Here is a 268,630-nt window from a genome sequence, read left to right on the forward strand (position 1 = left end):
TGGATTGGGTACCCATGCAGCAAAAGCATGGAAGGGTGATGGTGAGATCACTGGCATGATCCAGCAGACTCTTATATAGCTCCTTCCTTACGCTTCCATCACTTTGGCCCTATCCACACTGCATTTAAACCAAAATGTTTGTTTACAAAGCTATGTGTACTACCAACCTTACTGTATGCTTGTGAAACATGGACCACTTATAAAAGCCATCTCCAACTCCTTGAAAAATTCCATCAACTGTGAAAATTTTTACACAACACTTAGGATGACAGGCGAACAACACCAGTGTACTGGAAGAAGCAAAGATCACCAGTGTCAAAGCAATGATTCTTCAACATCCAACTTTGTTGGCCTGGTCATGTTGTGCAGATGTCTGATTATCGTCTTCCAAAGCAACTACTCTATTCCGAACTTAAAAATGGAAAGTGTAATGCCAGTGGTCAACAAAAGAGGCTCAAAGACTTTCTCAAGGCAAATCTAAAAAAAGTAGTATAAACACCGACAACTGGGAAACACTGGCCTGCGAGCGCTCCAAGTGGAGAACAGCCTTTACCAAAGGTGCCATGGACTTTGAAAACTCTCGAAATCAGGACAAAAGGGAGAAACATGCTAAGAGGAAGGCACGCTTGTTAAACCCTCACCTTCATCAACTCCCAGAAACCTATGTCCACACTGTGGAAGGATGTGTGGTTCCAGAATTGGCCTCCACAGTCACTTATGGACTGTTGAGACCAGGCATCCCCAGCTGTTTTCGGACTACAACTCCCATCATCCCTAGCTAACAGGACCAGTGGTCAGGGACGATGGGAATTGTAGTCGCAAAACAGCTGGAGGGCCGAGGTTGGGGATGCCTGGTTAAGACGGTGTTCATGGAAGATAATCTTACTCGGCTACCAGTGATCGCCAAAAAAGAAGATTTAAACCACGTGGGTTCCCCCAAAGAATCCCGGGAGCTCTAGTTCAGTGTTTCCCAACCTTGTGCCTCCAGCTATTTTTGAACTACAACTCCCATCATCCCTGACTACCAAGACCAGTGGCAAGGGATGATGGGAATTGTAGTCCAAAAACAGCTGGAGGCACAAGGTTGGGAAACACTGCTCTAGTTTACCACTAGCAGATACAATTCCCAGCATCCTTAGATTCGGGGAGGGGAGCGATATGTCCTTTAAAGGTTCTTCCGTTGCTATGCAACAGCGGCTACTTCCTTCCGCTTCCATCACTTGCGCTCTTAGCTGCCTGTAGGTGGCGCTGCCTTCGTGGAGTCTCAAGTGCGCATGCATGCTCGCCTTTGCGAACAGTCCATCCGCACTACAACTCCCAGCAGGCATTGGGCTGTTGCTGAGGCTGGCGCCAGGACGCGGGGCCCGGCGATGCACGTCATCCGGCGCGAGGCGTGCTGGGAAGCGTAGTCCTTCCGGCCCTGAAGCGCGGGCAGAGAGGCGGAGCCCGGCGAAGCATGTTCCCTGTCGCCGGCAGCAGCAGCCCTGCTCTTGCCGGGAGGTGAGGATGCCTCAGGGAGGCGGCCCGCTGCCCCCGCCCAAGAGACCGAAGCTGGCCTCCGCCACGGGGCCCCTCGGCTCGGCCCCGCGCAGAGCGATGTTGCTGGCGGCGCCCGGACCCAAGCGCCACACGGCGACCGCCTCCTCCGCCGGCTCCTCCGCGGGGCTCGACAGCCAGCGACGCAGCCTGCCCATCTTCCAGGCGCGGGGGACTCTGCTCGGGCAGCTCCGGAGCTTGGACTGCGCCGTCCTCATCGGTGAGGGAAGGGTTAAAAATAAGAAACAAACCGCCGTTATTCTCCCCCTCCCCCTTAAAGGGGAGGGGTTTGCGGTGGCCACGCCCCTCCCGGAGAGGGTGAGGGGAAAGGGGCTGACTGGGGAATTCTCTGCGACAAGCCCCTCCTTTTCCAGTGTGCAGGGGAGGGGCCTGTGGAACTCCGCCTCCTTTTCAGGCTTGAGAGGCGGGGCTGAAGCAAGCACCTCCCTTTGTGGTTATTGCAGGGATGGTGGACTTGTGTGCCTCTCCCTCCCCCCCCCCAAGGTTGTTAGGGAAGGGTTGTAGCTCAGTGGTTAGAGCACCTGTCTTGCCTGCAGAAGGTCCCAGGTTCGAACCCCCAAGTTCAGGAACATCCGGAGGACAATCTCTGTTTTGTGGAACTGGGAGAGCATTCCTCCCTGTTCTGCAGTGGGGGTGAGGCTTACGCGATTCTGCCTCTCCTTCTTGCCTTCCGTGGGCCAGTGTAGGGCCAACTCATAGCTGTCAACTTTCAGATTTGAAAATAAGGGATCAGGAGCCTTGAAAATAAGGGATCAGTAGCCTCACCTGTCCTGGAGACAGTCTACAGGTTATCTAACAATCTGGGATAGCAGCAGGAAATGGTGCTGGAATAAGGAAATTTCCCGCAAAAAAAGGGAAGGTTGACAGCTATGGGCCAACTTAAAGGGACTTAGTGGTGTCCTCATTCCACTGGTGAGATGAATGGTAGAAAGCACACACCTGTCAGGCAGGAGACGTCCCATCCAACTTGTTAGGATCGCTCTTGAGTAGATAGCTCCACTTGCGTTGACTGTGTGAATTTGGGAAGCCCGTTGCTTTTGTTTTCCATTCGGCAGAATAATGTAGACATGTAATTGGGGACTGACCTTGATGTGTCTCTGCTGGAGACCACAGGCAATAACCTCCCAATGCCATTTGTTTAATGCTCTGCAGGGGAAACAGGCTCAGGCAAGACGACTCAGATCCCACAGTACCTCTATGAAGGAGGGATTGGGCGCCAAGGCATCGTTGCTGTGACCCAACCTCGCCGTGTGGCTGCTATATCCTTGGCCACCAGAGTCTCAGATGAGAAGAAAACAGAGCTGGGGAAACTGGTACGATCCTGGTATTTTCCTGCGTGGAGCTGAAGGAATCATAGAGTTGGAAGGGACCATGAGAGTCATCTAGTCTAACACCCTGCATACAAGAATCTTTTGCCCAATGTGGGGCTTGAACCCACAGCCCTCTGAGTAAGAGTCTCATGCTCTACCAACTGAGCTATCCAGCTTCAGAAGTTGAAAAAGTGACACGCTTCCCCACTTCCTCTCTCAGCTCTGTACTTTTCAATTAGTTAGTTAATTAATTAATTAATTAATTGAATTTATGTACAGTGGTATCTCAGGTTACATATGCCTTGGGTTACAGACTCCGCTAACCCAGAAATAGTGCTTCAGGTTAAGAACTTTGCTTCAGGATGAGAACAGAAATCGGGCTCCGGCGGCGCGGCAGCAGCAGGAGGCCCCATTAGCTAAAGTGGTGCTTCAGGTTAAGAACAGTTTCAGGTTAAGTACGGACCTCCGGAATGAATTAAGTACTTAACCTGAGGTACCACTGTATTGCCTTTCTCCAAGTGCAGGACCCAAGGTGGCTGACAACATAAATTAAACAATGCAACTAAAAACACACAATAAATATAAATATTAAAAACAGTTTAGTAACTTAAAACAATTGAAAAGCACAAAAGACATACAACACCTACTATTGAAAACATCCTGCCACAATAGCCAGTTTAGTGGCCAAAGGCCTGTTGGAGCAAGAAATTTATATCACCTTGTATGTTTATGTATTGTTACATCGATATTCCACTTTTTCATGAAGCATAGCTGGTGAAAAATATGTGCCACCTTCTTATTTCTGCACCCCCACCCCACCCCATGACTCCTACGTTCAGGTTGGTTACACGGTACGCTTTGAGGACCTCACTTCTGAGGAGACGAAAATCAAGTTCCTGACCGATGGGATGCTGCTGCGAGAAGCCATTGGGGACCCCCTCATGGCCAAGTACAGCGTCGTCATTTTGGATGAAGCACACGAGAGGACAATCCACACAGATGTGCTATTTGGAGTGGTGAAAGCAGCACAGAAGAGGCGGAAGGAACTGGGGAAGTCGCCACTGAAAGTAAGTGGTTAAAAGTGGTGGGCAGGAGGTTGCCAGTTGACACACACTGCTGTTCATAAGAAACATCAGAGCAGTTTACAACAATTGCACATAAAACCATACAATAAAAATTGTATGAAAAGTTAAAATCAGACATTAATTAACTATTGTGGAGATGTGTATTTTCAGTTGCCTGCATAAGCCTGACAGAATAGAAAAGTTTTCAGCAGGCGTTAAGACACTGAAGGCTGTGTTTCTTGTTGTTGTCAAATTTGCCTCACCAACTCGGGGAACAACCAGTGATGCTTCTGCAAATGATGTCAGTGATAGAACTGAAATATAAGGGTTCAAGCGCTCCCTGAGGTACCCTGGACTTAAATTGCTGGAGGGCCTCATATTGATCTCTTATACTACTCATCAAGCACGATTCTCAGTAACAAGGGTGGGTTGTTGTTGTTTGTTGTTTTCTTACAGATAATCATAATGTCAGCTACTATGGATGTTGACCTGTTTTCCCAGTACTTCAATGGCGCTCCTGTCCTTTACCTAGAAGGCAGGCAACATCCCATCCAGATCTTCTACGCTAAGCAATCTCAAAGCGATTACCTCCAAGCAGCTCTAGTGACAGTTTTCCAAATCCACCAGGTACCACATTAGTTTCAATATTTTTGAATATCTATGGTACATTTTTTATCCTGACCTTTCTCAGGAACAATCGCACAAATTTTGGTTTTAATATCTTAAGAGGTATTCAAATGAGTGCAGTTTTGAAAAGTTTGGTATGCTATCTTTATTCAAAATGTATTCAAAATTTGGCTTTGATATATTAAGAGGTGTTGAGACATATAGTGATCAGGCAAGTTTACAAATCAGAGAGCAGATAAAGTATTAATGTAAATCTTCATTTTTCTGTATGTGCATCCAATTTAAATAGAATGCTGCCTGCTAGTCCAGTTAGCCTCTTCTGACTGCTAAGTGGATTTCCAAGGGCTCAGGCAGAGCAAACGTAACCTGTTTTGCAACCTGATCATTTTAAAGGGCGATGCCAGGGATTCAACCTGGGACCTGCAGGGGGTTGGACTAGATGACCACTGAGGACCCTTCCAACTCAACAATTCTATGAAAGCATGTGCCCTACCATTAAGCTATGACCACTTTCCAATCATATGTGTCTCATTTCTTTAAAGGAAGCTCCTCCTCCTCAGGATATCCTAGTGTTTCTGACGGGTCAGGAAGAGATCGAAGCAATGACCAAAACCTGTCGGGACATTGCAACGCATCTTCCTGACGGTTGCCCTCAGATGGCGGTGATGCCTCTCTATGCTTCTCTGCCTTATTCACAACAGCTCCGGGTCTTCCAGACTGCACCCAAAGTAAGTAATTGATGGCAGAAATGGTTTGATTACTCGGACGCTTTTTTTTTTTTTTTTAAAAAAAACTACTAAACTGCTCAAGATGGACTGTAGCATCCAAATTAGACAAAAGGCCTGGTTCGTAAAAACCCAAGAAGAGCCCTGCTGGATCAGGCCAAAGGGGGCCCATCTAGTCCAGCATCCTGTTCTCACAGTGGCCAGCAAGATGTCTCTGCAAAACCCACAAGCAGAACCTGAGTGCAGCAGCACTCTCCCCACTGGTTATTTCCTGCAACTGGTATTCACTGGCTCTGACAGTGGAGGCCAAACATCATCTTCATGGCCAGTGGCCACTGATAAACTTATCTTCCATGAGTTAAGTCTAATCCTCTTTTACAGCCACCCAAGTTGGTGGCGATCACGAGGTCTCTGCAGAGAGGTTTGTCTGGCGTCTTCATGGGACGCGGGTGGCACTGTGGGTTAAATCACAGAGCCTAGGACTTGCTGATCAGAAGGTCGGTGGTTCAAATCCCCGCACGGGGTGAGCTCCCGTTGCTCGGTCCCTGCTGCTGCTAACCTAGCAGTTCGAAAGCACGTCAAAGTGCAAGTAGATAAATAGGTACCGCTCTGCCAGGAAGGTGTTTCCGTGCGTTGCTCTGGTTCGCCAGAAGCGGCTTAGTCATGCTGGCCACATGACCCAGAAGCTGTATGCCGGCTCCCTCGGCCAATAAAGCGAGATGAGCACCGCAACCTCAGAGTCGGCCATGACTGGACCTAATGGTCAGGGGTCCCTTTACCTTTACCTTTAAGTTGGTGGTGATCACTAGGTCTCCCCAGGGAGGTTTGTCTGGCATCTTCATTATACAGTTTTAGACCCTACCCAGAATCCAAATCCTGTTCTGTTGATTCCGCTCTGGGTACGCCCGCTGTCTTTCTTGGCCCTGATGCCATTCTCTCTCCCTCCAGAGGTTGTCTCTGGGCAACTCCTCCCATCCCTCATCCTGCTCTAACCAGCCCCTCCAAGACATCTCCTTGGGGCTCATGACACCTTTCCCAGAAGGCTATTCCTGAGCTGGTGGCTCCCACAGCTAAAAAGCCCCCCTCCAGGATATCCACTTGCCTTACATCCAGTAACAAACAGGGCAACTTGAAGGCAAGCCTCTGATGGAATTACTCCTGCTTTGTTGTTTTTGATACGTTATTTCTTGCCTGTCTTTAACACTTTCATCTTTTCATTGTGAGGAGATGGCTTGAACCTTTTAAAAATAAACTTTTGCAGCAAAGTACAAACTTAGAATGAGCATTGATAAGGCTTTTTTTCTTCTTCTCTCCCAGGGTTATCGCAAAGTAGTTCTTTCTACCAACATTGCTGAGACCTCCATCACCATTGCAGGCATTAAATATGTTGTGGACACAGGCATGGTTAAAGCGAAGAAGTATAGTCCCGGTATGTGTGTACTGGACAGAGTCATGCCAGGAGATAGAGTTGAGAGACTAGCTAAGGTAGAGGGTCCTGGGAACACAGGAAGCTGGCTAGTTTTGAGTCAGACCATTGGTCAGTCTAGCTAAGAAGCCTCTAAACCAGGTGTGGGGAGCCTTTGGCCCTCCAGAGGTTGCTGAACTACAACTCCCATCATCCCGGGCCAGTCACCAATATCAGCTGACATCAGCTGACAACACAACATCAGCTGACATCACCCTGTTGACAGGTGAGTGTGGTTTTGAAAAAAATGGCCTCGCAGGCCATATTTGACCCTCCTGTCGGGCTAAGATCAGGCTATAGCCGGAGGTTCCCCACTCCTATTCTAGCCCAGTGAAAGCTGGGCTAGTTTTCTTCTGGCACAGCACTCCCTGCCTCCAACATGAAATGGTATAAACACTCACAGTTCCACTGTTTTATTCTCACCTCATTCTGCTGCATATGTGCACCAGGACAGATGTCAAACAAACTGAGCAACAAAACTGGAAAACGGTTGATAGCTCCTAAGTAGACATAAGTCAAGTTAAATCCTTGAGAGCCGTATCTGTTCAGTAGTGGCTGTTAGTCTCTCCTATAAGGGAGTTCCTGTTTTGTAGAATTCCAGAGTTGGAAAGGAAGTTCAGCTCTAAAGTCCAACTTCCTATCAGTGCAACAAAACCTCCAGCATCCCAGATTGGTGGTGAGGCAGCCTCTGCTTAGACACTCCTGAAGTCCACCAGCTTTTAAGGCATACTTTGCCATAGTCAAAGGCTCTGGCTGATGCTTATTTATTTATTATATTTCAGAAGATATACACACCACTTCACTTAAAGAAAAACCTCAAAGTGGTTTACGTGGAGTAAAACAATAAAAGTATCGGTAAAAACAGTTAAAACAACTCCTTAAAACATAAACACACACACACTAAAATCAGCGATAAACTAAAAACAGATTAAAACACACAATAACATTAGACTTGTCCAAACAAAAATATTTTTAGTGGGCTCAGCAAATAGAACAGTGAATTGATGTCAGTAGGCTGGGAGTTCCAAAGTGTAGGTGCTGCCACGCTAAAAGATTGACTTCTTACAAATGCACAACAGATATTTTGCAGTGCTTGTAGTAGAGCCAGTTCTGTTTAGTCAAAACCACCTTGTGATTTTAGCCTATTGGTTTGTTTCCTTTCCTCTGGAGCCACAGAAAGCCTACTTTGCTCCATGTGAAATATCTGGTTAATGGTGGGTGTTTTCTGCTCCTCCCAGAAAGTGGTTTGGAAGTGCTGGCGGTCCAGCGGGTGTCAAAGGCCCAGGCTTGGCAGCGGGCAGGCCGGGCCGGGCGAGAAGACAGCGGGCTTTGCTACCGCCTCTACACCGAAGATGAGTTTGAGAAGTTTGACAAAATGACGATACCAGAGATCCAAAGGTGAGGCTGCTCTTTCGGTGGAGAAGTGTTCACTGCTCTGTGAAGTAAATTTCACATTGAGCGGAGAAGTGCTCCCTCTTCTGGTCCAATCTCCTTCAAAAGAGTTGCACGGGATCATCCCAAGTTCATAAGAGAGGATGCTGGGTGGGAGACTTTGAGCCCACAGGCCAATCCTGGACTCCAAGGGGCTCCCACTCGGCCCATGAGATTGTTTCCCCGAAGGCACACCCACCTGCCAATCAGCTGCCATCACTGGGTGATGTCAGCTGCTTCGGGGCGGGCAAGATTCAGTCCTGTCTGGTATCACAGAATCACAGCAGAGGAGATGTGGGAGTGTTCAATTATATATATATGGGAGGCCCCCAAAAAAGAATTTGCATCACAGCGAGGGACTCAAGGAAGCTGTCAGTGAAAGGAAATATGTAACTCATTTTTTAAAAAAATATTTATTTATACAAATATTTATTTGCCGCTGTATAATAAAAGTGTATCACCATGGTTCATTACAGTATAAAAACATAAAATCAGACTGTAAAATGATATTTTAAAACAAGGTGGTTGAGGCTTAGAAGGAGCCACTAAGTGCAAGTTGGGTGGAGCGAGTTCACTTGCTTCAGCAAAAGTTCAGGCTGTTTGTGAAATGGTTCTCCTTCCACAGGTGTAACCTAGCTGGTGTGATGCTCCACCTCCTGGCTCTGAGAATCCCAAACGTCCTCACCTTTGACTTCATGTCAAAACCATCTCCAGGTAACTCTAGCTGTTTGATGTTATTCTATCTATACCAGGGGTCGGCAAGGTTTACCGGCCATGGGCCGGATCACTCCCATGGAGATGGTCTGTGGGCCAGAGTGGCACAGCGCAATGCTGGAAATTGTATCTGCACATGTCCGTGGCGCCGAAAATTGCATTGGTGCATGCCCAGACGTTGAAAATCGCGCCTGCACAGAAGCATTTTCGGCGTCTGGACATTTGCAGACACGATTTCCAGTATCTGCGCGTGCACAGACACGATTTCTGGCGCCGCTCAGCGAGTCCCCACGCCGCGCTGTGCTGGTTTTGCACAGCGGGCGGGGGACTCGCCGAGCGGGTGGCTCGGGGGCCGGTAAAACGGTCTTCATGGGCTGCATCCGGCCCATGGGCTGCATGTTGCTGACCCCTGATCTATAGTCAGCAAACCAGTTACACAAAGTGTAGAGCTAACCTGAGGAACATGCCTGCTCCTAGTGGCTAATCGTATGTAGTGATTATCTATATACTGCTGTCAGATTGCTGTGCACGTTGAGCTGGGTTCCCTTGCACGGGTGGGGAGAGGGCTCTTGTGCCTGGGTCCTGCTTGTGAGTTTCCCACAGGCATCTGGTTGGCCTCTGTGAGAACAAGATGCTAGACTGGATGGGCCATTGGCCTGATCCAGCAGGCTCCTCTTATGTTCTTATGCAACTTCTGACACCTGTGGCTTGTGACCAGCTGTGTGATCCTCACCCCCGTCTCCTTCGTCTTGACAGAAGCGCTCCAGGCAGCCGTGGAGCAACTGGCCCTCCTTGGCGCAGTGGAAAGGAAAGACGACCAGCTGATCCTCACCCCCCTGGGAAGGAAGATGGCTGCATTTCCTCTGGAGCCCAAGTTCTCCAAAGTAAGGAAGTCACCTGTGTTTTGTTTCCCTCGAGACAAATTAGATCCTTCTGCTTGCTTCTGTTTTCTTGTTCTTCACTAGCAAAACAGAAGAAAAGCACAGCCACGTTTTCCTCTGTTTTGCTTTTCTGCCTTCTTTACGGTTGAGAAAGTGTTAACTGACTTTGGTTCCGCTCCCCTGGCGAGTCCAGTACTATGTGGAAAGGAAGGAGTTGGCGTTTGAGCCCAGCTATCCAGCCTGGGAGGTAGGGTAGGTGCCACTCCTGAGCTGGCACTCTGCACCATTGCCAGATATATATATAGTAAATCTGTAGCTGTGCTAGGATTTCATCTCCTGGAAACCCCTTCTGAACTCCACAAGCCACAATACTGCCTAGCATTGCTCAGTCTTAGCTGTCACAGAGGTGGTGACCCTGCTGTGTCTGGGCTCTTGCATCTTGACTGCCATGATGGAAGAATTCCCAGCACATAGGAAAACGGCATATGAGGAAGAAGTCCACTCATCTATGTGCAGAATAGAATCTATGTCCTTTAAATAGAAAGGAGCGTTGTGTCATGCTAGTCTGCACCTGCAATCTGAAATGGTCCAGGCCAGTCACAAGTTTATCACTTCCACGGTGCGGCTCTTCCGTACCTGCCCTATAACCTTCCAGTTTGGCATCCTATACAATTCCTCTTTGCCGGGCGATTGGCTCACTTGCTGAATCTCATCATTTTTAAAAGCAACCTCTTTCTACCTGTGTTTGGCAGACCATCCTGATGGGCCCCAAGTTCCACTGCACAGAGGAGATCCTCACCATTGTCTCCCTGCTCTCTGTGGACAGTGTCCTCTACAACCCCCCTTCGCGGCGGGATGAAGTACAAGCCGTCCGGAAGAAATTCATCTCAAGTGAAGGGGATCACATCACGCTGCTGAACATTTACCGAGCTTTCAAAAACATCAGTGGCAATCGGGTAAGTGCTCAGGGCAGGTTTGACTGGGCAGGTTTGTGGTGCTCCTTCTTAAAATCCCATCTTCTGTAACAGGGGGATTCCTGACTTCTGTTCTGACAAGGATGCTTTGATACTTAATTCCTGCGTGTTCAGAACAGTCACTTTAAACAGAACATTTTGAAAAAAGAAGTCAATTAAGAGACACTGATGCTTCCCTTATACATGTAATAGCAGACATTAAGTAATGACAGGTGCCATTAAGTAATGTAGTTGATGTTGTTGAACTCATAAAAGTGCTCAAAGTTTTATACAGATATTAAAGGATAAGATTGTGAGTCTGCAGGCAGGGACAGCACAAAAGGAAAAAGAAATGGGGAGGGAAGAGGAGAGCAAGCGAGTTCAGAAAGTCAGAGCAAAGTACTCTTTTCTCTCAAGGATCCTGTGACTATGTATATTTTTAAAATCAAGATTACCTCTGAGCATGCACTTCTTTCAGTACCAGGTAGCCAACGTTCAGCCTTTGGTATCTGTGACTAGGCGTCAAGTGCAGGCAAACATTAATTTCCTTTCTTTCTTTTTTTAAGTATTATTATTTAGTGACTTATCTCTGGCTTGTTACTGGATTTCGTTGTTGGGGGAGCATCGCTCCATGTTCTTAATGCTACTACTAGCATACACATCTATGTCTGTCTATCAATAGGTAGATACAATGTGTGTTCATTCATGTATGAAAATTGCAAGGTGAGGTATATGGAGCTGATGCCTGACCCGAGCAGTTAGCCTTCTAATTTCTCCTCTCACACTTTCTCCTTTTCCTCAGGAATGGTGCAAAGAAAACTTTGTGAACAGCAGGAATATGATGCTGGTCTCTGACGTCAGAGCTCAGCTCAGGGACATTTGTATCAAGGTAACTATAGGGAGGCTTCAAAACTGTTCAGCATGTGCCGTTTTTAATGAGACCCAAGTTGTTATTTTAGATGCCAGCCAGGGTGGGACAAAAAGGGGAGGGAAGCAATAGAAGTGCAAAGAGAACAAAAGAAGAAGCAACTCCTCCAGTTAGTATTGAAACATAAATCTGAATCATACAAGAATAATAGTCCTTGACAGGCTTTGACTAGAACTCTCATCAGCCACAGCAGCATGGCACAACTCAAAAACCCAACCAAAATAAAAGCGATCTGGCAGCCTTGCTTCAGGCAGTGGTGGAACCTAGAAAGGGATCTCACACAGGACGAAACACAGGGGAAGGTGCTGTGGGCTTAGGTTTGCTATGCAGGTTTGCAGTTCAAACTTGGGCTGGTAAAAGTAATTATAGGATGATGTTCAATTTGCCAGGCAATAATTGAACCTGTGTAGATGGTGGTGCGTCCCCCGTTCATTACAGAGTGCCTGGAAGGGATGGTTTTTAAACTCTGTGCTGTCCTCAAAAGTCCTCATCCTCTTGTTCTTTTTTTGTTTTGCACTTCACCGCCCAGCTTTCGATACCGCTGGAATCCTCCCGATCCGACACAGGGAACATCCGCCGCTGCCTGGCGCATAGCCTCTTCATGAACACAGCCGAGCTGCAGGCGGACGGCACCTATGCCACGACCGACACGCACCAGCTGGTGGCCATCCACCCCTCCTCCGTCCTCTTCCACTGCAAGCCGGCCTGCGTCACCTACAACGAGCTGCTCCACACCAACAAGTGCTACATGAGGGACCTGTGCGTGGTCGATGCTGACTGGCTTTACGATGCAGCGCCTGAATACTTCCGCCGGAAGCTCAGAGCAGCCAAGAACTGACCCGGGGACAAGGGAAGGAAAGCCTACCCACCGAACCTTCATTGGCCTGAGCAGCATTCGCTCTCGGCCAACTCCAGGGCTGCATGCCACCAGGCCGCATTTTCGCATGCACACCTGTATCGGACGCATGCACGCACAGGCACGCAGCCCTCCCTCCTTGGTTGAACAGTGCAGATCACTTTGGGAGGAGGGGTTCCTGTTTCCTCCCTGCTCATCAGACTTATCAACCAGACAATTGGGTGGAGAGATATAAGCCTCTCTACCCACCCCCAGCATTGCGTCTACATTATTTTTATTTCTCTTCTTGCTGTATTGCCAAAACTAGTGGGGTCTTAAGCGGGATGGGAAGAAAATGGACTGAGAGTTGTGGGTTAGCCACCCTGGCCAAAGAATTTGGGGAAGTGGTATTTTTTGGGGGAACTGAATACACAGGGATTAGAGACTTTCCTTGTGCAGGTACATTGTGCCAACCACATCTGCATCTGTGCAGCAGCAAAAACTGGGTGACTGAAGTTTCATTCCAAACGATCCTTCTATTATTGTGCCATAATGTACGTCTTAGGGCATCCATGTCCTCTTATCTGAGGGAGGACAGAAGAGCTTGGAGCTCAGTAAATTGGAAAAGAGGTGTGTACCCAAAGAAAGCAGTTCTATTTATTTGAAAATGGCCTTGAAAGAGACTTTGTCAACCCTGTGGTTTCGCGTTTTTGTGTCACAGTAACATGAATCGTTTTGCAAGGGGAGAGCAGTCTTTCAAAGCACACTTCTTTTTAGGTGTGAGATGCTAATTTTTCTCTTTCCCTCATTCGCCTTTGCTCATCTCAGGGGTGGAGAATCTTTTCCAGTCTGAGGGACACGTCCCTCCCTGGGCAAACCTGCAGGGTCAGAGGCAAGACAACAGCTGGGACTCCTTCCTTTGTCTGCAGGCTATGTTCCAGCCTTGCAAAATCCAGGCACACAAGCACCCCTCCATCATGACAAGGACACATCCCAGCCAGGCAAAAGGACGGAGGAGGGGACGGTGCAAGGCCAAAGAGGGGCGTGGCCTAGTGAGAGTCCCAAGAGCCAGAGAGAAATATGAAAGACTTGATTTACCCTCTTCCGGGCCTGAAGTCCCCCACTTCTGGTTTAGCTTAGAAGTCCACTTTGCGTACTTTTGCACCACGGTAGGTAGCACTAGTTGTTCTGTGCTTAATTTCAGGGAGGAGAAAGATAACAGCTACTCAAAACTGGCAGCATCACCCTCTGAACTAAAAACCCCTAACCCTTGACTGATAGCAATTTTTGCCATGCTGGTGAACCTCCAGCAGTTTTGGACCACAATTCCCATCCGCCTCCAGCCACTTGCCAATAGGAGGAGATAATCCCGTGGTGGTCATAAGGACTAGGAAGTGCACCATCTTGAAACTCCATATCTTGCTTGTGTTGTTGACAGCCGCAATATGCACATGAAGGGTTACAGGGCAGTGGGGGGAGAACCTCTTATTGTGAGAACAAGGGAGATACAGTGGTGCCTCGCAAGACGAAAATAATCCGTTCCGCGAGTCTCTTCGTCTAGCGGTTTTTTCGTCTTGCGTAGCATCCCTATTAGCGGATTAGCGCTATTAGCGGTTTAGCGGCTATTAGCGGCTTAGAAAAAGGGGGGGGGAACTCGCAAGACTCGCAAGACGTTTTCATCTTGCGAAGCAAGCCCATAGGGAAATTCGTCTTGTGAAGCGCCTCGAAAAACGGAAAACCCTTTCGTCTAGCGGGTTTTTCGTCTTGCGAGGCATTCGTCTTGCGGAGCACCACTGTACCAATACAGTCTGTTTTGCCAGTAGGTTGACTCCTCTGGGGAAAAGCACCTGAACTGCGTAATGGAGAAGGAAGATGTTACTCTGGGGGAAGGCTGGAGACCTGCCAAAAAGCCACTAGATAGCTGACAAAGAAAGCTGTTCTTTCCCAATTCATTTCAGTAGTGCTCCCCACACTCGAGCACAAAAGGTGAGACCAGTCATCCGGTTAATGACTAGCCTGGTCACCATCAGGGACAAGAAATCCCATGAAGGCAAGTGAGCATCTGGTAGAAAAGAGGCTAATTCCTCCATTCCATCTCCACCAGCCACCTGAATTCATGCTGGTTGCAGATAAGGGGACTTGCTCTGCCACCACTTCTGTGGTCAATGATGCAATGAATTGTTTGGGACTTTATAGTTTAGAGAAAAGGCAAGACCGGTGACATGATAGAAGTTTATAAAGCTGCATGGCATGGAGAAAGTGGATAGAGGGAAGTTTGTCTCCCTTTCCCAGGTCACTAGAACTTGTGGGCATTCAAGCCAGTGTGGTGTGGTGGTTAAGAGCGGTGGACTCGTAATCTGGTGAACCGGGTTCGGGTCTCCGCTCCTCCACCTGCAGCTGCTGGGTGACCTTGGGCTAGTCATACTACTTCTTAACTTAATTCCAGTTCAACAATTACTTTGATAAAATACACGTTTTGTTATGTGCAAATGGCTTTAGATACCTTTTAGGTCCATAAATTACCATATAGAAATCAGGGCCGGATTGATGAGGCCCTAAGCTACTGAAGGTAATGGGGCCCTTTATATGTCCAGCTGTCCTTTCAACACCAAAAACCAGCCACAATTTGTTGCTGACAAAGGACAGCTGGACATATAAAGGGCCCCATTACCTTCAGTAGCTTAGGGCCTCATCAATCCGGCCCTGATTTCGAGATCAAATCTCTATTATTTTGAGCCGTTATTGCAGGGCCCTTAGGACGGTGCCTTCCCTGCCTATCTGGGTTTCTGGCACTGGAGAGAAGACTCTCCTCTCTCATTTTTCAATGCGCAAAGCGCTCACCGCTCAGAGAAGCCCGCGCGTTTTGGAGAGCACTTGGAGACGCTGCCTTGCGCGCCGCGGTGCCTTTAAGCAGAGCAGGCGGGAGGGAAAGAGGCGGGTCAGGATTTCCCCCTCCTGGCCCTTCCTTCCCTTCCGGCCCGTCTCTCCCCACGTGTGTCCGCCTCCCTCGATCCCCAGCCACCATGCTGCTCGCTCGCGCCCTGCGCTCCGCCGCCCTCTCCGCCGTGGCGCGCCGCCCGATCCAGCCCCCGCCGCTGCTGTCCTTGCAGCCCAGCTCGGCGGCGCCTCCCGGCCCGGCCTTCGCTTTCGCCTCCGCCATCTCCCGGCCCTTCACCCGCTCGCTGTGGGTGCTGCGCGGCGCCGGCCAAGGCCCCAGCCGCCTCCTCCGGCCAGGCTCGCCCTCTGTATCCTGCGCCTGCGGCGGCCTCCACACCGATGGTGAGCTACGCGCGGAGGGAAGGGGGAAGAAGGTCGCTCGCAAGGAACGCAGGGCTCCGGGCGGCGCTTACTCGCGAGGAAGCCCCCCTTGGGGCCGCTGGGGATCGCGTCCGAGGAAAAACACGGCGGCGATCCTCCTCCTAGCGAGCTTTTGTCCTGGGGAAAGTGCTTGGGGGCTGGGCTGCGAGCCAAGGCGCGCTTGCTCGCGAAGAATCCCCCTCGGAATCGGGCTGCTCGCGAGTAAACGTGTGCCTGCCATTCAAGAGGAGCTTACGCCCAGGGGGAGGCAGGCTTTGAAAAAAATAGTAATAATAACGGGTATGGGTTCATCCTCATCCCCCCCCCCAAGCGGGATTGAGCAGTTACTGAATTTCCATCCCACATTTTTTCTTCCAGGAGCTCAAGGTTTGTGGTTTTCTCCCTCCGCATTTATTCCCCACAACTCCCCAAGGAGATAGGTTAGACTGAGAGGCAGTGACTGGCCCCAAGGTCACACCCTTGAGCTGCATGGCCGAGCCCTGGGGTCTTCCCAATCCGACACTAACCATTGGCTCTCTGCAAGCGTTTAAATTACCTAATTTGATAAAAGGATCAGGAGCTGGGAAGATGTTTGAGGGCAGAGGCCTGAACAGGGTCAGTTAGGAAGGGAAGGAGCACGTGTGTCCTAGCTCCAAAAGTTCAATTCCATAAATGCTTACTCAAAAGGTAAGCCTCATTTAGTCCAGGGGGACTTACTCCCAGGTAAACATGCAGAGGACTTGGGCTTCACTGCATCTCTAGTAATAGTTCTTAAAAGCGCCTACAGTCATGGCTTAGATGGATCCCATGTCAGGCTTCCTCAGGGTAGACCCACTATTAGTCATGGCCTCTGATTTCAGTGAGATTACTCTTATTGTGTTGGATGCAACCCAATATTCATGGAAATAAGTCCAGTTGAAAAATGGGGATGTGAGTAAATGCTTATCAGGTTTGTAGGGTTGTACAAAAACAGTAAAGTTTTTTAGCTCAGAAGTTTTGGTTTGCATAATAAGTGCTGTGGGGTGCTTGTGTTAACTGCTGCTAGTTATTTGGAATAAAAAAAATCACTTAAACTCAAAGATTCAAATAGTGTGTGCATATACAGTCAGCTTAGTAGTATCTGCTGATTGGATGTGCCAAAAATAATAATGATGTTGGTGATGATGGTGACAGCATTTAATAATGATAATAACATTTCCTCCAAATCGCTCCTTAACAGTTTTAGGACATGGACCAGCATTTGCCAGCATTCATGCCCGCTGTCAAAATGTTATACAGTGGTACCTCGCAAGACAAATGCCTCGCTAGACGAAAAACGCGCAAGACGAAAGGGTTTTTCGTTTCTTGAGTTGCTTCGCAAGACAATTTTCCCTATGGGCTTGCTTCGCAAGACGAAAACGTCTTGCGGGTTTGCTTCCTTTTTCTTAAAGCCGTTAATACCCAGGGAATCCGCGCTCCGCAAGACGAAAAAATCGCAAGGCGAAGCAACTCGCGGAATGAATTAATTTCGTCTTGCGAGGCACCACTGTACAGCGGTACCTCTGGATATGAACGGGATCCGTTCTGGAGCCCCGTTTGCATCAAGAAGCAAACGTAACTAGCGACGGCACGTCTGCGCACGCGTGCGTCGCTTTTCGCGGCTTCTGCACATGCAGTCATTTTGAGTGCATGTGTGAGCGGTGAAACCCGGAAGTAACACGCTCCGTTACTTCTAGGTTGCTGCAGAGCGCAACTCGAAGGCGCTCAACATGAAGCATATTCAACCCGAGGTATGACTGTACTTCAAGCTCCTTGGAGCGCAGACCCGGTGGCGCTGCCAAAATTATTAAGCAGCACTGCAAATTCCTTAATGGCTTGAGAGTGATGCTTTGTGTATCAATCATGAGTTTTTGGTTTGTGGTGTCAGAGGGGGAAGAAAACCTGTTATTTTCCACCCCCCAACCTGCAGGTGACAAAGCTTTTGCAGAGTTCCTCACGGATGAAATCAAAGAAGAGAAGAAAATCCAGAAGCACAAGTCCCTCCCCAAGATGTCCGGAGGGTGGGAGCTGGACGTGCACGGCACAGAGGCCAAGCTAGTGCGGAAGGTAGCTGGTGAAACGTAAGCATGCAAGGAATTTTCACAGAGGGCCTAAAAAGGACAGCTGGGGGTGGGGTACAGTTATGCCTCTGGAATAACCCAGAAGCTGAGCTGCAAGTCCCATCATCCTTGGCCACAGTTGCTGGGGCTGATGGGAGTTGTAGTTCAGCGGCAACTGGAGGCCCAAAGCTCCCCAGCATGTGGCGTAGAACACTAGGCTGCTCTGTCTTGATCTCTGCTTGCTGATTTCGGGTCCACTTTCTTGCAGGGTCACCGTTTCGTTCAACATTAACAACAGCATCCCGCCGAGCTTCGACGAGGCTCAGGAAGGGCAGAAGCCAGATGAGCAAGAGGTAAACGAGGAAGAATCCTTCTCTAAGGGAGGCACCAGAGTTAACGCTAAATCGTCTCTGGTAAACGAGCCACCATAGTTGCTAGAGGGCTGTGAAAATACGTGCCCCCGGGCGTTTGCCCATTTTCTATCTGAAACCAAAGGGCCGCGTTGGTCGCCAGGTGTGAATTTTTTTTCCAGCTCTCCTATCCCACTATTGGGTGGGTCGTGTCCAGAGTAGCAGCAGTCATAACCTCCCTTCTTGCTCTTGCTAGCAGAGCATCCTTTGGCCACTGTTACTTCAGAGGCCCACACAGGTGTTTGTTTCTCTTCTCTAGCCTGAGATCACGTCGACCCCAAACTTCGTTGTAGAAGTCACCAAAGACGACACCAAGCAGACGCTTGTGCTGGATTGCCACTATCCTGAGGACGAGGTGGGTGTTGTTTTCGAAATGAAAGCGTGGGGCCATGTGGCCCTTGAGCCCTCTTTTCTGGCCCTTGGGGGCCTTTCCCAAGGCCATGCTATTCCCTGGCCCCTGCTGCATGTCCCCCTCAGGTGTTTTAGGCCTGGCTGGAATATTATTATTTATTGCATTTATATCCCATCTTTTTCTCGCAAGGAGCTCAAGGGGGTGTACATGGTTCACCCCTCCTCATTTAATCCTCACAACAACCCTGTGAGGGAGGTTAGGCTGAGAGCCATGGGCCCAAGGTCACCCAATGAGCTTCATGGCCGAGTGGGGATTTGAACCCTGGTCTCCCAGGTTCTAGTCTGAGACGCTAACCAGTACACCACACTGGCTCCTTGAACTCTGATCCCACCTCTTGCTAGCCTGGAGGGAGGATAGAAAGTGGTGTGCGAGTTTATAAACTAACCCACCTGAGAAAATTAATATTTACATGTGTTGCTCTGCCCACATTCGCTCCTGGCCCTGCCCACCATGCCATGTGGCCCTCAGAAGATTGCCTAGAAGGGAATGTGGCCCTTACTCTGGAAGAAGCTTCTCTACCCCTACAGTACAGTAAACCAGCTTTCTTCATCAGCCTGCCTGCCATCCAGATGTTTTCTATATCCCAACTCTACATCATCCCTGACCATTGGCCATGCTGGCTCAGGTGGATCCAAGTTGGGGTCCAGAACATCTGGAAGGCCCCAGGCTGAGAAAATGTATTTACTACAGGGATGGGAAGCCCGCCTCGGGTACCACACAAAACCTCTTCTGCATTTGTATGAAATCCATCTCTTAATGTGTCAGCACCTGCACTTTGGAACTCCCTGCCTATTGGCATCCGGCAGGCGCCTTCACTGTGCTCTTTCTGGTGCCTGATAAAAACATGATTGATTGATTGATTGATTGATTGATTGATTGATTGTATATACTGCCCTATACCCACAGGTCTCAGGGTGGTTCACAGAATAAAATCAAAATATAAAACCACAAAATGCATAATCAAAATCAAACCCAATCAGCATAATCAGCAGCAACCCAATAACTCTCACATTTTAAAAGAGGTTTTTAAAAGGCATTTTTGTTTAGGGAGATGTTTAGAAAGTTGACCCCAGTTTTAATCTGCTTTTGGTCTATTGCTACCTTAACATTTGGAAAGCCTCAAATTATTGTTCCATTCTTCTTACTGATAATTTTATTGTTTTATCTTTTTTATGAACTGCTATGAGGTTGTTTTTTCACAATCGAAGTGGCGTATAAATTTTATTAAATAAATGAATAGAAAACCCCCCAGCTATTGGGGGGGGTAGCAGTCTCAGTGAAATCTGGATCAGGACCGTGGGGAGAACTGCCATACGGCATGGAAGGGAAGCCCTATGTCATGCACTTTGGGGGAGCAGTGAGAGTGCTTCTGCCAGGCCCACAGGTTGGAGGGAAGGGTTTTCTTGGGGGGGGGGAGTGTGGCTTAGCACCCCACGATTGGACCTTGTTTAGCTGCTCTGCATCTACCAGCATAACCCCCCCCCCAAAAAAAAGCTTAATACAGAACTATCTTAAAGCCACCCACCCACCACTTTATTTTTCATTCCTGCCAACTGGGTTGTTTGTAACCACCCCCTTTAAAAAACGAATCAGGTTGCTCCTGGCGAAGAAGAAGACAGCGACATCTTCTCTATCCGAGAGGTCAGCTTCCAGCCCACCGGAGACTCAGAATGGAGAGACAATAATTACACCCTCAACACGGACTCTCTCGATTGGGTAGGAGCAGCTGTATAACTAGGGTACATGCGCTTGGGTGGTGCTCTTATTTTGCACGACTGTATTTTCGGTTTTACGGAAACGCAGATGTCAGGGCTGCCCGAGGTCCCAGCTCACAAAGGACCAACGCCAGTCCGTTGTTATATACAAGAGTCTTTATTGCAACGCAGTTTCGATTTCAAAGCCGCGGCGTGCAGCCCTACGTCTTAAACCCTAGACCGCTGAAGCTCCGTCTGAATCTCCACCCCCCAGACACCAGTTTAAGACTCTAGCCTTGCTCCACCTCTTCCTTTGCTCTTTCCTCCTCTGGGTCCGCCTGTCCGCTGGGGTGTTGCCCTTTCTGGACTCTTCTGATGCTGAGTCCCCGGATTCTTCCCCCTGCCTCCGGCGTGCTTTAGGACCTGGCTCCCAATCCGTGCTTCCTGCTGTCCCGCGCGCCTGTACATTTGAACTTGGCGCACGCGCCCAGCCAGCAACCTTTCTCCTGACCGTTACACTGCTCCTGTCACTGCTTCCCCCCTCGGGGGGGCTAGCTGGACCTGACTTCCCCTCCGTTCCCTCACTCTGCGATGGCGGCGTGGCCAGCTCTGACTCATCTTCTCTCCCTACTGGAGGAGACGCTGGCCCTGATTCATGAGACTCTTCCCCCCCACTCCGCTCTGGTGGGGGAACTGGTCCTGATCTCCCGCTGCTGCTTTGGGAGTCCCCGCTGGCCCCTTGCTTCTGGTGTGTCCCCCCTGGGACCCCCCTTGCCCTGGCCATCGGCGCCCCCCTCTGGGAATCTTCTGAATCGCTGGAGAAGCTCATGGAATCTCTCGGGCCACTGTCATACTCCCCTACGCTGCCCTCAGATTCTTCCCCTTCGCTCTCCGTTTCCTCTCTCCCCTGTGTCTCTGCTCCTGAACCCCTGACAGCAGATTAGTCTGGCTGCAAGCTTGCCTATCAAACCTGCTAATATTAGCAAACCTGCTAATACGAGTGTGTAAGGAAGTCTTGTGCACTGCAAAGGACCCTTGCGTGCATTTATGAAAGGACATCCACATGTCTTCCTTGACGCCTCTTGGGTATCGTTTTAGAAAGATGCATTATGTCCTGTGCAAGAGCTCAACACTGAATCATGTGGATTTTCCAGAAAAATGTGAAAAGTTCCTGAATCACACAGGTGCACTTGGTTGGGAGCTACACAGAGCTCCCAAGTACATGTTTGTGGCAAACCCAGGTTTACCTAGCAGAAAGGAGTGTAACAGCTATTGCGTTTTTGTGACACTCACACTCACTCACTCTCTTCCTGCCCCCCTAAATCCCATTATATTCCTAGGCTCTGTATGACCACCTGATGGACTTCTTGGCTGACCGAGGGGTAGACAACACATTTGCAGATGAGCTTGTTGACCTCAGCACAGCGCTGGAGCACCGGGAATACATTCGATTCCTCGAAGACCTTAAACTCTTTGTCAAATGCCAGTAGGCTGAGAAGAGTGTCAGGGCGTGTATATTCGGGGGGGGGGGTCCTCAATTTCCTTTGCTATTTTCTTCCCACTGAAGGCTGGACTTTGTTTCCAAACGCTGTGGAATGAGAGTGAGAAATGGGAGCTTCGCACGCGGTGTGTGTTAAACATGCATCCTTGGAAGGAGGAGATGTCACTGTTTCAGAACCCTGCAGCGGTCTTGTTCACGACCTGACCGGCGTCACGCAGATCCGCTTCGAAGTTTTTGTAAAACCCCGTAGCCTCCTCTCGCCCTTGGAAGTGTGGTTGGGGTTTTGGGAACAATTGAAGAAGGAAAAGAAAATGATCTCAAAATAAAACCAGTTGAAGGCTTTTGTCTGTGTAGATTGAACAGTGTTGTTGACTTGTTCATTGCTTTTTCACCCAGACCTCACCTTAGATGGACAAGCTGAGTGTGTGTGTGTGTTCACATGTACACAGGATGGCTGTGCCACTGCTAACAACCAGCCCCTCTAGGAGTTCCAGCCAGGTGGCACAACCCTCTAGTTAGTAACGCCTTCGTTAGCTTCGTGGGATTATAAAGGCATGCTTCAACACTGTGAGTTGACATACCAAGCTTTAAACTGCACAACACAAAATCAACGGTGCATTTCTGCTTAGTTACATCTGTGGTTTTAACTCTGGTCTCATGTTACATGTTCTTTTAACTTGTTATATTGATTTCGTGTTTTACTCCAGCCTGAAACGGTTTGGTGAAGGGCAGGTTGTGAGTATTCACATTATTGTAAGTGGCAGAGTCAGAAGTGCAGGATCCTGTCATGATAGTTAGTTACATCTTCACAGCTATACCCCCTTCTAAGATTATACAACCCTCTTAAACAATGCTACTTAGGAATACACTGCAATGATGAAAACTGATCTCCACATGTTGCCTTTCAGCTGGATCTACTTTCCGTACACAGACATGGGCAAATGATTTGGAGTGCTCCAATATAATCTTAGTGACCTAAATTGTGTTTCCGCTGAAGTTCCATTGTACGCAGCAAAGCTTGCACATTCTTGAAACTGGGGTGCCTTGTGTTTTCAGGGTTCCTAAATGCTTAGCTTTGAATCATGCAGAACAATTCCTCGATGTTCTTCCTGTGCCCCTTCTGCAGAGTGACCCTAGGAGCCTATCCTCAGGGGACTGACTCCTTTCACTCTGATTGGCTCCAATCAGTACAAAGCGTTGAAAGATTTCTTTTTTGTGGCCAAGAAGCGTCAACCCTTGGCTGGTTCTAGGATGCTGGAGACACACACAGTCCCTGCCGCAGAAATAGTAACGGGTCTTTTGACCTTCCGCAACCCTAAACCGCTACACCTTGGAGCAAAACAAAACAAATGTGGTTGGAGTCCGTCCAATGCATAAACAAAACTATTGAATATTTAGGCCAGCAGAGGGCACCAAGGGAATTCTGAAAGTGTTTTTAAATAATACCCTTTTTACACGCCAAGTTGCATAGAAGCAAGCTTCTGAGCACCTCGTAACTTGGCACATCCTATTTCAAAGTGAGTGGGAGAAAGGGGTATTTCAGGCTGAGAGCCTATGGGGAGTGTGGTAAAAGCTGAACAGGTATGTCCCTCTGTTTCCAACCTTTTAAATTGCTTTTTAAAAAATAGCTTTGCTTCCCATTGCAAATAACAGGAGGGAAAGATTTAGGCCCAAGTCTCTCCTCGGTTTGGGGTATGTCAGGAGACCCGGAGATCTTTGGCTCTCTCATCCCAGTGGTTTTCCAGGCCCGCCCTGGCACATTTCTAAACCACCCCAGAGACTTCTCTTTGTAGCTACCAACATCAAAGCGCCAACCTTGGTAGGGCTAGGGATGTTTCCATGGCCACAGGGAGCAGACATGAGATCTGCAGCATCAGGAAGGGGATTCTGAAGTATCCTGTGGTCCCTGGGATGCCCTCCATGAGATTGCAGCCTTAAATCTCTCACTACAACTGTCTTGATTTTCTACAAAAAAAGAGGCCAGAACACACAAGGCAAGTGTGATATAGAATTGGGAGTGGCGAGGGACCCCAAAGGTCATCCGGTCCAATGCAGGAATCTTCTCCAACACGGGGCTAGAACCTACGACCCTAAGAGTCTCAAGCTCTACAGGCTTAAAAGTGCGCCACTCCCTCATGAAATGCCCAAAGGGATCTACGTGGGCTTCCATTTCAATCACTTCAGCAGACAATTGGTTTATTCCAAGGACTTTTATTGGAATTTCCACCCCCTGCCTTTCCATTTTCCAGAGTACAGTACAAAAGCATGCAACCCGCCACCCCGCCCCGCCCTAAATAGGCTCTCTCTATATTCATGGTACATATTTACAGTGCAGCAATGGTCTCGAATGCCATCGCTGTGTCCGACTCATGCTTTCAGTTTTGGGGTTTGTGCATGTACACATAGACATGCACACACCTAGGGAGAAATACAGGTTGGTTTTCACAACAGACACATACACGTCGACAGACAACGGGCCGGTGGCTTGGGTACAAAGCAGGGAAAGTAAGAGATGTGGCAGCGTGGATTTAAATGCTATCCTCTATATGTTCTCGACATATTTTGGGGTGTGGGCGTGTGTCTTTATTACAGAGTCTTAAATAAGGCACATGACAACATCAAGAATATAACTAGCTGAGAAGCGTACACCCGTTTGGAATAAGGGATGTGATCATAGCAGATTTTCTGTAACGGTGACAGCAGTGTGTGATGGCATGCAGATCCTAAAAAGCTGAAGTCGCTCCTGAGCCTCAGAGATATGGACAAGTAGGGGGTTATTCTCTTCACTGCCAAAGGATAACTGCACACATGGCAGGAATGCCATTTGCAGACAGTGCTAGTTTACCCAACAGAAGCATAGAATGGTAGAGTTGGGGGGGTCAAGGGTCATCTAGGCCAAGCCCCTACAATGCAGAAATCACAGCAAGTGCTTAGGACACCAGTACAAAAAGAAAAGGGGGGGGGGAAGAATTAGGGAGGGGGGAGAATTTGAACCCGTATGAACCGACCCGGACCCTGCACTCGTCATCAGAGTCCCTTTTCTATGTCCCCCATCCCATAGAACGGGGCCTTTTTTCTTGTAACTCCCCGATCATGGAATGCTCTCCCCAAAGGGGCTTGCCTGGCACCATCACTACATGCCTTTAGGTGCCAGGCAAAAACATTCCTCTTTAGCCGGGCCTATGGCTATTAAATAATCTATGGCTTGTGAAAGTGTGGGGGAGAGGACTGTTACCATGATGATATTTTATGATTAGGCTGTCTGTCAGTACTCTTTTCATTATGATTTTATCACAGATGTTCTGCAATGTGTTTTTAATGTTTTGATAAAGGACGGCATATAAATTGAATTAATAATAATTTGACATTTAAAAAGAAAAGAAAAGAAAAGCATTGAAGCAGCAATCATTTTTCTAACTGGCAATTACTGCTCTGCAAAAACCCTCAGGGAACAACATTTCATGAGAGGGGTGATTTATCTTACCTACCTTTGCAATGTCTAACTTAGATGAGCTGCTTGAGACCTTTGCAATCAGAAAATCCAGAATGTGGCTATCTTAATTTAGGCATGCATACATGTGGGCTCCGCGTCATTAAAAAATAACTTTAGTACAGTTTTTATTTTTAATTACAAGGGTGGTTGTTGTTTTTTGAGGGGGTGGAGGGCACCGCAATGTTTTTAGTGCTTAGAGCCTCAAAAGGTCTTAAAAGGTAAAGGTAAAGGACCCCTGACAGTTAAGTCCGGTCGCAGATGACTCGGGGGTTGCGGTGTTCATCTTGCTTCACAGGCCGAGGGAGCCGACATTTGTCTGCAGTTTTCTGGGTCATGTGGCCAGCATGACTAAGCCGCTTGTGGTGCAACAGAACACTGAAACCAGAGCAGCGCACGGAAACGCCGTTTACCTTCCCGCCGGAGTGGTACCTATTTATCTACTTGCACTTTTTTTTGTGCTTTCAAATTGCTAGGCTGGCAGGAGCTCCCTGGCCCTATTTGCAGGAACATCCAAGCCTACTCCAATGCTTCAGCGACTGGGACAAATCTGCATTAATCTATGGTCACCGGTAAGAGCAGAAACTAGAAGCCAGCACCATCCTTGGTTCCAAGTCCCTGGTACAGGGAACCAGGCAGAGGGCCTTCTTGGTGGTGGCACCTTCCCTGTGGAATGCCCTTCCATCAGATGCCAAGGAGATAAGTAACTCTTTTAGAAGACATCTGAAGGCAACCTTGTATAGGGAAGTTTTTAAAGCTTTGATGTTTTCTTATGTTTTTAGACATGTTGGAACCTGCCCAGAGTGGCTGGGGCAACCCAGTCATAAGAGTGGGGAACCAATAATAAAATTATTATTATTATTATTACTAAGTCTCATCCCAGCTGGGAACTCTCAGCCAAGCCGCCAAATGCCAGCTTTGGAACCAAACTGTAACACTGGGGCAATCAAACAAGCCCATCATACAGGACTATTGTATACATGGAGTGCTAACACTGTATCCATGCTCAATATGATCTAATATCCTGTTGAGTTTCAAGCCCGCCAGCCATGCAAGAGGAATCATATTGCCTAAAGCACACTTTACAGACATCAAATTAATAACTACTTGAACAGGATTAGCAGTAATTCGCGAGGTAGCAACGGATGGTTTGGTGAGGAAATATCAGGAATGGATGATTGACTGACTGCTGCAAGTCTGGAAAACGACAGGATTTGCTGAAGCCAATTTGGGGAGGGTGAAGAACGGCTGGCTATAATTCCCAGAGAGATGGAATACAGCTCTGAATGTTGGGAATGATAAATTTGAACGCCAGTCTTACAGAAAGAAAAGGGCGGTCATTCCACAATTCCCTACAAACGTGAAAGATGGGGGCAGAAAAGATGGGAATAGAACGAAACAGGGAGAAACAGGGAAGCAGATTTCAACAGAAACTTCCTGAGGGTTGGAAAATCCTTGAGCATTTTGGTCCCAATTTCTCCCAACATACACATCTTGCAAAGCAATTTTTCTCAGTGCATTTCTGTATGTAGTTCTCTCTAATATATGCATTCCTAGGAACACTTTGCACCTAGCCATGTGCATTTTTGACCACATGAGTTAGCAGGAGAACTGCCTTGCAAAATTCAGAGATGTGTGAATTTTGAGAGACGCCTGAGTTTTTGGTTTGCATATTGCTTTGTAGAATGAGATTTTGATACATTTGCCTTGGAATTGGTTGGCGTGGGCGGAAGGGGATGGAAAAGGGGTGGAGGTTTGGTGGGGTTGACCAGAAGAGCAAGGAGGGGTGACAGCTCCTAGTTAGATATATTTTACTTAGAAAATTTATAAACCACTTCTTGTTGTTTTAAAAAAGCTCCAAGGTCCAGTTATATATAAGACATATTGCTACAGTGTAGATTAAGTAGGTTCTCCTTTCAAGCGCAGATTGAATTGAACTGAACTGAATTGAAATGAATGTCTCCTCTCTCACTAGTTGAAGCACAGATGAACTTCCGATCTTCTGCTAGTAAAGCCACTGGTTTTCCGTTTGCTGATTTTTGTGCACAGTCTTTTTGTGAGTCTGATTACTGCTCCTGCTATCATTACTCCCCCCACAAAAAACGGAATAAAAGGATTCAAGTTCTAGGGTAGCCAGGGGTGCTATTAATGGCTGACCCATTTCCTGCACCTTCCACCATTAAAAAACCCCCCAAAAAACTTTAATAGTCTTTTAAAGACTTCATAGGCTCAATTCCTGCACCAACTGCTGTAAAAATTCAGCAGGTACAGGCTTGAGTGGCTTCAGAAGGAAGGAAGGAATCAGGTTTGACTCAGTGACTTGGAGAAGATTATCCTTGAGCAAAGTCAAATTGAAATTATTTTGCAAGCAACCTGTCTCCTTTAATCTCTTCCTTCCTACCTACAGCAAGATGCTTCTGGTCGCTGTAGGACAGGCATAGGCAAACTCAGCCCTCCAGATGTTTAGGGACTACAATGCCCATCATCCCTGACCACTGGTCCTGTTAGCTAGGGTCATGGGAGTTGTAGTCCCAAAACATCTGGTGGGCCGAGTTTGCCTATGCCTGCTGTAGGATATAGACAAGCCACTGTTCTGATCATCATACAGGCACAGAGCTCCATTCCTCATTATGCATGTGCTTGCAGGAACTTCAGACAGACTCCAAGAGATTTTGCCATGGTCTTTTCATCCTAGGGATGCTTTACTTTGTGCTGATTGTGCATCCAAGATTGATTGGCAATCTTCAGGCCACTAGCTACTCTCCCTCCCTGATCTGCATGATCAACATTTCTTGATGCTAGCCAACCTCGGGCTTTGTAGATTGCACAGGGAGCTGATTCCAACCAATCCCACTGCAGGGAATCTACAGAATCAATTCCAGACTCTTCTGAAAGTCCACGAGATGACAAGCTCTTACAAGCTCTACCACCAAAGCCCAAGGGCTATGGATGAAGGTAAACTGACATCTTCCAATTTTCTGACTTTGATCCAGCTGCTTCCTACAGAACCAGCTGAAGCATGATGGATGTGGGCATGGATGGGAGTGTTTCTGATGCATTCTTTAAACAAAAAGGCACCTGTTTAAAGCACAGGGTTCACTGAGATATGCTCTTTTGCACAGGGTGGTCAAAAGCTCACAGGAAGGTGTTTTACACAGGAAAGTTTAAAATACAAAGCAGAAGGGTTTTTTGCACAAGAGGGTCAATGGTTCAGCCTGGCAATTAGGGAAAAACAGAAACTTAACCAGGACTCTATTCCCCTTCTGATTGCCTAAAAGGTTGCGAAGGGAAGTTTTGTACATAAGTAAAGTTGATAAAGAAATTAGGCTTAAAAAAGAGATCAGAGCTGAAGAAATTATGAGAAAAAAGCCAAAACACGGAGGTAGGAACTAAGAAAGAACTGAAATAAGAACTCTATTGAAGAAAACAGCAGAAACCTGAAGCACAGGGCCAGGATGAAAACCTGCAATGGATCCTGTCTTGAGAAGTTGAACTGAGAAGACTAGAAACCACTGTACTGATGAGTATTTGCTGGGCTAGGGATAGTCTAGAATAGGTCTAACTGGATGTGGTTTATCTCTATTTATATTTGCTTTTGTGGGTATGTACTCAAAGCGTAAAACTAGTTAGTTTATTTTTAAAGCATTTTCTCAAAAACTGCTTGACTCAAAACTTGTAAGTAAAGGCATAGTTTGGTTTGGGGAAAAACTGATCTGAAGCTTTGTGATTCACCTGGTGTCAAGGTCTACTTTATATTGGGAGTAGGTTGGACCAATTAAATTCTGAAAGGTAAAAAGGCTGCTTAATGGAGGCAGCTTAGAACACACCTGTTCCATTATAGCAGGTTGCGTAACAGACAACATTGGGCTCGAGCAGGCAACCTGACTGAGAAATTCCGAAACAAAAAATAAATAAATGCCGGGAGCCGGGATGTACATGGGTGGTTCTGAACCAAGCATTCTCTAGCAAAGAACATTTGGTGCACATTCATCGGTCGAATTGCCGTACGTCGCTGACTACATATATCACAACATGAAGCACAACTGGAAGATATGAGGCACATGGTCCAGTATACAACATCAAAATGTCTTACGACGTAAACAGATGTGGGCAGCCAGTTGCCAGAGAACCAGCTCTTCCACAGGCCATTTCTTGTCCCACCAGATTTGACTCCCACCATTTTCTCTCTTCGATATGATAGAATCATAGGATTGTAGAGTTGGGACCCAAAGGGACTTCGAGTCCAACCGCCTGCAAAGCAGCGATCTCCCTCTCTCTCTCTTTTCAAGTCACAAACTTTGGTTGATGAAAACAGCATGGCGTGCAGGACAACACCACTGGATACGATGGTCACGGTAGCAGCAGTTAAGTGATCGGTGTGTGACATGCTGGGGGCTTCAGGATGTGGCCTCGTCTTCAGATACGTCAGGCAGGTCGGGATCCTTCAACCCTTCTCGGCTCCCTTGCTTTCTGCGCACGTTCAAAAGATACACATTATAAAACCCCACCCATTACAGAAGAAAGCAAGCTGTGTGTGGTAGTCCCTATTGGAGACGGCCGTAGCTCATTCACAGAGCATCTGTTTTGCAGAGAAAAATGGTCCCAGGTTGAGTTTCCATCTTCAGGTAGGGCTAGGAGAAAACCTCCTGCTGAAAGCCCTGGAAAGCCACTGCCAGTCAGTACAAACACTATTAAGCTAGATGGACCAATGGTCTACTCACTCACCTACTTCGCCATTTTGGGAAGGTGTTTTATCACTGGTGATATGTAAGCCGGAAGCATAGGCAGTGAGTACAGTTAGGTAATTTTAGATTCTGGACTTCACGGTCTTATGTACTGCTAAACTGAAATCTGCTCTCCAGTTTCTCAAATATTTTATTCCTCTGCAAAAGACACTGCCATTTTTCTAACCTTGACATTATGCATTTTCCTTTCTGGGAAAGATTTGTCCAGCTCCTTGCAGCCTCCCTGGGTGCCTGCACTTCCTGTGATGGCAATGTGGGCATGCAGGACAGTTGTAGCATACAGACCACTGGTGAGTTAGTTTGTAGAATGGAAGAAAGAACAGTCTAAGAGACCCCCCTGCCCGGTTCAAAAGGGAGGCAAGCAGAACAAAAACGCTTGTTAGAATTTCATGAACATTTTATTTCCCTTTTGATAACTTCCAAGCGCCGTTTCTGTTCTTGTTAATTGAGGGGGAATGGTGGGCAGGGCGGTGGAGATGCAGAATAGGCTTTTGGCACAACATTCATCTTACATACCTCCAAACTCTTTAGCAAAGCATTGCTTTATTTTCTTTGAAATGTGGTAAGCCACTCCTGCTTCATTTGGGAAGGGGTGTGCGTTCCCTGTTCATTTTCCTGAATGTGAGTCTCTGGAAATCTGCCCTGGAGTCCTTCCCTGATGCTGTCATTAGGCTCAGGACACAAGACTTTAGTCTCCAAGCTGTTTTGCCAAGCTCTCCACCTCCACCTTCTCCCCAGAGCCACATAAGGCCATCTTTTTTTTAAAAAAATGAAAAAATCCATTTCCTGAAAGGGATCAGTTCTCTCTCCCCAATGACAGTGTTTCCCAGGTGATACAGTACAGCTAATTGCCTGAATTAATGAGAAATGCTGCCTGGGAGAGCCAAACGCTGCTCCAATTAACTGGTAATGACACAGGTTCCGGTAACTTCTAGCAGCTTCCGATTTGCAGAGCCATCCAGAAAGGCAACAAATCCTCTCTCCTGTATAGCAGCAGCTCATTTGCTTTTGCAAGGGGAGTCTTCCAGCCACAATGGCTATCTTCTGCCTCCATAGTTAGAGGCAGTAATGCTTCTGAATACAGTGGTACCTCGCTGTCAGGGGCTCAGGAGCAGAGGCACAGGGAAGAGAGGAGATGGAGAGCGAAGGGGAAGAATCCGAGGGGAGCGTAGGAGAAGAGGACAGTGGACCGAGGGATTCCATGAGCCTCTCCAGCGAATCGGAAGATTCACAGAAGGGGGCGCCAGTGGCCAGGGGTAGGGGGTTCCCAAGGGGAATGCCCCAGGAGCAAGGGGGCAGCAGGGACTCCCAGAGCAGTAGCTGGAAATCAGGACCAGCTTCCCCACCAGAGCAGAGTGGGGGGGAAGAGTCCCAAGGATCGGGGCCAGTGCATTCCCCACCAGGGAGAGAAGACGAGGCAGGGCTGACCACGCCTCCATCAGAAAGTCGGACAACGGAGAGGAGGTCAGATCCGGCCAGTATCCCGGAAGAGGGAAGCAGTGACCGAAGTAGTGTAACGGTTAGGAGAAAGGTCACTGGGTTGGCGCGAGAGGCAAGTTCAAATGTACAGGAGCGCGGGACAGCAGAGAATGAGGATTGGGAACCGGGTCCTAAAGCCCGCAGGAGGCAGGGGGAGGAGCTAAGCGACTCAGCGTCGGAAGAGTCCAGAAAGGGCAATGCCCCAGCGGGCAGGAGGACCCAGAGGAGGAGAGAGCAGCGGAAAAGGTGGAGCAGGGCTAGGATCTTAAACTGGTGTCAGAGGGGAGGAGACTCAGACGGGACTTCGCCGATCTAGGGTTTAAGATGTAGGGCTGTGCGCTGTGGCTTTGAAATGGAAATTGAACTTCAATAAAGACTTTTGTACATTACGACAGCCTAGTGTTGGTCCTCTGTGAGCTGGGACCTAGAGGCAGCTCTGACACTCGCGTTAAGTACTTAACTCGTTCTGGAGGTCCGTTCTTAACCTGAAACTGTTCTTAACCTGAAGCACCACTTTAGCTAATGGGGCCTCCTGCTGCCGCCGCGCCGCCGGAGCATGATTTCTGTTCTCATCCTGAAGCAAAGTTCTTAACCTGAGGTAATATTTCTGGGTTAGCGGAGTCTGTAACCTGAAGCATCTGTAACCTGAAGTGTATGTAACCTGAGGTACCACTGTACCAGTTGCTGGAAACCACAGGAAGGGGAGAGGGCTCTTGCGCTCGGTTCCTGCTTGCCTGGGCGGCCACTGTGAGGGCAGGATGCTGCCACTGGCCTGATTCAGCAGGCTTTCCTTATGTTTTTAGATCAGGCTTCCTCAACCTCGGCCCTCAGGATGTTTTGAGACTACAGTTCCCATCATCCCTGACCACTGGTCCTGCTAGCTAAGGATCACGGGAGTTGTAGGCCAAAAACATCTGGAGGGCCGAGGCTGAGGAAGCCTGTTTTAGATGATGCTAGTAAGCCTGACTCCTGGTAGAATTTTGAAAAGTGCATGGATCCAATGATGACAGAATCCGTTCTTCGACCACTCAACCTCAGGAAACCAAATTTTAGGCTGGTGAAGGAGATTCTTGGAAGACTTGTATTCATGGTGGAGGCTCTTTAAGTCTCTTCCCTCCAGAGTCGCTGAGGGGAAAATTAGGCATGCCAGGATGAAGGCTCTGCAATGTTTGGAGTGCTCTGGCATTTAATTTGAATTTCCTTAGCATTGGAGTGGGGCAGCATGGGGTTCTGAGCCAACCTTATTGATTCTGAGGTGCCTAAGGGTTTGTGTGTGTTTGTGACTTTCTTTCCAGGAGATGTTCCTTCAGAACTTTCCCTGACCGCCTGCCCCTTCTGGTCCTAAAAAGGCGCCAAAGAGGGACGAGTTAATCACATGATGCCTTCCCTTGCATTTTGATCGAAGTGTGGGCACCCTGGGAGGCTGCTGAGAGCAGACCACCATTAGCTTGTAGAATGGAAGAAAATAACTCTTCCCAAACACATCAAAAGCAGTGGAAGAAGGACCAAAACCCTGCACCCCACCCACAAGAACATCATCAAAATTTCCTCTCCCCTCCTCTCTTCTTATTCTCATTAAATTGAAGGATTGTTGAAGAAAAATGCGGGAGAAGTTTTTCTTCAGCACTACACAGGAAACTTATATGTCATTGGTCCATATAGCTCATTACTGCCTGCACTGATTGGCAATGTCTCTCCCAGCGCTACCTAGAGATGTCATTGGGGATTGAACCCGGGACCTTTTGTGTGAGAAGTAGGTGCCCCACCCACTGAGCTACAGCCCTCCACCTCTCCTGAGGCATCAGTCTGCAAATATAGTTCTCTCTGTTTGGGAAACTCCAGCTTAGTGTTCCATTTGCCTCGGGCTGTATTTCCGGGACCTGTTTTGGTCCACAGCTCTCTTGTTAACCTTGAGTTGCCTACAACGCAGAGGCTGCATCAATAGAAGTTTTTAAAAATAAAGGAAGGGGGGGGGAAACATAGAAAGAGAAAATATGGAAGAAGGGGGAAGAGGGAGGAGGAGAAAGAGGGCAAGCTGTATTCATGACTGAACATTGAGCGTGACACAGTGGAACATACCCACTCTTCTAGGAACAGTGAAAGAGATTCTCTCTAATAACACACACAGGCACCACCAAATTACAAGACGGGAGAAAAGGTCACAGCGCAAGACACCGAGTTACCTTAAAGCTGGGTGCAAATAGACAGATGGGCTTAAGCGGAAACCATGCCTGGAGACAAACCACGAAGACAAAGGAAACGGGGGGAAAACCCAGCAATGAGATTGCATGAATTGAGACAGAAAGTAAAAAAATATACATGCAGAAATAATACTTTTTGAAAATCAACAGGGATGGGTGGGGTGCGAGTGAGGAAAAAGGCAAGCAGAGGATATCTTTATGGAGGATTTGGAAGTTGTTCAAAGGAAGCATAAGGAGGGATGGAAGACAAGGACTTTTGTCACACAGCCCATGATGATTTGATGGGGTTTTCTGGTGCTCGGAACCCCTGGCTAAGAACAGCCTTTCCCCCCAACACATTCTGGACTCCAATTCCCATCAGCCAACGGGGTCCATGGAGAGGAAGGATGGGAGTTGCAAACCCAACACCTGGAAGGTTAGCCACTCCACCATGGACAGAGAGCCTGCCGCCCTCCAGGTTTTGCTGGCTGACAACTACAGCGCCACCATCTGGAAGGCCAGAGGTTCTGCACCCTGCAGTGCACACGGACTCAGAAAGACTTATCCCTGGGTTCCAGGACCTAAATTACTTTGAGCTCAATGGGTGAATCCTACACCTGGAAGCAAGCTACTGAATACCATGGAGCTTTCTCTTGAGTAAACCTGCAAAGGATTGTGATGACAGTCAATTTAGGCAAAACCAGCAAAATGCATTTAAAGCACTCTGTGTACACGGTGTGAATATCCTGGTAGGCCTGTAAAGGCCCTCTTGGTAGTCAGGATAACCCCAGGACTAATTGGTGTGAGCTGTCAAATGAGATCATACATGCTCATCTGCTTTGCTTTGAAGCCTTACTTTTGGTTCACTTAGTTGGGAGAGGGGAAGCTTCTCACACTGTCTGAGCTGTCGACTACTCCTTTTTTCCGAAAGATGGATGGGAGTGGGGAACAGGCCTCTAAGCCAAGGGTGGTTAACTGAGCTACTGTTGCCAGCTTACGTAGCTCGCTTTTCGTGTAAGTAGCCCATGTACAATTAGCCCCTCACCGACAAAGCCGCTTCAACATCCATCTTGAGGTGTGGCAGCAAGGAATTCAGCACTGCACTATTGCATGTAAGTCTCTTGGTATGTCTCTATAATAAAGTACTAGAACTTTCTTTGGAATCCCTGAATCTGGGTTCTTCAGGGCGTCAATCAATCCTTTGCCCTGGTCAGCTTTTGGACCCGTAGGACAGGAAACTATGATACCACTTTAAACAGTCATGGCTTCCCCCAAAGAATGCTAGGAGATGGAGGAGACCCCCTATTCCTCTCACAGAGCTACAATTCCCAGAATTCCCTGGGGAAAGGGCTGCATGGTGAAACCACTCTGGGAATCATAGCTCTGAGAGGGGAATGGGAGTCTCCGAACAACTCTCAGCCACCTTCAACAAGCTACAGCTCCCATAATTCTTTTTTGGGGGTGTGTAGCAGCCATGGTTGTCTGAACTGTTTTCAACAGGCTTCAAATGTATGTTGTGAACGCGTATTTGTAGTTTTTAGTAATTCCAGTATTGTAGTATATTCTACATAGTATAAGGTGTACTACAAAACTGTACCAGTTTCTATTTTAACCACCTGGCTCACATAATTAATTACTATTTTCCTTTCACTTCTGCACAATCTGTGGAGAAAACCATACAGGGGGAAAGATTAGCATCAACCACTGATAATTGGTTCGGTTTTATCGTTTCAGCATTCCCTGTGCAAATGCGTTATTCCTTCTCTGCCCACAGATAAAACCTTAATGTCAAGAATACGCAAATCAGAACAGAAAGCTTCTGTCCCCCACCTTCATCTCAAACCCCCCCCCTCATAAAGAGAAAGCTTGCAATTTGTTTTTCTATTTCTGTCTCCTTGAAAAAAAGAAAATCTATTTCAGTTTGCCGCAATTTGGAACTGGGTGTTGAAAAGTGAACCCGGATGTCCGAAGTTGCCATGCAAAATAATTAAACATTAATCCTGATGGTCACAGAATCAATATATAATTCAGGGGGGGGGGTTGCGAGGGCAAGGAACACACCAATTACTATTTCTCTAAAAGTAAATTAAGGACCGACTGTGCAATTTGAAAGCTTTTTTAATTGCCCTGACTTCGGCCCTTAATTCACTTTTAGAGAAATATGAACACTGGAAACATTATGCAGAATTACAAGCTGGGGATTTAAAAATGATTTTAAAAGCAACTTTTAGGGGGCTGCTTTTCTGTTTGCTAAAAATGAGACTTTCGCTTTTCCCAATTGGTTTTGAATATTCACGCAAGATGCAAATGAGCACCATGAACAGTGCAACTGTGTGAAGGCTCTTCCAGCTCCTCCTAAGCCCTCAGCCGATCTCCTACCTTCAAATAATTCTTCCCCTTTTGCTTTGTGGGGTCAGTCTGGATGATACCCAGAGACCCTTGCAGTTCTTGGATCCCTGTGCCCAAGAATCTCAGAGAGGAGGTTTGGCTGAACAGGTCAGACAAGTTTAAGGCAATAACCTTAGCTGGCCACTGAAGTGTCCTCATCAGCAAAAGAATAAACCAGGTTGCAAGAGCTGCAACTAAGCGATGATGCCCTCCAGGCTAATGGATGGGCCTTGTCTCCACCTACCCCACCTAGCAGCTATGTAGGAGAACCATAGCCACAGCAATGTGGGTGAGCTGAACTGGAAGATGGAGACACAGAGACAGACTTGCTCTGTGCTGGATCCAAATCTGTGACTAATGGAGAAACAGGATCTGCTGGAGTATCAATGCTGTGAGCATGTCCATCTTGTCCTTTGGATGTATCTATGTGTAAATAAAACCATATATCCTAATGACACCACAGTCTCTGCTAACCTTCATTCCAAGGAAACTGAACCCTGGGAAAGGGCAGGCACACCCCTGGGAGTCTCTTACTGCTCAGAGATTGTGGTGGCGTGTAACGTGATTGCTCCAGAGCTTGTCACTTCCTCCCAGATCTCCACAGATCCAGGGTACAGAACCCTTTTGCTGCCTTTGTGGTGTGGCTCCCCTACCCTGCCGTAGACAAACACTAGAAAAAGAGGTACATACATTAATAAGTCTCCAGGAGCCGACATGGATCTCTCTTCTCGCCTGGCCTGGGCCTCAAATGGGTTGCTGAAAGATCGTTTCCTCAGCATGGCTTTCACTAAAATCTTTAGGGAAGGGGGTAAGAAGAAGAACAGAAATCAGGATTGCAAATGGATCACAGAGAAGAACACATGCCACTCATCTACATCCACTCATGCCTTTCCAAACTTTCAGTCTCAAGATTGTGATTGCAGCCTTCTTTTTTAAAAAATGTGATTGTATGTTTTTTGCTTTGCAACTGCAGCCTGTTCAGAAAGTTTTTCTCGCTCTCCAGTAACATTAGAGCTGATGGACATCCAATAAAGCTACCGTAAGTGTTCAAAGATTCAGGACAGATTAAAAAATGCTTGATATTTGACATTTATTTCTGGATACTGTCTTTTCTTTCTTTGTTTCAAGCTTTAATAAAAATAGCTTATTAAAAAAAAGATTCAGGGCAGATAGAAGAAAGCACTTCTTCACACAGCAAGCTGTTAAACTATGGAACTCTCTCCCACTGGAGGCAGTGGTGGTCACCAATTTGGATGGTTTTACAAGAGGACTGGGAAAACGGCTGTGCTCCCCCCTCCACACTAGGAGGCAGTATTTCTTCTGAATACCACTTGATGGAAATCACGGAGATTGCTGATGCGCTTGAGTCCTGCATGCGGATTTTCTACAGGCGTTGGTTTGGCCACTGTGAGAACAAGATGCTGGACCTCAGCAGAGCTATTCTTTTGTTCTTAAAGGGACGGCGTGCTCCAAGCACCTCAAATCATTAGGAAGGATTTCACAGTGGAAACAAGAATGTGCTTGGTAAAGGTAAAGGTAAAAGGACCCCTGACCATTAGGTCCAGTTGTGACCAACTCTGGGGTTGCTGTGCTCATCTTGCTTTATTGGCCAAGGGAGCTGGCGTATGGCTTCCAGGTCATGTGGCCAGCACGACTAAGCCGCTTCTGTCAAACCAGAGCAGTGCACAGAAACGCCATTTACCTTCCCACCGGAGCGATACCTATTTATCTACTTGCATTTTGACATGCTTTTGAACTGCTAGGTTGGCAGGAGCAGGGACCGAGCAACGGGTGCTCACCCCGTTGCGGGGATTCGAACCGCTGACCTTCTGATCGGCAAGTACTAGGCTCTGTGGTTTAACCCACAGCACCACCCGGGTCCCAATGTGCTTGGAGTCCCGGATAAATTCCAGAGCCAGCCAAGCCATAAAGGTAAACAAGGCAGCTTGCTGGGGTGCCAAGCATCCAGGAGCATCTCCTTGCACCAACAGTACCTCCATTTTCAAAACTGCCTGGAGGAAGAGCGAGTGAGCAGCTGCCACACTTTTGGAGTAGGTGCACAGAGAGTTTTACAGTCCACTGCATCAGGGATGCCCCCTACATAGCAGCAGTGTTAGATACTCTGATACATACTCTAGGCGCCAAATAGCTCCTTAAACCAGGGTTGCAGTTGCCAAAACAGAATGCCTAGTTGCCATTTGGGGGCCAGCCGGCTCAAAATTTGTATTTTTTGACATACCGGTTCCTGAAACTCATTCTGATTGTGAAGATAAAATATAACAGGTATAATTCTACTGGATGTGTTGTTAGTGTGTGAAAACAGGCAAGATCCAAGGACCCCGAGGCATGCAGTTCCAGATGGTGGAGGCATCAGGCGCCGATGCCTGGGAATCTTCACTTGGCCGCAAGTGGCAGATAGCCAGGTGCAAAATGTGCTTGGTGAATTTCAAATGCTGCATACCAGATTATGACGGTGGCTTCCAATATAAGCATTCTTATTATGTCAGGCTCGCCTGATAAGTTGCTTGCAATATACAGGTTGAGCAGGTATTTTAGGGCAGAAAAGAAGCAAGCAGAAAAACACAGACAAGGCTACTGTCAGTGCAGTAGCTCCTGACCTTCTGAACCAGCTTCCCAGTCAAATCCTAAAGCATTCATCTCCTTCTGCTGGGGCAAACAGGATCCAACCTCCTTCCACTCTGCAGCTTAATGTTCTGTACCATCAACCACACAATGCAGAGGGATGGTGGCTTTTAAGCCCTGCACAACACAGTGTCGCGACGGCAGCGGTACGCACCACAGCAGGCAAACTCGGGATAGTCTTGACGGAGTTCTTCACTTCCTCCTCGGTGACCTCCACAATTGTGCAATGCTCCTCCTCGAGAGGCAGAGGATCCTCTCCAAACTTCGTCACCCAAGGGTGCAACTGCATGGAAGACACAAGCCAAGGCTATCATGGTCAAGGCCAGCCCTAGCAAGAGGCAGAGTGAGGTGGCTGCCTCAGGTGGCAAATCCTGAGGGCCAGATTGGATGTGATGCCCTCTGCCGTACTTGAGGGCAGATACCAAAAGATTCCAACTGAGAAACGACTCTGCCCATGTGGAGATGGCAATCTGGAAACAGTGGCTCATGTTCTCCTGTCCTGTCCCCTTTATAAAGATCTGAGGAATGAGATCATCACCCCACTCTTACTTACCATCCCAGGCCGCCCATCTGCGGCCACATTGTTCTTTCTTTTATCAGATCAAAATGATCAGACAACAGCAAAGGTTGCTAGGTTTGTCGAGGGTGCAATGAGGTTAAGGGCCACTATCTGAACGATAATCTTGGTCATCTGATTGTCCTTTTTACCCATTGTTGTATTTTTAATTGTATAAATTGCTTGTTTTATGTTGCTATGGCCATTGGCTAATGCGAATAAAGTTTATCTATCTATCTGTCCTATGGGGTGGCAGCTAGGTGTTGGAGGGCACAGGCAGCTGGGGCTGGTTGAGGACAGGCACAGCTTGGTGGGGCAACTCTAATAAAACTTAACATGTAAATGAGATGGACACTGAAACTTAACAGCCCAGAGGTGGCAAAATTCTAAGTCTGCGCAAGCCAATGAGGTTCCAGGTTCAAACCCTGGCATCTCCAGGAACGGCTGTGGAAAACCCTGCCTGAAACCCTGGAAAGCCATTGCCGGTCAGTGAATGGAAGGACAAGTAAACATATAAGGCAGCTTCCTTTGTTCCTATTAAAGTTCATGTCCCACTTACCTTAATTTCAGGGACCGTTATCCTCATTTCAGGATTCTTTTCCAGCATCTTCAAGATCAGGTCTTTTAACTCCTCGCTGATCCAAGGCCTGGCAGAAAGAGAAACAAAGCGTTTGGTTGTGGGGACAGAAGCTACAGGCTGCCAATCCTCTGTGTTCAGCCACCAAACTACTTTGTAGGAGTTTTTTTAAAAAAACAATAGCCCCAAACTGGAAAAACTGGGATGGACATACCCAGTACAAGCAACAAACTCTCTTTGAAACATGCTGACATGGGGGAGATGGAGACCTAGGCCACATTTTGAATCATAGCAGCACACTAGTGTAGAGTTGGAGGGGGACACCAAAGGTCATCTAGTCCAACCCCCTGCAGTGCAGGAACCACAGCTAAAAGGATCTCTGACAGGTGGCCACCCAACCTCTGTTTAAAAACCTCCAGGAAAGGAGAGTCCACCAGCTTCCAAGGGAGGCTGTTCCACTGTTGAACAGCTCATGCCGTAAGAAAGTTTTCCTTCATGTTTAATCGGAATTCCCTTTCTTGACATTTAAAGACACTGGTTCAGGTCCTCCCCTCTGGAGCAGCAGAAAACAAGCTTGCTGCATCTTCCATGTAACAGCCCTTCAGATATCTGAAGATAGCTATCATTTCACCTCCAGGCTCCAGGCTAAACATACCCAACTCCCTCAAGCATTCTTCATAAGCTTCGGTCATCTTGGTTCCCCCTCCTTTGCACACATTGCAGCTTGTCATATCCTTCTTAAACTGCAGTGCCCAGAACTGGAGACAGGACTCCAGATGTGATCAGACCAAGGCAGAATAGAGCAGTACTATAACTTCCCTTGGGGAAGAAATGGAGGCAGTGAGAGATTTTACTTTCTTGGGCTCCATGATCACTGCAGATGGTGACAGCAGCCACAAAATTAAAAGACGCCTGCTTCTTGGGAGAAAAGCAATGACAAACCTAGACAGCATCTTAAAAAGCAGAGACATCACCTTGCCAACAAAGGTCCGTATAGTTAAAGCTATGGCTTTCCCAGTAGTGATGTATGGAAGTGAGAGCTGGACCATAAAGAAGGCTGATCGCCGAAGAATGGATGCTTTTGAATTATGGTGCTGGAGGAGACTCTTGAGAGTCCCATGGACTGCAAGAAGATCAAACCTCTTCATTCTGAAGGAAATCAGCCCTGAGTGCTCACTGGAAGGACAGATCCTGAAGCTGAGGCTCCAATACTTTGGCCACCTCATGAGAAGAGAAGACTCCCTGGAAAAGACCCTGATGTTGGGAAAGATGGAGGGCACAAGGAGATGGGGACGACAGAGGACGAGATGGTTGGACAGTGTTCTCGAAGCTACCAGCATGATTTTGACCAAACTGTGGGAGGCAGTGGAAGACAGGAGTGCCTGGCGTGCTCTGGCCCATGGGGTTATGAAGAGTCGGACACAACTAAACAACAAAATAACTTCCCTTGATCTGGACACCAGACTTCTGTTGATGCAGCCCAGAATTTTCTTTTCTTTTTTTGCTGCCGCATCACACTGTTTACTCATTTTATGCTTGTGGTCTACTAAGACTCCTTAGATCCTTCTCACAATCCACAAACTGGCAACCCAGGTGTTCCCCATCCTATATTTGTGTAGCTGCTTATTCCTGCCAAAGTGCAGAACCTGATATTTGTCCCTATTGAATTTCCTATTGCTTGTTTTGGCCCCAGTTCTCCAATCTGTTGAGGTCATCTTGAACCCTGATTCAAAATTTAACTACCTTACAAATCATGCTTTAGGAATGAGAACATTAGACCAAGCAGATCACACCAGCTCCACTGGAGCATAAAAACCTGTGAACTCCAAATGGGAAAACTAAGCAACGGCGCAGAACAAATGGTTTGTGACTGACTGGCTTCTGTCCACACCTGAGTGCAGAAAATAGCAAGGTCTTTTTTAGTAAACAGAAGCTCCTTGGCCTCTGCAGCCAGGGCAGAATATGCTCGGCTTGCAAACGGTCCCATGAAACAGCCAATGCACTGACTGAGTCTCTGGGAGGTCTGTGGTGCAGCCAGGACTAATCTGATGATACTCTCCTTCCTTGCACTCTCTCCCGCCTCCAATCCCAGTTCTCTTACAGGCTTTATCAAATTAACAGGCTTAGGTTTAAACACTGAGTCAACACACTGCCATTCTCCTGCCTCTCTACACAAGCTAATGAGGAGAGAGGCCTTTCGAGATGGAAAGAACAGGTCACCGGGATGTCAAAATAAGCCAAGCAGCGAAGAGTTATTGCCGCAGGAGATGTGAGGAGGAAGAGGCCCAGCCAGCCCATTAAAAGCTAATCCCTTGCGGAGGTGGCAGATGTGAAGAGTCTCTCACAGAGCTGACTAATAAACTCCAAATATATAGTTTGGAGGAGGAGGCAGGTGAAAGAGGATCATGTGAAATGGTGGAACTGGCAGGGAAACCGAGATGGACAAGTTTCCCTAGTTGCGTGGCGAGTTCCCGCCCCCACCAGGATAAATAAAGACACAAGACACCATAATGTAAGGTTAATTGGGCGAATTAGGCAACAACTTTTATTGAATTCAGGAATGAGAGGCATTGGCATAGGCATTGGTCCTAACGACTATCTGGCTCCAGCCCATTTGCTGGAGACACGGGGAAGGGTTAACCTTATATCGGGGGAGACTCCCGCAAGGCACGTCGACTAGGAGCTCCCCCGGGTCACCGCTCTGGGGCGTGCCTTTGGCCCACACCTCCATAGGCTTCGGACAGGGCCACGCCCCCCGGGGTCCTTTAACGGACCACCCTTCGCTCGCTGGGGGGAGGTGATGGCGTTCCTCCCCCCACACACATCGTCTTAACCCCTTCTTACCAATGCCTACCGCCAATGCCGAGAAGTTGTGACGAGTTGCTACGAGGTAGGCAAAAAACCAAAAGGCCCGAAATTGCCAATTGGGAAAAATTCCTACCATGCCCCTTGCGGCGACAGACCGAAGTCCATAGCAATGTCAAAGACCTGCCTAAGCCTAAACCTACTTCACGCCCCCCAGCCAACCAGCTGATTGGCTGGCTGGGGGGCAGTCCCGACGGGGATTCCCCTGCTCTCGCGGGGGCTGGAGCCAGCCCCCGCTCACGTGGGGTGGGCGTGAAGCCCGCAACCCCACCTCCTGGGGCAGGCCCGGAAGTGGCTTAAGAACCAAATACAGTGGTACCTCGGGTTACATATGCTTCAGGTTACAGACTCCGCTAACACAGAAATATTACCTCGGGTTAAGAACTTTACCTCAGGATGAGAACAGAAATTGTGCGGCGGCAGCAGGAGGCCCCATTAGCTAAAGTGGTACCTCAGGTTAAGAACCGTTTCAGGTTAAGAACAGACCTCCAGAACGAATTAAGTTCTTAACCCGAGGTACCACTGTAAGGGTCGGCTGGATCAGGCCCAATGGACCATCTAGACAAGAACACTGTTCTCACAGTGACCACCCAGATGCCTGTGGGAAACCCACAAGCTCGGACACCAGCACAAGAGCCCTCTCTCCCCCTGGCGTTTCCAGCAACTGCTCCGAAACCCGGAGTACACTTGCCCCAGAACTCGGAGGGCTAAGCTGGCTGGGGGATCCTGCCAGGGCCCTGCCAGACTTATGCTGCCACGCCAAGAATGCCCCAGGGAACTCCCAGCTGACTGGGGACTTCATGCGTGAAATGGCCATGGCACTGCAAGGCTTCAATAGTAAAATCTGAACCTGAGCTACTGCATACTAGCGTGCAGTGTCAGAGCAGATTAGGCAGCGCTGCCTCAGTGGGGGTCTCAGGGACAAGATTCCAGGCCCCAGACAAGTTCAGTCTCCCGGGTTTAAGAGGGCAGCTTTACTGAGACATTTCACAGGCAATGCTGGAAGTCCTGGCATGCGCAATGACATACCCCACGGGCATGGTGCACCCTGCGCGATGTGATGGGTGGAGAGGAAAGGGCAGCCACCCACGGCTAACAGTCTCAGCCACATGGTCATCACCACCGGGACCTTTGCTGGACAACACCCCTTCTTTGCATTGACAGCCCCCCACCCCCAAATCACAAACCTACCCCAACTTCCCAGCATACAGAAATGGTGATTAAACAAGGGTAAGCATGGTTCCTTGGCTCAGCCTGGTTGTAAGGATCTCCGAGATAGTCAGTTTTAGACCATTAACGGGGGCGGGGGGCAGTGAGGATGCTCAGTCCCTCCGTGTAATGCATGATTTACAATCCAACACTGATAACAAGCCCAGGGTTAAAGGAAGAGGGGGCTCTCTCTCCGAACACTTGCCGCTCCCCCCCATTCGTTTCTCCACCCACCCACATTCTTCCCCAGATATTCCTTTTCAAGCGACGGCGGCGATATGATATCATCTTTACATTTCAATTAGGAACGAAGGATTAATTCATGCAAGTAGGTCAGGAATCCTTTGCCTTGGTGCAACGCCGAGTTGGGAGAATCACAGCTGCAGCATCTTTGCTCGAGACGCAAGTTTGGGGATGGGCTGGGAAGGGGACAATGAAACTTTCTATGAAAGCTGCAAGACGGGGATGGGCAATGTTGTTTTTTTCTTCATGCTAGGGGCTGCATTTCCTTGTTGGGGGGGTCTGCTGGAGCTGCATGTTGGCATCAAGAAAGGTCAGTTAGAAGGTGAGGTCGGAGCCCCCCAAAGGGGTGAATTCACCCCTTTCTGCCCTATTCCTCTCTCTCTCTCTGCCACTCAGGGGTGGAGGAAGGGGGGGGTGCTGTCTGTCCTGGGTGTCACCACTGAGCAGGGTGACAAAATGCACTCACCGCAGGGCCTGCAGTGCGCCTGAGTCATGCGTCTCTTCTGGGAGAGACACGGTGGTTTGGGCGCACGCAGGCTCCGCGCTGGCCAAACAGTCTGCCCACTGCCTCCCCCCAAGCTGTAGGGCAGCTGAGTGGGAGGAGGCAGGCAGACTCTAGAGGCCCCACAGTGCACCCTGTCCCTATGGGCAGCTTGCCCCACTCCTATGGGTGGCTCGCCCCTCCCCAGGTGCCTGAGCGGCTTCCTCCGCCGCTGCTGCCACTCCCTAATCTTTTTTCTCTGCCTCCCACTGCCCATTCTTTCTCTACCACCCCCTTCTCTTGTCTCCCTTTACTCTTCCTCTCTCTCTGCCACCCCCTCCGTTCCTCTTGTCTCAAACCCATTGCCAGTCGGAGCACACAACACTGAGCTAGATAGATAGACCAATGGCAGCTTCCTAAAGTATCACAGAATTGTGGAATTGTAGAGTTGGAAGGGGGGGGGGACGCGGGTGGTGCTGTGGGTTAAACCACAGAGCCTAGGATTTGCCGATCTGCCTCCCACTGCCCATTCTTTCTCTACCACCCCCTTCTCTTGTCTCCCTTTACTCTTCCTCTCTCTCTGCCACCCCCTCCGTTCCTCTTGTCTCAAACCCATTGCCAGTCGGAGCACACAACACTGAGCTAGATAGATAGACCAATGGCAGCTTCCTAAAGTATCACAGAATTGTGGAATTGTAGAGTTGGAAGGGGGGGGGGACGCGGGTGGTGCTGTGGGTTAAACCACAGAGCCTAGGATTTGCCGATCAGAAGGTCGGTGGTTTGAATCCCCGCGATGGAGTGAGCTCCCGTTGCTCGGTCCCAGCTCCTGCCAACCTAGCAGTATGAACGCACATCAAAGTGCAAGTAGATAAATAGGTACCGCTCTGGCAGGAAGGTAAACGGCGTTTCCGTGCGCTGCTCTGGTTCACTAGAAGCAGTTTAGTCCTGCTGGCCACATGACCCGGAAGCTGTACGCCGGCTCCCTCGGCCAATAAAGCGAGATGAGCGCCGCAACCCCAGAGTCGGCCACGACTGGACCTAATGGTCAGGGGTCCCTTTACCTTTACCTAGAGTTGGAAGGGACCCCCCCTCCAAGGGTCCAGCCCTCCTGCAGTTCAGGAATCTCAGCTAAAGCACCCATGACAGATGGCCATCCAACCTCTGCTTAAAAACCTCCAGTGAAGTAGAGGCCACAACCACCCGAGGGAGACCGTTTCACAGTCAAACAGGTCTTACTAGTTATCTGCAATTCAGGATGGCTGGCAGCCATCCCTGAGTAGACTCGAACCACCAATTGGGTTAACAGCCAGATGAACAGACCCATTGCAAAACCTGTGCACTCTGGATATTTTTCTTAAAATATTTCATTTTGATATATATGAATTTGCTTGTGTGCATGTGTAAATATACAGGATCACATCTTCAGGCTCATTATTCATGTATTTATTTATACATCTCCAACTATCTTTGAAGCCAAGGCTGGCTCCCGGTTTCTTGTCCTTGGCTGCCACTACAAGCCCTGCTCACATTTCCCAGGGTGGAAATTCCACAATCCTGTCTTCTCTCTTGGACCTGTGACTTGGCCCTTATTGAAAGTGCCAGAGAACCACTAACCCAGGATGCTATATCTGCCCACTCGGAATGGGAGGAGCTAGCTGGGTGTAGCCTTTGCTGTGGGAGGGAAAGACTTTTCTCTCATGTCAGGCAGGACATACACAGATTGGCTGGTGCAGGTAGGGGAGAAGAGAGGAGAAAAACAGATAACCAAATGGTGCAGCACTCATTAGGGGGGCACCATCTAACTTGCTAAAGGTCAGCGATGCCTAACTTGGTAAATGTCAGCAATGGCTAACTTGGAAAATGACAACAATGTCTAACTTGGTAAGTGTCAACAATGACTGGAGCAATGAGTCATAGTCTCACTCCTTCCAGGGGCTCAGAAAAATACCAGCGTCAACTGTGCTCAATGCTGCTGTGAGGTGAAGCAAAACCACCTCCTCTGGTCCACAATGAAGAAGAAGAAGAGTTTGGATTTGATATCCCGCTTTATCACTACCCGAAGAAGTCTCAAAGCAGCTACCATTCTCCGTTTCCCTTCCTCCCCCACAACAAACACTCTGTGAGGTGAATGAGGCTGAGAGTCTTCAAAGAAGTGTGACTGGCCCAAGGTCACCCACCAGCTGCATGTGGAGGAGCGGGGAAGCGAACCCAGTTCACCAGATTATGAGTCTACCGCTCTTAACCACTACACCACACTGGCTCTCTGTGAGAGGTAGTGAGAATGCAAACTTGTGGGTTAAGAGCACCAGGCCAAAGACACATCTTGTCCAGCATCCTGTTCTCACTGTGGCAAACCAGAATCCCCAATGGGAAGTCTGCAAGCAAGACCTGAGGGCAACAGAAGCCCTTCTCCTCACTTGGGATTCCCAGTCATCTGCAGCTACCTTGTGCTCCACTGCGACCAGCAAAGCTTACTTACTCTTCCGGGAAATCCACTGGCTTGTTCTTGATCTTGTTGTGAAGAGCGAGGATAAATTCATCAATGAAAGGACACTGCAAAACAGAGCAAAGGTTTGCATGCTTTTGTGAATCCTCTGTTTTAGCCCTCTTGTTTGCCCTTACAAACTCTATAACCAGTCCCAAGGAACCCTGAGAGCTCAGCTCTGCAAGGAGGCTGGGGCATTCCTGCCAGGGGTGCCAACTTGAATTAAAATATTGGGGGTGGGGTAGGTCACAAGATGCGGCATGCACACACCATTTGAATGGCAACGGTCATCAACTTCGAGGGGGACCAGCCCCCTCAAGTATTTTATTGGGGTGGGGGGTGTGAAGGGACGTCGGCCCCTAGGAGTTGGATCCTATGATTCCTGCAGAGAGATTCCTAGAACATTTTCATACAAGATGCTTTTCAGTTGCACACTTAAAGAACTGCCTTCCTTCTCCATCATGAACCTGCCTGAGATTTATGTTCTTTTTATAATTTGCTCAGGATTCTTTTATCTAATCATTTGGCAATTAGTAACCATCATCAACAACAGCTCCAGAAAGAAATTACTTCAGGCCATTAATCAGCCTCTGGCTGATTCATATTCTGCAGCCTGATAAATGTGTTTGGTGGGCACTGTTTTGTTGTTCTCGTTTGAACCATTTACTTTTGTTCTTGTGTTTTTGCTCTGTGAACCACCCTGAGATCTTGTGATGAAGGGCAGCATATAATTCTAATAAGTCATAATAATCTGCTGCCCCTGCGGATCCAGCTGCCTGAGGCAGTTGCCTCACCTTGCCTCAAGGGTGGGCCGGCCCTGCCCCAACAACCACCACCACAAAAACCTGTCCCCCTTGTACAGACATCTTACCTTTCCATACACAAAGCAAAATAGTGTGATCCCCATGGCCCAGACATCTAGTGCCTGAAAAGAAGCAAACAGATTTTTTAAAAAATCAGATCTCTGGGGGGGTTGCAACAAAATGTTGTGGTATAAAGAAGTGCCCCCACTCAGAATACTCCACCTCCTCCCCATTTCCTCACTGCTCCCACCCCCATCCCCAGTTACAGCCAGTCAGTATTTTGTGGCCAATGGGCATGCTCAGCTCTTATTGGGCTCTTATTGGGGTCCCCTCCCCAAGTGGGGTCCACATCACATGAGCAGAATCCTACCTTCCCACTGAAGCTCTTCCCAGACTCAGAAAGGGCTTCAGGGGCCATGAAGGCTGGAGTCCCAGCAGTGCTGGAGAGTTGGGCATCGCTGCCCTCAAACTGATTGCTCACTCCGAAGTCGGCAATCTTGACGTGCCCGTCATCTCCTAAGAGCAAGTTGGAAGGTTTGATGTCCCGGTGGATGATCTTCTGGTAATGCACTGAAGAGAGGTGGAGAAGAGAACTTTTATTCTCAATCATGATGGAACTCACCGGTGGATAATCCTTTTAGTTTTATATAGCTTTATTATCCCTTTGGAGATGCACCTTTGTCCCTCCAGGCGGTGACATTTTATGGTTCGTGTTTCTAATTCTTTGTTTACTTTTTCTCTGTTTTTTTTTTGTTCTGTTTGCAATTTTTTGCTGCTGTGCACAACTCAATACACACGAGAGAGACTTTCTGTTCACGGCTGTGAGTGAAAGATCCCAATAACTAAGAGAGATCTGATTCTCTCTCCAGATGGAGGAGGGGCTGTAGCTCAGTGGTTAGAGCACCTGCATTGAATGCAGAAGGTCCTGCTGTTCTGTACGGTTCTGGGGTATTGCTTAGGGTTTTTTTGTTTTGTTTCAGTTGTTGTTTTTTAATATCAATGTTTTGCATCTTCATTTTAAATCTTATTTTAATGTGGAAATTGTTCAATTTGGTTGTGTAATTTTCAGTGTTTCAGTTCTTGTTTATGACTACAGTGGTGCCCCGCAAGACGAATGCCTCGCAAGACGAAAAACCCGCTAGACGAAAGGGTTTTCCGTTTTTCGAGGCGCTTCGCAAGACGAATTTCTCTATGGGCTTGCTTCGCAAGACGAAAACATCTTGCGAGTCTTGCGATTTTTTTTCGCTCCCCCCCCCCCTTTTTCTAAGCCGCTAAGCCGCTAAGCCGCTAATAGCCGCTAAGAGCGCTAATCCGCTAAGCCGCTAATAGGGTTGCTTCGCAAGACGAAAAAACCGCAAGACGAAGAGACTCGCGGAACGGATTCTTTTCGTCTTGCGAGGCACCACTGTACCTTTGTTATGTTTGCAATTACTTATTTCTTTCTTGCATAAGCTGCCTTGAGGATGGTTTTAACTATGGGAAGGCAACATGGAAACCAAATTATGTATATATGAATGTATTCCAAGGGCAGCTGTGCCATAAATCAAGGTAATTTCAGCTTCAAGACAAAGACTCTGCACCTCTCACCATGGTAGATATACAGAGTCCGAGGTCAGTTTCTTTTGCATAACCATCCCCTTGCAGCAAAAGAAAAAAAAAAAGTTTTTGGTGCATGGATGTGACCTGCATCTCTAATGCCGCAGCAGTGCTGCTGCAGTGCCCAGCTTGCAGTCTGCCAGTTTGGGTAATGGGACAAGGCAAAATTGCCAACCAACACACGGAGAATGTCAACAGGGCTATGTGAGCAGGAGTGTGTGTGTGTGCTAAGTCAAACAAATAAATGAATTCATTACGAAAAGGGTCCTGCTATGTTATCAGTCAAAACAGTTGGTTTACGGATGCTCGAGGAATTCCATTATTGCAAATGCCTGCATTCCTACAACCTCTCGGGCTAAGGCTTGGATCAGACCCTACTTAGCAACTGTTCCTTAATAATAATAATAATAATAAAATAAATTTTATTTATACCCCGCCCTCCCTGGCCAGAGGTGGCTAACACCAATAAAATCACAGTAAAAAACAAAACAAAACATGATAGGGGAAAAAGAAAAGAAAAAAACCCCAAATTAAAATACAGGTTCTTGCTGTTCTCTTGGTTGCATGAACCTAGCAAATCACGCAGCCTTTCAAATTACGGGAAATGGGCTTTCCACTAAACATTAGGCAGAACTTTCTGACAGTAAGAGCTGTTTGACAGTGGAATGGGCCACCTCAGAAGGTGATGCGACTCTCCTTCACTGGAGATTTTCAAGCAGAGGTTGGATGGCAATCTGTCAGTTTAGTTGCGAGTTCTGCACTGCTGGGGGTTGGACTAGATGGCCCTTGAGGTCTACAACTAATCCAGAGTGCAGCAGCTAGACTGGCGATTGGGAGCAGCCGCCGAGACTATATAACACTAATCTTGAAAGACCTACACGGGCTCCCAGTACGTTTCTGAGCACAATTCAAAGTGTTGGTGCTGACCTTTAAAGCCCTAAACGGCCTCGGTCCAGTATACCTGAAGGAGTGTCTCCACCCCCATCATTCTGCCCGGACGCTGAGGTCCAGCGCCGAGTGCCTTCTGGCGGTTCCCTCGCTGCGAGAAGCCGAGTTACAGGGAACCAGGCAGAGGGCCTTTTCGGTAGTGGCCCCCCTCCCTGTGGAACGCCCTCCCACCAGATGTCAAAGAGAAAAACAACTACCAGACTTTTAGAAGACATCTGAAGGCAGCCCTGTTTAGGGAAGCTTTTAATGTTTAATAGGTTATTGTATTTTAGTGTTTTGTTGGAAGCCGCCCAGAGTGGCTGGGGAAACCCAGCCAGATGGGCAGGGTATAAATAATTATTATTTATTACTATTGAGGTCCCTTCCAGATCTCCAATTCTATCATTTTTAATTGTCCTGACTCCGGGAGGGATGACTTTGATGACTGACGGGAGGGTTGTTCCACCCACCTGAGACCCCGGCGCAGCGTTTCCCAAGGGCACGACAGCTAGCGTGCCAGTACTCTTCCCCTTATAACACAGACATCTTAAGAAACTGGGGAGGGCAGGGAACTGAGACCCAGCCTTCGTTTGGGCTCACACCGGGCAGCTTCCCCACCAACAGAGAGCCAGTGCAGAATGAATCATGGCTTCTTGCAGGAGCTGATCCGAAGAGCTGCTTTGGCAAAACGTTCAGCTAACAAATGGGCTCCCAAGTTGGTTGTGACAGGTAATCATTATGTGCAGGAACAAGCATGAAGGAGAGTTCAGCTCCTTGCTCAGACGCATCCTTGGTATATAGGATGCTTTCCTGTCGCCGCTTCTCTCAAGGTTCCCCAGGGGAGGGAAAAACAACAACGCTACTTCCCATTGTCATGAAAACTTAGAATCAGAGAGCTGGAAGGGACCCTGAGGATCATCTCGTCCAAGCCCCTGCAATGCAGGAATATGCAGAGGTCCCATACGGGGATCAAACCAGCAACCTTGGCATTATCAGCACCACGCTCTAACCAACTGAGCTATCCACCTGCACAACTACTATTTATTAGACGGCCTTTTCAGCAGTGGCGCCCTCCCTGTGGAACACCCTCCCGTCAGATGTCAGGGAGATAAATAACTGCATAACTTCAGAAAACATCTGAAGGCAGCCCTGTTCAGGAAAGTTTTTTAATGTCTGACATTTTATTATTTTTTTATATTTTGCTGGAAGCCTCTCAGAGTGGCTGGGGAAACCCAGCCAGATGGGAGGGGTATTATTATTATTAAAATTATTATTATGGGACATCTTTGCCCTCTCTTCCTATTCTTCCTCTCTCCCTCCCTATTTTCCCTTCTTTCAATTTAAATATATATTTGTGTGTGTGTGTGTATCTTTACTAATATCAAGGCTTGCAGTTTTGCAATTTGAACAAATTATAAACAAGCTCCATTTTTACACCAGCCTTATAATTCAATCTACCTTCTCTTACTCCTGGCTTAGGGAACCTTTGGCCTTCTAGATCTTGCTGGACTACAATTCCCATCATCCCTGACCACACTTGCTGGAACAGATGGGAGTTCTGGTTCAGCGACACCTAGCTGAGCAATTTTCAAATCAATTCTTTTTACAGGGACCTCTGAGAATTGTAGCTTTATGAGGGGAATATAGGGGTCTCCTAACAACTCTGAGCACCCTCAACAAACTACAACTCCCAGAATTCTTTACAGGTTTTTTTTGCAAGGTGGGGGGGGGGGGAGAGAAGGAACGACGACTATTTAAAGCAGTAAAAGGTAAAGGTAAAGGGACCCCTGACTGTTAGGTCCAGTCGCGGACAACTCTGGGGTTGCAGCGCTCATCTCGTTTTACTGGCCGAAGGAGCCGGCATACAGCTTCCGGGTCATGTGGCCAGCATGACTAAGCCGCTTCTGGTGAACCAGAGCAGCGCACGGAAACGCCATTTACCTTCCCACCAGAGTGGTACCTATTTATCTACTTGCACTTTGACGTGCTTTCGAACTGCTAGGTTGGCAGGAGCAGGGACCGAGCAACGGGAGCTCACCCCGTCGCAGGGATTCAAACCGCCGACCTTCTGATCGGCAAGCCCTAGGCTCTGTGGTTTAACTGTGGTTTAAAGCAGTACCACAGTGCTTTAAAATGTTTCGTGCAAATGCGACCAGAGAGAGTAAGTTTGGCTGACTGAGATTATAGATGAAAGGAGGAAAGAAAGCTACTGCTACTGAAATGAAACCTCACAGCCTGTTTTCTTTCGCTGGCATCTTAATGCCTGGAAGCCAGCAGCCTGGGAACCACACAGATTCCACCACCATTCAGGGCGGGAGAGAAGGGAGGGGAAATGAATGAATGAACAAATGCACTTCAAGCACAATGGCACATCATGCCGTCTGCCGATTCTTGCCGCATTATATTTGATCAGCAGAGTTGCTTGCCGCAGTTCAAGGACAAAGAGCACTCCATAAGGCGCTGCCACCACAGAAACACGCTTTTAGCTATCGGCTTCGCATCACAGCATCTGGAGGGGAGGAATGATTTAACACCCTATCAAAAGAAATCTGCAGCGGGGTGGGGGAGAGATGTAGGGTGGGGGGAATCTAAAGGGAAGTGAAGACAGCGGGGAGAGGTCACAGGAACATAGAAAACTGCCTTCCACTGAGTCAGACCAAGTATTTGTCAACACTGACTTGGCAGCCGCTCTCTCTGGGGTTTCAGGTAGGGGAACATTCCCCAGCCATAAGACAGGAGCGAGCCTGCAGTCAATCGCAAGGAGCAAGTTGGAGTTAACTCTTTATTAGCAGAAAGAGGATCTGCACAGGAGTGTCAGGCCTAATGACCATAGCAACTCATCTCTGGTAGGTCTTGCTAGACTGGTGACTGGGAGCGGCTGCCGAGACCATATAACACCGGTCTTGAAAGACCTACACTGGCTCCCAGGACGTTTCTGAGCACAAAAGTGTTGGTGCTGACCTTTACAGCCCTAAACGGCCTTGGACCAGTATACCTGAAGGAGCGTCTCCACCTCCATTGTTCTACCTGGACACTGAGGTTCAGCGCCAAGGGCCTTCTGGCGGTTCCCTCGCTGCGAGAAGCCAAGTTACAGGGAACCAGGCAGAGGGCCTTTTCGGTAGTGGCACCCGCCCTGTGGAATGCCCTCCCACCAGATATCAAAGAGAAAAATAACTACCAGACTTTTAGAAGACATCTGAAGGCAGCCCTGTTTAGGGAAGCTTTTAATGTTTAATAGGTTATTGTATTTAATGTTTTGTTGGAAGCCGCCCAGAGTGGCTGGGGAAACCCAGCCAGATGGGCGGGGTATAAATAATAAATTATTATTATTATTATTATTATTATTATTATTATTATTATTATTAGAGCCAGTGTGGTGTAGTGGTTAAGAGCAGTGGACTCGTAATCTGGGGAACCGGGTTCGCTTCCCCGCTCCTCCACCTGCAGCTGCTGGGTGACCTTGGGCCAGTCACACTTCTCTGAAGTCTCTCAGCCCCACTCACCTCACAGAGTGTTCAGGTTCTAGTCCTGATTATTCTGCATAGAGGGCTGCTTTGAAGAGGAGTGTTGGAAGCTGCCCTATACTGACAGAAAGGAAAATTGACAGATCTGACTTAGGCAGAGCCCCTATGTTAAGTAAACCAGGGTCGATGGCGGAGTCCTCAAGAACCCAGAGGGTGTTTATATCTGGGTGCTTCCCTTTAACCCAGAGGCTGGTATGGAGTCAGAGGTGGACACAGGGGAGCACAAACAATGGAAGGCGAGAGGAGGGGGTCTGTGTGTGCCAAAATTTGGCAGCACACAGGGCGCTGCTGACATTGTCCGCCACCGGTGGAGCATGGGGAGCACTGCAGCAGGGCTGAGCTTGTGAATCAAGGCGAAAGTGAGCGACTGTGGTGCTTGCAACCTCCCTGAGGTTTAATCAACAGTCCACACACACACACACACACACACACACACACCGCCCTTTCTTCTTCCGAAACCTGCTTGTTCAACCGCAGATTAAAACACCTCCCTTGAGGGTGCTGCGCTGCCCGTCTCCACATTAACCGCCATGGGCTTTCCTGGACGCAATCAATAAAGGTGTTACGATTTGTAGGAAGAAAGCAGTGAGCCGGGGGGGGGGGTGTGTGGAGAAATAGATTATTCCCCTCCACCCTGTGCTCCTCACTGTAACAAGAACAGCTTGAGCCTTGCGAAGGGTGGGGGGGGTATTTTAATTTTTTAAAAAAGGAATGAGGGAGTCTAGACAAAGGAGAGTAATCATTCACACATTAAGCCTTTTCTGTAGCATTGGGGAGAGTTCTGGCAAGGTCAGCCTGGCTTTTGGAAGGTACCTAACATAAGGTTACCAGATTTCCCCCCCCCCCCAGTGAATCCGGGGACACTTTTCAACTTCAGGCAAATTCAGTGAATTTTGTGAGGGGACTGATTTGTAAATCTGGGGACTGTCCCCGGGAAACAGGGGCGTCTGGTAACCTTAACCTAACAGGTAGGGGACCCTAAGGATCATATGCAACTGCTCAGAGTAGACTCACTGGAATTAATGAGCCCATGTTAGTCCATTACTGTTAATGGGTCTACTTTGAGAAGGAATAATACTGGGCACAACCCTGTGTTGCAACAGAATTTAAGTTCTTTTTATAAGCCTTAAAAACACACACACACAAACACACACACACACAGAGAGAGAGAGAGAGAGAGAGAGAGAGAGAGAGAGAGAGAGAGAGTTGCATTTTTGACTTAGAGGCTCTTTTGCACAGGAACCCTTAAGAGCTGCTTCCAGTCAGGGTAAGAGCTAGATAGGCAAATGGCCTGACTCCAATATAAAGCAGATTAGGGTTGAGGAACTGGATCTAGCTGGTGGATCAGAACCTTAATTTCCTCCTCCTCCATCTTCATGGGCCAACCTTGACAGGCGGGCAGAACCACCCACCTGTCAATAAACCAATGTCATAACGGACAAAGTTCAAAGGAGGTCACTGTACAGTGGTACCTCGGGTTAAGTACTTAATTCGTTCCAGAGGTCTGTTCTTAACCTGAAACAGTTCTTAACCTGAAGCACCACTTTAGCTAATGGGGCCTCCCGCTGCTGCCACGTTGCCAGAGCACGATTTCTGTTCTCATCCTGAAGCAAAGTTCTTAACCCGAGGTACTATTTCTGGGTTAGTGAAGCGTCTGTAACCTGAAGCGTCTGTAACCTGAGGTACCACTGTACATGCCAATCTGCAGTTACAGCACCCAACTCTGAAGATGCACCTTCAATGCCATTCAGCTGATGGGCAACCAGGAGTGCACCTTCAAAGAGATTTATCTGAGAGGTGGTTTAATAGTCATCTTCAAATACCTTCAAGGTATTTAGGTAGGTCTGGGAACATTTATTGTCTGAAACCCCGGAGAACCACTGCCGGTCAGTGTAGGCAATACTGAGTTGATGGATCAAAGGTCTGAGTCGGTGGGTGCCTATGTTCCAGGGGACTGCAGATACGGAAGGTGGATGTAACATAGCTGGAGACCACCAGGCCTATGCTGTGCCAACCTCTCACATATTTCTAGAAGGGCCCGGAACAATCTAGAAAGCAGGTCCTAGGCCAGCTCCAAATATGCTTCTGGAGGTTCCAGAACTCGGCCTACCCCAATTTGTCCTTGGGTGCCCGGCCACCCGAATGCCATGGAAACATGTTGTTTTGATACTCACAGTATTCAATGCCCAAGACGATGTCCCTTAAGTAGAGTCGGGCCTGTTCCTCGGTGAAGGGGGTGTCACACGGCACTTCCATGACAGGCCTAAAAATGGGGTAAAAAAAGGAGAACCAAGAAAGGCCTTTTCATATCATCACATAAGACCAATCTGGGAAGGACATGTTCAGTGTGGAGCTGCAATCAAACCTGACTCCCTCTATTCTCCATGGAAATCCTATTACATTTATACACTGCTCAACTTTTAGAAAAACCCTCTCTAAGTGTTATAAAATACTGATAAAATCCACATACTTAAAAAACCTATCCAGTCTCAGTCGTATTATTATTACCACTGCTACCATTAATTAAATTTATTAGTCGCTTTTTTGCAACTCAAAGCATGTTACAATTTCTTAAGCAAAAAGCAAACACCTAAGTACATTAAAACCAGCATTTTATTTTATTTTATTCTTTAAACCTACGCTACCTAAAGGAGTGTCTCCATCCCCATCGTTCAGCCCAGATCCAGCTCCGAGGGCCTTCTGGCGGTTCCCTCCCTGCGAGAAGTGAGGTTACAGGGAACCAGGCAGAGGGCCTTCTCGGTGGTGGCGCCTGAGCTGTAGAATGCCCTCCCATCAGATGTCAAGGAAATAAACCCATTACCTAACTTTTAGAAGACATCTGAAGGCAACCCTGTTTAGGGAAGTTTTTAATGTTTGATGTTTTATCTTGTTTTGAATATTCTGTTGGGAGCCACCCAGACAGCCAGATGGGCATGGTAAAATTAAATTATTATTATTATTATCCCGCCCGTGCGAAAAGGCCATAGATGCTTAGAAACCAAAGGCCCGATGAAGAAGGAATGTTTTTTGTCTGGTGCCTGAAGCTATGTAATGATGGCACTAGGTGAGCCTCCCTGGGGAGAGCAGTCCACAAGTGGGGAGCCACCTCTAAAAAGGCCCCTTCTTGTGTCGCCCACCCCCCAGGCATCTCATGAAAGGGGCACACAAAGAAGAGCCACAGTTTATGATCACAGAGTCTAGGTTGGTTCATATGGGGAGAGGTGGTCCTTATAGCAGCACTTTGAATTGAGAAACTAACTAGATCTGAATATGGAAACTAACTGGTTGCCAGTGCAGTTGGTCCAGGATTGGTGTTACATCCTCAGAGTGTCTTTCCACAGGGAGCAACCTTGCTGCTAAAATTTTCATACTCAAGAGTAGACCTACCGGATGGTATTCAGCTAAGTTTGACTCAGAGCATACTGACTGAAATTAATCAAGAAGTAAGGCCTCTTAATTTCAATAGGTGTACTCCCGAGTAAAGCTTAGTTGAATACCACCCAATTTAGATGTATTTATTTAATTTATTTAATAAAATGTATATACAGTGGTGCCCCGCAAGACGAACACCTCGCAAGACGGAAAACTCGCTAGACGAAAGGGTTTTCCGTTTTGGAGGCGCTTCGCAAAACGAATTTCCCTATGGGCTTGCTTCGCAAGACGAAAATGTCTTGCGAGTTCCTGCAGGGTTTTTTTCCCTTTTCCCCCCCTTTTCCTAAGCCCTAAGCCGCTTATCAGCTGATCCGCTAAAAGCCGCTAAACCGCTAATAGCGCTAATCCGCTAAGCTGTCAATGGGCTTGCTTTGCAAGACGAAAAAACCGCTATATGAAGAGCCTCACAGAACGGATTAATTTCGTCTTGCGAGGCACCACTGTACCTCGATTGTAGAAAAAGCCTCAAAGTAGATATGATTCATACAGGCCCATTCATTTCAATAGGCCAACTCGGAGAATGACTAATGGATGCAACCCATTAAATAATTGAAAAAATAAATAAACCCTTGTCTGCTAACGTGCCAACACTTGTTCTTCACACTTTACATTTTCAAGGAAGGAATTCAGGTGACGATTAACATTTTTATGAGGAACGGGAGATCTATGCCTGACTCAGCCGCTGCTATTACTTTGTTGACCGCTTAAGCACTTGAAATAAGTCTTGGCTAACCTGAAAGCCCTCCCAAGTAGCTTTGGACTACAACTCCCATCAGACCCAGCCAGCACTTCTGTATGATGATGGTGCCGATGGGAGTTGTAGTCCAAAACATCTGGAAGGCACCAGGTTGGTTGGAGCCTGAGGAAACATCCAACTTAAAACATCTTTTGGACAGGCTTTTTTAGTTTCAAGCTATTTACTTACCCCTTCCGCAGGAGGTCAAACACTGGAAGAGACGGAAAAGGGAAGAAAAATAAATAAAGGACGAGCTTGATTAACCACTTGCCTTTTAACTTGTGAGGCTGCAAGGCTATGCACACGCTTATGTTGAACGAAGTCCTATAAGCATGCAAGGGATTGTGCTGTGACTGAATTTTAGCCACCCGTACTCTATATAGGTGCATGCTCAGTGGGCACGGAACACCGGCCGGCTGTTGTGGGCATGGGGGACTGGAATGGAGTATCCTGGAAATGGACGTGGGTAGCTGAGTCGGACCCTGAACTGGAGAGCTCTATGAAATAATATTCTGTGCAGGTTCCACTTCTATAAACTGCTCCAAGGGAATCACAGAATGGGCGTGACCTCAAGGATCATCCAGTCCAACCCTCTACAAATGCAGGAATCACAGCTAAATAATTCCTGACAGGTGGACCTTCAGCTTGCTCTTGGGCTGGGGACACGGCAACCTCTCAAGAGGTTAAGCCCCACTCTTCAAGAAACCAATAAAACCCACCGGCAGAATGAAATTTAAGCACAAAGCATGCTGATTATCTGTTGTGGGAGGGATCAGAAAATGTGAGGAGAGGAATGGAATGGAGCAACCTGAAGGGAGTCGTGGCTGGCTGGCTGGCTGAAACACTAAACAGGGGTAACCGCATGCTGCGGCATTTTGTTGCAGGTCCCACTTGCAGCTGCTCTGCTTGAAACCCATTTGCCCCACCTGATCACACAGGTCGTCTGCATTTCCCCCCCACACAATGGTTTGCTCGCAAATAACCGGTGCCAATCAACTACGTTTTTCTAAAAGATGGAAATGCCTACCCATGTACAGGTTGTCTTCTGCGGGGTCATCTAGTACCTGGAAGGAAAGAAATTTGTTCAAACCTTTGGGCCTCCACAGATCACAGGCTGAGGGAAGAAGCTTACGAATGACAGAAAGATGAGGATATCATTCTACAGCACAAAACACGGATTGGTTTTATGCTGTCCTGGATCCCCTCACAAGAAGCCTGGGAACTGTAATCCGAATGAAGGTGCTGAGATTGTTGGTAAAAGAGGGCTGAGTGATGGTGCTACAGGAGAGTAGGAAGGGGCAAGTTTCTGCCCTGTGGGTGTTGCCATCTCAAACCTGACACAAGGGACAATGGAGGCAAACATTTAGGGGTGTATCCACCGTTGGTTTTACTCACGAGCGGACCCACTGAAATTAATGGACATGACCAAGTAAGCGCCATTAATTTCAGTGGGTTTACTCCCAGTAGAATTTAGATGGATATAGACCTTAGGGTGCAAGAACTTAAAGAGGCCACATTCACACCATAGATTTAAAGCACTACGATGCCATTTAAAACAGACATGGCTTCCCCCAAAGAATTCTGGGATCTGTCATTTGTGAAGGGCACGGGTGGCGCTGTGTGTTAAACCACAGAGCCTAGGGCTTGCCGATCAGAAGGTCGGCGGTTCGAATCCCAGCGATGGGGTGAGCTCCCGTTGCTCGGTCCCTGCTCCTGCCAACCTAGCAGTTCAAAAGCACATCACAGTGTAAGTAGATAAATAGGAAGGGAAGGTAAACGGCATTTCCATGCACTGCTCTGGTTCGCCAGAAGTGGCTTAGTTATGCTGGCCACATGACCCAGAAGCTGTACACCGGCTCCCTTGGCCGATAAAGCAAGATGAGCACCGCAACCCCAGAGTCGGTCACGACTGGACCTAATGGTCAGGGGTCCCTTTACCTTCAGACACACTACAGAAACAAACAAACCTCAATCAGCTTGACAACGTTGATATGGTCCAGTTTCTTTAAGATGGCTATTTCCTGATAGATTCGCTCAAGTGGGGCCATGGGCTTTGCCTGTCCCCCGGCAGCAGCTTTCGACCCTCGAGGCGGAGGCCGACCTTTACCCAAAGGAACAAGACACACCAGTTCACACTTTAGTTAGGAGTAGTTTTCCTTGTCTCCTTGCATGCTCATAAAGTTGTTGTCCTCACAAACTAAGTATCGTCCCATATTGGCCCAGTTTTGCACCTTCCTTGAGAGTTTTTGCCTGGCTGGACTGTGTCCTTGAACTCCCAGAATGCCCCTTGTTTGCCTAGACGGATGTGTGTGCCTGCCCTACCTTCAGATAAGCTCCCTAAGCCATAAAAAGGCATAGATACTTACGTGGAAATCCATACTGTTTCAACAGCTTCTTTTTGGAGAGGACTTTCATGGCCTGTAGTGAAACAGAAATGGTGGGGAGGAGACATGTATTATAAAAAGTCAAGTAAGTAGTAATTTGGAGCAGTAAGTAGGACCCATTCTATTTCTTAGTTTGTTTTAAACTGTTTTTCAATACTGTGTTTTAATTGTGGTCGGCTTCCTGGGGACTATAGGAGGGTAAACAACACAAGAGGAAGGAGCGACAAATCTGCCAGTTGTGGTCTCTCGATTTCTCTTCTCCCTCCACTCAGTTTACATTTGAAAAACAACAAAGCTATAGAATCACAGAACTGTAGAGCTGGAAGAGACCACGAGGGTCATCTATTCCAACCCGCTGCAATGCAGAAACTTTTTTGCCCAAGGTGGAGCTTGAACCCACAACCCTGAGATTAAAAGTCTCGTGCTCTTACCAACTGAGCTATCCATATGAACATTTGAACACACATTCATGCATGCTCCTCTTAACATACTTCTTTTGCAAGCAATCTTGCCTAATATATGCAATTCCAATTTATTTATTTACCGTATTTTTCGCTCTATATAAAACACCCGACGATAGGATGCACCTTGTTTTAGAGGGGGAGAACAAGAAAAAAAAATTCTCCCCCTCTCTGCTCAGCGCCCCTTCAGCAAAGCGGCAGGAGAAACAGAGCCCCTTCCATTTCTCCTCCCGCTTGGCTGAAGGGGCGCTGCGCAGCTCTCCCTCTCTGCTGAAGCCAGGAGAGTCTTGTTCTCCCGGCTTCAGCAAAAGGAAGCCGAAGCCTTCGGAGTGCAGCGCGAGGTCCCGCTGCACTCCAAAGGCTTCAGGTGGCTATCCCTGAAGCCTGGAAAGTGTGAGGGGTCGGTGCGCACCGACCCCTCTCGCTCTCCAGGCTTCAGCGAAAGCAAAGCGTAGCCTCCGGAGCGCGGAGGGAGCGCTCCCTCTGTGCTTCGGAGGCTTCGCGTTGCTATCGCTGAAGCCAAGGAGCCTGCATTCGCTCCATAGGACGCACACACATTTCCCCTCAATTTCTGGAGGGGGAAAAGTGTGTCCTATAGAGCGAAAAATACAGTACTTCATTCAGACCCCACTTTTCCTCCTGGGAGCTCAAAGGTGGTGTACGTGGTCCTCTTCCTCCCCATCCTATCCTCACAACAAACCTGTGAAGTGGGTTAGGCCAAGGAAGTCTGTGAACAGTCCCCCAAGGTCACCCAAAGCAGGGATTTGAACCCTGGTCTTTTCCAGGTCCTAGTAGCCTGACGCTGTCACCACGGTAATCTCAGCCTTAAAACCGGGACATATGCTTTAAAGGTAAGATCAAAAGGCAGAAGGCAGCAGAGCAACGCTCCCTCTTCTTTGCTGTAACCCCCTTGAAGGGGGGAAAGGACAGGGATAGGCGACGGTGAAAAAATTCAGCATATTGCTTGTGTGTGTGTTTGTGTGAGTGAGACAGAAAGAGAGAATCTGAATTGTTTCCAATTGTCAGAATTTTAAAAGGGTCCCAGGTAATTGGTGGTGCATTGCCTTTACGTGAAATATTTCCATTGCCCACTTGACAGCTCTCGTCAAAGCCCTATCGGTGTTCTGCAAAGCGGAGATACATGGAACATGCAATCTCTTTTGGTATGAAAAGCCGCCTGTCAATCAAGTAGCGTGCCGGGGAGCTAACCGGCCATTAGCTCATTATGCAATTTGGAGCAGTTTCTCTTATGGGTTCCCCCCTCCCTCCCAGGTGCCATTTTCTTTTGCTTTCTTCCTCAGTGGCCTCAGGCAATCTGGATGGCTCTCTGAATGAGGAGGTTTACTTGGTGAGCCGGCCAAAAGAAACACCTTCCAATATGTCCGCTGTCCGCGATCTGTGCAGGGTCCTTCCAACTTCCTTTTTTCGACTTAGGCCACATTCATGTCATCCCGAGTGATACCCACTCTAAACAGTCATGGGTTTCCCCAAAGAATTCTGGGAGCTGGAGTTGGTTAAGCGTGCCGAGTTGTTAAAGGTAAAGGGACCCCTGACTGTTAGGTCCAGTCGTGAGCGACTCTGGGGTTGCGGCGCTCATCTCGCTTTATTGGCCGAGGGAGCCGGCGTACAACTTCCAGGTCATGTGGCCAGCATGACTAAGCCGCTTCTGGCGAACCAGAGCAGTGCACGGAAATGCTGTTTACCTTCCCGCCGGAGTGGTACCTATTTATCTACTTGCACTTCGACGTCCTTTCGAACTGCTAGGTTGGCAGGAGCAGGGACCGAGCAACGGGAGCTCACCCCGTCACAGGGATTTGAACCACCGACCTTCTGATCGGCAAGTCCTAGGCTCTGTGGTTTAACCCACAGCGCCACCCGCGTCCCACTACCTAGTTATTAGGATGCCCTTATTCCCTTCCCAGAACTACAATTCCCAGAGTTCCCTGGAAGAGAGATTGGTTGTTGCACTACTCTGGGAATAAAGAACACAAGAAGAGCCTGCTGGATCGGGCCCAGGGTCCATCTAGTCCAGCCTCCTGCTCTCACAGTGGTGAGCCTGTGGGAAACCAGCAAGCAGGATTCGGGCACAAGAGAAACTCTCCCTTTTTGTGGCTTTCAGCAATTGGTATTCAGAAGAATTGCTGCCTCCAACTGCAACTCAGGCGATGAGGGGGCGGGAATAGGGATCTCCTTACAAACCCTCAGCCCCTTAACAGACTCCAGCTCCCAGAATTATTGGGGAGAATTCCTGCAATCTGAGCTGGCCTCCTCCGTCTCTAGGATGAAGCCCACCCATGAGACTGTGTTCCTGGATAAAGTGGGTACTTTTGTGGTGGAACCCAGAGTCCATTCTCAAGGCAAGTGAACTCAACCAAACACAGACAGGCAAGAGCCTGTGGCAGTGCAGTAGTTAGAGTGTTGGACTAAGACCTGGGAGAGACCTGAGTTCGAATCCCTCACCCAAAAATGAAGCTCACTGATTGTGGGCCAGTCACTGCCTCTTGGCCTAACCTACTTCACAGAGTTGTTGTGGGGAGGGAGGTGAGTAAATGAGAAGGTGGAGAGCCATGTAGGCCAACTTGAGCTCCTTGGAGGAAAAGCTGAGGTATAAATGCAACAAACAAACAAGGGATGGGTGAAAATAGGCTCCCCTGAGAGGTCAAATTTGATTGGAGGGAATATCCAGCCTCTTGCATAGGGAACGGCAGGGAGCAGGGGAGGAACTTACATAATACTGGTCGTCACTTTCGTTGTAGGCCAGCTTCACGACGCCATAGGAGCCCTAAGAAATAAATGCACAGACAATGTCAGTTCAGACTAGAGAATGGCTCGTTGAAACGTATGTTCGACGTTAGCAATTTTTTTGGAAATAAATACTAGGATGTATGAAAACTATTGTGAAAGAAGAGTTGAAAATTCCAGAACACCCTCTTATACCTAATATATGGGGCTTGACAAATGGTTAACGTAAATGGATTCTCTGGGCCTGGACATCTGCAAAAAGATTAATACACTGGAAGGACAAAAATGTGACTTCCTTTGATCAATGGGAGGACGACATGAGAACTCCTGCAACCTCTTGCAGATTTGTATGTACCTTTTGTGTATTAATACACAGTTCTTTACACCTTTTTGCCTAACGTATCTATTTTCTGTAAGCTGTTTCACCAAAATGCAATTTTCTCATGATGCTTTGCATGCTTTTCGTTGGGCGAGCTGCATCCCAAAAATTAAGAGAAGAGTGGGGTTTCAAAGTGCAGAGGGTCCACGTGTAAGTTCTGGAAGTATGAACAAAGGCTTGGAGGATGCAGTTTGGATTCAAACGCTTCCTGCAGTGCTTTAAATCCAAGCTGCTTTCTCAGCAGTGGGGGGGAAAACAAAACAAGAAAAATGCCGCCTTGAAAAAATGGAGCATATTTTCGTTCTGGTGGAAAGAGTTTGCACCAAAAATGCTGCTTCTTTGGAAATGAAAGAAAAGAAAAGCTCCCTTTCTAAATGCTCTGAATACAAACCTCCTTCTCTGCAGGGGGAAATATGTTTCCTTCTGAGTACTTCAAAAGGGCTTCCACTAAACATTAATCAGCTGGTTGGCGGCTACAGAGAGTCGCTTTGAAGGTGCAACTCCCAGTGCTGAACGGCGCTGAAAGCGCATCTTCAAAGGTGGCTGCTGTACTGCTGATTGGCAGTTGTCAGTTACTTCCCTTGGACTTTGACAGGTTTCAGTCACCTGACATCATTGTGACATCAGGTTGCTGACAGGTGTGCGGTCTTGCCCGGGGTTGGGGAGTAAGGATGTGGCCCGCTGGCCGGATGCTGTTCCCCAACCCAAGTCTGCCTTATGCTGAGTCAAGACCGCTGGTCCTCCTAGCTCAGCACTGCATACACTGACCGGCAGCAGCTCTCCAGGGTTTCAGGCTCAGGTGTCTCTCTCAGCCCTACCTGGAGATGCTGCAGAACAAACCCGGGGCCTTCTGCATGTGAAGCAGGTGTCCTGCCACTGAGCCATGCCCCTTTCCCTGCTTCTGTCCTGCCATCTGACCACTTCCTGTTGGAAACAGGATGTTGGACCAAGTGGTCATTTGCTCTGATCCGGCAGGGCTCCTGTGATGCCCCATCTACAAATGCCCACTAGATTTTAGTTTTTTGTTTTTTTTAAAAGCAACTTCTCTCTTGATATGCCAAAAAAATGTAAATTGTTGTTGTTTAGTCGTTTAGTCGTGTCCGACTCTTCGTGACCCCATGGACCAGAGCACGCCAGGCACTCCTGTCTTCCACTGCCTCCCAGAGTTTGGTCAAACTCATGCTGGTAGCTTTGAGAACACTGTCCAACCATCTCATCCTCTGTCGTCCCCTTCTCCTTGTGCCCTCCATCTTTCCCAGCATCAGGGTCTTTTCCAGGGAGTCTTCTCTTCTCATGAGGTGGCCAAAGTATTGGAGCCTCAGCTTCACGATCTGTCCTTCCAGTGAGCATTCAGGGCTGATTTCCTTAAGAATGGAGAGGTTTGATCTTCTTGCAGTCCATGGGACTCTCAAGAGTCTCCTCCAGCACCATAATTCAAAAGCATCAATTATTCGGCGATCAGCCTTCTTTACGGTCCAGCTCTCACTACTGGGAAAACCATAGCTTTTACTATACGGACCTTTGTTGGCAAGGTGATGTCTCTGCTTTATAAAATGCTGTCTAGGTTTGTCATTGCTTTCCTCCCAAGAAGCAGGTGTCTTTTAATTTCGTGACTGCTGTCACCATCTGCAGTGATCATGGAGCCCAAGAAAGTAAAATCTCTCACTGCCTCCACTTCTTCCCCTTCTATTTGCCAGGAGGTGAAGAAATGGAGGCAGTGAGAGATTTTACTTTCTTGGGCTCCATGATCACTGCAGATGGTGACAACAGTCACGAACAGGATGTTGGACCAAGCGGTCCTCTGATCCGGCAGGGCTCCTGCGATGACCCGTCTACAAATGCCCAGAAGATTTTAGTTTCTTTTCCCCCCTCTCTTGATATGCCAAAAAAATGTAAATAAAGGTGCTTAAATGGAAGGAGCTAAACTGAGTTCAAAGGCAGATGATCTACCTATGCAAACCTTTTCATCGGTTGAAAGAGATTCATGAGGATGGAAACCTCTTTGATCAGGCAGAGAACTTCTGTCAGTGGAATGGGGAGATGGGTTATTTTTTATCTAGCCAATTCCCTCTTCCCCACCCCGGGCCACCTCCCACAGACTTCCAAAATTCAATCGTCAGGCCAGCGTGGTCCAACATGGGGGGCCTGAGGACTACATGCCTTTTTCCAGCAACATTTCATGACTTCCGACCCCCTGACTTCCCAAGGTCAGGTAAGGAGGTGCTTCGATTTGGGAAAGAGGTGTGTGGGCTCCGACCGGGTCCTAGAGTCCCCCACGCTCCTTGCCAAAGCCTAGCTACCACTTTCCCATCTTTGGGAAGGAGGTGGGAGGGCTCTAGGACCCTGCCAGGGCCTTGCGCCTCCTTCCAAAAGCCCAGCACCAGTTTTGGGAAGGCGGCATGAGGGCTGGCTGTTCTCATGTTCTTGCAGAACATGCTTATCTGTTGGGCTGCCTCCCAGGGACACTTATGTGTTGGAGCGCAGACTTTAGGTTCTTTTCCATGAAGGGCAGAGGAAGGGGACATCTCTGATTCTCGTCACGCGGAGCCCAGGTGCTGCAGTGCTGGGAACTCTGCCATGTGCAAATTTCGATATACACAGTCATTATCTCTGTAGCAGGAGGCTGGCACAGGAATCCTGAAGGCAGGCAGGAGAAGAACACCAGCCGTTCCTCCGCTTACCTGCTGCCTGTAGCGGGAAGAGGCTTGGATCGGTGCAGTCAACAACAGCACCTTCCCCTTATTCCTGCAACCTCACTTGTTCGGCACATTGAGCCCCATCACATTTGTTAAGAGTGAGCCGGCATTACAGCAGGGCTCCAAGACATCAGCAGCTGCTCAAAAACTCACAATCAAATGCCACGCTGGCTTCCGGTTCCGCTCTGCCTGAATGGAGGCAGCCCTCACGACATCAGGAGATCATTGGTGAAGGAAAAACAAGGATGATTGAGGGTAATTATCCTTGCAAATTCCCCCCAGGGACCCGGGGGGGGGGCAGGGTTCACTTCACTAGCAGTTTGTCTCGAACGTGGCTCTCGCTCCAGCATGGAATTGGGGGGGGGGGGGAATGAGGTGCTGAGTGCAAAAGCAGTTCACCTGCCAAAAACCCTCCAATGCTGCCATTAAGAAGCAGAGGTTCTCCTGTTAATTAGTGCTTAATTGGACTAAATTACAGATGCGTGCTAGAAGAGATGAGATCACTAAATGTGGGGAAAAACAACTGCAAGGACTTTAAGGTTTGAACTTGAGATAAGACTTCATTCAGTGCAAAAGATGGTGGGGGGAGGGGAGCCTACGGTTTCTTTATTTAAAGTTTTCTTCTCTACATTTGTGATTCAGCAACCCTCCTCTGAATGCTAATTCAAATTATATTTGTACAAGCGAGGATGGAAGAAACTAGATTATAAATATGGAATATAACATCAAATGGAACTGCGTGTGTATAAAAAGGGAGGGAAAGGAGGGAAGCTCTATTTTGCAAAAGATTTACGATGAAAAACATCCTTTATTATTTACGTATGAACTGAATAACACTAAGAGGACTTGGAAGTATAATTGCTCATATATCTTCAGTTGGAAGGAAGGATGAAAGGAGTCGCCATCAGGATTTTGCATTCTACCTACAGTTCCAAGATAGCACGGAAGGAACTTGGAGCATAAAATAGTATAAAATGGTCATTAGAAGCAGTGATTAAAAACACATATTTAAAAATAGTAGGCATAATAAAATTACCAAAATATACATAACAATCAACAGGTTTTTTAATAAACATATGCAGAATAAAATTGCATAGTACCCCAAAAATCTACTTCTGATGAAGTAGTTGAGCAAGAGTTGCGATCACATACCTTGCCTATTTCGCTTTTCAACTTATATTGGTTCAGCTGCACACAATCCTGGAGGGGTAGAAATAGAGATTCAGTTAGGGTAGCTAGTTTAAAAGGATTGCATTTGGAGGCTGAGATGGGCAAATTGGTTAGTTTCTCATTTTTCCAGTTAGCTCTCCTCACATCCACATCAGCTGACCCTTTTTTTTTTTAAGTAATCACCAAAACCCATCAGCATTTTTGTGAGAATTTCTAATGCAAACATTCCCGGATGCTCTTTTGCCCAATATCCCTGATTCCGCAGAGCGTATTTCCCCTGAAAGTTATGTTTCCCGTAATATAATGCACTTCTGTATGTCCTTTTCGCCAACACATACATTTTAATGCACGTCTCAATAGATGCATTACTGTACTTTGGATGGAGAAACTGCGTTTCAAAAATGTGGATACTTTCAGACATCAAGGGATGGCTGTGTTTCAATTTGCGAGCTGTTTTGGATACTGTGAATTAGGTAATATTTGCCTTTTGATGCAAATTGAACCGAATTCCTCCCTCGCCCCAAATTCAGCGACAATAGCGAGAGCTAATCATGGCATCTGAGCACCGCAACCCAGCTTCATTGTGAGGCGATGAGGAAGAATACCCCCTTAGTATTTGTGATCTGCAGACAGGAAAAGTACACCCTCAGAGGCAAGCCAGGTTCCCTCTGCCTGTCACTTCTCCTCAGTCACACACCTGAGTGAGCTGCTAGGTCCGCTTCACTCAGCTAAATGCATGAGGCGAGTCTTTCCGTTTCAAAAGGGAGGAGGTGCTGCCGTGCAGAGAGGCTGTCAAAGGCAATCGGGCTCCGAAGGCAGCTCGCTCTGAAGGTTTTTTGCCGCCTCCGGCCAATTTTTGTACGAAAAGTCTGCCCTCTGCCAGACGCTGTAGTCAGCATAACGCACCAAGCCATCTAAGTCTGGGTTGGGATTTGTTAACGGAGGATACGTGAGGCAAAATAATCTGGGTCTATTCATCAGGTGCATTTTAGCTGATTAATGGACTCACTGATGAAGGCCGCAACCCTAAACACACTTACTAGGGCCGTGTTTGCCACACAGTGCATATCTAAACTATGGAACTCTCTCCCACTGGAGACAGGGGGTGGTCACCAACTTGGATGGCTTTAAAAGATTGGACAAATTCACGGAGGATAGGACGATTGACGGCAACAAGCCACGCTATGCTCTGCCTCCATGGTTGGGGTTTATTGGTAGTTTGTTTATTTGTAGTAATATGCTATGACCGAAGTAATTGTTTTCACTTTTTGTAAACTGCAGCCGGTGCAGAATTCGGCAGCCAGGTTGCATACCAGGGCAAAATCCTCTGAGTGTGTAATACCAGTCCTGGCCCAATTGCTCTGGCTACCAATTGGTTTCTGGGCCCAATTCAAAATGCTGGTTCTGACCCATAAAGGTTTATGTGGCTCAGGGTACCAACACCTCAAGAACTTTGTCTCTCTGTATGAACTGACCCAGGCGCTGCAATCATCACCTGAGGCCCTTCTTTGTGTGCCCCCCTCCATGGGACGTTTGGAGGGTGGCAACGCAAGAACAGGGCCTTTTCAGTGGTGGCTCCTTGCTTGTGGAATGTTCTCCCCAGCGCAGCTTGCCTGGCGCCATCATTACATAGCTTTAGGTGCCAGGCAAAAATATTCCTTTTTTATCAGGTCTTTTACCTATGGCCTTTTTGCTGGGATGTTTTAAGTTTGTTTTTTCTCCAAGTGCCCCACACAATGAAATCCTGAGGGCTCTTAAGATGAAGAGGGCCTTTCTACAAAGCCCCTCACTTCCGGTCTGTGAAATGCTATCCTGAGAGAGTCCCTTTTCATTTCCTTCCCAGCCAAAGACCTTTTATTGTGCTCCCAAGCCTTTTAACACATCTCTTTTAATTGCTCTTTTAATTTCATCTCCGCAGGTCGATGAAAAAGGATTCTTCTTCTTTTTAGTTTTTCTAGCTGAGCTGATTTTTCTCAGATTCTTAACTGCGGCTTTAATCGGCATCTATCTATGCTAGATTTTATGACTGGATTTTATTGCTAGGGAGGGTTTTTTAAAATTGATTTATGATTTTTATTGAATTTTATTGCACAATTCAATGTGCAATGTTTTAATTTTGTCTGTGTCACCTAGAGTATAGTTTTATCTTAAGCAAGCAGCTTGTAAACTGAATAAAACAGAACATGATACAGCCGGCCGTTCAGCTTTATGTTCAATCCTCCCCTTAAAACATGAGTGGGGAAGCTTTTCCAGCCTGAGGGCCATATTTCTGTCCAAGGCTACCTTCCAGGGGCCACATTCTAGTGGTGGGCGGAGCCAGATTCAAAAGTGAGCGGAGCAGTGAATGGGACTTTTATCTTTCTACACTGGCCTAGTTTCTATAATCACACACCCCTCTCTATCTTCCATCAAGATAAGCAAGAAGCATCATCAGGGCTGAAGGTCATATTCCAGCCAAGCAAAAACACTCAAGAAGGGTGTGAAGGCCTGGTTCCCATGGCAACTAAGGAGTAAATACAGAAGACCATTTTTCTAACAACTCAGCCCTGGATCCTGTGTGAGTGTCTGAAAGTGGTTGGAGGATGGATGGCAGCTAACAAATTGAGATTGAATCCTGACAAGACAGAAGTGCTGTTTTTGGAGGACAGGGGGCGGGCAGGTGTAGAGGACTCCCTGGTCCTGAATGGGGTAACTGTGCCCCTGAAGGAGCACAGCCTGGGAGTCATTCTGGACTCACAGCTGTCCATGGAGGCGCAGGTTAATTCTGTGTCCAGGGCAGCTGTTTACCAGCTCCATCTGGTACGCAGGCTGAGACCCTATCTGCCCACAGACTGTCTCTCCAGAGTGGTGCATGCTCTAGTTATCGCCCGCTTGGACTACTGCAATGCGTTTTACGTGGGTCTACCCGGAAACTATAACTAATCCAGAATGCAGCAGCTAGACTGGTGACTGGAAGCGGCCGCCGAGACCACATAACACTGGTCTTGAAAGACCTACATTGGCTCCCAGTACATTTCTGAGCACAATTCAAAGTGTTGGGGATGACCTTTAAAGCCCTAAACGGCCTCAGTCCAGTATACCTGGAGTGTCTCCACCCCCATCGTTCTGTCCAGACACTGAGGTCTAGCGCCGAGGGCCTTCTGGCGGTTCCCTCGCTGCGAGAAGCCAAGTTACAGGGAACCAGGCAGAGGGCCTTCTCGGTAGTGGCACCCGCCCTGTGGAACACCCTCCCACCAGATATCAAAGAGAAGAACAACTACCAGACTTTTAGAAGACATCTGAAGGCAGCCCTCTTTAGGGAAGCTTTTCATGTTTAGCAGACTACTGTATTTTAATACTTTGTTGGAAGTCGTCCAGAGTGGCTGGGGAAACCCAACCAGACAGGCGGGGTATCAATAATAAATTATATTATATATTATATCTTGGAGTAAGAGGCTTCTTGTTATGGGCTGGTTGAACGCAGAGGAATGGTAGGAAGAACCAGATGGGGAGCCACCAAGGGAAGAAGGCTCAGAGCTTGGAGAGCGCTGGTGGGACAACGTTGAATGGTCACAGGGAGAAAGGAGATCAAGAGACAGAGATGAATCAGGCTAGAGAAGAGTCACGGGTGTCTCCTGCTGCAACAAGCTCCTCTCCTCCCTATGTCTCCCAGAACCAGAAGAGGAATGAAAAAGGTGGAGCAGCGACAGGCTGCACACAGGCACAGTCTCCGATTGATTGGAAAAAGTCATGGAGAAGAGGGGACGGCTGTGGGGACGCAGGGACTTTCAGTCTTGGCAACTGATGTCATGGAGGAGCACCAATGGGGATGAGCTGCTGTGCTCATTAGGCCTGACACTCAGCCAAGTCTATAGAGACTGTGTTTTTGCAAATAGAGTCGTACCTTGGAAGTCGAATGGAAGCCGTTCGGAAACCAAAGCACGGCTTCTGATTGGCTACAGGAAGCTCCTGAAGCCAATTGGAAGCTGCAGGAGCCCCGTCGGACGTTCGGCTTCCAAAAATAGTTTGCAAACCGGAACAGTCACTGTTCGGGAGCCAAAACGTTCAAGAACTAAGATGTTCAAAAACCAAGGTACGACTGTAACTCCAACTTTGAACGGTGTGATTTACTGCTGGCTTGGCTCTGTGACATTTCCTCTGCTTCATCATTTAACATTAGAACTTGTGGACATCCAACGGAGCTGAATGTTAAAAGATTTGGGGCAGATAAAAGATTTGGGCAGAGTTAAACTGCGGGACTCTCTTCCCAAAGGAGGCAGTGAGAGCCACCAACTTGGACGGCTTTAAAGGAGGATTGGACAAAGCTATTAGCCTCCACAGTTGGGTCCTGCTTGCTGGTCTCCCACAGGTGTCTGAGTAGCCACTGTGAGGCCATGATGCTGAGCTAGACAGGCCATTGGCCGGATGCCGCAAACCTTTCTTCTGCTCTTCTCTGCCTCTGATGAAATGGCTTGGGTTTTGAGTGGCTGGGGGGAAAGCTCCAGACACCTGATACACGAAGGTAGGAGGGCCGCATTTGACCCCAGGCCTAAGGTCTTAAAATGCATTGCTGTCTAAGGATGCAATCCTTCTCTGTTGACATGAGCGTAGCCTCAGTTGTGTAGCACAGCAGGCAGCCACCAATCCATCATGGATCTTCACCAATGGGAATAAACCAACAAAACAGCTGTGATTGATCTCATCTTCGTTTTTTACCAGGGATGTAACTTGCGTAATGACTCGCAACCACGGTGTGAGGGATAACGCTGCCTCTGACAGTGATGGATGACCCCCAAGCAGCCTGCACCGGGGGAAAGGTGTCGCTTCGGAAAGTATTCCAATGTATCTGAATGTCGCTAGAAAGGGGCTCAGGGAGAAAGACGTCTTGGGGTGGGGCAAATGCCACGCCACACTGAACAACTTGCCTATCGAAAATGTGTCTAAACAGGAAAGACGGTGGCAGGGGAGGAGGCGACTGGAATACTTTGTGCCGTTCTGGTCGCCTCGCCCCAAAAAAGGGTTGGAAAAGGTTCAGAAAAGAGCCATCAAAATGACCAAAGGAATGCAGTCTTTCCTATGAGGAAAGACAGCAGAATTTGGGATTTTTTTTTGGAGAAAAGGCACGGCGAAATGATAGAACTTAAAAATATTATGTACGGCATGGAGAAAGCGGTTCTTATTCCGCTCCAGTAACACTAGAACTCCAGGTCATCCATTGAATGTTGGAAGATTCCAGACAGATAAAAGGATGACCTTCTTCTCACAGTGCATTGTTAACCTATGGAACTCACTCCCACAGGAGGCAGTGAGGACACTCAACCCGATGATCTGGCAAAGCTTATTCCTGGCTGCTGGGTTTCTCTCCCATTTCCGATGTCAACTTTGCACAGCGCAGCCCGACAGACAGCTTTATTTGCAGCAGCTGTCATTTTGAATGGGTCGATCTATTCTTATCTTGTGTGTATTTGCACTCCGTGCAGAAATGCAACTGAACTACAACAAATCCCACCGGATTTCATGACCTTTTGGCCCCACTGTTTGTACATTTCTTTATATATATATTAAAAAATGCTTTCCTGCTGCAGCACTGTACAAATATGTCTGTCTACGCATCACACGGAGAGGGCTCTGCTCCTCAAAAGCTGATGCTGCAATAGAACAGTGTTGTGAGACCTTCTGCTGGTACTCCAGGGCACCACCACCCTCACAAGGAAGGCCACTTTGGCCGATCTATCTATCTATCGATTGCTTTTCCTAGCACAGCTGCCAACAATCAGGCACCTGCCCACCATTTGCCCGCATTAAAATTTCAAACTGTGCCCATATTCTGCTCTTGTGTGCACCGTGTGCTGGGAAATGTGGCACACGTCAGCTGATAAAATAATCATGAGCCAGCCGCTGCTAGAATTCCCCAAAGACAGGCGCCAAAGGTACACACGGAGCCAACAGCGTGGCAACTTTAAAGCAGAAAAAACTTGGCGTGTAAAAATAAGTTCCTGATGCTGAGTCGAGCTGGGGGGGAGACCTGCAGCCTGGTGCATCTTAGGTTCAGATGCGGGGTGGGGTAAACACTTTGTCCACCTGCTGAGAGCCACATTCGTGTCTGGGTAACCTTCCGGGAGTCGCGTGCCAGGGGTGGGTGGGGCCAGAGGCAAAAGTAGGTGGAGCAAGGAATGCAATTATTAGCTCTGTACAGCAGGCTAGTTCCTATGCCAGGCATAGGCAAACTCGACCCTCCAGATGTTTTGGGACTACGACTCCCATCATCCCTGACAACTGGTCCTGTTAGCTAGGGATGATGGGAGCTGTAGTCCCAAAAATATCTGGAGGGCTGAGTTTGCCTATGCCTGACCTATGCCCACCCACTCCTCTCTAGCCTCCCACCAGACAAGCAAGAGGCATAGTTAGAGTTGGAAAACACATCCCAGCCAGGGGAGAACATTCAAGGAGGGTGTGAGAGATGGGAGGGTGAGGGGTGTGGCTTGGAGAGGGTCTCAAGGGCCTGACAGAGAGGCCTGAAGGGCCACATTTGATCTCCAGGCCTGAAGTGCCCCATCCCTGATTTAGCTGGCAGGTTGAAAGAAGATTAAGGGAGACACAATAGTGGTCTTCAAATATCTGAAGAGCTGCCGTGTAGAAGATGGAGCAGAGCAAATGTTGCCCCCATCTTCAAAAAGGGGGGGAAAGGAAGACCCAGGTAACTACAGAGCTTGACATTGATACCAGGGAAGGTCCTTGAGCAGATAATTCAACAGTCGGTCTGTGAGCATTTAGTTACAGATAGGTAGCCGTGTTGGTCTGCCATAGTCAAAACAAAATAAAAAAATTCCTTCCAGTAGCACCTTAAAGACCAACTAAGTTAGTTCTTGGGGACGCAGGTGGCGCTGTGGGTTAAAGCCTCAGCGCCTAGGGCTTGCCGATCGAAAGGTCGGCGGTTCGAATCCCTGCGGCGGGGTGCGCTCCCGCTGCTCGGTCCCAGCGCCTGCCAACCTAGCAGTTCGAAAGCACCTCCGGATGCAAGTAGATAAATAGGGACCGCTTACCAGCGGGAAGGTAAACGGCGTTTCCGTGGCTCTGGCCAGAGCAGCGATGTCACGCTGGCCACGTGACCCGGAAGTGTCTCCGGACAGCGCTGGCCCCTGGCCTCTTAAGTGAGATGGGAGCACAACCCCAGAGTCTGTCAAGACTGGCCAGTACGGGGAGGGGTACCTTTACCTTTACCTTTAAGTTAGTTCTTGGTATGAGCTTTCGTGTGCATGCACACTTCTTCAGATACGAAGTTTGGTATCTGAAGAAGTGTGCATGCACACGAAAGCTCAGACCAAGAACTAACTTAGTTGGTCTTTAAGGTGCTACTGGAAGGAATTTTTTTATTTTGTTGTGAGCATTTAGAAAAGGATGCTGTGATTACTAAGACCCAGCATGGGGTTCTCAAAAATTAGTCATGCCAGACCAATCTGATTTCTTTTTTTGATGGAATTACAAACTTGGTGGATCAGGGAAATGCTGTGGACATAGTGTATCTTGATTTCAGTAAGGCTTTTGACAAAGTCCACCATGATGTTCTCGTAAGGAAATGTGAGTTGAATGAGGTAACTGTTAGGTGGATTTGTAGCTGGTTGACTGACCGAACCCAAAGAGTACTCATTAATGCTTCCTCATCATCCTGTAAAAAAGTGGCAAGTGAGGTACCGCAGGGTTCTGTCCAGGGCCCGTTGTTGTTCAACGTCTTTATAAATGACCTGGATGAAGGAATTGAGGGGATGCTCATCAAATCTGCAGATGCCACCAAACTATTCTATTATTGGGTAAGTTTACTCCAGAAGGCAGGACTCCAGTTTACTCCAGAAGGCATGGAGTGGAGATTACGTTAAATGGTGGATTGCATTAATAAATACACAGTGTTTTACCTAATGTACACATTTCTGCAAGGCAATTTCCCTTAATATAATGCGTTTCATTTCAAATTTCAAAGAAGTGCAAATTTCAAAGGATGGCTGTGTCTCAGTTCACATATTGCTTCAGAAAGGGGCGAATTAAGTAGGTTTCCCTTTCAACACAAACCAATTCCTTCCACATCCCAAACCAAAGTTAGTCAAGTTATGTCAGCGCTTCAGATAGATAATCCCACAACTGCTTCTCTCACTCCCCCATTGTAAAACTGCAGTAGTAACAACAGCAGCATCATTAATAACAATACATTAAATAACTATCTGTTTGCTTCCTTTTCACAGCCCCCCAAAATGGCTGCCAGAGGAGTTTGCCTCACTCTGTCTAATGGCAGAGCCGGCTGTGTGAATTTCATTTATCAGTTCACCAAAAATGTATTTTTCAACCGCCCTTTGTTAACAGCACACCCCATCCATCCAAAAGGGAGAGCCAACCCACCGCAGCATCTGAAATGGAGACTCGATGGGACTCTATCGTCGGCCGCCGCACTATCCGTGGCGAGATGTGAGTGGAAGGGCCCGTGGCGTAAGGACCAAAGCCTGCGGCATCCGAAGAAGCCAAGTAGTTCCCCGCGGGCTTTTCCTGAAGGGAGTATTTCCGGCCAGAGAGGATGGGTCTTGCTGGAGCCCTCTTTGGGGCAAGCAACTCGTGAGCACCATCTAGTTCTTCGGATGTTCCCGAATCAACATCAACCCCATTCCTTTGGTTGTTGGCAGCCATCTTGGAGAACCCAACGTCATTCTCTGTGATGGTTCCTTGACCGTTTTGGTCGGCGGCGTCGGGGCCGACGGCAACGTGGATCGCCGCGACTCTCTCGGCGAGCTCCGTCTGGGTGTCTTTGCAACATACGTCGGGGATTTGGACTGCTGTCTCAGCTGCAGAATCCCCCATCCTCAATTCGTGGCTTTCTGCGTTCTTAGATGACAACAACAGAGGGTGCTGGAGCGGTGTGGCTCATGGGAAGCATCTGAGGTAGAGATCCTGCTGCATGGACACCTGGAAAGTATCACAAAAAGTCATCGTCAATCCTGCGTAGTTGTAACTAAGTAAGATCATAAGAAGAGCTTGCAGGATCAGGCCAGTGACCCATCTAGTCCAACACCCTGTTCTCACAGGGGCCAAGCAGATGCCTGTGGGAAACCAGGAAGCAGGATTCGAACACAAGAGCCCTCTCCTATGCTGTGGTTTCCAGCCACTGTGAATGTCATCAGACCCCGAGGACAGCATCCTGACACTAACAAATAAAGAAAATTGTTTTTAAAAGTATATGTGATTACGCTGCAATAGGAATAATCATTGTGAATACAGCAACCAAGATCTGTATATTTTCTGTTTGCATGTTTAAATTTAATGGTATTTTTCCTCATTATGTCCTTATTTCTTACATGTCGCTGAATTAAAAATAGTTTTTAAAACAAATAAATAATAAATTCATGTCTTCATATTTCTTCATCAGTTTAAGATTTTTTAAAAAGTCCTTGGGAAAGTTCATCGGCATGAATTTCTTCAATGTATAGATATTAATGCTGTTTAACATGCACATTTTTGCAAAGCAGTTTCCCCTAATATAATGCTTTTCTGAATGCTATTTTCAATGATATGTGTTGTGTATATTTGTGTTCTTATATTGTAAACCACCCTGTGATCCTTGATGAAGGGTAGTATAATAAGAATAAAAATATGCATTTTTATGTACATTTCACTCACATATAGGTATTTTTAAAAAAACATATTACTTGACTGGAAAACTGTGGTGCAAAATTCAGCAAAGTGTGTATTTCTAAAGATGGCTGTGTATTGGTTCTTAGACTATTTTGGAAACTGCAAATTTCATAGATTTGCCTTTAAGTGGGTGGATTCGCCTTTAAATGTGAGCTGAATCATATTTCTCTCCCATCCTTACACCCAATCAAGCATGTTCCCTGGACAGTTCACATGTTGAAAAACCCTAAAACACAGTCAAAAACAGAAACCAGAGTAGCTTGGATGCCAGCATGACACTAGATCAAAACCATTGGAAACCTATCAACTGTGCAATGATATGCAAGCAAATGACAAGAACGCAGGGCAAGGCATGGAAAGGTCGCAGTGTGACAACAGCAAAGAACTGTTCGATCAGCATTGCAAACCAAGGACTGTCTGAATCCCAAACAGGCCTCTTATTGCAAAGGATTCACATACAACCAGCACCCTCCCCTGTTTCATCATTTCCTCCATTCCTTCTGCTTTGATTTAGAAATAGTGCAGCCACTTCATTCCGACACGAAAAGCAGAAGCGTCCTTGCACCATGTCTGCCAAAACGCTTCCCCTTCTTTCTTCTAAGGCTGCATCCATGCCATACAGTGGTACCTCTGGATGCGAACGGGATCCGTTCCGGAGCCCCGTTCGCATCCTGAAGCGAATGCAACCCGCATCTGCGCGTCGCAATCTGCCACTTCTGTGCATGCGCTTGACGTCATTTTGAGCGTCTGCGCATGCATGAGCGGCGAAACCCGGAAGTAACACACTACGTTACTTCCGGTTCGCCGCGGAGCACAACCCTAAAATATTCACCCCGAAGCTACTTCAACCCGAGGTATGACTGTACATTTAAAGAGCTATGAGTCACGGCTTCCCCCAAAGGATTCTGGGAGCTGTAGTTTGTTAAAGGTGCTGAGGGTTGCCAGGAGACCCCCGTTCCCCTCACAGAGCTACAGTTTCCAGAGTGACTTAACAGTTGATCCCTCTTCCCTGGGAACTCTGGGAATTGTGGCTTTGCGAAGGCAACAGATCCACTGTAAGAATTCTCAAACGCCAGCTCCCAGGATTGTTTGGTGGAAGCCATGAATGTTTGAAGTGGCCTAAGGCTGGGGTGGAAGACCCTCAAGCCAAGGGCCTTTGGCCACTGTCCCCCACTAGTCCAGCTCTGAATTTTGCTACATGTTTTTCCCTGGATGGGATGAGTGATGCCTCTTGGGGTCCGCAGGGTCCCAAGTTGGGAACCACTGAAATAGAGGGTGCCTTCACGGGGAAGACCTCTGGCCACCCCCCATCTTTTACCCAACTCAGGGAAGCTGGCAGTGTGTCACAATATGGACTGAAGGGGAGAAGGACTCTTGTTAAAACTTCCTCCTCCTTTTCCCTGAGGCGAACAGGGCCAATGCAAATTTTCCCTGCCCGGAGATGCTATCAGCCAACGGAGGGTGAAGCACATAGCCTTTTGTTTACTGTTGGAATATCGTAACAATAATAATAATAATAATAATAATAATAATAATAATAATAATAATAATAAAGGACAAGGGGCAAAGGAAGAAGATGCAAATTAAGGATACCCACACAGAACCAGTTAGGAGAGAATAGCAGTTGGTTCTAGCCAACTCCTTCAGGAAGGCGCATCAAGACCAACCCTACCAAAATGTGCCTTGTTTACTACCACACATTTTTTAAAAAATAAAAACCATTTCAATAAAATGACATCAAGTAAAATGATACCCAAACCACAGAGACAGCGCAGCGTGGTGGTTAGGGTCTTGGGCACAACAAACATTTTGGGACAATGTCGCTACTGCCCGCCTTCTCCGCCTTTATCTTTCAGTTCTTGCACGATTCCCCCTTGAAAACAGAAGGAAAGAACTGTATGCCGGGATACCGCCCCAAATTTCCCTTTACTCCCGCCATTTTTCAGCTCCCAGAATCCTTTGAGGGAAAGCATGACTGTTTAACGTGGCATGAAAGTGCTTTAAGCGTACAGTATGAATGTGGCCGCAATCTCAAAAGAGTTTGTTTTTGCTGGAACAATATCCTCTAATTCTAGTTGTGTAAGAGGGCAGCAAAGGAATGGCAGGGGGTGGCAGGGTATTTTGCTGGTTTTTGTAAGACATCCCCCCTCTCCAACCCTAACAATACGTTTCCTTGCTCAAGGGGAAGGAACTGTCTGCTGATGTTTGGGCACCTGGCCAAAAGGAAATGAAATTGTTTCAAATAAAACTCATGTTCCCCTTGGAGATCCCCAGTCATAACTGTCCGCGATTCATCTCCCTCCCTGCAGAGCATCTGCTGACAAGAACCCCAGCGTGGCAGTAAAATCTGCCCCATGCTATTTCAGGAAAAGGCAGTTAGTTTATTGCCATTTTCCTTTGTAGTGCTGAGCAGCTGCCTTTTTAAAAGCATAAGCGACACACAACTGCTGCTCGATGGCAAAATGAAAGATCTGCATGCAACAGAGGTTAAGGATGGAGGGGAAAGTTGGTTCAGTTTGTGTTTCGATGCCAGCCTTCCGCATTCCCACTTCCTGAAGCAAGACCCAGAAACCAAATACAGCCCTCCGAATCTTGCACTTCTCTGAATTTCAGGAGGTGGTTCTTAAAACAAAAATAAACAAAAACTAGTAGTAGGGGAAAGTGTGCATAAATATGCATTTTAGGGAAATCTGTTAGGCAGAGTTCAAGGCGCTCATCGAGAGTCAGTGTGGTGTAGTGGTTAAGAGCGGTGGACTCGTAATCTGGGGAACCGGGTTCGAGTCTCCGCTCCTCCACATGCAGCTGCTGGGTGACCTTGGGCCAGTCACACTTCTCTGACGTCTCTCAACCTCACTCACCTCACAGTGTGTTTGTTGTGGGGGAGGAAGGGAAAGGAGAATGTTAGCCGCTTTGAGACTCCTTAAAGGGAGTGAAAGGCGGGATATCAAATCCAAACTCTTCTTCATCTTAGTGTTCGAAGTCCAAAAAGACCCCCAAATACTTGAAAGGCAGCCACCTTCCCCACAGACCCTCCCGGGTGTTAAGATCAGCAGAGGGGGCCTTCTTGGTAGTTCCACCTCTCTCAGAAGTTCAGGGGGGCTGGCCCAGGAGAGGGCCTTCTCTGTGGCAGCCCCTAAGATTTATTTATTATTATTATTATTATTATTATTATTATTATTATTATTTATACCCCGCCCATCTGGCTGGGCTTCCCCACTCTGGGTGGCTTCTAACAAAATATTTTAAAATACAGTAATGCATCAAACATTAAAAGCTTCCCTAAACAGGGAATAGAGAGATAGAGAGTTGGCACCCTGTTCTTCTTGCTAAACCAGGTATCCAGCTCAGATAGTGCAGGCATGCTTTTCCTCTGAGAACGTGACTCTATTTCTATGCAAGCGTAGAGTTAACGCGAGTGAATGCCTCTATATAAGCCTGGGGACTCCACCTAAACATTACAACAGTGCAGTTATTGAAGAAATCCGCAACGCCAACCTAATTTGATTGAGGATGGACCACTGGCCCCAAAACCACGGTTCACCTCAGGCTAAAAAAAAGCTGGGTGCATCTTGCGACATATTTGCTTCCCCTCAGGTCTCTGGGAAAGGCATACAAAATGGAGATCTTGGCTTTGATTGCAGGGGCGTAGCAGAAGGAGTAACGTTATGTGGCAACCTTATCTAGGCTCCGCTGGCCGGCATTTCCTCTAGCTGGGTTGAATCCCTCTCCCTTGCATTATTTATGGCAAGCTTAGGGGCAGATCAAAGGAGTACTGATCCGAAAGGCATCATAGCAGGAAGAGAGGAGCCGCCATAAAAGGAATACCTTTGCCATCTTCCCAGGACATCAAGGAATTTGTTTCTCTCGTCAGAAATCTCTCAGTGATATAGCTAAACCCCTTGCCCTGACCTACGATGGGAGAGAAAAAAATAGTTGTTGTTTGTTAATGGTAGCCATTCATCTTTTTGAGTTCCGTCAGTACGCACATGAGAAAAGCCTGCTGGATCAGGCCAATGGCCCATCTAGTCCAGCAGCGGCCAGCCAGGTGCCTTTGGGAAACCTACAAGCAGGATTCAAACACAAGAGCCCTCTCCGCTCCTGCATTGCAGGAATCACAGCTAAAGAATCCCTGACAGATGTCTATCTACCGTATTTTTCGCTCCATAAGACATACCTGACCATAAGACGCACCTAGTTTTTAGAGGAGGAAAACAAGAAAAAATATATATTCTGAACGAATATATGATGTATGATTTTTGTGGCTCATGCTGTGGCCACAGACATGATATGTGATTTGACGGTGAGTTTGGGGTAGCCCAATGCAAAAATCCTGAGAATCCATGTGGATCCGTGCTTTATAACCATGTTTTTGCACCATTGAGGCCCCACGAAACAGTGGATGCATGATTTGTTTGGTGCAGGCTGTAGCCATGGACATGCTATGTGATCTGATGGTGAATTTGGGGTGACCCAATGCAAAAATCCTGAGGATCCGTGTGCTTTTACCTCCCCCGTCCCAGGCAGCCTCCTTTATAGCTAGCATCCCTTATCTCCCTCCTGATCGCTTGCCGATCAGCTGCTCAGTGGCTTCCTTTCAACACCCCCTTCTCTCTTTCTTAAAAAAAAAAGCACAATCTGCTTTTCGCCCCTGGGCAATTCGGCTCCAGGGACCACGCATTCACTGCATAAGACGCAAAGACATTTCCCCTTACTTTTTAGGAGGAAAAAAGTGTGTCTTATGGAGTGAAAAATACGGTAAGTGCTATTGAATTCAACAGGGGGTGAGGACTGTAGCTCTGGTCACTCTCATTCTTTCATGCTACTTCCTGGGGCCCAACTGTCGCTGGATCGGGACCTGGTGTGCAAGGTACCCTGCTTTCTCTATCATTTCTACAGCCCACATTAGTGGTGGCTGAATAGCTGAAGCAGACCAGCCTACTCTAACCATACAGCAAGGTTTGCATTTAAAAACCTGTTCCGAAGCACTCCAGGGCTCCGAAAGAACAATTTCATCCCAAAGTCAAGAGCGATCACAATAATCACTTGCTTTCTGCATTATTATAGCCAGTTCGGGAAGTTCAGAACAATGGGGGAGGGGAAGGAGACAGGAAGAAAGGAGAGGGAGCCCATGGATGTATTATACTTTATCTTCCAGCTTCTAATTACACAATGACACGCATTTGCATAATCAGACGCAATTACCCTAATTGCACATATAAGCAACAATCAGACAAAAATTACCCAAGGAGGGGGGGAAAGGCGGGCGGGAGGCCAATTTAAAACAACAAAATATGTTCAAGAAAAATGAAAGCTGCAACGCTAACCTCGTGGGGCCAAGAGGTCTGATTCACAAGACACCCAACACAACACCGGTTCTCTGCCACTAGTTAAGCCCGAGATCTGAAATGACACTAGTCCTCATGAAAGTAGCACAATAGCTGCTGTTCACAGCCCTGTGCCCAGAAGCCACTGGGATAAGGGGAGGGCTGGTGGAAAGTTAGGAGGCAAAACTAATTCAGCTACCTGCAGTTTGTTTGTTTGTTTATAGAAGTAAAGGCAATTCTCGTTTTGCCGGGGGGGGGGGGGCGTGCATCAGTGAGGCTTCATGTAAAGCTTTCAGCTTCATTTTGTCCTTTGAGTGAAGTTTTTAGGTCACTTCTAATTTTGGCACTATGCGGGTATCAACTGGATGTTTGTCGGCCAAAATATTGGGAAATATTAGAAAAAGACGGAGACAATTGGAAATTGCAGAGTTTGGAGAAAATGAAAGATAAAGTGCGAGACTGGTTACATTACGCTCAGATTAAAGAAGTTTTTAAAAATGACAAAAAGGTAGGGTTCCAGGTGGAGAAATCGAAGTTGGAAACAGAATTGTTAGAACCAAAAACTAAGGTATTATCAAGAATGTATAACTTGCTGCTGAAATGGAATACACAAGACGAAATGGTTAAATCGGTTATGATAAAGTGGGCTCAGGATATTGGGCATAATATTATGTTTGAGGACTGGGAAAGGTTGTGGACCACTGGGCTGAACTTCACTGCATGTAATGCTTTGAAGGAAAATGTAATGAAAATGATATATAGATGGTACATGACCCCAGTTAAACTTGCCAAAATATACCATTTGTCTGATAATAAATGTTGGAAATGTAAAGAACACGAAGGAACATTCTTTCACCTCTGGTGGACCTGTCCTAGAGTGAAGGCCTTCTGGGAAATGATATATAATGAATTGAAAAAGGTATTTAAGTATACCTTCACTAAGAAACCAGAGGCCTTCCTTCTGGGCATTGTCGGCCAGAAGGTGTTAAAGAAGGACCGAACATTTTTTATGTATGCAACAACGGCAGCAAGGATACTCATCGCTAAGAGCTGGAAAACTCAAGATCTACCCACACTGGAAGAGTGGCAGATGCAGCTGATGGACTATATGCAACTGGCCGAGATGACTGGCAGAATTCAAGACCTGGGAGAAGAGAGGGTTGAAGAAGACTGGAAGAAATTCAAGATTTATTTACAAAAGTATTGTAATTTGGTTGAATGCTAATGTCAGGGAACTGCCATCGGAAGGACAGGTGGTGAGAAGGCTTCAGGAGAATAGGAGAGACACTTCTTCAGCAGAAGAGGGAACCAGTAGGGGGAGTGCGGGAGCTCCAAAGGAAAGGGAGTCGGAGGGGAGGCTCTGGGATACTTCCAGTGAGAACAGTGAGGAGGTATCAGAACAGCCTTTAAGGACCCCCACCCCCCGCCGGAAACTGTCACGCAGGGAATCCAGGAGGCGCATGTCCGTGAAACAGCTTTTATGTTGGAAACGTTTCCGCAAACGCCCACTGTCAGATTCTACCAGCGACTGACGGAGCCATGCTGAAGGGCTCCGCTCAAGGCAGGGTTTCACTACACTGAGTGAGCTCTGAGGGATCCAGCTTCAACGCACAAGCAGCTCATTATCCCACCACAGCAATCTGACAGTCCCTGAAAGCAGCTTGTGCAAAGAGAGGCATCATGAGCAACCCAGCCGGAGCCGGAGATGGGGGAGCAGCTGCAGCCGGTCCTAGCCTGGAAGAAAGGTACAGGATGTTGGAGGTACAGTTAGCTCTGCAAACGGCGAGGCTGGAGGAGAGGAGGGCTCATGATGCAGAAAAGGGGAAAGCCGCCCAGCTCTCGAGGAAAGTGCCAGGACTGGTGCAGAAGTTTGGGGGTGATCCCAGGAATTATCAAGCCTTCAGGACAGAGATGCAATATGCCCTCAATCTGCAGTTTGATGATTTTCCTGATGAGGATTCGAGGGTTGCTTATGTGATTGGGCATCTCGAAGGCGGGGCCAAAGATTGGGTGAGGCCACTAATGGCAGCCAATAATGAAGCCCTAAGGGACACAAGGAAGTTTTTTCGCGCCATGGATCTGATGTTTTCCAGCGAGATTGAGCAGGGAGTGGCGCGCAGGCAGTTAATGGTGTGTAAACAAGGGAACCGATCTGTCCGTGAGTACTGGACTGAGTTCACCATGTTGATCCATAAATTAGGATGGGATTTGTCAGCGGAACCGATACAAATGCTGTTCGAAGAAGGACTATCTTCGGCAGTAAAAGACGAACTTTCCCGGGGGCCCAGGGCGGAGTCTATGGACCATCTGACTAAATCAGCGCTGGCCATAGGATCACGCCAGGAGGCCAGAGCCTTGGAGAAGCGGGAAGGGAAAGGGGAGCGTTGGAGGGATTTCCGCATTCCAGAGATGCCAGAGCAGCCTTCTCTGCCAGCAGAGCCGATGGAAATCGGAACAGCGCGCGCGCGCGCAATTTCAAACCCCAGTGAAGGGCGGAAGAAGGAGGGAAAAGGCGCCAAGAAATGTTTTCTCTGCCAACAGCCAGGTCATTTTGCCAGAGTTTGTCCGCAAAGAAAGGAATGGCAAGGAATGGCGGGAGCTGTTGGGGAGGAGGGAGAAGGAGCTAAGGAGCAAGTAAAAGCCAACGCCTGGCTGCCACCGACGGGGCACAGCAGCCAGGCCAAGGAACAGTAAATGTGCCCACGCCAGAACCCCCAAGACCAGCTCTTGTAATAGAGGTATTGCTGGAGCTGGCAAACGGACACCCACTAAAAGTGAAGGCGCTATTAGACTCAGGCAGCTCCTGCAACTTTATGAGTAAGGAGTTTGCAGCCGCCCATCAGATACAGACCATTCCTTTAAAAAAAACCCTGCAGGTGACCACGATTGATGGGAGGGCGCTGTTGGGGGGAGAAGTAGACCAGCAGACTGTCCCCATGACAATGAGGGTGGCAAGACACACGGAACGGATAGCGTTTAATATAGCCACGTTGGGAGGAGCGCCCATCATTTTGGGGATGAGCTGGCTAGCGCTGCATGATCCGCTTGTGGGATGGCATCAGAGAGTGGTTTCCTTTGGGTCAGCGCATTGTATGGGACACTGCACAGAAAAAGGGGGCCAAGTAGGCACTCAGGCCACGTTAGCAAAGATAGAAGCAATGGATCAAGGTAGGGTACCACGACAATATGCAGATTTTGCCGACGTCTTCAGCGAAAGGGAAGCAGATAAACTACCCCCGCACAGACCCTTTGACTGCCAAATCAACTTACTTCCAGGAGCGCAATTGCCAGTGGGCAAGGTGTATGCAATGTCTGACAGAGAGATGCAGGAGCTAAGGGAGTTTATTGACAAAAACCTCAAGCGTGGGTTCATCAGGGAGTCACGAGCGGTGGGGGGTAGCCCAGTGTTCTTTGTAGACAAAAAAAACTCGGACAAACCGAGATTAATTGTGGATTTCAGGGCCCTAAACGCAGTGTCCGAACCCGTGACTTTCCCTATGCCCAGAATCGATGACATTCTGACCCGGGTGAGAAAAGGGAAGATTTTTACCAAGCTGGACCTGAGGGGGGCGTATAACCTGATACGTATGAGAAAGGGAGATGAGTGGAAAACCACTATGTTCACACCCTTGGGGGCATTTGAGTACTGCGTTATGCCTTTCGGCCTCCAGGCGGGTTCAGCAGTATTTCAATCATTCATGAATCACGTACTAGGACCATTGCTGTACAAGAACTGCGCTGCGTTCTTGGACGATGTACTGGTGTACTCAGAGGATGAAGAGCAGCATGTGCGAGATGTACGAGAAGTACTGAGCAAACTGCAAGAAAACCAGCTGTGGGTGAAACTGGAGAAGTGTCAGTTTCACACCAGGGAGGTGGAATTCCTTGGGTACCGGTTGTCGGACAAGGGGCTGGCCATGGATCCTAGCAAGGTGCAAGCGGTGCTGGAATGGAGGCCACCGAAAACTAAGAAAGATGTGCAGAGGTTTTTGGGGTTCGGAAACTTCTATCGGAAGTTCATCAAGAACTTCGCCCATTTAACAGCCCCCATCACGGATTGTCTCAGCAGTAAGAAGAAATTTGTCTGGACGGAAGAAGCGCAGCGAGCTTTCGAAAGTTTAAAGAGGGCGTTTGCTTCGGAAGAACAACTCTTACACGTGGATCTGCAGCAGCCGATGAGGGTGGAAACCGACGCGTCTGACAGAGCGGTGGGCGCCGTGCTCCTGCAGCCAGGAGCGAATACGTCGGAATGGAGGCCGTGTGCCTTCTTCTCGAGGAAATTGAACAAGTCTGAGAGGAATTATACAGTGTACGACAGAGAATTACTCGCTGTCCACGAAGCGTTCAAGAGATGGAGACACCTGTTGATTGGGGCGCAACACAAGGTTCAAGTGCGGACAGACCACAAAAATCTAGAATACTGGAGAACAGCCCGAGTATTGAACCAGAGACAAGTAAGATGGGCGCAAGAGTTCTCCAAGTTCAATTTTGAAATTCGCTACGTGCCAGGGGCTGAGAATGTCAGGGCGGACGCTCTCTCCAGAAAACCTGAGTACTTGGAGGGGGAAGGAGGGGCGGAAGAAAGACATATCATCTCAGAGGACCACTGGGTTTGTGGGGCGGCATTGGTGGGGCAAAGAGAACTGGTAGAGGGTATTGAAAACGATGAATATGCCCAAGAGAAACTTAGGGAACTCAGGGAGACAGGTGAGAACGCAGGGGGGTTTGAGGAAAAGAACGGAAAACTATATTACAAAGGGGCGCTCTACATACCAGGTGGGGAACTAAGAGGGCGGGTGCTTAAACAGTTGCATGACAGCCCCACGGCGGGGCACTTCGGGCAGCACAAGACCATGTGGTTGGTTACCAGGGAGTTTTGGTGGCCCAAGGTGCGGGAAGACGTGCGGGAGTATGTCAGGGGATGCGACAGGTGCCAAAGAGCAAAGGGAGAGAGGTTGGCGCCAGCAGGGTTATTAGAACCCTTACCCACCCCAGAAAGGCCATGGGAGATGGTATCCATAGACTTCATGACCGATCTACCGAGATCCAAAGGGAAAACCGCGGTCATGGTGGTGGTAGATCTACTAACTAAGATGTGCCACTTTATAGCTTGTTCACATGCAGTGACAGCGGAAGAAACCGCAAGGTTGTTTGTGGAGCACATTTTTAGGTTGCATGGCGCCCCCTTGAGGGTTTTGAGCGACAGAGGAAAACAATTTACTTCTAGGTTCTGGAGGAAACTAATGAGCATGTTGCATGTGGAGGTAAGTTTTTCCACCGCCAGGCACCCAGAAACAAATGGGCAAGCAGAAAGGGCAAACGGGGTTTTGCAACAATATCTGAGGTGTTATGTAAAGGACAGAGAAACTGATTGGGTAGACTGGTTACCTCTGGCAGAATTTGCCTACAACAACGCGGAGAACGTGTCCACAGGGATGAGTCCCTTTCTAGCCAATTATGGGTGTCATCCTCGGGCGTTTCCAGGAGAGGGCGGGGGAAGGTGGAGTGTACCTGCAGCGGAAAATTTTGTTGAAGAGATGGAAGCGATCCACCGTCAGCTCCAACTCAACTTAGAGAAAGCCAAAGAAGAATATAAGAAGCAAGCAGACAGAAATAGGAGGGAAGGCGAAACCATAAGGGTGGGTAACCGGGTGTGGCTATCCACCCAAGGACTGCCGTTCAAGGGAGGGTGTAAGAAATTGAGACCCAAACGGTTGGGACCCTTTGAGGTCATACAGCAGGTCAACCCAGTAGCATTCAAACTCCGATTGCCCAGTCACATGAAATTGCACCCAGTATTTCACAGGTCATTACTGTCGCCATACAGAGAGGGATGTGAGTGGGGGGAACATGAGAGGGAGGTCACCCGGACACCCGTCATAGAAGAGAGAGAACGCAACATGGAGGTGGCAGGGATCATTGATTCCAGGTGGAAGGGGAATCAGGTGGAATACTTGGTAGAATGGGAGGGGGAGGAAGAGTCAGAAAACACATGGGTACCGGCAGAGGAAGTCAAAGACGAGATTTTAATAGAAACGTTTCATCGGCGTTTCCCAAGGAAACCACAACCAGTGGCAAGGTTTAGGAGGGAACACTTCGGGACTACAGATGAGGAAGGGGAGTTTGAAGGGTTCCCAGAGTCGGGAGTGGAGGTGGAAACAGATTCCGACGAAGGAGAGGAAGAGGGGGAAAGAGGCGGAAGGCCGTGGTTAGAAGTGTTTGAATCCTCGGAGGATGAGGGGAGTTCCTTCCAGGGATTTCCGTCCTCGCCGCCAGTAAGAGAAGAGGCGGGAGGGGGTGAAGGGGGCCCTGGGGGGGAGGTGGATGTCAGGGAACTGCCATCGGAAGGACAGGTGGTGAGAAGGCTTCAGGAGAATAGGAGAGACACTTCTTCAGCAGAAGAGGGAACCAGTAGGGGGAGTGCGGGAGCTCCAAAGGAAAGGGAGTCGGAGGGGAGGCTCTGGGATACTTCCAGTGAGAACAGTGAGGAGGTATCAGAACAGCCTTTAAGGACCCCCACCCCCCGCCGGAAACTGTCACGCAGGGAATCCAGGAGGCGCATGTCCGTGAAACAGCTTTTATGTTGGAAACGTTTCCGCAAACGCCCACTGTCAGATTCTACCAGCGACTGACGGAGCCATGCTGAAGGGCTCCGCTCAAGGCAGGGTTTCACTACACTGAGTGAGCTCTGAGGGATCCAGCTTCAACGCACAAGCAGCTCATTATCCCACCACAGCTAAGAAGGATGCTAGATCATAAATAATTGCCTACCATTGAATTAGATCTGAACTTGATGATAAGTGAGATTGAGGGAAACATAAAATTTTTGGAGATTAGATTAAATTAACGGAACAAGATTCAAGAATATAAATAAGATGATAAATTGCTGGAAAAAAATTTATAATGATGTAAGTGGGAGTGGGAGACGTGAGGGAGTCCAAAGAAGTTCTGAAAAATGTGTTATGATCCATGCTATATTGTTTACTATTTTTTGCATTTTGTATCTAAAAAATCTCAATAAATATTTATAAAAAAAAAAAACAACTGGATGTTTGTCAGTTGGGAGTTTCCTGTATTTATATACTGCTATCTAATAAATAATAATAATAATAATAATAGTAATAATAATAATATTTATACCCTGTCCATCTGGCTGGGTTTCCCCCACCATTCTCACATTTGTGGCAATCATAAAGAGTTTGCCAACATCTCTTTGTAAACCGCCTTGACACAGATGCAAAAGGCAATCAGTAAATTAATGATAATAATAATTCCAGCCAGTGCTTAGTAGAGTGTGGGTGTGTGTGGGTGTGCTCATGGGTAACTGTTATTTGTAAATAGCGAAGTCAGAACACAGAGAATCCTTGATCTGTCTTGCAGCATTACCTGTGCCCCAGGGATGGGAATATGTGACAATTCTGATTTCCATCAGTTTCTCATTTTTCCATTCATACATTCAGCTCTCCACATTTCCACACCAGTTTGTGAATTATTATTATTATCATTAAATCCTTGTGACGATTCGTAGGCATTTTACTGAGGATTTAGCGTAATAAACACTTCTGCAATTTTTCTTAACGTACTGGATGATTTTATGCTTTTTTTGTAGTAGTATTTAAATGCATTTCCATGCACATCTCATCTTAATATATGCATTCTGGTGCACGTTACTGAACTGTAAATTCAGAGGAGTGTGATTTGTTGTTGCTGCTGCTGCTGCTGTTGTAAATAATTTTACTCCTTTTTATAGTACATACATCCAGAGAGACAGCAGTCCAAGAGCCAGTACAATCAAGTCAGGGAGCATGGTCTCTACAATACTAGTGAACTTCCAAAAGAGAGAAACATCAAAACATTAAAGCAGTGTTGGCCAAACTTTGCCCTCCAGCTGTTTTGGGACTACAATTCCCATTATCCCTGACCACTGGTCCTGTTAGTTAGGGGTGATGGGAGTTGTAGTCCAACAACAGCTGGAGGGCCAAGTTTGGCCAACACTGCATTAAAGCAACCAGGGAGCAGAAAAACAAAAAACTGAGCACCAGTAATATATCGGCTATCCAGAATAGGATTTGCAGGCAGAGGTCAAGTTCCAGAAAACTACAGAAGGAAAGACAAAGAAAAAAACTCAAACATGATACTAGCACTTCAGTTCATTGCCCCAGCCAGATCCATTTAAACACTGGAACGGCAACAGATCCATCTGTTGCATCCTTTATATAAGTAATGAAATCACACCATACCAAAGAGAATGTGCCTTTTTTACTTTGACCTTGGACAATTTTCAAGTACTAATTTTTTTCTAAAATAGCTGTTTCCCAGACTTTTGCATACCATGGTTTTATCCTCTTTGTAAAGTGCTCTGAGGGCTTTTTCTAACAATCAAGCAGAGCGTATAACTTTTACGAGACGAATAAAATAAATCAATGTTCGAAGGTCTACCCCTCCAGAATCTGACCCTTCCACCAGTATCGCCAGTTCCTTTCAGGACAGCAAATTTCTAAAGATGGCTGTGGCTCCGTTTGTTGTTTCCACCCCCCATGAAAATGCGAACGAGGCGGCTTCACGATGATACGCGAACCGAATTTAATTTCTTCCCACTTCCGCACTGCAGCTAGCCGGGGATCTTGCAGGCCCCCCCAGGTGCTTCTGGAGGAATGATAATATGATTCTCCCTCGGGTTATTAATGGTTCTAAAAACCCACCAGGAGTGGGAAGAAATTGGAGAGAGAGAGAGAGAGAGAGAGAGAGAGAGGCGACAATGCAAGAAAGTTGACAGTGCTTGCAGCTGACAGAAGCCAGGCGCTTGTGGACTCCCGGGTGATGGCGAAGTTGTCATTGCTATGGCAACAGATTGCTTACATTCATTCTTGGGGAGGATATAAAAAGAGAAGAAGATGAGTGACACAGGAAGAGAGAAGAGGTTTTGGGGGAAATGTAATGGCTTTGTGCCAGAGGGAATGATCCGAAGGACGCTAAAGGCATCGGAGAGGAAGAGGGTTTTTGTTAGCAGAGGCCCCACCACGCTATGCGTCTTGTAGGCCATGGCAATGACACATGGGTATAGTACCTTTCGGGCAAAACCTCCCGACATTTTCGTCCCCAAAATTAGGGTGTCAGGAAGGGTGCGGTGCCTTCAGGTCCGGTGTTTGTCAGCAAGGTCACACACCAGAGTGCCTTCTGGTTTGGCGGTTTGGCGTGATGGCTCACACCAGAAGGCCAGACCAAAAAAATGGGACCTTCTGGGATCCAAACAGAGCCTAGGATTGGCTTCTTTGATCCAGGGTGTCCTGCTTAAAATGGGACACTTGTGGGGTCTGGTATACTCCATGCTCTGGGAATTTGTAGACAGGGATATTGCTATGTGAGGCTGCCCTCGAATACGACTCAGGAAAACCAACTGGTCCAAAATGCAGCAGCCAGATTACTGCCTGAGGTTCTGTTTAGATCTCGCGTAAATCCCGTTTCAAAGCAGCCGCACCGGCTGCCAGTTCGTTTCTGGTCCCTCACGCTGTTGTTTAAAGCCCTAAAAGACTTCGGCCCCCAATAATTGAAAGCCAGCCTCCTTCCCTAGAGACTCTGTTGGGTGCTAAGATTGGTAGAGGGCGCCTTCTTGGTAGCTCCTCCACCCTCAGAGTCTCGCAGGGGTGGCAGCCCAGGAGAGGGCCTTCTCTGTGGTGGCCCCTAAACTGTGGCCCAACCTCCCCAGAAAAGTGCATTGGGCACCTTCATTATACAGCTTTCAGAAGATGCTGAAGACGCACCTCTTTACCCTGGCTTCCAACACTTGAGGTGTATATTAGGGTGAAGGGTGGGTAATAGAAATAAATAAATAACAAAACACTGTCGCTCCTCCCAAAAGCGCTTTTTACAGGGCAAGATTACGGTGCAAGATTATGGTGCCCAAAATGGCTGCTGTGCTCTCACGAAAATAAAAAAGGGGGGGATGGCCCAGTTTTCCTGGGACAGTTGAGGAGTTTGCCATTTTGTACAAAGAAAAGGATAGAGGATTAAAAAGCAGGAAGAGTTCTGCTGGATCAGGCACAGTTATAAATGCCTGATGCAATTACATTTTTGAAAAAAGAATGACTAAATCAAGATTTCCAGAAAGGATTTGTAACTATTTGCAGCTTTCTGTGTAGCCCCTCATAGCAAGTAGGAGGCAAACAGGAAAACAAACACCAGGCCCTATTAACTGCGTTTTACATTAACGATGTGCAGAAATTATTCAGCTCCATCTGGAGCCCATCAGCCCCTCCCTGGGCAAACGGAGGGGGTTTTTCCTTCAGGTGCGCAGTCAGCTTGTCAAAGCAACGCAAATTAGGCCTACGGAGCAAGCAGCAAAACATCTGCTCCCCACCAGCAAATTTTGCATATTTAACATTTTCTCCGCCATGTTCATTTCAGTTACACAACAGACACAAGCTGTCCTGACCGGCACAGTTATATCTCTCTCTCTCTCTCTCTCTCTCTCGCCCTTAATCCCTCCAACCACAAAATAATTCAAGGGTGAGAGGCAAGAGATGACAGTGGAAGGAGACATACGTATTACAGTCACCTGCTTATTGGGGAAGCAATCTAAACCCCGTGGTCAGCATAAGTAAGTCTGCAGCATCTGGGACTTTTCAGTTCTGAGAAAAGGCAAGTAAGAGGCAATATGACAGAAGTTTATAACAATAGCATGGAATGGAGACAGTGGATGGAGAAAAGTTTTTTCCCCTCTCTCGTAGCACCAGAACTTGTGGAACTCCAATGATAGTTGGAAGATTCAGGACAGATAAAAGAAAGTACATCTTCACGTAGTGCATATTTAATGTGGCACGTATTCCGATAGAGGGTGGCTCTGTGGGTTAAACCACAGAGGCTAGGACCTGCCGATCAGAAGGTCGGCGGTTTGAATCCCCGCGACGGGGTGAGCTCCCGTTGCTCGGTCCCTGCTCCTGCCAACCTAGCAGTTCAAAAGCACGTCAAAGTGCAAGTAGATAAATAGGTACCACTCTGGTGGGAAGGTAAACGGCATTTCCGTGCGCTGCTCTGGTTCACCAGAACAAGCTTAGTCATGCTGGCCACATGACCCAGAAGCTGGCTCCCTCAGCCAATAAAGCGAGATGAGCACCACAATCCCAGAGTCGGCCACGACTGGACCTAATGGTCAGGGGTCCCTTTACCTTTACCTATTCTGATAGAAAGCAGGGACGGCTACAGACTTGGAGAGGACAAATACACAGAGGCTATTGCAGACCCTCCATAGGTAATTAAAAGCCCTAACCCTCCAAGTGTCCCTGTTTTCCAGAGACAGTCCCGGATTTAAAGAAGCCGTCCTGGTTTCTGATTTGATCCCAGAATGTCCCGCTTTTCCTTAGGATGTCCCTATTTTCATCAGAGAAATGTTGGAGGGTATGGAGTTATGCGACCCCCGAGCCAAGGAGGAAAGTACAACCTTCAGAACACATCTGAAGGCAGCCCTGTATAGGGAAGTTTTAAAATTGATTAATGTTTTATTATGTTTTTATATATGTTGGAAGCAGCACAGAATGGCTGGGGCAATCCAGTCAGACGGGTGGGGTATAAATAATAATAAAACAACTATTATTGTTGTTGTTGTTGTTGTTGTTGTTGTTGTTGTTGTTGTTGCTGTTGAAAAGGAAGTCCCTATTTTAATCAGAGAAATGTTGGAGGACATTCTATTGATGGCTACTAGCCATGATGGCTAAACAATTTCCCCTAATATAACTCATTTTTGCATGTTATTTTTTGCTAATACAGTATATGCATTTTTGTGTACAATCCTTAGTTGGAGAACTCCACTGCAAAATTTGAAGAAATGCAAATTTCAAAGGATGGCTGTGTTTGGATTCACTTATTGTTTTAGAAACTGCAGATTAGGTGGATTCACTTTTAAACATGAAACAAGTCCCTAGACAACCACAATCCTATCCTGACATTCCAACCACTAGACCACATTACATCTATTGCTGGAATTAAACTTTCCCTACAGTCAGAAGGATCAAGTTGGCAAGACGCTTTAGACATTGCAGATCCCTTCCTCAGATGAAGCACACACCTCGAAAACCGCATCCAATTAAGTCTCCAACACAATATACTCTCTTTTGATGCCAGCCTCCACTTGTCTGCTGCTCTTGCATTAGGGAATTCAAAGTCCCTTTGCAAGATTACATCTTCTGCACTTCAAACTTGAAGAATACTATGGGGAAAATGCGGGAAACCAGAGAGACCAAGCTCCATGTCATTACCGAGGAGGCAGGTTTAGTCGTTGGTTGAGGACTATCCCTGCCTCCAGGTCTGGTCCTGACCGGAAGGATACAGTAATCAGCAAGGGAAACCCACATGACCTGAAAGTGTTGCTGTGCAATGCCAGGTCAATGATGAATAAAACCACTGCCATCCACGACCTGATTGTGGATGGAGGATTTGACCTGGCATGTGTGACAGAGACCTGGTTGGATGAGGCAGATGGGCCTGTCCTTGCCGCTGCTTGCCCACCAGGTTTCTCTTACGCACAGCAACCCAGGTCATGTGGGCGGGGAGGGGGGGTTGCAGTGATTTTTAGGAAGTCATTAGTCTGCACCAGGCGTCCTATTGGGAAGACCCAGTTTTCTGAGTGCATGTTCTGGAAGTTGGGCAATAGGGGCAGTACAGGATTCCTACTGGTGTACCGACCTCCCCGCTGCACCAAGGATTCCCTGCCCGAGCTGCTTCAGGTCGTGGCGGATATGCTCCTGGAGACACCTAGCTTGGTTGTCCTGGGGGATTTTAACATCCATGCCGACACGACCTTACAAGGGGCAGCTCGGGACTTCATGGAAAGCATGGCCTCCATGGGGCTGTCCCTGAATAAGTCTGGCCCAACTCATAGCCACGGACATGCCTTAGACTTGGTGTTTACCTCTACGGATGTTGGTGATCTGACATTAACTAAAAGCGAAACAAAAGAAGTGCCATGGTCAGATCACTTCCTGGTGCAACTGGACTTCTCCGCAACCCTTCCCCTCCGCAGGGAGGTGGGACCGATTCGGATGGTCCGCCCCCGCCACTTAATGGATCCAATTGGCTTCCAGAGAGTGGTAGGGGATGCTTTATCCCAAGTTGATGGCCTTTCAGCTGATTCCCTGGTGGCACGCTGGAATGCGGAGTTAACCAGGGCTATTGACTGTCTGGCTCCGAAGCGCCCTCTCCGATTGCATGGAGCCCGGACAGCCCCGTGGTTCTCCCCGGAGCTGAGGGTGATGAAACAATCGTTGAGACGGCTAGAGCGCCGGTGGCGGAAAACTCATTCTGAATCAGACCGGACACGGGTTAGAGCTCAACGTCGAGCCTACCAAGTGGCAATGGCGACGGCGAAGAGGGCCTTCTTCGCCGCCTCCATTGCATCTGCAGAAAACAGCAGCAGGAGACTTTTTCAGGTGGTTCGCAGTTTATCGGAACCACCTGTACCACCGGGGCCTGGTAGGGACCCCAAGATCTCCTGCAATGCTTTTGCAAAGTTTTTTGCAGATAAAATCGCTCAGATTCAGAAGGAAGTAGACTCCACAGTGGGAGCAGGGCCAGGGCGGGAGAGTGCTAGAGTTCTGTCTGGTCCTGTTATATGGGATCAATTCCAATCTGTTACCTCCGAGGATGTGGACAGGCTGCTTGGACGAGTGAAACCGACCACCTGTCTTCTTGATCCTTGCCCATCCTGGCTGATAAAAGCGAGCCGGGAAGGGCTGGGCGATGGGCTTTGCGGGGTGGTGAATGCTTCCCTCTGTGAGGGAGCCTTCCCAGACCCGCTGAAAGAGGCGGTCATTAAACCGCTTCTTAAAAAAACATCTTTAGACCCGGCCAATTTGGCCAACTATCGCCCAGTCTCAAATCTTCCATTCTTGGGCAAGGTGATTGAGCGGGTGGTTGCTGAACAACTCCAAGCACGCCTGGAGGAAACGGACCATTTGGATCCCTTCCAATCGGGATTCAGGCCTCACCATGGGACTGAAACTGCCTTGGTCGCGCTGGTTGATGATCTCCGGCGGGCTAGGGACAAAGGTGAGAGCTGTTTCCTAGTTCTGCTGGATCTCTCAGCGGCCTTTGACACCATCGACCATAACATCCTTCTGGACCGTCTAGAGGGGCTGGGAGCTGGGGGCACTGTTATACAGTGGTTCCGCTCCTTCCTCGTGGGCCGTGTTCAGAAAGTGGTGGTGGGGGATGAGTGTTCAGACCCTTGGGCCCTCACCTGTGTGAGTGCCTGGAGGCGGTTGGAGGTTGGATGGCGGCTAACAGATTGAGGTTGAATCCTGACAAGACAGAAGTACTGTTTTTGGGGGACAGGAGGCGGGCAGGTGTGGAGGATTCCCTGGTCCTGAATGGGGTAACTGTGCCCCTGAAGGACCAGGTGCGCAGCCTGGGAGTCATTTTGGACTCACAGCTGTCCATGGAGGCGCAGGTTAACTCTGTGTCCAGGGCAGCTGTCTACCAGCTCCACCTGGTACGCAGGCTAAGACCCTACCTTCCCGCGGACTGTCTCGCCAGAGTGGTGCATGCTCTGGTTATCTCACGCTTGGACTACTGCAACGCGCTCTACGTGGGGCTACCTTTGAAGGTGACCCGGAAACTGCAATTAATCCAGAATGCGGCAGCTAGACTGGTGACTGGGAGTGGCCGCCGGGACCACATAACACCGGTTCTGAGAGATCTGCACTGGCTCCCAGTACGTTTCCGAGCACGATTCAAAGTGTTGGTGCTGACCTTTAAAGCCCTAAACGGCCTCGGTCCTGTATACCTGAAGGAGCATCTCCACCCCCATCGTTCAGCCCGGACACTGAGATCCAGCGCCGAGGGCCTTCTGGCGGTTCCCTCATTGCGAGAAGTGAGGCTACAGGGAACCAGGCAGAGGGCCTTCTCGGTAGTGGCGCCCGACCTGTGGAACGCCCTCCCATCAGATGTCAAAGAGATAAAGAATTACCTGACATTCAGAAGACATCTTAAGGCAGCCCTGTTCAGGGAAGTTTTTAATATGTAATGCTGTATTGTTTTTAACACTGATTGGGAGCCGCCCAGAGTGGCTGGGGAAACTCAGCCAGATGGGCGGGGTATAAATAATAAATTATTATTATTATTATATCCAGGGAGACAGGTGATGCAGTTTCCAAGGGGAGAGGATGCAACCTGTCAAATCCTGTTCATTCTGAGAGCGCCAGGAAAAAGGGTGGGAGAAGAATGCAAAAGGCCAAATGCGTGTCTGGAGGATGCTTCACAAACTTTAAAGTGAGGTTACAGGGAACCAGAGAGAGGGCCTTCTCGGTAGTGGCGCCCACCTTGTGGAACACCCTCCCTTCAGATGTGAAGGAAATAAGCAGCTATCCTATCTTTAAAAGACATCTGAAGGCAGCCCTGTTCAGGGAAGTCTTTAATATTTAATGCTGTATTGTTTTTAACATTTGATTGGGAGCCGCCCAGAGTGGCTGGGGAAACTCAGCCAGGTGGGTGGGGTATAAATAATAAATTATTATTATTATTAAGCGGTTCAGAAGGGAGCGGGCCAGGTTGCCCACTGGGACCTGCAAGAACAAGGATGGCGAAAGAGAAGGATGGATTCTCTTCAGGGCAGCCAGCAGTGGGAGCAGGCGGAGGCAAAAGCCAGCAGAGCAATAAATGCAAATTTTACATGTATGTAGTAGGCTATTTTCTGTACAGACACACACACAAACACACACAGTCAATCATCCCTCTCTAGCCCAGACAATGAAGAGGCATTATCAGAGCTCAATGACACAGTCCAGCCAGGGGAAAATATTTGGCGTGTGAAGCAAGGCCACTGATGTGTGTGGCCTGGGGAGGGTTCTGAGGGCCTAATAAAGAGGATTGAAGGGCCACATTCAGGCTTCAGCTGCTCTCCATCCCCTTCCATCATCCCTAGCCACTGGCCAGGCTAGTGGGGCCTGATGGTGTGGGAATTAGACTTTAGTTCCCATTTGGTGGAAGTATGCGGAAGACAGCCCTGGGTGGTTTGACCCTAATGTTCTCTTTTCCCTCCTATAAAAGCTACGCAAGTTGCCCTCGTTTAAAGTTTAAGGAACAAATTGCTTAGCGTACTTGCAGTTGCGGACTGAACATATACACAACGCAGGTTGTGTATGTTAAGTTGTGGGTGAACATATCAGACAACACGGTGATTCTTCAAACAGCTCTTGTTTATTCACAGGCCAGAACAGAACTGTACTGAAGGGTTCAACCAGCCTGCTTATATAGAGCTCCACTACAATGCAACAGTAACAACTTTCTGTAACTATCCAATCACTGAACGTCACTTTCAATCCCTTATTTGCATATGTGGACCTGAGTGAAAACTATCTACAGTATCCCCCTGCTGGCCCAGGGTGAGAACTTCAGTACATAACAGTGTACATAGATTAAACAGTGACAGACGACCTAACATTTACAGGCAGACTGGTGCTCTGACTCTGAGGCAGACAGCAGCACAATGCAACACACCTGCCGCTCTCATTTTGACTCACAAGTTGGTTAAGAACTGAACCACAGAGTGCATGGCACCACAGCCCTTCTACAGCCCTTACATATGCATTTTGGATGCTAATATCCCACAGATGGGAGCCAAGCAACAGCTAGAGGAGAGCCAGGGGTTTGCCACCCCTGTTCCACTATCACCACGTATCTGCCTTTGGTGATGAGTGCTTGGAAGTTTTTAAAAAAACGTTTGACGTTTTATTATGGTTTTTTATATGTTTTGGAAGCTGCCCAGAGTGGCTGGGGTAACCCAGCCAGATGGGCAGGATATAAATAATAAAGAGATGTTACTACACATCCTGAGGCCCAGATCCTCAGGTGCAGGGATGCCAGTGGATGGTGCTGAACAAATCAGCACACACACATACATGGCTGGGCAATTTAGTGCCCAGGAATATATTCTAGGGTGATGACAGCTTTGCCCCACATGCTGAAGACCTGGATTAGACTGTAGATTCTTCCACCAGTGCATCTTTCTGCATCTAGGCTACACGCAAACAGATGGAAGCTTTTTCTCCTGGGTGTCCTTGCCGCCTTGCTCACCTTCCTCTTAATGCCAAGGGAACTCCTACTACCCGCCCAGCCACCCTTTGTTTGCAACCCCCTCAAACTGTTTCAATTCCGCAAGCTTCAGCCAGAGCTCTTTATTCCTCCAGCTCTATAAACAATTATTGTCTCTTGAAAATGTTCTAATCATCTAGAAGCACAAAGAACAAATTCCTCTTGCAAATAAATCACTTTCTGCAAGAGGCTTCGGAATAGGGGGAGGATAGAATGGCCAAAAATATCTTCATTTTGGAAAGAAATATCTGCAGTGCCTCCCACACTGTATTTGCTAAGTTGTGTTACTTAAATCCTGCAAATTTAACTTTTAGTTCTCTGAAGGCATACTGGGAAATCCGGGCTGGGGAGCATCTTCGGCCTTTCCCATGAGGCCAAATTTGCATTATTATAAAAGCAGAGTTGAAAGTATCTGTGCAATAACGTATTGAATACACACAGATTTTCAAGACCAGTCCCAGAAAATCTGGGATAACCATGGAGCTGAATAGAGCCTAGAAGGAAGTGTAGACAGATAAAATGAAATAGGGGCTCTTTGCACCTTTAGTTAACACCTCTCTTCCAGGCAACTATTAAAGGTACAAAAGCCCCTTTTCCATCAGCTTTGGGTGGCCATTTGTTTTACTTGACAGGGGACTGTTCTCTGTTTGGAGCAGGCATCCCCAAACTTGGCCCTCTAGCTGTTTTGGGACTACAACTCACATCATCCCTAGCTAACAGGACCAGTGGTCAGGGATGATGGGAATTGTAGTCCCAAAACAGCTGGAGGGCCAAGTTTGGGGATGCCTGATTTGAAGGTACCCTGTATTTGAAGGGCTATTCTGTCCAAGTCTAGTTTAAAGATGAAGAAGCATTGAAGCCACTTTTATGCAGATCTCTGTCCTCTTGTTTGGTAGTGTGTAAGGTGTCACCTGACGCATAGGCTTTATAGTCCAGGGCTTAGCCAAAGTGGTGCCCTGCTGCTACAACTCACATGATCTCTGGCCTTGCTGGAGTGGGCTGCTGGATGTTAGAGGTCCAATGTCAACCCCAGGTCTCCACATTGCCTAATTCTAATGGGAGTCTGGGAGAAATAGCCAAGCTCAGTTTCTGATTGGCTGTGTGCTCTCAAAAAAGGTCATTTCCCCGACAACCATCTGCAAAAATGATGTTTGTTAGCAACAAGTGTTCACACTGTGTGTGTGTGTGTGTGTGTGTGTGTGTGTGTGTGTGTGTGTGTTTTGCCCAGTGGATGTTAACAATCAAAAGCAGCAAAGCTTCTTTACGTCTCGCAGGACCCAGGTGACTCTGCCGAGATTAGCCGTTACCGCATTTAGTTCTATAAAGGGTTTATCTTAGCCCTGCTAATCAAAGCTGGGTCTGGATGCTCTCCCAGGCAGAACGCCTGAGCGCGATGCAAAGAGAGCCATCAAAATGCTAATTTGCGCTGACTAGGCCTGCCACAATCTCAGCGGTCAAGGCTGCCTCGCGCACAGCTCAATCGAAAGAGATCAAGCTGGCCCAGCTAATTATTCCCGATTGCAAGGAAAGCTACTCCCCGATATCTTTCGGTAATATATGCATCTCCTCTGCTTCCAATCCAAAGTTAGGAACATAAGAACCACCTGCGGGATCAGGCCAATGGCCCATTTACTCCAGCATCCTGTTCTCACAGGGGCAAACTAGATGCTCAAGCAGGAACCAAGCATAACAACCCTTTCCCCTCCTGGGGTTTTCCTACAAATGGTATTCAGAAACATTACTGCCTCCAACCATGGAGGCTGAGCATAGTCATCCTGGCTAAAGGTAAAGGTAAAGGGACCCCTGACCATTAGGTCCAGTCGTGGCCAACTCTGGGGTTGCGGCGCTCATCTCGCTTTATTGGCTGAGGGAGCCGGCGTACAGCTTCCGTGTCATGTGGCCAGCATGACTAAGCCGCTTCTGGTGAACCAGAGCAGCGCACGGAAACGCCGTTTATCTTCCTGCCGGAGCGGGAACCTATTTATCTACTTGCACTGGCATGCTTTCGAACTGCTAGGTTGGCAGGAGAAGGGACCGAGCAACGGGAGCTTACCCCGTCACGGGGATTCAAACCGCCGACCATCTGATCAGCAAGTCCTAGGCTCTGTGGTTTAACCCACAGCGCCATCTGCGTTCCTGTCATCCTGGCTAGTAGAAATTAGCCAGGAGCCAGGCGCATTTTGCAACAGGCGTCATTCCACGTGCGACCACGTGGAGATCTCTGAATGCCAAGTTGGCGACTGACATCTCCATCTGGCTGGCCTCTCCAGCTCTCTTAAGCAGGCAAGCGGAAGAGCTCGTTTTTTGCATTTATATCCCACCTTTTTCTCCAGGGAGCACATGGCTCACTCCCCTCCTCTCTTAATCCCAACAACGACCCTGTGAGGGAGCTCAAGAGGCTGTGACTGACTCCAAGGTCCCGGAGTGACCTTCCTGACGGAGTGGGGATTTGAACCCTGATCTCCCAGGTCCTAGTCCAACACTCTCACCACTACACCACACTGGCTTCCTAGAGTACGTCTACTATGGAGCAGCTCTATAACTCAAGCAGGTAGATAAATACGGGGAAAGCAAAATGTCACTTGGAGAAGTCATTTGCTTCATTCTGTATTATTTTATGTTTCAATGCGTTGCAAACCGCTTTGAGATTTTTTCTTTAAAATATAAAGCGGTACAGAAATTAAATGAATAATGATAATAATAACAATAATAAATACCACTGTATAAAAAAAAGGTGCCTAGATATTCCGTCATTAGGTAGTCATGCTTCTGAGTACCAGTGGCTGGAAAGCACAGGAGACAATGATCTTGTGCTTGAATCTGGCTTCCAGGCTTCCCCACAGGCGAGACCGGGATGCTGGTGAGACCGGGATGCTGGATTAGATGGGCCATGGGCCTGATCCACCAAGCTCTTCCTATGCTCCTCCATGTATTTGTCCAATCCTCTTTCAAAGCCAACTCAGTTGGCTGCCATCTTTGCCTCCTGTGGGAGGGAGTTCCACAGTTTAACCAGGTGCTAAGTGAAGATGCCCTTTCTTCTAATCAGTCCTGAATCTTCCCACATCCAGCTTCCCACAAATTCCAGTGCTACGAGAGAGAGAGAGAGAGAGAGAGAGAGAACTTCTCTCTTATCCACTTTCCCCCTCCTCAAAGCTGCCAGCGACAGCATAACTCACGGCAATCTCATTAAAACAACACTTAACAAGGCACTGAAATCCACAGCTTTAAAACTGCATCAATAAAACTTCCTAATAACCAATTTAAAAAATATGCATAGAAGAGCACTCTGCTGAGCTACCACGCTGTCCTAAGCGTTCACTATGCATCTTTTAAATCAACCTCTCTCCAAACAGTGAGGGCCACCAACCTGCCTGGCGTTCGAAGAGGAAGGGAAAAATTCATTGTGAAGAGGGCTGTCAACTAGGCATGATGATTCTTCCTCTGCCTCCACAGTTGGAGGCAACAGTGCTTCCTAATATCACTTCCTGGAAACTACAGGAAGAGCGAGTGCCCTTATGCTCGGATCCTGCACGTAGATTTCTCACAGGCTCTTAAGATCTTATGCCCCTCTCTCCCTGTTGTCCAAAGGGCTTCCGAAGTTTGCTGACATCCCATTAGCTTGTCACTGCTCCATTTTTTTTTAAATTGGAATTTCCTTTTAGGAACAATTCCCAGGGCTGCTTCCCACCCCATTAAGTGGGGTGAGGCTTTGTGTTTTAAAACAGGATCCACTTTGGAAATGGCCCAGCTGGTCAGCAGAAAGAGCAAAAGGTCAGAAATGGAAATCCCAGGGATGGGAGGCCTCTTCGTGCTGTTGTGTTGTTGTTTTTAGAGAACACTTTCTCACAAAGTGTACTTTTAAAAAAAAAGATCCCAGAAATACAGAATCATCATTAGATTTGTTTTTCTTTTTAAATATTTTTATTAAATTTTCACATTTTATGAAGACAAACATACACACACATAGACAAAGACAACACGTATAAAATTTCATAACCTTACTTTCCTAACCCCAGTTCTTGACCTCCCCCCACCCCCCCTTCATACATCCTAGTTCAGTTAAATTAGCTCAGCAAATTCATATCTCTCATCCTTTACATATTATTATTGTATATATATATATTTTAAAAAAAACCATTTACTTGGCCAGATTTTACTTATCCAATTTTCTTATAAATGTTAAAGCCTTTTCTAAGGTCGACTCGAGTTCCTTCCACGAATTTCCCTTTAATCTTAAAAATAGGTCATAGTAATCAAACACAAAAGTCATAAAGATTTAAAAACAAGTTCTCCTTTCCCCCCCCCCCAGCCCCGGTTTCTGTCCCTTCCAAATGTCCCCACATCCATAACAACAGTTTTTAGCCTGGGTTCCTCACATCTGAGGCCTTTAAGTCCTTGTCAGTCTCTCTTTGCCGATCTTGTTGGTAGCCCTCCTCATTGGTCCTCAGGTTTCGGGGAAGTTCCAGCTCGGTCTCATCAGAATTTCTTCCATCCAAAGTACTTAACACCAGCTGCTGCAGAAGATCAACCAATCCATACTCAAATAGGAAGCCCCAGTCATATTTCTTATTTCTTTTAAATTCAGATATTCCAGATGTTCCAGGGGCTTCCTCCCTCCTCTTTCGCATCTTTCGCAGATTTGTAGTCCAAGAATCTTCTTCTTTGTATTCTAACAATATAGGCTTGTGGTTGGTAGTCTCCATCTGTACTAGCCCTTGCTCACTCTCCCCCTGTTCCAAAGCTATCTCTTCTGATTCAGCTGCAGATTTTTCCCCAGTCAAGTCCATTGTACCTTCAGCAGAGTCCTTTATTTTAGAGTTCAAGGTTATGAGTTGTTTACTCATGACCGTAGTCTGCTCCTCCAGTTTTCCCACAAGAAAAAACATTCTTTCTAACTCTGCCTGTAATTTTCCATCTGCAGCCATTGCAATGTTTCAATGTTTCCCCTAGGGGGATTCTAGTTACTTAATAGTCTTTTCCAATAGTCCTTTACTTTGTTATTTCCCTACTTTATTTCCAACCACTTTAGTTCAAATGTAACAAATTAAGTCCAAAAAGTGTTAAATAATAGAGTTTTTAACTTTCGCTGCCCGTTTGACAGCTCCTTTGACAGCTGTCAAACTCCTCGTTCCTTTTTCTCCAGCTCACATAAAGGACACCCCCGGGTCTGGGGAGGTTCAGACAAAAACTTCTAAAAATCCACTCTTACTCTCCAGCACACATCTTCTTCTGTCCAATTCATGCAAATATTATCTTTTACAGAACACCAAAGAAAGAACTCTCCACCTTAGTTCTCCGATCTTTGCTTTAAATTTTCTGTAGGCAGGGGGGTGCGGACTTCCTTTTAGCACATCCCCCGATCGTGCCGAATTCAAGGATAAACTTTTTAGAGTCCAAATTCCAATCTACTCACGGATTAATTAAAGTCCGAATTTCAGGGAAGAAAGTCAGCGGTCTCCGGCCATGGCTCGCGGCTTCGCTCCACTGCAGTAGCGGTCTACTCACAGCACCACGCCACTCCCCGTACCATCTCCGCAGCCTTTAAAAAGGCTCTTCGTGGGTCGGGGGGGCGCTTTAGGTGCCCGCCGAGTCACCAGGTCCGCAGGCTTCCGCGCCTGCGGTTTCTAAGGGTCCCCGCGTCGCCGTCGCGGTGAGACCCGTCTGCAATGGAGCCGATTCCCTCCGGAGCTCGGAGGGAATCCGCCATTACTCGGATCGCGCTAACCCGGAAGTCCGAATCATCATTAGATTTGAAGGCAAGGATCTGCTGTCCGCTTAGAATTCCGGCATCCAAACTACCCTGAATCCATCACCATCCCAAAGTTTACGCAACCTAAACATTTGGATGTGTCCAGGGCTGGGATATCAATCAGGGGAAAATAAGTACAGTGTTTAGAGACTACAAAATTCCCAAGGGCCGACAAAAAAAAAAGTTTGGCACTTACAAAACGACCACCATTCAATTCCAGCAAATTATTGTTTAACTTAGCAGACTTTACTCAAGAAACAAGGTATATAGTAAGTCTTAAGTAAACTAAACATTAAGTTGGCGGGTGTTTTTGTTAACAAGATCAAAGATTACATCTTCAAATTTATTTTTCACCAAAAAAACCCTCATTCTCAGTTGAGAGCAATGCAAATGAAGGCTGTCGTTTACATAGATTAGCACAGGAAGACTGACCTGAAACCATTTTTGATTCCCAAACTGACCAAATGTTTTCTCTGCAAGGTCAAAGGAAAATGGAAAAGCCTCCCCATTGTCTTTTCCTTCACAAATCCTGTCTTAAGGGCACAATTAAGATATGAATAGCATGTGAGCCTGTGACCTGGCTCAGGAACTAAGTATTTATCATTACAAAAGACTGTCTAGGCTCCCCAGGGTATCCAATCAAGTAAGCATTAACAGGTAATATGCCAGACAGGAGATAAACAACGCACTCAGATTTCTGCTGTAGACCGCCCTTTCTGTGATGTAGGTATGATGTATTGGGGTGTGTGTCTTGAGTTACACCCCTTCTGTGATGTATGTATGATGTTTCTGGGGGTGGTCTTGGGCTCCAGGGCGGGCAATTTCAAATGTATAAGGGCAGGCACACCTTTGTTTGGGTTCCTCCTTTCCTGCGTGTGAGGGGAGCACCCTGTTGCAACAGATCAATAAAGATCAGGCTTACTAGCTGCTTTGCTTATCAATATTCTCTGGTTGGCCTCTGTTATTTTCTCCTAGAGCTGGACCATAAAGAAGGCTGATCACCGAAGAATTGATGCTTTTGAATTATGGTGATGGAGCAGACTCTTGAGAGTCCCATGGACTGCAAGAAGATCAAACCGATCCATTCTTAAGGAAATCAGCCCTGAATGCTCACTGGAAGGACAGATCCTGAAGCTAAGACTCCAATACTTTGGCCACCTCATGAGAAGAGAAGATTCCCTGGAAAAGACCCTGATGTTGGGAGAGATGGAGGGCACAAGGAGAAGGGGACGACAGAGGACGAGATGGTGGGACAGTGTTCTCAAAGCTACCAGCATGAGTTTGAGCAAATTGCAGGAGGCCATGGAAGACAGGAGTGCCTGGCGTGCTCTGGTCCATGGGGTCACGAAGAGTCGGACACGACTTAAACAACTAAACAACAACAACAACCAATAGGGAACCTACGTAAGGAGGCTCTTGGACACCCCATAAGGGAACAAGGGCAGATTTTGTTTACAACACCAATGGCCCATTTAGACCAGCGTCCTCTTCTGACATTGGCTAACCAGATGCCTGTGGGAAAACCACAAGCACAATCTGAGCACAAGAGCCCTCTCCCCTCCTGTGGTTTCTAGCAACTGGCTGTCAGAAGCATGGCTGCCTCAAATTGCGGAGGCAGAGCAGAGCCATCACAGCTAGGAGCCTTCCCTATCCTCCTTGAATTTGTCCAATCTTCATTTAAAGCCATCCAAGGAGAAGAAGCCGTCACAGCCTCTTGTGGGAGAGAGTTCCACAGTCTCTGGCTGCCCACAAGCTGGAGTGCATGCAACCACCATTACAGAACAGGCAGGTGTATTTCTGGGGGCAGGGGAATTCTACAGTTAGAAACGGTCCTGATTTGCATCGCTATACGATGGACGGTGCCCTCTGGTTCGAAGAATTGGTGCATCAAAAATTTAGGCTTTCGCTGGTGTGGGCTGGATGGGAGGGGGAGCCTAAATGCAGATTCCCACCCACTCACCCCTCTATGCATGCTGGTAGCATCAATCCAGACGAATGCCAGGTTGCCAACATGCAAACATTTCGCAGATTTTGCAGCGGAGCCAAATCTAGTAGGTTGTTGTTTTGTTAGCTCACGGACTTTACAGCAACAGTGAAATTAAAGCAGATAGCTTGAGGAGCGGGGGTGGGGTGTTGGTGGGCGCATGAGTATGCATTATCTCCATGTACACACCAGCCGATTTTTAAAAAATGTGCAAACATGAGCTCTCTTCCTGGAAGCTGGTTTCTCAAAACAATCTAAACACGGCAAAGAGGGACCTGCTTGCCAAAAATCCACTCGGAATAATTAAACGGGAATAAGGCCCTTTCCCCCGTTCCCTCCCTCCCCCCCCCCCCACTCCCCATCTGCTTGTGGCGAAACCATAAATCAAAAAAGGAAGGAAAAATTGCAATTGGATTCTCATTACAAAGGCTCGCCACAGACGATGGACCTACGGTAGCCTCAGACGTGCGCAAGATGTGATTTATGACTCAGCAACAAAGTGGGGGGGGGTTGCCACATAGGAGAAAGACTTTGAAACAGAAAACCAAGGTAGAATCGTACAACCATAAAATTGTAGAATTGGAAGGGACCACGAGGAATACTTTTGCCCAACGTGGGGCTCGAATCCATAACCCTGAGATTCTCATGCTCTACCGACTAAACTATCCCACAATAGTGCTGTATTATTATTATTATTATTATTATTATTATTATTATTATTAAGCTCCAGATCATGCCCACCAGAAGGAAACTTCTTTTCCCTTTTAATTGCCTTCTTCCCACCCACACTCTCCACACCTTTTTGAACAGGATGATATTTTGAGGATAAAGGTAAAGGTAAAGGGACCCCTGACCGTTAGGTCCAGTCATGGACGACTCTGGGGTTGTGGAGCTCATCTCACTTTATTGGCCGAGGGAGCCGGCGTACAGCTTCCGGGTCATGTGGCCAGCATGACTAAGCTGCTTCTAACGAACTAGAGCAGCGCACAGAAACGCAGTTTACCTTCCCCCCCCCGAGCGGTACCTATTTATCTACTTGCACTCGACGTGCTTTCGAACTGCTAGGTTGGCAGGAGCAGGGACCGAGCAACGGGAGCTCACCCCATTGCGGGGATTCAAACCACCGACCTTCTGAGCAGCAAGTCCTAGGCTCTGTGGTTTAACTCACAGCGCCACCCGCGTCCCATTTTGAGGATGCAGGCAAGCAATTTCTTATCCTCTGGCCTTCAAACATGGGTTTTGTACAAGCACACTCAACCCTAAAATAAACTGTACAATTTCCTTCTTCATATTTTTTCAAAAGCCATTTCCAAAGAAAATGGACCCATTAGTTTGCGTGCTTGGGAAAATTAGCGTGCAGCTGAGAGTATTCTTTGGCAACAAGAAACGAGGGAGGGAAAATGCTCGTTTCAAAGTTCTCCCCTTGCGGTCGCATGCTTTTCTCGCAAACTATAACTCCTGGTTGTGCAGACGGAAAATTATTCCCTGCACTGGCAAATTATAACTTGTTGAGATTAAGCTCAGGGTTCCCCAAAGATGCTGTTGAAAGCTTTACATTTCCTTATGGTGCTCACATATGTTTAAAACTATTTCTATTGACTAGGGGCACTCCTTATTTGGGGGGCACCTGCCCGTTGCAGCTCAATGCCCTTGTTTTGTGGTTGAAACGTAGAATCAAAGAATTAGCTCAGTAGGTTAGAACATGGTGCTCATCATGAGAAAGTTGCAGGTTCAATCTTCGTATGAGACAGTTGCATATTCCTGCACTGCAGGGGGTTGGACGAGATTCTCCTCAGGACAGCGTTCAAAATTTGCCAGGGACCAAGTGCATTTTGAACCTGGCGCGGGTGGCCCTGCGGGTTAAACCACAAGCCTAGGACTTGCCGATCAGAAGGTCGGCGGTTCGAATCCCCGTGACGGGGTGAGCTCCCATTGCTCGGTCCCTTCTCCTGCCAACCTAGCAGTTCGAAAGCACATCAAAGTGCAAGTAGATAAATAGGTACCGCTCTGGTGGGAAGATAAACGGCGTTTCCATGCGCTGCTCTGCTTCGCCAGAAGCAGCTTAGTCATGCTGGCCACATGACCCGGAAGCTGTACGCCGGCTCCCTCGGCCAATAAAGCGAGATGAGCGCCGCAACCCCAGAGTCGGCCATGACTGGACCTAATGGTCAGGAGTCCCTTTACCTATCGGCCACTTGCGGCCAAGTGAAGATGCCCGGGCACCAGGATGGCGTCTGATGTCTCCACCATCTGGAGATGCGTGTCTGGGGATCACTAGATCTTGACTAGCATCCTGTAGAATTCTATCTGTCATATTTTATCTGCACAATCAGAATTAATTTCAGGCACCCAAAAAATAATGCAGTCATACCTCGGGTTACAGGCGCTTCGGGTTGCGCATCGCACCGAACCCGGAAGTACAGGAACAGGTTACTTCTGGGCTTCGGCACTTTGCACAAGCGCAGAAGCACCAAATCATGACCCATGTGTGTGCAGATGTGCGGGGCGTGTGTTGCGAACGCTGCGGGTTGCCTCCCGCACGGATCACGTTCGCAACCTGAGTGTCCACTGTACAGTGGTGCCCCGTAAGACGAATGCCTGGCAAGACGAAAAACCCGCTAGACGAAAGGGTTTTCCATTTTGGAGGTGCTTCGCAAAACGAATTTCTCTATGGGCTTGCTTCGCAAGACAAAATGTCTTGCGAGTTTTTCTGACTTTTTTTCCCTCCCCCCCCCCTTTTCTAAGCCGCTAAGCAGCGTATCTGATAAGCCGCTAATCTGATAAGCCACTAATAGCGCTAATCCACTAAACCGTCAATGGGCTTGCTTCGCAAGACGAAAAAACCGCTAGACGAAGAGAATCGCGGAACGGATTCTTTTCGTCTTGCGAGGCACCACTGTATTGGTAAATATGACTTTCAAGCTGTCTGGCCCCAAAACTGCAACTAGGCATTCTGTTTTGGCAACTGTGACCCTGGTTTAAGGAGCCATTGGGCGCCTAGCTTGTACATCTGTGTTTCTAACACTGCCTCAGTGAATTCTATGAATTGTAGAGTTGGAAGGAACCCTAAGAGTCATCTAGTCCAGCCCCCTGCAATGCAGTAACTCCAGCTAAAGCATCCATGACAGATGGCCGTCCGACCTCTGGTTAAAAACCTCCAGTAAAGGAGAGGCAGCACCTTCCCAGGTAGTCTATTCCATTGTCAAAAAGCTCTTACCTCAGAAAGTTCTTCCTGATGTTTAGTCAGAATATCCTTTACTGTCATTTGAATCCACTGGTTTGGGTCCTACCCTCCAGAGCAGCAAAAAACCCAAGCTTGCTTCATCTTCCATGGGTGGATAAAAGGAAGAGAGCGACAGATAATGGGTGTCTCACATACCTTTTGCTTTGGCTCCAACCACTGCCATCCGCATGTGGCCCCTGACCGCCTTCCCCTAAGACAATGAGCCCTCAATCCTGAAAAGCCTGCCCACTCCTGATCCCGGTATTCTAAGACAGGGCCTTTTCAGTGGTAGCACCATATTTTTGGAACTTCCTCTCCAGAGAGGTCCTTTTGGTGCCAACATCATTATCTTTTCTTAGCACCATAAGTTAATGTTTCCATTAACTTTTGTTCAGGCCTGCGAGGTATTCTGATCCTGTTTTAACTTCCCAGAGCTCCTCTTTAACAGTTGTAAGAGCAGCTCTGTTCCGCAACCATGCCTAACTTAGCAAGTCCATTACTCTTAATGGGTCTACTCTGAGTGAAATTTAGTCACATTCCACCCACTGCAAGCATGTCAGTAAAATATTCAAGGCAGGCCAGACAGAAATCCAATTAGCGAAACTTCTCCCTCAATTTTCCGCTCAGAGGGGCAGTGGGGAAACATCTCTCTTCCTGAAATGCTTCTGAAAGATCCATTTGCAGTGCTAACAGGAGGTCAGCTGTGTTGCAGTCGGAAGCCGGTGGTAATATGCAGCCAAGCCGGGAGCGAGAAGGCCAGCCAGGCCGCAGCAGAGACATCTCTCCTTGTCTGGTTAGCACATTAGGAAACTGCACCAGGTAGATGAAGGCCATTTGTCATCTTGTAGGCTCCTCACGCCTGGCCAGGTGCATGCTGAACGGATGCACTCCGGTTTATGAAGAGGACACGAGGAAGAGGAGACCTCTCTTAAAAACACTCAGAAGCTACTTGTATTATTTTCTTGACAGTTTTGTATAAGGGGCAACCAGTTTCCCACAATTCTGGACTTCTCTCTTCCATAGACTCTCCCAGCTCACCAAGCCCTGTTACCGTCTGAGTTTCTGACACCACCTCACCCCAGTCCTCTCCCTCTGACCACTTGTCATCGTCCCACTACCAATCCCCGGGCTCTCAGCCTCCTTCCCCAACTGGTTCCTCCCCACCATTTCTCTGTGTCCAATCAGTCCGTGACAGGCTGGCAGCAGTTTTCTGATGTTTCAGAAAGGAGCCTTTCCTAGCCTAATCTGGACTTGCCAGGAGTTGAAACTTCTGCATGCAAAAACAGAGTTCCCTTGGAAAAGGGACTTGATTGTCAATCCATTCTGGGAACTGTTCCCCTGGAAGAGGAATACAGTGGACACTCGGGTTGCGAACATGATCCATGTGGGATGCATGTTCGCAACCCGCAGCATTTGCAACCTGCAGCGGCGCGTCTGCACATGCACAGTTGCGATTCAGTGCTTCTGCGCATGCGCAAGACGCAATTTAGCACTTCTGCGCATGCGTGACCGCCGAAACCCGGAAGTAACCCATTCCGATACTTCCAGGTTTTGGCAGTTTGTAACCCAAAAAATGGGACGTGGGTGGAGCTGTGGGTTAAACCACAGAGCCTAGGACTTGCCGATCAGAAGGTCGGTGGTTCGAATCCCCGTGACGGGGTGTGCTCCCGTTGCTCAGTCCCAGCTCCTGCCAACCTAGCAGTTCGAAAGCATGCCAAAGTGCAAGGAGATAAATAGGTACCGCTCCGGCAGGAAGGTAAACGGCGTTTCCGTGCGCTGCTCTGGTTCACCAGAAGCGGCTTAGTCATGCTGGCCACAAGACCTGGAAGCTGTACCGACCGGCTCCCTCAGCCAATAAAGCAAGATGAGCACCGCAACCCCAGAGTCAGCCACAACTGGACCTAACGGTCAGGGGTCCCCTTACCTTTACCTAACCCAAAAAAAGCAACCTTAAGTGTCTGTAACCCGAGGTATGACTGTACAGGTCTCCCCACAACTTTCAGCACCCTTAAGAAACAACAGCTCCAAGATTCTTTGAGGGAAGCCATGACAGTTTAGAGCAGGGGTTGTCAACCTGGTCCCTACCGCCCACTAGTGGGTGTGTCAGGATTCTTGGTGGGCGGTAGGGGGGTTCTACGGCGCAAGCTGAATTCCCCTTCCATCAAGCACTGGTGGGCGGTAAGGAAATTTTACCATCAAGAAAGATGCATTAGTGGGCGGTAGGTAAAAAAAGGTTGACTAGCCCTGGTTTAGAGTGATATCATCGTGCTTTAAATGCACGGCGTGCAGATGTGGCCGAAGTCTGTCCCTGCAAAATCCCAAGCAAACAGGTAGAGAAATCCAATTAGGGATAGAGGAGAAATAAAAAATAACAAATAAATGAGAGAAACCAAAACGGAGAGAGATTTGCCCATCCTTAAATCTAACACATGCCGTGTGCAGGATTTATTTCTTCCAATTTCAGCTTCATCTGATGGCTGCTTCTTTTGATGTTCCAGAACGACTCATCGGAACACAGAGACAATTTACTTCATGTTCTGAATGAGCGAGAGATATTATACCATTTCCCACTTTCACGCCCCAGCCAGAAAGCCTGTTGTTGTTGTTTTTAATGCCAATTCCCCATTCCCCATACACACACACACACACACACCCACCCAAAAAACTGGGAGATGCAGCTGGAAAACCGCCAAAGCTCCCTGACACCTCCTCAGCATGTGAAAACCCACTGTAGAATTCATCCTGCACACAGGCCTTCTGCACCAGGAAGGCTACAGGAGAGAGGGCTAATACCTTTGTCCCTGAGACAATGGAGACATCGCAAGGAGCCCAGTCACCTCTCCAGACTTTACAAGGCCAAGAGCTTTGCAGCTTTTACCCCAGTCACAGAAGGGACTCCCAGCAAAGTGGAGAGTTCTCTCAGGCGTCATGGGGACTGTCATCCAACAGCATCACAAAGACACCATCTTGGCTACTCCCGAATCAGAGAATCGGCGTGGTCCGCAGTCTTCACAAATCAGGCACCCGCCGGGTGTTGCTGGATTCCAACTCTCACCGGTCACTCACAGCCAGAAATGAACCTTTGGGCATCCAGCTTCTCAGTTCTAGCATTACAACAGTGGGAGAAAAACTCTCTCTACTTTATCCACACAGTGCAAAGTGTTTTATTACAAAATGAAGCTCACGACTTTGGACCAACAGCTCTCTCTTTCTCAGCTGAACCTACCTCACAGGGCTGTTGCGATTAAAAAACGGGAAGAACAGAACCATGCTACCTTGAGGCTGGATATAAATATATAAGAAACAGAGGTTTTCCATACTGTGTGGTCTGTGGCCAACCGGTGGTTTGCACCCTCGTTTCAGTCAGCCTGTAAAAAGTTTGCAGAGAAATCAAGGATATCTTAATTTGATCTTCTCTTTCTATTTTATTTTTTTGCCAGTGGAGACAGAGGTCATTTTGACCAGAGCTGGATTACCGAACAGACTAGCAAGGTTCTGGCCCAGTGCCTACGGTTTTCAGAAACACAGAACGGGGGCCATTTCCCCCTTTAAAATGTATCTGTTAAAAATGTTGTTTTCTGCAGCCTGGTCTAGGGCCTGTGATTTCATAATTCAGTGCTGCTTTGAGGGAGATGTCAGTGATAAAGGCACAAGGAAAATGAAAAAGTCCACTAAGTGTTTCTCAAAGATCCCCAGCAACAGAAAAAGAAGTTTTAGAATGAGAGGTCTAGAGAGAGAATCGCCAGTGAGGCTGCCTGCTAGATGAGTCACTGGTCTGAGCTTGCCTGTTTCCAAACCCAGAGGCACACCCAGAACAGTGACTCATTCAAGAGCACCAGGGTGAGCTTCTCAGCCAGTTCATCCATGCACCAGAGGCAAACAACACTTCTTTAAAAATTGGGAAAACAGGGCTGTCCGAAGAGGGAAAGGGCGACCCAAATGTTCAATGGGGTAGATAGAAGATCGACTCTCCTACAAGGAAAGGTGGCAGTGTTTGGGATTTCAAAGGTGACATGATAGAAGTTTATAAAATCATGTGCAGCATGGATAAAGTGGATAGAGAAAAGTTTTTCTCCCTTCTCTTATAACACCAGAACTTGTGGACATTTCAATGATAGAAGATTCAGGACAGGTTAGATAAAAAAAAAAAAAGGACTTCTTCACATAGCACAGAGTTAAACTATGGAACTCCCTGCCACAGGAGGCAGTGGCAGCTTCAAACCCTGATGGTTTTTAAAAGAGGACTGGACAAATTCATGGAGGGGAAGGCTATTATTGATGGCTACATGGCAGGCAGCAATGCTTCTGAATACCCGTTGATTGGAACCACAGGAGTTCTGTGTTCGAGTCCTGCTTTCAGGTTTCTCACAGGGCATCTGGTTGGCCAATGAGGATGCTGGACAAGGTGGGCCACTGGCCTGATCCACCAGGCCTTTCTTATCTTCTTAAGGGAAAGTGCTTTCCCTTTCTGCAGGGTTAAACAGAAGCATTTTTGTGGCCACCACAAGTTTGGGTAAGCCGGGTGTTAGGAAAGCCACAAACTCTTGCACCAGATGGCAGAAACCACAATGAAATAAGTAGTGTTAAACCCCACAGAAGACAGTGGGGAATATCATGAGGCCTTTCCTGGTTCTTAAGCACTGAACAATTAAAACAATAATAATACAGTGGTACCTCGGGTTACATACGCTTCAGGTTACATTCAGGTTACAGACTCTGCTAACCCAGAAATAGTGCTTCAGGTTAAGAACTTTGCTTCAGGATAAGAACAGAAATCGTGCTCCGGCGGCGCGGCAGCAGCAGCAGGAGGCCCCATTAGCTAAAGTGGTGCTTCAGGTTAAGAACCGTTTCAGGTTAAAAACAGGAATAGAGAGAAAAATAAAGAGGAAATTCTAAAACAGATAATGGTAAACGAACAAAAACTATCTCAAAAACCTAACTGCCAAAAGGCAAAAGAAAGAATAAAAATGCTACAAACTCAGTTTGCTACTATAATAAACAGAGAGGTGGAGTGGAACATCAAAAAACTGAGACAAAAAAATTTTGAATTTTCAAACAAACCAGGTAAATGGCTTGCCTGGCAAATCAAAAAAAGGAAGGAACAAGGTACAATAAACAAAATAATAGGGGGGGGGGGAGAAAGAACAGATCCCAAAGAAATTAGGAGTGTCAACTATTATAGAAGTCTGTATATGGATAAAGAGAGAGTTGGCCTAAGGAGAATAGAAAGATTTCTGAAGGATAAAAAGGTGCAGGAAATCTCAACAGAGGATAAGCAAAGATTGAATATACCAATTGGAAATGAGGAGATAGAAGAAACAATCAAAGATTTAAAGAGGGGCAAAGCACCAGGTCCTGACGGATTTACTGCTGGTTATTATAAAGAGATGAAATCTATCTTAGTGGAACCACTGAAGGAGACTATGAATAACATCTTAAAGAAAGGAGAAATCCCTGGGACATGGAAAGAAGCATATATTACGTTTATCCCTAAACAAGATGCAGATCCAACTCAAGTCAAAAATTATAGACCAATTTCATTGCTAAATACAGACTATAAAATATTTGCAGGAATCCTAGCAAGAAGGTTGAAAAGGTTGTTATCAGAAATTATTCATAAGGATCAGGCGGGATTCCTGCCAGGGCGGCAGATGAGAGACAACACAAGAAGCATAATTAATATGTTAGAATATTTATCTGTTAGGACTGACAAACAAGTTATTATGATGTTCGTGGATGCCGAGAAGGCATTCGATAATGTGATATGGGACTTTATGTTGAAAAATTTAGAACATATGGATGTGGGCAAAGATTTCTTTAATGGGGTAAAAGCAATATATACAGAACAGAAGGCCAAACTGATTATAAATAGCATGGTGACAGAAGAGATAAAGATACAGAAGGGTACAAGACAGGGCTGCCCACTCTCCCCGCTACTATTTATAATAGTTTTAGAAGTACTCTTGAATTCAATAAGACAAAATGGAAAAATAAATGGAGTATCACTAGGACAGAACGTGTACAAGACTAAAGCTTTTGCTGACGATGTAGTAATAATGACAGAAGAACCAACAACTGCAATAGAAGAAATATTAAAGGAAATAGAAGAATTTGGAGAAATAGCAGGCTTTAAATTAAACAAGACAAAAACGAAAATGATAGGTAAAAATGTGGACCCAAAAACAATAGAAATCATCCAACAGCATTCACAGATAGAGATAGTCAAAAAAGTCAAATACCTTGGTATTTGGTTAACATCTAAAAATATAGACTTATTCAAAAACAACTACGAGCCGATGTGGAAGGACATAAGGAAAGATCTGGAAAAATGGGGAGGGCTGAAACTGTCATTCTGGGGAAGGATTAATACAATCAAGATGAATGTCTTATCAAGACTTATGTTCCTATTCCAAACCATCCCTATAATTAAGGGGAGCCGAATCTTTAAAGACTGGCAAAGAATACTCTCAAGATACATATGGCAGGGCAAAAAACCTAGAATTCAGTTCAAATTATTGACAGATATAAAGGAAAGGGGGGGCTTTGCCCTGCCAGATTTAAAGCTGTACTACGAGGCTTCATGCCTTTGCTGGATAAAGGATTGGGTAAAGTTGGTGAACACGGAGCTACTCGATTTAGAGGGCTTCGACAATAGATTCGGCTGGCATGCCTATTTATGGAAGAACAAAAGGAAAGTACATAAGGGATTTGAAAATCATATTTTTAGAGGCCCGTTAATTGAAATATGGGAAAAATACAAAAATCTGTTAGAGCCGAAAACACCACATTGGCTATCACCTCTTGAAGTAATGAGCATAAAGGCTATTAATATGAGAAGCAACTGGGCAACATATAGCCAGTTGCTAACCAAGGTTGATGGGAAATGGAAGCTAAAACTGTATGAACAAGTAAAGGAGTATGTCTATGACTGGCTACACCATATACAGGTAAATCAGATGTATAGTAAAGATATTAAAGAAAGAGGCTATGCAGAAAAAGATTCCAAATTCCAAACGGAGATAATAAATAATGAAGTGAAAATTATATCTAAGATGTATAGGATGCTGCTAGACTGGAACTTAGGCGATTGAAGTCAAATCAGTGATGATCCGCTGGGCAAGGGATGTAGGTCATAGCATACAATTTGAAGACTGGGAAGAGCTTTGGAAGGAGGGGCTAAACTTTACAGCGTGTATAACGATAAAGGAAAATGTCATGAAGATGTTTTATAGGTGGTATTTAACACCGATGAAATTATCAAAAATGTACAAGATGGATAAAAGGTGTTGGAAATGTAAAGATGAGGAGGGCTCCTTCTACCACATGTGGTGGGAGTGTGGAAGAGTGAAACAGTTCTGGGAGAAAATATACATTGAATTAAAGAAGATTTTAAAATATACGTTCAGAAAGAAATCAGAAATTTTCCTGCTAGGGATATTAGGGCAAGAGATAAAAAAAGAAGACCGTAGAATAGTATATTATGCAGTGGCAGCAGCAAGGGTAGTATTAGCCCAAAAGTGGAAACAGCAGGAAATACCAACGGTGGAGGAGTGGAGATCTAAGCTGTTGGACTATGCAGAGCTGGATAAATTAACAGGAAAAATTAGGTATGTAAGAGACCAAGTGTTCATCAAGGATTGGGGAAAGTACGTGGATTATCTGGAATGTATTAGTGAGGGACAAACAACGCTAAAGGGACTCAGAGACGCACTGTGAAAGACTATGAGTTATTGTTTAAAGCAAATAGGAGACAGAGATAGGCACAATGACAATATAAGCAGAGAAACGCGTGACTCTGATTATTGCTTCGAATGATTTATGGACAAGCTGAAGGAAGTCTTGAAAGGGATGGCTATGTAATAATGTCAATGGGAAAATTATAAGTTTGTGTATTTTTTATTTACCTTTTTTCTGTAACACTTCTTTTGCTCTATTTTCTGTATTCTGACTTTTTTATACATGTGTTAGTTTTTATTTTCTTTTATGGAATCAATTAATAAAAAGAATGATGATAAAAAAAAGAACCGTTTCAGGTTAAGAACAGACTTCCAGAACGAATTAAGTACTTAACCTGAGGTACCACTGTATATGAAACGGGGATGGGGAAGGAGGTATTTATTTGCGACTTGCCATCAAGCCCCACACTCCTGTTTTTTGTTCTGCTAACCTGGATAAACCAGTTTATGGAGGAAACTGGGAGCAGGTGGAAAACTCAGGAGCCTTGCCAATTCAGCATTCAAAAACAAAAGCACATACCATCTCAGGAGAGCTGAAAAGTTACAGCAGTTAAAAAAATAAAAATAATGAAGGACAAGCCCCCAATCCATTCTGGAATACAGGGGAAGCATAAAAAATAGAAGGCCTTCTTTGAAGTTTCACACACAAATGCAAGACTCGAGGCAGCTAGGAGTTATCATTACCTCTTTGGTACATCTAAAGGAGACCTTGGGATCATCTCCAGAAGGTGCTGTCTAGAGAAGGAGGAATGGGGAGGAGGGGAGAATGAAGACAGAGAAGATTTCCCCAACCCAAAAACCACCCAAAACAAAACCATCTGCAAGCTGGAGGAGATGCGTGAAGGAGGAGACTGAGCAAAAAGGTCTCTCCGACACATGGCTGCCCACCCAGGTTTGCAGACCAAAGGACCCCCAAAGTGTGGTGGTCTCAGTAAGGCACCTTTTTAACTTCCAGAAACCAGAGGAGCAGGTTAGGGGGCTTGTGAAACCTTAGTGCGAGGACGGCCAAACCCTGGTTTTTCTGCCATTCTCTCTGCCCCCACCCAAGATGAATCCACCAATTTTGGATTGGCAGCAAGGAAGAAAGATAGAAATTGAAGCAGGCCCAGCACTGTAGCAGGCAAATGGGAATGCAAGTTGCTCTTTCTCCCCCATCGTCAAACTGAGGCTCCTGTTCAAGGAGCAATATCCCAGTTGCGGACGGTCCTTTGCGGCTAATGGGCCACTGCTGAATAATCCCTGTCTGCCCCCAGCCAGTCCTCACTCTTGCCTACAACCAACCCGGATGACGCCCTGCCTGTCAGCTTCCTCCTCCTTAGAATCACTGAATAACAGAGCTATTGGACCATCCAGTCCAACCCCCTGCAATGCAGAAAACAGCAGCTAAATAATCCCTGACAGACAGTCCGTCCAACCTATGCTTAAAGACCTCCAATACTGTCCCTTGTAGAACTCAGCAGGGGCAAGGAGGAGGGTAAAACTGGAGTTAGCTACCTTTGCCTATCGTTGGCTTGGGCGCCCCCTACTGTAGGGCTCCCTGATTTTCGCCCTACCAGCCATCACTGCAATAACACCCCCCCCCTACTTAGCTGATCAATATGGATCCAAAGACCGGGGGGGGGGGGTGCCTGTATAGCGACAGCAAAGATTTAGCGGTTCATCCTAAGGCACTGTTTCCCAACCTTGTGCCTCCAGCTGTTTTTGGACTACAATTCCCATCATCCCTTGCCACTGGTCTTGCTAGTCAGGGATGATGGGAGTTGTAGTTCAAAAACAGCTGGAGGCACAAGGTTGGGAAACACTGTTAAGGTGACATTTTTCCACTGTCTCCAAAAAAGGGGGAAACAGAACAAGCTTTTTTAAAAAAAGAAGAAGAGAGAGACACTCTTGATAGAAAACCTGGAGAGTCAAGACTGACAATTAACCAAGTTGACAGCTCAGCAGGGCTTAACTAGTGCCAGGGCTTTAATTATTGTTTATTGCAATCGTTATCTCACGCCACCTCATTCTGGGCTGTTCCGTTCCGCAAACTGCCCTGTGATTATTATTTTTTTAATGAAGAGAGAGGTACTTAAATGAAAAGTCATCATCACTACCGTCACCTATCCACCAAGGGTCACAGATTGAGCCTCACTAGACCCCTGTGAGGTAGGCCAGGTTAGCAGGCTGGCCAAATAAAGGTAGCCATGTTAGCTCATTACAGCAAATACACAGAGATGTGTCTTGAGGCCCCTTGAGGCCCGGGTGGGGAGACTAGAGCGCTCCAGGTTTTTGAGGGACTTCCGCCATCCCTATTTGGCCACATTGCAAGTCCAGCAACATTTGGAGGGCTACAGGTTCCCTAACAAAGATTTCAAAGACTTAAAGAGAGATTTAGCAACACAATCTTAAGCCTGCCTGTTTGGATGTCCCATCGAGTTCAATTGGATTTACTCCCAAATAAGTGGCTATAGGAAGGCAGCCTTATTATAAGATCATGGAATCAGAGTTGGAAGGGATCCGAGGGTCATCGCATCCAGCCCCCTGCAATGCAGGAATCAGTCCAGCAATGTGCCATTGCATTGTGAGATTGCATGGACCACAGAATTCCTTTTCCAGAAACTGACTCTACCGCTTATGCCACAATTCATTTCTCTGACCCTTAAGGTGCCCCAAGGACACTCTCCCTTCCAAACTCTTTACTGGAGTCCCATCTCTAGCTCCACCTCGTCTTTTAACAACTGAGGGTGGCATCTGACGAGGAGTTTTGGAAAATAAAAACTCAGCAAGCTGCTCAAGGCAGAGTCAGTTCATTGATTCACCCAGCTCAAGATTGTCTAATATTCCTAGAGATAGCTCAGTTGGTAAAGCATGAGACTCTTAACCTCAGTGTCCTGGGTTCGAATCCCACATTGGGCAAAAGATTCCTGCAGTGCAGGGGGCTGTACTAGATGACCCACCTGGCCCCTTCCAACTGTACAGTTCTATGATTCTACAGGGCCTGGCAGCAGCTCTGCAGGGTTTTTCAGGAGGTGCCACTAGGGATTGAACCTGGTAACTTCTGTGTGTACAGCAGATGTTCTGCAGCTGAGCTGTGGTCTTTCGCTTAAAAGCAAAGCAAGATCCTAGTCCTCATTGTTCTGAATAAAAGGGCTGATTTAAAGAGTAGCACAGGAAGCTGCCTTGTGCTGACCGCTGTCAACGCTGACCAAAAACAGCTCTGCAAGGTTTCAGACAAGGGACATACTCAGCCCTATCTGAAGTTGCCGGGGACTGAACCCAGGAACTTCTGCATGCAAGGCAGGTGCTCTACTACGGAACTAAAGCCTTTCCCATCTTCAGAGCTGGAAGACAGGAACTCTAAGACTGCCCTCCTCCCAAAAAATAAAGATGTGCCATGTCCTTTTCTCTCTGTCCCTTGCTACACCTGAATGTGGGAAAGCTGGGGGCCCCCAAAAGCTCTGTAAGCAGAGCATGAGACTCATAATGTCAGGGTTGTGGGTTCGAAACCCATTTGGTGCAAAAGGATTCCTGCCTTGGACTAGATGACCCTGGTGTTCCTTCCAACTCTACAATTCTATGATACTACAAGGCTAAGTCCCATAACCCCTGCCATGCTGGCTACAGCTCAGTACACCTGCCATGCATGCAAAAGTTCCCAGGTTTAATCCCTGCCATCTCCTAGTGGGGATGGGAACGTCCCCTGCCTGAAACCCCAGAAAGCAGCTGATAAATGTGTAGACAGTACTGAGCCAGATGGGCCCCTGTGGGCTCAGGATAAGGCAGCTTGCTATGTTATTATTTAAAGCTGCCCTGTGCTTAGAATCATGAGGACCGGAACCTCGCTCTGTTTTTAAGGGAAGAGCTGTACCTCAGGGGCATGCTCTGCATGCAGAAATCCCCAATGGCACCTCCAGAACAGGCTGAGAACACCCCCTGCCTGAAACCCTACAGGGATGCTGCCAGTCAGAGTAGGCCAAGGGAAGCCCACAGGGTGTCCCCTAGATCCTAGTGCCATCTCTAACCATTGGTCATGCTAGCCCGGCCTGATGGAGCTGCAGTGATCTGGAGGGCCACAGGTTTCCATCCCTGGCTTAGAGAGAGACGCGATTCCGGAGCAAAGACTTGAGCGATGCCCTTGAATCTCTCACGTTAGGAAATTCATTCAGTAGTGACACGTTTTCTCCTCCTCCTCCGACCCCCAAACGCTGGGGGTTCAAGCCTACCTAGGAGAACTGTCCAGGTGAATTATTTTGCTCCATCTCCCAATCTTAGCCTTGTGTGTGGCCGAAAGCACCACTTCAGTTGGTGGCGACACTCCACACATGCTCAGAAGGCACTATGCTCTTCTTTCATACTTCCAAAGCCCTGTGCGCAAAACCTCATTTTTTTGTTTTTGTGTTTTTTTTGGGGGGGGGGGGGTTGCATCTCCTCACTTCCAAAGACATAAGCCACACGTTACACACAATGGACCTTTCAAAAGGTTGAAGAGCACACTCAAAATCCGTCGGTCCGCAGTAGGACCCGCAAAGAGGTCGAGAGAGAGAAGACCCCCATTCATCTTCCCCTTTTGCTTGGGAAACACGCACCCCTCCGCCCGTCTCCTCATCTTGTCTGGTCAAAACTCGCATTCTGCTTGCTGATGAGGGAGGTTGGGGGCGGCCCTCCGCACATGTTCAGAGGCACCCTTCCTCCGCTCGAAGCCCTGCGCTGCCAAACCCATCTGGTTCGGGGGTGTCAACCAGCTGTCACCCCTCACCGCCCCACAGACGTGACGCGACCCACAGACGAGACACAATGGCCCTTTTGGAAAGGGGGGGGGGTGTGCGGAGGAAAAGGACCCTTTGCACCGCCCAAAGCCACGGGCTCCCAGAGAGGTGCCAATTCATCATTTCCCCCACCGATATCAAACCCCCTCCAGCTGTTGCACGGATCTGGAGAAACAGAAAATGCAAAGGCGCTAACCTCTCCAGCTGGATCTCTCTCTCCTTGAGATGCACCCGCTCACCTGCTCAGGCTCCTTCCCAAGGAGGCGGCTCCCTTCCAGCCGATTCCCCTCCGGCTTCTGCTCGCTCGCAATTCCAGCGCGGAGCCCCGAAACAAAGTAATCCGGCCAGCCTCCAATCCGCAGCCCCGTAGCAAGCCCGGCGCCGCGCTGCGCGGACGCTGCTTCTTCCTCCTCCGCCTGCTCGCGGGTTGGCTTTGTGACAGGCGGCGCGATTGGCAGGCGGCCCCCTCGGCTCCTCATTGGCCCGTATAATTGGCTGGTCCGAGGCGCGCCTCGCCATTGGCCGACGGAGCGAGCTTAATTCTCGATCGACTGCCCGGCGTTCTGTAGGAGAGAAGGTTGCTGCTGCTGCCTGCCCGGGATTGCAAGCTAAGTGGGGTTGGATTCCCCCCCCCAAAAAAAAAAAATTTTTATTGGTTTTCACAAAATTATAAACAAACAAACACATAAAACAAACAAACATAAATCATAACCTTATTAAAAATTACACTTATTAACATTGTTACGTGACTTCCTCGCTTCCCCTTGGTTGAATTTCAATGCATATCCTTTTAACGGTTTTCCAAATCACGGTTCTTATAAAGTTTAACTTGAACATTAACATCCTTAATTAACATATTAATTCATCACTTAACTTATATAAAATCCTAAACCGATTAACTATCTGCAAGCTGTTTCCAATTAATTTAACTTGACATATTTAACTAAATAATCATTAAATTTAGTCCATTCTTCCTCCTTCTGGTTGCGGACTCTTCCGGTTAGGTTGGCTAGCTCCAAAAAATCCATCATCTGGGTTTGGATATTTATTATTATTATTATTATTTGGCTTTTGTTTTGCTGCTGTGCAATGAAGGCTGTGCATTTCATCCCAGTGGTGCGCTGGTCAATTCTGCAGTGCATGCACGTTATTGATTCTGCTCGTTTTTAAGCAACAGATAGGTAGCCGTGTTGGTCTGCCATAGTCAAAACAAAATAAAAAAATTCCTTCCAGTAGCACCTTAAAGACCAACTAAGTTAGTTCTTGGTATGAGCTTTCGTGTGCATGCACACTGTGTATCTGAAGAAGTGTGCATGCACACGAAAGCTCATACCAAGAACTAACTTAGTTGGTCTTTAAGGTGCTACTGGAAGGAATTTTTTTATTTCGTTTTTAAGCAAAATGGTTGGAGGGACATCTGTCATGAACGCTTTAGATGAGATTAGTGCATTGCAGGGAGTTGGACAAGATGACCCTCAGGGTCCCTTCCAACTCTACAATTTCATGATTCTCTCTGTTGCTTTTATATCCTGCCTTATCCTTCAAGGAGCTCAAGGCGGCGTGCAAACTTCTCCCCACCTCCATTAGGATACCCTCACAACAACCCTGCGAAGTAGGTCAGAATCTGCCAATTCCACTTTCTCTCCATTTCTCATTTCCCCATCCTTGAGTTTCCAAGGGACAGTTGCCTGCCTGGGCTTGGAAGCTGTGCATTTGCTCCTGTGGAGTGAATTTGCAGGAATTGGCTGTGCATATCTTCATGAGACGTGTAGTGCTCAGGGAAAACTCTGAAATGTATCCATGATTTATTATATTTATTTATATCCCACCTTTTGCCGAAACGGATTCAAGGCAGCTTGGACGGCACAGATAAAATACAAAAAGCTAAAAACATATAAACAATAAACTCTTAAAAGTAATTAAACTTGATAACAGAATTAAAACAACGAAGCACAATTAAACAATATAAAAAACAAATATATTCCTTTTTTTAAAAAAAAACAACCACCTTCCATTCCCAAAGGCCTGTTAGAAATATGTAAAAAAAATTTGCCATTTATATTGCACCTTTTTCTCCAAAGAGCTCAATGTAAGGTGCAAACTTCTTCCACCCAACACCCTTTCCAGTATATCCTCACAATAACCTTGTGAGATAGGTTAGACAGAACCTTGATTTCTCTTTCGATTTCTCATTTTTCCAACCTTTTCTCCACATTTCTACATAAATTTGCAACCACAACAAAATAAAACTTCCCCCTCTTCCCCTCTGACGGGTCCCTGTGAAGAGGGCTGGATTGTTAAACCGCTCTAACAATTGTAGCTCTGGGAAGGAAATTGGAGTCTCTGAACAACTCTTGGCATCCTCAACAAGCTCCCAGGATCCTTTGGGGGAAGCCTTGACTGTTCAAAGTGGTATTGTGATAGGAATTTTATGGTCTTATTTATGGTCTTAGATATATGGTAATGTTCATAACCGCACATACATGGATCAGCACAGGAAGGCCAACCTGGAACCATTTTGATTCCTAAACTGACCAAATGTTTTCTCTGCAAGGTCAAACTGTAAAAGTCTCCCCATTGTCTCTTTCCTCACAAATCCTGTCTTAAGGGCACATTTAAGATATGAATAGGGTGTGAGCCTGTGACCTGGCCCAGGAAATAAGTATTTTACCACTACAAAAGAATGGCCAGGCTCCCCAGGAAATCCAATCAATTAACTTGCCAGACAGGAGATAAACTGCGACAGGAGAAAAACAACATGCAAATGTTCTGTTTTAAGACCACCTTTTCTGTGATGTATCTGAGGGGTGGTCTTAGGTTACACCCCTTCTGTGATGCATGCATAATGTTTCTGGGGGTGGTCTTGGTCTACAGGATGGGAATTTCAAAAGTCTTTATAAACCCTTGCACAGCATTTTTGTGGGTCCTCCTCCTCTCCTGCGTGTGGGTGGAGCAACCTGTTGCAACAGATCAATAAAGATTCAGCTTACTAGCTGCTTTGCTTCTCAATATTCTCTGGTTGGCCTTTGTTATCTTCTCCTACCAATAGGGAACCTATCTATGGACTCTATATGGGCTCTTGGATACCCCATAAGGGAAAAGGGCCTATTTTTATTTACAACAGTATCATAGCACTCTAAATGTGAATGTGGCCTTAGCAGAGGCTAGGCAGCTGTTCATCAGGGAAGGGGCTGTTGTATCCTTGCACTGCAGATGCTTCATTGACTTGAAGATCTCTACAGACCCCTTTGTAGTCTAAAAAGGTCTTGCGATTCTAGATTCTGTGCTGCTTCATTCATTTACAGACTAGAAACAGGCCAATTCTATTTTATTGAAAGTGAAAACGGGGGTGGGGTCTACAATAATATTACTAGTCTCTTTTTTTGCCACGGGCAGCTCAAAACATCCCCACCCACTCTAAAAGGCCCTACAGATTGTAAAACGCCAAAGACCTGGTTAAAATGGAAAGTTATCACCTGGCGCCTGACTCATTTTAACAACTTAGGATTTGGGGTGGGCTGTGCCCGTCTCCCCCCCCCCCCCCGCTTCCCGTGCAACTCGTGCTACCTGTAAAAATTAAAACGAGCAATTAACAGCACAAAAGGGCCTCTGCCAAACGAAACTGGAGTTTGCCAGGGAAAGTAATTAGGACTATCATGGCATAATTAAGACACAGCGAGCAACACTAGGGAGGGAACCTTGAAAACTCTCCCTACTCACTGTGACTGGTTGTGGATTGTCTTTCTCGTGGTTTCCTCTCAGAGAGAAAGGAATTTCACCCTGGGAGCCACAAATGTGCTATCCCAGGCAGAGACCCTAGGCACTCTTTGCAGGGAATATGCCAAGCAGTATTATGCACAGGAGCAAAGCGACCAAAGCCCCCCCCCCCCAATCCAAAGCCTCTTAGGGGTTTGTTTGTTTCTTGCATTCATATCCCAGCTGAAATATACCTGGAGTCAAGAGTGGATTTTGTGCTGTTTGTTCAGCTCATAGTGGTGAGGAAGAATGGAAGTTCCCCCAGAATGTCTGCTTTATATAAGTTATTTACACAATGGGCCCCACGTGACTGGCTAATTCTGGGATTTACCTGTAGGCCAATCAGGTTGCGGATTCACTTCCACCTGGAGCTGGATTGGGTGGCTCCTGTGGACCAATCAGACTGCTGCATTCTGGACCCTATTGTTCTAAGACCAATCAGACTGCTGCAGTTTGGATCCTATTCAACTCAGTACATAACACCAGCTTTTTTCTCTAAGGAGCTCAGGGTTGGGCACTCCCCCTAGGTTAGGCTGAGAGGCAGTGACTGGCCCCCAAGTGGGGATTTGAACCCTGGTCTCCCGGGTCCTACACCAACACTCTAACCCCTACACCACACTGCCTCTCTCTTTCACGCCACCAGGTACAGCCCCTAGTACATAGTGAGAGGTAACTATTACCGTAGAAGACAGAATCAGGGTTCAACATGACCTTAACAGATTGGAGAAGCTAACAAAATGAAGCCCAATAGGAACAAATGTAAGGTTCTGCACTTAGGTAGGAATAACCAGCTGCACAAATATGGGATGTGGGACACAGATCTAGAGGTCTTAGAAGACCAAATCATTAACTTGAGTCAACAGTGTGATGCAGCAAGAAAAAAGGCTAATGCAGTTCTAGGCTCTGTCAACTGAAGTACAGTGGTACCTCAGGTTAAGTACTTAATTCGTTCCGGAGCTCCGTTCTTAAGCTGAAACTGTTCTTAACCTGAAGGACCACTTTAGCTAATGGGGCCTCCTGCTGCCGCTGCGCTGCTGGAGCACAATTTCTGTTCTCATCCTGAAGCAAAGTTCTTAACCCAAGGTACTATTTCTGGGTTAGCGGAGTCTGTAACCTGAAGCGTCTGAAACCTGAAGCGTATGTAACTCGAGGTACCACTGTATAGGGTCCCAATCAAGTGAAGTAATAGTACCGCTCTATTCTGACTTGGTCAGACCCAACCTGGAGTCCTGGGTCCAGTTCTGGGCACCACAGTTTAAGAAGGATATTAACAAGTTGGGATGTGTACAGAGGAAGGTGGCAAAGATTATCAGGGGTCTAGAAACCATGCCTTGTGAGAAACAGTTGAGAGAGCTGGGTATGTTTAGCCTGGGTAAGAAGAGACTGAGGGGAGATACGATAGCCATCTTCAAATATCTAAAGGGCTTTCAACATGGAAGATGGAGCAAGCTTGTTTTCTCCTGTTCCAGAGCGTACAATCTGAACCAATGGTTTCCAGTTACAAGAAAAGAGATTCTGACTAACAATCAGGAAGAACTTTCTGACAGTAAGTCTGTTCGACAGTGGAGCAGACTCCCTCAGAAGGTGGTGGACTATCTTTCATTTAAGGTTTTAAGCAGAGGATGGATAGCTATCTGTCATGGATGCTTTAGTTGAGATTCCTGCATTGAATGGGGTTGGACTAAAGTAAAGGTAAAGGGACCCCTGACCATTAGGTCCAGTTGTGGCCGACTCTGGGGTTGTGGCGCTCATCTCGCTTTATTGGCCGAGGGAGCTGGCATACGGCTTCCAGGTCATGTGGCCAGCATGACTAAGCCGCTTCTGGCAAACCAGAGCAGCACACGGAAACGCCATTTACCTTCCCGCCAGAGCGGTACCTATTTATCTACTTGCACTTGTGTGCTTTCGAACTGCTAGGTTGGCAGGAGCAGGGACTGAGCAACGGGAGCTCACCCTGTCGCGGGGATTCGAACCGCCGACCTTCTGATTGGCAAGTCCTAGGCTCTGTGGTTTAGCCCACAGCGACACCCGCGTCCCTTGGGGTTGGACTAGATGACCCTTGGAGTCCCTTCCAACTCTACAATTCGATGATTCTGCGATACATAACTGAAGCCACACAGAATATATATGCAAGTGTGCAGGAGGCACTTTCAAAAAGCAGCAAAAGCGAGGAAGAGAAGAAAAGGGAGGAACTATTTTGGGCTGGAAGCACCTTCGGCCTGGGCGGCAGGTTGCTCACCTGTGATACAGGCAATTATTTAGTATTTTTAGGGTTGCTCTTCCTTTGCAGCTGCCTGCCAAATGTGCCAGAGGCATAAACAGAGCTAAATCCAGCTGCCGCCGTCTTTTCTCAGACTGTTCATTCATATTTTCCGCACCCCTCCCTCTGCAGCCTTGTGACTCATTTGCAGGCTGCCTTTCACTTCTAGCTGACGAAATATCTGGAAAGTGACGAGGTTCCATCTGGAGAAGATGAATCAGGGAAAGCCTCTGGAAAAGCTTGAAAACGCAAACACAAAGCAGGAAAAGAGAGGGGGGGTCCTCAGGAAGAGCTTGTGAACAGTGGCAGCAGGGCCACTTGTACACACATAGAGAACGCCCAATGGCAGGGCCCGGCCAAGACCAAGACTCTTTGCTGCCTGAACCAGAAAAGCAGGTGCTCCAGCATTTCACAGATGAAAGCAGGATCACAATACTAACACCTCCAATTCTTCTACCAAGGAACACTGCTGCCAGGGCCGTCTTTAGCAGATGCGGCGCCGGGGTGCAAATATCCACCCAGTGCCCCAAAATTACCACGGATAGTGTTGGGGTGGCCGTAGCAATGCATGACCAGCTATCGTGGGGGGGGGGGCACAACTCTTCCCCCATGCCACTGTGGGAGAGCGATCTTCGCAGAGGCTTAGATGTGAAGTTATGTCCCTCCCAAGCCACCGCGGGAGGAGAGCGCAGTTTCCCTCCCAAGCCTCCTCAGGAGGAGAGCGATCCTTGCAGAGGCTTGAGAGGGAAGCTGCACACCTGCCAGCCTTATGGTTGGTGGGGCATAGCTGACGGGGGTGCAGGGAAAGGGGAGGCTGCCAGGAAAGCTGTGGATTTCCCCCACTTGCTGGGGCGCCCCTGAGAGGCCAGCACCCTGGCACAACGCACCACTAAACCCTATGGGAAAGACGGCTCTGACCGTGATGGAAACCAAGCACATGGAAACACCTTTGATCTTCCCACTGCAGTGGTACCTATTGATCTACTTGCACTGGCGTGCTTTCAAACTGCTAGGCTGGCAGGAGTTGGGACAGAGCAACAGGAGCTCACCCTGTCACAGGGATTCAAACCGCCAACCTACCGATCGGCAACCCCAAGAGGCTCCGTGGTTTAGACCACAGCTCCACCCGTGTCCCAAATAAGCAAGCACACAATCACTGATAGATCCACCCGCCATTGCGAGGCTCAAAGCAATGAAGATGATGGCTCCCCAGCTGTTGCCATTGGCTGTGGGTTTCTTGTGATGTCACAAAAGCACTTGGCAACTGAGTGGATATAAAGGCAGGCCAAAGGAAAGGCCTTTTCTGTTACCAGCAGGACACACCTGGCAATGGATGTGACATTCAGCACTGCCCAGGTTTATTTCACTTGGTGAGTGGAATGAGGCAATCCTCTGGCAGTGGGATGCTAGGGAGCAATAATAAGGCAGGTTTGCTTGCTTGAAGGCTGCTGGTATCTGCGATTAGAAGCTGGAGGACACCTGATGATGGACCTCACAGTAGCTTCTGGCACAATGGGACACCAGGACCAGGGCCATCTTCAACAAATTCAGCACCAGGGTGCAAATATCTGCCCAGCACCTTCAAATTACCACGAATAATGTTGGGGTGGTCATAGCTGCGCAATGCCAGCCATTGGGGGGGGGGGGGGGCGCAACTCTTCCCCATGTCGCTGTGGGAGAGTGATCCCAGCAGAGGCTTGGGAGGGAAGCTGCAAACCCGCCAGCCTTATGGTTGGCAGGACGCAGCTGACGGGAAAGCCGCGCAGCTCCCCCACTTGCTGGGTATGGGAAAGACGGTTCTGACTGCTGCCCTGTTGTATTTACATCCCTCCTTTTTCTCCAAGGAAGTGAAGGTATATGGTCCTCTCCCGCCTCCTGTAATTCCCACAGGTGAAAAAGGTATAGGACCCTTGGATGGCTAAGTCCAGTCCAAAGTGACTATGGGGTGTGGCGCTCATCTCGTTTCAGGCCGAGGGAGTTGGTATTTGTCCACAGACAGCTTTCCAGGTCATGTGGCCAGCATGACTAAACCGCTTCTGGTGCAGCAGGACACCATGGCAGAAACCAGACCGTACGAAAATGCCGTTTACCTTCCCGCCGCAGCGGTACCTATTTATCTACTTGCACTGTTGTGCTTTCGAACTGCTAGGTTGGTAGGAGCTGGGACAGAGCAACGGGAGCTCACCCTGTCACGAGGATTTGAACCGCCGACCTTCTGATCTGCAAGCCCAAGAGGTTCAGTGGTTTAGACCACAGCGGCACGACAACCCTGTGAAATAGGTTAGGGCTGAGAGGCAGTGACTGGCTCTCAAGGGCACCAAGTGAGCTTCATTACCAAGTAGGGGTTTGAACCTGGTCTCCCAGATCCAAGTCTGACACTTTGACCATTACCCCACACTGGCTTTGCATTTGTGCCTGTCTGTCTGCAGTGTGTCTGGTGACCATCGGGCTGGTAGGGCAGAATGCAAGGAGGCACCAGTAGGTGGCGCCAGAGCCAATGACAGGGAGAGCTAACTCATTCTAGTTTTGTACCCATCCTCCCTGCTGAATTCCACAAGGGCAACACTCAGACTAAGGAAGAATCACATAGTCCAGGGGTCAGCAACCTTTTATTATTATTTTAGAAATTTCAACACAATAATTTTAACAAAAATACATCATCCACATAGTTTCCCCCTCCCCCTCCCCCCTAAACAAAAAAACCAACCTCCCCCCCCCCCCCGGACTTCCCTCAGCTCCTTTCTCTGGTTTCTCAACACATCTTTCTGTCTGCATGTTGTAAAATTGTAAAGATCCTCAAATTATCTATCTATATATTACAATAAAGAGTTTGTGAATGTTTATTCAAAACCTGCGAAAGAGTCCAGTTCATTTTGTTGCTTCTTCAAATATTTCGTAAAAGGTTCCCATTCATCTTTAAAATCACAGTTATCCTTGTCACGTAGTTTGTGTGTCAGTTTTGCCAATTCCGCATAGTCCATCAGTTTTTCTTGCCACAGTTCTTTCGTCGGGATTTCCTCATTCTTCCATCCTTGTGCTATTAAGACTTGCCGCCATTATCGCGTACATAAGAATATTTTTTAATTTCTTTGGCAACCTTTTTCAGCTGTGGGCCAGTCCAACGTCCCTCAGACCATGTGGTGGGTTGGACTATATTTTTTTTGGGGGGGGGATGAACGAATTCCTATGTCCCACAAATAACCCAGAGATGCATTTTAAATAAAAGCACACATTCTACTCATGTAAAAACACGCTGATTCCCAGACCGTCCGTGGGCCGGATTGAGAAGGTGATTGGGCCGCATCCGGCCCATGGGCCTTAGGTTGCCTACCCCTGATATAGTCCAACCCCCCTGATAATTTGCTGTTCACATCATCACACCACCACATACACCACATTGAAACAGGTAGCCTCAAGATCCCAGCCAAATCTTTTTGTTCTTTCTGCCTCTGTGCAAATGAGATCACCACTGTGCATTTTTCATTGCTCTTCAAAGCCATGCCTGCAGGTCCGGCTTAAGAAAAGTTCAAATTCCAGACCTGAAAGTGGTGTTAGCAGTGGTGGTGGTCTTCCTCACTGACCACCAAGTTTTACATGGGAGAACCTGCCCGTGACTTTTCCAGGGGAGCCTGTTGCAAGTGCTCTCTCCCCCTCTGCCGGCCAATTTCTAATACTGCAACAGCAATTCCAAAGACAGGTCCCGTTGCATTTTGATCAAAGCTTTCCTTTTTTAGAGCAAAGATGCTTTGGAGTAGTTCTCTGCACCAAAAAAATAAATTAAAAAAAATTAAAAAAAAGAAAAAGGATGAATGAAGGCAATAGCGCTCTCTCTCAGAATATTCTCTTCCTAGCAATATTTAACTTTGAGGTTGTGTTTTAGCTAGCATGTCTAATAATCCTAGATGGAAACCTTTTCCAAACATTTGTCTCATCCCCTTATAAAGCCATCAGGTCCCCTTAAGGCTGGGGAATCTCTTTCTGATTCAGGGCCACATTCCCATCCTTGCAACCTAAGGAACCCCATGCCAGGATGGGGGGTGGGGGGCAGAGGCAAAATTGGGCAAAGCAATAGATGCACATTTTACCTTTGTACAATGGGCTAGTTTCTACACATGCACCCTCTAGCCTTGAGAGGGAGAAAACCCCTTTTCTACCCCATTTCTGGGGATAATTTTATAAACTTCTATATCATGTGGGATTACTAACTGTCTTCTCACTTCTTCACCCCCCTGGATGGTGGGCAGTGGCGTAGCGTGGGTTGTCAGCACCAGGGGCAAGGCAAGTAATTTGCGCCCCTAACCCGTGGATTTGCACCCCCTAACCCGTGGATTTGCGCCCCCTAACCCTAACCCCCAGATGTTGCGCCCGGTGCGGCCGGCCCCCCCTGCACCCCCCACGCTACGCCACTGATGGTGGGGCAAGGACTTCTCGATATAAAAGGTCCTTGCTCAAACAAAACCATTCTGGGCACTCAGGAGTTAACGGCCTTTCCGACTCGGCTGCCTCAAAGTACATTTCTAACTCTATCTTCTTTTTGCTTTTTGGCAAAACTTGGAGTTTGACTTTTAGTCAAAGGAAACAAAAAGGTGTATTTTCTTTCCTCACACTGATCATCCCCTTGCTGTTGTTCAGCGTTGTCTGCCTCTGCTACTGTATCCACCCCCTCAGGATTAGGTGACTGTAGGCTCCCTTTTGCTCTGGTAACCAAGAAAGTACTCTGCACATGTTCTAAAACGTCCCAACCAATGAGCACAGGGGTGGGAATGTCTTCCGAAAGGGCTACCTGCCACTTCCCTGCCCAGTTTTTGAACCAGACATCTATTTCCGCTGCCTTTATGATCTCTGCTTGTTTTAATTTTAATTTTATTAATTTTCCTGGGATTATGGCTTCAGCCCTGATTATCTCCGGGTGGACTATAGTGACTTGTGCTCCCGTGTCCTTTAACCCGATATATCCTTTCCCGTCTATCCAGGTATACTCTCCAGCGTTCTTTAACAAGAGCGGTGTCAGGGGCATAGCGTGTAGGCGGTTGCTGGGGTGATTGCCCCGGGTGATTTTTCGGTGGGGGCAGCAGTGCTGCTCGTGCCGCCCTCCCTGAGCCAGCCCTGTGCCATTTTGTGAGGCTGGGATTGCAAAGCGGACCAGGGAGGGCAGTGTGATAATGACACCATGCACCCTTTGATCCCAGCCTTGTCCTCGCGGGGCTGGGATCAAAGGGTGCGTGGCTGGTGCCTCCTTCTCCTGCAGCCCTTCCTAGGAGGTTCCCTCCTTCAGATGCCTGTCTGTCCTTCTCTGGTGTAGTGTAGTGGTCCTTCTGTGGTGTGGTGCCAGTGTGGTGTAGTGGTTAAGAGCGGTAGTCTCGTAATCTGGTGAACCAGGTTCGCGTCTCCGCTCCTCCACATGCAGCTGCTGGGTGACCTTGGGCTAATCACACTTCTCTGAAGTCTCTCAGCCCCACTCACCTCACAGAGTGTTTGTTGTGGGGGAGGAAGGGAAAGGAGATTGTGAGCCGCTTTGAGACTCCTTTGGGTAGTGATAAAGCAGGATATCAAATCCAAACTCTCTCTTTCTCTCAGTGGATTTAGTTTTAAGTAAGACTATCTAAAATTGTACTGTCAGTGTAAGTATGTTGCTATTTTTAAATGTTTGAGTACATGTTTCATTAGAATGTGTTGAGTGTATAGATACTTTATGCCCCATTTGGTTTTTCAAATTTGCCCCCTTTTTTGAGGAGAATGCAGAGACGGATGCTGTTCTTCTGTTGCGGGGGAGGAAGGGAAAGGAGAATGTTAGCCACTTTGAGACTCCTTAGGGTAGTTATAAAGCGGGATATCAAATCCAAACTCCTCTTCTTCTTCTTCAACAACTCATGGAGAGTGATGGAGGCAGCGGAACGGGATACCCTCATAGCTTCCATGAACAGAAGAAGAAGAAGAGTTTGGATTTGATATCCCGCCTTTCACTCCCCTTCAGGAGTCTCAAAGCGGCTAACAATCTCCTTTCCCTTCCTCCCCCACAACAAACACTCTGTGAGGTGAGTGGGGCTGAGAGACTTCAGAGAAGTGTGACTAGCCCAAGGTCACCCAGCAGCTGCATGTGGAGGAGCGGAGACGCAAACCCGGTTCCCCAGATTACGAGTCCACCGCTCTTAACCACTACACCACACTGGCTCTGCCTTACTGAGGGTGCTGCCTTACTGCACACCATCCAGCTCAGTATCTCATACACAGCCTGGCTGTCGTTCTCCAGGAGTTGAGTGTGGGTTCTCTCCCAGCCCTCCCTAGAGATGCCAAGGACCGAACCGCTGCTGCCCCTGAAGAGGACTGTAGTTCTGCTCTGTTTTTTGCTGACCAGGCCACATCCAGAGTTGTGTCCAGCTCTGGGAACCACATTTTAAGGAGGACATCAACAAATGCTCTTGAGGGAAAACAGGTGTGGCATGGCCCAGATGTTCGCCCGCCTCTATTTTGTTATTTCAGAGAGATCTGAAGTCTCCAAAGAGAGGCAGAGGAAAGCTGTTTTGTAATCGGTGTTTGGTGAAGCAAATTTTTTTTTACTACATTAACTGTGTTCTATTTTCAAGGATACTATCCCCTTGGTAGCATTATCTCGGAGTCTACATCATCTTAATAACCTTGCCTTGCATTGCATTCCTGAAGGAGATAATAAGCAGAGCCAGGAGCTTAGAGGGCAGCCGGGGGGGGGGGGGGAGCCACAGAAGCTGCAGATTATAATAAAATGTCTTTTCATTTTGAATGGGCAGTAACTGCCTGCCTGCTTTAATACTGCAATTGGGACTGAGTGAAAGGAATGAATGAATGAATTATATTTGTACGGGCTTTTAGCTATCCTGACTTTGTTACTTCTGGCCTTTCTGATCTATCCTGTTTCATTAACAAGCAAAATAAATATATTGTTGTGGTAAAAGGGGCTACAAATAAGGGGAACCATATCCACTCTTATTTGTCAAAGCAATACTCTGATGTAGAGCCAGTTCATTTGATGTTAGCGGCCTTCTCGTCCCTGATAAATTAAAAGCTAGCTATATTGCAGGCCTCCCATGTTCTGAGGCAAAAATCTATCACTCAGGTAGGAGATTGTAATCTCTGGCACTGGATAGTGAGAGGTCTGGAAACCAAAGCCCCATACCTTCCAACATCTCTCCGATGAAAATAGGGACATCCTATTCCACACCCTCCAACATTTCTCCAGTGAAAATAGAGGTGTCCTAAGGCAAAGCGGGACATTCCAGGATCAAATCAGAAACCAGGACGGTTTCCATAATTCTGAGACTGTCGCTGGAAAACAGGGACACTTAGAGGGTCTGAGGCTCATGAGCAACTGCTGAAAAAAAAAAGTTTAAAGAAATATCCTAACACCGTTATCGAAATCTGTGGTGCAGCTCCCATCACCACATAACACTGAGACTACATAACACCGGTCTTGAAAGACCTACACTGGCTCACAGTACGTTTCCGAGCACAATTCAAAGTGTTGGTGCTGACCTTTAAAGCCCTAAACGGCCTTGGTCCAGTATACCTGAAGGAGCGTCTCTACCTCCATCGTTCTCCCTGGACACTGAGGTACAGCGTCAAGGGCCTTCTGGTGGTTCCCTCACTGCGAGAAGCCAAGTTACAGGGAACCAGGCAGAGGGCCTTCTCGGTAGTGGCGCCCGCCCTGTGGAACGCCCTCCCACCAGATGTCAAAGAGAAAAATAACTACTGTACCAGACTTTTAGAAGACATCTGAAGGCAGCCCTTTTTAGGGAAGCTTTTAATGTTTAAAAGGCTACGGTATTTTTATATTCAGTTGAAAGCTGCCCAGGGTGGCTGCCCAGAGTGGCTGGGTATAAACAAATTATTATTATATATCACCTCCTCTCAAAAAGGATAGCTGGAGAAGGTTCAGAAAGGAGCAACCAGAATGAAGTTGAAGTCTGAAGAATACCATTGCAAGCAACCTGATGATCATTGGACTAAGGAATGCTTCAACCTTTAAAATCCATTTTGAAATGCTTTTGTTTTAAAGGGTACACCTGCTTGCCACCCTGGGCTCCTCGGGTAGGAAGAGCAAGATGTAAATTCAATAAATAATCAGGAACCCTCATTACTGACAGCTGCACAGCAATATGCGCACAAGGGTAATCATGGAGCAAAGAAAATTGAGGTAGTACCAAAACTAAAGGTCTTTATTTCTCTTTCTCTTTTTTTAAAAATAAAAAATATATTATTTCAAAACAGGCCTCTGCAACCCACCTTCCCTTGGATTCATGCAGCAGGAACAACTGTTGACTGAAAAGCATGGCAGTGGTGTGTGTGTGTGTGTGTGTGTGTGTGTGTGTGTAAACCACTGAGCTGTGCCATTAAGTAAGGGGCCCATTCAGAGTCGCTGGCAGCCTTGGGAGTGTTTGATGCCATTGGCAAAGACGAGGTGCTCACATAGAACCACCATCTCTAAGGACTTTGGGCATTGCCAAAGAACCACACATTTCTCTGTTGCAGAGCGTCAGCATAAGGCCAGCCCAGGTGCAAGTCATTGTTATCAGCTTTGTAGGAATGGAGGAGAAATTTGGTTCGGTTCACACGTAAACGTGAATCTATGCAATTCACACTGTGTGAACCGAGAGACACAGCCGTCCTTCAAAATTCGCACTTCTCTGAATTTTGCAAATCTGTTCTTTCAGTCAAGCAGTGTGTGCAAAAAAATCGTACACAGGTAAAGTTTTCATAGAAATGCATATGCTGGTGAAAATAGCAAACCAAAAATGCACCGTGTTTGGCAAAATATGCCTTGCATGCAAAAATGTGTGATGCTGGAGAAATTTTGTAGAAAAACTGAAAAAAGACATGAATATTATTAAGGATTGAATACTTACCCAGTAGCTGGCAAGACTGGATGTGTGTGTGTGTTACAAGTAAGTTTAGTTGACTAGTTATATTTTGCTATACATCAAAGAAAACCAATAAAATGTTGTTTTTTAAAAAGCAAAAAAGTGTACATGAGAATTTGCACTAAAATGCTGGTGCATTTTCACAAGGACTTCTTAAAATATATATAATTGCATACTGATGTGGAAATGTGGACAACTGAACCTAAGATGGGGAAAAATGAGAATGAGAGAACTGCATCACAAAATTGTGAATTTGAAAGGACGGCTGTGTTTTAAGTCTGCATCTTGTTTCTTTGTTACTAGGAAAGTTCATCTTTAAATGCAAGTGGAATCGACCCCACATCCCTAGGCTAGTTTGACATTACTGGTTCCCTAACTTCCAAAAGAAACTATGTGCAATTTGGCTGCATCTATAGTGTAACTCCAAGAAGGACCATTGCTGCGTTTCCCTCTCTCTTCGACATACGTCCTCGGCTTCTGCACCATCCCCAGTCAGGAGTCCCAGAGGCTGTCTCAAATCCTCCCCAGGCAGCTTGCATCTTGTCTTCTTTTATAGTGTTCCAGTGTCCACCTCAAGTGTTACTCTTAAAACCACATCCTCTCAGTGTTCTCTGCACTGAGCATATTGGGGGAGTCTATAAAACAGCCTCTCCGAGCCGTAGAAGGGAGGCGAGTCCCGTGCTTCCGGGGTTCAGCAGGAAGGGGTAGGTGGATAAATCTCTCAGGTCGACAGCCACGTATTCGAGGAGAAGGAAGAGGAGGCGGGGCATGTGCTAGGTGAGTGGATCCTGCAAGAAGTAAATATATGAGGAAGAAAGGGGGGCAGCGGCAAAGCAAGCCGATTGGGCACCTGGGGCGGTGCGCATGCTGTGAGCTGGGGCAAGACACTCCGCGGGGCCTCCGAGGAGTTTTCCTGCCTCCTCCCACTCAGCCGCCCTACAGCTGAGGGAGAGGCGGCAGGCGGACAGTTTGGGGCAATGCGGAGCCTACGGGCACCCAAGCCACTGCGTCACTCCCAGGAGAGACGTGTGGCTCGGGCGCGCTGCAGGCCCCGCAGTGAGTGCCGCCCGGCATTTTGTCACCCCCTCAGTGGTGTTTTTTTTAAAAAAAATATTTAAAATTTTTTTCAATACAAACAACAATTGCAAAAGACACATACAACAAAAACCATAATAATCCTAATAACACAATTTGACAATTCAGATTTGAATACACTGATATACCTATGACTACACCCTTGGACTGCAAGAAGATCAAACCTCTCCATTCTGAAGGAAATCAGCCCTGAGTGCTCACTGGAAGGACAGATTGTGAAGCTGAGGCTCCAATACTTTGGCCACCTCATGAGAAGAGAAGACTCCCTGGAAAAGACCCTGATGTTGGGAAAGATGGAGGGCACAAGGAGAAGGGGACGGCAGAGGACGAGAGGGTTGGAAAGTGTTGTCGAAGCTACCAGCATGAGTTTGACCAGACTGCGGGAGGCAGTGGAAGACAGGAGTGCCTGGCGTGCTCTGGTCCATGGGGTCATGAAGAGTCAGACACAACTAAATGACTAAACAACAACAACACCCTTTTAAACAATATTTTCCCACCTCTCTCTCCTCCCCCTACTTCCCACCACTATCCGCCTTATCACTTAAATATTTCTTCCAGATTTCTTCATATTTATCCATTCTTAATTTGCGTCGACATGCAATTCGTTTGTATGTAGCTAATCTGTCCATATTATCAATCCATGCGCTCAATGGAATCTTTTTGCGGCTCTTCCAATTCATCAAAACAAGTTTTTCTTTGCTTCTGTGGTGACACCCGAGGCGGCCTGCCCCCCCACCACACCACCCTTCCTCTGCCCTTGGGGGGACGGACCAAGAAAGATACCAACCTTGGATGCCTATGCAATGTGCTCTCTGTGGGGGCTTCTCATGCACTTGATCCAGAACCTGCAGTGACCGTGGAGTGCTGCAGCACGATTGCTGGCAGGAGTGAGGCCTTGTCAGCAGGTAACACCTGTGCTCAGAGCTCGGCACTGGTTGCTGATTTGCTACCAGGCTGAGTTCAAGGTGTTGTTACTATTAGTATATAAAGCCCTTAGCAACTTGGGACCAGTTTCCTTGGGAGATTGCCTCACCCCCCCATCTATGTCCACTTGACTGCTTCAACATACAGAACTGGCACTGTTGCGGGTGCCACACAATACCCATTGCGTAAGAAATCCATCTTTTAGTGTGGCTGCACCTACACGTTGGAACTCCCTGCCTGTGGAAATCAGGCAGGCACTTTCACTGTACTCTTTTCAGCAGCTGCTGAAAACATTTTTATTTAGATAAGCCTACTAGATATGTAGGAATGCTGGGGGCGCTGTGGGTTAAACCACAGAGCCTAGGACTTGCCGATCAGAAGGTCGGCGGTTCGAATCCCCGCGACGGGGTGAGCTCCCGTTGCTCGGTCCCAGCTCCTGCCAACCTAGCAGTTCAAAAGCACAAAGTGCAAGTAGATAAACAGGTACCACTCCGGCAGGAAGGTAAACGGTGTTTCCGTGCGCTGCTCTGGTTCGCCAGCAGCGGCTTAATCATGTTGGCCATATGACCCAGAAGCTGTACGCCGGCTCCCTCGGCCAATAAAGCGAGATGAGCGCCGCAACCCCAGAGTCGGCCACGACTGGACCTAACGGTCAGGGGTCCCTTTACCTTTACCTTTGCTAGATATGTAGAATGTTGTTGCACGTTTTAGTCTGTTTTTAGTTTATTGCTGATTCTACCTTTTTTTGGATGTTTTACATCCTTGTTTTTAACATTTAAAAAACTGATAATTTCATTCTTCTTTGCCTTTTATGCTCTGATGGTTTTTGCTTTGTTTTTAAAAAAAGTCGTGGTGTACCCATTTTATGAAATAAATAAATATGGTTGGCCGGGGGTTAGGACCAGATGATGCTCCAACTCTACAGTTCTATGATTTTCCAAGGTAAAATACTTGGGTCCTAAGTTGTTCAGGGCCTTATAAGTTAATATGACAATTTACGATGATTGTGATGGTGTGTTGTTCGATGTTGGTTTTATCTGTGAAATGGACGTCATGTGACCACATGCTTGATGGGTGAGGTTTTTGCATTTGGGACAAAATGATTGAACAGGATGTTTAGATGAGGACAGAAGAAGCTTAATTTGGGCTAAGTCCTGTTGAATTCAGTGGGATTTACTGCCAAGCAGACATGCATAGGTTTGCGCACTCAGTCACCGCCTCATTTTATACTGTTTTTCACAGCCACTTACAATTTCATTGAACAACCTTTTCCTTCCCGTGTAAGTCGCACATGACGGCATCTTCTTTTTCCTAAGATTTCCCCCACGCCAAAATAAAATAAATAAAATGAGAGACATGTTGGTTCATCTCGGCATCGCATCCCCAAAATTTCCTCTTTTTCACCGGGAGCAAAATGAAAGGTGGAAGGGTGGAAGGAAAGAAAGAACTTTATATGAATGGCTACAGGCTCCCTAGCTCTTTGAATTAAAGGGAAATAAATAAATAAACCTCACCCTGTCATGATGAGCCACATTCACACCATCTGTTTAAAGCACTATGATGCCCCTTGAATCATGCATGGCTTCCCCCCAAAGAATTCTGGGAGTTTTTAAGGGTGCTGAGAATTGTTAGGAGCCTCCTATTCTCCTCCCAGAACTTCAATTCTCAGAGTGATTTAACAGTCAACCCCTCTTCCCAGGGAACTCTGGTAATTATATCTCTGTGAGGGGAATGGGGTCTTCTAACAATTATCACACCCTTTAAAAAAAACTACAGCTCCCAGAATGCTTTGGGGGAAGCCCTGACTGTCTAAAGTGGTATTGCAATGCTTTAAATGCATGTGACCCAAGTCAGAGCTGGCTGAAAACATTTTGCCGCCTGAGACAAAGGACAAGGTGATGTGCCTTCCTCATTCCGGCTACAGAAGCCGACTGGTCTTGCACTCAAATCTTACGTAAGCGCTGGTGTTGGGGTAGACGCCCACACCACACCCGAGGGCAGCTAAAGTGAGTGTAGGGCATCAGTGGAGTAGCGTGGGTTGTCAGCACCCGGGGCAAGGCAAGTAATTTGCGCCCCCTAACCTGTGAATTTGCGCCCCCTAACCCTAACCCTAACCCCGAGATGTTGCGCCCGGTGCGGCCGGCCCCCCCTGCACCCCCCACGCTACACCACTGTAGGGCATAACGTGAAGCCCCCAATTCTGCCTTCCAACATCTCACTGCCACCCCTCAGCAACTAAGGCTGCCACCACACGCCACCTAACAGTAGAGCCGGCCTTGGGTCAACAGATCGTGGCATGGCTGCTGTTGCTTCTTGAGCATTACGGCCAAAAAAGGATTGGAATCTAAACAACCCTCTTCCAAGCCCAAACCATTAACCATGGCAAGCAGCAGATGCGACCCAGATGTATGGTGTGTTGCGGCCCTTCTGGAGAGGAGGAAGAACGTGATGCCCACTCACAGGTTTGATGGAATCCTGTTCTGCATACTTGAACTTCTTCTGCTTGTAGTAGTCCCGGTTGGATAGGAAGTTGAGCAGAAGGAGATCACAAAGTACAGAGGCCTGCAGGAGACAAAACAGGACTTCCAGTGTTGTTGACATGTGCTTTGGGTGGCTACAGATGGACCTGAGTGACGATGCCCTCCTGCCATTCCCACAGACACTCTCACTTTCCTTATTTACAAGGTAATGAAGTCTCTGTTTTCTGCCATGTGCTCCTTCTAAAGCTAGTTTTCTCTCCCATTATAATCTTTCACAGAAAAATTGAGTCTCTGGAAGCTAAATCTCTGAAAGGGAGGTGAATGTCAGTGTACTCACACGGGTAGAAAAAATCAGCACATGGACTCCGACTAACACTGGGAATAACTTTCTTAAAAGCTGTTCAACAGTGGAATGGACCAGACCCTTCAAGTGTTCCTCTTTTCCAGAGACATTATGGGATTCACAGAAGCTGTCCTGGTTTCTGATTTGATCCCAGAATATCCTGCTTTTCCTTAGTGTATTTTTTGTCTTTGTGGAAGCCGCCCAGAGTGGCTGGGGAAACCCAGCCAGATGGGCGGGGTACAAATAAATTATTATTATTATTAGGATGTCCCTATTTTCATTGGAGAGACGTTGGAGGGTATAATGGACTCCCTTAGAAGCTGGTGGACCCTCCTTTGTTGGAGGTTTTTAAGCAGAGGCTTGATGACATCTCCCAAAGACTTCTGGGAACTGTAGTTTGTTAAGGGTGCTGTGAGGCTCCTATGCCCCTCACAGAGCTTCAGTTCCCAAAGTGGTTGAACAATCAGTCCCTCTTTCCAGGGATCTTTGTGAGGGGAACATGGGGTCTCCTAACAACTCTCAGCACCCTTAACTCCAGGATGCCATGACCATCAGAAGTGGCACCAGAGTATTTTAAATGGATGGTGTGAATGTGGCCTAAAAAAAATACACAGACCACCTGGTCACAGTCTTCCCAACAATGGCGAGATGGGTTGCATGTTGCATTTAAACTATAGCCATTGAATCCAAATTGGCTTCTATGCCAATAATTTGGCATGCAGATCTCTGGCAAATCTGTGTCTTCTTCTGTCCTCTCTTTATGTTGATGCATTAAGTGACAACAACCCCCAAGGTTGTAAATGCCTGCAGATTCTTTTGGCGTTTCACCTGTTTCATAGCCAGAATAGAGCTTAATTCATTCTTAACCTGAAACTGTCCTTAACCTGAAGCACCACTTTAGCTAATGGGGCCTCCTGCTGCCGCTGCACGATTTCTAGTCCCATCCTGAGGTAAAGTTCTTAACCCGAGGTACTATTTCTGGGTTAGCGGAGTCTGTAACCTGAAGCATCTGTAACCCGAGGTACCACTGTACTTCCTTACACAGCACATAGTGAAACTGGGGAACTCCCTGCCACAGGAGGCAGTGATGGCGACCAACTTGGATGGCTCTACAAGAGAATTAGATTAATGGAGAAAAGGACCGTCAGTGGCTACTAGCCATAGTGGCTGTGTTCTGTCTGTTGTAGGAGGTGCTGTTGTTGATTCTGAATTCCAGTGGCTGGGCGTTACAAGTGAGGAGAGTGCTCTAGACAGACCCTCTAGGGCCTGATCTAGCAGCCAGACTCCTCCGGGGTTCTTCATAACAGCACTTACCACTCCAAAGATGCCAATCCCGGAGCCTATGGTTGTCATCGTTGGAATAATGTCAAATTTTCCTGCCTGGGTAGGAACAGAGATAGCAAGGGGAGAACTGTTAGTGTCCTTTATGGCCACCAAAGAAAGCAAGTGAGCTTTGATTGGTTAATTCTACACAACTGTGGGTGATTAAAGCTGCAGGAAGGGGTGTGGCCTGGGAATGCCCCACCCCCTGATATGCATCTTGCTTGGGAATAAATTCCATCTAACACAACAGGAGTTTCACAATATGGAGTGCATGATCTGCACCCAATGCAGGTAAACCTTCTGCTTGAGCTATCTACCTGGGACTGAGAGGCACTGAGGTATAGTGGTTAGAGGAGTAGTGAGGAACCTTCATCCCTCCAGATGTTGCTGAACTCCCAGCTTCCATCATCCTGCCTGGGGCTGATGGGAGTTGGACTCCTGTTAACACCTGGAGGGCCACAGGTTCCCTTCTTTGGGTTAGAGCAACTGACAAGGAGACCCGAGTTCAAATCCTCACTCAACCAAGAAGTTTGGGCTCATCATACTTGCTCCTGGTGTCACCTACCTCACAAGGTTGTTGTGAGGATGAGATGGGGGTGGAGAACCATGTATACTGCCCCGAACGCCTTTAAGAAAAGCTGGGATAGATGAGGGGGTGAGGGTTGGTCAAACCAGGGACACAGCTAGGATGGCCAGGTCAGGAGCATCCCAGACCCTGAGATTTCAAGGTCCAAACCTGAGACATAGGGATGGCCCCATGTAATGTCATGGGGCAGGCCCTGGAGATGGAGGTTAATTGGGAGAGGGGAGCAGAGGAAAGCAACCCACCGACCCAGATAGTCTAGGCCAGTGTTTCCCAACCTTGGGTCTCCAGCTGTTTTTGGACTACAACTCCCATCATCCCTAGCTAGCAAGACCAGTGGTCAGGGATGATGGCAACTGTAGTCCAAAAACAGCTGGAGACCCAAGGTTGGGAAACACTGGTCTAGGCTATAATTTGCAGCCAGCAAGCTGCATGCACATTCTTCTCAATATTTTTATTATTATTGAAGGCGCTTTTGCGCACCTCGAGATTCAAGCCCTACCTGGAGATTTATTGTTCTGCGCTGAGGGCCTTCTGGCGGTTCCCTCACTGCGAGAAGCCAAGTTACAGGGAACCAGGCAGAGGGCCTTCTCGGTAGTGGCACCTGCCCTGTGGAACACCCTCCCACCAGATGTCAAAGAGAACAACTACTACCAGACTTTTAGAAGACATCTGAAGGCAGCCCTGTTTAGGGAAGCTTTTAATGTTTGATACATTACTGTATTTTAATATTTTGTTGGGGGCCGCCCAGGGTGGCTGGGGAAGCCCAGCCAGATGGGCCGGGTATAAATAATAAAATATTATTATTATTATTATTATTATTATTATTATTATTATTATCCCTGCCACCTGGAGGGAGCCAGGCAAATCTAGATATTTCAGGAGGTCTGGCAACCCTACCCGCAGCTGCATTTGACTGACGTTGCCCAGCCTACTTGGAAGGAAGGCTGCACTCACAACAATCGAGGCCACAAGGAGAAAACACCAACCGTTTTTCAAAGCGAGCCTTACCTTCCCGTTCACCAGAATGTCGAATCGGATGCCAAACACCTTGTACAGGGTTCTTAGGTCTCTTCCATTTTCTCTGTAATATTTGGCGTACCTTTCAAAGCAAAAAGAGGCAATTTGTATGCGTGAAAATGAACAAGGGTTCCTGGAACTGGAATCCTCAGGGTCTCTCTCTGTCTGGCCCTCAAGGCTCTCCTCAGGCCACCCCCCTCACAGCAGTGCTCTCCCCATGTATGATGCCAGCAGCTGGCATTTATTTGTGAGTGGCATATTGGTTAGAGTGACGGACTAGGACCTGGGGGAGACTAGGGTTCAAATCCCCCTACCCAGCCACGGATGTGACCTTGAGGACCAGTCCTTGCCTCTCTCAGGCTGACCTACCTCACAGGGTTGTTGTGAGGGAAAAATGGAGAGAGAGAAGAGCTGAGCGTGCCACGTTGAGCTCCTTGGAGGCAAAGGTGGGGATACAAATGGAATAAATAAATAAGGGGGGGGGGGAGACAGACAAACGGGACAGAACAACCCCAAAAGGCCACCGTACCTGAAGTTGAACCCTGGAGAGAGGTTGTTTTCATCATTGTAAAGTCCATGGAACCGGTAAACGGGCACACAGTGCCTCACAAGCCAGTCGAGGTCACAGTCCCAGGAGATGGTGATGCCAACGACGCCCCCCTGCCCAGGGGAACAAGAGGGCATCCTAAATTTTGGGGGGGCCTAAGAGAGTGGGGCCCTAAGCTATAGCTTGTTTAGCTTATAAGTAAATCCGGCACGGCCTGCAAAACTGGTTTGCGTCTGAAGGAGTTGGAGCCATCCATGCCTGCTTAGCACCCTACTCACTTTGACTCAGCACCTACTAGTCCAGTGTTTCCCAACCTTGTGCCTCCAGCTGTTTTTGGACTACAATTCCCATCATCCCTTGCCACTGGTCTTGCTAGTCAGGGATGATGGGAGTTGTAGTTCAAAAACAGCTGGAGGCACAAGGTTGGGAAACACTGGACTAGTCAACCCATTTCCCCTTGCCCAGACTGGCCAGGAGGAAGTCCTCACCTTAAGGGCGAGAACGGAAAACTTCTGCCCGGATTCCTCCACCACGTACCCCAGCTCAAACACAGGACACAGGGGGTCCCTGTCTTTGTGGTAGGTGCAGTTCTTGAGGTAGTCCTTGGTGACTCGCTCCACAAGGTTACGTCTGCAGAAGAGGAAGAAACAAACCCGGTCATCTCTGTTTGCAGATGGCTCACTAAATGAGGGTTGTTAACTGGGCTGCCAGCTGCCTTGAGCATCATGCCGTGAGTGGAAAAGGCAGGGTAGGTTCAAGACAGGACTCCACCTGGAGTCCTGTGTCCAGCTTCATTATACAGCTTCCAGAGTGAAATATACTCGGAGTCGAGTGTGGATTTCATGCTCTTTATTCAGCTCATAGTAGTGAGGAGGAATGGAAGTTCTCCCAAAATGTCTGCTTTATATACATTATTTACACAATGGGCCCCACGTGATTGGCTAATTCCAGGATTCTCCTGTAGGCCAATCCAGTTGCGGATTCACTTCCAGCTGGAGTTGGATTGGGTGGCTCCTGTGGCCCAATAAGACTGCTGCATTCTGGATCCTATTGTTCTAGGACCAATCAGACTGCTGCATTCTGAATCCTATTGTTCTAGGACCAATCAGACTGCTGCATTCTGCATCCAGTTTGGATCCTATTCAACTCAGTACATAACACAGAGGATGCTGAAGACCCACCTCTTTGCCCCGGCTTGAGCTGTACGATTTTAGGACCTACTTTATTTTTATGATTCTAACTTTTTAAAAAATTAAATAATTCTTATTAGTTTTCCATCACAATAATCCAATAAAAGCCTCATTATAACAATGCCAAATTATAATACCATTAATAATGCCAATCATTCCAAAGCCAAATTATACAATTTAGGTGCTCCCCCTCCCCCCGTGTACTAGAACTGATGGTTTGATGATGATTTACTATATTTCTGCATTCCAAAATCTTATGAATTTCCATTACACTCCAGTCAGAATAACAAACCCTTATACGATTCTAACTTCTTTTAAACTGTTTTTAATTTTATAAGTCACCCTGGAGGGGCAGGTAATATAAGAACAACACAACAACAACAACAACAACAACAACAACAACAACAACAACAACAACAACAACATTACCGTATAGCATGAGGACTGTCCCACACGATCTCATGGATCCTGGGCTTACCTGGCGACTTTGAACTTGGGGAAGGTGATACTGTTCTTGATAAACAAGGTGAAGTTTTCAGCCGCCAGAAGCAGAGGGGGGCTGTAAGACAAAAGAAGGATTAGTGCCTATGTGTCAAAATGCCTGTGTCCAAAGGAGGTGGGGATACCCTTCCACCTTACTTGTTTACCAAATTATATGCCACTACTAATAAAAACAATCCAGAGCCATTAGCAACAATTAAAACCATATACAAACACAAACACACATAAAAAATGCACACACAAAACCCTCCCAATTCATGATGTGTTGAGGATCCCAGGAATAGACAATCATTGATTAAATGGAACCAAAGGTCTAAGAGACAACATCCTACATTCTTCTGATTTTATGAGGACTAGTGTCACTTGGATGAGAAAGCAGAGACTTACTTAGGAACTTTGTCATCGATCTCCACCGGACACCACCCAAAGATCTCGCAGGTTTTCTCTGTGTGGCTAAAATTCACACACTTCCCAGTCATGATACCTGCAGAAAATGGAAAACACAGTCCGGTTAGTAAAAGATCATCTAAGAGACCAGCATGAGCTATTTGCAGTCTTTGGATAAAGCTCTACTGCACTCTAACCCAGGCATAGGCAAACTTGGCCCTCCAGTTGTTTTGAGACTACAGTTCCCATCATCCCTGACCACTGGTCCTGTTAGCTAGGGATGATGGGAGTTGTAGTCCCAAAACATCTGGAGGGCCAAGTTTGCCCATGCCTCCTCTAATCCATGATTTCCTCCAGCAGCTTGTAAACCTGTGAAGGGAAACTTCTGCATTTAATCTATGCACTTCACCTTGAAAGCTTTAGACCAGGGATGGGGAACTTGTGGGTCTCCAGAGGTTGAAGAACTATAACTCCCATCCTCCTCCCTGACATATTGCCACACTAGCCGGGGCTGATGGCAGTCAAATCAACACAGAAGTTTATAACATTATGCATGGCATGGAGAGAGTGGATAGAGAAAAGCTTTTTGCCCTCTCTTTTGCAGCCCTGCCCTGATTTCATGCAAATCTGGGATGGTGATGTTAATCCTCCAATGCGGGCTGTGTGACGACAGCCTTACGTTTTTTTTATATATAGGAAGATATATAATGAGTCACAGGGTGAACGCGACAAGGGCTTATTGCCTGCACGGTTTCCTTCTCACCTTGGCCCTGACGAAGGAACTTTCCGGCAGTGCATTCGCTGTCTTGGTCACATTTCCCTGCTTCGGGATGCTGAGATAAAGGCAGAAAAAAACGTGTGTCACTCAACAACCAGGATGTAAATTTACATCACATCTCTTTTGCATTCTTACATCAGGTACATCATTGCTGGGGACTCTGTGGCCCTCCAGATGCTGCTGGACTAAAACTCCGACCACCCCTGATTGTTGGGATGGGAAGAATCAAACTAGTAATGGAGGAGCACAAGTCAGGCTGCATGCTTGGAAGGTTTCCTGAGGAAGTGAGTCTCACTTCACTGGGGGTTACAGGATGGAAGCAGCAAGACTTGGGAGATGGTGTGTGTTGGTGGAGGGGCAGGTTCCTGATGGCGGATGACCTTGTGTGGTATGGAAAGGAGGACAAGAAACAAAGTTTTATGGCACTGTCTGCATCAGCTTGATGCATCCCTGAAAATAGCACAAGGACTCTCGTCCCGATTCTTGTTTTGCTTTGTCCCTGATTAGTGCTCTGCTTCTTGGTTGTTTGCCAGGAAAGCACTTCATTAAAGCACTTCAATTAATTTGTACAAACGTCTTGTGACATCCCTCATCCTGGCCACTTTACAGACCTTTCACCCTTCCTAGTCGGGACCTTTTGGAACTCCCCCCTATTAACATTTATGCTCGTTTCTTTTCAGGGTTGGGGCTCTCCTGTTCTTGCACAATTGCTGCTACTTCCCACTGGGGCAAGAACACTCCCTTCTGAATCATCTGCGTTCGCCGCAGAAAGCTTTGCAATATCAGTGACCTCTGATTACATTAAATTCCTGGGCTTTGCAGAGGGAGGGAGGTGGGAGACAGAATCTGTTACTCTTCAGTCCATTGCTAGCCTTAAACTTGCAGAGCTTTTGCTCGTGCCTGTTAGTTTTGCCAACTTTCCCCCATTTGAAACTCTTCTCTACAGTGGTACCTCGGGTTAAGAACTTAATTCATTCTGGAGGTCTGTTCTTAACCTGAAACTGTTCTTAACCTGAAGTACCACTTTAGCTAATGTGGCCTCCTGCTGCCGCTGCACTGCTGCTGCACGATTTCTGTTCTCATCCTGAAGCAAAGTTCTTAACCCGAGGTAGTATTCTTGGGTTAGCGGAGTCTGTAACCTGAAGCATCTTTAACCCAAGGTACCACTGTATTTAATTTGGGCTTTCGTGGTAAAATAAGAAGGCAGTTGACAGGGTGTCCTCTTGAATGTTTTAGCCAGATGATGGAATGTTATTATCATGGTTTGCCTGCTTGTATCTTTAGGGGAAAGACCTCCTTCTCCATCCTGGTTCGATCCAGGTGTTTTGGACTAAAACTCCCCATCAGCCCCAGACGTGGCATGATACAGGTCTAGGAGGGGCAGGAGCCAGACTGCAGCTGGTAGGATTGCCACCTTTCTTCCCACAGATGCATAGCTTGGTGGAACTGCTGTGGATTAAAGCAGATCTATGGAGCAAAGAGCTGCGATGCAGCTGGCTGCGTTTGACCCCTGTGGATGGGTCAGTGGTCAGAGCTGTGTGAAAGTCTAACAGCTCTTTATACTCATAGCTGTTCGGCAATCCAACAGACTCCCTCGAAAGGTGGTGGCTCTCCTTCATAGGAGGTTTTTGAAGCAGAGGTTGGATAGCCATCTGTCATGGATGCTTTAGCCGAGATTCCTGCAATGCAGGGGGTTGGACTAGTGGATCCTTAGGGCCCCTTACAACTCTTCCATTCTATGACTCTAGGGAGTTTATTTATTTATTGGAATAAAATTTAAATGCCGCTTGATTGTAAAAAAACAAAAAACAAACAAAACCAACAACCCTCAGAGCAGTTTGCAAAACAGTGAGATTGAAAACAGCTAAAAACAACTATTTGGTAATGTATTAATTACAAAAAAAGCTAAAAACGGGATTAAAACACATGCCAACATTCAAAACATCTGGGTAGGCTCACCTAAACAAAAATTGTTTTTAGACCACTGTAAGCAGATGAAAACATTAGCAGGATTCTAATAACACTTGTAAGGGATGCGGGTGGCGCTGTGGGTTAAACCACAGAGCCTAGGACTTGCCGATCAGAAGGTCAGCGGTTTGAATCCCTGTGACGGGGTGAGCTCCCGTTGCTCGGTCCCTGCTCCTGCCCACCTAGCAGTTTGAAAGCACGTCAAAGTGCAAGTAGATAAATAGGTACTGCTCCGGCAGGAAGGTAAACGGCGTTTCTGTGCGCTGCTCTGGCTCGCCAGAAGCGGCTCGGTCATGCTGGCCACATGACCCGGAAGCTGTATGCCAGCTCCCTCAGCCAATAAAGCGAGATGAGCGCCGCAACCCCAGAGTCAGCCAAGACTGGACCTAATGGTCAGAGGTCCCTTTACCTTTACTAATAACACTTGTAGGTAACAAATACTATGGACTATATGGACAGATGCAAAATAGAGGTTGTGAAATAATATTCAGTTGAAAATGTTGGCAATAGAACCTAGGGAGGGGATAGTGGGAAGTCCCGAGATTCAGAGAAATCTCTTTATATGGATATGTATTTGGTATTGTTATAACTTTACACTTGTGAAATGAAATGAAAACAATTTTTTAAAAAGTTTTTAGCAGGCACCAAAAGAAGTGCAGTGAAAGCACCTGCTTGTTGTCCCTAGGCAGGGAGCAGGGGCGGTCCATCCTGTTTCGCCGCCTGAAGCGAAACAGGGGTGTGCCACTCCCTGCCTTCCCACTGCCCCCCAACTTATGCTATTGCCGGAATGCCCCTCTCGCTGAACTCATTGAGAGCCGGGGTCATGCTACTCATCTTCTCCACTCCAGGACTCCAAACTCTGGACTCTCCGGCAAATATTGCGCAGCCTAATTTTGTGTGTGTTTGCTGCTGGCTGCTGTGAGCACTTTCTGAAGAAGGAAAGAGAGTTATGTGGAATTAAGAAACAACCGATTACCTCAGGGCACGTTTCCTGCTTCTGTCCACGGGTGATAATGAAGTTGGTCATAACCACAAAGGAACTGTCGCCCTACAGAGGAAAATAAGACCAGATAGCTTGGTTAAGGAGAAGAGTAATTGGGCCTCTTTTGAATTATGGTGCTGGAGGAGACTCTTGAGAGTCCCATGGACTGCAAGAAGATCAAACCTCTCCATTCTGAAGGAAATCAGCCCTGAGTGCTCACTGGAAGGACAGATCCTGAAGCTGAGGCTCCAATACTTTGGCCACCTCATGAGAAGAGAAGACTCCTTGGAAAAGACCCTGATGTTGGGAAAGATGGAGGGCACAAGGAGAAGGGGGCGACAGAGGACGAGATGGTTGGACAGTGTTCTCAAAGCTATGAGCATGAGTTTGACCAAACTGCGGGAGGCAGTGGAAGACAGGAGTGCCTGGCGTGCTCTGGTCCATGGGGTCACGAAGAGTCGGACACGACTAAATGACTAAACAACAACAACATGCCTCTTCTGCTCTCTGTTCAACAGTGGAACAGGCTCCTTGTGAAGGTGGTGGACTCTCCTTCACGGAAGGTCCTTAAGCAGAGGTTGGGTGGCCACCTGTCAGGGATTCTGTAGCTGTGATTCCTGCATTGCGGGGGGTTGGACTAGATGACCCTCAGGATCCCTTCCAACTGTAGAATTCTGTGATTCTGTGAACCAGGTGGTCCACAGTTTGGCTTAACAGCTTGCCTTTTACCCTGGTGGTGGCATTATCAAATTCCAGGTCAGCTTATTACAAAATCTCCTCCATCCATTATTTAATGATGAGAAGGTTGGTTCATAACACATCAAGCTGCCATATCAACCAGCCTCTAAATTGTGGGATTCCCTTGCTAGGGAGATGCAACTGGTTTCTTTGCTATACAGTGGTACCTCGGGTTAAGTACTTAATTCGTTCTGGAGGTCCGTTCTTAACCTGAAACTGTTCTTAACCTGAAGCACCACTTTAGCTAATGGGGCCTCCTGCTGCCGCCTCATTGCTGGAGCACGATTTCTGTTCTTATCATGAAGCAAAGTTCTTAACTTGAGGTACTATTTCTGGGTTAGTCGAGTCTGTAACCTGAAGCGTATGTAATCTGAAGCGTATGTAACCTGAGGTACCACTGTACTGCTTTCGGCAAATGCTGAAGACACACATTTTTGCCCCTGAGATGTGTGTTTTGGGGGCCCACCCTATTCTTGTGACTGTAATGTGTTTCAACTGCTTCTAATTCATAATTTCAAGTTGTTGTCACCTACCCTGGGACCTGCTGGTGAAGGGCGGGTAATGGCAATAAAAAATAATAATAATACTATCAACTTTCCTGCTCTTATTCCCCACAGAATGGTACAATTCCCAGAATTCCCTGGGAAAGGGCATTGGTGGTTAAACCACTTTTGGAATTGTAGCTCTGTGAATAGGGCCCTCCTAACAACTCTCTGTATTCTTAGCAAACTACAGCTCCCAGAATTCTTTGCGGAAACCAATGACTGCTTATAGTATCATAGTGCTTTACATGTAGGGGGTGAATATGTCCTGGATATCAGCTACCAACAAGCACTGCCATTTGCGTACAGAGTTCAAATATGTATAAACAGCACTAAGCAGGAAGAAAAACTGTCCAATTAATACAACCAGGACAAAAGAAGGGTGAATGGCCAATTTTTGTGAAAAACTTCCATCACAGCCTCTCGTGAAAAAGAAAACTGCTCAGCTCAAAGACTTCTTATCAGTCGCTGATGCACATCCCGGATTACTGGGACACATTCCTCAAAGATGATAGTTGAGAAAAGCTTTCACCAAGGAGACTTAGGCATAGCTGTCAACTTTTCGCTTTTCTTGCGAGGAATCCTATCCGGAATAAGGGAATTTCCCTTAAAAAAAAGGGAAACGTTGGCACAGTTCTATTTGTGTTGCTGTTAACTGATTGTCCTTTTTTTTTTTTTACATGTTTGTACTTCGGGGTACATTGCAAATATTTTTACATACTGCTGGGTCTTATTGCGGTTTGTGTCACATTCATAGTGTGTGTGGCCACACTTAACTCTGTGTTTGATTGTGATAATCATTTTACCTACAGTGGTACCTCGGGTTAAGTACTTAATTCGTTCTGGTGGTCTGTTCTTAACCTGAAACTGTTCTTAACCTGAAGCACCACTTTAGCTAATGGGGCCTCCCGCTGCTGCTGCACCGCCGGAGCACGATTTCTGTTCTCATCCTGAAACAAAGTTCTTAACCCGAGGTGCTATTTCTGGATTAGCGGAGTCTGTAACCTGAAGCATATGTAACCTGAAGTGTATGTAACCTGAAGTACCACTGTATCTGAAAGGTGCTGTTGTTGTTTAAGCTTAAAGATAATAATTATATGGGGAAATAAATGGAAAAATCGTTGACATCCCACTCTGTTTTTCCCCCACATTTTCTCCATCTTCTTAACTATACTAGCAGAGCAGTTTGTTAGGGTGTCCGTGTGGAGAATGTGAAGGACCACATGAATGAGTTGTGAACTGAACAGGAATTGAATTGGTTCCTTTCCAGAGGGTGTGAACCGGCACTGGAACCAATTCCTTTTTCTTAAAACCAAACTTTCCAAGAGCTTCTTTTCCTTCTGTTGGACAGAAGTGCTTAATTCCTTACCTGAGGAGGGAAAACATAATCAGCCACGTCCCATATGTCCGGGCCGATGTCACTGGTATTTGTCAGGGTTAATCCTTTGAGCTTCACTGAGACGGAGCTGATGATGCCATCCTTGGACTGGTAGCCTTTCTCATAAAGGAAAACCCACCTAGTGAAGAAGTGGGAGGGGAGGAGAGACAGAAGATAATTGACAGCCACAAGGAGCAACTGGGTGCTGCGTTCTCGCATCCTCAGAACAGCCAATCACATTGCAGATTCTATACCTGTCTTCTAATTCTGGGATGGGCAACCTGTTGGCCCTAGCCAGTATATGGTCCACAGCCTAAATTTATGTGACCTAAAGCATCATTCAAATACCCTGGACGTTCCCTCCACCATGCTTGCCTCTCCTGAACACCAACTCTTTGATGGCACACTGAGCCCTAAAGGAGGGGGAGGGAAAGTTGAAATTCTGGGATATTCAAAAAGCAGCCAGACCTACAATTCATATCTTGCTAGATAGGCACATCATGAGAGCTGACCCTCACAGTCTTCCTGTTACATATTTATATCTATCTATCATCTATCTATCTATCTATCTATCTATCTATCTATCTAATCATCTTCCTTTCTGAGCACTGAAGCCCATTTTAAGCCTGCCTGAACAAAGCTGCTGTACCTGTTACTACTCTTTAGCAATTAAAGCTCACACCAATAACAAACTTAGTTGGTCTCTAAGGTGCTACTGGAAGGATTTTTTAAATTTTTTGTTTCAACTACAGCAGGCCAACATGGCTACCTACCTGTATCCTGAGTGAATAAATGTTATTTTCACCTTTTACAAGACTGTTTGTGTGGTGGTTATTTTGAGGGGGAGAAAGTGGGGGGTGGGGAGGAATACCAGGGAAATCCAATCTGCCGTAAAGCATTCTGGATTACTAGCCTTTTAGTTTTTAAGGCTAAAACCAGCCTGTCTAGCGAAATGTTGCAGGGATAAAAGGAAGGACTTCTTCACAGTGCAGAGTTAAACCACGGAACTCCTTGAATGGGGGCAGTAATGGCCACCAACATGGATGGCTTTAAAAGAGAGATAGACAAATTCAAGGAGGGTACAGCTACCAATGAATACTAGCTCAGCCTCTGCAGTTGGAGGCAGCAATGCTTCTTAATGCCAGTTGCTGGAAACCACAGGAGGGGAGAGGGATCTTGTGTTTGAATCCTGATTGTCGGTTTCCCACAGGCATCTGGTTGGCCACTGTGAAAACAGCAGGCCGGACTAGATGGTTTATTTATTGGCCTGATCCAGCAGGCTCTTCTTAAATTGTCACAGCTGTCTTGCTTTAGTGTGAGACCAAGAGGAGACCTGGTTCAAAACATCCACTTCATCTCTTGTGCCGTGGGAGTCATGCCCACATTCTGCTGTGGGGATGAAAACCAGATTTATCTCCTTTTTTAGCCCGGCAGTCTCGAGCAGACCATGCCACACAATCTTGGATTTCAGCTCGAAAAGTGATGGCTTCCTTTATTGCCTCCGAGAGCCAGGATGAATCAATCCGCTGTGTTTTGCTTGTGACCTAATGGGCTATTTGCGGAGTCAAAACGGAAGGGATCTGATTTGAGGGAATGCTAATCTGGCAAAATAAAAGGGGACACTTCCAGCCACATATGGCATTCCTGGAGCGAAGTGAAAGTGGTTGCTGGATATTTTTCGTTTTTACTAAATATAAGCCGCTATTATAACATCAGGCTCAGGACCGGCCCAATGCATTTTGACACTTGAGGCGAACCTCAAAATGGCGGCCTTCCCCCCAAATGCCAGGGAAGAAGGGGTAAGTGAAGACCTACACCAGGAGCAAAGGGGGAATAAATATCTCCATCGGGAGCAAGGAGGAAAGTTAAATATACCTTACTCAATGGTTGAAGGGGGAATCAAAGACCATCACTGGGCAGGAGTGGGGGGGGGGGAGCGGGCCACTCCATTCCCTCCAACATTTCTCCGATGAAAATAAGGACATCCCATTCCATAACGATAATCTTAGTATTTATACCCCACACTTCTTATTGGGTTGCCCCAGCATTCTGCGAAGCTTCTAACATATATAAAAACATAATAAAACATTAAGTAATTTTTAAAAACCCTTCACTATACAGGATTGCCTTCAGACGGCTCGGGGGTTAGATGACTCCATAACCTCCAACAAAAATAGGGACATCCTAAGGAAAAGTGGGACATTCCGGGATCAAATCAGAAACCCGGACGGCTTCTCTAAATCGCGGACGTCCCTGGAAAATAGGGACCTGAAGGAGTCTCAAAGCGGCTAACAATCTCCTTTCCCTTCCTCCCCCACAACAAACACTCTGTGAGGTGAGTGGGGCTGAGAGACTTCAAAGAAGTGTGACTAGCCCAAGGTCACCCAGCAGCTGCATGTGGAGGAGCGGAGACGTGAACCTGGTTCACCAGATTACGAGTCTACTGCTCTTAACCACTACACCACACTGGCTCTTGAGGATGCTGAGGAGGCGGCGGATCTGGCAATCAAGGAGCAAGCTGCAGCTGTTGCAGTGGGTGATGCACCAGATCCGCTGCCGCTGTGAATCCTGCTGCTGCCTAAGGCCGCCGCCTCATGTTGCCTTGTGGGTGGACCGGCCCTGATCGCACTACAATATTTTCATGTGATACAGCACATCTGGTGTGGGGTAACAGTTAAAAGTGCTAGATCTGGCAGACCAGGGTTCAAATCCTGGTTCTGCCATGAAGCTCACTGGGTGACTTTGGGCCAGTCACTGCCTCTCAGCTAAACCTACCTCATAGAGTTGTTGTGGCGATTAGATGAGGAGCGGGAGAACCACGTACACCACATTTATTGCAAATAAATAAAACAATAGAATGTACTGTATTTTTCCGTGTATAAAACGCCCCTGTGTATAAGACAACACCTATTTTTTTGAACCCAGAATTAATAAATCAATATTTTTGGGGGAGAACACCCTTGAGTTGTTCAGCCTTTTTGGGCGAGGTCGCCCCAAAGTTGTTGAGGAGGTAGCTTCTTCACAACAGTCTTATACACAGAAAAACACGGTATTCATTGGGGCTAGTATACAGGTCCTCCACAGATTTGTCTTTCACTATATTTTCTGGGAGCAAATGCCATAATTGAAATCTACACTGCGGGAAGAAGTCCTTTGTTTTGCCTGTCATGATTCTTCCAACACTCAGCTGCATCAGATAGTCCCCTGAGCTAATGCAGAGGGCATGAAACTACATTCTGTTCATTTTTTCCACACCGCCAACACATTCACAGAGGATATAAGGCGTCAGCAACAACAATTGGATTATCATTCCCCATGAAACTTAAATTTTACTCTTTTTTTAAAGTATCATGTGTAGGGCTGCGAATTCCCAAATAAACACAAAAAGCTTCCAGACATTCTCTGCTTGTAGCTGAACTGCCCTTTGCCCATCTCTCATGAGGCTGGGAATGAGAATCTGGCAAGCAAAGAGCCAGGGTATATTAATTTTAGTCTGTTCCGGAAAATAAGTTACGACGTTTATGCTGAGGAGCAGGCACATTGCCAAGTTTCTGTCGAAAAGGCATCTTGGTGCATGAGCCAAGAAACACAGTCCGAACGATGCTAGGGTCTCTGACTGCTCACAGCCCCATCATCATCTGAGACACCAAGGAAGGGACGTTGCAGGGGGGTGGACTAAATGATTTCTTGGATCCCCTCCAACTCTCCATTTCTATGACTGTAGAGGAAAGGAAGACATTCATCACTGTGACATGGGCTTCTTGGTGGTGGCACCCAGGCCGTGACATTTTCTGCCACTGAATACTCCTCTCTTGGTTTCTTCTTCTCTAACGTTTTTGGGCTTCCCCAGGCAGGAAATGGCTTGTGGGGCAGAGGCGGTATTTTGAAGGACACGGGAGGCTCTGACAGTGTCCTAGTGTCATCCCACTTCCTTCCCAAAGCATATTTAGCTCTGTCTCAGCTTTGGAAAGGAGATGGGAGGGATTTAGGACCCTGCCAAAGCCCTCACGCCTCCTTTCCGAAGCCAGGCAAGCACTTACCAGTATACCTGAAAGAGCGTCTCCACCCCCATCATTCTGCCCGGACGCTGAGGTCCAGCGCCAAGGGCCTTCTGGGGGTTTCCTCACTGTGAGAAGCCAAGTTACAGGGAACCAGGCAGAGGGCCTTCTCGGTGGTGGCACCCGCCCTGGAACGCCTTCCCATCAGATGTCAAAGAGATAAACAACTACCTGACACAGTGGCATAGCGTGGGGGTGCAGGGGGGGCCGGCCGCACCGGGCGCAACATCTGGGGGTTAGGGTTAGGGGGCGCAAATCCACGGGTTAGGGGGCGCAAATCCATGGGTTAGGGGACGCAAATTACTTGCCTTGCCCCTGGTGCTGACAACCCACGCTACGCCACTGACCTGACATTTAGAAGACATCTGAAGGCAGCCCTGTTTAGGGAAGTTTTTAATATGTGACATTTTAATGCATTTTTAATCTTTGTTGGAAGCCGCCCAGAGTGGCTGGGGAAACCCAGCCAGATGGGCAGGGTAAAAATAATAAATTATTATTAAAATTATTATTGAGAAGGTGCCCCCTTGGCTCGGTGCCCCAACCAGATGCCCCAATGTGGAAACTAGCAATCGGGATTTGAGTGCAAGAGCCCTCTCCCCACAACAGTAAAAAAAAAAAAAAAGGTAAAGGACCCCTGGACGGTTAGGTCCAGACAAAGACGACTATGAGGTGTGGCACTCATTTCACTTTCAGGTATGGGGAGCAGGCATTTGTCCACAGACAGCTTTCCGGGTCCTGTGGCCAGCATGGCTAAACCTCTTATGGCACAACGGGACACTGTGATGGAAGTCAGAGTGCACAGAAACGCCGTTTACCTTTCCACCACAGCGGTACCTATTTATCTACTTGCACTGGTGTGCTTTCAAACTGCTATGTTGGCAGGAGCTGGGACAGAGCAATGGCAGCTCACCCCTTTGCAGGGCGAACTGCCGACCTTCTGATCAGCAAGCCCAAGAGGCTCGGTGGTTTAGACCACAGCGCCACCCATTCCAACAGAACCAACACTTTGCTTGGTACCATTAACTCTGGAATATAGCAACAATGGAGAAAAATATGCACAATTTGAGATTTCTGCAGAACTTCCAGACACTATTTATACAATTTGACATTATTTTATTACATATACCACAGAACCATTGTTTTCAAGACAACCCACACCACAAGCTTTGCCCATCTGGAACTATATTATCTGATAATCAGATAACATTAATATTCTTTACTAGGACTTTGTTATTTTCCCCCATGTACAGCTGTGCTCATTCTACATCCCTATTTTATAGCTTTGCTTTTCACCTTTTAATTTTGAACTGTTGTTCTAACCGTTCTCTCAGTTTTATATACACTATAAAATGAAATTTTTAAAAAAGTTACAAAAAACAGCACCCCCAGTAACAGCATTTGATCACTGCATGACACAAGATGGACAGTGGTAAATAAAAAAATAATAGGGACAGATGGAGCATGTTTTATTGCTGCATGCAAACATGGTTATTACAGAACCGGATTTGATGCGAAGGGATCAGATTTACAGCAGATTTACACCTGTGCCTCTCCCAGAACAATCATTCGGTGGCCGAGTGGCCCTCAAGACCGCCTGAGTGGTTTCCTACTGCTTGAGAGTGTCGTTTCTAGGATATCGGCAATCATCAATGTTTATCTAGTGATTTAACACTTAGTTCTAGTATTAGGAGGGAAAGAGAAAAGCTGTTCTCCATCCACTTTCCCTATTGAACGGAGTTGGACCATATGACCTTTTAGGTCCCTTCCAACTCTACAATTCTATCATTCTCTATTATTCCAGGATATCGCCTTTAAACTTTGCTGGTTGGCTTCTTCTAAGAAATCTGCTTGACCACTGAGGGTCAAAACAGGACCCCGGACAAAATGAACTATTTGGTCTGATCCAGGAAGTCAGGTTGGCTTCAGAGAGTTAGGGCTCATCCTGCTTGTCCTGTGCTTAGAAAGCACAGATTTCAGCGATTTCCCGCTTAATCTGCACTTTCTTAGCATGGGTCCAAGGGGAGGGTCCAAGCAATTTCCCCCTCGCCCCATTCTTTCCCCAGGGAAAACCCACTCTTTGGTGCTCAATCGGAGCAAATGTCAATCTGGAGAAAACCCAGTTGATGTTTGCTCCGAATGAGCACTAAAGAGCAGTTTTCCCTAGGAGAAAGCAGCAGGACAAGAGAAAGTGTGGATAAGCTTTTAGACAAGCTATTTCAAACTTTTATATGGTTTTTAAATAGCTCATCTTGTATCCTGAGCAAATCTTACATATGCTGGGGGAGAACTCAGCTACTGAATCGCCCAAACCCACGTAGATAGGAAATGAATTTGTAGAGATGGATCAGAAATCCAGTTTGGTTTGCATTTCCATGTGAACCTACCTAATTCACAACTCCGCAAGCAGTATGTGATGTGAAAGGGGCCATCTTTTGAAATTCACACTTCACCAAATGCAATTCTCCATCCAAACAAAAACGTGCATACTAGGGGAAAGTGTTCATTAGAAATACATATATTGATGGAAAATGCATTAATAGTCAGCTGATCTCCACTTGTTTACTATTATTTTTATGGTATGATTTTTAACGTAACATTTTTGTAAAATGCTCAGATTTTTTTAATGAATTGTGGCATATATATATTCTTATATATTCTGTTATATTCCATAACAGAATTCTTCTTCTTTGACGATCCTTCGTAGCGGAGTAAGATTGTCTTCCATGAACACGGTCTTAACCGTGAGTCCGTCAGTGACTGTGGAGGCCAGTTCTGGATCCACACGTCCTTCCACAGTTGGGACTTATAACTAAATTAAATTAAAGGTAAATGCTTTAAAAAACCCAACCACGGGCATGTTATGACTCATTTCTTTTAAATTACAAACTGATGTAGAAAAGTGAAGAAATGAGCTTGAGATTGGGGGGGGGGGGGGAGAGAGAGAGAAATTGAGAGAAAGCGAAATTGACAAATTCGTTGATGCCTAATTAGGCACTAATCTAATGCCAGCAACCGTTCTTGGAGTTGGGTTGCAAAACACTCCTGGAGATGTAAACACCCCAAAGCACGCTTAAATGTTTAATTGCAAAAGTTTTACAACTGTTGCTTTTCTGTTTGTCACTGTTTGGAATACGCATTGCTTTCTGAGAGTCCTGGAGGAGATCTCTGGAAGCTATCTTGTCTTCAGGAACCACACTGTGTGCCAGCAATCTCCTTTGTTTTTTCCTGGGAAGATGGGTAGAATAACAGAAGATCCATCTCCTTTCCACCCCTCCTTAGCAGCTCAAGACTTACAAATCACTAGGGATGGCGGCACCTGTCAATTCCACTTTTTCTCTGTTTCTCATTTTCCCAATCTTCAGCGCAGAACTCTTCCACAGAACTCTGGTCTTCCACTTTAAAAGCAAAGCAAGATTCTAGTCCTCATTGCACTGCACTAAGGAGGAACCTAGGAAGCTGTTCTATACTAGCCATTGGTCCATCTAGCTCAGTATTATCAACACTATCTGACAGCAGCTCTCCAGGTTTGCAAACTGGGGGTGTTTCCTAGCTGTGCCAGTGCTACCTTAACAGAACAGGCCTAGATCTCAAAACTTCACAGGTTTAGGGGCTAGGACTGTCCTTGGTAAAGTGTAAACAGTTGGAGCTTCAGGCCTCCATGTCATAGAATCATGGAATAGTAGAGTTGGAAGAGACCCTGAGGGTCATCTAGTTAAAGTATCTCAGCTAAAGTATCCATGACAGGTGACCATCCAACCTCTGTTTCAAAACCTCCAAGGAAGGAGAGTCCACCACCTTCTGAGGGAGTCCAGTCGACTGTCAAACAGCTCTTAGCGTCAGAAAATCCTTCCTAATATTGAGTCAGAATCTCCTTTCATGCTGTTGGAATACATTGGTTTAGGGCCTCCCCTCTGGAGCAGCAGAAAACTAGCTTGCTCCCCCTTTAGAAAGGAGATGCCAACAAAACATCGGGAAACTCTTTCTGACTGTCAGAACTGTTTGACAGTGGAACAGACTGCCTTGGAAGTTTGCAGACTTCATGGGAGGCTTTTAAGCAGAGGTTGGGTGGCCATCTGTCATGGATGCTTTAGCTGAAATTGCTACATTGCACGGGGTTGGACTAGATGACCCCTGGGGTCCCTTCCAACTCTACAGTTCTATGATTCTATGACTTGACTTGAGCCAGTGTGGTGTTGTGGTTAAGAGCGGTGGACTCGCAATCTGGTGAACCGGGTTCGCTTCCCCGCTCTTCCACATGCAGCTGGTGGGTGACCTTGGGCTAGTCACACTTCTCTGACGTCTTTCAGCCCCACTCACCTCACAGAGTGTTTGTTGTAGGGGAGGAAGGGAAAGGAGATTGTTAGCCGCTTTGAGACTCCTTAGGGTAGTGATAAAGCGGGATATCAAATCCAAATTCTTCTTCTTCTTCTTCTTCTTCTTCATCTTCTTCTCCTCCTCCTCCTCCTCCTCCTCCTCCTCCTTTTCCATGTCACAGCCATTTACTGAAGATGGCTATTGTATCCAGGGGCTTAGCTAGCTGCTCTGGTACCCGGAATGGTGGGGGGCGGGGCAATCTACGCATGGGGATGCTGCAGCGATCTGCCAGGGGGGTGCTGTGGTGATCCATTTCGGGCAGCCCAGGGCCCCAAGCCACCATGTCACTCCCAGGAGAGACGCATGACTCAGGCGCGCTGCAGACCAGGCCCTGCAGTAAGTTCCGCCCCCCGTGGTGTGACATTTTGTCAAACCTCCCCCCCCCCCAGGATGACACCCAGGGTGGCCCGCACCCTCCTTCCTATGCCTCTGATTATATCATTGCATTGCATTTATGAACAGCTTTCCACAAAACATCAACAATAAACACAAAACTCACCAAAACAAACAAAACCTGACAGCGTTACAGCAATAAAACGCTTCCCTTGGATGCTGAGTCTTGCGTGCCCTTTGGCTCAGACCGCAGGAATCCTTTTGGGCCAGGAGTGCCCAATGCTAGATCTCTGGCAAGATTAGCAGGCTGTCTGTTCCCTGTGCCAGTTTTGCACACTAGCGGAAGGGTTAACTGTCTCCTGTGCTTCCTGGCTGCCTCCTCCCTCTTCTCCCAGGGGAAGGGGCTGATAGGACTTCTGGAAGAGGGAGAAGCAGGGGCCTGTAACTTCGGACATGGCTTTTGGGACAGGAAGCCTCTGGAGGGCTGATGGCATCCCAGCACCTGGCAAGCTATTTCTGGGTAGCTGTCCTGATTTTTCTTAACAGTTGGCTGACCGTGGATTTTTATTGCCATGTTTACTTTTGCGTTTTCGTGTGCGCAGAAAGGATATTTAGAAAGAGCTGGAAATGATTTTTTAGCACAACAAATAGCTGGGTGACCTTGGGCCAATCACTGGCTCTCAGCCTGGCCTACCTTGCAGGACTGTTGGGAGGGTGGAGGGGGAGAGGGACAACGATATATGCCACTTTGAGCTGCTTAGGGGAAAGATGAGATAGAAATGTAAATAAGAACAAGAGGAACTTGCTACTATCCATTGAACCCATATGAGAGAAAACCCACAATGTTATTGATTAGTTCAATTAATTCCATTAATTAATTCATCAATCAGCTGGTTAAATGAAGAGAGTTAAATAGATTGGAGAGGGAGGTGCAATTGGCAAACGGCCTGATACTAACCTAGTTACAGAATAGCTAGTGGAACGTAGAAAACTGCCTTAGACTGAGGATTTAAAGTGGAGCCTATTGGTCCATCCAGGTCAGTGAGCTGCAGCCCTTTCCTTAAAAGTAAAGCAAGATTCTAGACCTCATTATTCCGAATGAAGGGCTGATTTATAGAGGAACAGGGAGTCTCTCCCAGTCCTACCTATAGAATTCAATGGGGATCAAACCCAACACCTTCTGCATGCAAGGCAGATAGATGCTCTACCACTGAACGATGGCCCCTTCCCACAAGCTGGTTGACCAAAACCATAGAAGATGCACTCACCCAATGATGTAGGCAAGGACCACCAGCTGTATCAGCCTGAAGGTGAGCCCCACTTTCTTGTTCCGCACCAAAACCATCCTTGGCGTGTCATATTCAAAGAGGAACGAGGACACTTTCTCCGAGAATTTGTGCCCCATGGATGAAACGCCGCCTTGGTCTCTGCCAACCGCTGCAGGTGAGAAACCTCTGGCTGCTTCTTCAGGCTTTGGTTCCCCGCAAGTCCTGGTGTGGTGTTTTCTTGCAACTCATCCAGTGTGCCTTCTGCCCTTCCCCAGGAGACGACACAGAGCTCTCTCTCTCTCTCTCTCTCTCTCTCTCTCTCTCTCTCTCTCATGGGTGTGAGCAGGTCACTTTACATCTCCTTAGATGGTCTGGGGGGTGGGAGGTGGGTGTGCTTTTGGAAGCAAATATAATAAACCAGCCTGCAACCACTGTCCAGGAAACCGTTGCACCCTAGAGGTTTGTGCTCCTCCAGATGGTCGCAGGAGGAAGTGAAATAGCTGAGAAGGAGCTTGTGCAAACCTTCCAACTTTTCACAGGCTAAAATAGGAAAACGCTTGCAAGGTGCCAGCACTTTAGCCGAAAGTTCCTTGCCAAAGGTCCTCCTCTGTTACATTTTACTCTACCTTCTGCGCGCTGTAAATATTTGCTTTGCAGTAGCATTCCCGGTGCTGATTGAATAACCAAGAGGATGTTCCTTATTTGACTTAGACACTTAAGAAAGAATTGTCCTGCAATAGGTTATCAACAGCTTAAAGAGCAGAGTCGGGCTGGTGTATGATTATGAATGTTTACATCCCTCTTTTTCACCAAAGCTCAAAGTGGCTTACCCAAATCAAAGCAACATGGGTAAAACACAGGAAGCTAAAAACCTGAAAAAGATAATTCCATCCCTTCCAACATTTCTCTGATGAAAATAGGGACATCCTAAGGAAAAGCGGGACATTCCGGGATCAAATCAGAAACAGGGGCTGCTTCTGTAAATCTGGGATTGTCTGGAAAATAGGGACACTTGGAGGGTCTGTGCCCACAGTGTTATGCAATGCAAATGTTGAAACCCACAAGCGAGAAACTACTGGAGAATTTCTCCTCTCCCAAGAGAAATCTGGTGACACCACCACCACCCAATTTTTCTGTCCAAAAATATAGTAGAGAATTTTGAGAGGCCATTTAGACACAGCTCAAGAACTCTTCGGCAGTGGTTTAGTTGTCTAATGCATTTCACTGTTTCTGCCTGCAAGGCTTTCCATTGGAGCAGCTCATTGGCCACTGTGAGAATGGGATGGTGGTCTAGAATGGCCTGGTCCAACAGAACTCTTGTTTTGCTCAAGCTACTCTCCCTATGAAAACAGTAGCAAAGCCCTCTCCATACTGAGATAACATTCCTGCCCCTCTAAATGCTTGCAAGAATCAACAGAGCTTATTTCACCCCCTCAATGGGCTTTGAAACAGCAAGCCCTGCAGAGAGTGGTGGGTGTCCCCAAACGACCGCTCACTCTCTGGGGACATTGTCCGTTGTTGTTTTTTGGTAACAATTTATTGATTTTCTGAAACAAAAATGAAAAAACAGAAAATAAAAAATAATAAGCAGATTAAACCATAATTTTTTGGTCAACTTTCCTCCACCCCCCCCCCCTTGGTTCCATCATAATATACTTGTTTATGCACATCCATGAAACCTTATATACTTAACAATTCAATTTTTAAACCATCATCTTATTACAAGTGACTTTTAACAGTTGTACCAATGTAAAAATCTGTACACGAAGCTTTAAAAATATGCATTGAACAATTGCTCTTTTTGTAATAATTTGTCCTGCACAGTTCAGTAATTTATTTTGCCAGTCTTCTTCTTTATCTTCTTTATCATCTTTGGCTGAGGCTTCTTCCTTCCATAGGGTCTTGGCCTGGCATCCAGTCTCGCATTTCGGAACAAAGTCTTTCGCTCAAACAACAACAACAACAACAATAATATATTATTTATACCCCGCCCATCTGGCTGGGCCTCCCCCAGCCACTCTGGGCGGCTTCCATAGAAACCAAAAATAAAGTAAAATATCACACGTTAAAAACTTCCCTGAACAGGGCTGCCTTAAGATGTCTTCTGAATGTCAGGTAGTTGTTTATCGCTTTGACATCTGCTGGAAGGGTGTTCCACAGGGCGGGGGCCACTACTGAGAAGGCCCTCTGCCTGGTTCCCTGTAGCTTTGCTTCTCGCAATGAGGGAACCCCCAGAAGGCCCTCGGCGCTGGACCTCAGCATCCGGGCAGAATGATGGGGGTGGAGATGCACCTTCAGGTATACTGGACCAAGGCCGTTTAGGGCTTTAAAGGTCAGCACCAATACTTTGAATTGTGCTTGGAAACGTACTGGGAGCCAATGTAGGTCTTTCAAGACCGGTGTTATATGGTCTCGGCGGCCGCTCCCAGTCACCAGTCTAGCTGTCAACCTCAATCTGTTAGCCGCCATCCATCCTCCAACCGCCTCCAGACACTCACACAGGACCTTCACCCCCTTCACTGGTTCTGATTTAAAAGAGAGGTAGAGCTGGGTATCATCCGCATACTGATGAACACCCAACCCAAACCTCCTGATGATCTCTCCCAGCGGCTGCATGTAAATGTTGAAAAGCATGGGGGAGAGGACAGAACCCTGAGGCACCCCACAAGTGAGAGCCCAGGGGTCTGAACACTCATCCCCCACCACCACTTTCTGAACATGGCCCAGGAGGAATGAGCGGAACCACTGTAGGACAGTGCCCCCAGCTCCCAGCCCCTCAAGATGGTCCAGAAGGATGTTATGGTCTATGGTATCAAACGCCGCTGAGAGATCCAGCAGAACTAGGAAACAGCTCTCACCTTTGTCCCTAGCCCGCCGGAGATCATCAACCAGTGCGACCAAGGCAGTTTCAGTCCCATGATGAGGCCTGAACCCCGACTGGAAGGGATCCAAACAATCCATCAAGTCCTGTACATCTCAATATCATAACATCAATGTTTTAAACAACAATCATTTCCCACATTTTCTTCAAATCTTTATACAGTGGTACCTCGGGTTAAGTACTTAATTCGTTCTGGAGGTCTGTTCTTAACCTGAAACTGTTCTTAACCTGAAGCACCACTTTAGCTAATGGGGCCTCCTGCTGCTGCTGCCATCCCACCGGAACACGATTTCTGTTCTCATCCTGAAGCAAAGTTCTTAACCCAAGGTACTATTTCTGGGTTAGCGGAGTCTGTAACCTGAAGCATCTGTAACCTGAGGTACCACTGTATGTCTTTTCACTGGGGATACTGCTTGTTGTTGCTGGAAGTACAACTGCAGGAATTATTCCATGCGTAACTTAAGGGTTATTTCCCTTCTCAGTGTTAGCCAACTACCCATAGGTGGTGGTGTTGCTTAGCAACCAGCAAGAGTGGCATGATCTCTAGTGAGATCTGTGAACCGCCCTGAGATCTTATGATGAAAGGTGGTATAATAATAATAATAATAATAATAATAATAATAATAATAGTAATAATAATGGTGAGGTGACATCTACTCTGATTAGCTGCATATCTCTGAGGGAGTTTTCCCTTTCCTGTTTGGTGGTATGTCTCCCTCCTGTGGAATAGGCCTGAAAAACAAAACCTCTCTGTTCCTTTCCCTCAAATTATATACTGTTTATGCCCTCCCCCAGGTTTCCCTCAGTAAAGTGTGACTGGGATTTTTCTTATTTCGTTTTTATTCTATTTATTTCATGCAGTTCGTATACCACTTGATCTTTAAACAACAACAACAACCCCACATCCAAGTGGTTTGCAGAGACTCATTCTAGACTCAGTCTGCATCGTTTAAGTTACTTGGCTAACAGTTGTATCTTTCCTTCTCACAGCATAGCACCTTTGAACTGACATACTTGAAATTAAATCTGATGTTTTTACATCCAAGCTGGGTTGAATAGCCCTTGGCTTGCCTTCTTTTACATTTGTATTTTAGCTGGCCTTTTGCTGTTTTAAGCAAATTGGGATCTTTTTCAAGAAGTTAAGAAACTCTGTGCAGGCTAGCTCAGTTGCACCAACAGTTCGGCATCCACAATTATGTCACAATTATGAAAGCCAGTGTGCTGTAGTGGTTAAGAGTGGTGGACTCGTAATCTGGTGAACCGGGTTTGCTTCCCCGCTCCTCCACCTGCAGCTGCTGGGTGACCTTGGGCCAGTCACACTTCTCTGAAGTCTCTCAGCCCCACTCACTCACAGAGTATTTGTTGTGGGGGAGGAAGGGAAAGGACAATGTTAGCCACTTTGAGACTCCTTTGGGTAGTGATAAAGCAGGATATCAAATCCAGACTCTTCTTCTTCACCCAGCCAGTTTCTGTCCTTGGTCTGAAGCTGTGCTGTTAAGTTGAAAACTCTCTCATAGAAGTTATTGGCATCCATCTGTGAAGTCAAACCTCTGCGCTAGCAGCGTCAAAGTCACCTCATTGGAATATCACAGAAGACCACTGACATTTTGAGAAGGTGTCATGTGGTACAAAACAATTCCCTTGACATGCCCAAGAAATCCTGCAGGCCTGGGCCTTTTAAGCGGCAAATTCTGTTTATTCTATTAACGGGTAGTTTATTGTGCCTAGTTTTGAGATGGCACTGTGTGGAGATTTTTACCTTTAAGATAATGGTTCAGCTGACAACTGGCAGTTATCTATCTTGACTTCCTACCACATGTCAGGAGCAGGTGGCCCTTTTGTTGTCTGGGAGCCTAGCTACTCGGAGCATTAATCCATACCAACTCATAGAAGTGGCAGCCAATGTGTCCCACTGAAAAGTCTCGCAGGCAGCATTTGGTACCAGTTGCAGCATTCAAACAGTCTCCAGGGGGCAGTCCCATGTACAGCACATTGCAGTAGTCTAACTGGAAGGCGACTGGAGCCTGGATAACTGCCCAGGAAACCTGAAGAACAGACTCCTAATGCCCTCAACAATTTCTCCATTGCAGATGCTGACAGAGAGATCTGGGATGTTCAGCTAGTTTGAGATTGGTCAGCTGCTATCATCACCAACGGTTACCGCCACCACCCCTCCCCAGGTTTGGCTTTTGGGGATCGGGAGCAGAGGACATACCCTGAATCTCTTCCATGTGTGGTTCATCTTGATGAGCTACTTTTGAAGGTGACCCGGAAACTACAACTAATCCAGAATGCGGAAGCTAGACTGGTGACTGGGGGCGGCTGCCGAGACCACATCACACCGGTCCTGAAAGACCTTCATTGGTTCCCAGTATGTTTCTGAGCACAGTTCAAAGTGCTGGTGCTGACCTTTAAAGCCTTAAACGGCCTCAGCCCAGTACACCTGAAGGAGCATCTCCACCCCCATCATTCTGCCCGGACACTGAGGTCCAGCTCTGAGGGCCTCTGGTGGTTCCCTCACTGTGAGAAGTGAGGTTACAGGGACAAGGCAGAGGGCCTTCTTGGTGGTGGCGGCCGCCCTGTGGACCGCCCTCCTACCAGATATCAAGGAAATAAACAACTACCTGACTTTTAGAAGACATCTGAAGACCGCCCTGTTTAGGGAAGCTTTTAATGTTTGATGTAGTTATTGTGTTTTTAATATTCTATTAGGAGCTGCCCAGAGTGACTGCGGAAACCCAGCCAGATGGACGGGATGTAAATAATAAATTATATTATTATTATTATTGATACTATTACATAAGAGGCTGTGTTTTACAAGATGTTTTGCTGTTAAATTTAGAGTTCCAGCTGCCCCCTTATTGTCACTGCTTTAGAAGGCAGGTTACCAAGCCTTCCATAGAAGGCCTCATTTCATGCCATCAGTTATGATTACGGGCCGACCGCACTTTATAAGGCTTGCCTTGCAGCACTCGATAGTAAACGATTGTCATCAAGGGCCTGATGTTTGCAGTTGGCCGTCCAATCTGATGGTTATCAGACATTCTTCTGAGTTTTAGGGGCCTGGCCAATGTCATGTCGAAGAACCCATTATCATCTGATCTGTGCTTCTCCAATTTGCTTCATGCCCCAGAGGTTCAAATCAAACCATTCGAATGCATTCCCAACCCAACTGTTTCCAACAGCCAGCCTCCCATGGCATGGGGCAAAAGCACAGGGCCAAGCCAAATGGATTGGTTCAGGTCCTTCAGCCACTTTTCCTGTCCAGCATGTAATAGATGCGGAACCGTTACCATGTAAACAGCAAATAAACACCAAGGTGCAAGTCCTGTTTTAGAGTAGATATGCTATTCTGTGATTTAAAAGGTTCACTTCACAGAGCCCACATATTCCATTTCGTTTCACGGTGGGTTAATGTTCATGGGGAAATGTTCTTGGTGCAAAAAAGGTGGATTTTGGGTGCAATAAAGGACTCCCCCCCCCCGCAAAGAAACCCTGACACACCTTGTTTTTTCGTTTCAATTTTGCTGCTTTGACACACAACCCACACCCTTCCTTTTGCTGCTTATATGATTTAGTTAATCAGGGATCACATAGCCAACACAATATCAATACACTCTGAAGGTAACCAATTACAGTAATTTTGGATATTGGAAAATGCTTCAAAGACAGATGAGAGAGAGGGGGAGAGAGAGAGAGGGAGGGAGGGAGGGAGAGAGAGAAATATCCCTTTCAATAAGATAACATTTCTGCCCCACTTCAGTCCCCCTGGAATTATCCAAAATGCGAGAAGTGACACATTTCTCTGCGGTGAATTTTCACGAAACAAGTCTCTCTCGCACACCCAATTTCAGATCAGCTCCCCCCCCCCACTTTTTGCTACAGTACCATTCCCCACCCCCACCCCCGATCTTCTCTTGGTATTGACTTGTCTGCTGCTGAGTTTTGGCCAGAGAACGATTGGATGACATTATTCTTCTGAAGCATGTATATTCCTGGCCACTGGTGGGTTCTGCACCCAGTACAAATCACTTTGCTTCTCACAAAGGATAGCTGTTCGACTTGCACTGATGACAAGGTCATATGCAATTCGAAGCATAGCAAGCAGAGCTAACCACGTGTTCAACTTTAGAATTTAAGTTTCTCGGGTCAAGAATCCCTCTTCTAGTCGTGTAACAATTTACGTAAGTTGATGGGTTTGTGGGTTCAGTCTGGATGAGTCCCTTCCAGTTCTTGGGTGCCTATGCCCATTGAGGGTTAGATCCTAAGAGAGGAGGTTGCTGGACTTGTCAGACCAGTTTAAGACAACAGCCTTAGTAAAGTTAAAGGGACCCCTGACCGTTAGGTACAGTCGCAGATGACTCTGGGGTTGTGGCGCTTATCTCGCTTTATTGGCTGAGGGAGCCGGTGTACAAAGTTCTTCCTAACATTCAGTCAGAATCTCCTTTCTCGTAATTTGAATCCATGGATTCAGGTCTTCCCCTCTGGAACAGCTGAAAACAAACTCCCTCTATCTTCCATGAGCTAGCTGAAGATGGCGACTGTCATATACCGTGGTACCTCGGGTTAGAGATGCTTCAGGTTACAGACTCCGCTAACCCAGAAATAATACCTCAGGTTAAGAACTTTACCTCAGGATGGGAGCAGAAATCGTGCGGTGGCAGCGGGAGGCCCCATTAGCTAAAGTGGTACCTCAGGTTAAGAACAGTTTCAGGTTAAGAACAGACCTCCAGAACGAATCAAGTTCTTAATGTGAGGTACCACTATATAGCCATACAGCTGGCTATTATAACTCTGTGTTCAGTTTTATATATGTGTATTTTATTACAATGTTTTCAATTGCAATTGTTAATTGTTATTAAACGTTAGAACGGTCTGTCTGACTGCCAATAAAGAAGGTTTTCCTTTTGGAAAGGGTGCTTTCTGTTTGCTCCTGGCTTCCCAAATCCTCTTGCCTATATTCCACCCTCTGTTTACTTTCCCTTGCCATTTATTATCGTGATAGTTATTGCCAAGGCTTCTGGAGAGAGAGAGAGAGAGAGAGAGAGAGAGAGAGAGAGAGAGAGAGAGAGCACAAATGGATAAACTGCAACAGCTGGTTAATACAGCACCCTGTTTGCCATGGGTGGGAAGGAACACAGTTTCCCACCTACATATCAAAGTCTGGGGGACGGCCGCAACCCGCCTCTTCCTGCTCAACAGTAATGTTGACAGCCGTTCTCTATTTAAGGTTTTGGTTGTCCTGGTGATAAAATCCCACAACAGCGTTGCAAATAAAAATTGATATAATCTAATATAGACAACCGTTGCATAAGAACCTGGGTTCTGAGAGCTGGTTGTCAAAATGAAGCTTGTCAACCACAGCCAAATTAAGTAGCTAGCTTTTCACAGGTTCTTCAATGGCAAGGCAGTGGGAGCACATTCATTGCCTATAGAGGGTCCTAGGTTCAGTCCTTGACTTCTCTAGGGAATGACCCTTGCCTGAAACACTGGACAGTCCCTGCCAATAACATCAAGTTCGTTGGACTGATCATGTTGTGCGGATGTCCGATTATCACCTTCCAATGCAACTACTCTATTCCGAACTTTAAAATGGAAAGCGTAATGCTGGTGGTCAACAAAAGAAGTTCAAAGACTCTCTCAAGGCAAATCTAAAAAAACAAAAGTAGTACAGTGGTACCTTGGGTTACATACGCTTCAGGTTACAGACTCCACTAAGGCAGAAATAGTACCTCGGGTTAAGAACTTTGCTTCAGGACGAGAACAGAAATCGTGCTCCAGTGGCACGGTGGCAGCAGGAGGCCTTATTAGCTAAAGTGGTGCTTCAGGTTAAGAACAGTTTCAGGTTAAGAATGGACCTCCGGAACGAATTAAGTACGTAACCAGAGGTACCACTGTATAAACATCGACAACTGGGAAACACTGGCCTGCAAGCGCTCCAATTGGAGAACAGCTTTTACCAAAGGTGTCACGGGATTTGAAGACGCTCGAACTCAGGACGTGCTAAGAGGAAGGCACATTTGGCAAACCCCCCCCCCCCATGATCAACTCCTGCCCAGAAACCAATGTCCCCACTGTGGAAGGGCGTGTGGATCCAGAATTGGCCTCCACATTCACTTACGGACTGACTTTTAAAACCATGTTTATGGAAGACAATCTTACTGGGCTACGAGTGATTGCCAAAGAGACCAGAGGTGGGGAAACTCCAGCCCACAGGCCAGATTTGTCTTACCTGGCCATTTCTCCCACACCACACCCACCTACCCCACTCCTGATGTGATCTGTGGCGTCAGGTGTGGTGCAAGTAGACATGGATGGAGTGGCCGCTTGCAGTGTCAATCCCTGCCAAAAGCAGGATTGAACTCCCAGCTAAACTGGTTGGTGTGTGGGCCTGGGGAGTTCAATCCTGCTTGGTGTGGTGCACCCAAACCCTGCAGGGTACATGGGAAGTTCTATTTGGTCCATACCTCCTCCCCAACCCTCCCTCTCCTATTCCCCTGGTACCCTTGGCTGTGCTTGTTTGAACTACATCACTGTCTCTAGCCCCCGCCCTGGTCTCAGTATCATTTAGCAGGACTGCACTCTTGTTTTGGCAAAAAAAAAAACAACCACCAGGAGAGTCATGAGAAGGTGCTAACAGTGTGCCAACAGGTTTGGATCTGCACAGCCCAACCGGAGGGGATAAATCCACCAGCTGCATAGAAGGCACCTAAGAGGGAGCCTCCACTTTCCAGTCACTGGCCAATCTGACCTGGAGGAAAATGCTAATTGGTCCCCAGAATGATTGCTGTGGATTACTGCTGAGTGACGCATCTCCGGATGTGCCAAGCAAATAACCCCCGTTCAAAAGCATATTTACAGTCCAGGACCATGGATTTGCTGCCAAAGTGTACTGGGTGTGTGCTTATGCACTTTTCCACGGAGAAGCTTGGAGTGAAAGACGAAATAACAAATCTATCTGCATCCTCAAAGAAAAAAGGAAGACACCCACAAGTATTATTACTAGGTGTGCCCTCAACCTGCAGCTTATCCTGTAGCTCCAGCTAATACTACAAACCCTAAACTGTGTGTGCTAGGATGGGCACCATCACGTGGCTTGACTCACCATGAGAAACAAAATCGTTACATAATTGTTGTGTGCCGAAATGGCTCATAACCGGATCTGGGGTTTTTTGCAGACCGACTCCGTGTTACAAAGATGTCTGCAAATGTGACATGAAGGTTGGCAACGTCAGCCCTGGCAAGTGGGAATGCCTTGCAGAGGACTACAATGCCTGGACACACTTAGGTTGGGTATCCACAGGAGTGACCAGAGAAGGAATAACCGCTGGGAGGAGATCAGAGAGAAGAAACGCCATGGACACCTTCATCTGCCCCAGCTGCAACAGGACATGTCTCTCCCCTATTGGTCTGGACAGCCACAGCAGCTGCTGTAACTCTCCAATGGTTTGGGCTTTACCCCCGAAGGCGCAATCCTCCGTTGTCTCCCAAGATAGATGGATACCAATCTTCTCTTTTGTGGGCTACACTTGCTGCTGCCCCCAGGGGGTTCATGAAGAGGGGAAATCGCCCTCATGCTGAAAATCAACCCCCTGCCCACTTCCAATTTTAGAGTCTTGCAAGCTGCCTTGTGAATGATACACTTGGGTCCCAGAGCAACAACTCAATCAGCACGCAGACACGCCAAAGGAGCTCTGCATGAGGAAGGTGTCCCAGGATTGGGGTGTTTTGCTGAAGTCTTCCTAGTTGGAAAGTAACCTCCTAACATTTCCCCTGCTAAAACTAGAGAGACTTCCACAATTGACTCTTCCTGGTTCCAGGGTTAGATTGATCCAAGGAGACGAGAGGGACTATGATGGGAGTGCTAAGAATTCCATGTATGATAAATGACTGTTATTGCTATTGTAACTTATGAGTTGCTTTTCTTACAAAATTCAAAGTGACTTCTGGTACATATTTTGAGATGGAAAGGAGTAAAATGGCACAGACACAACCTTGCAAGAGAGGACTCTCCACCCAGCAGCTTAGCTCATGCAATTCATCTGCAAAATGCATCCGCTTTTGGGGAACAGTTAATTAAATTTGTTGTTGTTGTTGCTGTGGTTGTTGTGAGTTGCGAGGTCTCTCAGAATTTGGACGCTGGCAGATGGTGACTTGACTGTGTCTGGGTTACTTTAATTAAATAACTGAATAAATGGGTGCCATCCTCTCTCTTTTGCACATCTGCCTTATTCTCCTTGACTCTTTGTCAGTCAAGGCTCCCTTTGGATTGTATAAATTTGTTTATACCTCTTTTTTCTCTCTTTCTTTTTTTACTTCATGCTGTTCGCTACAATTGTAGCGTTTTTATTGCTTATTTTTATCAATTGGCTTGGATTTTCACTGTGATTAGCATTCATAGCCTTGTACAATCTGTGTGTTGGTCTTCCCCATCTGACTAAAATATTAAAATGCCAACAGAGATCACCTCGACCGCAAGGGGGAGGGGGGAGGGAAACACACACACAACACAGCCAGAATGTGAAGAATAACTTTTCTTTCTGTTTCTTAAAACAACTTTCCTGAAATCAGACACAGTATCTATAAAGGGGTTTTTTCCCCCTCTCCAAAAAACCCTCCATATTAAAATTCCTTGAATACATTTATATATTAAATACAGTAACAACATTTCATGCAAGAATTTTTTTTTCCTGTACAGCAAAACCAACTCAGTAGTATATTCAAGTCTGTACACTCCCAGAGGGCCTGGTGATGCTCCCAATCATTTAATTAACATCTTATTTTATACAATGCTGGTGATAAAGAAGAAAGGGGTGGCCTGAAATTCAATCAGCATATTGGAGAATCGTCATTTAAAAAAATAAAACAAAAGCTGCTTAAGCAGGTCCAATATGTGTGACTGATCTCTCTTTGCCTGTCTCTCTTAAAACAAAAAACAAAAACCGGTATAAATCCACAGATGAAGTTTTCGGGGGTACCTGTCAGATTTTAGCCTGCTATAACTACACTGAGAAGACTTCAACCTAGGCAGGGCTGGCCTAAGACATTTTTGCTGCCGGGGCACCAGCATTTAAAGCATTATGATACCACTTTAAACCATCATGGATTCCCCCAAAGGATTCTGGGAGCTGCAGTTTGTTAAGGACGCTGAGAGTTGTTAGGAGACCACTATTACCCTTCCAGAACTACAGTTCCCAGAGTGGTCTAACTAAATCAATCCCTCTTCACAGGAAACTCTGGGAACTGTAGCTCTGTGAGGGGAAAAGGTGCCTCCTAGCAACTTTCAGCACCCTCAACGAACCGCAGCTCCCAGAATTCTTTGGGGCAGAAGCCATGACGGTTCAAGGTGGGATCACACCACTTTAAATGTATGGCCAAGATGGCCTCCTTTCCATTTTACGTCCAGAAGCCAGCTAGATCGGCAGCTGAATCTTCCTTCAAACACAAGCAACAGGATAGCATTGTGCCCTGGGCCTTAATTTAGGGGCTCCATGGCAGACACAGTTCTGCTCCCCAAAAGAATGGAATGGTCAGGGGGCTCTGGGGGAACATCTGTAGGAGGCTGTCACTGCCCCCTACCCCCCACATCTGGAGCCTGAGGTGATTCCCTCACTTTGCCAAAAATTAGGGCTTCCCCCTCACTCACACCCTTCGCCCAAAATGCTAAAGGGTGAAGCGTTACCTCCAAGACAGCAAAGGTAAATACGACAAAATCAGGCTGGAGTCTGGTTTAGGCTTTCCCTGAGAATTCCAGTAGTTGTTTCTTTTATTATTATTTAAAGGGGGGTGCTACAAACTTCATAGGTAAAGGTAAAGGTACCCCTGCCCGTATGGGCCAGTCTTGACAGACTCTAGGGTTGTGCGCTCATCTCATTCTATAGGCCGGGAGCCAGCGCTGTCCGCAGACACTTCCGGGTCACATGGCCAGTGTGATGAAGCTGCATCTGGCGAGCCAGTGCAGCACACGGAACGCCGTTTACCTTCCCGCTGGTAAGCGGTCCCTATTTATCTACTTGCACCCGGGGGTGCTTTCGAACTGCTAGGTTGGCAGGTGCTGGGACCGAACGACGGGAGCGCACCCCGCCGCGGGGATTCGAACCGCCAACCATGCGACTCGCAAGTCCTAGGCGCTGAGGTTTTACCCACAGCGCCACCCGCGTCCCTACAAACTTCATAGAATTATAGAATTGTCTAGTCTCGGCTAAGATATAAGATTGGAGTCAACCTTCCAAACTTGCTCTCTAGTACAGCCATGGGTCCAGGATGATGGGAAGAGTATTCCAAAATATCTGGAAGGGCACTGGAGCAGGGAGAATGACGCAAAGAGGCTGGATTGGGGCTTTAGAAAAGATTCTCCACTTTTAGTTTTCATCAGAAATTGGCTGTTTTGGTACAGCAGAGATCCTTCCCCATCAGTTTAGATTGTATAAATGCCCAGATTCATATCCTGTTTACTGGCCTTTGTTTACCCACTTGCTGCTTCCTCTAGGATCCATCTCGAGGGAAAGTCTAGCCAATCAGGGATCATGCCACAAGATGATTGCTGCTGCAGTACTGTGCAGCCTATCATGCTTTGCTATCTCAGGAGCAGACAGTCTAGTCCAGCTGCTGTTGGTTGGCTACAACCCCCATCATCGCCGACCATTGGCTGGGGCTGATCGAAGTTGTAATCCCACAGCTGCTGAAGGGCATCCCATTGGCTAGCCTGGTCTACCTGATGACATCAGTAAGGGTAAGTGAGAGAATGAGGGCAAGGTAAATTGGAAAGTGAACAGCTTTGCAAGAAAAGGCATCAAAAAGATGATTTTTTGGGGGGGGGGGACAGTTTCAGTACCCCCCACAAGCTCACAAAAGAAATACGAACCTTTGCATCATTTTTCTCTAAATATTTATAGCCTAAAAACTACAGTTCTGAGATATCTTTGGGTTGGGAAAGATGACAGATAAGTAGGTTTGAACAATGTTTTAAATTTAGCAATGGATTTGCATGTTATATGAAGCCTGGCTTAGCACCAACATGCGGAATCCTAGAGCATGGGACCCTTTGCCCGCTGTCCCATGCTAAATCAAACCATAATTCAGCTTAGCATGCCATCTGAACCTGGACTGCTGGTTTAGCTCTCTACAGGCTAAACATGAGCAGTAACCAAGGACTGTCCTAGGAGTTATTGCTTGTTCTTTGTCCAGGAGAGTTAAACGACAAGCTCAGGTTTGGACAACAAGCTAAACGAAACCATGGCTTAACTCAAACCAGCAGCAGAACAAACCAGCAGCAACTGCAATCTCCTCTTCGGGAGCCAGGGCATTCACCCTAAACCATGGTTTGCCTTAGCACAACACATGAACCAGGTATCTATAAATAAAGCAAAGAAATGCATAGCCCAAGTTGAGACACAGAGGGGCTTAAACTCAATTAGCAAAGCGATAACTACAGGAACATGAATATGACACACACATTGGGTTGCCACCTTCTTTCCTGGCATTGCTCCTGTACATTTAACAATATGTGCCTGTGACTTCAACTTGTTTGTGCATGACAATCAAGAACTTCAACAGATCCAGCGTTCGTTAGCCTGGAGATATAAGGAAGTTTTCCCCAGCTTGCTCAGCCCTCATTCACCTTCAGGGGTTCCCCTCAGATTTGATTAATGCATTCTCAGTTCTGTAGTTGCTTATTCCAAATGGTCCACGGAATTTCTTTTTGGCTTATTGTTATTTGAAAGGTAAGACACGTGGGTTCTGAAATGTGTCCCAAAGGTCATGGAAACCCTTAACAAGAAAAAGGTGGCAGGATAATGTGGTGTATTCACACAATACTCTGCACCAGAATCCACCCCACCCAAAAAAGATTTTGTAGCAAATTACATTGTGCAAGAATTGGTCACGGCAAGCAGCCAAACACTCCAACTTTTGTGGCGCTAGGATGAACCTAAAACTGCCACAGTAACATCCCTGAGATGAAGGTGCAACACCCACATTTTTAAATGTTATGTTAGTATGGTGGCAACACGTTGATAGCATTCACTCCCCAGTGCAAAGCAGACCTACCCAACAAAACGTGGTTGAAAACAGCTTAAGCTGGACTTGTATCTCTCACATAAAAACAGCAAATGAAAACACAGCATAAACACAGAATCCGCAACCCTAGGAATTGTAGTTTTGTGGTGTGCAGAGACCATTCAACATTCAGCCCTCTATAGAACTCCCAGTAATTCCCAGGGTTGTTAAAGACTGAAAGGCAGGATAAATGAATGGGACTGAAATTAACTCAGACCTTTGGGGTTGCAATTACACCCCAGGGCACTTTCCACTGCAGAATTTACCCAAAGATCTATAGCATAGTTCATTTAGGGCAGTCTGGGTTAAGCCCTTCCAGATGTTTTGGACTACAAGTCCCATCCGCCTGAGTTAGTGCAGCTCTGCTGCTTGATGGGGGTTGTGATCCCAAACCTCTGGATCACAACCAGGTTGGGCAAGGCTGACCTAAGACAATGTTCAGTAGTAAATAATGCCCACATATTTCAGCCACTTACCATTGACCGTTTTCTTTCTGAGCTCCAAAAAAAGCATCTGGGAGAAGATTAAATATCCCAAGATTTGCCATTGCCCCAAATTATCTGCAACTCAGGCTCAATTTATGTGCCCAGGCAGTTTACTTTTGGAGAGTCTAGGGGAAATTTATCCCAGAAAATGATTTATTTTTGCTACTGGGATTATTTCATTCTTTTTTAGTCCCAGACAATGTTAGTAACAAAAATTTCCCACAGCGTTTTTCAACAAAAACTGATCAAAGGAAACAGATTCCTTAAGAACTTAAAACATCCTTATTTACTCAAGCTTTCCCAGACGTATGGCCAAGTCCTTGGGCTGATATGACTTTTGATGGCTTTAAAACAGATTATGTTAAGCCAATTTTGTTATCTGCATTGCCTAGATATGATTCCCCCCCACATTTGATTCATAGCATGCAAATTTATAAAATAAATACATAAAAGAATCTTCTTCTGATAGCGCATTGTTGCTTGGATTTAGGGGTATTTGACTACCTTGAGATACATTGGAATGTAGGGGAAGGTGTGTGGGGGGGAAATCTCCAAAACGATTTGTGTGATTTTTCACTTATGGGTTTCAGGTGAGAGTTAAATTAAGTCAGAGCATCAAGGGAGCACTTAATGCTACCTGTTCCTGAGCAGGGGTGGTGTCTGTCAAGAACTCTCCCCGAAACTACCACAAGCTCACTTCCTTTCTGAGACAGAAAAATACAGGTTTTTAGGGCATTGAAGATCTGGAGGGTGGGGAAGAAGAGAAAATTATAGGAAAAAAGATTGCATTTTGAAGAAGCAGACCTTTAAGGATCTAGGCTCTCCTGTCTCCACGACATTGCAAAATTCTACACCCTAAGCCATAATTTAGCTGTCCAGTCTTTGCACCACTATGTACAAGGGTGGAAGGGGAAGCTATGTAACAAGAGTAAAAACAAAACTAAAAATAAAGTCAGGTTGTTTGTTTGTTTTTCCTTTTCTTTAACGATTCAACTGCATTAAGTCCGACACTTTTTCAAAAGCATGCATATTCCTTGTTGGCTTCTGGTGATGTTCAGGCATGCAGACTCTTCAGTCCCAGTTAGGAGCTGAGGGTTCAATTGCGGAGAAATTGAGTTCCTTTTGGTGTCGTTTCATTTCTTCGCATCTCTGCCTGGTGGTGGTGGGGCGAATGAGTGGAGGGGGAGAGATGGGAAATGATTATCGGTTTTCATTTTTTTAAAGATAAAATATTTCCCCCTACCTTTAACCATAATAGTATAACTCAGGATGGAGGGAACCCAAAAAGAAAAAAAAAAGGCATTCATGCAAGAGATTGCTGCTTTGTGCAACTAACTGCCTCAAGAGACTTATTTATAAAAAATATTTATCTACTGCTATTCATTAAAAACTTCAGAGCTGTTTACAACAATTATATGTAAAGCCATACCATAAAATTTGAAAAAGTTAAAATCAGAAATCAGCTAGTTATTGTGGAAAGATGTATTCTTAATTGGCTGCATAACAGAAAAACTTTCAGCAGGAGTTTAAAAGTTGGCAGAGAAGGTGCCTGCTGAATCTAGTGGCAGAGTGTTCCACAGGACCGAGCCAGTGACATTAAAGGCTCAGTTTCTTGTTGTTGTCAAGTAAGCCGTGCCAACCTGAGGAACAACCAATGACCCTCCTGCAGATGAACTCAGGAATCAACCTGGCCTAAGTCGTTCAGGGCTTTGCAAATTAATACAAGGTTCTTGACCTTGGCTGGATAATAGATGAAAAACAGCCAGTGCAGAGGCTTTAACATTGATGTCACAGGTTGTCAGCCAGATGCCCTATCAGCAGTCTGGCTGCCACATTCTGGACCAGCTGAAGCTTCTGAACCATGTTCCTGGCAAGGACCACAACCTCAAATAGCTGGGAAAGGGCCATTAGACAAAAATTGCAGGACAGGATAGACCCCATCAATGGCCTATGACCAATGAATGGAACCTCAGGGGCAGTGTTACTTGCTGCAATAGCAGGAGATAACTTCTGACTCTGTGCTCTGGGTTAAACCACAGAGCCTAGGACTTGCCGATCAGAAGGTCGGCGGTTCGAATCCCCGTGACGGGGTGAGCTCCTGTTGCTCGGTTCTTGCTCCTGCCAACCTAGCAGTTCGAAAGCACGTCAAAGTGCAAGTAGATAAATAGGTACCACTCCGGTGGGAAGGTAAACGGCGTTTCCGTGCGCTGCTCTGGTTCGCCAGAAGTGGCTTAGCCATGCTGGCCACATGACCCGGAAGCTGTATGCTGGCTCCCTCGGCCAATAAAGCGAGATGAGCGCCAAAACCCCAGAGTCGGCCATGACTGGACCTAATGGTCAGAGGTCCCTTTACCTTTACCCTAGCTTCCACAGTACTTGCTGAAACAAGATCTATACTTGCTGAATCGTGTTGAGCCTTGGGCCTGGTCTTCCCCTTCCTAGTAGCCCAGATTGAGACATGTGGGTCTCCAAGTGGCATGGGGCTTGCTCTGTGTCCTAGTTTTTTTGGGGGGGGTCTCTCTAAGTGGCAAGTGGAGCATTGAGTTATAGAGCTGGAAGGTATCTCAAAGGTCATGTAGTCCAACCCCCTGCAATGCAGGGACCGAGGCTAAAGAATCCCTGACAGATCTTTGTTTAAAAGCCCTCAAAGCATGAAAGCCGCCTTCCTGACATAAAGTCAGGTAGCAGACAGCATTTCTCTTTGCTTAAAAAGCAAAACAATGCCAGAAACCCTCCTGGAGGGGGGGGGGGAATGGGTTTGGTCTTCTCGTAAAGCATTCTCTCCCCCCCCCCCCCCTCTTTGCACATGTCAATTTGGCTCCAAGGTAACGACAGCAAAGGATTACCCTACAAGGCCATATTATGACAGGGGGAACGACATTCTCTCAGCATCCAAGGCAGACACAAAGACTCTGTTCTATGCCCACCGGTAATGAGTCACTATGGAGATCCTGCTGTGCTTCAAAGGGGCCTTTTATGGTCTCCAAGAGAGCAGGTTACATTGGCAGGCAAAGAAGGAGAAAAAATGCCACAATTGATTTAAGAGGATTTGTAAATTCCTGCAATGCAATAGCAGGAGTGGGAAGCCGAGCGAGCTGGTACCCAACCTGCTTGAATGGGATTGCATTCTCCCCTAAGGATCAGATTTACACTTTGTGTGTTGTCTGTGTGTGGGGATAGAGCCAGCTCTGTCCCTGGAAGGCCATGTGATATCCATGGCACTCAAATAGCTTCTAGCAGCCAACTACGACCCCACCTGGACAGGAGCAGCTTAGTCACGGTTATGAATAATAATAATAATAATAATAATAATAATAATAATATATTATTTATACCCTGCCCATCTGGCACTCTGGGCAGCTTTTAACAAAATATTAAAATATAATAATGAATGCTCCAGCAAACTTCTGTTTAGACTTACAATTGCAATTTTTATTTATTTATTTCATATAATTTAGATGCTGCTTGATTGCAAGGAAAAACCCTCAGACTGGATTTCAAAAAGATTATAAAGCAGTAACATAAAACAGTTAAGAACAGCTTTTTATAAAAAAATAAAACCAGCAATAAGATAAAAACAGATTAAAGCACATGGCAACAGTCTGCATATGTGGATTGGCTTGCCGAAATAGAAATGCTTTCTTTTTGCAGGTGCCCAAAAGAGTACTGTGAAAGTACCTGCCTGAGGCCCCTAGGCAGGGAGTTTCAAAGTCACTCAAAACAACTTCTGAAGAATGACATGTTTCTCATGTAAACTGTCCATTTCTACAGAAATGAACCTCACTGAGCTCAGTGGGACTTACTCCCAGGCTTCTGCAAGGACAAGTCCTGTTTCACAAACTTGTTAAGAGTTCTACAAGTGTCAGCAATCATATAGGTCAGGATTTCCCAAAAGTTGGGTCTCCAGCTGTTTCCGGACTACAGTTCCCATCATCCCTGAACGCTGGTCTTGCTAGCTAAGGATGATGGGAGTTGTAGTCCAAATTTGGAGACCCAAATTTGGGAAACCCTGATATAGGCAGAGGTGATCTAGTGGACACGGTGGACTTGGACCTTCAAAAAACATTTCGACAAGGTACCTCACCCAAGATTCCTGAATACCAGTTGCTGGAAATCACAGGAGTGCGGGGAGAGTGTTCTTGTACTCGTGTCCCGCTTGCCGGTTTCCCACTGGTGCATCTAGTTGGCCACTATGAGAACAAGATGCTGGACCAGATGAGCCACTGGCCTGACCTCGCAGAGCTCTGCTTGTCTCTTATCTGTGCTGATACATTGGCTCCCAGTACATTTCTGGGCACAATTCAAAGTGTTGGTGCTGACCTTTAAAGCCCTAAATGGCCTCAGCCCAGTATACCAGAAGGAGCGTCTCCACCCCCATCGTTTGGCTCAGACACTGAGGTCCAGCTCCGAGGGCCTTCTGGCAATTCCTTCCCTGCCAGAAGTGAGGTTACAGGGAACCAGGCAGAGGGCATTCTCGGTGGTGGCGCCTGCCCTGTGGACCGCCCTCCTACCAGATGTCAAGGAAATAAACAACTATCTGACTTTTAGAAGACATCTGAAGGCAGCCCTGTTTAGGGAAGTTTTTAAAGTTTGATGTTCTATCGTGTTTTTAATATTCTTTTGGAATCTGTCCAGAGTGGCTTGGGAAACCCAGCCAGATGGGCAGGGTATAAATAATGTATTTTTATTGTTATCATTTTTATGATAATTGTGACCCCGCTAGCTGGGTTCCTAAGTGACCCATGCACATGCAGGAAAGAAGGAGAGGACTGCCAACCCCACCACAGGACACACTCACCATCTAAATGATTGCGGGAAAGGTACTTGAGTCCTTCATCCAGCAGGATAACCGGCAAGGAGATTTTCAGCACCGTTACCCACTGGGGCCAGCTAAGTGGTGTCACCTGGAAGATCAGCTGGGAAGCAAGGAGAGGATATGTATCACACCTGTCCTTCGGTTTAGAGGCAAGTGCCAATCATTATGTAACCAATACGGCACTGTCCAGGCACAGGAATCAGCAGACTTGCAGTGGTAACCCTGAGGTTTATAGCACTGCTTAGTTTTTTTAATAGAAAAAGATCCCCAAGCATGGCAACACTTCCAGCAGCTCAGTGAGCTTGTTGAGTGTCTGCAGAGGGAAACACGAAAAAGGGGAGGAGAAACGGAATGGAGTTTCCTAGAGGAGGGCGTAACTTCATAACTGGAACCACGAATGGGAGTACGTCACAATGCAATATTTTTCTTGCTAGATAATGTTTTTGCTTCGGGGGGGAGGGGAAACAACCTCTAAATGTGAATTTAAACAAACATATACAATGTTAGCCCACAATGGGTCTCCCAGCAGGGAGAAAAACATATGGGGAAAGTTTGCACACGGGAGGTTGTATGATTGATGCCCGGTGTCTCCTCTTCATCAAACAGAAGCTTCAACGGAGAAGATTTCTAACTGAGACTCTGGAGAGCAGCTGTTGGTCTAGATCAGGAATGAAGAACCTGAGGTCCTCCAGATGTTGTTGGACTCCAACTCCCATCAGCCCCCAGTCAGCATAGCCAATGTTCAGGTGTGATGGGAGTTGGAGGCCACCTGGAAGGCCACAGGTTGCTCCATACTTGCTTGAGACCTGGGGTTCGCAAACTTTTTCAGGCCACTGCCCCCTTGGTTCCATAAACTCATCTCCAGTGCCCCCTATCCTATCCTATGAAAAAGCATGATTGAGAATAGCGGTTTGCAGTAAGGAAGACAATAACACACACAAAAATCAAAAAAGTAACAATTAATTGCACATTTATTCAAAAGCCAATGAAAACTAAACTAAATTCTAAACATCCGTTCAATGAAATGGATCCAGTGATGCCAGCTTTTCAAGGTCTGATGCTCATTTGCACCTCCTGCTGGCCTCTTAGAACTGCTCTTTAGAGCTCAATCGGAGCAAACAGCAATTTGGGTTCCCCCTGGATTGCCATTTGTTCCAATCTATCACTAGAGAGTGGATATTCCCTTGGAAGGAACTGGGCAAGTGGAAAAGTGCTTAGACTCATGCTTTCTAGGCATGGCACAAGTGGACATGTGGATGGGGCCTTAGTGCCCTCCCCCAGTTAATCCCACTTCCTGCTCCCCAGGGTACAGCCCACTTAGGGAACCACTGCTTTACTAGGACCAACTTCCTGCCTCAGTAACAAGGCAACTGGTTATGCTTACCCTGCCAAGTCCAGTCCTGAAAGGGACCACATGTGGACCCAGCCTGCTCAGAAAGTGGGAGAGCAGGTAGCGTCTTTCTTGGGGTCCAAGGCTCCCCCTCTCTCATGGTGTCTGGGTGGTCAGATGCTGAAGGGGATGGGGTGAGGGTTGTCTCCTACACCTTTAATAGTGGAGCAGGAGATGGGGATTTCAGGCACGGGCAGCCTGGGTCTCGTCTGCATCTGGCCGCCCTCAAAAATGCAGGTTTTACCTACTTACAGGCAATGGCTTCATGTAGAGGATCAGGAAGTGCAGAGCCATGGACATGACAATGGCCCCCAGGAGCCAGAGGTTCAGCCAAGGAGGCATCCTGAGCAGCGACTGGTTTTCAGACACACTGTGGGAGAGATGGGGTGCATTCAGACGTTGGGAGTATTGGGTTAGTTTTCCTGATTATAATGCTAGAGTTTCTGCCCTGATCCCTAACGTTCCTTTCACACTGCAGTACCTGTTGAGTTATGGAACTGTGGGATTTTTAAAATCAACACACCATCTAGTCACACTAAATCTCATTGACTCTGGTGGGTGTGACCAGAAACATCACAGGAAAACTTTGCTGTGCCCCCCCCCGCACCGTTTCCGCACATGCATCCTTCTTCCCCCCATAATTCACCCATGAAAAGGATAGAAGAGAACATCTGCTTTACCAACCCAAATTTTGTCACTTTAAAGGTAAAAGTAAAGGGACCTATCACCATTAGGTCCAGTCGTGGCTGACTCTGGGGTTGCGGCACTCATCTTGCTTTATTGGCTGAGGGAGCCGGCGTACAGCTTCCGGGTCATGTGGCCAGCATGACTAAGCCGCTTCTGGCGAACCAGAGCAGCTCACAGAAACGCCGTTTACCTTCCTGCCGGAGAGGTACCTATTTATCTACTTGCACTTTGACGTGCTTTCGAACTGCTAGGTTGGCAGGAGCAGGGACCGAGCAACGGGAGCTCACCCCGTCGCGGGGATTCGAACCGCCGACCTTCTGATCGGCAAGTCCTAGGCTCTGTGGTTTAACCCACAGCGCCACCCGTGTCTGTCACTTTACTCGAGCCCAAAAAAACCCATGACCCAAATTAAAGTCCAATGTGCTATATTACAAACGTATTATAATGATACTTTTGATATTGGTGATAATGACGAAGACGACGACGGTGGTGGCCCCGTCCCCCTTACGAATGCTGTGGGTTACGTGCTCCGCTAACCCGGAAGTAGATGCCCCTTGCTGTGACCTTTGCCCTGGGATGTGAGTGAAAGTCTCACTCCGGCGACATGGCAGCAGCGGGAGGCGCCATTACAGAAAGCGTGCCTCGTGTTATGAGCGGTTTCCTGTTACAAACAGACCTCCAGAACGGATTAAGTACATAACATGAGGTACCACTGTAGTTTGGAAAGCGGTTTTCAGGTTTTGGTCTTTGTTTGGAAGCCACTTGAAATCACGATGGCGGACCAAAACTTTTCAAAACTGCACTGTGGTGGGTTTTTTTTTTGGGGGGGGGGGGGGGGTTCTCATAATTCCTGTGCAACTCTAGGCATTTTCCACTAGTGGCAACAATAATTTATGCCACAGAGCATGCTCTGCCCAAATGATTTTGTACTTGCATGATTCAGAAGCACATGCAGATGTCAAGGTTCTCTGCACATCTACGCATGATTTACACGTGATGCAGAAAATCCCCTTCCTGGATTAAACGGGCCACAGACTGTACCTGTGTTAGCCAGTTCCCATTTGCCGGACCATTTCTTCTTAATTTCATACCGAAACCTTTTTTTAAGAGAAGGAGATGCCTGGCCGGCAATGCCTTACCTGTTGAGTGCATTTAACATCTCAATGGTCACCAGCACAGAGAGCGCCATGGTGGTCGGGTAACGTGATTCGAAAATGTCACAGTTGACGCCTTCGAAGATGGGGTTGTCCTCTGTGCATCGCATGAAGTTCCTCTGTAGGCAGGAGAATATAAATACAAGTCTGGAGTGAGGAGCTGCCACTGCCCCCCATCTTTCACCGCCACTACCAACAGGTTCCAGAGGAGCCTTTTGGTCCTAAAAATTAAATTACTTTATTCCCTGTTTTGCTAGCAGCAGTCACGAAATTGCTATCCCTGTGGGTTGACAACAAGAATGACTAGGCTTCTTTGATAGCTATTCTCTGCCTCCGTGGTCTGAGGCAGGAATGCTTCTGAATAACAGAAGTCGCAGGAGGGGCGAGTCCTCTTGTGCTTGGATCCTGCTCATGTGTCGGCCACTGTGAGAGCAGGATGCTGGACTAGATGGGCCAGATCCAGGCTCTTCTGATATTCTCACGTGTTTTCCCTGCACTGGACTATCAACTTACCAGCTGGTGGAAGGTAACTTGTGGTCCTTCGGGGTCATACAAGAACCACCAGGTAGCTGAACCCACAGTGGCAAAGCCAACATACACTGCAAGGAAAGGAGGAAAAAGTAATTGATCACACAGGCGAAACTCTGTGTGCTATTGTGCTGCCTTCAGAAGGCAGCCATTCGACAGTAGCCATATCCTCCATGCAGGCTTTACAGCGCAGCCCCACTCTGAGCATCATTTATTAGTTTCAAAGGCTACTTAATCCCTGGGCAGCTTCTGCTCACCAGCATTTTTGATGCTGCAACCTAAATACCACAAGCTTTATACTCCACCTCCCATGGGACATGTCTGGCAAGTGGGCAGGGCCCCTGGCCTGTCCATCACACAACATCGCAATGATGTCACTTTGGCACAGCTGTTAGGGAGGGAAGCCCAGGTGCTTGGAAAGGACAGATCTTTGCAGTTGCTGCCAACCAGCTGATGGGAGGTATCTACAATTTCCCCTTTCACTCAAGTGGCTTCTTCAGCTGGCCTACATTGTGCAGTGGGGAGAAGGCATAGGGTGAGGCAGGTGGGTGGGACTTGTCGTGTCTTGTCCAAAACACAGGACAAATGGAAGGCCCTGGCAGGCTGAATTAGACCCTCGTCAGAGATGCCCCAATACTGCTATTCCCACTTATCTGGGATTAAGTCCCATTGGCCCCAGGGGGATTTACTTCTGAGTAGACCTGTTAACTGCCTTGTTAAGATCCTGGCCGTTATAGAACATTAAATCAGCGAACAAAGCCTTGCCTAGAAGGTTTACAATCTAACTGCAACAAAGATGTGATTGGAAGGAAGCCGGGAAGCCGAGATATCTCTCGCTCTCAGAGTAGCCAAGTGCCGCACTCCAGCTAAGCAAAACCCACCAGGAACCGACCCAGACATTTTGCAGTTTTCCTCTTTGGAGTTCGTGACGCAATGACAAAACGTTAATGCCCATTTTGTTTAAGGCTGTGCTATTTTTAGTTACTTATTATTAAATGAATTTACTAGTCGCTTTTTTGCCATGGCAACTCAAAGCAACTACAAAAAAGCTTAAACCCCCCCCCCCACAAGAAAGCCCCCATAAATACATTAAAACTAGATAGGAAAGGGGGAATGCATTAAAACATCCCACCTACTCTAGAAGGCCACAGGTCGTTAGGAGCCAAAGGTCTGGTTAAAAAGGAATGTTTTTGCCTGGCGCCTTAAGACGTATAATGATGGCGCCAGGCCTGGGGGCGAGCATTCCACAAACAGGGAGCCACCACCAAAAAGGTCAATTCTGGTATTTTATTTTGTTTTATTCCTTTTCACCCTATTATACACCCTATTGGATAATGCATTTCATGTGGCTCTCATTGTATTTCCTTGACGCTCGTCATTGGCTGTAACTACGGAGATTTGGTTTAGAATGTGAGATACACCTGAGATAAAATCTCACTGAGGGGTGGGGAGGATGAAGAGGCTGTGATGCTCCACCCTTAGCCCCGCCCCACGGTCACCTGACACCTGCTGGATTCTGATGCATTCTGGGCAAATGTCTGCAGAGAGGACCTGAGTCTACACACACAGTCTCCCTGTGGGAACTTCTAAACTCTGTGCTGCGAATGGGGATTAAAGCAGTCTCCAAAATTCTCCCTAATCCCTAGTGTTGAACATGGCCTGGGGGGGGGGGGCGTTTCTCACCTCCAATGGCAAGGTAGCGGAAGAAGAGCCACCCGCTGATCAGAGGCTCCCTGGGATTCCGCGGCAGCTTGTCCATGATGTCAAGGTCAGGCGGATTGAAGCCCAGAGCCGTCGCTGGCAGCCCATCGGTCACCAGGTTGACCCAAAGCAGCTGGACTGGGATCAATGCTTCGGGGAGGCCCAGGATGGCTGTCAGGAAGATACTGGGGGAAAGAAACACACAGAAATTCTACCATGACTTGATTTCACTCCCAGTGCTTTTCTTTTTTTATCACACAAGTGATAAACCTCAGGTCTGAGGGCCAGATTTCAGGGAATCGTAGAATTGTAGAGTTGGAAGGGACTCAAAAAGTCATCTAGTCCAACCCCCTGCGATGCAGGAATCTAAACTGAAGCAACCATGACAGATGGCTATCCAGCTTCTGCTTAAAAACATTCAAGGAAGGAAAGTTCACAACCTCCTGAAGGTGACCATTCACTGTCAAACAGCTCTTATCATCAATTCTTCCTGATGTTTAGACAGAATCTCCTTTCTTGTAACATGAAGCAATTGGTTTGAGTCCTACCCTCCAGAGCAAGAGAAAACAAGCTTGTTCCCTCCTCCATGTGACAGCCCTTGAGATATTTGAAGATGGCTATCCAATCTCCTCTCAGTGTCCTCTTTTCCAGGCTAAACATATCCAGCTCCTTCAACCATTCCTCATAAGGCCTGGTTTCCAGAAACCAAGGACTGGAAACCTCCAGGGTTCCCCCCATTTGTGACATGAAATGCGGGGCAAGTAGAGATGCAGCTGGAAAGCAGGACTGAACTCCCCGCCTATTGGCTGAGGCATAGTGAGTTTATTATATCCATTTATAGACCACGCTGCTAGCTAAAAGATACTGAAGTGGGTTGCGCACACAATCAGTACAATAAAACCACATCAAACGTGTCGCATAACAAAATGCATTAACAATATCCACAAATGTAATAAGGAATGAATAAAATTGGATAGCCCTGCAAGGTGGTATAAATTTCAAGCGCCACAACATGCATGCAATCATTCATCCCATTTTACTCACCAACCCGTTTCACACAACCACCACAAGTGTTCGTTGATTCCAACATTGCCCCCATCAACCCCTTTTACATACATCACTCACACTCAACATATTACAACCCAAGTACCACTGCCAAGCATATACAAATTAGGCACATCCCTAATATCTGAAGCAGTCATGGACTCGTGCCCCCCTCCTGCTGGACCATCTAATACTCTTCTCCCATCTATCACCTGAGAGGCACCCAGCTCTCTACCAGAGCATCTGTTCTGCTTATTTCTCTGTGGTGAAAGCTCCGGTGTACCTCAACCCTTCAAAAAACAGGACTGAACTCCCTGCCCGTCAGCTGATGTACTGGTGTGCAATTCTGCATTCTTCCCACCTGTCAAAGTCAGCCCATTTGTGGGGGAGATAAAGATCTGGCTTGCTGGGGACCCCATGCTTTATTATTATAAAGCTTATGAATTAGGAGTGGAACCCATGCTCAAGCCAAACTTGTCTGCTGGGGAGCACCCAATGGACAAAGCAAACAAGGCGCATTTACACATTCTTTGATGGCTTTGAAGGCACCCTCCCAATATTTTGGACTACAACTTCCATCATTGCCCGTGATGATTGGCCATGCTGGCTGGTGTGAGTTGGCACCCGTCTGGAGGGCCACAGGCATTCCTGGGTCCAGAATGGAGGGAGAAGGCACTTACCAGACCACTTCTCCGACATTGGAGGAAATGAGGTAGCGGATGAATTGCTTCATATTGTTGTAGATGGCGCGGCCCTCCTCCACGGCTGCGACGATGGTGGAGAAGTTGTCGTCGGACAAGACCATTTCCGCTGCTGACTTTGCCACCGCTGTGCCGGAGCCCATGGCGATGCCGATTTCGGCTTTCTTCAACGCAGGGGCATCGTTCACTCCGTCGCCGGTCTGGAGCACAAAGAAAAGCCCTCATCACTGGAAGGAACATAAGAAGAGACATCTAGGCCAGCATCGTCTTCTCACAGGGGCAAACCCGACGCCTGTGGAAAGCCAGCAAGCCTATAACATTTAAACATGTTATAAAATACAATGTGTTAATAACAAATGAGTTTAAATGCACATTTAGAGCCAGCAATTAAAATCTAGTTTGCCCTGATAGCAGCCCATTGGGCAGCACTGTTTGCACCTTGATTTCCAAAGACCTGTCTGAACAAGAAGGTCTTAGGCTACTCTTTGGGAGGGGGGAAGAAGAAGAAGAAGAAGAAGAAGAAGAAGAAGAAGAAGAAGAAGAAGAAGAATAATTCTGCAATATGGGAGCAGCCACAGAAAAGGCCCTATCTTGGGTCACCACCAGCTACACCTCTGATACTGAAGGGACTGGGAGAAGGTGCTCACCTGAGGATCTTAGCACCTGGTCAGCTTCATACAGGGAGACACGATCTTTCAGCTGCCTTGGGCCCAATCCACTCCCACCCAAGCTATTTCCCAAGATTATCTGCAGGTCCAGCAACTGGAAGGGGATTTGGAGCCAGCTAGCTCCGAAATCTGATTCAGGAACATGCTTGGAGGCTTCAGATGCAACAAGACAGTCAGGGAGTCCCCGTTTCCAAAGCTCACCATAGCTGTGATTTCGTTGAACGACTGCAGGTACTCTACTATCTTGGACTTGTGGGCAGGCTCCACGCGGGCAAAGCAGCGAGCAGAACGGCAGGCGTTGCTCTGGTCCTCTGGTGAGAGGTCGTCGAATTCCCTCCCTGTGTAGGCTTTGTCCGCCACCTCTTCGCTCTCCGAGAAGATCCCAATCCTCCGGCAGATGGCCACGGCCGTCCCCTTGTTGTCGCCAGTGATCATGATGACCCGGATGCCGGCTTTCTTGCACATCTCGATGGACAGCATCACTTCCTTCCGAGGAGGGTCCAGCATCCCCACACAACCCACGAAGGTCAGGTTGGTCTGCAGGCCGGACGAGAAGGGAGGGATCAGTCCCCTGAAGAGTGGTACCCACCAGACTTTCTATAGAGGGAAGCCCTTTTTAAGAAAGGCCCGAGGGTGCCTAGTGGTTGTAGTCAGGAATGGCTGAGGATAGAACTGGTTTTTCCCCAATGCCTCCTCTGAGGAGCCAAAGGATTATCAAACTGCATTAGCCATAAGACCTAAGGCAGATGTCGTCCCAAACAACCGGCAAACACAAAGCTGAAGGTGGATATAAACAATGATAGCTTGGGGAGCCTTAAAGTCTTTATGAACTGTACACAGCTCCTTAACCCTGCTCCTCATGCACTGCTCCAACCACCTCACTCCATCCTAAACCAGGCTGCTCTTGGGCCTCTTCCTTGACTCTGCCTTACCTCGTAGTTGATGAACTGGCTGGAATCATCCAGACGCATATCCTCCTTCCGCGGAGGGTGGTCTCTTGTGGCCAACGCGAGGCAGCGCAGGGTGTCGATGCCGGTGCCCCACTCCCGGATCTTGGAGAGTATCTTCTCCTTGGTGGAGAGAGTCAGGGCAACCCGGGTGCTGCCAACACGGACGTAGTTGCAGCGCTCGATGACGCTCTCTGGGGCGCCCTGTCGGAAAAGGTATGGAAGTCACAGGACAGGCCCATTAAGAGATGCAGAAAGCAAGCAAACGGGTAAGAGATTGGAGGACAACCAGCCCAAGAGCTGGAGGGTTCCCTAGCACTGGGCTGCATTCCTCAGGTGGATTCCATTAGCACCCAGAGGATGGAGAGCCGACTAAAGGGCCAGGGCTAAAATTCAATGTGGATTATTTGATGGGATGGATGTGCCGCCTGCCCTCTTCAAATTCACAGACACAGCATGGACCACCTGAATGATGCTCACAGGCTCCTGGTGGTACATGGACTATGGTTTGGGCACCTCCTGCTTTATTGCATTTTTGCTGCTATTTTAAAGGTTTTCATTGTATATTTGTAAAGTCGCCATTTTTAGTTGTAATAGCTTAGCCTTTTTTCCCGCATTAAGTGAGAGAAAAATGGTCTTAAAACTAAGCCAATAAAAATAAGCAATTTCTGTTCACTTTTTGCAAACAAAAAAACACTTCAAAAATCCAGAAGTAGTGAATCATCTGGTTGAGGGTTGTATGCTGAACCACCAGTAAGTTTAGAAACCTTGGGTTGGATAGGTCTGATGAAAAGAGCAGCAAATTCAGACCCCCATCCCTACCCAGCAGGACAGATTTTTTTTAAAAACACACACACACACACACAACAACACAACAGCCAATCTTAGTGTGAATATGTCCTTTAGCCGAACTCACAAATGAACACTGGGCATTTGATCGACGATACCTCTGCATGAAAACAGAGACTTAAAAGTAAAACAAGAGCGTGTGCTATTTAGGGAATTACTTTTCTGCCTTTTGGAGCAGAGAAACTTTTTTTCTCCCTGTTATAACACTGCGATTCGTGGACTTCCAATGAAGGTGAAGGTTGGAAGGACAGAGAAAAGAAAGTCCTTCTTCACCCAGTGCATAGTTAAACTATGGCGCTCCCTCCCTCAAGAGGCAGTGATGGCCACCAACCTAGATTTCTTTAATAAAGGATTAGACATAACCATGGAGGAGTGCCACTGTATTCTGCTCTGGTCAGACCTCACCTGGAGTACTGTGTCCAGTTCTGGGCACCACAGTTCAAGAAGGACACTGACAAACTGGAACGTGTCCAGAGGAGGGCAACCAAAATGGTCAAAGGCCTGGAAACGATGCCTTATGAGGAACGGCTAAGGGAGCTGGGCATGTTTAGCCTGGAGAAGAGGAGGTTAAGGGGTGATATGATAGCCATGTTCAAATATATAAAAGGATGTCACATAGAGGAGGGAGAAAAGTTGTTTTCTGCTGCTCCAGAGAAGCGGACACGGAGCAATGGTTCCAAACTACAAGAAAGAAGATTCCACCTAAACATTAGGAAGAACTTCCTGACAGTAAGAGCTGTTCGACAGTGGAATTTGCTGCCAAGGAGTGTGGTGGAGTCTCCTTCTTTGGAGGTCTTTAAGCAGAGGCTTGACAACCATATGTCAGGAGTGCTCTGATGGTGTTTCCTGCTTGGCAGGGGGTTGGACTCGATGGCCCTTGTGGTCTCTTCCAACTCTATGATTCTATGAGTGGCCTATCAATGGAGATTGGCCATGATGGCTATGCTTCTGCCTCCGAAACTGGAGGCAGCAATGCTTCTGAAGAGCAGCTGCTGGGAGCCACAGGAGGGTAGAGGGCTCTTGCGCTTGGGTCCTGCTTGTGGGTTTCTCACTGGGGCATCTGGGTGGCCACAGTGAGAGCAGGATGCTGGACTAGGTGGAACATTGTTTTAATCCAGCAGGGCTCTTATAACGTTCTTAAACAAGCAATGTGATTTTCACCTCCAGTGCAGACCCCTTGCATCCCAGGGGTGAGGAACCTGTGGCCTTCCAGACAGCATTAGACTCCAACTCCCATCATTCCTGGGCAGTGGGCCATGCTGGCTGGGACTGATGGGAGCTAGAGTGCAGCAAGCTCTGGAGGTGCATCCAGTCTCCCTACCCTGCTATAGCAAGGATGCTGGCTTTTGAATTGTCCGTTTTTCTCCCGATATCCTCTTGCATATGAGAAGCTCTGCTAAGTGAGCGATTGTAGAGGTTAAGCCCAGTGATAGTTTAGCTCACTAGGAACTCAGCCAATTCCCAGCATTTCCTCTAGGTGGTGCTGCTTTGCCAGTCTTCAAATGCTGCATGTTTTGCAGAAGGGGGAAGCTTGGACAACGGAGCAGAGTTATGTGGAATACCGGGAACCCTGATTAGGTCACTACAAAACCCAGACGGAAAGGGGAAATCGGTGACATAGACAGAACAACCTGTGTGCAGAAGCAGCAGAAAACGCTTCTTCACAGAAGAATAGCACCATCATGTTACGCCCCTGATGAATGAAAGGTGGGTATATATGTAATGAGTAAGTAAGAGAATGCCAATTCCCCGGGATTACAGGTTCACTAAAACCTTTTGTAAGCATTGCCAGGATTCAGCCTTGCCCAGAGCTAAAACCATGGAGGAAAAGCAGCGGAGAGAGGGAGCCCCCAGCAGCCAGTATGGTCAATGGGCGAGGGACAATGGGGAGTTTTGAGTCTGCCAATCGTGGCTGGAGTACTGCAATTGTTTTAGTTTGTTATTACATTATGGGCTGCTGTTTTTCGAGTTTTTGTATTGTAAATGCAGAGAGAAGAAACACCGTGGTGCATCTGTAATAGTGAAACCGGGCGTCTTCTTCTGCCCCAGCTGCAACAAAACATGTCTCTCTCCCGTATCAGTCTCTATAGCTACAGCAGGTGCTGTAACTCTCCAACAGTTCAACTTTACCCCCCACTGGCGCACTCTTCCACTGTGGTATAGAAATTTAATTTAAAAAAATAAGTAATTTGGTGTTGATGGGGCTACTATTGTGGTTGGTGTGGAGGTAACTAGGTGGCTTATGGAGACAAACTCCCTCCAGCCTAGGGTACCTTGCTTGCAGGATTTTGTGGGATTTTGAACTGGTATTGGTGTGAAAAGCCCTATGCAGTTTGGGACCAGGATACCTAAAAGATTGTCCTCTATACAACCAACAAATCGCTGTGTTTTGCTGGAGAGGGCATTCTGCAGATGCCATCCTATCAGAAGGTCTGGTCTGTACAATGTCAGAGCTCGGTGGCATTTAGCATGGCGGCACCTGCCTTCTGGAACTCCCTCCCAACCCTCAGCAGGAGAACCCCACGCTGCAACATTCTGTTGCCGCTCCCCTTTCATTGCCAGCTTGTGAAAGATCAGCATTCTGTGGCCACCAAGTGGAGCAGGGCTCTCTGCCCACGAGCTGGTACCTTGACAAAGAGCTTGCTGCCAGAAGAATTGTGGTTGGTCGGCACCGGCGTGCAGTAAACCGACATGGACTTGCGGTCGCGGGAAAATTCAAGGGTGCACTCCTTCTTCATCAGCTGCTTGATCACCTGAAGAGGGAGGAGGGAAGAAAGGATGCAGGGATGCAGGAGTTGAACCCTCAAAACTTCAGCAAGGTGAATTCCCTTCAGCGGGACATCCCACCTCAAAAAAGGTACGGAGAAGGTTCAGAAAAAAAGCAGATAAGCTCAACACCAAGATTTCTAGAAAATTCCAAGCATCAGGGTCCTACTGCTGTGTGTTTTTTGTGGGGGGTCAGTCTGGATGATACCTGTGGGCCCCTTACTAAAGGCATCTGCTGTGCAGGCACATTATCCTCAATCCAATTAAATATTACCAGCGCTGGAGAAAGCCTCAGATTTACTCCTGTTGACCCTTGGTGCTTTCAGTTTAATTGAATAAGCATAATGCCATTTCCTCACAAACCTCATCTTTCTAGTCTTCAGATTCCCAGCTGCCTATAGATGAACCCAGCATTCAGAGGAAAATCTGGATGGCTGCCAGTAGTCAGATCTACATCCAGTATCCCACGGGCATCTGGTTGGCCCCTGTGAGGATGGGATGCTGGACCAGACGGGCCACCGGCCTCTAATCCAGAAGAGCTCCTCTTATGTTCTTATGAGTTCCAGCACCAAGGGTGTTCCTGCAAGCAGGAAGGCAAAGACTCGAGAGGGGCTTCATTTTAAGGGGTTGGATGACTCAGTAGAACTTCCATTTGCTTTGGCTTTCAATCAGGCAGGTGTGCAGCGCATCTCGGGTGATGTTTTGCACGGGGATTAATGGGATTACGCAGCCCACAACTCAATGGAATAATCTGCCGTATTTTTCTGTGTATAAGATGATGCTTTTTGCTTAAAAAAAATGGGCAAAAATTGGGTGTCGTCTTATACACGGATAGTGAATGCAGAGGGGGGAGTGATTGGGCAGGTGATTGGTAGCTGCAGCAAGGCCTGCTGGCGATTGGCTGTGGCTGCAGCAACTGGGCAGGTGATTGGTGGCTGTGGCTAGGCGGGCAGGCGATTGGCAGCTGCGGCAAGGTGTGCGATTGGCAGTGGCTGTGGCAAGCAATCGTCAGTGGTGGGCAGACGGGTGAGTGATTGGCGGAAGTGACCTCCCCCACACCCTAAACAACTTAATTTCTTAATTTGGGGTTTAAAAGAAATAGGTGTCATCTTATACATGGGGGTGTCTTATACACGGAAAACTACGGTAACAAACGAAGAGATCCATCTTGGCACCAAGGCTCCTGCAAAGACCCGAAAGCCGGTGCTGCCAAGAAAGTCAATGCTTATCTTGTGCTATTATCAGTTGCCCTTCATAATTCCCTCCCTTCTCAACTAGCTTTTCTAACCTCCAGAAGTCCCTCCTGTTTTGAGCATGTCTGATAGAAAGAGGGTGTGATCAAGCGACTGAAAGACAGAGAATGAGGGAGTGTGTTTGAGAGAAACAAAGAGATATTGGGGTGGTGGCCAGCTCCTCCAAGTGTCCTTATTTTCCAGGGACAGCCCCAGATTTACAGAAGCCGTCCTGGTTTCTGGATTGATCCCGGAATGTTCCACTTTTCCTCAGGACATCTCTATTTTCATCACAGAAATGTTGGAGAGTATGAAAGGATGGAGTGGGCAACCTTTTTTCTTTCAAGGAACAAATTATCTTGGGGATATTATGGGGTTGCCAGATTTCAAAAAGTTAAAATCCAGACACAAATATTTCCCCGGACATTTAAAGCAAGATGCCCAGTTTTCGAAGGTTGAATCCTGGCTACGTCTGAGAAAGTCTGGATGTATGGCAACTCTAGGATATTCTGTCAGGAGCCACACACTGACTGTGTGTGTGGCCAAAGCCAGTGGTGGGTGCAGCCAGAACCAAAAGAGGGCAGGCCACCCAATTTCTTTCTCTTTTCCCACCCCTTCTCTCCCTCTCTCTCTGCCACCCCCTTTCCCTTTCACCTCTTTTTCCAACACCAGATCTCTCTGGACATAGGCCCAAACTGAACTCTTACTGAGGGACTTTGAAGTTCTCCCATGGGCTGCTTGTGGCCCAAGGAATGTAGGTTGCTGACCCCCCAGTGTAGGAAGCAAGCCTAGGCCACCCTGAACCTCTCTTCTCTGGCTGCCCCAGCTGAGCGCAAGCAAGCAGAAGGAAAATTAACGTCTTACGCACTGTATTGCATGCGTTGGCCCTCTCGACTTTGGAGAGGCTGCTGGTATCCGTGTCGAAAACGTTCATCTTCTCCACTAGGCATGTCAAGGCCGTTTCTGTGGCTTCGCCCACTTTTTCGTAGACTTTCTTGGACTGTTAACAGGAAGGGAAAAGGGGGAAGAACAGTGAGAAGAAAAGAAATATGTAATATAGTTCTCATAGAACCCAGTGCTGTGGGTTTTCTGGAAATGTGTGTTTCTTCCTTCTTTTAATAAACTTTTATCAACACTTTCCACAATGCAAAGGAAGATAATGTGTGTTTCTGAACATCACTCGCTCTCAGTCCAGATTACCTCACAGGGTTGTTGTGAGGATAAAATGGGAGCTCCTTGGAAAGGTTGGGAAAATGAATGTAATAAATATTGAAGACTATTATCATTATTATTGTCTAGAAAGGAAAATAACAGTAAGAAAAAATTCAGTGCCCCAAATTACAGATATTTATTTCATAAATATTTATATACCACCTGATTGTAACAAACAAACAAACCTCAAAGCAGTTTACAAAAATATAACAATAATTTATTTATTTTTAAACCTATTGTAAACATTCACAATCATTATAATAAACAAACTGGTTTCAAGCACAACCCACCTCATTGTAATCTAGGGAGGAGTCGTTGCAAAGGGCACAAATTGTGGCGAGTTCCACCAGGCCGTCATACTGTCCACAGCGAACAGGCCTGTCATTCTTGAAGCTGCCATTTAAAAGTGGAGGGATATTGTCATTATTAACTAACATTATGTATTGTTGTTATAATACAAATACCTTTACTGGCATTACAAGTTAAGACATTTCAAATCACTGGGATAACTTTAAAAGGGACAGGAGTTATTGTACTGTTGTTATTGTTATTTGTATACTCGCAAGACTCAGGGCAGTCCACAAGATAAAATCACAATATAAAAGCACAAAATACATAATAAAAATAAAAGCAAGAGCAACCCAATAATCCCCCCTCCCCAACACACTTTAAAAGGGCATAGGATGTCAAATCAACCAAGGTAAAGGTAAAGGTACCCCTGCCCGTACGGGCCAGTCTTGACAGACTCTGGGGTTGTGCGCCCATCTCACTTAAGAGGCCAAGGGCCAGCGCTGTCCGGAGACACTTCCGGGTCACGTGGCCAGCGTGACATCGCTGCTCTGGCGAGCCAGAGCCGCACACGGAAACGCCGTTTACCTTCCCGCTAGTAAGCGGTCCCTATTTATCTACTTGCACCCGGAGGTGCTTTCGAACTGCTAGGTTGGCAGGCGCTGGGACCGAGCAGCGGGAGCGCAGACTGCCGCAGGGATTCGAACCGCCGACCTTTCGATCGGCAAGTCCTAGGCGCTGAGGCTTTAGCCCACAGGAACGTTTTTGCCTGGTGCCTAAAGGTGTAAACAGCATCCCACAAATGGGGAGCACTGCAAAAAAGGCCGGTTCTCATATTGCCGCCCTCTGGCCCTCTTGTGGAAGAGGCACATGAAGAAGGGCCTCAGAAGATGATCTCAGGGTCCGGGCAGGTTCATATGGAGAGAGGCGTTCCTTGAGGTATTGTGGTATTATATCTTTGCTCATCGCCTTTAACGAAGCGTCACCAAACAACTTACGAAACAATTGAAATACAGAATGACTTCTCAAACACTGATAATCCTTAACCCAGAATAGAATGTAAGCATAGTAAGTGTTCATCCATCAACAAGAATAAAAGGGGATGGACCTTATACCTGCACTTGAAATCAAAACAAACCGGGACTGTTTGCACCAGGAGATAATGAACAAAAGAATGGAACCATTTGTTTATTTGTTTTTATTATTTATCTGTCTCTGGGATTTCTGTCCTGACCTGCTATATAAATAACGCAGTCCAGTGGTTCACAAACTTTTCCCTCCCATGGACTGCTTAAAAATTGCAGAGGGTCTCAGCAGATGGCTTAGGGATTTTTCTGTCCCTTGCAGCAATTGCAATTTTAAATAAAATTGTATTTTATTAGCGTTCCATAAAACTGACTAAAACCAGTGAGGGGAACAGTGGTCTGCAGGATTATTGGGGGGTGGGGGCGAGTCATGACTTATTACCATGAGATGATACTGTTTAAATATATTGTACAGACGGGGTCTCTAAGGCTTTGTTGCTGAGGCAACATTCTGGAACATTCTAGGGGGCAACCAGCAATTTGGAGTGCTGGTCACCTCACCATTCTGCTCGCCTCACCTCAAAAAGGATTATTACAGAGTTGGAAAAGGGAGACTAAAACGATTAAGGGTATGCAGTGACTCCACTATGTGGAAAGATTTGTGACTTCTTAGAGAAACCCTGTGCAAGGGATCGTCTGCACTTCTGCCTGGGTCCTGTGCATGGGTCTGAATGGTTTTGCCTTTGCCCTGTTGCTTTCCCTCAGAAAGCCCACTATTTTGCAATAAACTCGCTTGCCATTTGTTCCAATTCTGCGCCAAAGATCGGGTTTCCTTGGGGGAAAGCGGTAGGGCAAACGGAAGGGTCGATAAGCCCTAAGAGACGGCAGGATAGAAGTTTATAAAATTATGTGGGACACAGGGAAAGTGCATAGAGAAGTTTTCCTCCCTCTCTCATAACACTAGAATTTGGGGACGTCCGATATTGGAAGATTCAGGACAGAGAAAAGAAAGGACTTCTTCACACAACGCATAGTTAAACTATGGAACTCACTCCCACAGGAGACAGTGATGGCCACCAACTTAGATGGCTTTAAATGGGGATGGTTACTATGGCGCTGCTTTGCCTCCAGAGTCGGAAACAGCAATGTTTCTGAATCCCAGTTGCTGGAAATAGCAGGAGGTCCTGTTTGCGGGTTTCCCAGAAAAGGGATCTGGTCGGACCCTGTGAGAACAGGATGCTGGACTAGATGGGTCCCCACTGGCCTGATCCTGCAGGCGCCCTTAGGTTCTTAACTTGCTCCAGCTTGCGCCTCATATGGAGCTGTCTGTCCTGAACGTCTTTTCTGAAATGGAACAGGCAGCTTCGTATGCAGTGCCAGGCTATGACCACTCAGAAATACTGAAAACGGACTTTGCACGTTCTCAGAGGCTCTCCTCCCACGAAGCTGCCCTACACTAAGCCAGGCCTTTGGTCGATCTAGTTCAGTACTGTCTGTTTTGGCTGGCAATGGGGCTTTGGCAGAGGTCCTTCCCGCCCGCTACTACCTCAAGCTTGTTTTAACTGGAGGGGTGCTAACCCTCTGGGCCCCCACCCCCAGAAGCAGATTCCTTCCCAAATCCCAGGCTGAGGGCTGCCCACCCCCTATCCAGACTGCTCAAATTAGACCCTGAGCCTGCCCGATTAAATCCCTGTGGAAAAGCCATTTTTGGAAGGCCGGAAGGAGGCCTTCTGTCAACGAGCTGTTTCGAACGGAGTGACAAATTGTACCCTTTCATGAGACATTAGCAAATGTCTTGGACTAAGCACAGCTGTGATGGAAAAGTTCTTTGCTAATTAAGGGATCATTAGAGTCGGGGGGGGGAGGGGGAGAAAAAAGTTTATATATCGAAGAGGAGAAGGGAATTAACACACTCTTACACTCAAATAATTCTAGATCTCCTGCCAGGGTTTTGTTTTTGCTGAAACTCCATAGGAATGTGGAAAAAGGAGCAGAGTATTTTAGATTCCTTGTTTGTTTGTTTGTTTGTTTTTTTTAATATGTACTGGTAAGTTTCTAGAATGTGTGGCCACAGAGATCTGCTGGAAAGTTTTCTGGTTGCTGAAAATTTAGAAGCCGGAGGAGCTGAATAAAAGTTACATTGGTGCACACTGAAGATTGGAGAAATAGGAAATGGAGAGAAACCAATCCTTATGAGGTGTGTCCCGCCCCAAGTATAAATTGACACTATTTACATGGTAGATCCTGCTTGTGCAACCCTTGAGTGAGAGATGTGGATCGCCACAGATCCCGGAGCTAAACCTGCAGCTCTTCTCCCTTGCTCTGCTTGGGCTCCACCCATTCCAAAGCAATTTGCTGTACATTCTTCCAAGTGGAGCTTTATTCCACTTGCTGTTTCCCATGGACGCGCCTCTTAAAATAGCCCAAGATTCAAAACTGGATAAAAAAGTGACTTGACCCCCCTGGTGATTTACAGCCTCATGAACTGCATTACGAATTCCAACTGGTTTGGAGCAGGATCTGAGCAGCTCACATGCCCCTAATGACACCACCGCAGTGCTCCATGGCAAAACTAAATTCAAATAAATTAAAATGTGGAACCCGAAGGTCGTATCCAATGTTAGTCATACTCATACCTCAGAGAAATTAATGGTTCTATGTTAGTCATAGGAGTTGACTTCTTTGGAAGGTGTTGGACTCTACTTCACTGGAGGCTTTCCAACAGAGGTGGGATTCCTCAGTTGTGATTCCTGCGTTGCAGGGGGTTGGACTAGATAACCCTCTGGGACCCTTCCAACTCTATAATTGTACAATTCTATATCTATTATTGTCAACGGGTCTACTTTGAGCGTGACAGCCACTGGATAGAATGCAGAATTTTTTTAGTGAACATGGTTATATGAGGACCAAATCAGGGAATTGTTTTTCAAAAACCAGCCATAGGAAATCTAGCGCTCAAACCCAGAAGGCCTTAAAAGAAATTTCTTCAGACTTACAGAATAAAGATGTCTGGCAACTGGCTATCCCTGGGAAAATAACTCATAACTTGAAAGCAATTAAAGGAAGAAAACGAAAAGGAAAACAGACAAATTTGATGCAGCACAGTAGAGTGGTCATTCTTTCAAAATGAAACAGGTCTTAAAAGGTAAACTCTCCAAATCATCTTTGCAGATATGGCTATCCTGAACAGCACATCTTGAAATACAGCCTTCCCTAGGAACAATTATCCATGATGGATTTTAAAAAGAAAAAACTTTTGTGCTGTGCCCGATACATTATATGATGGAGATTTGGATAATTTGCATGGGTTAATAAGAATAATTTATGTTAATGTGCCATCTGATATCTGTTATGGGGGTGAGGATGCTGTGTTATATATTTGTTACTATATTTAAAAAAAACCAGGAGATTTTATATAAAATAAAGGAAAAATGGCAATGAAAGGGCAGGGATAGTTAGATCAGAGCTGTGCGAATAGTTAGATCAGAGGTGTGGCACAGGAAGAGAGGGGGTTTAACCCAAGGACGGAAAACCTCCAGGTGTTACTGGACAGTAACTCTCAGCAGGCCCAGCCAGCCTCAAAAATTGCCCCCATCCAGCTTCCTTTTTTTAAAGAAAAAAATCATGGAACTCCCCTTTAACAGCTTGTTAGATCATAGAGATTTTTAATGTTTTAAGTAAGGGCAGAATAAGCCTCATGTGCCCCCTTTGTGAAGGATGAAACCCAGACCATCTGGAAATCAATGCACATGGCAGAACTGGCAACTGGTTATTTTGTGTGTGTGTGGTAGGTGGGTTTTATTGGAAGATGGCGGCTGGAAGGTTCCGGAAAACCAAAGCAAACAGAAGAGGCGTTTGCAAGATTCACAGAAGGGATCTTCCTGTTCTCTCTCCACGCCACATGGCACATCCTGGGGCTAAAGAATAAATTTAATGCTAGGTGTCCCCAGCACTGCCAACCCAGAGCTGCAACTTTAATTTTATGCATTTAAAACATTTTTAACCTTGCTTTTCAAATTTGTAGAAATTTCGGAGGAGGATTACAATCTATTAGGCCTTTTGGAAAGTTGTTTGTTCACTATGCACTTGGGACACTTCTTAAGATATTGAAATCAAATATGGCATGATGGTTTCTGAGATCAAGGAGCAGGTTTTCATCTATGTTCAGATACAATTGGACAGCATTTTGAATCAAGATGGCAGAATGAATCTTCCAATACTGCCTTGTTTTTTTGGTTTCTTAGAATTCCTGAGCAAAGCCAAGTGCAAGGCTGCTAGTAAATAAATGAAATTAAAATTAAATCTCTAATCTAATTAAGTATACCCTGGTTGACATTCCTTTCTGAGCCTGCCTCTAGATAACTTTGCTAGCTCTCTACTTGATAAATAAAGCCAAAGAGAAGTGCCAAGTGCTTACATTTGTCCCTCCGGTGTGTACGTAGACCCGGAGATGGTGAACTCATGCAGGCTGCAATGGATTCCTTCTATCTTCTCAACAATGAACATCTGCAATAAAGGCAGAGAGAGGGAGAGAGAGAGGGAAAGGTGAGCAATGAAAAGAATCCCACACGGCTGAGTAATAATTTTTCAAAATGTAGTAATGCTCCCATTCTCCCCGTTTGTTCATTTATACCTGGCCTTCCTGCCAAAAAGCGCATTTTAGACACAATCCACTAAAACAGGCTAACAAACGACACAAAAGGAAACCGGGTTGGGGAGGGTAGAGGGGGGGGGGGCAAACTTAGGTGGTGATTATTAAACTGTATTTCTTGCAATTCAAACATTGCTCTGTGGCAGTGTGGAGAATGAAGCCATAGGCGATCCCTCAGGGCTTCTTGGAGCACCACGATCACAGCAAGGCAAGTTATGCAGGATCCGCTGACAGAGGAGGAGGCCCTCACTAAGCGACACTTTGCTCAGAACACCATCAAAGCTAGAGCAGGTCTTACTTCTGGTGCAGGCATGTTCAGAGGCAGCATGTTTCCCAATTTTTATTTTTATTTTGGTTCAGACATCTCGCCAAACCATGACTGGCACAAGTTATGGTGTATAAAGTTCTGTTCACCATTTTAAGCTCACAACACCTTTTGTGGTAGGCTAGGTTGAGAGTAAGAGACGGACTGTCGTATCACAAGGTCACACAGCTCTGTGGCTGAGTGGGGACTAGAACCCGGATCTCCCCAGTCTTAGTCTAGCACTCTAGCCAGGGCCAGCTCAGCTCTGGTGAGGCAGCCTCCTCAGGCTGGGGACAGCTGTGAGGGCTAGCATATCTGGGCCTCCTGCACGTATCGCCTGTAGCCTCTGCCTCAAAATGTCCTCTTTTGGTCTTTTTTCTTCAGCGCGCCAGGGCTTCCCCAGGTTGCTTCCAGTCGCCTCAGGCAGAAGAGGCAGGGGGAAGGCAGCGACGGTAGTGGGGGAGGAGGGCACAGTAACATACCATGGGGGAAGCCACAAGGGCAATTGCCCCAGGAGCAAAATTGTTTGGGGGCACAAAATTTCAACTCCTGGTGCCGCCTCAATACTGCTACATGCTTCCGTCGCTGGACTCCATTGAAAATGGCTTCTCCTTGAGAACCGGGAAGTAACCTCTCCAGACAACGGAACGTCTCTTCTTTTCTTATCTCTGTGGCTGTGATCTCCCGGGTGACATGGACACCATTGGGCATTTCAATGCGCATGCGTACTCCATTTTCCTCCCTCCGCACGGCCCCGGGCACTGGCAACCCACGCTACACCACTGAATGGGCACCATATTCTGTTTTGCCTCAGGCGACAAAATGTCTTCTTCTTCTACCACTACGCTGCTTCTTACCACTACGCTAGCTCAACTCTCTCACCTTATGTGCACTAAACATTCCTGACAGTGAAGAACTACGGGTTTCAGCATCATTAGTTCTGCTCTGGCAAACATTTCCGCTGGAGCTGAACGGAGAGGATCGAGGGAGGAATTCAGCAGAGGGACAATTTGGTGAGCAGCTCCACTAATTAATGGGAAGTGCAGCTTGGCGTTCCGGTCCATGTGCACAACACTTCAGCCAAGCGAATTTACGGGGGTTTCAGAAAGCCCACGGTATCTACAGAACACCCCCACCTCACCCCATGCCAGATGAGCAAGAGACACTGCTATGATTTATGAGAATGAAGAGGATATCAGAATTACTCCACAAAGGCAGCACGGGTTGCCAACGTTTCTCTTTTAGTTATGCTCCTGTGCTTTGAAGCAGTGCATGCAAGAAAAACGATGGGTATCAGGAGCTCCTATGATCCTTGTAAGACTGCCTCATGTGGCGATCCTTTGGATTGCAGGCAGCAGCTTCTTAGCGAAGGACCCTCAGGCCCTAGACTGACTTGGCCCTCTCAGGTGTTTTCTTTTCACACAGACACACACCCCACTGTTAAGAGAACCACACATACCACCTCGAGCTCCCTGGAGGAAAGCTGGGAAATAACTCTTTTTATTATTAATAATATTTTATTGGGAGAATTTCAGTTATAAGAAAGGAAGGAAGGAAGGAAGGAAGGAAGGAAGGAAGGAAGGAAGGAAGGAAGGTAGGTGGGGGGGGGAATCTTGTTTTTTCATGAGAGATCTCGGCAGCCATTTTGAGTGCAAGATACATGCTTAAGCATCGCCACCCATTGTGAAGGAATCCCACCCTCCAGAAATCAAGCAGGGAACAAAGCCCTCTGCTCTTTGTGTTTCAAGGAAGGGGCTGAGCATATACCATTTCAACTGTATCCAACTTCATTTTCTAAAATTAGGCAATGGAGAATAAGCAGCAAGCCTTGCAGGGACTCTATCTTCCGTGGGCAGAGGGAAATCTCATTAAAAACAGCTGGATTCCCCCCTACCTTTTTGTCCAAAATATCTGTTAGAGATGGAAATTTATAAGGGCCCAGCTCACATGGTTAATTTCTGATTTGGGGTTGTGTGTGGAACATTACTATGCTTTTCAGGTCTTTTCATGAGCACCACAATTATGTCTGCCAGATACAAAGGAATACACCCAAGCATGGACACCTGAGGGGTCTCCGAGGGCAGGAACGGCTAGTGGTTGGGACAGAAAGGCCTGATATTGTTCTCCCAATGCATGCTGGGAGTGGGTAAGATGGATACAGAGACCAAGTGGGGTGCCTCAGAGGGATTTTTTGGCTCAGCGGCCCCTGGGCCTATTTGCCTGTGATTTGGCAGGCTTCAACTACTCTGGAGGGGTAAGCAGCCTGAAAATTTCATCCACTTCTGTCAAAAGGTGTGGAAAGGTTAGACAGTTCTTTTGTTTCTCACTAGTAAACTGGAAGGTCAGACAAACCCTGAGTCAAACTGGGCAGCAGTACAAAGCACCCTGGATCACAGCAGCGCTGAATTGGGGACCATACCAACTTTTGTGGTCAGTGCACACACATCCTTGTAAATAATACACAGGAAGCAGAATCGGGTCATGGAGGAGTGGACTGTACCACGTGCAGACTTTGACAGGGGGAATACATTCTTTTTTTATGAAGCAAAATAATTAGATCCATCAAGGAGAAAGAACCTACCTCAAGATATACCCTAATTTTTTGGTTGCAGGATATAAATCACGTAGGGGCAGCATTCAATAAGAAATTCCCCACACATAGCTGGATATGAGAAAGTAAAACAGCAACAACCCTCTTCCACCTAATTCTTCTGAATGAGCTGGCGCCAACCAGATGAGAACAAAACGAAGAAAAAAGAAAAAAAAAGTAAGATGAAAATAAAAATGAGCTCTTGTGAGTTGTATACATTTGAGTCTTCTCAGCCCCCAAATTCCCGGTTACTTCCTCCTGGCTTTTGTTCAGTGTAACTGGACTGTCAACACTGCTGAAACCTGGTTAATGTACCAGAACATACCTGGCCCGGAGGATGCATTTCGGGGAAGATGACAGATTGAGCAAAGAGAAGGGGGGCTGAGTTGTGGCAGACAAAACCAGCTTGCAATTTCATTTCATTTTTTAAAGTAACCCTTTTTGAGAAAGTGAGAAAGACTGAGAAGCAGCACAGAGACATCCAGGGAAGACCCAAACATCAGCTCTGTATTCTCTGAGCACATTCAGCTGTGTCATGAGGACTGTTCACACATTACATCCTGTGCGCTTGTGTGTACAGCTGCCTGAACGCTTGTAGAGTTTGGATTTGATATCCCGGCTTTATCACGGCCCTAAGGAGTCTCAAAGTGGCTAACAATCTCCTTTCCCTTCCTCCCCCACAACAAACACTCTGTGAGGTGAGTGGAGCTGAGAGACCTCAGAGAAGTGTGACTAGCCCAAGGTCACCCAGCAGCTGCATGTGGAGGAGCGGAGACACGAACCCGGTTCCCCAGATTACGAGTCTACCGCTCTTAACCACTACACCACACTGGCTCTCTGTACGTATCTTTGGGTACGTAAAAGCACAAAGCGAGCCCTGCTGGATCAGGCCAATGGCCCATCTAGTCCAACATCCTGTTCTCACAGTGGCCAACCATGCCTGTAAGAAACCAGCAAGTGGGACCCGTGCACGAGAAGCCTCCCCCTCCTGCTGCTTCTAGCAGCTGATATCTGTCCTAAATCTTCCAACATTCAGCTTTATGGGGTGACAATGACTTCCAGTGGCTCTGCAGCTTGACAGTACAAGATCGGAAAGTCGGCATGCCCTAACCGAAGCCACACCTGTCTTGTTCTTGGACAGCTGTGAGAAAAGACCTTGAGTCGGTTCCTCCAGATGAGTGAGCTTTTTGGTCCTTTGCCAGTGGAGTTTTCCATCTTTTTGACGCAGCTGTTAGCTTGCATCCTTAAGCCTTTTAAAGTAAATGGGGCTTTGTGGAACTGGCTGCCCTCCAGCCCCTTTCAGACTGGCTGGAGGAGGATTGAGCGCTTGCCCGTCCGGTTTGGGGATTAGCCCCCTGCTATTTCTGCTCGGGTGTTTACATTCATCCTGGAAAGATGTTCTTTTTATTAAAAAAAAAAAGCACACACAAACCGTGCACAGAGCAGAATACCTGCTGGATCTCTCGCCGCTGAACTCTTGAGCCCTGCCTTCGGTTGCGTTGGGCACCAAAAGCTTCGTAAGGAGGAGAGAGAGAGGAATGCAGAGCTCGGTTGCCATGGGATACAGCGTTGCCTTTCTGAATGCCACAGGCCAAATCCTGAATCCTTCGTCTAAAAATGCCCAGGCCAGTACATGAAGTGACCAAAAAGTCGGGAGAAGATCCGTAGCTCAGTGTCGGAGCATCTTCTTTGCATACAGAAGATCCCAGGTTCAATTCCTGGCACCTCCTGGTAGGGATGAGAATGTCCCGTCTGAAACCCTGGAGAGTCAGTGTAGACCAGGCACCCCCAAACTCGGCCCTCCAGATGTTTTGGGACTACAACTCCCATCATCCCTAGCTAACAGGACCAGTGGTCAGGGATGATGGGAATTGTAGTCCCAAAGCATCTGGAGGGCCGAGTTTGGGGATGCCTGGTGTAGACAATGCTGAGCCAGATTCCTATGTCTTTAAAGAGAGACTTAATCCATAGATGGGTACATGCCATACCCCTGGGAACCTCATCTCTGCTGAATTTTCTGCCAGCCAGCTGGATTTTGTAGTCTACATACCTCTCTGCTAGATCTAGGGATTCAGGTCTGACCCGAAGCCTCCAGCTTTGCCAGACCCCCTTCAGGTGGCAAGTGGTAGGCTTGAATCTTCAAGTGGGCAAGAGTCCCTTTGACAACAACAATTTTAAAAAATAAAGAAGACTGTGCATGTGGCTTGATAAGCATAAGAGCCCGGAGCCACAAGTGGTACACCTCTGCCCTAAGGCCTAAATCTCTGAGTGAGGGGAAGATGCATCTAATCTCTACCGCGCATGCATATAAATGCAAAATGCATGTACACTAAGGTTCCATGCAGCACCCAGGCAGCCATTTCACACCCTGCAGATGCTAAGAGAACTGGGGTGCTACAAGCACCTCTCGATTCTTGTCAGGGAAATGTTGGAAGGCCTTATTGCCAGAGGCACCTGAGAATGCTGAAGGGCTTCCATTTCTGTGGACAGACCAGATCCACATCTCCCGGGCTAATGTGAAGATGAGAACATAATTATCTTTCAGATTTCACACTTCTCTGAATTTCACCACATAGTTTTTGGCTCAAAACAGTCTCCATTTGCATTTAAAAATAAAATAAAATCCATGCATTAGAACAGAACGCATTAAGAAATGTGTACAATGAGGGGGAAAATCCACATGGGAACCTCAATATAACGTACATGGGGTTGCTTGGAGACTTCTTGGAAAGTTCAATTAGTACGAACTGCAGATGCTGGGTGGATAATTTGGCAACACATCCGGGCAGTGCTTGAACAGGTGCAACAACTACTGGTCTGTTTCTGAGCATCACACTGAATGCCATGGGGGGAATGTCTTCCCCACATTAGTGTCTCCCCCATCGCAACTGCCAATCAATGGGGGATGAAGGCACTTGGACCTCTCATCTGTTCAGAGTGAAGGGTGGGTATCTAATCCTGGCAACCCAGGAAATGTTTGCACATCTGAGGGGACACAGGAGAGGCTGAGGCAATGCAAACAGGAAGGAAGAGCAAACAGTCTTTGGTGCATTGTGGTGTTTTCAGTGGATATTTATGTTAGCAAAGTCTCTTAAATACCATAGATGGGAGTCCAGAATGAAAAGAAATCCTGGTATGCTACACGGAAGAAATAAAACAAGAACGGTATATGATTTGAGGAGAAAGGAACAGAGAGGGTTTTGTATTCTTTTGTACATAGCAGGAAGACTTACAACCAAATATAGATGAAAAACTTCCTCAGAACTACAGTCAACAAGAACAGGTGGTACCTCAGTAAACATCTTCCTGGTTGCTAAGAAGTACGGTCTTTTGTGCATTTTTGAGGGGATATTTATCGTTGCAGGCAAAAGTAGGAAGCACTTGTGGGTTGCTGCTCGCCTAGCTATTCCCATTAACTAATCCAGCAAGTCAATTTCTTATTTCAAATATCCAAAAAGCTATACAGGCCAGACCTCCAAGCTCAGGCTAACATTTCTGAAGGGGGAGAAAAAGCAACATGATAATATCCTTTTGTTTCTGGAAAAAAATATTTCTCTTCAGAGAGGGAGAAGGAAGATGGAAAACGCAGGGCCTCTCATCTCTCTCTCCGCCATCCCTTTGAAATGCTGAGCCCAAATCCACAGCAAAAGTCTTATCATTAATTATCTCATCTCCTACTCAGCAACCTGAACACACACTTAAAAGCTTGCCAGCTAAATACCTTGTTGATGAGGCGGGGGACTCAAACAGAGCGATAAAGGGATTTGCTTAATCGACAAAAGGCCCGGCACCTCATACAAAGAGGCCTCCTGATATTTTTAAGAACAGATTAAAAGGGTCTAAAGGATGATGGTTCAGCTGCCCCTCAAAAAAAGGGGGGTGTAGAAGCAAGGACACAGAAACATTGACTAATAACGAGACATGCTGCACAAGAGGACATGCTCACCCTATAACGTTTAAAGCACTAGGATTGCATACCCCCCCCCAACATTCCTCAAATGAAAATAGGGACATTCCCTTCTACATCAGAGTCCTCATCCCCCTGCATCCCGTATATATGAGCACTGCCAATGGAATATAGGAAAAGAATGGGGCTGACTGAGCTGTCCCAAATGGCTGCCACCAAGAGGAGTACAGTGGTGCCCCGCAAGATGAATGCCTCGCAAGACGAAAAACCCGCTAGACGAAAGGGTTTTCTGTTTTGGAGGTGCTTCGCAAAACGAATTTCCTATGGGCTTGCTTCACAAGACGAAAATGTCTTGCGAGTTTTTCCGACTTTTTTTCCCTCCCCCCCCCTTTTTCTAAGCCACTAAACCGCTTATTTGCTTATCCGGTAAGCCGATAAACCGCTAAAAGCCGCTAATCTGCTAATAGCGCTAATCCGCTAAGCCGTCAATGGGCTTGCTTCGCAAGACGAAGAAACCGCTAGACGAAGAGAATCGCGGAACGGATTCTTTTCGTCTTGCAAGGCACCACTGTATGTAAGAGTACTGTACCAGCAAATGTCTCGGTTATATATGTGAAACTTAGAGGATATATGGCAAAACTGTGGGGCTTCCATCAGTCCGCCTTGGGCGTCAGAGGAGGCACCCACACCAAATGTTTACAAGGCGGGACCTCCATGCCAGTAACGTAATCTCTATGGTCAGTGGTTGGAGGGACCGCCAAAGGGCCCCTGTGTGCCTACATGAGCTGGGGCCCCTAAGGCCACTCTTGCCACCACCACCACCATAATTGAGCAGTACCGGCTGGCAGAGCTTTGGAGAGCACCGACAGCAGCTGGCACCCCACACCTCCCCTTCTCATGGGTCCTGCTGCGCCACCGCAAGGGGGCTGGGCCTCCTCCCCCTGCCCCCTTTCCGTGCTTGCAGAATTAAGGACTCTGTGTGACATAGCGAGAAGCCACAATGGCTTAAGTGTTTTTGTGACAGTCGTGGCATTTTCGGGTCACTTGGAGACCATTAACAGCCATGGCTTCCAGCAAAGGATTCTGGGAGCTACACAGTTGTTAGGAGACACCCTATTCCCTCCCCTCAGAGGACTAAAATGGTTTAACGGCCCATTCATATTCACAGGCAACTCGGGGAATTGTAGCTCTGAGAGGGGAATTCTGGGAGCTGCAGTTTGTAAAGGATGCTGAAGATTGTCAGGAAACACCCTCACAGAGCTACAGTTCCCACGGTTCCCTGTGAAGAGGAATTCCACTCTGGGAACTGTAGCTCTGGGAGTGGAATACGGGTTTCCAAACAACTCACAGTCCTCTTTACAAACTACAGCTCCCAGGATGCTCTGGGGGAAGCCATGATGGCTTAAAGAGGTATCATAGTTTTAACTCTGGTCTCGCAGGTCCTAATGGACACTCCTTGCCACTGAGGCGGCCTGTGCCTCACAGGACAGTGCTGATCTAGGAGCTACCCTCAGGCTATGCATCTTCCCCATCCTCCAATAGGACACAGGAACCACCCACCAAAAGCGCCCCCTTCTTGTCACGTCTCAACGATGCCTTTAGATTGACAGCTTTCTTCTGGGTGACCGAGAGGTCAGTGCTAAAAACAGGAGCACGAGTCATCAGGAACGAAGCTGCCCGTGCATGCTAATTAAATTTGGTGAGGTGGGAAGAGGCGGGTGAGTCATATCTTGGAAGTGTTGCTGACCAAAAGCCTACTCAATCCTGTAGAAACTGTACAGGGCGGGATTTAAACAAGTTGCAGCCCTGATCAATCTGTGATTTATTTATTTATTTATTTATTTAAAAGGCATTTCAGCAAATCCCAGAGGGCCACAAGAGAGTTCTGTCATTAATTAGTCTTTTAATTAACTCTGCCCAGGGCTGTATCTTCTCTGGCTGATTAAAAAGAAATTCAAATTTTTGCATCAAGGAAAGAAACAAATCTCCAAAACAGGTGGCAGAGGGGAGGGGAGGGCTGTCCTAAGACATTTCAATGCTGTAGGCCAAACATCCCGATGATGACCTGTCCCTCATGCCTACTGTGGATGTGAGTTCCATAGTTAAACTATGCACTCCATGAAGGACTTGATTTTCCTGGAGTGAGGCACCAACAGGCAATTAGTTTCAAAGAGGCTTCCCTCACTGAAACTGAGATTGTTGTCTTGTGTGGGGCAGAGGTCCAACGAGAGACGCCCTAACAAGCTGAACCAGAAAAGGCTTTTTCAAGATCTGTCCCCCAACATTCTGCAGGCCATGGAAATCACCAAATTTCGCGTTCAGTAGCATCCAATAAAATTCTGAGACCAGACCCTTCCTGGCATTCATTTCCAAAGGCTGCCAATGGTCTAGGAGCCATTTGCTATGCAAAGCTATAGGCCTGTAAGTGCTGTTAGCTAATGCTTTCTACACATCAACCTTCCAACTTTCCACTCCTTCTCTGCAGTCTACTGCCAAGCTAACCATTTATACAGGATTCTCCCAGTTTACACAATGGTAAGGGCAGGGTGTATGGGACGCAGGTGGCGCTGTGGGTTAAAGCCTCAGCGCCTAGGGCTTGCCGATTGAAAGGTCGGCGGTTCGAATCCCTGCGGCGGGGTGCGCTCCCGCTGCTCGGTCCCAGCGCCTGCCAACCTAGCAGTTCGAAAGCACCTCCGGGTGCAAGTAGATAAATAGGGACCGCTTACCAGCGGGAAGGTAAACGGTGTTTCCGTGTGCGGCTCTGGCTCTGGCTCTGGCCAGAGCAGCGATGTCACGCTGGCCACGTGACCCGGAAGTGTCTCCGGACAGCGCTGGCCCCTGGCCTCTTAAGTGAGATGGGCGCACAACCCCAGAGTCTGTCAAGACTGGCCCGTACGGGCAGGGGTACCTTTACCTTTACCTTTAAGGGCAGGATGTGAGCCAAGCTGTTTAGTGACAAATAACATCTTCACTGGAGAAGGGGGTGTTCCACAGCAGCCAAGCAAATATTTAACTTTGTAATCAAGTGTGCAAACCTACTAACAATTTCCATATTCCTGCTATTAAGCCTTTGCCTTTATTTAACCAGGGAACTCCTGATGGTTAAACATTAGCTAAGAATTTGAATCTTCTCCCAGAGATGTTTGGTGCCTGGAAGAATAAATATTTATCCAATGGATCCAGCATTTCACTCTTGGAAATTTAGACAGCACCTGTCCTTAGAATGGACTTGAATGCGGATTCTCCCCTGCAGGTGCAAAGAATGACGTCAAAGCCCCAGCAACTGGGGATCTAAATGCCTGAAGGAATGATCCTACTGATATCTGCCTGTCTGGGTTTTAATATCTGCAGTGGAAGGTCTTTAGCGTTGCAGAGGTGGGGACCTATTTTTTTGGCCCAGGGACTTCAAAATATTTCGGTTCCCCATCCCTTGCTTGACCAATGAACCCACTAAGTATTGCAGCCTTACTCTTAAAATGCTTATTTATTTCATACAATGTATAGACTGCTTGATTATTTTTTAAAAACACAAACCTTCAAAGCATTTTACAGAAGGACTAAAGCTATAAAAGTTAAAAACAGCTATTTAAAACATTCAAATATAACTAAAATCAACAATGAGCTAAAAACAGATTAAAACACATGGCAACATTCTACACGTCTGGGTAAGCTTGTCTAAACAAAAATGTTTTTAGCAGACGCGGAGACAAGAAGAGTGAAGGTGCCTTCCTGTTGTCTTGCCTTGCTATCATTAGGCTCAAATTTAAACAATAACCTTAAATGCAGAGGTTTATTGTTTTTTCCTGTTATCGGCAGCCCGATTAACAATAGTCTGATACCGGAAACAATCTACAGAAATCCTCATTGAAATCTGGCTAAATAAAATTTGGAATGTGGCTCTATCTCACCGCAGAAGGGTAATTAAATGCACTTCAGGGATAGACACTTTTTGTGAGACTTGGCTTCCTTTCTTTTCCTTTATAAATGAGACAGAAGATGCCATTATTCCAGTGTTTTTCAACCTTTTTTGGGCAAAGGCACACTTGTTTCATGAAAAAAATCACGAGGCACACCACCATTAGAAAATGTTAAAAAAATTAACTCTGTGCCTATATTGACTATATATAAAGTAATTCTCTTGAATAGGAATCAAATAAACACAAATAAAGTATTTTATAATTACTTTATTATGAAATAGTAAGTAAACAGAAATATGAAAAATTATAAAATACTTTATTTTTAAATCTTTCGAATTTTTCAATTTTTCCCCCGGCACACCAGGCAACATCTCGCAGCACACTAGTGTGCCGCAGAACAGTGGTTGAAAAACACTGCATTATTCCACCCTCAACACAAGAATCTCTGTGGCAAGGCTACTTGAATTGATAATACATAAATAAACATATTGCTTGTGTATTACATACTGCATATGAAACTTAATATGAAACGACTGCCGGACGAGCTACGGTAGTTATATGTTCTTGGATTTAAACGAAAAACAATAAAAATATGGGGGGGGGGGAGAAGAAGCCCCTGACTGGTAGATTCCAACAGCAAGCCAGGCTCTTGCTTATGATAGAATCAGGGAAAAATCTTCCCCTGTTTACCCAACTCTGCAAAGCAGCTTCCTAGAGAGATGAGCTGTTCCCTCCCACCAGCGGATTAGTAAGAGATGCTTCTACCACTGAACACGACCCCATCAGTTTTGCATAGAACGGCTTGCTGCCTCCCCCACATTCATTGCAAAAGAAAAAAAGAAATTAACTCAGGTCATTCATGCAGCTGCAACTCTCAGGAAATGCTTAAGAGACATCTCCACTCTATTGCTGCCACCACCTGTCCCAGTCCAGACATTGATTTGCTTCCCAGTCCCAAAGAATCACATCCTTGCAAGCGTTAACATTCACCAGCTGGAACAAAATGAGAGACGTGTTTCCAGAAATGGGCTCCCACGTGGATCTTTGGGTTAAATCTTCTTGTGACAAATGCAAGGCGTTTTATGTGGGAAGGGGTTTACGAAGTACCTGCTAAGATCGATGTAGATCTTATGACTTCCCACCCGTTTTTTTGCAAAATCGCGTCTCCTCTGCAGCCTTCCCAAACAGTAGCTAAGGAGGTCAATCACTCAAGTCAAGCAAGCTGGTCCTTTCTGGTTATTTGCCAGTAATTCAAGTCCTAGCTTGAGGTGGTGCAGTCCTTCTGCAGGGACTGTACCACCTTCATTTTCGCATTTGCCGTAACTATGAAGCAGAAATCTTACCAACAAAACAAAGTTCAAAAGGTTTCCTGCAGTAACACCAAGAAGCATTCCTTTCATGGGGGGGGGGGGAGGGCTTATCACAATTTTCACAAGGAAACCAGAGGGCAAGACCCAGCCCACTGTGCCCACGACTCACCCTGAACACGGACATCTGATTGGTCGTCAAAGTGCCCGTCTTGTCAGAGCAAATGACCGATGTGCAGCCAAGGGTCTCCACGGAAGGGAGGCTCCTCACGATGGCATTCTTCTTGGCCATACGGCGGGTGCCCAGCGCCAGGCAGGTGGTGATGACAGCCGGAAGCCCTTCGGGAATTGCCGCCACGGCCAAGGCCACGGCAATCTTGAAGTAATATATCGCCCCACGGAACCAGGAGCCGCCGTGCACGGGGTCACTGAAGTGGCTGATGTTGATGACCCAAACGGCGATGCAGACCAGGGAGATGACTTTTGAGAGCTGCTGGCTAAATTCATCCAGCTTCTGCTGCAGGGGGGTTTTCTCAGGCTCAGTGGCGACCATCTGGTTCCTGATCTTCCCGATTTCGGTGTACACTCCCGTGGCAATGACGACGCCAACTGCTTTTCCTGCAGCGATGTTGGTACCCTGGAGACAAGAAATAGGGCTGTTTCATTTATTATTATTTTTGCTATTATTCCTCAGCAATTAGTGGAGGTGATCAATGTTTAGATGGGGTTTCCAGGGGGCTGAATCAGGCTCCCCCAATCTGGTGCCTTCCAGAGGTTTCCGAATGATAACTTCCACCAGCCCTAGTCAGGGTTTAGACAGAGCTTTTTTCCCTGTGAAAAAAGGATTGTTTGTTCGACCACTCTGGGAAGTGTAGTTCTGTGAGGGGAACAGGGGCCACCAAACAACTCCAGCTCCCAGAATTCTTTGGTGGAAGCCATGACTGTTTGAAGTGGTATTATAGTGCTTTTAATGTACGGTGAGGATGAGGCCTGCATCAAGCTGAGCTACACAAGCAGCCAAACCCTGTAGCAGAGCTCTTGTAGTTCTGTGGAGGGGGGGGGGGTAGGGCCTGTTTACACAAACTAAGCTCAAATTTGCACATGTAAAAAGCACTGTTATACCGCTTTAAACAGCCATGGCTTCCCCCAAAGAATTCTGGGAGCTTCTGGAGTTTGTTAAGGGTGCTGAGAGGTATTAGGAGGTTGCCCTATTCCCCTCACAGAGCTACAATTCCCAGAATCCCTTGGGAAAGGGGGTTCATTGTTAAACCAGTCTAGGGACTGCAGCTTTCTGAGGGGAACAGGGCATCTCTTGACAATTCTCAGCACTCTTAACAAACTACAGACCCCAGGATTCTTTGGGGGAAGCCATGAACGTTTAAAGTTGCATCATAATGCTTTAAATATCTGGCGTGACTGTGGCCTAACTCTGAGGTAGAAGTGTTACCCAAAGTTTGCTTCTTCACTGCCACCAGGCCTCCCCCCCCCCTCATGAACTGCACAGTCCTCCATGACATGGCCTCCAAAATTCAAATTAATACACCCCCCTCCCAAAGAATAGCCAGAGATAGCCTTGTCCTCAAATTGATCTAATCCTCTTTTAAAGCCCTCTAGGTTGATGGCCATCACAGCCTCTTGTGGCTACTTTAGGCATGAGGGTACTTACAGAAAAAAGCATGTTCTTTTTATCCTGGTTGACAGCCCTGGGGTCAGGAACTGGATCTGTGTGTTTGATGACAGAAACAGATTCACCTGCGAAGGAAAAATAATGTTGAGCATAATTACAAGGATTTCAAACTCGTACAGAATGAGGAGAAAACAGAGACAGGGAAGGAGGAGGGAGAGAGGAACACGTGTACCCCTCTTTGTTCCTGGGAGGAAAGGTGGGCTATAAATTTAATAAATACAATAAACATCTATCAAAAAGCAGGGTAAGCAGTGATTCCTGCATTGAAGGGGTTTGGACAATTTTATGTATCTATGACCAGCTGAGTCTCCCATAGAATCATAGAATTGCTAGAGTTGGAAGGGACCACGAGGGTCATCTAAGTCCAACCTTCTGCAAGGCAGAAATCGTTTTGCCCAACGTGGGGCTCAAACCCACAACCCTGAGATTAAGAGACTCGTGTTCTACCAACTGAGCTAGGTAAAGGTAAAGGAACCCTGGACGGTTAAGTCCAGTCAAAGGCAACTATGGGCTTGCGGCGGTCATCTTGCTTTCAGGTCAAGGGAGCTGGCATTTGTCCACAGACAGCTTTCCAGGTCATGTGGCCAGCATGACGAAACCGCTTTTGGTGCAACAGAACATCGTGGCGGAAACCAGAGCATACGGAAACACCGTTTTCCTTCCCGCCACAGCGGTACCTATTTATCTACTTGCACTGATGTGCTTTCACACTGCTAGGTTGGCAGGAGCTGGGACAGAGCAACGGGAGCTCACCGTGACACACAGATTCGAACTGCCGACCTTCCGATCGGCAAGCCCAAGAGGCTCAGTGGTTTAGACCACAGTGCCACCCACATCCCTTCTGAGCTGTCTGGGCTGGTCTCGCTGCATCCAAAGTAAAAAAGATAAATCAGGGGAGGCAGGGTGCCTCAGCAGGCACCAAGGAATGTTCTCACGGTAGCATAGGACAAACACAGACACACACCAGTGAGAATGGACTGGTCTACTCGTAACGTCGTCGACTTGATCTCAATGATCCGGATATCGGCAGGCACCTTGTCACCAACTGTGAAAGGAAAAAGGACAACAATATGGTTCACAGGCAGAAACTGTTTGCAGTAACTGATTAAATAGGGGTGAAATGAGACTTCCCCTGTTCTGATTCCTTATTGTTTTGGTTAGCTGTGCCATGAATTCCAGTGTGGTGTAGTGGTTAGAGTGCTGGACTTGGGAGAGACCAGGGTTCAAATCCCCATTCAGCTCACTTGGGTGACCCTTGGGCCAGTCGCTCACTTTCAGCCTAACCTACATCACAGGGTTGCTATGCGATAAAATGGGAGGAGAACTATGCATGCTACCTTGAGCTCCCCTGGTGGAATACTGTATATATGTAATGAATCAATCAATCCAGGTTCACTAAAGCCTTATTAGTGCATTGCCAGGATTGGGCCCTGCCTAGAGCTAAAACCTGGGGTCTCCTTGGAAGAAAAGCAGAGGGCGCAGGAGACCCTAGCAGCCCCAGCAGCCAGCATGGTCAATGACCAGGAACGATGGGAATTGGGGTCCAGCAAGTTGCTGCAACTCTAGATATGCAAAAAGGAATTGTGGATTGGCTAGGGAATGATTCTTTGCAGTTCATCACCCAAAATAGTAAGAAGCACAAGGCAAAAACAAACCCACGCAAAGCAAGGAAGGTCATACCTGCCACCTCTACAATATCTCCTGGGACAATGTCGCGTGCTCGGATCCGTTGAACTCCATTCCTATCTGCCCTGATCACCTTCCCCATTTCTGGTTCATATTCCTTCAAGGCTTCAATCGCACTCTCTGCATTCCTCTCCTGCAAAGACAGGCAGTTTTCACATTAATTTGGGAGGGGGCTAGAAATGGGCAGTCTCCCACTCCCCCCCAGTTAGCAGCTTTCCATAAGAACCTTCAAAAAATTTGAGATCCGTCAATGAGTTGTTTCAGGTATCCATTCTCTTTGGGTGCCTATGCCCCACAAGGAGCAGGCCCTGTTCTAGTGGCCTTCTCTCCATTTGTTCATTTGGCTAGCCCACCCAAAGGGACACCCAGACAGCCAGTAGATCACTCAGACACCCAGTAGATCACTGTGGCCTACAGGGGAGCTTCTCCTGCAAAGTCTATAGATCTCAGGAGCCCCACTCTGCAGGAACTCTGAGCAGGGCCTTAAGGGTGGCTGCCCCTGTTCTGTGGAATAGCATTCCTGTCGACAGGCGCCCACTCTGCACCTTCTGGAAACAACTGAATACATTTCGTTCCAACAGCCTTCCCCAGCTTGATAAAGGATTCTTTACCACAAGTATCCGTTTGTTGGGGTTTTAGTCTTGCTTTAAAGGCACCCGCTTTTGCTTTTTCAGACCTTTCTTAATTATCTTATGCATAAACAGCCTTGAGGCGGCAGTTTAGAAGGCAATAAACAAATTAACTGTAATAATAACATTGTGCAACAGCAGGAGTCAGAATCATAGAACCGTAGAGCTGGAAGGGACCCCCGGGGGTCTAATCCCCTGTAATGCAGGAATATTTTGCCCCTCGCGGGACTTGAACCCACAGCCCTAAGCTTACAGGTCTCATGCTTGACAGGCTGAGCTATGCGTGGCCGATTGCCCCACCCACTTTGGCCTCCAGCCACACCTGCCACGGACATGCGGCCCTCAGGAGGTTGCGCCTGTGAGGGAATTTGGCCCCCAGCCTGGGAAAGGTCCCCCACATTGCATGATGGGAAACAAGGTGGCCTCCCCCAAGTCACATTCCAAAGTGCCACCGTACCTGCCACACTCCCACTACCGCATTGGCAAGGAGGATCATGATAATGACGATGGGTTCCACGAAAGCCGTCACTGTTTCTTCCCCTTCCTCAAACCAGGCCAGGATCTGCAGAGGGAAGAGGAAGGAAGGGCCATCAGCTCAGTGGTTAGAGCATATTTATTTTATTTATTTGCTGAATTTATACCCCAGGTTTTCTCTCCAAGGAACTCAAGGGGGAGGATTACAGAGTTCTTCTTCTTCTCCCCCACCCTCCAATTAATCCTCACAACCACCCTGTGGCTAGGGCCGAGAGGCAGCGATTGGCCCAGGCTCACAGCTTTTTGGCAATGCCTAAAATACTCCATGGCTTCCACTGAGCATTGGGCAGGGCTCTCTAAGCTTTGAATAGCTAATCTGAAAACTGGGCTAAAAAGTAGGTTATTTATTTAAGCGCTGGGTGCTTTTTGGCACACCAAATTCGGTGTATTTTTCCCAGCTGGAGGTACAGTGAGAACAGAACCCAAACCACACAGAAACCCTTTCCAGCCTTGTATTCGATCAAAAGAGAGACAGCCGTCATCACAGAAATCTACTTAACTCTCTGTTAGTAGTCATTTTGTGTGTGTGTGTTTTTAACTCCTACTTTGGCTAAATTTTCCTTGGGAAATATTCCTTGAGCAGCTGCAGAGCGTAATTCTCCCTTTTTTCTTTGAGCGGAAAAGCCAAGTCGAAAAGCAAAGAAAAAGGGGCCTGTCGTGCTAATGTTACGCTTGGAGAAGGAGCAGACTGATTTGTGAAAGCGCCATTGAATTCCCACCATGCTGTTCAGCTCTCTGTATTTTCATTTTTATCAGATTAAGTAATTGGCTGTTAATAAGGAAACAAAGTGTGTGGGGGGGAGAGAGAGAGAGAGAGAGAGCAAGGCAACCCACCAGGACTTATAACTCTTTCATTCAAAATATTTTAATTCTGCAAACTGGCGGTGGGGGAAGTTAAAGGAAAAACTGGATATTGTAAAATTTCAGATTCGGTTTTTGGAGGTTGTTTAAAGCAAGCCACATCTTTGCTCGAATAGCACATGTCCCTGATGGCCTGCCCACTTTCTCGTGGTCCCTTGGAGTGCTAGTGGTGAAAGCATCAGTAAGAGGCAGTGTGGTATAGTGGTTAAAGTGTTGGGCTAGGACTTGGGAGAGACCAGGGTTCAAATCCCCACTCAGACATGAAGCTCACTGGGTGACTTGCAGCCCAGTCACTGCCTCTCCTGTCTAACCTACCTCACAGGGTTGTTGTGGGGATTAAATGAGGGGGGATGGAAGGACCCATGTAGGCCAAAGGTGAGATATGAATGCCGTCAGTAAGCAATGTTGTCCATAATTATTACATTTACACATACAGGCGACTCCCCACTTACGCAGGGGTTACGTTCCCTTGCATATACGCGAAAATAGTGGAAACACTGTCTAAACCTCTGGAAACCCTTGGAAAACCCTTGGAAAAAATAGACTGGCATGAATGGTGTCAAATGCCCCCACAATCACTCCCACCAAACCTTTCTCAAACTCCAACTCTCCATAGCCCTCAAAGGTTCATGGGATTTTATTTGCAAAGACTCTTGGGATTGCTAACCATTTCCCTGCTCTTTTCATGCCATTTTCTTTACAGTTTTCCTGCTCTTTTGAGGCCGTTTTTGCCTTTTTTTGTGCCCTTTTGCAGTTTAAATCTATTTATTTGTTTCCTGGCACTGGGCGTATATGCGGTTGCGCACAAGTTGAGTGTGTGTTGGTGGGGAGTCGCCTGTACAGCAGCTTCTCTTAAAATTGGTTTATGATGCTCCCCTTCATAGCCATCTCAGCTGGCCAGCGCCAACAAAATGGGGGCACTGGGGATCAAGGAGGAGGCACACCCACACGTCCAGGAGGATCCCAAGAGTGGCACGAATACCAAAAACAGTATCTGTAGAGGGAAAAGAAGCCCTGAGGAACGAGCAGTAACAGTGGCCCCAGAATGTAGTCTTGGGCTCAGAGACTCACTGACTTAACATCAGGAAGAAGGATTATCTGGCAGCATACAGTGGTACCTCAGGTTACATACGCTTCAGGTTATATACGCTTCAGGTTACAGACTCCGCTAACCCAGAAATAGTGCTTCAGGTTAAGAACTTTGCTTCAGGATGAGAACAGAAATTGTGCTCCGGCGGCAGCAGGAGTCCCCATTAGCTAAAGTGGTGCTTCAGATTAAGAACAGTTTCAGGTTAAGAACAGACCTCCAGAATGAATTAAGTACTTAACCCGAGGTACCACTGTACTTACGAAGGAAACGAAGGCAGCCAAGAGGAGGATCCGAACTAGGAGGTCTTCAAACTGCTCTAATATCAGCTCCAGGAGCGATTTTCCTAGGAAGAACAATGAAAAACAAAAGCCAGAATTATCTTCAGTCCTTCAACAATGCAAAATCCTAACCCCTGAGTGACTTTGCCCCACAAACCCATCTCTCTATCCCAATAATGTATGTGGGTTGTGTCCAATTTACTCCAGAGTAGACTCGCTGAAATGAATGGAAGTGGCTAACTTCGGTTCACTCATTTCAATGGGTCTACACTATGCATGGTTAGCATTTGGATACAACCCTAAGGCTGTAATGTCATATCCACCAGCCTTTACTTCTGAGTAGACAAGTTTAACCTTGTGCTTCAAGGCTCTAGTCCTTGCCAATGTACCCACCTGAGAATATACCACTGAATTCGCCTGACTTAAGGCTTGTCTACATGAACAACAGATAAAGTGGCCGTACTATTCTTGTGTCGTACCACCAGTGCTGGTGGAGAAGAAAGACAATATCTCTGGCACACAGAAATTTTGACTGCCAGGCTAGAATCCCCCCCCCCTTGACCCGCTAGATTTCTATATGTGGTGGTTGCTTATATAGATGGTTTCTGGGGACATTTTACTGCTCCCACACAGTGTATTTTGGGATGGCCAATAGTCAGGGATGATGAGAGACAACAACATCTCAAGGGGGGCCACGTTGGTATGAGCTGTCTGAGCATGGAATAGATGCCTCATTTAGTCCTACCCCCTGCAATGCCGGAATCACAGCTCAAAAATCACCAGCCTCCCCTTCCTTCTCCTCTGGGCAGCTCCTTCCTCCGCCAACCCACCCCACGTATAACAAAGTAGCTCTTCATGACCAAGCTGGATAACAGGAAGTCTGTGTACCTTCTTCAGCAGGGAGTTCTGCAGGTTTCCAGCGAAGAGCAGCCATGGACAGGAAAGAGTGGGAAAGAAAAAGGACAGTCATTGATTTGCAAAAAAACAAACAAACACACAATCCAAATCTCTCATTGTTAGATGATACATTCACATAAAGTAAAGGTAAAGGGACCCCTGACCATTAGGTCCAGTCGTGACCGACTGGGGTTGCGGCACTTATCTCGCTTTATTGGCCGAGGGAGCCAGCGTACAGCTTCCGGGTCATGTGGCCAGCATGACTAAGGCGCTTCTGGCGAACCAGAGCAGCGCACGGAAACGCCGTTTACCTTCCCGCCGGAGCGGTACCTATTTATCTACTTGCACTTTGATGTGCTTTCAAACTGCTAGGTTGGCAGGAGCAGGGACCGAGGAACGGGAGCTTACCCCGTCGCGGGGATTTGAACCGCTGACCTTCTGATCAGCAAGCCCTAGGCTCTGTGGTTTAACCCACAGCGCCACCCACGTCCCTCATACATTCACATAGTGTTTCCCCAACTTGAGTTTCCAGCTGTTTTGGACTACAATTGCCATCATCCCTGGTCCTGCTAGCTAGGGATGATGGGAGTTGTAGTCCAAAAACAGCTGAAGACCCAAGTTTGGGAAACCATGCACTAGGACACATCTGAGAAGTGGATGGCCTGGTGTTGGCCTGTGCACTTATGTCTTCAAAAATGTTGCATCCGTGTCTGGAGATTATATATTTTGAAGCATTTCTAAAGCACTCAACAGTTTCAAAATCTCCAAGTGTTGCGCACTATATGTACAATATGAAAAGGAGTTGCTGAACTGCATCAAGACATGTGCAAAGCTCTGAATAAAATCGACACTGACTGAATATTTGCCATTTCAATGCTGTGCAAGTCTGGGTGCTCTTGAAAAGTGGGTGGGTGCCTGTTCCTCCCCTGCCCAAAAAAACACCCCACATGCCACTTCATCGCTTCTCATTCCTCTTTCCCCCATTGAACACTTCCCCCAGTTCCCCCAAAGATAATCCTCCCCCTCCCCAATGTTTTCCAGAGGGAGCCTCACGGGGTGGCCTGTTTCCACAGCAACCACCGTCGTGACTCCCGCTAATGCATTTCGCAGTGCTATATGGTGCTTCAGAACATTCAAAGCACCTCACACACATTCTCTCTCGCCACAACCACTTTGTAAGGTAGGACCATAAGAATGTAAGAAGAGCCTGCAGGATCAGGCCCAGGGCCCATCCTGTTCTCACAGTAGCCAGCCAGATGCCTGCAGGGAACCCGAAAGCAGGACCTGAGAACAAGAGCAACTCTCCACTCTTGTGTTCATCACTGCTTCTGTCTCCTTAATAGTCATCCAAGATGCTGACCATCGCTGCCTCCTGAGGGAGTTCCATAGTCCAATTATGCACTGCATGAATGACTTTCTTAGACCCTCCATGTGCCCCTGTTTTCCAGGGACGGTCCCGGATTTACAGAAGCCATCCTGGTTTCCGATTTGATCCCAGAATGTCCTGCTTTCCCTTAGGATGTCCATATTTTTATCAGAGAAATGTTGGAGGGTATGGAGTTATGTAACTCCCGAGGTAAGAAGACTGGTAACTATACAACCCTTAGAAGACATGTGAAGGCAGCCCTGCATAGGGGAGGTTTTTTTAATGTTTAATTGTGTTTTTATATATGTTGGAAGCCACCCAGAGCAGCTGCGGCAACCCGGTCAGATGGGCAGGGTATAACAATAACAACAACAGCAGCAGCAGCAACAACAACAACAACACAAGCCAACAAAAACAACAAAAACAGCACACCCCTATTTTCATCAGTGAAATGTTGGAGGGTATGCTTTCTTTTAGGGACGCAGGTGGCGCTGTGGGTTAAAGCCTCAGCGCCTAGGGCTTGCCGATCGAAAGGTCGGCGGTTCGAATCCCTGCGGCGGGGTGCGCTCCCGCTGCTCGGTCCCAGCGCCTGCCAACCTAGCAGTTCGAAAGCACCTCCGGGTGCAAGTAGATAAATAGGGACCGCTTACCAGCGGGAAGGTAAACGGCGTTTCCGTGTGCGGCTCTGGCTTGCCAGAGCAGCGATGTCACGCTGGCCACGTGACCCGGAAGTGTCTCCGGACAGCGCTGGCCCCTGGCCTCTTGAGTGAGATGGGCGCACAACCCCAGAGTCTGTCAAGACTGGCCCGTACGGGCAGGGGTACCTTTACCTTTACCTTTATGCTTTCTTTTATCTGTCCTGAATCTTCCACCATTCAATTTCATTGGATGTCCACAAGCCCTAGTGTTATGAGAGGAAGAAAACCCTTTTTTCTAAACTAAAAAGTCCCAAAAGGGGCAACCTTTTTGCACTGGAGAATTTTTCCACCCACTTGATAGTTTTTAGTTGCCATTTTCTGAACCTTTTCCCGAGTTTATAATATCATTTTTGAGGGGAGGTGACCAGAACTGCACACTGTTCCGTACCCTGGAACTTGGTATTTGCACATTCCATCTTGCCAACAAAGGTCCGTATAGTTAAAGCTATGGTTTTCCCAGTAGTGATGTATGGAAGTGAAAGCTGGACCATAAAGAAGGCTGATTGCCAAAGAATTGATGCTTTTGAATTATGGTGCTGGAGGAGACTCTTGAGAGTCCCATGGACTGCAAGAAGATCAAACCCATCCATTCTTAAGGAAATCAGCCCTGAGTGCTCACTGGAAGGACAGATCCTGACGCTGAGATGCCAATACTTTGGCCACCTCATGAGAAGAGAAGACTCCCTGGAAAAGACCCTGATGTTGGGAAAGATGGAGGGCACAAGGAGAAGGGGACGACAGAGGATGAGATGGTTGGACAGTGTTCTCGAAGCTACCAGCATGAGTTTGGTCAAACTGTGGGAGGCAGTGGAAGACAGGAGGGCCTGGCGTGCTCTGGTCCATGGGGTCACGAAGGGTCGGACACGACTAAACAACAACAACAACAACAACATGCAACAAGGTTGGCTAATCTGTGGTCTCCAGATGCCGCTGGATTACAACTCCCAACATCCCTGAAGACTGGTCAAGGTAGCTGGGGCTGATGGGAGCTGGATTCTCATGACGCCTTCAGGGCCCCTGATTAGCCACACCTCTCAAAATGAACGTTCAGTGTGGAATTTTTGGCTATTCGCTTGATTCAGAGCTTCTCCAAATGGCGCATCACAGTCCTTGGTAGCTTAAATGACTCAAAAGCATGCATTTTGATACGATAGCCAAATATCTAAAGGGCTTTCAGATGGAAGATGGAGCAAGCTTATTTTCTCCTGCTCCGGAGGGTAGGACTCGAATTGTTAGAGGGTTGGACTAGATGACGCTCAGGGTCCCTTCCAACAATTCTATGATTCAGCAAGAAAATGCACATTTGTATCAATATCTGTCCACACACACACACACACAGAGTATCTCAGACTGATGCAGTAACAAAGCAGCATGAAATTATAGGTTAAAAATTTGCCAAAATGAGTTGGAGTAGAAATGAACAAATGCGCCTGTCCCTGCCCATCCTCTTCAAACTATGCAGCAAATTTTTAATGCAAACAGCTGAATCATATTGGGGGAGGGGAGCCAATTCCTGGCATCCACCAAGCTGCTCATTTTTTACTCATTTTTTACATGATTAGCATTCAGTGAATGAGTTCACAATTCATAGCAGGCTCCCGAATGACTCACTGCTGCAGACAACACCGAACCTCTTTCTGAAAAGAGGAAAGCCTGCGGAAGAGAGAGCGAGAGTGTCATCAGAGACAATTTGCAATTTCACTTTCGGTGGAAGAACGGAGCAACAATGAGCAAGACAAGCCACACAGAAGACATTCACGGTGCCAGCGGAGGCAAATATTTGCTGTCTCCAAGCAAAGGCTGGCTCTCTAATTACAGTGGATGCTAACCCCTGGGCCAGATGTGGCCCACATATTTCTCCCTAAACAAAATGTACTTGCTCTCCGGTTTTGGCAACGACAAAAAGAAATGGAGGTAGGCACAATGTTGGGGTGGCTTGGGAAAAACACAAGAATGTCATTTTGGATCACAGGTCATTTCTGTGTCCAGGGCAGCTGTCTACCAGCTCCATCTGGTACGCAGGCTGAGACCCTACCTGTCCACAGACTGTTTCACCAGAGTGGTGCATGCTCTGGTCATCTCCCGCTTGGACTACTGCAATGCGCTCTACGTGGGGCTACCTTTGAAGGAGACCCGGAAACCACAACTAATCCCAAATGCAGCAGCTAGACTGGTGACTGGGAGTGGCCGCTGAGACCATTTAGCACTGGTCCTGAAAGACCTGTGTTGGCTCCCAGTACATTACCGAGCACAATTCAAAGTGTTGGTGCTGCCCTTTAAAGCTGTAAATGGGCTCAGCCCAGTGTACCTGAAGGAGCGTCTCCACCCTCATCATTCTGCCCGGACACTGAGGTCCAGCTCCGAGGGCCTTCTGCTGCTTTCCTCATTAGAAGTGAGGTTACAGGGAACCAGCAGAGGGCCTTCTCAGTGGTGGTGCCCACCCTGTGGAATGCCCTCCCATCAGATGTCAAGGAAATAAACAATTATCTGACTTTTAGAAGACATCTGAAGGCAGCCCTGTTTAGGGAAGTTTTTAATGTTTGATCGTGTTTTTAATATTCTGCTGGGAGCTGCCCAGAGTGGCTGGGGAAAGCCAGCCAGATGGATGGGGTATAAATAAATTATTATTATTATTATTATTATTATTATTATTATTATTATTATTATTTACAAAAAGACTGCTGGATCAGGCCAATTGTAGAGTTAGAAGGAACCCTGAGGGTCAACTAGTTGAACCCCCTGCAACAGAGGAATCATTTAGCCCAGGCATCCCCAACCTTCGGCCCTCCAGATATTTTGGGCTACAGCTCCCATGATCCCTAGCTAACAGGACCAGTGGTCAGGGATGATGGGAATTGTAGTCCAAAACATCTGGAGGGCCGAAGGTTGGGGATGCCTGATTTAGCCCAACGTGGGGCTCAAACCCAAACTGTGTATTTGAAATTAAGGGTCTCATGCTCTACCAGCTGCCAATGGGCTATCTTGTTCTCCACAGCGGCCAGCCAGATGCCTGTGGGAAACCCGGAAGCAGGATTTGAACACAAGAGCCCTCTCTCCCGCTGCAGTTCCAGCACCTGGAATTCAGAAGCAGTGCTGCCTCTGACCGCGGAGGCAAAGCATTTTCATTTGTAGCAACAGACCTGCATGACCCCCCTTGCTGCAAAACGTTTGCATATTGACGAATTGAAATATCTGCTAACACGATTGAAATCAGAGACATACCGTATTTTTTGCTCTATAAGACTCACTTTTTCCCTCCTAAAAAGTAAGGGGAAATGTGTGTGCGTCTTATGGAGCAAATGCAGGCTGCGCAGCTATCCCAGAAGCCAGAACAGCAAGAGGGATTGCTGCTTTCACTGCGCAGCGATCCCTCTTGCTGTTCTGGCTTCTGAGATTCAGAATATTTTTTTTCTCGTTTTCCTCCTCCAAAAACTAAGTGTGTCTTGTGGTCTGGTGCGTCTTATAGAGCGAAAAATACGGTAATTTTTCCCCCTGATGGCTGGAAATGTTTCAGATCGAGAAGAGGTAGCAACCATTTGTCCAATCAATACACGACCACCGACACACGGGTCCTTTGTTACACTAAAAATGTTACAGTAATAATTCTTTTCTAAATACAAATATTTCGCCTTCCTCAATGTTGTTTGGGAAAGGCTACTTTAACACGGAAGGAACGTGGGGGAAATCGGCTGCAGGCACACACAGGTTAAGTTTCTCTAAGATTAATTGGGTCTGGGAGTCACTTAGGCAACTGGAACTCCAACTGCAGCTGGTGTTTGACTAGCGCTGACATTTCAGCCTCCGCCAAGTCAAACAAACGTCCTTTTGCAGTGGGAAGACCTCATCCCGGCATCCCTCACAAGCAAATGTGTGACAGGCAGGTGATGGAGAGGATAAACATGGGCAGGGATATTTGCATTTCGTACCTGCAAAGATAGCCTGCCCAATTGCCCCGGTGCAACCTGCCTAAATCAGACCGGATATATACGTTTGCATCTTGCAGGAGTGCTTCTGCTCCTGTTAGCCATAAGGAGGGGGAAAACATAAAGGCAAAACACCTTGGACACAGGAAATTTTCCTGAACCTTTCTTTCCCCCACCCACTACTGGTCTGTGGTGCAGATTTCTCCTGGCCAATCTTTGCAGTCATAGGGATTAGAAGCTTGAGGCTTGTTAAGTTCTTTCTTTAATGAAAGAAATAAACAAATCGTGGCATGGTCAATACGGGCCTAGCGACCATCTCTGATGCAAAGCGGTGCATGGGGGTGAGCTGTAGATAAGGAGTGCTTCATTGCACTTCCTTCAAAGGAAGACGAACAAGTTAACACCCATTGCCGTATGCTTTGTATCAGCAGGTTTTTGCTGCTTTTGGTGAACTAATCGACTTTCTGCCGATTCTGATGGAGGCCGACGTGTCTCCTCACCTCAAAAACTAATGTGCTTGGCCTTCACATTTTGCACTTCTCCAAATGTTGCAAAGGAAAAAGTACCATACAGTGGTACCTCGGGTTACAAATGCTTCAGGTTACATACGCTTCAGGTTACAGACTCCGCTAACCCAGAAATATTACCTCGGGTTAAGAACTTTGCTTCAGGATGAGAACAGAAATCGCGTGGTGGTGGTGCGGCAGCAGCAGGAGGCCCCTTTAGCTAAAGTGGTGCTTCAGGTTAAGAACAATTTCAGGTTAAGAATGGACCTCCGGAACGAATTAAGTACTTAACCTGAGGTACCACTGTAATGCATTTGAATGCTTCTTTTAAGGTAAAAAATTCAGCAAGGCATACACTAAAATAAAATATGATACTAAAATGCAAATTTCAATGCAGAATTTATTACTAGAAATGGCATTCTTAAGGCAAAAATTGATCAGACTTAAGAAACTGACACAGAGCAGAAATATGCATAGATATGGGGTATCAGGAAAGCTGTTTCAGCCCAAGGGTGTTTTTCCTTCTAGACAACATTCAGGGAGCCACATACATTGGTGGGAGGCGCCAGAGGCAAAAGTAGGAGGGGCTAGGAAAGCAACTTTTGCTTTTGCGCAGTAGGCGCATACTCACTCAGACACATTTATTTATTGCACATCTACCCAAGGAGCCCAAGGTGGCATACATAGTTCTCCTCCTCACAACAACCCTGTGAGGTAGGTTTGGCTGAGAGTGAGTGACTGGCCCAAGATCATCTAGTGAGCTTCATGGCTGAACGGGGATTCGAACCCTGGTCCACCGAATCAGAGTCCAACGCTCTAACCACTACACCACCACCACTGGCTCTTTTTCTTCTTCCAGGCAAGCAAGAGACAAGCCGACTGCCTCCTCCAGCCCATTCAGGGATCTCTCCCTACACGCCGCAAATCAAATCGTAGCAGGGATAAATTGTCAAGGACAAGGAAGAGAAAATAACAACAGCAGCCCTTTGCAAGCGACACCATTTTGGGGAGGCCCCTGGCTGAGTGAAAAATGAATTGTTCTTTTCACCAGCTAAACCCCAGCCCAAACATATTACAGTGGTGCCTCGCAAGACGAAAAGATTCCGTTCCGCGATTCTCTTCGTCTAGCGGTTTTTTCGTCTTGCGAAGCAAGCACATTGACGGCTTAGCGGATTAGCGTTTTTAGCGGCTTATCAGCTTAGCGGATAAGCAGATAAGCAGCTTAGCAGCTTAGAAAAAGGGGGGGAGGGAAAAAAGTCGGAAAAACCCGCAAGACATTTTGTCTTGCGAAGCAAGCCCATAGGGAAATTCGTTTTGCGAAGCGCCTCCAAAACGGAAAACCCTTTCGTCTAGCGGGTTTTTCGTCTTGCGAGGCGTTCGTCTTGCGGGGCACCACTGTAATGGGAGAGAAACCACGTCACAAAAGGAGACTGCCGTGTGTCAACCGCAACTGACAGCTTAACACAACATGTCAGCCTGACGACTTCTCCCTCAGTTCTCAGCTCCCCGTTCCCTTTGAGGGAATTTATGGATTAAAAGTGTTAATGGCAACAATACACAGGCTGTTTTAATGTATATTTTTGCAGGAATGCAAGCCGTCCAGGTTTCGGGCTTCATCAACATCTTGTGGAAGAGGGAGGAGCGATTTCCTATGAAGAACGGTTGCAGCATTTGGGACTTTCCGGTTTAGAGAAAAGGCGAATAAAGAAGTGACATGACAGAAGGTTCTAGAACTACACAGGGCATGGAGAAAGTGGGCAGAGGAAAGGTTTTCTCCTTTTCTCGCAGTACTAGAAATTGTGGACATCCAATGAAGCTAAATGTTGGAGGGATAAAAGAAAGGGTCGAATTCATTGGGATGGCCCCAATTTATTGGATTATGACAAAGGCAGAGAAACTGCTTCCCACTCACCCTGACGACAAGAAGATCCTCCCCAATTAGGCTTACCTGGCATCTACATTAAGATCCATTTGGCATCAAATGAAAACCTGTCTGTTCTCCCCATGCCTTCTCAAACTACATTTTTATGTATTTTTTTGTACTTGGAGCAGATTTGTTTCTGCAGGGCTTTGAATGCTCCCGTCGCTGTTTGTTTTTATGGCAGGAAAGTCAACTTTTTTAAAGGTTTAATCAATCTTTTTATTGTGGATTAAAACAAACTTTTCCATGAATGTTTTCATTGTGCATTGTTTGAGCCTCACAAAAGGACACTGTTGATTTGGGTGGCCCTCCAATGTTCCAAAGCAGGGATTGGTCACCTTTGGAGCTCTGGATGTTGTAGCTGGCGCTCCTTGGAACTGGTAGGGCAGAAGGCAGGGAAGTTAACAGTAGGTGGCGCCAGAGGCAATGACAGGCAGAGCCAGCTCACTCCAGCTTTGTCCCCATCTGTAAGGAGGTAAAGGGACCCCTGGCCATTAGGTCCAGTCGTGGCCAACTCTGGGTTGCGGCGCTCATCTCGCTTTATTGGCCGAGGGAGCCGGCATACAGCTTCCGCGTGATGTGGCCAGCATGACTAAGCCGCTTCTGGTGAACCAGAGCAGCGCATGGAAACGCCGTTTACCTTCCTGCCGGAGCGGTACCTATTTATCTACTTGCACTTTGACGTGCTTCCGAACTGCTAGGTTGGCAGGAGCAGGGACCGAGCAACGAGAGCTCACCCACGTCACGGGGATTCGAACCGCCGACCTTCTGATTGGCAAGCCCTAGGCTCTGTGGTTTAGACCACAGCACCACCCGCGTCCCTTTTCTGTAAGGAGGAGCCTGCAGTAAATCACACCATGCAAGTTGTAGTTAACTCTTTGTTGGCAAAAACATGATCTGCACAGAATTACCATGCCTAATTAGTACATCAACTAATCTCTGTTCTGCTCTTTTCATTTATTTGCACGTTCTCAGAGACTGGGGGAGTGGGGAGGGGGAGGAGCTGGTCTCAGCAGAAGGGGGAGACTCCCTGGCCTCCTCAGCCACCTTCTGACCCCCTTCCTCTCCAGCCTCTGCTTCAGCCTCAGAGTCTGAACTGCACTCTGCCACAGATGCTTCCTGCTCACTAAACCTTGTTGTTCCTCCAGCCTCTGACTCCTCTTCCCCTCCATCTTACCCCAGTGTGGTGTAGTGGTTAAGAGTGGTAGACACGTAATCTGGGGAACCGGGTTCGCATCTCCGCTCCTCCACATGCAGCTGCTGGGTGACCTTGGGCCAGTCACACTTCTCTGAAGTCTCTCAGCCCCACTCACCTCACAGAGTGTTTGTTGTGGGGGAGGAAGGGAAAGGAGAATGTTAGCCGCTTTGAGACTCCTTAAAGGGAGTGAAAGGCGGGATATCAAATCCAAACTCTTCTTCTTCTTCTTCCTCTCACCAGTCTGACCCAACACCTGCTATCTGGCTTTTTTTGTAAAAAATGCTGGTGATTAAAATTTTCTACAAAAATATGGGCACTCTACAGCTGAGATATGATGGACCCTTCACATAATCTCACCTTAGGGTTGAGGACTTGCTATTAGGTACAGCAGCAGCACATCTTTTCTCTTTTCCCCTCCTAAGGTTTGAATACCTCTCCTAATATACATATTTCCCTAAGGATGTCGTCTCCCAACAGGTGGCGACATGAACTGCAACACGATGGCAAACCTGGCTTTCGGAGCTGCTGAGTCTTTGCAACAGTGTTGGGGGGGGAGAGAGGGGACCAGGGGGGGAGGTGGGCAGTTGAGGATGTTGGGCGATCAGCCAGGTCCAGGCTGGCAGGTGGCCCAGGGCAGCCAGCGGAGATTTGGAAAGGTCTGTGTGGAGAGGGAAGGGGTGGCACTTGTGAGAGAAGTGGTCAGGGGTTCAGCCCCCTAGTATAACGCAGGCATCTCCCCACTTATGCCCAGATGCCGAAAAATAATTAAATAAACCGATTTAAATGGCGAAAAGGCACGAAAAGGGCAAAAGCAGCCCAAAAAGAGCGGGGAAACAGATAGTGATCCCTGAAGCCTTTGCAACTTCAATCCCAGGAGCCTTTGCGGCCTGTGGAGAGTTGGGAGTTTAGAGAAAGAATGGTTTATACAGGTTTTTCAGATGGTGTTCCCCACTGTATCCAATTTCACCCAGGAACGTAACCCCACGTAAGCTGGGAGATGCCCGTATTTGCTGCAACAAAGCAATTGGGTTGGCAGCCTGGTCGGCGCTTGCACAGCCTCCCACAATGCCCCAGGGCAGGGCTAGCGGCTTTCCAGGGCATTGTGGGGGGTGCGGGGACGACGACTGCCACAAGAACAAAAAGGATGTGAGAATATCTGAAGGAAATTCAGCAAAGGCATCTGTTTTGGAGGGTAGGCGGGGGGAAAAAATAAAAACGCGGCAGCCGAGAAAAAAGCTGATGGATTAGATGGGCCTTTGGCCTTTCATAGAATGTGAAGAAGCTCAAAGACTTCTAAACCACCAGCTCCTGACGTGCTACAGCATTCAGGAAATCCTGGACCTTATTTGCCAGCTCACACCCAGCTGCACAGTGTTTACTTTTTTTTTGCTTAACCGCCCTCCTCTTTTTCTGTTGCATTTGCAATTTTGCAGGCTCCACCCATGAACAAGAGACAACAGCTAGCCCTGTGTGAACTCTCTGCTTCCTAGCCGAATATACGGTACGCCTAAACAAGGCTGGGATATCCCTTTCTGCCACAAATCCAGGGAACCCCTTTTGCAGCCGGGCTGGCCCAATCAGGTTCCAAGAGGGAAAGCAAAGCAAAATACCATTTCCCCTCAGCCCATGTCACAACAGACAAAAAGGCCAAAACCAGCCCAGGAGATTTCTGCCGCTACCGGTGCTAAAAACGGCAGCCAGCTTCAGGTCTCTTTCTATTTTCCCCCCTTTTCCGCAAAGGCAGGATTCAAACAGAACAAACGAGGAGCTGTCTGCCCCCCCCCAAGTTTCAAACGCACCTCGCTCTCATCACACTTGCGAGAGGTCCCCAAAGGTGCAAATTAGAAGGTCGTATTCTGACCCCCTGTGACAGATTCACGGAGAAGTCTAAAACGGAGGTGGTTTTGTCCAACGGTTGCCAAAGCAAAACAGAACAGAGTGAGTTTCCAGAGAAATCCCCAAGGTGCTTTAAAAAGAAAAGGGGGGGGGACGTACAGTGGTGCCCCGCAAGACGAACGCCTCACAAGACGGAAAACCCGCTAGACGAAAGGGTTTTCCGTTTTGGAGGCGCTTTGCAAAACGAATTTCCCTATGGGCTTGCTTCGCAAGACGAAAATGTCTTGCGAGTTCCTGCGGGGTTTTTTCCCTTCCCCCCCTTTTCCTAAGCCGCTAAGCCGCTTATCAGCTGATCTGCTGATAAGCCGCTTAACAGCTGATCGCTAAAAGCCGCTAAACCGCTAATAGCGCTAATCCGCTAAGCTGTCAATGGGCTTGCTTCGCAAGACGAAAAAACCGCTATACGAAGAGCCTCACGGAACGGATTAATTTCGTCTTGCGAGGCACCACTGTATTTGAATTTTGAAAGAGACCCAACGGTTTTGGGGGCAAACAAAGGAAGCCAACCCAATGTAATACAGTGGTACCTCTGGTTACATACGCTTCAGGTTACAGACTCCGCTAACCCAGAAATAGTGCTTCAGGTTAAGAACTTTGCTTCAGGATGAGAACAGAAATCGTGCTCCGGCAGCATGGCAGCAGCAGGAGGCCCCATTAGCTAAAGTGGTGCTTCAGGTTAAGAACAGTTTCAGGTTAAGTTCGGACCTCCGGAACGAATTAAGTACTTAACCCGAGGAACCACTGTAAATTCAAGCAGGAGCTGAGTGCTTTTTGCTTATTTTCTCAGTACAGCACACTTCCTGTGTGGCTCTATTTATGTTCTTATTTATTCTGCATCCCCTCTTTTGTTTTTGCCACTAAACTGGTGGGAGCTCGGGAGCAGGGGCCAAAAAGGGGACACATTATCTGTCGCCCCTGCTTTGCAGGCTCAGGGGTGCTAGCTAAAAGGACCCAGAAGGCAGGCTAACAAATGTTGCGACGTTAAGCCAGCAGCAAAATCTTACGGTTGGGGAAACTGCAGCCAACCCTCCCAAAAGTTACTCACAGGAAACCACACAGCATTTCCCGCGATATCAGGCCTGGCGCTTTTCAAACAGAGGTTTCCCTTAAGAGGTATTTTCCACCTCCGCCCTCCACAACACACACACACACACACACACACACACACACACACACAGAGAGAGACAATAAGTCCACACACAAACTGGACTTTTGTTTAAAGCCTGGCAAGGAAAAGTAAAACAAGGGTTGTCCCGGGAAGGTTTCCGCCGAAGCTGATAAAGTTATGACTTGCTTCTACCTCCCTGCCCCCTTGCCCCCACCTGCGCTGATCGTGATAAGATCTCTCTTAAGACTCCATTCTCAAGCAGCTTGTTTTTTGCAAAGGGATGCCAAGAAAACTAAAACCCCTGAGCTCCTTAGTGGAGTGCGTCTGAGCTCTGGGATAGCTATGAAGTTTCCAGTAAGGGAAATAAGTGTAAAAAGATTTGAGACACACACACACACACACACACACACACACACAATTGCATGCAAGTCACCAGTTTACAAGCAAGATCGGCTTAGTCCAGGAATGGGCAAATCTGTCTTTTTTTATGACCCATGGCATCTTGGCATGTTTCAGCCCATCATTCTCTTCCATTTCTACACTAACCAGTATTTTTTCTTTTAATCCTCTCATAATATGTAATTCCATACATATCTAAATGCAGATATTCTGCCCAAATACTTCCTCATGCAATATTTAAGACAGCTAGTCCAACTCCCACAATTGCAGGAATCACAGCTAAAGAATCCTTGATAGATGACCCACCTAACCTCTTTTTGAACCCCAATGAAGGAGAGTCCACCACTTTGCAAGGTCATACACTCCGCTGTCAAACAGCTCTAACGTAAGGAAGTTCTTCCTAATGCTTAGTCTGAATCCCCATTCTTGCCATTGAATCAATTGATTCGGGAGCTACACTCTGGAGCAGCAGAAAACAAGCTTGCTCCATCTTCCATGTGAAAGCCCTTCAGATACTTGAAGGCAGCTCTCATATCATCTCTCACTCTCCTCTCCTCTAGGGCTGAACATTCTCAGTTCCCTCAGCCGTTCCTCCTAAGGCTTGGTTTCCAGGCCTTTTTTTATCATCTTGGTCCACCCTGTCTTCTCACCTTCCAGCTTGTTAATACCCTTCTTACGTTTTGGACTACAACTCCCATCATCCACAACCAGTATGGGTCAACGCCTGCCCCCACCCCCGGAATGGATTTATGGCCTCCTGCTCCCTTAACTGCTCTATACTATAATTATTTTGGCCCTGGGTTTTAGTGTTGTGTACAAAGGAACTCTGTTATTTTATTGCTTTCTATTTTCATTCTTGTACACTGTGCCCTGGAATCTGCTTGCATGAAGGGCACTTTTGTGTGTGTGCAGAAGACACACACACATAGGGCTGTGCCCACGCTCACTCAGCTCACCAACCCCCTGCCATTTTCCCCAACCCCCTAGAGCAGCGGTTCTCAACCTGTGGGTCCCCAGATGTTGTTGGTACACTGCCCCTGCCCCTGCACAGGGAGGCTTTATCTCAGCCATTAGACCCAAATAGCCTTCCATGAGTTTTCTCTAATCCCAATTACGTGTTGTTGTTGTTTTTCTTTGTTTGTTAATGTCCTATAGAAAATGCAGCAGGACTAAAGAAAACCCACGGCCCCCTTTCACATGTTGCTGGGTTAAAACTCCCATCACCTCTAACCACTAGTCATGCTGGCTGGCTTGGTGGGAGTTGCAAGCTAACAGCATCCAAAATACTTCATGTCCCTCCCCATCCCTCGAAGCACAGCAGGTCTACAGAACTCCTGGTCCGTGCATGCAAGTAAGCCAGGCAGCGGAGACATTTCTAGGTGTTATCAAAATGTGTGTCTTCCTGCAAACACAATTGGGTTGTGGGAGGGGGGGAGGGCACAGAAAAATTGCATCTTTGCACTGTATTCTGGGAACAGGAAGGAGCCTTGCGCTCTGATAAAAACCGCTTACAAATTGACAAGCAAAAGCCGACAGAGAGACTTGTTTCCCACTCTTTTTGTTTTTTGTTTTTTTCCAGCTCCCCGTAATCATTTTCCATTTTGTCACCTCCCAAGGTCAACAGCGGGACTAAAATAAGGAAAATGTGGTGAGCCAGTGGAGAAAGGCGGCGGCAGCTGGGGGGGCGGGGGGGGGGAGAGAAACAGAACAGCCTCGCTTTTGTCGCCTTTCGACAACCTGCAGAGCCCTTGTAAAAGTTGCAAAGTCGGTGTTAAGCGCAGGAGCTGAGGCAGAGCCCAAGAAGCAGCAAGAGCAGCTGTTCCAGGGAGGAGACTGCTGGATGAGGCCAATGGACCACCTAGCTCAGCATCCTGTTCCCACAGTGGCCAACCAGATGCTTGCGGGAAACCAGCAAGCAGGATTCGAACACAAGAGCCATCTCCCCTCCTCTGGCTTCCAGCAACTGGCATTCAAGAAGCATCACTGCAAATGCAGTATATAGCCATCAATGCCAGTACAGTGGTACCTCAGGTTAAGTACTTAATTTGTTCCGGAGGTCCGTTCTTAACCTGAAACTGTTCTTAACCTGAAGCACCACTTTAGCTAATGGGGCCTCCTGTTGCCACCATGCCGCAGCACAATTTCTGTCCTCATCCTGAAGCAAAGTTCTTAACCCGAGATACTATTTCTGGGTTAGCGGAGTCTGTAAACTGAAGCATCTGTAACCTGAAGCGTCTGTAACCCGAAGTACCACTGTAATCACTTATAGCTGCATCCTCCATGAATCTGTCTTGAGGTTGAATCCCGAAAAGACAGAAGGACTGTTTCTGAGGGGACAGGGGGCGGGCAGGTGTGGGGGATTCCCTGGTCCTGAATGGAGCAACTGTGTGCAGTCTGGGAGTCATTTTGGACTCATAGAAGTCCATGGAGGCACAGGTTAATCCTGTGTCCAGGGCAGCTGTCTACCAGCTCCATCTGGTACGCAGGATGAAACCCTCCCTGCCTGCCGACTGTCTCGCCAGAGTGGTACATGTTCTGGTTATCTCCCGCTTGGACTACTGCAATGTGCTCTATGTGGGGCTACCTTTGAAGGTGACTCAGAAACCACAACTAATCCAGAATGCAGCAGCTTGACTGGTGACTGGGAGTGGCTGCCAGGCCATATAACACCGGTCCTGAAAGACCTATATTGGCTCCCGGTATGTTTCCAAACACAATTCAAAGTGTTGGTGCTGCCCTTTAAAGTCCTAAACGCCTTTGGCCCTGTATACCTGAAGGAGCGTCTCCACCCCCATTGTTCTGCCCGGACGCTGAGCTCCGAAGGCCTTCTGGCAGCTCCCTCGCTGCGGGTAGTGAAGTTACAGGGAACCAGGCAGATGGCCTTCTCGGTAGTGGCACCCACCCTGTGGAACGCCCTCCCATCAGATGTCAAGGAAATAAACAACTACCTGAGTTTTAGAAGACATCTGACAGCAGTCCCGTAGAGAGAAACCTTTTGATGTCTCATGTTTCATTATGTTTTTATATATGTTGGAAGCTGCCTAGAGTGGCTGGGGCAACTCAGGCAGATGGATGAGGTACAAATATTATTATTATTATTATTATTATTATTATTATTATTATTGCCATAGGTCTGGAATTTTCCAGACACAGCCCGTATTCAGCCCCATTAAGCAGAGTCTGGGCGGAAATCGCTGAAATGTCCAGGAAAATCCAGACGTACGGCAGCCCATGTCAGTAGTACAGATCTGGGCGATTTTCATGAAAAATAGCTCAAAACCAGCTCAAAAACTCCTGTCATGTCGCTTTCGCCTTGCTTTTCGCTAAGTTAAGGAGTCCCGACTGCTGCAAGCTTTCTTCCTTTTTTATGTGGTTTGCAAAAACGTGGTGGGAAGGTGGGGGGCAGGACCCCTCTGAACAAGGCAGTAAAAAAGCCCCGCCCCCCGCCTTGTTGGTATGCCAACTTCTTCCTGAGAGTGTGGTACCTCAGGAGTACGGTTTTGCATAAAAACGTAACTCTCGCTACCCATGCAAAACCCAATCAGTACAATCAGGCACTTGCTATCTCAGTGGTCTATATTTTCTTTTCCAGGAAGGAAAGAATGGGTGGAGAGGTAAAAAAGAAACGAACAAACCAAAACCTAACCAGACCAAAAGCAGCCTAACGGCTCTTGTGTCATGGATGCTGACAGCAACCTTTCTGACTTTTTTTTTTAAGGCAGGGGAGGGGCATATTATTTATTAATATATCTATATTCCATCTTTCTAGGGATCTGGCTTCTTAGCCCTGTGGCCAAAGAGAGAGGCTTCTGGACACAAAGGTGGCAGTGTTTTTCCTGCTGTTGCCCTGCAGGAAGAGGCATTCGGGAGGTAGACTACTGCTGAACAGGGAAGCTCCATTTGACTGGAAGATGCAATTGTACGGAATCAAATTGTCTGATTTAAATTAACAACAACAACAACAACTTTTTTTATTATGTGTACCCAGTCCATCTGACTGGGTGCCACACCACCAACACACACACTGGAGAAAGAGAGATGCCAAGATCAGCTTTGTTTAGGTTTTTCTTGCCCCGCAGGTGCTAAAAGGCTGTCAAGCCACAAAGGAAGATGCAAGAAGCCTCCAGGGCAGAATGCTTGCAGTGGCAAGAGTCACACCTCATTTCTCTTCAAGAGAGAAGGGGAGGGGTGGAATCCCACCCAGCCACGTCAGGCTTGCAAGCTCTTGAGATAATAGGCAGAACTGTGTTCCCAGGCAAGCTGCTCAGGCAGTGCCACTGAACTGTGTCAATAACAACAACTTAAATCTAATACAAAACATTTAGACGCTAATTTGCAATTTATCTGAGTGTCTAATTTATATTTTTTGTTCCTCCTTTTCATTAAAAACTTTTTAAAATAATACATACTATTTTCTTTCTTTGAATCGTCTACAGATCTAAATGCACAAATAAAAACATTTATGTTAAAGTGTTTTGTTTCCTCTTTCTTTTCCTATTTATTTGTTTCTATAGGTTCCTTTCCTTTTTAAGAGGTTCATAAGATTCTGAACAACGGACTGATGTTTCCCCTTTTAGAAAATTTCCTTTATTCATTATTTATTTCATAAAATGTATACACCGCTCGACCGTAAATCTCAAAGAGGATCATGGGCGTAGTGAGGATTTTTGTTGGTTGGGGCAGCCAAAGTTGTTGAGCAATAAAATAAACAATGAAATCATCAACAGGAAGAATTAACGACGACAATTTCAAAAAGTTGAAACCAGAAATTAAAACAGATTATAACTTGCATCCAAAGTGCAGGTGATGCCACATTAAAAGATTGAGCTCTTCCAAATGTGGAACAGGTATTATTAATATGGCACCTGTAAGAGTGCCAAATCTGCCAATCAAAGCGGTCGAGTGGGTACATCTGGAGTAATGATATGCCTACAGTGGTTTGGAGACCAGAGACAGGTTTAGTCACAAAACATCAGAGAATACAGACTAGGCTATTTAGCCATTGGCTGAGGACTATGCACATGACTGACAACAGATTCCAAGACATTTGCATCCAGCAGCAAAAGAGGGATAGACCTGTATTTTCCCAAGTTTTCACATCTGGAGGAGGTAGTTAACCAATATGGCATTCCTCCGGACCTGTTTCACACATTGTTCCATTGTTCAGGCAAAAATTAGAAATTTAATTTTCGTTGAGCCAGTGATGCTTTCAGTGGATAGTGTCATTAATAGCATTTCATCACTAGATGGCACTGGACTTACTGTATGTGGGTGGAGTCGGGCGTTTGTTGTGTCTGTCCTTGCGGAAGACAGAGACAATAAAGTTCTTGTCTGACTTCCTGACAGCTGTGTTCTCCAAGTATTCCCTGACCTGCCCACTCACAGCACTCCATACAAAACTAAAAAAATGGGTGGCTATGAGTCGTCTTTGACCTTAATAGAAAAGTTCCCTTTGAGTATTCAAATTGGTCAGATCTGAACACTGAACAGCTGCTATTACGAAGGGGAGGTAGAAGAAAGTACCATATCTAAACTGCAATCACTTTTGTGATAGTGGGGAAACAGAGGATCTGAATTTTCACTGCCAAGGAAGTAGCTACAATAATTTTGCTCCACGTTCTCCTTTTGAAACATTGTATGATCAACAGCTTTTCAAACTTTTAAAAAATTAAATCCAGAAAAGTGTTCCATTATAGACAAGGTGTCTGCCTTCGCTAGAAATACCTAGCACTTTCTGTGTAAATCTCTTTGAGACGGTGGTTTAGAAGGCAATTAATAAATCAATGATAATAATAATTTGTAAACAAAACATTTCCAAAAGGACCATACTGCCAATTCTCAATGTGATAATTAACTATTCTTTATTACTTATAAACAGTTTAATTAACAGCTGCAGATGTCTCTTTGTCTGAGCATCAACATGAGCAAAATAGGTTTGCTTAATTGCTGATGGCGCCTGAAGCTTCCTTTAATTATTTGTTTTAAAAAGTTATTTGTTGCTATTTAATACGGTGATGCTACAATTTACGGGCATACAGTAAATATATTCAGACCAGCAGTCTCATAACCTGACAGTATTTGGGAAGCCGGGGGGGGGGGGGGGAATGTGCCGTTTTCAAAGGTTCAGTCCACTGTCTTGATTCAAAATGGCGTCTAGCTGCATCCAAACAAACAAAAAGTTGCTCCTTCATCCCAGGAACCATCATGCAAAATTTGGCTATAATATCTTAGGCGGTGTCAAAAGCAAACAAAACCAGCTATCTAAAATACGTAGTAGATTTTAGCTTTTGCGACAAGATGATCATTTGTCTGCATATGACAAGTTCCATGGGGTAGCCATCTTGTTGGGGCAGTATAGTGTGACTGTGGCCTTTTCCTGCTCTTTGACGTACGGTAGTCGACTTGCATTATGCTACACACCCTCCTCACCACAGCCGTGTTGTGTTGGAGCCCACAAAACTTTCTAAAAATTCCAAATGACTCAACTGGCCTCAGAAAGGCTGGGGATCCCCTGCCTTAACTGATCGTGTATTTTTACCAAGGTGTTTAAAACTGAAGCACATTGCCTGAATCACACACACACAAAGTGTGCAGATGTGAATGCTGTATTTTAATTCAGTTGCATTCTCCTCGGGAGAGGCGAAAGCCAATGAAATTAACAGATATGTCTATCTGAGCTCCATTAATTTCAATGAATATACTGTGGGAAGGACATAGTTGGATAGAACCAAATGATTTTGTACTTTTTTATGTTGTACAATCATTTGGTTCAGTTTTGCGATATGTGGCAGCCCACTGGCGAAAGGTGGGAGCATAGATTCAATCAAAGTAATGATTTTGTGATGAGTCTAGTTCTCATGCATCAGATCCAAATCAAGTCACTTTGAGAGCTTTTAAAGCTGTGGCGAAGAGGGAGGTTTGTCTCTCCAAAGTCTGCGTAACACCCAGTTAGCACCGGCGAAAATCCACTCTTCCACACAATTTGTCATGGGTGCAGCCGCCCTGACCCACACTCCCCTGCTATCTGGTTCAATCATCACTCCTGCCCCTCAGGCAATGTGGCGTTTTGACGTTTGCAAAGCACAGTTCCTAAGGACATACTCTTCTTCAGGCGCAGTTATCCGACACAAGCATGTGTCAAAGAGATGTCTGTCCCACCCAAAGATGTCCACACCTGGCACACCAAAAAATATTTCCAACAAATAGCCTCCAGCCCATTTCCTCATTGCTCTTTTCTGAAGAACATAATTAACATTTCTCAACAAAGGTCAGCGCCAGACAGAAAAGGGAAGAAGCTGAAATTGTATGACCCATACGGACTTCAGAACATTGGCTCATCCAGCTGAGTAGTATGTCCACTGATATAATAAATAAATTAAATAAATAAATAAATAAATAAATAAATAAATAAATAAAAATTTATTACTTATACCCCGCCCGTCTGGCTGGGTCTCCCCAGCCACTCTGGGTGGCTCCCAACATAATATCCAAAATGCCATAAAACACTAAAAACTTCCCTAAACAGGGCTGTCTTCAGATGTCTTCTAAAAGTCAGATAGTTGTTTATTTCCTTGACATCTGATGGGAGGGCATTCCACAGGGCAGGTGCCACCACCGAGAAGGCCCTCTGCCTGGTTCCCTGTAACCTCACTTCTCGCAGGGAGGGAACCGCCAGAAGGCCCTCAGAATTGGCGTCCATCCCCAATCCTCCTCAGTGAATCACAGAACTATAGAGTTGGAAAGGACCACGAGGGTCATCTCATCCAACCCCCTGCAATGGAGGAATCTTCTTGTGACGCTGTGGACTCATTCAACAGGCAATATTGGGGTTAGGAACATAGGAATCGGAATCAAATACTGAATCAGCCCACTGGTCCACCTATCTCAGTATTGTCTACAGTGCACTAAAGAGTTTCAGGAAGAAGAAGAAGAGGAGGAGGAGGAGTTTGGATTTGATATCCCGCCTTTCACTCCCTTTAAGGAGTCTCAAAGCGGCTAACATTCTCCTTTCCCTTCCTCCCCCACAACAAACACTCTGTGAGGTGAGTGGGGCTGAGAGACTTCAGAGAAGTGTGACTGGCCCAAGGTCACCCAGCAGCTGCAGGTGGATGAGCGGAGACGCAAACCCGGTTCCCCAGATTACAAGACTTCCGCTCTTAACCACTATACCACACTGGTAGGAAGGAGTCTACCTGGAGATGCCATTGGAAGTTGGACCTGAGACTTCTGGAATGCAAAGTAGATGCTCTATCACTGAGCTACGGCCCTTCCCTTCAAATTAAACCAAGACACCAGTCCTCATGGTTCTGGAAACATGGGTCTGGCACATGGGTCTCTCCAACCCTAACTAGTAGAGATGCTCTTTGAGATTGGAGCTAGACCTTCAGCATGCAAAAGCTATAGCCCTTTCTTAAACCTTTGGGGTCAAAGATTTGACCTCTGTCTTAGTAGCAGTAAATGTTTCTTCACCTCCCCAAACGGGACCAGCAGGGCATCGCTAAGCCTAAGGTTATCCGGGGGTGGCTGTCACTCTGATTTTGTGTTATTGCTATTTTGCACCCCCTCTCTCAGAATTTGAGTCCAAAAAGTTTGGCGACTAGAGCCAAGGGGACCTGGGTTCCAAACCCACAACCGACCACAAAGCTTACTACGTAGTCACTGTCCACCAAGCCTACCTCGTGGGGCTGTTGTCGTGAGAATGAGAAGGGGGAAGGGACATGCAAGCTATTCTGAGCTGCTTGGAGGAAGCTGTGCAAGAAACATAAGACTGTTAGGAACTGGAACCGCCCCCCTCCCCTGATTTCCGGAGAATCTCAGCGTACACAGACCCACAGACCCATGCAGCAGCGACCCTAGAAATTGGGATTTTGTGGCGACATGTAAAAAAGCACAAACGCAACTAACCCCCCCCCCCGGTCCAAATAAACAAACCAACCAACAGCTCATTCCTTTGAATTCATTTTCGTTCCACCTTGCCCCTCTTTCAATTGTGTTAAAAATATATATGCAGCAGAGTTTTGAAATGCCAGGAAACAGCAGGTCAGCTAATGCCAGGGACAAGTACCTGGGGAGTTACGCTGAATGAGGGCAAGAAAAACAGATTTCCACCCTCCAAAAGCTACACCTCCATGAAAGGTGGAATAACCTTTGGATAAAAAGGGCCAGGGTTGAACAGGGTTGAAATACTTCCTGGGTGCACTCGGCCAAAATTGTTGAGGTTTTGGGGGGAACATCTTCCCCTACAATGGTACCTTGGGTTAAGTACTTAATTCGTTCTGGAGGTCCGTTCTTAACCTGAAACTGTTCTTAACCTGAAGCACCACTTTAGCTAATGGGGCCTCCCGCTGCTGCCGCACCGACACTGCACAATTTCTGTTCTCATCCTGAAGCAAAGTTCTTAACGCGAGGTAATATTTCTGGGTTAGCGGAGTCTGTAACCTGAAGCGTCTGTAACCTGAAGCGTCTGTAACCCAAGGTACCACTGTATTTGCCATATGTTCAGGATTTCCTGGGCATTTTGCCTTTTCAGCAATCCTCCCAGAAGCCAGTTCGCTAGTAAGGCAGCCCTAAGCTAATCACCAAATGGCACCTTAAACCTAGGTTATGGTCACCACAGCAGAATGTCTAGGTGCCTTTTTTGTTGTTTCAAAGACTTTATCATCATCGTCATCTTCTTCATCATTTCTATGCCACTTTATATTTTAAAGACAGGATCTCAATGCAGTTTACAGCACATTAAAATACAACAATCCAGAATAAAAGCAATTCAAGCTTCAAGGAAAATATTTCAGATCCTTCTCAAAGTGACATTTTGCTTCCCCCATATTTATTTGCTTGCTTAATTTATATAGCTTCCCCACAGCAGACGTACTCTAGGAAGCCAGTGTAGTGTAGTGGTTAGAGTGTCTGACTAGGACCCGGGAGGTCAGGGTTCAAATCCCCACTCAGTCAGGAAGCTCACTGGGTGACCTTAAGAGTCAGTCTCAGCCTCTTAACCTCCTTCACAGGGTCATTGTAGGGATTAACTGAAGAGAGGGGTGAACCATGCACTCCTTGGAGGAAAAGGTGGGATATAAATGCAAGGAATAAGCTCTTCTGCTGACCTGCTTAAGAGAGCTGGAGGGGCCAACCAGATGGAGATGTATCTCGTCAACCTGGGATCCAGGGATCTCCACGAGGTCACAACTGGACCCGCTCCACGAGGTCACAAAACGCACCTGGCTAATTTCTAACACCGGGTATACTTTACCGCCGCAGAAATTACACCAACATCCAATATAGTCATTCCAGTTTATTGTTTCCTTCCTGGTAGTATAACCTCCAAATTTCAACCATTTTAATAACAACCAAAAAAAAAAAGCATCCCACAGAACTTTTGGCCTTAGTTTACCTTTTTTTGCTCCATGCAATGTTAACATATTGATGAGCAGAAAGAAAGAAAGAATGTGTCCCGTGTGGGTTGTTTTTGTTTTTTTAAAAAATATTTTTATTAAAGTTTTCTTGGTTTACAATAATACGCACAGGGGAAAACCAACCAGGAGACGCAGTTAAGTGCTCTTCTTGTGACTCACCAGGAATGGCTTTATTTGGGGACCACCTAAAACAAAAGTCCAAATTTTCATCTCCACTTGAAACAGCCTTGCTGCACCATTCAGATATCAGCACATTTGTTTAAGGTATCTTTAAGCCGCTCTTCACCAGCTGGTCCCAGGAACAGAGCAATAAAACAGCCACTATCTATACAGAATTAAAGCACCCTTAAAAGGTCCTTAAAACACACAAGGTGAGCTGGCAGCAGGTGGCAGACAGCTTCAGATTGGGTGATTCATGCTGTTTCTTTGCTAAAGACCTGGGCGAGGAGGTATTTGTGTTCATCAGTCAGTGAAAAGTCATTGAGGTTTATGCAAGTTGCTCCTTAAATGTTTCCCACCTTTAAACTCTTACTTTCGGCTAAAGAACCACCCCTTCTTTTTTAACGATGAGGCCACATGGGAATAGCCAGGTGTCAGAGCTGCCTCCAAGTCCCAGCTCACAGAGGACCAACGCTAGGCTGTAGTTATGTACAAAAGTCTTTATTGAGATTCAGTTTCCATTTTACAGCCGCAGCGTGCAGCTCTACGTCTCGACCTTAGACCGGCGAAGTCCCGTCAGTCTCCTCCCCTTCCACACCAGTTTAAGACCCTCGCCTTGCTCCACCTCTTCCTAAGTTCCTTTCTCCTCTGGGCCCTCCTGCCCGCTAGGGTCTCATCCTTCCTGGACTCCTCTGACGCTGACCCTGATGATTCTTGCCCCTCCTTCCGGCGGGCTTTAGGACCTGGTTCCCTATCCGGGCTACCTTCTGTGCCGCTCGCCTGTACCTTTGAACTTGGCGCGCGCGCCCAGCCTGCAACTTTCCTCTTGACCGTTAACTCGCTTTCCGATGGAGGCGTGGTCAACCCTGACTCATCTTCTCTCTCCAGTGGTGCATATGTGGGCTCTGACACCTGGGACTCCTCCCCCCCACTACGCTCTGGTGGGGAAGCTGGTCCTGATTTCCAACTGCTGCTCTGGGAGTCCCCGCTGGCCCCTTGCTTCTGGGGTGTCCCCCTTGGGTCGCCCCTTGCCCTGCCCATCGGCGCCCCCTTCTGTGAATCTTCCGATTCGCTGGAGAGGCTCATGGAATCTATCGGGCTGCTGTCATATTCTCCTACGCTGCCCTCAGATTGCTCCCCCTCGCTCTCCATCTCCTCTCCTCCCTGCGCTCCCGCTGAGTCCCTGACATCCGGACTTATGTGAGAGTGCGGCAGGACACGAACCTGCCATCATCCTCTGTCTGGCTCTGTCTGGAAGATTTTGGACTGAAATTTCTCAACAACAGTTGTTTTAAATTACTTTCTTTTGATCCCAAGCGCTCAGAGAAATAAAAAAATCTTCTGTCATTTGAAAACTAGGAAGCTAAATATAAAAAATTAACACCAGGGGCTACCTTTTATGCGGTTAACAAGTATATTTTGCAAAATTACTACGGGCTTGCCTTTTTTTATCTTAAAAATCTAAACTAAAACAAGATTTCTTGGATTTGCTGAAAACCTTTTCAGCACTTCCTTCTCAAATTCCGTTTTTTCTCCCAATGCAGCGAGCATTCAATTTCAAATATTCTGATTTTTTCTACTTTTATTTAAATATTTTTATGTATTTATTTGATTTAGTGGGTGGGTGGGTGGGTGGGGGGCACGGATGGGGGAGTTGAACTTAAGTGAAAACTTAAAAACCCAGATAGATTAATGGGGCGCTTGCATCCCATGCTGGCTTCCACTTTATTTTGGGGGTAGCCGAACATCCCCAAAAAAGCTGTGCGCCCTGTGGCAGGGCAGGAAAGAGAGCATCTTAACCCGCTTCCCTGGACTGGTTTTTGTTTCGGAAACCATGCAGAATTCTTTCTTTCTTTTCCAACCACGGAACTGTGGAGATGAAAGGCTGTCTTGCGGCAATTCTCGAGTGTATGGTGCGAACATGACCTAAGTACAGTGGTACCTCGGGTTACAGACGCTTCAGGTTACAGACGCTTCAGGTTACAGACTCCGCTAACCCAGAAATAGTACCTCCGGTTAAGAACTTTGCTTCAGGATGAGAACAGAAATCGCACGATGGCGGCGTGGCAGCAGCAGGAGGCCCCATTAGCTAAAGTGGCACCTCAGATTAAGAACAGTTTCAGTTTCAGAACGAATTAAGTTCTTAACCTGAGGTACCACTTTACCATTCAGAGAAGAACCTAGGAGACCAGGTTTGCAACGCCCAGCCATGCCAATGGGTGTGTGCAGATTACGAAACAATTATTTGATACGACCCGTCCTTTCCACCATCTGGGAAGCGGCTGGCAGCCCTCCAGCTCGGCCCCAGCAGCTTCTCGCGAAAACGGTTAGGGAGGCTTTAATCCGACAGAAGAATGAATCTCACAAACACAGAGAGCGCGTCATGGAAACAGTCGAGAAGCCACAGAGTCGCTCCCCGCCCCGCACACACGCACCCCCATGTCAACTCTCTCTGAGCCACAAAGTTTATCTCTTTCATGCTGCTTTCAGAAAGTCATGCTCACTGCACTCTTTATATCAATGCCTCCCACTTGAGGGATGGGTTTCTGAAGAGGAAAATCTATTCACAGCAGGAAAAGAAAGAGTGAGGTACAGTGGTACCTCGGGTTACAGACGCTTCAGGTTACAGACTCTGCTAACCCAGAAATAATACCTCAGGTTAAGAACTTTACCTCAGGATGGGAGCAGAGATCGCATAGCTGCAGCAGGAGGCCCCATTAGCTTAAGTGGTACCTCAGGTTAAGAACAGTTTCAGGTTAAGAACAGACCTCCAGAACGAATTAAGTTCTTAACCTGAGGTACCACTGTATATATTTTGAGGGGTTAACCAGCCAAGCTGTCTCTCTTTACCCAGTTTCCCCCCTCTCTTTTCTGAACCTTTTCCGACTCTACAATATCCTATTTGAGTTGGGAAAGGTCCAGAAATGGATAATCAAAATGATTGAGGGGATGGAGCGGCTCAGCTATGAGGAAAGGTCGCAGTGTTCGGGACTTCATATGTTAGAGAAAAGGCCAGGGAGAAGTGGCACGAAAAAGGTTCGCAGAATTATGCATGGCGTGGAGAAAGCGCATAGGGAAAAGTTCCCCCTGCAAGAACTCATGGGCATCCCATGAAGCTGAATGTGGGAAGATTCAGGACAGGTAAAAGAAAGCCCTTCTTCACGCAGCGGCCAGTTGAACTATGGAACTCACTCCTCCAGGAGTCAGGGATGACCACCAACCTAGATGGTTTTAAAAGAGAATGGACACATCCTCTTCCCTCCTCATTCCATTTTCCTTTCGTGCCATGCCTTCTTAGATCAGCCCAAGGGTAGGGACCACACTGTATTTTGTTGAGATGTGAGCCTTGGGAGCCTTTCCAGGTGAAAAGTGGGGTATAAATGCTTTGCATCAGTTAAAATTGTGGGCCGGGATGTATCAGGATTCAAGAGTGACAAGATAGAGGGCGTTGAAGGCTATGCAGCTTGGGCAAAATCAGAGGCCAAAGAATCATAGAACTGGAAGGGGCATCAAGGGGCATCTAGTCCAACCCCCAGCAATGCAGGAATCGCAAAATAATCCCTGGCAGATGGCCATCTAACCTCTGCTTAAAAACCTCCCACAAGGAGAGTCTGCTGTCGAACAGCTCTTGCGTTCAGGAAGTTCTTTCTAATGTCATATTAACCACTTTGAGCATCTTACTGATCAAAGAGCAGGGTGAAGACATTTTCTGATTTATTTTCAAAGGGAGTAACAGAACCTCAGCCCCCAGGAGAAGAGACTGCTCTTGCGTTTGAATCCCGCTTGCGGGTTTCCCAGAAGAGGCATCTGGTCGGCCACTGTGAGAACAGGACGCTGGATGACTAGATGGGTCACTGGCCTGATCCAGCAAGCTCTTCTCATGTTCAAGCATGAGCAACAGCCCATTGTACATCTCCAAACGAAGCTCGGGGCACAACTCCCCTCTATCCAAATTCCCGTGTTTATAGCTGCACTGCTGCCGCCAGCCCAATAGGCTTTAAAAAGTGAAAGCAAATCTTTCCCCAATTCAAAATTCAGAGCTTGCTTAAATTAAATTATCAAGCACCCAAGGCATTTTGAATGTAACCTGGATTTCCCCAGAGGAAAAAGGGATTGGGAGAAGGGAGTGGGGCAGGCTGAATGTTTATGAATCAGACGGTTTTAAGTGTGTGCATCGGGGGCTGGAAGGTGGGCGATGTGCCGAAGAACAGAAAGTTGAGCTGGATGAGTCAGGAAGTTGTTTAAATTTTTAAAAAAGCATTTCTCTTTTCTCTCCCAATGCCATATCAGAAAGCTAAATACCTGAATAGAAAGAGGGCACCTGTGTCATTTATTGTTGTTATAAGGCCAGGAAAGTTCCGTGCGCTTGTCCTCTCATGGGAGAAAAAGAAGTCAGAGAGGGGAGAGGGCCAACTTGCCTTACCCTCCCCACCACCGCCCTCCCCACTACTTGATCTCCTTCGTAAAAAACACCAGAGGACTGTTCACACATCTGCCGCAGAGCCTCGGGTTTGGCTCCCAGAAGGCGAAACGAGATGCAAAAGCAGAAGAAAATCTGGAAAGTCTACAAACTAATTTGCTAAGGTCTGCCTTGTCCCTCCCAGCACATTTTACGGATCAAGCTGTTCTGAAGCTTAGCTGGCACTTAATAATAATAATAAAAAAAGCATAATGGAAGCAGGAAGCCGGTGTGTGTGTGTGTGCAGAACACACACACGGTTATGCAACAAGCAAACAATTTCTTCCTAGCAACCATTTATCACTTTTTAAAAAGAAAAAGGAGAGATTAACAAATCTACACATTGCAGATCTGACTGTGAACTCGCCAGATCCTTCAAAACAAAGCTGTCTTCCTCCAAATACTGGGGAAAGAGCCTCTATTCCACAGCTCAAATGCGCACACCCCCAGCATCCATATCCATCCCTGGAGGCTCTTCCCTGGGTGCCACCCATCAAAAGCCCTGCAAAACAGCCTCGTCAAGTGCTTTTGCTTGGCTGGGAAGAGTTCCTGAAATGTGATCATGCCTTTGTCTTCCCTACATGGAGGTGTGTGCGCGTGTGTGTGTGTGTGTGTGTGTGTGTGCGTGCGCAGAAGGCTCTGAACTTTCCTATGACTGGAATGTGACCTACTGTATATTGCTCCACCCACTTTTACCTCTGGCCCCGCCCACCAATGACAAGGAGGGCTCCCCGGGAGATCCCTTCCAGCCCCACCACTGTATTCTTCTAGTGTTATGAGTTTGTGGGTGCCAGACCACGATAAATCCCTGGATCCAGTAAGCGGTGGAATTTAATCAAGGCTTGAGGTGTTAAACTGGGTGCCAGACATCTTATCCTTGGAACCTGCAAGTGTTAGAAGCTAACCAAGTCAGGTGTTCAGGTAATCACCTAGTTTGATGGGCCATGAAGAAAGCAAGAGAGAGGGGTCTCTATATGAGATGGAAAAAGGACATAAGCCTGAGTTTAATAATAATAATAATTAATAAATTTTATTTATATCCCGCCCTCCCCAGCCGAAGCCGGGCTCAGGGCGGCTAACAACAATAAAACAGTACAAAAGTACAGCACAAACAACACTCTAAAATCATTCATTATAAAATTAATTATTAGTTTAGAATTGAAAGTGTCTGCAATGTGACCTAGAAGCAAAGCTGAGGCTGGAAAGCCAGAGAGGCAGAGCCCAATGTCTGATTTCTGGCTATAAGAGAAACAAGACCTTTTGGGGTTGTTAATGCTACAAACCTCTCCATCTCAGGCTCAGGTTGCATGTTGTTGTTGTTGTTGTTAAGTCGTTTAGTTGTGTCCGACTCTTCGTGACCTCATGGACCAGAGCACGCCGGGCACTCCTGTCTTCCACTGCCTCCCACAGTTTGGTCAAACTCATGTTAGTAGCTTCAAGAACACTGTCCAACCTTCTCATCCCTCTGTCGTCCCCTTCTCCTTGTGCCCTCAATCTTTCCCAACATCAGGGTCTTTTCCAGGGAGTCTTCTCTTCTCATGAGGTGGCCAAAGTATTAGAGCAGGCATAGGCAAACTCAGCCCTCCAGATGTTTTGGGACTACGACTCCCATCATCCCTAGCTAACAGGACCAGTGGTCAGGGATGATGGGAATTGTAGTCCCAAAACATCTGGAGGGCTGAGTTTGCCTATGCCTGTATTGGAGCCTCAGCTTCAGGTTGCATAGATGTGTCAATAAACCATAAATCCTAAAGACGCTACAGTCTCCGCTGTGCCTCATTCCCAAAAGGAAACGTGAACCCCAGGTCAATGCCTGGAATCTCGCACTGCTCCAAGACTGGGGTGGGCAGGAGACTCTACGTCCCATGAACACGGAAGCAAGAGCAAATGCGAGAAAACGAAGCGAGGAATGTTCGCTTGCATTTTCCCCACTTCGAGAAACCCAAATGAAGGAGCTGTTTTAAAAGGGGGGCAAACCCTTGGGACACCTCCAAGCGACTCAATGGGGGCAAAGGCGGATTTAGGAGAGCACAACCGGCGTGGCTACACTGAGGGCGGAGCTTTGGGATCACATGTGCCACAGCTATAAGGTAGAATGGAAAGTGAGAGACAAGTAGGTGCCAATTTTTGGTGCTGCACAGGGTGCCACTGAAATTAGAGACCCCCCACACCCCAAGGTCCGCCACTGATAGGCATGAGCCACCACGGGGTGGGAAACAGAACCACTGGCATCACCCCAGTAAAAGAAAACTGGGAACGGCAGCCGGAAATGGGATTACGACTCAAGTTTTTGTCCTAAGCGCAGGAAAGTAGATGGAGCCCATGGATTCAACATTCACTCGTGGAGAAGCAGCATCTTACAGAAGAGAAGTATATCATGAGAGCTGCCCCTCCTATTTGGGACATGGAGATGCAAAAGCACCCCACAAACCGGCCCCACAAAGACATCTATTCCCTGGAATAACAAAGCACCAGCATATCTATCTGCCCCCCAGGGCAGAATTTATTATTTATCCCTTTCCTCCCTCATAACTGCCTTGAAATGCAGGCAGTTTCTTTACTCAGGAAGGTGCCTTAAGGCCCCTGTCACCGTGCACATTTAAAGCACCATGTAGCAACTTTCAAGAGTTGTGGCTTTCCCCCAAAGAACCTGGGAACTGTAGTTTCTTAAAGGTAAATACAACTGAGCAGTATTTACATTTTGTGAAATGAAATTTAAAAAGAAGGGTGCTGAAAGCTGTTAGGAGGCCCTCATTCCCCTAAAATCAGTGTTAGAAACTGGGATAGAAGAGCTAGCAGCCAAATGGCTCCTGGGACCTGGTTGTGGGTGCCAAAACAGATTGTCTAGTTGTCATGTGGCAACAATTTTCATTTATTATTTTGAGAAGCATGAACTAACACACAATTCACATAAGTGACACATTTTTAGCAGAAATTATTAATACATGTTTAATTTGGTGTTTCCAATAAAAATAATGGTACCATACTTCAGTTTTCAAAACACTCTACTATTTATTGTTAAACTCCTTAACATGTTGCCTATCCTTAACATATACTTTGAGGCTTCGAAGCACATACATTATTTCAGTAATCCTTGACTGTCAACCAGGCGCAAAAAAAGAGCACCCAGACTTTTTGAGGTGCTCGCAAATGGAGAATTTTTAGGTGCAAAATGTGCCTGGCGCCCTGCTGATTTCAAAACGCTACCTAAAATGCTACAAAGTTTGGGCTTGCGCAGGGTATCATATTATGAAAGATTACCATCGACAAGCATATGTATATGTGTATATATATATATATATATATATATGTATATATAATTGAAAATTTCGATATATATTTTTTATACTGCTCTTCCAACTGAAAATCCAGAACACTGCCCACTATAATTAAAACAATCAACACAAGTTAATTCACAACCTCATTTAAGAAAAAAAGTCAAAACATGCTCACACACTGAGGGGGTGCATTTCAGCTATTTTTTGAGGGGGACAGAAGTGGAGACTTATTGGTGGTGGCTCTGCACGAGGTAGCTGTGGCAGCCATTTTTTCTTTCAGAACTCCACTGGGAACAACGCTTTGTCCCCTCTCAGTGAACTTTTGTGGTGGGGGTGGCTACTAGGCACCTCACAAAAACAAAACCGCCAACAGAGTTTCCAAAGAAAATCTTAGCTGGCAGGTTGGAGACTCATCCAAAGACTTTGGGCCAAAGTAGCATTTGAACCCAGGACTCTGCAGTCCTAACCCGAAACCACATTTCAATGAATACCTTTAAAAACAGTTGCTTTGTAGATGGGAGCTTGGTTGTTCATTTGTGGAAAAGGTCACATCCCTCTTTTTAAGCACCCGTAAGATTACGAAGAGGGCCAATTTCTCACAACAATGTGGGTTTTTTTGTTTCTGATGGGAGAAACCGCCACCAACTGGACTGTCTCCAAAGAAGCTGCCTCCAAAAAGCGTAGGAATGATTCACTTTAATTTGGCTGCGCTCGATCTCTGAACGCCTTCCAGGATGCAGCAAGCTACAACCTCCTTTTAATTATAGAATTACAAATAAATACCATTCCCAAGAAACAGCGTTCCGTTAATTTATAAATGGGCTCTGCTCTGACGGCAAAATCATCCATCATAAACAAGCCGTTCTGCACATTGTCAGATGGAAAAGGAGCAAATCGTCAAGGGAAGCCTACCTGGCCATTGTGGCCTCAGTCCAGCTTATGACCAAACACAGTGGTACCTCAGGTTACAAACACCTCGGGTTACAAACACTTTGGGTTACAGACTCTGCTAACCCAGAAGTAGTACCTTGGGTTAAGAACTTTACCTCAGGATGAGAACAGAAATCACACGGCAGCAGCAGGAGGCTCCATTAGCTAAAGTGGTACCTCAGGTTAAGAACGGTTTCAGGTTAAAAACGGACCTCCGGAACAAATTAAGTTCATAACCAGAGGTACCACTGTGCCACTAAAAGGCTGCACCATATCCTTAAAGCACTCATCATGGCTTCCCCACAAGGAATTCTGGGAGTTGTAGTTTGTACAGGGTGCACACGTGATGCCAGAGGCATGCGCTAAACACCGTGCATGTCACAGATGTGTACTGCGGCGTTGAGCCCCTCCACTCTGGGGCCCAAGATGGCACCTCTGTACCCTGGCAGTGACAGCTTACTTCAACACTGGTGATGGGATGAGACCTCTGGCCACAACCCACAGGCAACAGGCTTGGACAGGGCAGGTGTTGCGGCACACACAGCTCTCTCCTCTGACATCTTGCTGCCACTGCTCACCTCACCGCTGCCCGAAGCATCTTCCTGACTCTGCCTAATTGTAGGGCCAGCTCCTTACTTGCATTTCTTTTAAAAAATATATATGTTCTTACGTTAACTGACAGCCTAACCTACCTCACAGGGTTGTTGTGATGCTAAAATGGGAAGGAAAATAACCATGCATGCCACCTTGAGCTCCGTGGAGGAAAAGCAGGACAAAACCACGTTAAAGAAATAAAAAGTATATTTGCAACAAGTTCAGTGATTATTTGGGGGCACATATTCTAATTGTTGTGCTTTTGAATTATGCTGCTGGAGGAGACTCTTGAGAGTCCCATAGACTGATCAAACCTATCCATTCTTAAGGAAATCAGCCCTGAGTGCTCACTGGAAGGACAGATCCTAAAGCTGAGACTCTAATACCTCATGAGAAGAGAAGACTCCCTGGAAAAGACCCTGATGTTGGGAAAGATGGAGGGCACAAGGAGAAGGGGACAACAGAGGACGAGATGGTTGGACAGTGTTCAGCATGAGTTTGACCAAACTGCGAGAGGCAGTGGAAGACAGGAGTGCCTGGCGTGCTCTGGTCCATGGGGTCACGAAGAGTCGGACACGACTAAACGACTAAACAACAACAACAACAATTCTAATTGTTACAGTCATAACCCACCTTCCCTCCAAGAGCAGAGGCAGAATTAGGGGAGCACGGCCGATTTGCATTCTAGCATTGTACAGGGCACCGCTGAAATGTGAAAGCCCAAAGTCCACCACTGCCAAGGGCCTCAAGATGGTGTACATAGTTCTCCTGCTCAAAACAGCGCTGTGAGGTAGGCTAGTCAGAGAGGCTGTGGCTTTCCTATGAGCTTCGTGACTGAGTGAGGACACTGGTCTCCCAGGCCCTATACGTTAACAGCTATACCACACTGCCTCTGAAGACTATTGGTCCATCAAGCTCAGTGCTGTCAACACTGGCTGGCAGCAGCTTTCCAGCGTTTCCAATGGGTTTCCCCAGTCCTTCCTGACTAATACCAGGGATTGAACCTGGACCTTTCACATGCAAAGCAGATGCTCTTCCCCATTTCTCTACACGGGCAAGAAGGGTTTCCAATTTCAATTTCATCTAGCCACCCAACAAAACGCAGCAGCTTTTCTTCCAGGGGTTGCCAGCCCTGGTGACTTCCAGATGTTGGTGGCTCCCAGCTCCCTCAGCCCCAGCCAGCATGGTCACTGGTCAGTGATGGAGCGTAGCAACATCTGGTGGGGTGCGGGTTCTCCACCCCTGATTTAATAAAATGAAATGTGCTGTGATAAACCAAAGGCTCAATTGAACGCCGAAGATTTGTAGGGTCTCGGCGGTCTCCATCTATACCCACAGAGCTGTAGCTCAGTGGTAGATGAGTGGTAGACCTTTGCATGCAGAAGGACCTGAGATGAATCCCCTGTGTTTCCTGGTAGGACTGGGAATGTCCCTTGTCTGAAGAGAGCCAACACTCCAACTCAGTTCAAGGCAGCTTCCGATACTGTTGGCTAGGAAGTTTAGAGTGCATTCGCCTTGCAGATCACCTTGTGCTCAGTCCCTCCTGATTTCCTGTGGAACGGCCAAGAGCACCTGTAGTAGAAGATCCCTGATCCTGAAGGGCTGGTTAACTTGCACCCAGCCCGATCCTATGCATGCTTGCTCAGAACTAGGACTCGCAAAGTCCAGCAGCACCTGGTAAGAGATCACCAGATGGCAGCCGCTGATCACCTTCAACCTCCAAAGCCATCCCTCGAGTCTGTAAAGAAGCCAGAGGTGGGTGCGAGTTCAGGATCTGCCAAGCTGGTCAGTGGAAAGACGCCTTTCGGTGCACAAGCTGGCTGGAGAGGTCTTCCCCAACAGTGTTTGAAAATAGCCAGGCGCCAGGCTCGTCGTGACTGGCGCAGGTCCAATTGTGACCACCTAGAGATCTCTGGATGCTTGCTTGGTGACTGACATCTCCACCTGGCTGGCCCCTCCAGTTTTCTTAAGCAGGTAAGAGCTTACTTACTGCATATATATCCCATATATTTTCTTTAAAATATAAAGCAGTAAAGAAATGAAATGAAAAAGAATAATTACAATAACAATCTCCACTGGGAGAGGGGGAATGGCGCCTAGACATACCATTGTGGCCACCATAAGCTATGTTTAAGGTGCGTTTTAGCAGTTAACTCATGGGTAGGCAAACTAAGGCCCGGGGGCCGGATTTGGCCCAATCACCTTCTCAGTCCGGCCTGCGGACGGTCCGGGAATCAGCGTGTTTTTACATGAGTAGAATGTGTCCTTTTATTTAAAATGCATCTCTGGGTTATTTGTGGGGCCTGCCTGGTGTTTTTACATGAGTAGAATGTGTCCTTTTATTTCAAATGCATCTCTGGGTTATTTGTGGGGCATAGGAATTTGTTCATTTCCCCCCTCCCAAAAAAATAGTCCAGCCCACCACAAGGTCTGAGGGACACTGGACCGGCCCCCTGCTGAAAAAGTTTGCTGACCCCTGGGTTAACTTATATATCTGAGTTTCTAACACTGTTCCTTGACACCCAAAGGGTCAACTCAGGCTTGAAAGAACAGGTTGCAGTGTGTGCCTCTAGGTATGGGGTGCCCACAACAATTTTTCTGGTTTGCAAGTGTGCCCCTGGGTGCAGGAAAGTTGACAGTGCCTGATCAAAGCCATTCAGCAGTCGGCCCAAGACATTTTGCAGCCCGAAGCACATGTTAAAATAGTGCTCCCGCTTGGGCAGCTGAGTCTTAACGCTGAAGACAAATTAGCATCCTCTATGGCACCCAAGGACAGAAGGCTAGCAAAGAGAAGGCTGCATAGCATGCCCAGCTGAGTTCCGTCTCAGTATCTGCCACCCGAGGCAGCTGCCTCACTCCATGCAACACTAGGGCTGGCCATGCCCTCCAAATTTACAAGAACGGAGATTCCAACTAAACATCAGGAAGAACTTTCTGCCGGCGAGAGCCGTTCTATAATGGAACGGTTCACCTCGGAAGGTGGCAGACTCTCCTTCATTGGAGGTTTTTAAAAGTAGAGCTTGGACGGCCATCAGTCATGGATACTTTAGTCGTGATTCCTGCATTGAAGGGGGTTGGACTAAATGACTCTTGGGTTCCCTTCCAACCCAACAATTCTATAATTCAGAGAGCATTGCAAGAAAGGGCTTTGCTGCAGAACTACAGCAGGCTCCCCTCCGTTCTACCCACCGACAATAAGTAGCCTTTAAAAGAACACACACAGAGAGACAAATATGCATCCTCTAAAAATAGGCTGCGCAGATGATCACAAATTGCTTCTGAAACTCAATTTAGTTTTACAAAGTTTTTTTAAAAAAATTAATTGCCTTTTTTAAAAAAACACCCAACAACCTGGCACAACCCATCCTCCAACTTTTGCCATTTTCCAACACACACACTTCATTTCAGCTTCATCAAAGCTATTTGCATATGCAAATATTGGTTGGGCTGCATAAGGACTTTCCAATGAGCTTTCTTCTAATCAGATAAATATTGACTCAGGTGTGGTTGTGTTCTGAGGCTCAGTGTCAAGTTCCACCTTTCTTTGTGTAGGGATAACCAAATCTTATTGTCTCGGGGGAAAGGTGGCACCCGCAGGAAACAAAGGTCACAGGTCTCTTATCCCTGAGCATCATAAAATCGTAAGGTTGGAAGGGAACCGATGGTCATCTAGTCCAACCCCCTGCAATGCTGGAATCTTTTTGCCCAACATGGGGCTCGAACCCACAACCATGAGATTAAGAGTCTCATGCTCTTACCATCTGAGCTATCTGCAGCAGAGGTGAGGAACAATACAATAGCGAACATACCATACAATACAATAGTGAACATACAATGGCGAACATTCCATCCAAGTAAAATACTCGAGTTGCTAGTTCAGGACCCTGAGATTTCACGGCTCAGACCTGAGACCCAGGGGCAGCCCCTGTCGATCTCACAGGAGGCAAGCTCCAGTGATGTCATTAAGCATGACTGAGCCCTGGAGATGGAGGTTAATTGGGATTGGAGAGGAAGGGGAGGAGGAGGGACTCCACCCACAAGAATCGATGCAATAATTTGCAGCTGGCTCCTGCCAGGCTGAAGCCTGCAAGCTGCATGTACAGTCTTAATAATAAGAATAATAAATCTTATGGAACTCTCGCCCACCTGAAAGGCAAGCCATCCCCTGTCACTATCTTCCCACCTTCGTGGGCCAGGTCTGGCAGATGGACAGGACACCAGCCATTCACCTGACACAATTAAGGTATCAGATGACTGACAGGTGGGTGGTCCTGCTCACCTGCCAACATTGGCCTGCAAGGTTTGGGAGGGATGATAATCATCTGTCCTGGGTTAGAGGGAGTGGCTACCAAAGAACATAGTAGCCCAGTGGGCCTTATTTCCAAGTCAGTCGTTCCCCTCTAGATGCTTTGGACTACAACTCCCATCATCCTCTCTGGCAACTGGCCACTCTGGCCGGGAGATGAGAGTCCAGCACAGGCATCCCCAAACTTGGCCCTCCAGCTGTTTTGGGACTACAATTCCCATCATCCCAGTGGTCAGGGGTGATGGGAATTGTAGTCCCAAAACAGCTGGGGGGGCGAGTTTGGGGATGCCTGGTCCAGCAACATCTAAGAGCACCAGCCTGACGGCAAGAACCATCTAGAGCAGTGTTTCTCCAAACATGGGTCTCTAGCTGTTTTTTGGACTACAACTCCCATTATCCCTAGCTAACAAGACCAGTTGTCACGAATGATGGGAGTTGTAGTCCAACAACCTCTGGGGAACCAGGGTTAAGAAAGGCTGATCTAGAGCACCATGGCTCCCTCTAGAGTGGTCAATACTGTGAGACGTGGGGTGACAGCCTGAATCAGTACACTCCCTGACCCACGCCACCTCTGCCAACCCTGGCTCCTGCACACTCCACCCTGAATATTCATTGTACGAATGGAGAGCTGGTGTAGCACAGTGGTTAGAGTGTCGGACAATGACCTGGGAGACCTGGGTTCAAATCCCCACTCAGCCATGAAGCTCACTGGCTAACCCTGGGCCAGGCTGTACCTCTCAGCCTAACCTACCTCACAGGGTTGTTGTGAGGATTAAATGAGGAAGAGGAGGACCATGTGCTCTGCCTTGTGCTCCTTGAAGAAATGGGTGGGATATAAATGCAATAAATAAATAAAGGATATCCCATCTTTCTTCCAAGAAGATCATGGTCCCCAACATGGTTCTTCCCTGCCTTCATTTAATCCCCACAACCCCCTGTGAGGTAGGTTAGACGGAGAGGTGGTGCTTGGCCCGAAGGTCACCCAGTGAGCTTCATAGCTGAGTCAGGGTTTGAACGCTCGTCTCCCAGGTCCTGGGAACCCTCAGGGTTCTTTTCAATTTTACAGTTCTGTGCTGGAATGTTGGAAGGGTCAAGGCTCTGTGGCAGCACATCTGCTTTTCATGCCTAAAGTCCCAATTTCAATTCCTTCCAGCAGCTCCAAGCAGGGATGAGAAGACTACTACCTACACAAAACCCTAGGGAGCTGCTGCCAGTCAGTGTAGGGAACACCCAGCTAGATGGGTTCAGGCAAACACATTGTAAGAGACCAAGGGTACTGATCCGGTACAGAAAGCAGCTTGCTAATGTTCTTGTCTTTACTCTGCCTGTGACCCAAATCCCCCTCCAGAAGCCTCTTTCAGGTCACCTGCACCCCAAAATTCACCCACACTATTCACCAACTTACAGACACATCAACCCCCAGCCAAGTCGCAACACAGAGCAGTTCCCCAAAGACCTAGGTCACCACCCCCTCAGATGCTCAGAACTGCATCCTTTCCAGTAGTCAAACCAGGTGTTCTGCCCTCCGCAAATCCAGGTGTCCGCTCCCTGCTCTCCCTTCCCTGGCCCAGGCCTGACCAGATTCACAATCGCAGCTCCAAGCACTTCTCATGGCTAGATGACCTTTGGGACATCTTCCAGCTCCACGATTCTATGATTCACCTTCCAGGTAACTCCTAAGCAAAGCAGTCTTCCAGGGCCTGCCCAGGGCCCAGCCAGTTCTTCCTTGACTGGGCAGCCAGACCACCATGGTCCATAACCAATGGCCGATGCAAGCCTTGCCTTTCATGCCCAAATAATCTCTGACCCGCCACCCTGCCACAGTCTCCAAACCTAACCTCAATTTATCCTCTGAAGCAACATTTTTAAAAAATAAACAAATCAGTTGCTCCTCTTCCCCCTCCAAGCATAAAAGCTGCCACTTCGGAGCTCTCTCAATGGAGCTTCCAGGGTCCAGGGCATTCCGGCTGTAAATGTAAGATTACTAGGGGCAAATACAAAGGGGAGCAAAAGGCTGCTTTTGCAGACATCCCGGAAGCCTTGTGCCGACTTCTACGGAAGCAGGCTGCTCAGCTAAATGGAACCTGTGGTTTGATCTAGCAGCAGGGCTCCTCTTTGAGTGCTTATTTTAAAACTGATCAGACAAAAGTCCTGAGAGGAGGGAGCCAATTAATGGCTGTCCGTTGCGGCATCTCAATGGAACTAGCATGATTAGGGGCAGTCTATCTCTGAAAGCAAGGGCAGAGGCTTCTTGCCTTCATAGTGCTGCTCTCGGGCACCTATAAGGAGTGGCTGCGGTTCTTGGCGTTTGCACTTTTCTCTCTGTCTCTCTCTGCCCAGTCACCTTTGGCTTCAGGATCCTACCACCCACAGCCCAAACTGGATGGCACTCCCATGCCCCACAGAGCCACCCTATCCAGCCCCACGTAAACCCCACAGGACACCCAACCATTCAAAGTACCTCCCTTATCCCAGATCACACACCCTGTATATAAACTCTCTGTTTAGGTGGGCCCCTTTCAAGGTAGCCCGCTATGTGGAAAACAAAGGGTTGCACCCAAACAGCATAAGAGCCAACTCCCAGCGGATGAGGTACCTTTGCCACCCAACATAATATTTGAGGCAACTGGGGCCCTCAAAGTCAATGGACATTGTCATTCAAATGGTGTGCATATGCCACATCATGAGATGATTATGCAGGGCGGGGTTTACCTGCCCCCCCCCATATTTTATTCAAGTTGGCATCCCTGCAACCAAGAGCAGACCCATAGAAATCTGTAGGACCCATCCATTCAAAGCACTCTTACACCACAGTCAGTCATGCCTCCCCTGCCCCAAGGATCCTGGGAACTATAGTTGAAGGATGCTGCCATTCTCAGCACTCTTAAAAACTACAGTTCCCATGATTCTTTTTTTGGGGAGGGGGCGAGCCATGCCCGGTGCAGAGCGCTTTGACTGCATGGCATGGCTGCGACCTGAAGCCATAGGTTTCAATGGGTCTACTCTGAGTAGGGCTAACCCTGGCTCCAACCCCCAAACCCGTCCTGATGACATCGCCGTTCTGAAAGCCAGCATGGATGGCATCGCGGTTCCCCGGCGGTAGGGAGCGAGGCGGCTTCGGCTCCAGCAGGACTCACCGTTGGCGCCGTACTTCTCCCGGTTCCGCCGCACCTGCTCCGCGCTCAGCCCGCAGCTTTCGCGCACGCCGAAGCGCCGCAGAACCTCCTCGGCCGTCGAGCTGTGCGCGCTCTCCATGACGCGCGGCTGGAGCGCTCCGGCACCCGCTCGCCTCGCCTGGCTGTGCGCTCCGGCGGCGCCCGCCCGATCCCTTGAACGCTGCCCGGTTCCCGGACCGGCTCCGGAGGAGGAGGAGGAAGCCTGATCCGGCTGGACGACGATGAAAAGCGGAAAGCCGCCCGCAGGTTCCCACCTACTCCAAAGCCAAATCGTCAACCCGGATTGTAATAATAATAATAAAATTAAATTTAAAAAACCCGGGGCGTTTTTTCTCTCTGCAAGTCCCTCGGTCTCAGCCTCCCGCGATCTGGCAGGAAGGGACTCCTCCGAGCCGAGCCCAGCCGGGCACCTTCCGCTTGGCCCCGCGAGCAGCCCTCTCCGCTTGCGCGCTCACAGCCGCCGCTCCCGTCCGCAGAGCCTGCCCGGGCGTTCCGCTACTGCCGCTGCCATGCCGCGCCTTGCAAAGTTACTTTCTCTCCACTCGGGTTTCCCTGAGCCAGGCCCCGCCCTCTGCCTCCAGCGCCCGGCCTCGCCTTCCCCCAGGATCGCTCGCCTCGATCACCTGCGATCGCTCGCCCTTTTTGTACGATTTTTTTGGGGGGAAGTGTTATTATTGTGATTCTTTAAGCCTCGCTGCTGAGCGCGCGGCGGCTCCTCCCTCTCCCTCCTCCAGCCTTCCCCATTCACAAGCTACCTGCCGCCTCCCGATTGGTTCCGGCACACCCTTGATACCTTCCTGCCCTTCTGCCATTGGCTATGAGAGGCGTTCCGATTTGCATAGCATTTCTCTCTTTTCCCCCAGCCGGGGGAGGGCGCTTTTCCGACCCGCCCACTTGTGCCTTTTAAGGGGTTTTTTTAAAAAAGGAATTCCCATCGCTGCAGCGATTGGGGGCGGGGCACAGCTGCACCTGTTGGATTTCTGCCTGCCATACACCTGCTGTTAACAGTCCCGCGCCGAAAGCTCTTGCTGCCTGAAACAGAGAAGAAATCTAGTACCCACGGAATGAGAACTAGATCCTCTCTCTGTGTGTAAAATTAATTCATAAAGGCACTTCAAAATCACGGGGATAGGGACTTTTCAGTCTTCATTTTAACTAAGTAAACACACATTATTATTTTTTTCAAATAAAGCAATGTCATGAAACATGTATTTTAATATTAAATGATTGCAATTTCAAGAAACTTGACATTTAAATTTTAATTTAAAATGTTCAGATATGGGGGGAGGGGGCACGTTCCAAAAGCCCTCTCAGCATCAATCTCTGGAAGAAAGCAGATGACAGCAGGCCAGGTGTCATACAGGGCATACCAATCCCATTCAGAACTATGTTTACTTCTGCATTAACTGTCTCTGTGAATGACATATTGCTTGTGTGTCATTCGCTATAAGAGGGGCTGGGCTCTGCAGGCCAGATCCTTACCTAGCACCACCCCTAGGGGCCAGCTTTGACAGGTAGGTGGGTGGGACAACTCACCTGCCAATCACCTGATGCCGCCAATAATTGACAGGCAGGCTGTCCTGCCCACCTTTTGCTCCATTCTCTTATGGAAAACGCCTTAGTAGGAAAAGTGTTTTCAGATTTCCATTTGGCAGGGCAGTTCTACAACCAATACATTTTTTTTAATCTTCCATTTGTTAGCTGACACCACCATCAGTCTGAATACCAAACGTTCCTCAAATGCACTGTTCACCAGCAGGTCTCAAAGTGGGTAACAACACTTTAAAATTCTCCACTAAAAACATATTAAGGAAAGTAATAAACGTAATCATCAGAATTTTTTCATTAAAAAATTATCATAGGAGCCTTCTGAGAAGGTATAACGACTCAATTTAACCTTAATCAGGATTCAACATGCACCATAACTTTTCATTTTTAAAAACCTGGTCACAATGACCATTTTACTGAATTGTACTGTTGGTAGAGACCAGCCACATTTCTGATTGTGATTCATTTACTGGCTGCTACATTTGTGTTGGCCCCATGCAATAAGCCTCCTGCCTTGCCAGTGGCTACAAAATGGTTTATGAAGTTTTCAGAGTCAGCTGAAATGAAAAGGGAGACAAATTAACAGGCAGTGTGTCCACCCAAGAAACAATCACTCAGCCTCCTGTCTCCAAATGACAGAGAAATGTTCTCCTTTTCTGATATACTGTAACACACAGTGTAAGACATGGCAAAAT

General features: G+C 47.2%; 5 protein-coding genes and 1 long non-coding RNA gene across 9 annotated transcripts; 3 read left to right on the plus strand and 3 right to left on the minus strand.

The window, feature by feature from the left end:
* The first annotated feature begins 1,263 nt into the window (after nucleotides 1-1,263).
* Nucleotides 1,264-13,182, plus strand: DHX33 (DEAH-box helicase 33). The gene is made up of 12 exons (XM_079955565.1): nucleotides 1,264-1,756; nucleotides 2,710-2,870; nucleotides 3,707-3,934; nucleotides 4,388-4,558; nucleotides 5,101-5,286; nucleotides 6,601-6,712; nucleotides 7,987-8,146; nucleotides 8,805-8,893; nucleotides 9,650-9,777; nucleotides 10,527-10,730; nucleotides 11,530-11,616; nucleotides 12,185-13,182. The coding sequence occupies exons 1-12, from the start codon at nucleotides 1,279-1,281 to the stop codon at nucleotides 12,491-12,493; spliced, it is 2,313 nt and encodes a 770-aa protein (XP_079811691.1). The 5' UTR covers nucleotides 1,264-1,278; the 3' UTR covers nucleotides 12,494-13,182.
* A 2,293-nt stretch (nucleotides 13,183-15,475) lies between these two features.
* Nucleotides 15,476-22,242, plus strand: C1QBP (complement C1q binding protein). The gene is made up of 6 exons (XM_079955849.1): nucleotides 15,476-15,769; nucleotides 17,736-17,886; nucleotides 18,134-18,218; nucleotides 18,535-18,630; nucleotides 20,281-20,403; nucleotides 21,722-22,242. The coding sequence occupies exons 1-6, from the start codon at nucleotides 15,514-15,516 to the stop codon at nucleotides 21,869-21,871; spliced, it is 861 nt and encodes a 286-aa protein (XP_079811975.1). The 5' UTR covers nucleotides 15,476-15,513; the 3' UTR covers nucleotides 21,872-22,242.
* A 6,225-nt stretch (nucleotides 22,243-28,467) lies between these two features.
* Nucleotides 28,468-123,980, minus strand: CAMKK1 (calcium/calmodulin dependent protein kinase kinase 1). Of its 2 annotated transcripts, none has more exons than XM_079955673.1 (16): nucleotides 123,810-123,980; nucleotides 76,441-76,998; nucleotides 68,056-68,103; nucleotides 63,815-63,868; nucleotides 60,608-60,659; nucleotides 60,209-60,342; nucleotides 59,269-59,305; nucleotides 58,431-58,452; nucleotides 56,248-56,336; nucleotides 48,397-48,596; nucleotides 48,095-48,148; nucleotides 47,218-47,291; nucleotides 39,923-40,010; nucleotides 38,962-39,090; nucleotides 36,855-36,958; nucleotides 28,468-29,842 (listed from the first exon to the last, which is right to left on the minus strand). In XM_079955673.1, exons 2-16 carry the CDS (start codon nucleotides 76,891-76,893, stop codon nucleotides 29,770-29,772), a joined length of 1,611 nt encoding a protein of 536 aa, XP_079811799.1. In that variant the 5' UTR covers nucleotides 76,894-76,998; nucleotides 123,810-123,980; the 3' UTR covers nucleotides 28,468-29,769. The 2 variants fall into 2 exon arrangements, with proteins under 2 accessions (XP_079811799.1, XP_079811800.1); XM_079955674.1 differs by lacking the exon at nucleotides 123,810-123,980 and adding an exon at nucleotides 123,767-123,787.
* A 7,398-nt stretch (nucleotides 123,981-131,378) lies between these two features.
* On the plus strand, nucleotides 131,379-150,905 carry LOC307204370. The gene is made up of 3 exons (XR_013833647.1): nucleotides 131,379-131,476; nucleotides 137,616-137,753; nucleotides 149,789-150,905. It is a non-coding gene; the product is annotated as an uncharacterized lncRNA (long non-coding RNA).
* Nucleotides 137,749-166,328, minus strand: P2RX1 (purinergic receptor P2X 1). Its single transcript, XM_079955780.1, has 13 exons — nucleotides 165,290-166,328; nucleotides 155,248-155,395; nucleotides 152,593-152,664; nucleotides 149,634-149,703; nucleotides 148,871-148,967; nucleotides 148,461-148,541; nucleotides 147,281-147,422; nucleotides 146,775-146,905; nucleotides 146,237-146,327; nucleotides 144,634-144,699; nucleotides 142,957-143,058; nucleotides 141,747-141,807; nucleotides 137,749-139,265 (listed from the first exon to the last, which is right to left on the minus strand). Exons 1-12 carry the CDS (start codon nucleotides 165,424-165,426, stop codon nucleotides 141,751-141,753), a joined length of 1,194 nt encoding a protein of 397 aa, XP_079811906.1. The 5' UTR covers nucleotides 165,427-166,328; the 3' UTR covers nucleotides 137,749-139,265; nucleotides 141,747-141,750.
* Nucleotides 166,329-178,983: 12,655 nt separating this feature from the next.
* Nucleotides 178,984-267,115, minus strand: ATP2A3 (ATPase sarcoplasmic/endoplasmic reticulum Ca2+ transporting 3). Of its 3 annotated transcripts, none has more exons than XM_079955493.1 (21): nucleotides 266,349-267,115; nucleotides 226,050-226,067; nucleotides 225,144-225,226; nucleotides 222,856-222,960; nucleotides 221,764-221,902; nucleotides 221,048-221,128; nucleotides 220,063-220,148; nucleotides 218,569-219,033; nucleotides 206,138-206,226; nucleotides 200,698-200,800; nucleotides 200,064-200,195; nucleotides 197,825-197,950; nucleotides 194,334-194,552; nucleotides 193,603-193,938; nucleotides 192,713-192,933; nucleotides 190,971-191,173; nucleotides 189,273-189,358; nucleotides 188,745-188,878; nucleotides 187,171-187,288; nucleotides 185,511-185,628; nucleotides 178,984-181,861 (listed from the first exon to the last, which is right to left on the minus strand). In XM_079955493.1, the coding sequence occupies exons 1-21, from the start codon at nucleotides 266,464-266,466 to the stop codon at nucleotides 181,809-181,811; spliced, it is 3,033 nt and encodes a 1,010-aa protein (XP_079811619.1). In that variant the 5' UTR covers nucleotides 266,467-267,115; the 3' UTR covers nucleotides 178,984-181,808. The 3 variants fall into 3 exon arrangements, with proteins under 3 accessions (XP_079811619.1, XP_079811620.1, XP_079811621.1); XM_079955494.1 differs by having other exon boundaries at nucleotides 178,984-181,865; nucleotides 266,349-267,114; XM_079955495.1 differs by lacking the exons at nucleotides 225,144-225,226; nucleotides 226,050-226,067; nucleotides 266,349-267,115 and adding an exon at nucleotides 224,246-224,290.
* Between the last annotated feature and the right edge of the window lie 1,515 nt (nucleotides 267,116-268,630).

This window comes from Podarcis cretensis (genome assembly GCF_951804945.1).
Source record: "Podarcis cretensis genome assembly, chromosome: 15".
NCBI classification, from domain to species: domain Eukaryota; kingdom Metazoa; phylum Chordata; class Lepidosauria; order Squamata; family Lacertidae; genus Podarcis; species Podarcis cretensis.

Coding starts and splice junctions, on each gene's coding strand:
- DHX33 (XM_079955565.1), top strand. CDS start 1,279: ATGCTCGCCTTTGCGAACAGTCCATCCGCACTACAACTCCCAGCAGGC. Junction 8,894..9,649: donor CATGTCAAAACCATCTCCAG/GTAACTCTAGCT, acceptor TCGTCTTGACAG/AAGCGCTCCAGGCAGCCGTG. Junction 9,778..10,526: donor TGGAGCCCAAGTTCTCCAAA/GTAAGGAAGTCA, acceptor TGTGTTTGGCAG/ACCATCCTGATGGGCCCCAA.
- C1QBP (XM_079955849.1), top strand. CDS start 15,514: ATGCTGCTCGCTCGCGCCCTGCGCTCCGCCGCCCTCTCCGCCGTGGCG. Junction 17,887..18,133: donor CGGAAGGTAGCTGGTGAAAC/GTAAGCATGCAA, acceptor ACTTTCTTGCAG/GGTCACCGTTTCGTTCAACA. Junction 20,404..21,721: donor ACACGGACTCTCTCGATTGG/GTAGGAGCAGCT, acceptor TTATATTCCTAG/GCTCTGTATGACCACCTGAT.
- CAMKK1 (XM_079955673.1), bottom strand. CDS start 76,893: ATGGGGGATTCTGCAGCTGAGACAGCAGTCCAAATCCCCGACGTATGT. Junction 60,660..63,814: donor AAAGTGACGACCAGTATTAT/GTAAGTTCCTCC, acceptor GTTTCACTACAG/GCCATGAAAGTCCTCTCCAA. Junction 47,292..48,094: donor TTTGCTTTGTGTATGGAAAG/GTAAGATGTCTG, acceptor TCTGTTTTGCAG/TGTCCTTTCATTGATGAATT.
- P2RX1 (XM_079955780.1), bottom strand. CDS start 165,426: ATGGGGCACAAATTCTCGGAGAAAGTGTCCTCGTTCCTCTTTGAATAT. Junction 155,396..165,289: donor GTCCTTGCCTACATCATTGG/GTGAGTGCATCT, acceptor CTTCTTCACTAG/GTGGGTTTTCCTTTATGAGA. Junction 152,665..155,247: donor ATTATGTTTTCCCTCCTCAG/GTAAGGAATTAA, acceptor TTTCCTCTGTAG/GGCGACAGTTCCTTTGTGGT.
- ATP2A3 (XM_079955493.1), bottom strand. CDS start 266,466: ATGGAGAGCGCGCACAGCTCGACGGCCGAGGAGGTTCTGCGGCGCTTC. Junction 197,951..200,063: donor GGGCCAACGCATGCAATACA/GTGCGTAAGACG, acceptor CTCCCTCTTCAG/GTGATCAAGCAGCTGATGAA. Junction 181,862..185,510: donor TTCCCGCAATCATTTAGATG/GTGAGTGTGTCC, acceptor ACCACCAGGCAG/AGATGCGAAGAAATGAAACG.